This window comes from Cervus elaphus, chromosome 29 (assembly GCF_910594005.1).
Source record: "Cervus elaphus chromosome 29, mCerEla1.1, whole genome shotgun sequence".
NCBI lineage: Eukaryota > Metazoa > Chordata > Mammalia > Artiodactyla > Cervidae > Cervus > Cervus elaphus.
The window spans coordinates 2,802,139-3,090,496 of record NC_057843.1 but is presented as its reverse complement, the minus strand read 5'-3'; the positions used below and the strand labels follow the sequence as shown (position 1 = coordinate 3,090,496).

At 44.2% G+C, this 288,358-nt stretch overlaps 3 protein-coding genes, 1 long non-coding RNA gene and 1 pseudogene across 13 annotated transcripts; 4 read left to right on the top strand and 1 right to left on the bottom strand.

Annotated features, from left to right (window-relative positions):
* Positions 1-16,471: 16,471 nt before the first annotated feature.
* On the bottom strand, positions 16,472-38,509 carry LOC122685870. Its single transcript, XR_006338569.1, has 3 exons — positions 38,346-38,509; positions 27,299-27,308; positions 16,472-16,481 (listed from the first exon to the last, which is right to left on the bottom strand). It is a non-coding gene; the product is annotated as an uncharacterized LOC122685870 (long non-coding RNA).
* A 3,325-nt stretch (positions 38,510-41,834) lies between these two features.
* LOC122685865 (kynurenine/alpha-aminoadipate aminotransferase, mitochondrial-like) lies at positions 41,835-71,367 on the top strand. 2 transcript variants are annotated; one of them, XM_043890908.1, is made up of 14 exons: positions 41,835-42,804; positions 42,895-43,003; positions 43,566-43,734; positions 44,740-44,872; positions 48,820-48,894; positions 54,305-54,514; positions 55,581-55,646; positions 56,633-56,715; positions 57,197-57,293; positions 58,041-58,102; positions 58,367-58,431; positions 60,205-60,311; positions 69,805-69,906; positions 71,019-71,367. In XM_043890908.1, the coding sequence occupies exons 1-14, from the start codon at positions 42,790-42,792 to the stop codon at positions 71,058-71,060; spliced, it is 1,335 nt and encodes a 444-aa protein (XP_043746843.1). In that variant the 5' UTR covers positions 41,835-42,789; the 3' UTR covers positions 71,061-71,367. The 2 variants fall into 2 exon arrangements, with proteins under 2 accessions (XP_043746843.1, XP_043746844.1); XM_043890909.1 differs by having other exon boundaries at positions 41,835-42,661; positions 71,019-71,363.
* A 9,892-nt stretch (positions 71,368-81,259) lies between these two features.
* Positions 81,260-103,851, top strand: LOC122685868 (kynurenine/alpha-aminoadipate aminotransferase, mitochondrial). Its single transcript, XM_043890910.1, has 13 exons — positions 81,260-81,719; positions 82,289-82,457; positions 83,798-83,930; positions 88,134-88,208; positions 90,054-90,263; positions 91,326-91,391; positions 92,409-92,491; positions 92,900-92,996; positions 94,170-94,231; positions 94,499-94,563; positions 98,658-98,764; positions 102,467-102,568; positions 103,500-103,851. The coding sequence occupies exons 1-13, from the start codon at positions 81,653-81,655 to the stop codon at positions 103,539-103,541; spliced, it is 1,278 nt and encodes a 425-aa protein (XP_043746845.1). The 5' UTR covers positions 81,260-81,652; the 3' UTR covers positions 103,542-103,851.
* Positions 103,852-112,942: 9,091 nt separating this feature from the next.
* On the top strand, positions 112,943-144,215 carry LOC122685755 (annotated as a pseudogene).
* A 25,980-nt stretch (positions 144,216-170,195) lies between these two features.
* MFAP3L (microfibril associated protein 3 like) lies at positions 170,196-286,752 on the top strand. Of its 9 annotated transcripts, none has more exons than XR_006338564.1 (6): positions 170,666-170,885; positions 194,197-194,617; positions 208,635-209,658; positions 215,727-215,774; positions 215,865-215,951; positions 286,596-286,752. XR_006338564.1 is itself a non-coding variant. In XM_043890911.1 (3 exons), exons 2-3 carry the CDS (start codon positions 194,326-194,328, stop codon positions 209,546-209,548), a joined length of 1,206 nt encoding a protein of 401 aa, XP_043746846.1. In that variant the 5' UTR covers positions 170,666-170,885; positions 194,197-194,325; the 3' UTR covers positions 209,549-214,745. The 9 variants fall into 9 exon arrangements, 1 of the variants encoding a protein (XP_043746846.1); XR_006338562.1 differs by lacking the exon at positions 286,596-286,752 and adding an exon at positions 278,031-278,980; XR_006338565.1 differs by lacking the exon at positions 286,596-286,752 and adding an exon at positions 257,205-257,357.
* The last annotated feature ends 1,606 nt before the right edge of the window (positions 286,753-288,358 follow it).

Below are 288,358 nucleotides of genomic sequence, written 5' to 3'. Positions count from 1 at the left end.
ACAAATCAGCATAAATATATGGCAATATCTTTATTTCTTTTTTTTAAATTAATTTATTTATTTATTTTACTTTACAACATTGTATTGGTTTTGCCATACATTGATATGAACCAGCCATGGATTTACATGTGTTCCCCATCCTGAAGCCCCCTCCTACCTCCCTCCCCATCCCATCCCTCTGGGTCATTCCAGTGCACCAGCCCCAAGCATCCTGTTTCATGCATCGAACCTGGACTAGCGATTCGTTTCACATATGATAATATACATGCTTCAATGCCATTCTCCCAAATCATCCCACCCTCACCCTCTCCCACAGAGTCCAAAAGACTGTTCTGTACATCTGTGTCTCTGTTGCTGTCTCGAATACAGGGTTATTGTTACCATCTTTCTAAATTCCATATATATGCGTTAGTATACTGTATTGGTGTTTTTCTTTCTGGCTTACTTCACTCTATATAATAGGCTCCAGTTTCATCCACCTCATTAGAACTGATTCAAATGTATTCTTTTTAACAGCTGAATAATATTCCATGGTGTATATGTACCAGAGCTTTCTTATCCATTTATCTGCTGATGGACATCTAGGTTGCTTCCATGTCCTGGCTACTATAAACAGTGCTGCGATGAACATTGGGGTACATGTGTCTCTTTCAGTTCTGGTTTCCTTGGTGTATGCCCAGGAGTGGCACTGCTGGGTTATATGGCAGTTCTAGTTTTTTAAGATATCTCCACACTGTTCTCCACAGTGGCTGTACTAGTTTGCATTCCCACCAACAGTGTAAGAGGGTTCCCTTTTCTCCACACCCTCTCCAGCATTTATTGCTTGTAGACTTTTGGATAGCAGCCATTCTGACTGGTGTGAAATGGTACCTCAGTGTGGTTTTGATTTGCATTTCTCTGATAATGAGTGATGTTGAGCATCTTTACATGTGTTTGTTAGCCATCTGTATGTCTTCTTTGAAGAAATGTCTGTTTAGTTCTTTGGCCCACTTTTTGACTGGGTCTTTTATTTTTCTGGAATTGAGCTGCAGGAATTGCTTGTATATTTTTGAGATTAATTCTTTGTCTGTTGCTTCATTTGCTATTATTTTCTCCCATTCTGAAGACTGTCTTTTCACCTTGCTTATAGTTTCCTTTGATGTGCAAAAGCTTTTAAGTTTAATTAGTTTAAATTAATCCCATTTGTTTATTTTTGCTTTTATTTCCAGTATTCTAGGAGGTAGGTCATAGAGGACCCTGCTGTAGTTTATGTCAGAGAGTGTTTTGCCTATGTTTTCCTCTAGGAGTTTTATAGTCTCTGGTCTTACATTTAGATCTTTAATCCATTTTGAGTTTATTTTTGTGTATGGTGTTAGAAAGTGTTCTAGTTTCATTCTTTTACAAGTGGTTGACCAGTTTTCCCAGCACTACTTGTTAAAGAGGTTGTCTTTCTTCTATTGTATATTCTTGCCTCCTTTGTCAAAGATAAGGTGTCCATACATACGTGGATTTATCTCTGAGCTTTCTATTTTGTTCCATTGATCTATATTTCTTTGTGCCAGTACCATACTGTCTTGATGACTGTGGCTTTGTAGTAGAGCCTGAAGTCAGGCAGGTTGATTCCTCCAGTTCCATTCTTCTTTCTCAAGATTGCTTTGGCTATTTGAGGTTTTTTGTATTTCCATACAAATAGTGAAATCATTTGTTTTAGTTCTCTGAAAAATACCATTGGTAGCTTGATAGGGATTGCATTGAATCTATACATTGCTTTCAGTAGTATACTCATTTTCACTATACTGATTCTTCTGATCCATGAACATGGAATATTTCTCCAACCATTTGTGTCCTCTTTGACTTATTTCACCAGTGTTTTATAGTTTTCTATATATAGCTCTTTTGTTTCTTTAGGTAGATATATTCCTAAGTATTTTATTCTTTTCATTGCAATGGTGAATGGAATTGTTTCCTTCATTTCTCTGTTTTCTCATTGTTAGTGTATAGGAATGCAAGGGATTTCTGTGTGTTAATTTTATATCCTGCAACTTTACTATATTCATTGATTAGCTCTAGTAATTTTCTGGTGGAGTCTTTAGGGTTTTCTATGTAGAGGATCATGTCATCTGCAAACAGTGAGAGTTTTACTTCTTCTTTTCCTATCTGGATTCCTTTTATTTCTTTTTCTGCTCTGATTGCTGTGGCCAAAACTTCCAAAATGATATTGAATAGTAGTGGTAAGAGTGGGCGCTATCTTTATTTTTCTAAGTAACCAACAGCTTGAGCTCCACATGCCATAGCAGCAGGAAGTCCAGTGTTCCTTTACTCCACTAATACTTGCAGAGTGACCACTATGTGCCAGTCCTGTTCTCTGCTTAGGACACATGAGTAAACACAGCATGCAGGATCTCCAGCCCTCAGTCAGCTGACAGTCTCCTGGACCTTTGTTTGGAAGTAACACCCTCCCTAAATTACCCAAAACTTAACAGCCTTCTCAGTCCGAGGGTGAGAATGTCAGCCTGATGTCCACAGCTAAGCAAAGACAATCTGTATTCCCTGGGTAACCCCATTACCCCATTGCTTCTTGCTGGCACATGGTGGCCAACACCCCTGGTCCTGTCCCACTAATGGTGCTGATACAGAGTCTGACTTTCATGCTGGTGAGCTGAGAGGATATGCATTCAATTCCCCCACAGATCTTGGTGGTTCTTAAGGAGGAAACCCAGCCTCCTCCAAATTAGAACAAGCCAGGGCAGGCTATAATTTCCATTGCCTGGACTCCCTTTGTTGCCAATCCTCAGCTTACCCCAAGGGGACAAACCCAGGAGTGCTGTGCTGAGGCCTCAGCCTCCTATAGACCTCAAGCCACCAACCCTCTGCCCTTCTAAGAAAGCCACATCCCTAGACACCAGACAGCTACTTCCTTTCCACTTGGGAACCCAGAATCTGAGCACACCTCTCTGCTTAGAAATCAGAAGGACTCTCTTCAGTCTCCAGAAGGCATCACTTACACCATTCATTCATTCTTTCATGCACTTTCCAAATACTTGCTGATGACCTACTCTGTGTCAGGCTCTGCCCTCAGCAGCAACTGCCCCCAGGAAGGCCCTCTGTGGAGGAAGATGCCTTCACACCTGCCAAGAGTGACAACATGACCTATGATAGCTCTCTCCCTAAAATAAATGGGGGGGAACCACCATAAATGGGACACTCAGTTGGGCATCCTATTACATATTATATATAGATATATCAGATATATATCTGTGTGTATGTATCATATGTATGTATACACATGTATTATAAACTTCTAAAATCCAGATGATGGGCTGCAGGCCCGTCCCTGCGGAGCCGCTGGTCCGGCGGGCGGGGATGTGACCGCAGTCCCAAAAAAAAAATAAATAAATAAAAATAAAATCCAGATGATAATGAACACAGTGATGATGGAAATGATCAATTCCTTTACAAGAAATATTTCCACTAAAATTATTTTAGAAAGAAAATACACCTGAATTCTGAAATACGCCAGCTTTGCACTGTTTCTTTTTTTCCAAAATCCTGTGTAAATAATTTTCTATTGGCATGATCTAATCAGGGATCCATTTATTAAGAAAACTTCCTGCCTAGGACAAATCAATGACTCAGAAGGTCAGAAGAGCCCACCCCACTGTCAACCCTGAACACCTGTGACCCCTGAACACCTGTGGCCCAAGTGGCCATCAGCCTATGAAGATGCCTCCAAGTTGAGGGCACTTCCCCTTGAGTCCCTCTCAACTGGGTCTCAGCAGCTCTGGCAGTAATGAGCATTCTGCATCAAGCTATCTGTGTCTCCCTCTAGCTTCAAGTTCTTGGTACTATGATATTATATTTTTGAGTCATGTAATTCCTCTTCTCTTTGTGACAGACCTGAAATATGTGAAACTTTGAATCCCCATTTTTTCTTTCACAATCATTTTCAATTATTCTCTTGCAACTATTCTCAAATACATCATTTCTAGTCCCTTCATGAAATAAAGTCAGTCTCTTCTGAACATACTTCATTCATCCATGTACCTCTTAAAGAATGATGAGAACACCCTTTTTATCTGGAATTTACACTTCTAAGAGTTTTCTTTAGGAAATGATGAGGTATATGAAAAAACATTTATCTATAATAATGTCATCACAGAATTACTTACAGTTTTCAAAAATAATAGCATGTATAGCACACCTAGCATATATAGCATATTTATATGATAAAATTTAAAAGTACATTGAAGAAGTAACTGAATGGCATTCAGATGTTTACTATGTTGTAAAGAGGGAGAAAAAGGATCTTACCAAAGTGCATAATGAGACCATTCATGTGTATGTATCTTTGTATGTTCAGGAACATCATGTGACAAGACTTTAACAGTGGTTCTCTCCAATGGATAGGATCACAGATGGCTTTTTACTTGATGGATTTTTCTATACTTTCCAGGTTTTTTACAGTTAAAATACACTACTTTGTAATAAAAGCAAATAATAAATGCTATTTTAAAAAGAATGCTGCATTGCTAAAAGCTGAAACAAAAACACTGAAAGGAGTGAACCGATCGACTCACAGGCTGTGGATCCTGACTTCCTAACTCTGATGCATTTCGGCTAATACTGCGTGACACAGCCGTGGTTTGCAGCCACATTACACAGTGCATTCGTTTTGAGAAGATTCTTCCTAATAGCCTCTAAAACATTTCACAAACGTTACTGCTAAGTCTCCCTCATTTTGTAATTGAACATTAGTTTGGTTTTTGTTTTCTTCTGCTGTAATTCATAAAATTTCTATTCTTAAAGTAAGTAGCTTTCATTCTCATGCCCCACTAGCCCAATAGCCTCCATCAAGCCTAGGACCACTCAGTTCAGCAGCAGCTCAGCCATGATGTGTCCTGAAAAGTGGTGAAGACACGGGTCTGGATCTGAGCAAGGTGACCACCATGGAGTCCAGCAACCAGGATGCTGGAGTAGAGACTGTGGAGGTTTAAGAGATGAAGCTGGGTGTGTCACATGGAGTGACTTCGAGGAAACAAGGATGCCCCAGCGAAAACTCTCATCAAAATCAATACTTGCAAAACTGCATCATCATCCAAAGCAGTGTTTCTGTCCCCAAAATAGAAAAAAACAAAGAAACATTTGCAAATATTTTCTCTCATTCAGTAGAGGTTAATAGCCAAAATTTATAAATAGCCCATATAGATCAATATCAAAAGAACAAAAAACTCAATTTAAAAATGTGCAGAAGATCTGAATCGACATTTTTCCAAAGGAGATATACAAATGCCAACAGGCACATGAAAAGATGCTCAGCATCACATTAGTCATCAGAGAAATGCAGGTCAAACCACAGTGAGATATCACCTCACACCTGTCAGGATGGCCATCATCAAAAGGAACATAAATAGCAAACGCTCAAGAGGATGTGGAAAAAAGGAAACCCTCATGTATTGTTGGTGGGAACATAAATTGACACAGGTAAAACAGCATGGAGGATCTGAAAAAAAAAAAAAAAAAAAAAAAACCTAAAAATAAAACTCCCACATCTGAGTGGAGATGAAATTAAATAAAACTCTAAGATACAGGTGACCTCTAGTTCATAGCAGCACTATTAACAATAGCCAAGATATGGAAGCAACCTAAGTGCCCATCAACAGAGGAATGGATAAAGAAGATGTGGTACATATATGCAATGGAATACTTCTCAGACATAAAAACAATGAAATTCTGCCATTTGTAACAACATGGATGGACCTAGAGATTATTGTGCTTAGTAAAATAAATGAGACAGAGAAAGATAAATACTGTATGATATCACTTATATGTGGAATTGTAAAGAAAAAAAAAACACAACAAACTAGTGAATATAACAAAACAGAAGCAGACTCACAGATATAATGAACAAACTAATATATATACCAGATATAATGAACAAACTAATGGCTACCAGTGGGGAGAGAAAAATGGGGGAAGGGACAAGATAGGGGTAGGGGATTAAGAAGCACAAAAAACTATGTATAAAATAAATAAGCAACTAGAATACATTGTACAGCACAAGAAAATATAGCCATTATTCTGTAATAACTTTCAAAAGAGCATAATCTATAAAAATGTTGAATCACTGTGTTGTATATCTGAAATTAATATGGTAAATCAACTATACTTCAATTAAAAAAAAAAAGAAACAAACATCAAAACATGACCCATACTCCAATTTCTATAAAACTTGTGACCACTATGACTTCAGTAACTAGGGTAGATATACACTTCTCAGATACAGATATTTTTTAAAATATTCCTGAGGATAGTTTACATGCAGAGTCTACAGTCTACAGTGGATTCAAGAAAATATTGCAAAGTAGAGGATGTTTGCTTCCTCTCATGTAAGTGATTCCAAAAGTGTTACCTAATTGCAGACACATTCAGTGCTGAAGTTACTTTGATTCACAAAGACAGGAAGCCAACAGCAAGGACAGGGCAGTTTTGTTTGGTGATGTTTAGAAGTATGTGACCTCGTGAATGACAAGACTGACACTTGCAGCTGTCATGCCACTGCAGGCAAGCTACTCTTGAGCTTTAACCAGGGAAATGTAAGATATTCTTACTCAGGCAGACTTTTCTGGCCATCTATTTTCAGAACAAATAAGGCTGACTTTGAGACTATCATCACCGAAATACAGGTCTTAAAGAGGACAAAATGAAACAGTCCTCCAAGATTCAGGCCATTGCTATTTGAATGATTGGTGACATAGACCACACAAAGGCGAACCAGCGTCTCATCTATTTAGCCATGTCCCTCTGTAAAATATTGTTTTGAAGTATTACATTCATTACACAATTGCATGTGTTTTAAATAATGTAATTATGTGTTCATAAATACATGTTTTGAACTATCACATGGTGTGTCTTTGCTTATTTTGTTCTATTATGCTTCTAAAGTTAAGAGTCAACAATACTAAAGCAACAACAGCAACAAATCACATAGTGCTTGGTAGGTATTCCCATCAAGCTTGTTTAAAAGTCTGGTTCATCTGTTTAGCATGTTGAGACCTCTTTCATCATCTGATTCTGTCATTTTGTTTCTTTATTAATCCTGTTCAGTCTGCATCACTCACAGATGTGACCAGGGTGTCCCCAGGATCTTTATCCAAGTCCCTGATGAATGTACCCAACAGAACAGGATCCAGGATGAAGCTGGAATACTCACCAGCAAAACTCATAATCGGATTAACACCTTCTACATGCAGGTGTTCAGCTAGAAACCCATCAAGCCAGCAGCCCATGATTTTCCCTCTGTGTAACATCACTTATCATCAAAAGACTTTACAGAGGACATTTGACTTTTCCAAGAAACTTAGAAAATGACCTTTCTGTTTCACACATATCCCATGAGATCAGACAGGTCAAAAATGTATGAGAACAGAGTTGAGCCACATCTGAAGAGTGAAGAGACCCACAGCCTTGGTTCCTGTGACCGTCTCCAGCAGACGAACCCTTTACCAAGTGCATTCGCTCCCTGAGCTGACACTGCACCGTGAGCCTACCCTACTTCTTCTCCCCTTTAAATAGGAATCAGGGGGACCAAGGCTTGTTCCTTTCCCTTTGTTCCACAGTGCTGAGCACACTGCTCATACATCACACCATGGGGTCTACTCCTGGCAAAACAGAAGCTCCTGTCTGCCCAACCCATAAGTGGAGAGGACACACAAGCTCACAGAGAGAGGCATATGTGTAGATTAGCCAAAACATGTGTCATGCTCAAGGCATGGGGCATAACACTGCCTCCCAACTTAACAGGTGATCGGGTAATAGGCTAAAAACGCCTCCCAGTGTAGGCAGGGCGACGAAGCTACAAATACGGTCACCATCTCAGCTGTGGTCATCAGTTGCAGAGGGCTTGGGACAAAGCACAAGAATGTGTCCACTTAGTAACGATAATGACCCCTTGCCTGACAGCTGCCCACCCAGACCATCCCAGAACTACAGGGCTCACACACATGAATGGGATGTCCATTCCCAGTGACAGATCACCATCCAACAGACCATGAGGGGAAGGACCCAGCACTGCCTAGCCGAGCCCATCCTTGGCTGCCTTCTGTTCCCCTTTAGCAGTCGAGTCCTGCCCTACCCACACTCTCACTGTCTTACATGCAAGTCCTCATTCTGCTGCCTTTTTTTCCCTCTCAATAGATGTCAATGTGTCCTCTCTCCCCAAAGCACCCACAACAGAATGCAGTTATTATGTGCTCAGTTGCTCAGTCATGCCCGAGTCTTTGCGATACCATGGACTATAGCCTGCCAGGCTCCTGGGCCCATGGAATCTTCCAGGCAAGAACAAAGGAGTGGGTTACCATTTCCTACTCCAGGGCATTGTCCCGACCTAGGGATCAAACCCGTGTCTCTTGCATCTCCTGCAGTTATCCTTTCCAAAGGTAGAAAATGGATTTTCTTTTTTAATTGTCTGGCATACACACTCTAGTGGCTGAAGAGATCTTTTTCTATGTCTTGGGAGATTTCCATTTTCTCCAGAGTCTTCTAAATGCACCAGGGACAAAACCTTGTGTTTTCACACCAGAGCATAAGGTGGGCCTAAGCCACACACAGAACACAAACTCTATAAACATCAGTGAGTGAATTACTGAGTCAACGTGCTTCCTATGAAATACTTTGGATGGAGTGAGTTAAGAGGACTATGTGTGGATATCGAGGTATGTGACACTGCAAGACACTTCTTTGGTTAAAAAAAAAAAAAGAAAGAGCTAAATTGTGGGGCTCTGGGAAGCAATGACATGGAGAGAGCAGGGGCTGAGGCAGCAGGAAGGTTTGAGCAGAGGCAAGGGTCAGCGGAAGGCTGGCACGGACATCAGGGAAGAACATTCCGGTGCAGGCCAGAGACGCAGAAGAGTCACACACATCCAGTGCAGGTCAAGCCCAAAGCTGCCCGCTGAGTCCAGGCTGAAAGCCAGCACGAGAGAGACACCTAGTGTCCAGTGCTTAGGACTCAGACTTGCTGCTCCATCACCGCACAGGAGTCTGGGGACGATTCCATCGCAGTTTTACCCACACCTCTGTGAACCAGGGCGAGTGAACCCAGCCTCCGCAGGAACACTGACCAGGGTGCGGGAGAAGGTAAGACGTCCCGGAGGAAAGCTCTAGAGCTGCAGATCACACTGGCCAGCGTAGGAGGCAGACCTGCCTGCTACTGAGCCCTTGGTATGTAGTACACTCTCCACCAAGACCCTTAGGGCAGCCCTGAAGTTCAGACAGTGTTATATACATAGAAACTATGTGTGAGGAAATCTCCAGTGTGTGAGTCATTCACAGAGACACACAGCTTAGATGGCAGGTTCGAACCCAGGTCTGTCTCCCGAAACTCCAGGGCCTCCCACTGTGGGTCCCACAGCCTGCCACTTTGACTTATTTAAGTACAAGAGGGAAACTGGTGTAAAAGAAACGTTTCACCATGAACACTGCATTATGTCTATTAGAGAGGCATGTTTCTCTCTGTTCATTTCACTTATTTTTTTTATTCTCCAGTATATTCTTTAGTATATATTAAATGTCATTTTAACAGTTGCTAAAGTTTTATGAACAGGTATTTTTATACTCACTTTCAAATAAAATATTTATTATTTCTTCTCAATGAAAGCTCCCTAATTTTCCAAAGAGGCATGAATTCATTTACATCATCTGAAGTCATAAAGCCTATTAGTAACACAGCCAGGACAAAAGTTCCCATTCGCCCTGCACTCCGCTGCCCCCGTCTTCCCATGGACCGTGGCTCTTGGGTGACTCTTCTGTCTACTGTTCTCTGCGAGGAGGTCTGCACTACCCATGTGACTCAGGTGCTACTTCACAGTGTGAAACAGCTAACCATCTATTCCAGAAATGGTTAAGCATTACTCAGAGGCTCCAGGCACTAAGGAAGCAGTCAGTTCTGGAAACAAGAGGAAAGGGATGAGAAAGTGTGGCTGCCCTCAAGGAGCTCCCAGCTGTAGGAGCGAGGCAGACTTACATGCAGTACGACAGACCCCATGGTAAACCTGCAAAGGTGGTAACCTGCATCCAGGAAGGACACAGGATAAGCTTCAACGAGGTAGGAGACTAAGATATGTTAGCATGCATGTGTCTTTGCTTCAGTAGGCCATCTTTCTGGGTCACCTCCCCACAGGTACTGCTCATCAACCTCCTTACACAGCCACCCCCTTCCCCGCCTCCTGCTCACACACCTCCTGCCCAACCTTGTGTCACGAAGTGCCCCATCCTGCTACACAGTCTAAGACATCTCCAGGACCTCTGACCTCCACCTTCAATCCCATGCTATGTAAGGAGAACAGCTTCTGTGAGTAACTGCTGTAATATGGCCTGAGCTGCTAAAAGCCAGACTAGAGAATCCAATACAGCCTAAATGGGGAATCTCATCCATCTCAGAACAAGCTCCAGGCAGAGTCCCCCTGCAGAGTGAGGGTGCTGACCACAGCACCCCATGACCACTGCACATCTCAGGTAAGATCAGGCCTCCCCTAACAAGGCTGCATGTGCTCCACATGAATAAAAGCACACACACACTAGAGGCTCACTCATCACAGTAGAAGGCTGCCATGGTGACTAGCACTGAGCCGCTAGAAAGGAAAGAGGCCCAAATAAATGTCCCACCAGTCATGTTTCCTGGGTCAAGCATGGGAGTCACAGAACGTGTTGATGACACTGTCCCTGCCAGCACACACACACACCCAAAAACAGCCAAACAAGACCCAGACCCTGTCAAGCAAGGGTGTTTTCCTATTGTTCGATGAATTCCACTGTTGTCTAGATGCAAGCTGTTCCCAGGGATGAACACCACGCTCGCACAGGCAGTTTTAATCTCCATGGTTGCTTACATACAATTCACTGAGGACATGCACAAAATACAAACAGGTCATCCTGCCTTTTTAAAATTTATGATAATAAAATTCACAGTTTGCATTTATTTCCTGCTTCTCACAGATGTTTGTAAAGCATCAGCTTTCTAAACACCTTATTTCAGGTTTTAGCAATTTTCCCCCACATTAGCTTAGCAAGCTGTTTTCCAGGGTTGAACTGGAAACATCAGCCAAACGCTGTGAACACACATGACCAAGTTTGATAACTTATAAAATAACAGAACCTTAAATTGTTAACTCAACTTTTGGCCAACCTTCTTCTAATCATCACATAGCAATTTCTTCTGCTAAAAACAAAAAAGGAAGGGGATATGCATCATAAATATATTTTTTACACATAATTCTATTTCTTACCAGCTTTATTCAGAGAAAATTGACAAATAACATCATTCAAAACAAAAGCACAAGTCGCTCAGTCATGTCCGACTCTTTGCGACCCCATGGATTTTACAGTCCATGGAATTCTCCAGGCCAGAATACTGGAGTGGGTAGCCTTTCCCTTCTCCAGGGGATCTTCCCAACCCCGGTACTGAATATTGGTCTCCCGCATTGCAGGCGGATTCTTTACCAGCTGGGCCACAAGGGAAGCCCAGGAATACTGGAGTGGGTAGCCTAACATCATTCAAGTTTAAGGTATATTATGTGATTATTTGATGTACGTATATATTGCAAAATGATTACTGCAATAAGGTCAGTTTTATCCATCATCTCATATAGTTACCTTTTGGTTTTTTTGTGATAACTTTAAAAATCTTCTCTCTTATTAACTTTTTAAGTATGTGATACAGTACTGTTAACTGTAGTCACTATACTGTACATTATATCCCAGATTTTAATCATTTAATAACTAGAAGTTGGTACCTTTTGACCATCTGCACCTATTCCCACCAGTTCCACACATTACAACCACCAATATAATGTTTCTATGTTTTTAGATTACGCACATAAGTCATACAGTATTTGTCTTTCTCAGACTATTTCACCTAGCACAATGCCCTGAATGTTCATCCACGTTGTCACAAACGGCAGGATTTTCTCCTTTCATGGCTATGTATTAATAATATCCCATTGTGTATATATGTCACATTTTCCCATTCATTCATCAATGGATAGTTACATTGTTTCCATATCATAACTATTATCAACAACACTGCAATGAACATAAAGATACAGATATAATATTGTGTCCTGCAGATAAATACTCAAAAGTGGGGTTGCTGGATCACACGGTAGTTCTGTTTTTAATTTTTTGGGGGACATCAACACTGTTTTCTGTTAATAGTTGCATCAATGTACATTCCCACCAATAGTGGAGAAAGGGTTTCTCCACATCTTCACTAACACTTTTTTTCTTGTCTTTTTGACAATGGCCATTCTGACAGATGTGAGGTGATATCTCACTGTGGTTTCCGTTTGCATTTCCCTAATGATTACTGGAAACAATGACAAACTTTATTTTCTTGGGCTCCAAAATCACTGCAGACGATGACTGCAGCCATGAATTTAAAAGACACTTGCTCCTTGGAATAAAAAATATGACAAACCTAGACAGCATATTAAAAAGCAGAGACATTACTTTGCCGACAAAGGTCCATATAGTCAAGGCTATGGTTTTTCCAGTAGTCATGTATGGATGTGAGAGGTGGACTACAAAGAAAGCTAAACACCGAACAATTGATGTTTTAGAACTGTGGGGTTGGAGAAGACTCTTGAGAGTCCCTTGAACTGCAAGGAGATCCAACCAGTCAATCCTAAAGGAAATGAGCCCTGAATATTCTTTGGAAGGACTGATGCTGAAGCTGAAACTCCAATATTTTGGCCACCTGATGCAAAGAACTGCCTCATTTGAAAAGACCCTGATGCTGGCAGAGATTGAAGGCAAGAGGAGAGGGGACTACAGAGGAGGAGATGGTTGGATGGTATCACTGACTCATGGACATGAGTTAGAGCAAGCTCCGGGAGTTGGTGTTGGACAGGGAAGCCTGGCATGCTGCAGTCCATGGGGTCGCAAAGAGTTGGACACGACTGAGTGACTGAACTGACTGATGATTACTGATGCTAAACACATTTTCATGTACCTGTTGGCCATCTGCATGTTTCTTTTGGGAAACTATTCAAGTCCTTAGCTCATTTTTAATTGGTTTGTTCCTTTGTCCCTGAGTTGTATGAGTTCCTCATATATTTTGGATATTGAGTCCTTATCAGCTTTATGATTTACAAATAATTTTCCTATTCTTAGGTTTCCTTTTTATTTTGTTGATGAAAATGCACAGAGCTTTTTTGTTGATGTAGTTTCACTTGTTGAGATTTTTGTTTTGTTGCTTGTGCTTTTTTTTTGCCATATCCAAAAAAAATCATTGCCAAGACCAAATCAAGAAGCATTTTCTCTTGCTTCCTTCTGGGAGTTTTACAGTTTCAGGACTACCTTTTAACTTCTAATCCATTTTTAGGGGGGTTTGGTGGGTGGTATAAGACAGGGGTCCAACTTCATTCTTCTGCATGTGATTATCCAGTTTTCCCATCACCATTTATTGGAGACTATTCTTTCCCCCCATTGAGTATTCTTGACTCCTTCATCAAATATTAGTTGACTGTAAATTCAGGGGTTTACTTGTGGTTCTCTGCTCTGACCCACTGGTTTATGTATTTTTATGCCAATACCATACTGCTTGATTATTATAGCTTTGAAGTATTGCTTGAAAGTGAAGTATAGGTGAAAGTGAAAGAGGAGAGTGAAAAAGCTGGCTTAAAGCTCAACATTCAGAAAACTAAGATCATGGCATCCAGTCCCATCACTTCATGGCAAATAGATGGGGAAATAGTGGAAACAGTGGCTGACTTTATTTTGCGGGGCTCCAAAGTCACTGTAGATAGTGACTGCAGCCATGAAATTAAAAGATGCTTACTCCTTAGAAGGAAAGTTATGACCAACCTAGACAGCATATTAAAAAGCAGAGACATTACTTTGTCAACAAAGGCCATCTAGTCAAGACCATGGTTTTTCCAGTAGTCATGCATGGATGTGAGAGTTGGACTATAAAGAAAGCTGAGTGCCAAACAATTGATGCTTTTGAACTGTGGTGTTGGAGAAGACTCTTGAGAGTCACTTGGACTGCAAGGAGATCCAACTGGTCCATCCTAGAGGAGATCAGTCCTGGGTGTGCATTGGAAGGACTGATGTTGAAGCTGAAACTCCAATACTTTGGCCATGATGGGAAGAGCTGACCCATTGGAAAAGACCCTGATGCTGGGAAAGATTGAGGGCAGGAGGAGAAGGGGACAACAGAGGATGAGATGGCTGGATGGCATCACCGACTCAATGGACATGGGTTTGGGTGGACTCCGGGAGTTGGTGGTGGACAGGGAGGCCTGGCGTGCTGCAGTTCATGGGGTCACAAAGAGTCAGACACGACTGAGCAACTGAGCTGAACTGAACTTAGGGTTTCCTGGGCTTCCCTGGTGGCTCAGATGGTAAAGCATCTGCCTACAATGTGGGAGACCCAGTTTCTATCCCTGGGTCAGGAAGATCCCCTGGAGAAGGAAATGGCAACACACTCCAGTACTCTTGCTTGGAAAATTCCATGGATGGAGGAGCCTGGTGGGCTACAGTCCATCGGGTCGCAAAGAGTCGTACACAGCTGAACAACTTCACTTCATTTTCACTTTTCACTTCACCATATACAGTAAGTCCCCTACAAATGAACTTTCGGGTTGTAAACTTTCAAAGATGTGAACATGCATTCCATCAACATCAGGCATGAGTGAAACTGCAGTTTGCCCCCATCTCCTATTGCTGACCATCTTTGAGCTCCACCATCTCCCACCTTCTCTCCCTCCTCCAGTCACTCTTCTTGCCTATTGACTCAATGCCAGCCCCTGTATGTCAGCTGTTTTACTGTACATGTACTGTTCAAGGTACTGTATTGTAAGATCAAAAATGTTTTTGCTTGTTGTTTACATATTATTTGTGTGGAAAGTATTATAAATCTATTACAGTACAGTACTATATAGCCAATTGTGTTAGCTGAGTGCCTAGGCTAACTTTGTTGGACTTATAACAAATTGGACTTAAGAACGTGCTCTCAGAACAGAACTTGTTTGTAGGTAGGGGACTCACTGCATAAGATCTTGTGTTCTGCAAATAGAGACAATGTTACTTCTTCCTCCTCCTCCTCTTCTTCCTTCTCCTCCTCTTCCTCTGCCTCCTCTTCCCCCTTTTCTTCTTTCTCTTCCTCCTCCTCCCCCCTTCTTCTTCCTCCTCTTGCCCCTCCCCTTCTTCTTAGATTTGGATGCTTACTATTTCTTCTTCTTGCCTGATTGCTCTGGCTAGAAATCCCAGTACCATGTTATGGTTTTCCTGACTTACATAAAATACCTTAAAATTATAAGGTATTTTTTTATTTTAAGCTGATAACAACTTTAACAGGATACAGAAACTTTATACTTCTCCTCCTTCCTCACATTTTATATTATCAATGTTACACTTATATCTTTTTTACATTATGTATCCAATCACAAATTATTATCATTACATTTTTAAAACTTTTGTTTTTAATTTTTAAGCTGGAGTTTTAAGTGAATTATGAACCACAGTTACAATATTAAAGGATATCTGATTTTGATTATATTTTATCATTACCAGTGAGTTTTACACATTTGTATGTTTTTTCAAGTTAATTAATTTTTATTTCCACTTGAAGAACAGCCTTAGCATTTCCTGTCAGGCAGGTCTAGTGGCAAGGAACTCCCTCCACCTCTGTTTGCACAGGTAAGTCTCTCTCCCTCACTTCTGAAGGGCAGGTTTGCCAGGTATAGCATTCTGTGATGCTCGCTACTCTGTGGCCCTTTCTGTCTTTACCAGAGATCAGGGGCTATTTTGTGCTTCTCCTATAAAACTCCAAACTACACCCAAATTAAGTTCTGAGCTCTCTAGTATATATGCTTCTGGCATCTACTGGCCATGGGCAGGGCCGTCCACAATAACTCAAGACTTGTTCCTGAGGCAGATGTCATTGAAAGACAGGAATTTTTCAAGATACTAAGTATGTGGTGCCATGGTTATTCCCAGATGAGACGTGGGCTAGCATTAGAACTCAAATTGCCATTGTCTGAATGGCAATTGTGATTGACTTTTACTGGTTAGTGGGAAAAGACTAACGTGTCCACTATAAACTTCGGTAGGAATGCCTTAATATGTTCCCATTCATCATCCCACCCCAGAAACCTAGTGATGATGGTAGAGTCTTTTGATTTTATCTGGGTTCCTGGCCACACAGTCTCTCTCTTTGGCTACTCATCCAAGTTGAAAATCTACCCTTAATAGAGGTTTCCTCTCTACCAAGATGACAGAGAGAAGAGGGCGAGGTCAGCATGCTTGTCTTGCGCTCACTTCCTGCAAGGTGGCCTTGGCTGACTGCCTTCAGCCCAGGTCACAGCCCCTGCAGGGCAGCCTCGCTCCTCAGGTCCTGTACCTAGGAGTGGTACAGCCCTAGGGTACTGAGCTACCTCAAACAGCGCTGCTAGTTTAGTGTTTCATCTACGTCCTCATAAAATCCCATCTAATTCAGCAAAGATGGGCTCCAACTCAACAGACTGACATGCCCTTCCACTTGTTAGAACATCCTTTTGCTGCCATTGTTACACATGTCAACATCATGTGACTTCACCTAAGAAATAAAAATCAGAAACTGGTGATCTGATGCAAAGGTGACCCAGGCAGCTGCTGCACTTCCTTTATGTGAGTCAGTTCTCCAGTCTCTGTGAATTGAAGTCTATAATGAGCACTAGTCCCTCTGCAACTGTTCACCTCAAGTTGTGATAGTATTCTCTTCTTCTTGTTGGTAGTGAAGGTGACTCTAGACTGGACTTTAGGAAGAAAGGAAGGTCTAGCTTTGGCTACTGCCTTTGCAACATGGAGTCAAATGACAAACAGACATGACAGATACAAGTTAAAATATAAATACAAAGCAATTTGTGGAAAAGTCCATTCTAGCTTTTTATGTGATGCTCACCTATTTCCTTAACATGGGCTAAGCACCTGAACCACTCCCCAGTTATAAACACAAAGATATCAACCAGGGTTCTTGGCTTTCCCAATCAATAGAATTGATCAGAGGCCAGACTAGAGATTCAGGCAAGGCTTTATTGGGGTCCCTGCTGCAGCAGGGGTGAGTGAAAACAAATACAGTTCCCCTTGTTCACTCCCCAAAGCCAGGGGTGGGGAGCTGGCTCTTTACATGGGGTGAAGGTAGCAATGTGTCCTGGGCTCCAGTCAGATGTGTGACTTAAGTGTTTTGCCCACCACCCCTCCCCCAGAGGTGTTGGCTGCAGGGAGCATGTGTAGTCCCCTGCTTTTGTTCCCAACACCCTGCTTTTGCTCCCAGCGCTTCAGAAGTGGCAGTTTGGCTTTCTGGTCTTTTTGTATCTTTTTGTCTATAATTTGCCCAAACTGCTCATGCATGAAGTTATTTTTAGTCCCTTGTAGTTTCTTTGCATTTTGTTGCTTGGGGAGATGTTGGTTTAGGCGCAAGCAATTGCAGCAAAGGAGCCGGAGTCCATCCTGTCTCAGACGTGCCAACTTAGCCATGCAGGGCAGCTGCCAAGTTCTTGGGACATGTGCAGATGTGTGTAGGTGTATGCCAAGCACTGGAAACAGGATGTGCTGGTCAGTGGCATTTATTTGTACATGTGTGGTTTTATTCCCACATGTGTTACTCTTATCCAGAAGTAATTAAAAATCAAAGTAAGTGGACTTGCAGCCCAAACAGGAAAGATTCAACTTATTTAGAGATGAAAGAAGATCAATGGAAGTCACAGAGGCTAACAGCTGTGGTCCACGAGAAACTGCCCAGGACAGCAACAGGGTGAACGAACCCTTTCCTGAGGGATGGTGTGGTCCCGCAACACAACTGTGCCCTTGGGCTCCTCAGCGTGGTCTGCTGTGACCACTGACTGGTGGGGGCATTACTTTACGTTACCTGATATACGCCCTTCATAATGTTTGCTATTTTTATTATAAATAAAGTAAGAGTAACCTTGCATTAAGTTATTTAAACCCAGTCCAGATTCTGGCCTACTGTGAATTCATAACTGAAGCGGACCACATGTGAAGCTCTCAGGCTCTCTCGCGGTTTACTAGCTTTGTGTATTTGCCTGTCACCTGTCCACAAGAGTATCTGCGTGATAAAATTAACTGTATCTAATGCTCCACGCACAGTGCCTGGCACAGTATGAGCACTGGAGAAATAGCAGCAATTACTGTTACTACATTACAAGGCCGAGTTTAAGAGCTGCAGACTCAAACCTCAGGCCAAAAGGAGTGATTTTTCACATTATAAACGCAGTGGGTAACAAGAAGTATCTGGAAGGGATTCTTTTCTCCCTTAAACCTGCCATAAATTCCCTGGCAAAGCAGTAAAGTTCATCTTATTGCGAGAATTGAATATTTGTGCTGATTACATTAGAAAAGTCAGATAATGGGTTTCATAAATCCATTATGGGAAACGGGAAAAGTCAGACCTTAAAGAAATAGTCCTCAGCAGAGCATCTTGTTTTAACCCTTAGGCGGAAAAAAAAGTTACACTTCTCTGGAAAAGCACACAAAATTTGGGTTAAATCTGCTTGTTAGACTTTCCTTAGCCTCAGATGTAATTAATGGTGACAGAGTTTGCCAGCACAGTAAAATCAAAAAAGTAACACAGGACATAGAAGACTGTATTTTCCAAAGACTGCCTCCATTGTATTTCCCACCCTACCCACTCTCCTGTGTGTGACTCTCTCTCCTCCGTCTAGAAGTGCTCGTTTCTCCACACTGCTTGGTCTAAGTGTGTCCTATGACTGCCTTGACTAAAATCAGGAGGAATAACTCTGTGCCTGTTTCAGATGTAACTAATCAAAGCCTAAGCCCCATGGTGAGGCCAAGTGGGGAGGCAGAGGGGAGAGGCCCTTCAGTCCACAGCTCAGGGCTCCCAGCCCCCAGTCAGCATCAGCCGCCAGCACCATGGAGAGCTGCTGAAGCTGCCTCGCCCAGCCAAACCTCCCAATGACTCATCCCCAGCCTCCTTGAGACCACATCCCAGGAGACCCCAAGAAAGAGCTTCTTCTATGAATGACTGTTAAGCAGCTACGTTTCGAGTGTATTTGTTAAATAGCAATAGATAACCAGAACAAGAGGCTTCCCTGGTGGCTCAGAGGGTAGAGAATCTGCCTGCAGGGCGGGAGACCCAGGTTCGATTCCTGAGTGAGGAAGATCCCCTGGAGAAGCGAACGGCAACCGACTCCAGTGTTCTTGCCTGAAGAATTTCATGGACAGAGGAGCCTAGCAGACTACAGTTCATGGAGTCAGAAAGAGTCAGACACCACTGAGCAACTGACATACTGAACCACGAACCAGAACAAGTCCCCATGTCCATTTAAGCACCATTTTTTGTTCCACTACCTGACTCCATCTTCCATTCTTATAGGCATACTTTTGTGACTTTCTTAGACACTTGATTCAAAGTATAGCTACTTGTTTAAAAGTCCTAAGTACCTAAATCTCTTTTACTCACTAATGTTGTCCGTATTAACATCAGCAACAATAGTAACAAAAACAATCTGATTTGATTAAAATTTCCAACATTGTCTGATGAACCAAATGATGACAAGAGCTGGCTAGACAAAAAGACAAGAGCTGACTAGACGAGTAATTGTTACTTCTACACCTAGCAATTCTCAAAAACATTAGAATATTTCTTCTCATGATAAGGTCTAGTCATAAAAACATAAGCAAATATGACACTTTCTTAATGTATAATCCCTTATAAATTATGAAAGAAATCCAAATCAAAACTACAATGAGGTAGCACCTCACACCAGATAGAATGGCCATTATTAAAAAACCTACTAACAACAAATGCTGGTAACAGTGTGAAGAAAAGGGAACCCCCTCGCACTATTGGTGGGAATGTAAATTGATATAATATGATAGTAGCCATAATGGAGAACAGTATGGAGGTTCCTTAAAAAACTAAAAATAGAACTACCATATGGGCCAGCAATCCCACTACTGGGCAAATACTCAGTTGTTGCTGTTCAGTCGCTAATTCGTGTCTGACTCTTTGCAACCCCATGAACTGCAGCACCCCAGGCTTCCCTGTCCTTCACTATCTCCCTGAGGTTTCTCAGACTCATGTCCACTGAGTCAGTGATGCCATCCAATCATCTTACCCTCTGTCACCCTCTTCTCCTCCTGCCCTCAATCTTTCCCAGGGTCTTTTCCAATGAGTTGGTTCTTCACATCAGGCATATACCCAGAAGTGAAAGTGAAAGTTGCTCAGAAATGTCCAACTCTTTGCAACCCCATGGACCATATAGTCCATGGAATTCTCCAAGCCAGAATACTGGAATGGGTAGCTTTTCCCCTCTCCAGGGGATCTTTCCAACCCAGGGATCGAACCCAGGTTTCCCACATTGCAGGCAGATTCTTTACCAGCTGAGCCACCAGGGAAGCCCAAGAATACTGGAGTGGGCGGCCTATCCCTTCTCCAGTGGATCTTCCCAGCCCAGGAATCAAACCAGGGTCTCCTGCACTGCAGGTGGATTCTTTACCAACTAATCTATCAGGGAAGTCCATATACCCAGAGAAAAACCATAATTGGCTGATTCATGTCAATGTATGACAAAAACCACTACAATATTGTAAAGTAATTAGCCTTCAACTAATAAAAAATAAATGGGGAAAAAGAAGATATATGTACCCCCAATGTTCAATGCAGCACTGTTCACAATAGCCAGGATATGGAAGCAACCTAAATGTCCATCAACAGAGGATTAAGATACAGAAGATGTGCTACATATACATAATGGAATATTACTCAACCATAAAAAGGAATGAAATTGGGTCTTCGTAGAGACATGGATGGACCTAGACTGTCACAAAGAGCGAAGTAAGTGAGAAATAGAAAAACAAATATTGTGTATTAACACATACATGTGGAATCTGGGAAAACAATACAGATGATCTTATTTCCAAAACAGAAACAGAGAGACAGACATAGAGAACAAACGTATGGATACTAAGGGGGGAGGGGTGGGCGGGATGAATTGGGAAATTGGGACTGACAAATATACACTATTGATACTATGTATAAAACAGATAACTAATGAGAACCTACGGTATAGCTCAGGGAACTGTACTCAGTGCTCTGTGGTGACCTAACTGGGAAGGAAATTCATCAAACAGAGCACATATGTATATGTACGGCTGACTCACGTTGCTGTGCAGTAGACACTAACACAGCATTGTAAATAAACTATATGCCAATAAAAATTAACTTTATTTTTTAATTTTATTTTTAATTGAAAGATAATTGCTTTACAATATTTACAATATTGCCATACATCAACATGAATCAGCCATACACATACAAATGTCCCCACCCTACTGGGCCTCCCGTCCACCTCCGACCCCATCCCACTCCTCCCTGTTGTCCCAGAGCGCTGGTTTGAACCCCCTGAGTCATATAGCAAATTTGCACTGGTGATCTGTTTTACACACGGTAGTGTATATATTTCTATGCTACTCTCCCCAGAAACATGTAGATGATGACTATCTTTAAAAATAGAACTGCTTCACGAGAAAGAGGAGTTTCTGTTATGAGCTTACATAGTTGTTTGAGGGACTGATATAAGCACAGGTTTTCTTTGTGGGGTTTGGGGTAGCCATGGGAAATCGGGGCTTACATTTTCTTTGGTTTTGTTAGCAGAGAAGGTATTTGAAGGTTTATATGTTAAAGAGATTGTCCAGCGAGAAGAGGGAGAATGAAGAGTGAAAGAAGCCTGGACTCTGCAAACCTGAGAGAGAGTGCGAGGAGGACAGTCTGCTCCCATGCCCCAGACACTCACAGCCCTGGGTTACACCCACTTCCTTGTCTCCAGCGTGTGCTCTGACCACGGAAGCACATTCCCCACTCTGCAAGGGTCTATGGTTCCCTCACTGATCCCTGGCTCAGGCTACCAGTAGAACACCCTACTCTGTATCCCAGAGGGCTAGAAGGCTCTCTCAGAACTTTGGAGAGGTCATCTTCCAGACGCCAGGGTCTCGGCAGGCTCCACAATCAAGTCTTTGCTCAAGAGGTGCATCCCCAGACCACGAAGCTGGCCTCAGCTTCCCCCTCTTCCCTTTGCCAGAGCAGCTTTGATAACCAGGACAACGCTAAATCTTGGGTCAAGGGTAGGTGGAAAATTTCCTGGCCCATACTTGGTGTGAACTGCACTGATGCATGCTTTCTTAATCCAGAGTCTCCTGGTGCAAAGACCTCTACACCAACACCTCCCGTCTCCTTGTTGCACTGCCCCAGCACTGTGCTCACCCTGATGTAGGCATCTGGTCACTGTTACTCAAGGACTGTTCACACTGAGAACAGGAGTGACCACAAAAGCTGGATGTCCTGACACCTCAACTCTGACACCTGCCATTCTAGAAACACCTCTCCATTGCTAACAGGGCTTCCCTGGTGGTTCAGGTGGTAAAAGAAACTGCCTGTAATGCGGGAGACCTGGGTTTGATCCCTGGGTTGGAAAGACCCCTGGAGAAGGGCATGGCAACCCACTCTAGTATTCTTGCCTAGAGAATCCCCATGGACAGAGGAGCCTGGTGGGCTACATGGGGTCTCAAAGATCGGACACAAATGAGCAACCAAGCACAGCATTGCTAACTAGTGTCCGAAGGCAACCTTTGCTGGAGAAGAATTTCAGAAAAGAGCCTTAACTTTCCATAGTCATGCTCTTCTGGGAACTTTCCATCATGGCAGTCAGATTCTACAGCAAAAATATCACTGCCACCAATCCTAATTCACTCCATGAATCACTGTCCACAGAAAACCTTCTGCCCCTAACGTTGAATAACTCTTCTTTCGAAGTGTCCTAAAACTGCTCATTTGTCCCCTGGAAGCCAACCAAGGACAACCAAATGTACCAAAGATTTACAATTACAATTAGGAAGATTTTGATCACACAAGCCTCACCTCAGAAGGCTTGCCAACTAACACTCTCTCAGATTTCCCCTTTTAATCACATAAAACTATTCTCCTTTCTAATACATTTGAACCCCTGTTGAAACAAAAGTGGCAGAAGACGGTGCTTCACCACAAGTTTAGTTTGTTTTTGACATTTCATTTATAAGGGGCACAGTTTTCTCAAGAGTATGTCACAGGCTTGTCGCTTCCCCAGGTTGATACCATAACCACTCAGATGTCTCCTGGAGATCAACTGAGGAGTCTAAGGAAGTTTAGATCTGATGCTCAACTTGCTAATAATACTCTGGTAGTTAATGGAGAAGGAGCTTCAGGAAGGCATCTGAGAGCTGCTGTTCTCTGGACCTCAGTTCCAAATCTCACCCTCAGACTCTGCTACTGGGCCCTTAATCTGCTGCCAAACAAGATGGCATCAGTTCTACCCAGATCCCAGAGGGCTCAGCCTTCATGTCCTTCTTCTTTCATCTTCCAGGGAAAGAATGTTAGAAGGCTGTGGGAATAAATCTCATAGGCCCTTAGATATGTGAGAGGAGCAAAACAGAATTAGGCATTTATAATGCTTGGACATGTCCTCATAATAAGTAGCTACAAAACATTACAGAGAACCACCTCGTGAGGATTCATTTGACAGCATCCTGCTGTTGAGGGCCCCTTCTGGAGCAAGCCAGAGGATATTTCTCACAATGAGAGAGTAAATAAATTCAGTGAATAAACTTGCTCATTTAAATGGGATATAGCTTTCTTCCTGCAAGAGAAAAACAATTCTTCTTAAGACTGCTTCACAGAAAGGGTCTGATAATCTTACCCCTTTCTAAGCTCTCTTATATAATTCAGGGCAAAGGCTAATACGTAGCAGTAATATCTTTAAGAAATTTAAAAAGAAAAGACAAAAGCATTCATCTTTCTCCAATGTAATAGTCCAGCCAGTCTGGACTGGTAGCTCTGCTCCATGGGTCCTTATGGGATTTGTGTTCTTCCATATTTTCACTCCAACACACTCTTAAGAATCGCGCTCATCTGCAGGGTTGAAGCTGGGTCACAGCCACTTCCATTCCCGTCAGAGGAGAGGGGAAAAAAGAATACCAGAGTCAGTCATTTTCTCTTAAGAAAATGCAGTATGGACTTCCCTGGGGGTCCAATGGTGAGAAATCCACCTGCCAATGCAGGGAACACAGGTTTGATCCCGAGTCCAGGAAGATTTCACACGCATGGGGCAGCTAGACCCACGTGTCACAGCTACTGAAGCCTGTGTGCCCCAGAGCCTGTGCTCTGTAACAAGAGAAGCCGCCACAATGTGAAGACTGTGCACCACAGCTAGACAGTAGCCCCCACTCACTGCAACTAGAGAAAGCCCACACCAACAAAGACCCAGCACAACCAAAAGTGAACAAATTAACAGTTTTTAAAAAGAAAGCACAGTAAGGTTTCCACAACTTTATTCAGATTTCATTGGTGAAAATTCAGTCACCAAGTGACACCTAGCTGCAAATAAGCCCAGGTGATAAAATTTCTAGCTGGGAAGCTGCAGTGAAGGAAAGAGCAGAATTGGAATGAAAGTCATGTCTCTTTCCCTGGCCATCTAAATTCTGTCAGTACCCTTGTTCTACAAACATCTCCCCTAGGACACAACCCAGGATCCCACTGTATATCCAGCTTAAAGTCCAGACCCTTCAAGTGATGCACTATCCAGGGATAAACAGACTAAAAGAAAGTGACCTGCTCTCCATATACTCAAAACAGATATATGAACCAGAAACACCACGATAAAACTGCCATTAGGAAGTGAAAGGCTAGAAAGTACACAGAAGTCACAGTTCCGTAGTATAAACATGGAAATTAGCCAGAGGTTACTGAGCGTCCTTTCAATCTGAGTAGTCCAGCAGGCCCTCCTGCAATCACCAGATTCTGTAAGTGTGTGATCTTAGACTGTCTTTGACTAAACTTTTTACAACCCTGTAAGGATAAAAGGTAACTTAAACAATACGAATGCTAGAAGTGAAAGTGTTAGTCGCTCAGTCGTGTCTGACTCTTTGAGACCCCATGGACTATAGCCCAGCAGGTTCCTCTTTCCATGGGATTCTCTAGGCAAGAATATTGGAGTGGGTTGCCATTCTCTTATCCAGGAGATCTTCCTGAAGCAGGGACTGGACTCAGGTTTCTTGCATTGCAGGCAGATACTTTACCGTCTGAGCCACCTGGGGAAGCCCACGAATGTTACAAAGACACAACAAAGAAAGAAAAGTACAGGTGATGAGCATAGAGAAAAAAATCCTCAACAAAATATGAGCAAAATAATCCAACAATATATAAAAAGGATCATACACCATGATGAAGTAGGAGTTACTCCAGGGATGCAAAGATGGTTCAATATCCACAAATAAATCAACTTGATACATCACATTAACAAAAGAAAGGATAAAAATCACATAATCATCTCAATAGATGCAGAAAAACAATTTGACAAAATTCAACATCCATTTATGATAAAGAAAAACTATCATCAAAGTTGTCACTGAGGGAATATATCTATTATTATCAACATAATAAAGGCCATTTATGACAAACCCCAGCTAATATTACACCCAATGGTGAAAAGCTGAGCACTTTTCCTCCCAAGACAAGGATGCCCATTCTTAAATACAATACTATTTAATAAAGTATTGTAAGCCCTAGCCACAGCAGTCAAACAGGAAAAAGAAATATTAAGAATAGGCATCCAAATCAGAAGGGGAAAAGTAAAACTGTCACTATTTTCAAGTGACATGACACTATATATAGAAAATCCTAAAGTCTCCACCAAAAGACTATTAGACCTAATAAATGAATTCAGTGAAGTTGCAGGATATAAGATTAATATACTGAAAGTTATTGCATCTCTGTACACTGATAATGAACTATTAGAAAGAGAAAACAAGAAAACAACTCCATTTACAATCACATCAAAAAGAACAAAACACCTAGGAATAAATTTAACCAAGGAGATGAAAGACCTATACTCTGAAAACTATTATACACTGAGAAAAGAAACTGAAGATGATAAAAATAAATGGAGAGGAATTTGGTGTTAATAAATTGTAGGAATTAATGTTAAAATATCCATACTGCCCAAACTAATCTACATATTTAATGCAATCCCTATCAAAATACCCATGATAGTTTTCACAGAACTAGAACAAATAATCCTAAAATTTATATGGAATCACAAATGCCCCAAATTGCCAAAACAATCTTGAGAAAAAATAACAAAGCTGGAGGTATCATGGTCCCTGACTTCATACTATACGACAAAGCTACAGTAATCAAAACATCATAGTACTGGCATAGAAACAGATACATGGATCAATGCAACAAAATAGAGAGCCCAAAAATAAACTCACACATCTACAGTTGATTAATCTACAATAAAGGAGGCAAGAATATACAATGGAGAAAAGACAGTCTCTTCTTTCAACAAGTGGTGCTGGGAAACCTGGACAGCTACATGTAAAAGAATGAAATTAGAACATTCCATTATACCATATACAAAAATAAATTCTTTATGTTTAAAGACATAAGTGTAGGGCCAAAAGCCATAAAACTTCTAGAACAGAATATAGGTATAGCACTCTTTGATATAAGTCATAGCAATGTCTTTTAGACCTACCTCCTCAGGAAAGGGAAACAAAAGCAAAAATAAATAAATTTTACCAAATTAAACAAAGATTTTGCACAGCAAAAGAAACCATTGGCAAAATGAAAAGACAAGCTACAGGATAGAAGGAAATATTTGCAAATTATATAACCAATAAGGGGATGAGATCCAAAATATAAAAACATCTCACACAAATCAATATTATAAAAACAAACAACTCAATTTTAAAATTGGCAGAAGACCTGAATAGACATTTTTGCAAAGAATACATACAGATGGCCAACAGGCACATGAAAAAAATGGTCAACATCACTAACTTTCAAATAAATACAAATCAAAATCACAATGAAATATCAACTCATTGTCAGAATGGCTATTGTCAATAAGACAACAAATAACAACTGTTGATGAGGACATGGAGTAAAGGAACCTTGATACATTGTTGGTGGGAGTGTAAATTAGTGCAGCCACTATAGAAAACAAAATGGAGGTTCCACAAAAGACTAAAAATAGAACTCCCATATGATCAGGCAATTCCACTCCTTGGTATATATGTGAAGAAAATGAAGACACTAATTCAAAAAGACATAAGTAACCAAGTATTCATAGCAGCATTATTAACACTGCCAAGATACAGAAGCAGCATGGGTATCCATCAACAGATGAATGGATAAAGAAAATGTGATATAACTACACAATGAAATATCACTCAGCCACACAAAAAAAGAAATTTTGTCATTTGCAACAACATGGATGGATCTGGTGGATACCATGCATAGTGAAATAAGAGAGCAAAGCAAACACTGTTTATTTTCACTTATGTGTGGAATCTAAACTATAAAACAAATGAAGCAATACCAAAAAAGGAAGAAACAGGCTCACAGATACAGATAACAAACTAGTGATTATCAGTGGGGAGAGAGGTCATGGGATAAGATACAGAAGGGAATTAAGACATATGAACTATGGTGTATAAAATAAATAAGCTACCAGGATACATTTCACAGCATGGGAAAATGTGACTATTATTCTGCAACAACTTTAAGTATAATCTATAAAAATATTGAATCACTATATCATACACATGAAATTAATGTTAATACTATAAATCAACTATAGTTTTTTAAAGCAAATGTTTTTAAAAAGCAAATGGTTGCTACCAAAATCAGTGGAAATGATTCTTGTTCATAGCAAAGCAAATGAATTTTGTCCACTTATAAAATAAAAATCTCGGCAAAAAAAAATTATCAATTCAGTTCAGTTCAGTTCAGTCACTCAGTCATGTCCAACTCTTTGTGACCCCATAGACTGCAGCACACCAGGCTTCCCTGTCCATCACCAACTCCCAGAGTTTACTCAAACTCATGTCCATTGAGCTGCTGATGCCATCCAACCATCAAATCCTCTGTCAGCCCCTTCTCCTCCTACCTTAAATCTTTCCCACCATTAGGGTCTTTTCAAATGACTCAGTTCTTTGCATTGGGTGGCCAAAGTATTGGAGTTTCATCTTCAGAATCAGTCCTTCCAATGAATATTCAGGACTGATTTCCTTTAGGATGGACTGGTTGGATCTCCTTGCTGTCCAAGGGACTCTCAAGAGTCTTCTCCAAACCACAGTTCAAAAGCATCAATTCTTCCATGCTCAGCTTTCTTTATAGTCCAACGCTCACATCCATACATGACTACTGGAAAAACCATTGCTTTGACTAGATGGACCCTTGCTGGCAAAGTGATGTCTCTGCTTTTTAATATGCTCGCTAGGTTGGTCACAACTTTTTTTCCAAGGAGCAAGCATCTTTAAATTTCATGGCTGCAGTCACCATCTGCAGTGAGTTTGGAGCCCAAAAAAATAAAGTCTGACACTGTTTCCATTGTTTCCTCATCTATTTGCCATGAAGTGATGGGACCGGATGCCATGATCTTAGTTTTCTGAATGTTGAGTTTTTAAGACAACTTTTTCACTCTCCTCTTTCACTTTCATCAAGAGGCTCTTTAGTTCTTCTTCATTTTCTGCCAAAAGGGTGGTGTCATCTGCATATCTGAGGTTATTGATATTTCTCCTGGCAATCTTGATTCCAGCTTGTGCTTCATCCAGTCCAGCATTTCTCATGATGTACTCTGCATATAAGTTAAATAAGCAGGGTGACAATATATAGCCTTGACATACCCCTTTCCCAATTTGGAACCAGTCTGCTGTTCCATGTCCAGTTCTAACTCTTGCTTCTTGACTTGCATATAGATTTCTCAAAAGGCAGGTCAGGTGGTCTGGTATTCCCATCTCTTTCAGAATTTTCCACAGCTTGTTGTGATCCACACAAAGACTTTGGCATAGTCAATAAAGACAGAAGTAGATGTTTTTCTAGAACTCTCTCACTTTTTGATGGTACAACAGATGTTGGCAATTTGATCTCTGGTTCCTCTGCCTTTTCTAAATCCAGCTTGAACATTTGGAAGTTCACGGTTCACATACTGTTGAAGCCTGGCTTGGAGAATTTTGAGGATTACTTTGCTAGTGTGTGAGATGAGTGCATTTGTGCAGTAGTTTGAACATTCTTTGGTATTGCCTTTCTTTGGGATTGGAATGAAAACTGACCTTTTCCAGTCCTGTGGCCACTGCTGAGTTTTCCATATTTGCTGGCGTTTTGAGTGCAACACTTTCACAGCATCATCTTTTAGGATTTTAAATAGCTCAACTGGAAATCCATCACCTCCACTAGCTTTGTTCATAGTGATGCTTCCTAAGGCCCACTTGACTTCACCTTCCAGGATGTCTGGCTCTAGGTGAGTGATCACACCATCATGATTATCTAGGTCATGAAATCTTTTTTGTATAGTTCTTCTGTGTATTCTTGCCACCTCTTCAAATATCTTTTGCTTCTGTTAGGTCCATACCATTTCTGTCCTTTATTGTGCCCATCTTTGCATGAAATGTTCCTTTGATATCTTTAATTTTCTTGAAGAGATTTCCAGTCTTTCCCATTCTATTGTTTTCCTTTATTTCTTTGTATTGATCACTGAGGAAGGCTTTCTTACATCTTGCTATTCTTTGGAACTCTGCATTCAAATGGGAATATCTTTCCTTTTTTCCACTGTCTATTGCTTCTCTTCTTTTCACAGCTATTTGTAAGGCCTCCTCAGACAATCATTTTGCCTTTTTGCATTTGTTTTTTGGGGGGATGGTCTTGACCACTGCCTCCTGTACAATATCACGAACCTCCATCCATAATTCTTCAGGCACTCTATCAGATCTAATCCCTTGAATCTATTTGTCACTTCCACTGTATAATCATAAGGGATTGATTTAGGTGATACCTGAATTATGTAGTTGTTTTCCTTACTTTGTTCAAGTCATGTCTGAATTTGGCAATAAGGAGTTTATGATCTGAGCCACAGTCAGCTTCCAGTCTTGTTTTTGCTGACTGTATAGAGTTTCTCCATCTTTGGCTGCAAAGAATATATTCAGTCTGATTTTGTTGTTGACCATCTGGTGATGTCCTTGTGTAGAGTCTTCTCTTATGTTGTTGGAAGAGGGTATTTGATATGACCAGTGTGTTTTCTTGGCAAAACTCTGTTAGCCTTTGACCTGCTTCATTCTGTACTCCACGGCCAAATTTGCCTATTACTCCAGGTATTTCTTGACTTCCTACTTTTGCATTCCAATCCCCTATAATGAAAAGGACATCTTTTTTGGGTGTTAGTTCTAGAAGGTCTTGTAGGTCTTCATAGAACCATTCAACTTCAGCTTCTTCATCATTACTGGTCGGGGCATAGACTTGGATTACTGTGATATTGAATGTTCTACCTTGGAAACAAACAGAGATCATTCTGTCATTTTTGACATTGCATCCAAGTACTGCATTTAGACTCTTTTGTTGACCATGATGGCTACTCCATTTCTTCTAAGGGATTCTTGCCCACAGTAGTAGATATAATGGTCATGTGAGTTAAATTCACCCATTCCAGTCCATTTTTGTTCACTGATTCCTAAAATGTCAATGTTCACTCTTATCAATTCAACTCATTTTAATGTTTTATGGGTTACCTCACAATGAGTTAAATGAAACCTTTGACACGTGCTCATTTTATATGGGTATGAGTGTTGTGATTTTTACCTTTTTGAAGTTTATATCTTAAAAACAATGGAATCTGGGCTCTTCCTGGCATATGTTCTTTGCTCTGCCCTGCAGGGCCTGGCAGGAGGAACATGCCTGCCTGCTGTGCAGAGTAGTCAGTGGAGATGCCTCCTGCTTCCTGGCCCTACTCAGTACCCACATCTGAGGTGGACGTTGTAGCACCTGCTCTCTTCCGTGCTGTAGGTTTTCCATCTCCCCACCACCACTTCAGACTAGGGGAGCCTCAGGGCATTTTGGAGGGCTTCCCAGGTGGCTCAGCAATAAAGAAACCACCTGCCAATGCAGGAGACGTTCAATCTCTGGGTAGGAAAGATCCCCTGGAGGAGGAAATGGCAACCCATTCCAGTATACTTGCCTAGGAGATCCCATGGACAGAGGAGCCTAGCAGGCTACAGTCCATGGGCTTGTAAACAGTTGGACATGACTTAGTGACTAAACAATAACAACAACAACAATAGGGCTTATTGAGGCCAGTATCTGAGTTTCTTTGGCAATAAAAGTCCTGCAGGAGCTTGGGAAGTTTTGTGTATTGGCTTTGAACCAGCACTATGTACTTGGAGCCTTAACTGAAGTTATATTCCAGAGCAAATGTTTACACCTGTCTTGTGTTTACTGGCTTCATTGCTTGTATCAAGCATTTCTCCCCCATTTTTTGAAGACTACCTTGATGCCCAAAATATTATCTGAAATAATAGGCTTGAGCTGGATAACAGTCTTTTAGCCTGATTTTGCTATAGAGCAGGAACCTTTTGTTTAGCTAATAAAGACACTGGGTAAGTTTTGTCTCCGGAGTTTGAATTTGGAAGCATTAGGATTTCATACCTAAAGCCCATTTGCTCCCAAATCTGCTTCAAAATGAACCAGTTCTTATCAGCTCATCCCATTTTTATGACACCTTGTTAAATGCAACAAGGACAGACTGCTGGGAACCCCTCCCACGAAGCAATAGGCACCAAGAACTCATGATCTGACTTCCAAATTATCGTGGGTGGGAGCCACACTCACCAACTGACTTGAGTGACCTGACTCCAGTTTTCCAGAAATAATGTTCCTCACCATACACTGCCCAACCATTAAGCCAATGCCACATGGCTTTAGCTTTTTGTTACAGCAACACTGCCTTCAGAATTAATTTCTGTATTAGGGTAAAAAGGCTGCCATTTTTTTTTTTTTTTTTTAACTGGAGTGACTTAAGTAAGATAATGGTCTAGCCATTCATGTGGTGTGGTAGCTTTGCTCTCATGGACATTCAAGATCACAAATTCACTTTATATTTTGTTTTTAGCAATATTCTAAGTAGATGTGGGCAAGCTTTTCCCTGGGAAGGGCTAGATAGTATTTCACACTTTGCAGGCCATAGCATCTTTTTTATATCTATTCAACCCTGCTGCAAAGGCAACCACAGTAAGGGAAAAGAAATAATGAGTATGGCTAATGAGTATGGCTAAAATAATAAGTTTCAATAAAATTTTATTTATGGACATGGAAATCTAAATTTCATATAATTTTCATGTGTTGAAATATTCTTCTTCTTCTGAGCTGTTCCAACCATTTAAAAATATGAAAATAATTCCATAAAGGGCCAAGGGCTATAGTTTGCTGACCCCTATATGACCAGGTTGTCCTCTTCTGCATGGTTGAAGCTGGGTCATGGACATGCCAAGGACCAAGCTCATGTGATAGGAAAAGAGGGACTTCAAAGCAAGCAATTTTTTTGTTGTTGTTGATAATAAATAGAAATGTATACCTCACAGAGACTGAAAGTCTCAGATCAGGGTGCCAGCATGGTTGGGTGACATCCTCAGCCAGGGGGCAGATTTCTCATTGTGTCCTCCACGGTGGAAGGACTAGAGAACACTCTGGAGTCTCTTTTATCAGGACACTAATATTCATGAGGCCTCTACCCCCATGACCTAAGCACCTTCCAAAGGCCCCATCTCCTACCATCACCTTGGAGATTAGCATTTCAGCACATGCAATGGGGAGAGATGGGGAGGGGAAGCAGACACAGACATTCAGTCTTTAGCACACAATGAACTTGCCAGAGTAGTTAAAATTTTAGAAGGAGACAATGCCCAAAGTTGATAAGGTGGAGCACCTGGAATTCTCATGCACTGCTAACGGAAAGGTAAAGTAGCAAACAACCACTTAGGAAAATTATTTGATTGTTTCTATCAACACAAAATATGTATATACCCCGCCTGCATGCTAAGTCACTTCAGTCATGTCTGACTCTTTGCGACCCTAGGGACTGTACCTCGCCAGGCTCCTCTGTCCACAGGATTCTCCAGGCCAAGAATACTGGAGTGGGTTGCCATGCGCTCCTCCAGGGGATCTTCCCAACCCAGGGATCTAGCCCACATTTCTTATGTATCCTGCATTGGCAGGCACTTTACCACTAGCACCACCTGGGAAGTCCCAGAAATTTCATCTCTAGGAAAATATCAAAAATATATATGTATTTTCACCAAAGATGTGTACAATAATGTTCATGAATGCAACACTCTTAGTTGCCAAATAGTAGAAACTTTCTACATGTCCATGAACAGTACAAGGGATACACGGTCACATAAAAGATGCTACAATCACACACTGGAATGCAGCAGCAGGACTGAATAAAGTACTACTACTAACAATGTAAGTAAATCTCTCAAATATGATGTTGAGGAAAAGAAAACAAAATGAGGCAAACTGCTTGGTTCCATTTTATATAAAGTTCAAAAATAGGTATAAACAACCTGTGGTATTAGAAGTCAGGACAGAAATCAGTTTTAGAGAAGCGGGAGGAAGTGGTCACTGAGGAAGGAGTGGGGAGTGCTTCTGGGGTCCTGGGAAGAGCCGACTTCTTGACCTAAGTAGTGATGACACAGATCTGTTCCCGGTGACTGCATCCTCGCCTCTCAGCTGAGCCATCAGCCAGAGTAGGCCTTATCTGCACCCGTTTCCTTACAGACTCGTCTTACTTAATGAGCCTCCTAGATTATACTTCCTCCTTCCTCGTGTGGGAAGATTTTCCAGCCCAGCTGGTACACCTGCTTTGCTTCACCAAACACAGTCAGTAACTTGAGGGCACATCTGAGCCACATTTCTAACTGATCCATCCCTTCCAGCCCTGAATGAAAGTCCCTGCCCGAAAACAGGCTCCACACTCCCTGGACAGCACCTCTCTAGTTGAATATGTGCACCCTCCTTCATCCCATCAGATCAGAAAAGCTGTGTGCCTTTAGAGGCAATCAACCCAAATTTGTTTTGAATTAACACATGCAGCTGGGACAGCGGATGCCCTTGGCATGGGACCACTGCCCCAGCTCACTCCACTGAAGCCAAAAGGGACAAGAAGCTGAGCTACTAGATTTCACAGGGTCAAGACAAGAACATGGGTGCAAAGCCAGTGCCCAAGTTCTAAGGCCACAGACAAAAGAGCAAAACTAATATGGAAGAGCATGAGAGCAAGCTGTTATGTCTAGTGCCCGGGTCAAATCTGGCTATGCCAACAGAGAACATCACTTTCCATTGGTTAGAACTGGGTCACGTGGCCACCCCTGGTCACAAAGGAAGCTGGAAAACAAAGATAAAGCTGGGTGTCCATGTGCTCCAGGAGACCAGAAGAATATCTGATAATCAGCTGTCCCCAAGATGACTTCTTAAGGGCATCGTTAGGGTCACCAGCCTGATGCACTTCCTGTAAAGTTGCCTGAGACCCAGCGCCTGAATTCTATGGCTCCCTGGCTCTAGTTTTGCCTTAATAATCTCTCTTCCATTCTCCCAGCTAGAAGACCAGAACTATGTGAGGTGAAATTCTCTCCACCTCTATGTGTCCATCTTCTAACAACCACACCCATCCAGAGAGAAGCTAAAGAAACATTCTTGGCTCTAGTCTAAGAATGTACTATATACACAATGCAATGTTAAAGCTATGAAGGTTGACAGATTTTCATGTCCTATATAAGCCCTCACATATTACAGTTAAAACTGTATAATAGCTACTACGAGCTAGTGACCCATGGGATCATGTGTTTCCACACAGAAATCTCTGTTTTGGCACCCCAAATACAGCTGGACTTTTTTCCTACCCAACAACCACTAGGAGTCCTGCTCCCCCAACCTTAAGTATCAAAGTATTAATTGCTTAATCGTGTCTGACTCTTTGCAACCCCATGGACTTTAGCCCGCCAGGCTCCTCTGTCCATGGAATTCTCCAGGCAAGAGTACTGGAGTGGGTAGCCATTCCCTTCTCAAGGGGATCTCCCTGACTCAGGGATCAAACTCAGGTCTCCTCATTGCAGGTGGATTCTTTACTGTCTGAGCCACCAGGCAGGCCGGCAACTTTTGGACTTACAAATGTCCTGGGAAATGTTTCCACACACAATACGGAAAGGTGTCACACTGGCCTGTCAATAGCTGAGATAATGGTGCAGGCAAAGCAAAAGCCCTCCAGATCTTCAGCAGGAATGTCCCCTGATTGCTGGCTCTGGTAATGGGGACTCAGGTAGTGAGAGGCTGCCAGAACCCACAAAGTCAGCCTCTACCAGACAAGAGCTGCACTGACATCAGTCTAACTTTGAGAAATTGGATAGAATGTAGATAGTTGGGATCTGATTTTCTGGGAAGGTCACAAATGAGGTGAAATCTCCCAAGTGGTAAAAGAACTACTGGTCAAAACTGAATTAGGGTAGGGAGGGAACCCTGAAAGTGTAACTAGTTCATGGAAAGGGCCAAACCTGATGAAATTATATTTAGGAAGCAGATTTTCCCCCATTTTTTGGCCATGCCACCCAGCATGCAGGATCCCAGTTTCCAGACTGGGGATTGAACCCATGCTCCTCACAGTGGAAGTGCAGTTCCAACCACAGGACTGCCAGGGAAATCCTGGAAGCAGGTTAATTTTCTCTTCACTGCCAACAAACAGACTCTGTGGGCTCCCCTTTCCCTGCCCATTGACAATACCTAGGGCAGATCTCAAAGTTTTGGGGTCATTTTTAGCTTTAGGGACAGCCTCATTCTCATCTATAGGAAGCTCAGCCTCGTGTGACTTAAAACCCTAGTCTTGCCCAATCAGTACACTATGGCAGGCCAATCCACAGCCGCTGAACACCAGGATGGACGAATCCCTGTTGGGCTCACCACCTCTGACCATCCTGCTCTGGGCCCCCATCCAGCACTGCAGGCATCCTCTAGTGAAGTATGTGCCCACCCTCCTCATGAGCCTTGGCTTTCTTACTTCACTTGTAAAGGGTTCCGAGAGTTTTCCTGTCATACTATCCACTCCCCCAACCCTTTCACCCCACTCCTCCTGGCAGATTCTAATTTACTTGGTAAGAGGCAGAGCCCAGGAATCTGAATTTTTAATAAGCCCTTAAGGTGCTTCTGACGCAAATGGTCCATGGAACAGGATCTGAGAAACAGTGCTCCCAGGAACAGCTGGCATAACAACCAGGACACACATCCCTGTTTTCCTTGGTTCCTATTCTAACATAAAGCCTTTCAGTTATGTACACACTCTCATCACACAAATAACCTGTGTGACAACTTCCTTGAGCAACTCACTTCTTTTCTGCCTCCCAAGCCCCTGTAATGACTGGGTCATCATAACTACTTTTGTCTTTAAACTCTGCTCCACGATCCCTGGCCTCACCAGGCTCTGGCTTTGCTGAGGCCTGGGTACCACTGCAGATGCCTACTCCTGTAGCTTCCTTAGGCAACAACTGCCCCTCCTCCTACATCCCACTTACCTTGCACTTGAGAAATGAGGTTGGCATCTTCATTTCTCCCAAAACCACGTCCACACCATCACTCGTACACTTTCTCCAGCAGCTCCTGCTCCCTGGAGACTCAGGCAATTTGATCCCACTCTATATCCTGTCTCTGGGCACACTCTGCATCTGCCTTTGCTGACACTATTATAGGCCAGCCTCCTTCACTGCCAAGGCACCCAGCTCAGAATATTTTCCCCATACCAAGTTCCCACCCTCCCATCTACAGAAGCCTCTGTGCTGTGCTGTGCCTAGTCGCTCAGTCATGTCCAACTCTTTGTGACCCCATGGACTGTAGCCCGCCAGGCTCCTCTGTCCATAGGATTTCCCAGGAAAGAATACTGGAGTGGGTTTCCATGCCCTCCTCCAGGGGATCTTCCCAACCCATGGATTGAACCCAGGTCTCCCACATTGCAGTGGATTCTTAACCATCTGAGCCAGCAGTGAAGCCCAAGAATACTGGAGTAGGTAGCCTATCCCTTCTACAGGGGGATTTTCCCCACCCAGGAATTGAACTAGGGTCTCCTATATTGCAGGCAGATTCTTTACCAGCTGAGGTACCAGGGAAGCCCACAGAGGCCCCTACCTTCACATTATCCATCAGCTGTTTCATTGTGTCCCTTCACCTGCACCCTTTTAGGTACAAGCTCAACTCCTCTCTTCCTAATGTTTGCCACAGATCTCTCATGGCCTCCACATGCAAAACCTTGATCCTGGATAGATACAGCTACCCCCTTCTCATCTGTGTTTGCACCCCAAGTGCTAAATATTGATAAAGAAGCATCTAATTCATAGTGTAGACTGGTCCCGACCTGCAGTTACCACCCTCAAATGGGCCTGTGTCACTGTTCAGGGGTGCTACACCACTGCTCTATTTGCCACATTAAACATTCAAATCCTGTCGTTTCACATCAAATGCCCACTCCTCCACATCCCCTCCTTAAGCATTGGACCTCCTAATTCTCTAGGAAAATAAGTAGATAAGCCCTCCTATACCTGCAACAAGATTTTCCTATTTCCACACATGTGTCTGTATACTGGGTGGCAGGTGGTACAGCCAAGGTTAAAAGACCAGAAACTTACAACAGTCTTGAGATGGGATGGTGTGGGAGGGAGAGAGGTTAAAAAGTGCAGGGATATATTTATACTCATAGTTGATTCACACTGTTTTACAGCAGAAACCCATATAACATTGTAAATAAAGCACTTATCCTCCAATTAAAAATAAGTTTAAATAAAATAAAGGGAAACAAAAAATCAATACATTAAAAAATAAAACAATCTTGCTTATATATAGACTGCTATATCAAAACCTCATGGCAACCACAAACCTAATATCTACGATAGATGTGAGCATGCATGCCAAGTCGCTTCAGTCATGTCCAACTGTTTGTGACTCTATGAACTGTAGCCTGCCAGGCTCCTCTGTCCATGAGATTCTCCAGGCAAGAATACTGAAATGGGTTGCCAGGTCCTCCTCCAGGGGATCTTCCAGACCCAGGGATTGAACCCACGTTTGTTATGTCTCCTGCATTGGCAGGCAGGTACTTTACCACTAGTGCCATCTGGAAAGCCCCCTACAATAGATACACACACACAAGAGAAAGGAATCCATAGACAACACTAAAGTTAACTGTCAAATCACAGGAGAAAAGAACAAAAGAGGAAGAGAAGAAAAAAGACCTACAAAAACAAACCCAAACAATTAACAAAATGCAATATATCTATAATTACTCTAAATGTATTAAATGCTCCAGCCAAAAGACATAGACCGGATAAACGGTACAAAAACAAGACCCATAGGAACTTCACTGGTGGTCCAGGGGTTTAAGACTCCATGCTTGCTGTTTGATTCCAGGTCAGGGAACAAAGATCCCACATGCTGTGTGGAAAAAAAAATTCATGACAACCTAAAAACAAGAACCATATATGTGTTATCTACAAGAGACCCATTTCCAATCAAGAGACACATACAGTCTGAAAGTGAGAGGAAGGAAAATGGTATTCCATACAAACAGAAATCAAAAAAAAGTTGGAGTAGCAATATTCATATCAGACAAAATAGACTTTAAAAATAAAGACCGGTACAAGAGAAAATGAAGGACAGTACATTATGATCAATGAATCAATCCAAGAAAAAGATATAACAATTGTAAATATATATGCACCCCACTTAGGAGCACCTCAATATATAAAGCAAATGCTAAAGCTACAAAAGGAGAAATCAACAGTGACACAATAATAGCAGGGAACTTTAACACCTCACTTATATCAATGCACGGATCATCCAGAAAGAAATCAGTAATAACTAACATCATACTGAACACTGAAAATTTAAAATAATTTCCTCTAAGACCAGGGAAAAAACAAAGATGCCCACTCTTGCCACAATTATTCAACACAGTTTTGGAAGTCCTAGCAATGATAATTAGAGAAGAAAAAGAAATAAAACGAATCCAAATTGGAAAAGAAAAAGTAAAACTGCCATTGTTTGCATATGACTGGATTTGAATGTTTATTATCGAGAACAAAGGAGTAGTGCAGCGTCCCTAAGGAGTAACACAGAACCATTTGAGGTTGGTAAGTACAGGTTGGGACCAATCTACACTATGAATCAGATTCTTCTTTATCAACATTTAGCACTTGTATGATACTATATGGGGCTTCCCAGACGGCACTAGTGGTAAAGAACCCACCTGCCAATGCAGGAGACTTAAGAGACACATCTTCAATACATGGGTCAGGAAGATCCCCTGGAGGAGAGCATAGCGACCCACTCCGGTATTCTCGCCTGGAGAATCCCAGGGACAGAGGAGCCTGGTGGGCTGCAGTCCACAGGGTCACAGAGAGTTGGACACAACTGAAGTGATTTAGCATGCGTGCACACACACATGATACTATACACAGAAAATCCTAAAGATGTTACCAGACAACTCCTAGAGCCCATCCATGAATTTGGCAGGGTTGATATATACAAAATTAATATCCAAAAATCTGTTGCATCACTATACACTGATAGCAAAACACTGGAAACAGCAATTAAGGAAACAATCTCATTTACCACTATCAGCAAAAAGAATAAGATATCGATGAATAAACCTGCTAAAGAAGCAAAAGAGCTCTATTCCAAAAACTATAAGACACTGATGAAGGGAACTGAAGACATGACGAACAGAAAGATATACCAGATTCTTGAACTGGAAGCATTAATGTTAAAATGACCACACCACCCAAGATAATCTACAGATTCAAGGCAATCGCTATCAAAATACCAATGGCATAGTCACAGAACTAGAATTAAAAAATTTAAACTTATGTGCAAACACAAAGACTCTGAATAGACAAGAGAATCATAGGAAAGAACTGAGCTGGAGGACTCAGCCTCCCTGACATTATACTGGAAAGCTATAGTCATCAAAAAAAAAAGTACAGAACTGGCAGAAAAAAGACACAGATCCATGAACAGGACAGAAATCCCAGAAGCAGGCGCAGAAACCTGCAGTCACCTGGTCTATGGCAAAGGAGGCAAGAGTATACAACAGAGAAGAGACAGTCTCTTCCGTAAGTGACGTGGCAAAAACTGAACCGCTACATGTTAAAGAATGACAACAGTGTTCTCTAACACTGTACGAAAGAGTAAATGCAAGGCATATGAGAATATGCTCAACAACACGAATTATTAGATAAAGGCAAGTCAAAACTACCATGAGTTATCACCTCACAGTCAGAATAGCCACCATAAAAAAAAGGCTACACAGAAAGATAAAGAACATTACAGCATACTAACACATATATATGGAATTTAGAAAGATGGTAACGATAACCCTATATGCAAAACAGAAAAAGAGACACAGAAATACAGAACAGACTTTTGCACTCTGTGGGAGAATGTGAGGGTGGGATATTTCAAAGGAACAGCATGTATACTATCTATGGTGAAACAGATCACCAGCCCAGGTGGGATGCATGAGACAGGTGCTCGGGCCTGGTGCACTGGGAAGACCCGGAGGAATCGGGTGGAGAGGGAGGTGGGAGGGGGGATCGGGATGGGGAATACGTGTAAATCTATGGCTGATTCATATCAATGTATGACAAAACCCACTGAAAAAAAAAAAAAGGCTACAAATAGTAAATGCTTGAGAGTATGCAGAGAAAAGGGAACCCTTCTACACTGATGTTAGGAATGTAAATCGGTGCAGAGTCACTATGATGAACAGTACGGGGATTTCTTAAGAAACTAAAAATAGACCCACCAGATGATCTACAAAATCCACTCCTGGATATATATCTAGTGAAAACTTAATTTTAAAAGATATGTGTACCCTAACATTCACAGCAGCAAAATTTACAATGACCAAAACACTGAAGCAACATAAATGTACATTGACAGATGAATGGATGAAGATCATATGTGTGTGTGTGTGCATGTATACACACACATTCAATGGAATACTACTCAGCAATAAAGAAGAATGAAAAAATTCCATTTGCAGTAACATGGGTGGACAGAGGATTATCATACTAAGTGAAATAAGTGAGACAGCAAAAGACAAATATCATATAATACCACTTACATGTGGAGTCTTAAAAAATTATACAGATAAATTTATTTACAAAACAGAAGTAGATTCACAGACATAGTAAAGAAACTTATGGTTACTAAAGCAGACAGCATGGGGATAAATTAGGTGTTTGGATTAAAATACACACACTATTATATATAAAGTTTCAACTGTATAGCACAGGGATCTATACTCAATATTTTTTAATAACATATAATGAAAGCCGTGGTACATATACACCATGGAATATTACTCAGCCATTACAAAGAATGCATTCGAATCAGTTCTAACGAGGTGGATGAAACTGGAGCCTATTATACAGAGTGAAGTAAGCCAGAAAGAAAAACACCAATACAGTATACTAACGCATATATATGGAATTTAGAAAGACAGTAACGGTGACCCTATATGCGAGACAGTAAAAGAGACCCAGACGTAAAGAACAGTGTTTTGGACTCTGTGGGAGAAGGTGAGGGTGGGATGATTTGAGAAAATAGCATTGAAGGGTGTATATTATCATATGTGAAACAGATCACCAGTCCAGGTTTGATGCATGAGACAGGGTGCTCAGGGCTGGTGCACTGGGATGACCCTGAGGGATGAGATGGGGTGGGAGGGGGGTTCAGGATGGGGAACACATGTACACCCATGGCTGATTCATGTCAATGTATGGCAAAACCACTACAATATTGTAAAGTAATCAGCCTCCAATTAAAATAAATAAACTTTAAAAAATAAAATAAAATAATATTAAAAAAATAACAATGAAAAACAATCTGAAGAAGAATATATATGTTTAACTGAATCACTTTGTTATATACCTGAAACTACACAACACTGTAAATTAACTATTTTCAATTTTAAAAATAAAAGATATTTTGGAGGCTTATCTGCTAGTACCTAGGAGTGTGACCTTCTTTGAACAGGGTCTCTATGGAGGTAACCAAGTTAACACGAGGCGACGAAGGTGAGCCCTGGTCTAATGAGACTGGTGTCCTTATAAGAAGTTTGACAACAGGGGCGTGCACACAACAGGGAGACGCCATGTGAAGATGAAGGCCAACATCACGGTGATGCAGTCACAAGACAAGGACTGTTGAAAATTACCACACACCACCAGCATCTAGGAGAGAGGCCTGGAACAGATTCTGGGCCACAGGTCTCAGAGAGAACCACCCCTACCGATGCTTTCATCCTGTACTTCCAGCCTCCAGACCTGTCGTTTTTCTCCATCATCACTATAAACATGATACAGCTCTCAGCACAGAGGAAGCACTCAACAAATGTTTAGAGAATGACTGGGTCCAGAACTCTTGGCCCTTTAATTCATTCTGTCCCCGGGACTCCTAAGCCAAGCCTTTAAAAGGCAGCCTGAGCTGCAAACCTTGATCACTCATTCCACACCCTCAGGAGAATTCCTCCTGTGGTTGCTCAGGACAATTTCAAAGTCTGGTCTCTTTGACTTCCTAGCAACCAATCATCTCTTCAGTTTTCAGCTTCTGATGCTCAGGTGAGCTGTCCCTAGATTAGCCCTTATCTACCCTTTCCCACAACACTACACCCTCAGGAGAATTCCTCCTGCGGTTGCTCATGACAATTTCAAAGTCCGGTCTCTTTGACTTCCTAGCAACCAATCTCTTCAGTTTTCAGGTTCTGATCCTCAGGTGAGCTGTCCCTAGATTAGCCCTTACCTACCCTTTCCCACAACACTGGCCATTCTCTGCCTTGATTTTCCAAGCATAGCCTCAGGTCCCCTGCATTCCAGTAGCCGCTCTGATGGGCAGATGGGGACATGAAGCCTGACCCTGTGAGTGGGACTGACCAGCAGCAGCAGAGATCTTTCCTGGGCGAAAATTAGGCGGCAGGACTGACATGGATCCTTGGTTTGTTTTCCTAGTCTTCAACCACCGAAGGAGGGGCTTGGTACTTGGAATCCAGAATGAATTATACACGGTTCATCACAGCCAAGAGTGCGGCCAGAAAACCTTATTCCATCAGAGTCATGTGTGAGTCCAAGCTGCGTCCCTCTCCCCCAGGATGGAAGTGGAGGGGGGATCCCACAAAGCAGCTCCAGGCTGGGTAACCCTGGCTCTGTGCAGACTTGACACGGAAGTCAGGCTGAAATAGGCATGAGGGCAGTATATCAGCAACAGAGAGAAACCAGGCCACGGTGGGCATGTCCTGGTTAGGACCCAGGGGGCTCTTCTGGGCAAGGAGGTGGGGTTCGGCACAGCCTGCAGACATGTGCAGAGTGGGGAGGGCAGGTACACAGGACAGAAAGGGGTGCAGGGAGCCTGGCGAGCCGGCAGGGGCCCTGTGGAGGAAGGTTTTCTGTTACTGTGGCCTGGGCTTGCTGCCTGATCAGTCGGCCTTCTTAGTTGCACCTGTTTATTCCTTAGCTCCTCCACCAGTGAGGTCAGCCCAGAAAAATTCATCTTCTATGTTTCTTTCAGACTAGCATTCTATCACTAGACATTGTTACATTGTAAAGTTGTATTGCCTTTAATGCAACATACTGACCATCTCTGTTTATGAAAGTGTTTCTTCTTCTCTTCCATGTTGTTTAAAATGAGAAATTGGACAAGGCCCCAAAATCTGTCATCTCCTTGGCAACTGGATTACCAAACCCCAACATGTTCCCTTTCAAGACTGCAGTTATCACCATAGAAAACGGGAAAGTTATCCAATTTGATGAAGAGTTGATGAAGAAAGCACTGCAGTATTCTCAGAGTGCTGGGTCCTGATCAGTAGATAATTTAACTTACTTCATTCATGGTCATGAGCAATGTTCTGCAGTCAGCTGACAATGTTACTTGTGTCTTTTTAATTGGATAGTCAATAGGTAGGCAGGTTTCAGGAAGAGCTGTTAAAGAGAAATTAAAAGCAGCAAGGATACTGACAGCCTAACACCCTTACTAATTGCTTTTAAACCATACATAACTAGGAGAGGGAGAAAAGGCTTTTGAAGGAGGTATCATTTGAGCTGAGACTGGGGGCAGGGGGGCGGGGCAAGGAAATGGGGTAAAAAGAGAGAAGATAAGCTAACTGAAGAAGCAGGATAGGAGAAAGGAGGAAAAAGATGATCCAGGAATCAGCCATTTTATTTCCTGGGGGAATTTTTCACTAATTATGTTCCCATTCTAAACAGGCAGCTAATGCAAATATGTTCCCTGAAGTTCAAATGTGTTTAGTTTCAAAAAGGCAAATGGAAGAAACATTCAAAGGGTTTACTTAGCTGGTCTACTTCCAGCAATGAAGGGTAACCTACAGAGTATCAATTATACCTTATTAAAGCCCTTCCTCTGTGATTAAAGAACAATGCATGTTGGGTGAATAAGAATTGCATTGTATACAATGTACACCTAGATTCTTCTTTTCATGATACAAAAAACTTAACCTGGGCTTCTAAAAATCTCCCTAAGGAAAATGAAACAAAAAGAGAAGAAAAATCAATTATACAGGGAGTGCCTAACATAAAAGCAAAAGTACAGGCTTTGGAATAAGAAAGCTGTGGATTCAAATCTTAACTTTTTTACACCAACCAATTAACTTTATGTGGATTTCTTAATCTCTAAGTCTGTTACCTTGTCTTTTAAGTAAAGATATTAATATTGTCAAAAAGCATTTGAAGATTTTTAACTCAAATGTGTAAAGTGCCTAGTATGAAGCCACCATTTAGTTGCTGTCTACTACTATCATGATTTTCACTACTGTCAATTTTTAAATGCATTTTATGCTTTAGACTCCCAGAGCTGTTATCCTGGCTAAAACAGTTACAAGTAAAATTGCATAATCCGCCCACCATCCATTATGCACCCAGCCAAGGGCAGATGGACATATGCGTCACATGTGGCAGCCTAGAAGGCCTCTCTAAGGTAAGTCTGGAGGGGAAGGGCACCCATGGAAAGAATCTAACACGTGCACCCATATTGCCATCTCTCCCTTAACCACAGAGCAGCATGTTTTGTGGGTTAGGAAATCTTCAACAGAATCATAAAGGGAACTTGAAGACATTCACCAACATGATTCCTCTTAAACAGAGAGCCCAGAGCGCTGAGTCCTTAGGACAAGCTTCCCTGCAGCTTAGTGAGCTCCGATCAGTTTCATGTGGCTCAGAGATGCAGGCTAATTTGAGTTAGACTGTGGTTATATTCGTATGACTTTTAAATTCTTCGAGGGTGTGTCGTGACCCTCCTGAGATGAGGCCTCATCCCTTTGCGTGTCTGCTGCTGTCATTGTCTCTACCAGTGGCCTCCTGCGCCCAATCTCCCTCTCGGCCGCGCTTCTCCAGATCTGAGGATGTGTCTGTGGCTGTGGCTGACTTCTCCCCTGGGCTGGCGTCTTCTCTCTCTGTCTCCCTCTCGGCCACGCTTCTCCAGATCTAAGGATGCGTCTGTGGCTGTGGCTGACTTCTCCCCTGGGCTGGCGTCCTCTCTCTCTGTCTCTCTTTCTCTGTCTCTCTCTCTCTCTCTCTCTGCCTCTCTCTTGGTTTCCAGGAAGTCCACAGAGCCACAGAACCACTGGGCGTTACCCTGATAAAGAGACTACATATACAGTTAGTTTCATTTATCATTTATTTTTCTTTTTCTTGAATAATTAGTCAGGGATAAGGAGTTTCTATATTCACTCTTTGCATCGATATTAAGTATGACTCTTGTTTCTATCAAATCAGAGTAGTTTCCTTGCTCTTCTTTCTTATGTAAATGTGAAACCTACAATCTGGTTACTTTTAATAAATTTCAATTAAATTATTATTACATAATAACATATTAAAGTAATAACAATTTATCATTTCCCTCCCTCTTTTTCTACTTAATTAGGAAAAAGACAAGGATTAAGTGCTGTTTGAGTTTTTCTCTTTTTTTGAAGAGAAATATTTGTGATGCTCCAGACCAGTAGGAAAAAAGTTCTTTTCAGTCAAATACCTTTCCTAGAAAGGTACACCATGAGCCTTTTTTTCCCCCAGAAACAAGCTCTGGAAAGTTTCTTCTTTGTCTGTCTCAACATTAGTCCTATCAAAGAGGAAAACAGCATATATGGCCAAAAACGTTAGTAACTCCCTGGCTTATAGCCATACTATTGCCAAAACCTCCTGGGAATCTGGTTTAACATTTCTTGCACTTTGCCCTCCAGGATAAATATAATTTTAGGTGCACAAATCTCAAATAATAAACAGCACTCACTCCTCATTTAGGATTTTGGACTTTGTCATGTCCCCTTACCAGCATAGGAAATGTTGGTCATGAGGTTTTCATCTGATCCATGGCCTATACATGGATTTGCTTGGTCCTAGGAGGGCCTGTAAAATGTAAATCAACTAACTTGTCAGAGGAAACTGTGTTTGTCGTAAAACGCCTAAAGCTCATAAGAAATAGTAAATGGAATATCCTAGGCCAAATCAGGAAAGAAAAGTCAGATCTTCTGTCTCAATGGATACTGGCCGTGATGTTTGTCAAGAGCTCTAGGTTGTTAAAATGATACAGAGGAGAGGCTTGACCTGGGGATGATGAAACATCCCAGGGTAGGAAAGGATGGTTCTGTGCCTTGGGTAAGATTAGTTGGAACGTGTTGGGGTCCTTTAATAGACCGGAACCTGGTGGTCTGGAGTTGACAATAAGAAAGTGAAAGAGAGAGAGAAAGAAAGAAAGACAGACATGGGGACCCAAGCTCTGATGGAGCAAGGGTGCTTTATTAGCAGAAATGCAGGCTTATGTATCTTTAGTAAGATGATTACTCAGCTATTACACAGGAAGAAATTTTATCAATAGCCACAATATGGATAGTCTAATACATACAAGGTCACGGATGCTGAAAAGAGTCACTGAAGGGGATTCATACATGTCTCATCCTATGACCTCAGTCCTGGGAACAGCGTGCTGTGTCACTCGTTCCCAGAATAGGAACTGATAAGGAACAGAGAATCCTTGAGAAGTGGCAACATATTGGATTCCTTACAATCAAACGTCCCCTGACAGGAAAGGACCCCTCTGATTCAGGCAGGAACATCTCTGTCTGGCTCTACTGATGTCCTGAGGCATCACACTGTCCTCAAGATCCGCTCTGATTTGCAGGCCTGGTCTCCCTTGACCTCTGAGTCTCCCACGCCCTTGCTGAAACCACCCTTTCTGGAACAGTCCCCCGTCCTTGCCCTGCCCACCCTGCAGTGTCCATGGTTCACAGGAGCCCCGCAAGACTGGGCCTCAGGCCTCCTCCCCTTCCTGCACACACCGCCCCTGGGCATCACACCAGGGGATCAGGCCCACGCCTCCATCACCAGGCGCCCTCCACATCCACGTGTCCACCGCCCCCACTGGCCTCATCCCAGGCTGCTTCAGTGGCACCTCACACCAAAACACTCACCTGCTTCTCCCTCAGAAACAGACAACATTCGGGGTGTTTTCCAGTGAATGACACCCCTCCCATCACCTCCTTACTGTACAGCCAGAAATCCAGAGGTCCCTCCTTACCCCCTCCTTCTACACTTCCCCTCAGCCCACAGTCACGTCCCTTGCTTCTGGTTTCCTAAATGCCCCTCAGTTCTCTTCAGCTCCACCACCTCATCCAGACCACCCTTGCCTTTGCCTGGGACTGCAGCAAAAACCTCCCAAATGAGCCTAAAATCTTCCCAGACTCCACCTGGATTCTCATTTTCTTTCATACTTTGATTTTGCAGCCAGCATGACCTTCTCTTACACTTGTCTGATCTCATGACTCCTGGGTCCCGCCCTCTACTTAAAACTCTCCCTGGCTCACTTGTCCAAAGGCCTCCATGGGATGCTGTCCCTCCACTTTCTTCTGACCTCCCTCCACTCTCCTCTTCACACTCCACCTCAAGCCACAGGAATCTTTCAGTTTCTCAAATGTGTACCTATTGTCACCTCTTCCCCAACTCTTCACTTCCTCAAGGAAGCCTTCCCTGAATACCCCAGGTCTGCTGAGTGATGCGCACTTAGAACACTGGCATCACACAGTAGTGCGTATCGCTGATGCTACATGTGTATTTATCTGAGCAGTGTCTAGCTCAGCACACTAGCACCTTCAGGAGGGTAAAACCATCCATATAATCTTCGCTTTCTCTCCATACATTACACAGGCCTGGCTTATATCAAAGATTTAAAATTTTTTCAAAGAAGGCATAAAAATACTCTAGGAGCCAAACTGGTTATTTTTTTTCAACCTAGAACCGAGGTTGGGAAACTGTGGCTTGAGAACAAAACCAGCCCTTGTCTGATCCTTAAGTAGCGCGTTGCTGGAGCTCAGCCACGCCATCGGCTTGCACGTCGCCTGTGGCTGTGCTCTCACCACAGAGGCAGAGATGAGTAGGGGCAGCACAGACCCCAGGCCCACAGAACACGTCCCATCTGGCATTTATGGAAAACTTGCCAACTCCCACTCTGGAACCCTGAAAGTGAAAGTGAAAGTCGCTCAGTCGTGTCCAACTCTTTGCAACCCCATGGACTATACAGTCCATGGAATTCTCCAGGCCAAAATACTGGAGTGGGTAGCCTTTCCCTTCTCCAGAAGATCTTCCAAACCCAGGGATCAAACCCAGGGATCTCCCATATTGCAGGCAGATTCTTTACCAGCTGAGTCACAAGGGAAACCCAAGAATACTGGAGTGGGTAGCCTATCCCTTCTCCAGGGGATCTTCCTGACTCAGGAATCAAATAGGGATCTCCTGCATTGCAGTGGATTCTTTATCAACTGAGCTATCAGGGACACCCACTCTAGAACCCTAGTGAGCTCCAAAAAAGAAAATTGGAGGGGGTGTTCTAAGACTTGAAACTATATTTTCCAAGCTAACCTGTGTTTCTTTTGTCAGGTGTTTGAAATGATCGATAATCCTGGAGATAATATCCTTGTAAATGAATCTGTTTATTCAGGAACAATTCATGCTGTGAGTACATATTCTTACAAAAGGCAAGTCTCTTTCTTATAATAAAGAAGGAGAAACCACCGCACCTTTAGAATTATCTGCCCACTAAAAAATAAAATAGCATCTTTCTTTTGTAAAGAATAGAAGTTTTAGTATAAGGAATATATGCTAAACATACCTTCTGATTTATATATATATTTTTTGACAAAATATAAATGTAGATGTGCTAAAATTCAGTCGGGCAAAATCATGTCCCATTTTCTTAGTATTTCACTTGAAAAGCACCTTAATTTACAAAGACATTTTTCATTATCGTCTATATTACCACATGTCTAAGACAAATCATGTCGATGTAATATAACTAAACCTGTCAGTATGAGCAGGACTTTCACATCCAGTGTTTATTATAAGACTCTAGACCCAGAATGAGGAAGTGGTCGCCTGCTCTGCCGGGCCCTGGTCAGAACTCAGCACTGTCTGGGGCACAATATTCCTGGGTCGATGTGAACACAGCCTGGAGCACGGTCAGAGAGAAGCAACCAGAGTAACAAAGAATTAGAAATGAGACCATACATTGAATGCTTTTAGGAACTCTGCTCTTTTCCACAGAAAGAGAAGATCCATGGGAACATGAGGATTGTCCTCAACTACATTAAAGTTAGCCGTGTCACAGAGGAGTTAGATTTGTCTGTGTGTGCCCTTAGGTTGACAGAACTGGAACCAAAGTGTGGAAACGACAGGGAAGCAATTTCAACTCAATATAACAACTTTCTAACCATCAGTCTTACCCACTCTCTGAGGAAAAAAGCAGGCCCATCACTGCAGGAGCTCCAAGAAAGCAGCCAGATACAAAAAGACAAAAATTGTATGATTCCTCTTATACAAAATATCTAAAACAGGCAAATTCATAGAGACTGAAAGTGGATTAGAATTTACCAAGGACTGGGGAGGGGGAAATGGGGATTTCTTCCTTACTGGGCACAGGGTTTCTCTTTGGAGAATGAAAAGATCCTGGAATTGATAGCGATGAGAGCTGCACACACTGTGAACATAATTATTACCACTGAATCACACGCTTTAAGGGGCACATTTTTTAGTAATATATATTTTACCATAACTTTAAAGTGAAAGTGTTAGTTGCTCAGTCATGTCCGACTCTTTGTGACCCTATAGACTGTAGCTCCCCGGGCTCCTCTGTTTATGGGGTTCTCCAAGCAAGAATGCTAGAATTGGTTGCCACTGCCTCCTCCAGGGCATCCTCCTGACCCAGAGACTGAACCTGTGTCTCCTGCACTGCAGACAGATTCTTTACTGGCCAAGCCACCACATGACTGTGCTTAGTCACGCAGTCATGTCTGACTCTTTGCGACCCCATGGACTGTAGCTTACCAGGCTCCTCTGTCAATGGAGGTTCTCCAGGCAAGAATACTGGACTGATCTTCCTAACCCAGGGATCGAACCGGGGTCTCCTGCATTGCAGGCAGATTCTTTACCATCTGAGTCACCAGGGAAGCCCTCGAGGGAAGCCCTTTAAAAACCTAAGTAAAATAATTGCCTTTTCTTTGTGATTGGAGACTAATTATTAACTACTTTCCTAAACTCATAAGGCATTAGATTAGACAATGCCTATACATGTAAACCTTGCATCTATGTAAATAGCTGGATGCACACACATTGTCACATGCCAAAACACAGATCCGCACTGGCTCTGAGGGACGAGGCTGAAGTTCCATGTGTATTTATCTCATCGCCCAACATCAGCTTCTTTTATTCATGCAGATGTGCTTCGAAAGTCTAAGATCTTTTAAACTTGCTGCAAATATGGTCTAGACTTTTCTCAGTGCATAAGTATACGTTTGACCTCTACTAACTATGTCTGCTTATCCCTTGAAAACTATTTTTCTGAGAAGCTAATCTCAATTATTATTATTTTAATTTTATTGAAATATAGTTTATTAAAAATGTCATTTTAGTTTTAAGTGTACAGGAAAGTGATTCAGATATATGTATATATGCATATATATATATATATCTATCACAATACATATTTGTTCTTTTCAGATTCTTTTCCATTATAGGTTATTATAAGACATTGAATATAGTTACCTATGCTATACAGTAGGAAATTGCTGCTGATTTTATATATTGTAGTACGTATATGTTAAACCCAAATTCCTACTGCATCCCTACCCACATTTCCCCTTTAACAATCATAAGCTGTTACAATACGTCTGTAAGTCTATTTGTTGTGTAAAATAGTTCAAAATAGTTCATTTGTATCATTTTTAGATTACGTATATAAGTGATATCATATATTTGTCTTTCTTTGATTTACTTCACCTAGTATGATAATCTCTAGACCCCTCCATGTTACTACAAATGGCATCATTTCATTCTTTTTTATAGCTGAGTAATATAGAAGTAGGCCTTCTTCAATGAACAATGCAAAGAAATAGAGAAAAACAACAGAAGGGGAAAGATTAGAGATATCTTCAAGAAAATTGGAGATATCAAAGGAATATCTAATCCAAAGAAGGGCACAATAAAGGACAGACTAAAGATGTAGTAGAAGCAGAAGATATCAAGAAGAGATGGAAAGAATAAACAGAAGAACTGTGCATAAAAGATCTTAATGACCCAGATAACTATGATAGTATGGTCACTCACCCAGAGCCAGACATTCTGGAATTTGAAGTCAAGTGGGCCTTAGGAAAGCAGTGCTACCAATAAAGCTAGTGGAGGTGATGGAATTCCAGCAGAGTTACTTAAAATTCTAAAAGATGATGCTATTAAAGTTATGCACTCAATATGTCAGCAAATCTGGAAATCCTAGCCATGGCCACAGGACTGGAAAAGCTCAATCTCCATCCCAATTCCCAAGAAGGGCAGTATTAAACAAGGTTCAAGCCAGACAACTGCACTCATCTCCCATGCTAGTAAGGTTATGCTCAAAATCCTGCAAGCTAGGCTTCAGCATTATGTGAACCAAGAACTTCAAGATTTTCAAACTGGGTTTAGAAAAGACAGAGGAACAGAGATCAAACTGCCAATATTGCCTGGATCATAGAGAAAGCAAAGGAATTCCAGAAAAACATCTACCTCTGTTTCATTGACTACGCTAAAGCCTTTGACTGCGTGGATCACAACCAACTGTGGAAAACTCTTAAAGAAATGGGAATACCAGACCATCTTACCTGTCTCCTGAGAAATCTGTATGCTGGCCAAGAAGCAACAGAACCTTGTATGTAGCAACTGAGCGGTTCAGGATTGAGAAAGGAGTCCAACAAGGCTGTTTGTTGTCATCTTGTTGATTTAACTTCTATGCAGAGCCCGTCATGAGAAATGCTGGCCAGGATGAGTTACCAGCTGGAATCAAGATTGCCAGGAGAAGTATCAACAATCCCAGATACGTGGATGACACCACTCCAATGGCAGAAAGCGAAGAGAAACTAAAGAACCTCTTGATGAGGGTGAAGGACAAGAGTGAAAAAGCTGGTTTAAAACTAAATATTAAATAAACTAAGATCATAGCATGCAGCCTTATCACTTCATGGCAAATAGAAGGGGAAAAGGTAAGCAGTGACAGATTTCCTCTTCTTGGGCTCTAAAATCACTACAGATGGTGACCGCAGCCATGAAATTAAAGACGATTGCTTCTTGACAGGAAAGCAATGAAAAACCTAGACAGTATGTTTAAAAGCAAAGACATCACTTTGCTGACAAAAGTCTGTATAGTCAAGTTTATGGTCTTTCCAGTAGTCAGGTATAGTTGAGAGTGCTGAGTGCTGAAGAAGTGATGCTTTCGAACTGTGGTTCGAAAGGCCCTTGGACAGCAAGGAGATCAAACCAGTCAATCTTGAAGTAAATCAACCCTGAATACTCACTGGAAGGACTGATACAGAAGCTGAAGCTCCAATACTTTGGCCACCTGATGTGAAGAGTCAACTCACTGGTAAAGACCCTGATGCTGGGAAAGACTGAAGGCAGAAGCACAAACAGGTGACAGAGGATGAGATGGTTAGATGGTGTCACTGATGCTCTGAACATGATCTTGGGCAACCTCCAGAAGATGCTGAGGGACAGGGAAGCCTGGTGTGCTGCAGTCCATGGGGTCACAAAGAGTCGGACACAACCTGGGGATTAAACACACAATATTCCACTGTATATATGTACCATATTTTCTTTATGCATTCATCTCTCAGTGGACATTAGGTTGCTTCCACATCCTGACTACTGTAATAGTGCTGAACTATTTATATATATTTTTGATATATATGTCAAAATGTAGATATATATCCATAAGTGTGGATATATATTTTTGAATTATACTTTTCTCTGTATATATGTTCAGGAGTGGGATCACTGGATCATATATGTAACTCTATTTTTAGTCTGTTAGAGAACCTCCATACAGTTCTCCATAGGATCTATATGATTTACATAGGAAGGTTCCATTCTCTCTACACCCTCTCCCGCATCTATTGTTTACAGACTTTTTGATCATAGAGTTTCTGGCTGGTGTGAGATATGCCTCACTGTGACTTTCGATAGCTTTTCTCTATAATTAGCAGTGTTGAGCATCTTGTCACATGCATGTTGGCCACCTGTATGTCTTCTTTGGAGAAATATCTACTCAGGACTTCTGTCCATTTTTTGACTGGGTTGTTTCTGTTTTTGTGTTCTTTTGATATTGAATTGTGTGAGTTGTTTGTATAATTTGGAAATTCATCCCTTGTCAGATGCATTATTCTAAATATTTTCTCCCAATCCATAGGCTGTGTTTTCATTTTGAGGATGGTTTCCTTTCCTTCTTATTTACTAAGTCTCATGTTTTTTTCTTTTGTTCATACATAAACATAAAATATGAAAACACAAGTCTTTCACAAAACTCTGTCCATAAGTAAGGCTAGTACTTTCAACTTCAGCCTCTGTAGTCGGTACAGTATTGAAATACTTGCACACCCCTTGAGGAGCCATGGCCCTGATGCTCCTTGGTGACCCAGCACCAGCCTGGCCCCCCGACCCCTCTCCTGAGACCACCCTGAAACCCCCAAAGTGCAGAGCTATGCTGGCATGGCAGGGGGTCGCCAGGACCCCACTCCACCCGGCTCTGTGTCTGCTGCTCCCACGCTACACCGCTTGTCCAATATTTTGAGTATCACCTCTGCTTATAACTATGTCATGTATTAGCATCACAGATGCTTTCTATGATTGATTTACTTGTTCAAAAAACATTCCTTAACAAACACCTATCTTATGAACCAGTTCTAATCATAATCGTGAAGATAATGCAGTGTGGGCATAGAGCTGAGGGCAGGTTTGTGTTTAAGGGTGTAAATGGTAACACTCTCCTTAGTGTAAGAACCCTTGGCCCTGATATTTTGTAATCAGGTCTCAATCTCGGACTTGCTTTTCTCTGTGTATTTGACAGCTGCAACCCCTGGGCTGCAACATGATTAATGTTTCCAGTGATGAGCACGGGATTATTCCAGACTCCCTCAGAGAAATACTTTCCAAATGGAAACCAGAAGATTCAAAGGACCCTGAGAAAAACACCCCCAAATTTCTTTACACTGTCCCAAATGGCAACAACCCTGCTGGGAACTCGTTCACAGCTGAGCGCAAAAGGGAAATCTATGAGGTATTTTCAGAGAAGGTGTTACATACTTGTGTTCTTGTTTCTTTCTGACTCTTTAGAAGAGTGCTCTCAAGTTCCTTCTCTTATTAGCCCCTTGCTCTCAATGAAGATGGTTTTTAATAAAACAAAGTCATCTATGCCAGTGTTGCCACAAATTTAAACTCAAGAATTTACTACAGTCTGGTGGACTATGATATGTTTCTTTCCCCTTAATTGATATTTTCATTGAAAGAGATGCTATTCTTGGTGGGATGTTACACTCACCTCTTACACCCATCTCTTGCTTCTGTTCTCTCCTCATCCCCCGCCTCCAGCCCATACAGTGGCTCCTACCACCCACGTTACCCAAACCCACCATCTCCTCGGCCACACTCCCTCCCTGACCTGTGCGCCCCTCGGAGTTGCCCACCCCGACCCCCACACCAGCCCTTGACATCCTTCCTGCTCTAGCGTGGACCTACAGTGCCTCCTCCAGCTGCTTTACCCCACATCGCAAACAGTATCAAAAGTCTTTCACCTGCCGCATGCAATGATGGAACCTGGGTCTCTGTGTAAGGCTAGGGTTTCTCACATCCTTCCTGCTGCAGCCACATAGCCTTCCCTCTGTCCCTTAAACAGCCATGCCTTCTAGAAACTTCTGTCCCTAAAACACACCAAGGATTTTCTGACTCCAGGGCCGTTGTTCTCTGCTCTCTCAGTCTAAACATCTTCTCCCCCAGCATCTGCACAACTGATCCTTCCGGTCAGCCTGAGCTCCCTTGGAGCTTCCCTGTCTCTCTCTCTCAAACATCAGCCTCTTCAACCATCTGCTGGGCCCTCAGAACCTCCCACCTAATTCTCTTCTGGTCTATCTAGCTCCTCTATCTAGGAGCTCAGGTTCTGTCTTTACCACCAGAATGAAAGTTCTGTGAGGACAGAGCCTTTAGGGCTGTTCCTGTCTTCCTCCTAGGACAGCAGAGACTCAGTAGTTGATGGGATGAATGAATGAGTACAGAGAACTCTGATTCCAAGTGATTTTCATCTTAGATAACTCTTAAGAAATAAATATGCTCCTTTAACCTTTTTGTAGCTCGCAAGAAAATATGACTTCCTCATCATAGAAGATGATCCTTACTATTTTTTGCAGTTCAACAAGGTAAGTGATGGTGTGAACTCCACACACAATCTGATTTTAACCTGGCTCCTGAGTGTTTTCATCTCTGGAGCCTTACTCTTTTTCTAGAAATTCCCTACTTTTATAATAGTGACTGGCTCTCTGTGCCAGGCCCGTGGAGGAACATGTGAGTCAAGGTGAGGGTCGTCTTGACTCCATAGACATGGTACCAGGGATGTGGAGTGGGTGTCTCCTGGGGTGTCAGCCTCAGTCTCTCAGGGGTGGCTGATGGGCTAGAGGACTTGGGAGCTGTCTTCAGAGAGAAGGCGGAGGGCTGTGCTCAGTCAGTGATGTAACTGTGAGCAGAGGAGGGCGGTCCTAGCATCATGCTCCCTGCCTGCCATCCCTGTCACATAGGGAAGGAACTCACCTGCACAATAAAGGACTTCTAGATCCTTCCCCACTGTCCATGTGCATCACTGTCCGCGAGCATTGTTCCCTAGGAGACAACAGTAATGGTACAGACTCCAATGCCCGGTTCCTCAAAATCTAACACTAGAATTGCTCTCAGGGCTGCAGAGAACAGACACATGGATTCAGTCCCCACAACGAATCTACTGAAAAGAAACGCAACTCTTGGCTTTTTGTCTATTTGCCTGACTATCATGTCTGCCTGCCACCCATCCTAAACACAACCATGGCCCCCTTCCCTGTGGGCATTTATTTTGAAATAAATGTGGAAGGTTCACCATTGCACGCTGACTACATGGCTCATCTTCATTTATACTTTTTTGTGTTTCTAGTTGTTCTAAGGGTCAGCATTCTCTCTCTAAACAGCCCTGCATACTGATGACCCTCTTTGTTGTGGTCTTTTCCAATCTAGTTTTCCTAGAATCCTTCCTGGAAAACTGTTCATCCTGGATCTCAAGCCTTGGGACAAGAAGGTCCTATGTGAAATTTCCCCACTCTGCACAAAGTAGGGATACAGACTAACAGATATAAATACTGTATTTATCTTCCATTTCAAGCCCTGGGCACCGACATTTCTCTCCATGGACGTGGATGGGCGTGTCATCCGAGCTGACTCTTTCTCCAAAGTCCTGTCCTCGGGGTAAGGCCCTGGCTCTGCCTTCAGGCTGCAGATAAAGGTGACGGGGCTGCGGGGCTGCCCCTCAGCATGGTTAGTGCAGACAGTTCTCACGTAAGATGCTTGTATACACTCACCTTGACACATCAGTTTCATTGTTACTATTAGTAACAGACTTTTCTCCTAATCCATCCCTAGCGGTCAAATTAAGTTACAGGTGGGGGCGGGGGGGAGGGGGGGGGTGGCGGCAGGTGGGGACTGGTCAGGTTTTTTGGTTGCATGTATGAAAAAACACATTTAGAAATATATGGTCAGATATGCATTCTATTTTAAGTGTACAATTAAATTTAAATGTGTATTTTAAATAAGAAGTAGTGTTACTAGAAGGTGTTAACTGTCTAGATTCCTTTGTCCCCAGGTTACAGCCTCCTTCCCCATGAAATCAGTAACATGATGTTACCTGATGTAGCAGGATTGGTAATATGCCTCTTCTGTCTTTGTGCAGGTTGAGAGTAGGGTTTATAACTGGTCCAAAGCCCTTGATTGAGAGAATTGTTTTACACATACAAGTGTCAACATTGCACACCAGCACTTTTACTCAGGTAAGGACAGTTTAGGAAATAGGAATGTTTAAAATCAGATCATAAAATCGATGCGGGCAAATAAGACAATGTGAAGGTGTCAGGGAGCGAAGCCACTGACTGCTTCTCTATTTCCCTGTGGGCTGAATTAGAAGACCAGACACCACAGATGTTTGCTCCAAAAGGCAAAAGAGATTTAAATATACCTGAGCTGTCTCAAGGTGTAGAGCAAGCTCCTAGAGTCAGAGATCTTATTCATCTTGTGCCCTGGCATCTAGCCCAGGAACCCCATAAAAACTCATCAGGATGGAAGAGGTTTGGTGAAGTAATACACCATTATTTCGAGAGGCCATGCAGGGCGGCAGTTATTGGATGGACCTGGGACTGGACGTTCTGACTTGAGTCCAGGATTTGTGACCAGCAGTGATCATAGGAAATTTAACTTCACCCAATGCCTCAGTCTCTATATAAGTAGAGAGGAATAACGGCCTGTCTAATAAGGGTATTGCAAAGACCAACTTAGCTGAAATATATGGTACAGCAGTTTCTTGGATATACCAAGGACCACATAAATATTTGTTATTTTCAATGTTAGTGTTGTCATTGTTATTAAGCAACACTGTTATCAGTCACTGGCCCCATAAAGCTTGGTGCCGCTTATTGCATCTTCTTAGTGTGGTTTGTACATAATCAAGAGTGATTAGCTGTTACATATGACAAAAAGTACATTTTAGAGGATGAACCTTGTTACTGTCTCATGCCTTTTAGCTCCTGGTATCACAACTTCTACATCAGTGGGGAGAAGAGGGCTTTCTGGCTCACGTCAACAGGTACTGTATTCTAGGTTCTAGTTTATATAGAAGTGGACTTCACTTGATTAATTTTCTGTTTTGAATTATTCCAAAATAATGGAAAAATCACAATGATACAAAGTTTACTGCCTGACAGGTCAAACAAATATGCTCTATTCCCTCATCAAGTTTCAGCATTTTCATCAAGATACAAAATAGGTTCTTATAGGCTGGACTCCAGAGCCTTTTGGTTTCTGCAAGCAGTGTAGCAAACACATCTTTTTCATTGTTTTCTTCCTCTAGGGTTATTGATTTCTACCGGAAGCAGAGGGATGCATTACTGGCAGCAGCAGACAAGTGGTTAAGTGGTGAGTGGAACATACATCCTGTCCTGGGATGAGCAGTAGTCCTCGTATGAGTGAGTGATACCACAGAGTATTGTTAATAACCCTGGGGAAGGAAACAGGGTCCAGGCCTATTCTGGTCAAGAAAATGTTACTCTAGGGCTTCCCTGGTGTGCAATGGTTAAGAATATGCCTTGCAATGCAGGGGACACCTGTTGAATCCCTGGTCTAGGAAGATCCCACATGCACCAGGTAACTAAGCCCAGGCACCACTGGCTGGCGCTCTAAGCGCATGCTCTGCAGCATGAGACGCCCCCACAGTGAGAAGCCTGTGCACTGCAGCTAGAACAGCCCCTGCTCACAACAACCAGAGAAAGCCCACACGCAGCAACAAAGATCCAACGCAGTCAGAAATAAGTGCTTTTTAAAAACGAAAATGGTACCCTATAAATAATGTCAGAAGTAACTGCCACAATTATAGCATTTCTACTATACCTGATGGCTGCACAGAATATGTGGTTTAAAGAAGAAAAGACCAATTAATCTAACAATCAACCAGCAATAACCTACTGAGAGCCAAATAATCTCTGAACTAAAAGGGTTTTCAAAATGTTGCTCCAGAGAGGGGATGAATTGTGAAATCAATAACATAACCCTTTCCTGACTCTATAAAAACAAAATACTACAATTCTTGGCAGGTTTTTCATTACAGATGATTTGCCTTTTAATCATTAACCTCATTTATCTACTATCTAATCTTTTCTATTGCTGATTTCAGGATGGTTTAATTTTTTATTAAGGAAGAAAGTAAAATGAATTTCATGGCTTTAATTAAACACCACTAAAAATGACTTTGGCAAAAATAACAGTAAATACACAGTGAAGTAAAAGTGGATCAGTCCGATTCTGTGAGGCCCCATGGACTGTAGCCCACCAGGCTCCTCTGTCCATGGGATTCTCCAGGCAAGAATACCAGAGTGGGTACACATTCCCTTCTTCAGGGATCTTTCCAACCCAGGGATCAAACCCAGGTCTCCTGCATTGCTGGTGGACTCTTCAGGACAGAGCCACTAGGAAGCCCTAATACAAGGTATCAATTCCTTATTTCCATCATACCTTCTTCCCTATGAAGTCCTGGTAAAAATACAATTAGTATTTTTTTATAAGAGTACTATTTTATCACACTGTAAAGTTGAAAAAAGGTTTTAATCAACAGCAAGTTCTTTTTTTAAAATGGCAATAATTAAAATCAAAATAATTTTCTTCCTTCTTGGTTTCTCTATCCTTATATTTAATGAAACACAAAGCCTACAAATGCACCCAAAATTCCTTAATTTTAAGTATTATTTTTATAACTAATTACATTCTGATAAAAAATTCATTACACTTCTGAACAACTAAATAAATAATAAGATTTACTGAAACACTAGTAAGATTCTAGAAGGAGTTGAGGAATCCTCTCCTACAATTTGAAAGAGACGTGTGTGTCTTAGGGACAGCTCTAAAGAAGACAGATGGGCATGACACAGGAGTTCCTGCATGGCCCTAAAACCCACTAAAATCCTAAATGTAACTGAGTCCCCTTTCTCCCTTTCAAAACTTCCCCTCACTTTTTGAAATAAAACTCAGCACATCCATTTTCAGGACTCATAAAAATATATTTTTAAAAATTCTGTCACTGAAGGAACTTTTTTAGAAACGCTAGTTTACAGTTACTGTCATTTGTCATTTAAGTGATATAACGGACATCATGAAAACTGGACTCAGAAAATATTTCTTCTCTTCTTTTCTTTGTAGGTTTGGCAGAATGGCATGTTCCTACTGCTGGAATGTTTCTGTGGGTGAAAATTAAGGGCATTCATGATGTAAGAAAACTGATTGAAGAAAAAGCCGTTAAGGACAAGGTAAGACAGGAGGAAAAGCTAAACTTTTTCTGTAATTTCTTAATAAAAACTGTGAGATGTTTATCATTGCCAACCAGCACAAAGCATAACACCTGCCTATCAGATGCGTTATCTCATTACTAAGGTCACAATGAACGTGGGTTACAGAGTCAGTCTCCTAACTGGGGAAACACAGTCATTCAGCTCAGCTACTGGTCAGCTTAGCGGCTAAGAGAACAGTTTTGGGGGCCACAGTCCTTGGGTGTGAACTCCAGCTCCAGCCCTTCATGATATGTGGTGTTGAGTGAGGTGTCCTCCTTGAGTCTCATCTGAAAAAAGGAGATAATAGGAATCTCTCCCCCTTAGGATTGCTATGATGAAAGGAGTCAACATGGAGAAAACTCCTAGACTAATGCCTGGCACATAGTAAATGCTTGATAAGTGTTAGCCATTAGTATTTAAAATAGAAGGGTCTTTTCCTTATGAAAGTAAGGCATACTCAGGGTGGCACTGTACTTCATTAAAGCATAATGTCACTCTTTAATTTTTATTTTATATTGAGGTATAGTTGATTTACAGTGCTGTGTTAGTTTCAGGTATACAGAAGATTGATTCAGTTACGCGTATGCATGTATTTATGCTTTTCAGATTCTTTTCCCATATAGGCTATTATAGGATACTGAGTCAATTCCCTGTGCTATACAAGTATGCCCTTATTGATTATTTTACATATGGTAGTGTGCATACGTTAATTCCAAACTCCTGATTTATCCTTTCCGCACACACCCCCAACATTTCCCCTTTGGTAAACTTTTCTAAATCTGAGTCTGTTTCCGTTTTGTAAATAAGTTCATATGTATCATATTTTTTGGATTCCACATACAGTTTAATCACATATTGGTTTTTCTCTGTGTGATTTCACTTAGTGTGATAATCTCCAGGTGTATCCACGCTGCAAATGGCATTATTATATTCATTTTTAGGGCTGAGTAATAGCACCACAACTTCTTTATCCATTCCTCTGTTGGTGGATATTTAGGTTGCTTCCACATCTTGACTACTGTCTATAGTGCTTCAGTGAACAGAGAGGCGCATATAACTTTTTGAATTTTGGTTTTCTCCAGACATTTTCTCTGAAGTGAGACTACTGAATCATACAGTAACTCTATTTTCAGTTTTTTAAGGAATCTCAATACTGTTCTCCATAATGACTATACCAATTTACTTTCCCACCAACAGTGTAAGAGTGTCCCTTTTTCTCCACAGCCTCTCCACTATTTATTGTTAGTAAAATTTTTGATGATGGCCATTCTGAGCCGTGTGAGGTCATTTTATTGTAGTTCTGATTTTTCATTTCTCTAGTAATTAGTGTGGTTAAGCATCTCTACATGTACTTTTTGGCCATTTGTATGTATTCTTTGCAGAAATGTCTATTTAGATCTTTAGTCCATTTTTTTATTGGGTTGTTTGATCTTTCTGATACTGAGTTCATGTGTTGTTTATATATTTTGGAGATTAATCCCCTGTCAGTCACATCGTTTGAAAATATTTTCCTTCATTCCATTGACTGACCTTTTGTTAATGATTTCCTTTGCTGAATAAGCTTTTAAGTTTAATTAGGTCATATATGCTTATTTTGCTTTAATTTCCCTTACTGTAAGAGGTGAATCCAAAAAGATATTATTGAAATTTACATCAGAGAGTGTTCTGCCTATGTTTTCCTCTCAGAGTTTTATAATTTCTGGTCTTACATTTAGGTCTTTAATAAATTTTGAGTTTATGTTTGTGTATAGTGTTACAGAATGTCCTAATTTTGTTTCTTTATATGTATCTGTCTGGTTTTCCCAGTATCATTTATTGAGGAGACTGTCTTCTCTCCATTTTATAGCCTTGCCCCTTTTGTCATAGATTAATGGATCATAGGTGTATGGGTTTATTTCAGGGCTTTCCATACTGTTCCATTCATCTATATTTCTGTTTTGTTTTGTTTTTTCCACCAGTACCACACTGTCTTGATTACTGTAGCTTTGCATTATTGTCTGAAGTCAGGGACCCTAAGTCCCTGACCTCCATTTTTCTTTCTCAGGATTGCTTTGGCTATTTAGGGTCTTTTGTGTTCCCATATATACCTTAAGATTTATTTACTCTATGTCTGCAAAAAAAAAAAAAATGCCATTGGCCATTTGATAGGTATTGCATTGAATTTGTAGATTGTCTTCAGTAGTATAGTCATTTCAACAATACTGATTCTTCTAATCCAAGATCATGGTGGTATATCTTTTCATCTGTTTGTGTCATCTTTTATTTTTTTCATTAGCATCTCATACTTTTGGAATACAGGTCTTTTGAGGCCTTGGTTAGGTATGTGCTATGCTGTGCTTAGTTGCCCAGTCATATCTGACTCTGTGCGACCCCATGGATAGCAGCCCGGCAGGCGCCGCTGTCCATGGGGATTCTCTCAGCAAGAATACTGGAGTGATTTGCCATGCCCTCTTCCAGTACTTAGGTATATTCCTATGTATTTTATTCTTTTTGATGAGATGGTAAATGTGATTATTCCTTAATTTCTCTTTCTGATCTTTCATTGTTAGGGTATACAAGTTAACAGATTTCTATGCGTTTCTACCCTACACGTTTACCAAATTCATTGATGAGCTCTAGTAGTTTTCTAGTAGCATCATTAGGATTTTTATATATAGTATCAAGTCATCTGCAAGCAATTTTAGTTTTACTTTTTCCTTTCCAATTCAGATTCCTTTTATTTCTTTGACTTCAATTTAATTAATAATCTCAGTGTGTTCCTCCTTGGCTTTATCCTGTAGGGGACTCTGCACTTTCTGGACTTGGGTGAATGTTTTCTTTCCCACATTAGGAAAATTTTCTGCTATTTTCTCTTCAAATACTTTCTCAGACCCTTGCTCTCTTCCTTCTCCTTCTGGGACCCCTATAACGCTAATGCTGGTGCAGTTAAAGTTGTCCCAGAGGTGTCAAACTGTCCTCATGTCTTCATTTTTTTTCCTTTAATCTGTTCTGTGACAGTGATTTTCACTATCCTCTCTTCCAGCTCACTTATTCATTCTTCTGCCTCATTTATTCTGCTATTGATCCTTCTAGTGTATTTTTCTTTTCAGTTATTGTATTGTTCAACTCACTTCTTTATGTCTTCTAGATCTTTGTTACACATTTTTTGTATCTTCTTGTTCTGTACCTCTATTCTTTTTCTGAGATCTAGCATCATCTTTAGTATCATTCCTCTGAATTTTAGGGGGACAGATTGCCTACCCCCACCTCACTTAGTTGTCCTGAGATTTCATCTTGCTCCTTCATCTGGAACATACTCCTCCCCCACCTCGTTTTGCCTGACTTTCTGTGTTTGCAGTTTTCATTCAGCAGGTTGCAGGGCTGTGTGCTCCTTTGCTTGTGGCGTTAGCCCTCTGGCAGATGAGGCAGGTGTGAGATACTTATCCAGGCTTCCTGGTGGGAGGGCTTGTTTCCTGCCCACTAGCAGACAGGGCCATGTAAAGGGGTGTGTTTAGAGGTAGTTGTGAGCTCAGGAAGATTTTGGGCAGTCTGTCTGCTGGCGGGTGGGGCTGTGTGTCCATCCTATTGGTTCTCTGACCTGAGGTGTCCCAGCACTGCAGCCACTGTGGGGTGGGGCCAGGTCTTGATGTCAAGGTGACAGCCTCCAAGACAGATCACGCCAGTGAGCACTCCCCAGCACCACTGCCGCCAGTGTCTCTGCCCCCACGTTAAGCCACAGCTGCCCCCACTCACCACCCCCCGTAGACCCACCGAGACATACAGAGAGGTGTGGCCCGGGCTCCTGTGAAGTCACTGCGTTTACCCCTGGGTGCCAGTGCACATGAAGCCTTCTCTGTGCCATTCAAGGGTGGAGTTTCTGTTTCCTTCAAACCTGCAGAACTCCTGCAATCAAGCCCGTCTGGCCTTCACAGACAAATGCTCTAGTGGAGCTCCTCCCACTGATGCTAAGGAGAATTTGGTGGGGGTCTCAGAACTCTCACTCCTGTGGGAGAACCTTTGAGCTGTAATTATTTTCCAGCTTGTGGGTCACCCACCTGGCAGGTTCAGGATTTGATTATCTCACAAATGCACCACCCCCCCGCCCCCGGAATCTTGTTATGGTTTCTTCTTTGACTTTGAATACGGAAATATCTTTTTTCGTGGGTTCCAGCTCATTTTGTTGATGGTTGTTCAGCAGTTAGTTGTGATTTTTGTGTTTTCATGAGAGAAAGTAAACTCAAGTCCTTTTACTCCACCGTGTTCTGTGTTACTTCTGAATTTTTTTAAATAGTTCATAATTTTACCACCCATGTTTTTTGACCATTTATGGTACATTTTCTTGAAGAGCTTGTATATATCTAATTTTTTTTAATGAAATGAAATTTTTTTTTTTACTAAAGTATAGTTCATTGACAATATTACATTAGTTTCAGGTATACAACACAGTGATTCAATACTTCTAAAGATTATACTCAAGAAAGTTAATATAAAACATTAGCTTTATTCCCTACACTGTAAAATATATCATTTTGTGTTATTTATTTTATACATAATAGTTTGTACCTCTTAATCCTCTACTCCTATCCTGCCCCTCCTCCCATCCCTCTCACCACCGGTAACCACTAGTTTGTTTTCTATATCTATGAGCTTATTTCTTTTTGTTATATTTATTCATTTGTTTTAGGTTCTGCATAGAAGTGATAACATATGGCATTTTTCTATCTCTGACTCATTTCACTAAGCATAATACTCTCCAATTCTGTCCATATTGTCACAAATGGCAGGGTTTAATTCCCTTGTATGGCTGAATAGTATTCCATTATAGGCATATACCACAAATTCTTTATCCATCACCTGCAAATGGATATTTAGGTTGCTTCCATATATTGGCAATTGTAAATAATGATCCTATAAATATAGGGGTGTGTGTATCTTTTAAAATTAATATTTACATGCTTTTATATATACCCAGGAATAGAATTTCAGGATCATAGTCTAGTTCTATTTTAGTTTTTTGAGAAATCTCATACAGGTTTCCATAATGGCTACTCCAGTTGAAATTCCTACCAATAGTATATGACAGTTCCCTTTTCTCCACATCCTCAACATTTTTTGTTTGTGGTCTTTTTGATGAGAGCCATTCTGAGAGGTATGATATGATATTTCACTGTGCTTTGATTTGCATTTCCCTGATGACTGATGATGTTCAGCATCTTTTCGTGTGCCTATTGGCAATCTGCATATCTTCTCTGGAAAAAGGCTATTTGGGTCTTCTGCTGTTTTTTAACAGGACTTTTTATTTGTTTGATATAGCTATACATTTATTTTACATGATTAAAATTACATGGAAAGCTTTTCATCCAGCTTTTTTCACTTAGTCTGCAAGGACTTCTGCACATTTTGTACTTAAGCCATAAGTCTATTGAGATTTCATTTAGGGGCATTGATAAAGCTGAAAAACCTAAATAATTTTTTGTGCAGCTTCCCAGTTTATCAAATAAATCATCCTTTCAACATTAATTTCTTTAACATACTCCTCAGTCTTCTGTAAACACTAAGATCTGTTTCTAGTATCATGTTTGCCTTGAGGTACTAAGTACAAAAGAAAAACCATGTTGATGCTAGCAAAGTCCTATGCTAGAACATAAGAGACAAGGCAGGCTAGCAGTCAGAGCAGGAAAATGGCTGTCTGGAAGCAAGAGCAAATCCACTCTCCTGGGAAAGTCACTCACCCTCTCTAACCATCATCCTTGAGTGCAGGACTCATGCTTTATGAATTCTTATAATGCTAATGGCAGCATATAGTAATTGCTTAATAAATACTTAAATGACTTAAAGAATTGCATTTTAGTTTAATAAGTCATTTTGGAGCTCTCACAGGAGAATATGAGTGCATGCCCTTCTACTCTGCCATCTCATTGTATCAAATTGAAGAAAGTAGGGAAAATCACTAGACCATTCAGGTATAAGCTAAATCAAAGCACTTACAATTATGCAGTAGAAGTGACAAATAGATTCAAGGGATTAGATCTGATAGACAGAATGCCTGAAAAACTATGGATGGTGGTTCATTACACTGTACAGGAGGCAGTGATCTAGAGGATCCCGAGAAAAACAAATGCAAAAAGGCAAAATGATTGTCTGAGGAGGCCTTACAAATAGCTGAGAAATGAAGAGAAGCTAAAGGCAAAGGAGAAAAGGAAAGATACACCCATCTGAATGCAGAGTTCCAAAGAATAGTAAGAAGAGATAAGAAAGCCTTCCTCGGTGATCAATGCAAGAAACAGAGGAAAACAACAGAATGGGAAAGACTAGAGATCTCTTCAAGAAAATTAGAGATAACAAAGGGACATTTCATGCAAAGATGGGCACAATAAAGGACAGAAATGGTTTGGACCTAACAAAAGCAGAAGATATTAAGAAGAGGTGGCAAGAATACACAGAAAAACTATACAAAAAAGATCTTCATGACCCAGATAATCACAATGGTGTGATCACTCACCTAGAGCCAGACATCCTGGAAGGTGAAGTCAAGTGGGCCTTAGGAAGTATCACTACAAACAAAGCTAGTGGAGGTGATGGAATTCCAGTTGAGCTATTTCAAACCCTAAAAGATGATGCTGTGAAAGTGCTGCACTCAGTATGTCAACAAATATGGAAAATTCAGTAGCAGCCACAGGACTGGAAAAGGTCAGTTTTCACTCCAATCCCAAAGAAAGGAAATGCCAAAGAATGTTCAAACTACTGCACAATTGCACTTATCTCACCAGCTAGCAAAGTAATGCTCAAAATTCTCCAAGTCAGGCTTCAATAGTATGTGAACCATGAACTTCCAGATGTTCAAGCTGGATTTAGAAAAGGCAGAGGAACCAGAGATCAAATTGGCAACATCCACAGGATCACTGAAAAAGCAAGAGAGTTCCAGAAAAACATATATTTCTGCTTTATTGACTACGCAAAAGCCTTTGACGGCGTGGATCACAACAAACTGTGGAAAATTCTTAAAGAAATGGGAATACCAGACCACCTTACCTGTCTCCTGAGAAATCCGTATGCAGGTGAAGAAGCAACAGTTAGAACTGGACATGGAACAACAGACTAGTTTCAAATTGGGAAAGGAGTACATCAAGGCTATACATTGTCACCCTGCTCATTTAACTTATATGCAGAGTACATCATGCAAAATGCCGAGCTGGATGAAGCACAAGCTGGAATCAAGATTGCATGGAGAAATATCAGTAACCTCAGATATGCAGATGACACCACCCTTATGGCAGAAAGTGAAGAAGACTAAAGAGCCTCTTGATGAAAGTGAAAGAGAAGAGTGAAAAAGTTGGCTTAAAACTCAACATTCAGAAAACTAAGATCATGGCATCTGGTCCCATCACTTCATGGAAAATAGATGGGGAAACAGTGGCAACAGTGACAGACTTTATTTTGGGGGACTCCAAAATCACTGAAGATGGTGATTGCAGCCATGAAATTAAAAGATGCTTGGTCCTTGGAAGAAAAGTTATGACAAACCTAAACAGCATATTAAAAAGCAGAGACATTACTTTGCCAACAAAGGTCCATCTAGTAAAGCTACGGTTTTTCCAGTAGTCATACATGGATGTGAGAATTGGACTATAAAGAAAAACGAACGCCGAAGAATTGATGCTTTTGAACTGTGATGTTGGAGAAGACTCTTGAGAGTCCCTTGAACTGCAAGGAGATCAAACCAGTCAATCCTCAAGGAAATCAGTGTTGAATATTCTTTGGAAGGACTGATGCTGAAGCTGAAGCTCCAATACTTTGGCCACCTGATGTGAAGAACTGACTGAATGGAAAAGACCCTGATGCTGGGAAAGATTGAAGGCAGGAGGAGAAAAAAGGATGACAGAGGATGAGATGGTTGGATAGCATCACTGACTCAATGGACATAAGTTTGAGCAAGCTCTGGGAGCTGGAGATGGACAGGGAAGCCCTGTGTGCTGAAGTCCATGGGGTCGCAAAGAGTCAGACACGACTGAGAAACTGAACTTATAATAAGTCAGTTTTATTACATTTTGCTTGCTTTCTTATCAATGCTATTATCATCCAGAATATTTGATAGGTGGCTATTTCTGTGTATCCCCGAACTAAGATCTAAGGATAAAGACTTCCTATTTTATAGTAGTTTTTTTCAGTCCCCTTCACTTATTCCATATACCCTGTGGCATGTACTTTGACTTTTCTAAATAATCTGCAACTTTATCACTTCTGCCTTAGACCAGATTTGGGTCATCATTCAAGGAGATTATTACCACTTCCTCCTTTTATACAGAAACTTGCTTCTGGCACATCCCAAAACTGTTCCATGATATTGGGAGAAATTATGTTTTCATTGTTAATGAGGACAAAACACTCATCTTCCACCTTGAAATCTTCCTCCCCAAATCATTTCATTCCCAGTTCATCAAACTTCAGTGACCTGACCAGAGCCCAGATTTATAAGAAGTAAATAACAACAGTTACTTGAAGTGTGAATATCATTTTACTAGACAACAATTGCAAATTCTTAACACAAGCCAAGTTCATTTCTATCTCCAGCACAATTTTCAGAGACATGGTCTACAGGCTCTTCTGCTCCCTCCTTGAGTCAGAGACCCGGGCTCCTGCCACCGCCTTGCACAGCATTTCAATGCATGGACCACAATGATCACAGCATGCAGAGGGCATGGTGGGTCACATGGGGAGATGTTCACGGGCCAGGCCAAGAAGTAGCACCAGGACTTCCCCTCCCTGGTTGGGATTCAATCACTTGGCCATGAGCATCTAGAAAGAGGCTGGGAACCGTGTGTTTTCATGCCTAGGAAGCAAAGGACACTTGCTTTGGGGCAGCAAGCTGGCAGCCACAAAGTCACCGAAAGGAGAAGATGTCCCAGAGTTTTGACAGAATTACTTACCATTTTATTCCTCCAGTCTAAGTATTGTTTCCACCTCTTTGAGTGACCCGTTTTCTTCACATCTTCAGGCCTCTACATTCTGTATCTTCTCCCCAAAGGACTCCTTCCTTACATTTTGTTTGGTCAGTACCTACTTATCTTTGAAGTCCCAACTTAAAGGTCACTTCCAAACTTGATGTTGCATAAAGAATATTTCATTGTTAGAATTTATTTTACTGTTCAAGTTACATTAAGTGGTTATTATGTTTGTCACAATTTCTGTTGCCTGTAGAACCTGTCCTTTGTCCATTAAAGCTAAAATTTAGTGTTTTCCTTCTGTCTCTGTGCATTATTCCAGCATACAGAGAAGAGGCAGGACTGTCGTATTTATCCTGAATACTTCTCTGTTTCTGTGCTTTTAGTTTTGTTTATTGTATGACATGCAGAATTTTTATGTAAATTGGTTTTTTTTTTCTTGAAATTTCTTTCATTGCTTTTAAACTCAGAAAGTCCTCCGACACTCTGAGATTAGATTTACCTCTATTTGTACTTTTCCTTTAATCACCTATTCTCCAAAACTCTCTCAGATATTCATGCTTCCAGGACATGATTTCTACATTGATAGTTCAGCTCCTTGCCCCTACTTCAGAGCATCCTTCTCTTCAGCTTCTCCAGAACAGATGGACGTGGTGAGTTATCAATTTATTTTTTGTGTTCATTTTGTGAGTTACGACATTATTTGATGTCTCCTTTGGTTTCTGAAAAATGGGAATAATTGGAAAATCATGAAGTACAACTCAAAGAAATTGCCATACTTCTATGGAAATGTGATGAGACCAACTTGGAGTTGAATTTTATTGATTCTGTTCACAGATTTCATATCTAACGCAATAGTGTTGACAGATCATCAACATGTTATAAACAGAAACTCTTTCCCTCCTTCATGGAATTAACATGAGTCAGAGTACAAATTCATGAAGCCATCGGACTCTTTCTCTGAAGGAAAAATATCAGCAAGGGTCAAATAGACTAATAGTGATGATTAGAGTTAACTAATTGATTAATCAGAAAGTCCAGCTTTAATCAAGATAATATGAAGAAAGAAGCAAGTCCCTAACTACTACCATCTCAGGAACTCACAGCAGAGCCATACACTGAGATCCAGTGACTGCAAGACGAGTGTGTACTTATCCTGGGAGATGGGGGTCTCTGAGTGTGTTCTTGATTTACTTGCTTTCTCATATCATTAAATATGCTTTTCATAAGTTATATATGAGTAGAGTTGGACAACTGAAACTATATATAAGGCATATGCAGATGAGAGAATATTTGAAAAAATAAAATAATTGGTGTTCCGGGAGAAAATGATGATCTTGAGGGTAAAAAAATTTCTTTTTAATGTCTGGGATTCTGACATGTTTCCATATATTAGTGGACATGATAGCATACAACCCAGATAAACCTGAGGTTAACCCTGAGTTTTCATTATCTGATCTCAATATAAGATGGGACTCCTTTTTTAAAATTTTAACGTTATGGCAGAATTCTCCTAAAGCCTCTTGAAAGTGAAAGTTGCTCAGTCGTGTCCAACTCTTTGTGACCCCATGGACTATGTAGTCCATGGAATTCTCCAGACCAGAAGACTGGAGGGGGTAGCCTTTTCCTTCTCCAGGGGATCTTCCCAACCCAGGGGTGGAACCCAGGTCTCCTGCATTGCAGGTGGATTCTTTACCAGTCGAGCCACAAGGGAAGCCCAAAAAGCATGTTAATTTCATTAATTCTTCTCTCTGTCTTATTTTAGGCCTTTCAGAGATTAGCTCAACTTATAGAAGAACCTCTATGAAGAAATCAAACTCTTTGTAGCACTCATGGATTTCAGATAAATTTCTATGTTTTAGCAAGAAGAAATGATCATTTGTGTAAGACTTACAGATTGGGTTTCAACAATATGTCACATTTGTAATAATTTAACTACACAACTTTTCAAGTGCCTTTAAAACCATCAGAATGCCAAAATATATTTATAATCCTTTTGATAAATTTTCAACCCCCCAAAATGTTATCCTCATCATGGGTTTTATTGTAAAGAACTCTATAGTCGCTTCCTGCCTTTTCATACTTATTATAGTAAAATGCCAGGCTGGATGAAGCACAAGCTGGAATCAAGATTGCCAGGAGACATATCAATAACCTCAGATAAGCAGATGACACCACCCTTTTGGCAGAAAGTGAAGAGGAATTAAAGAGCCTCTTGATGAAAGTGAAAGAGGAGAGTGAAAAAACTGGCTTAAAACTCAACATTCAAAAAACTAAGATCATGGCATCCGGTCCCATCATTTCATGGCAGACAGATGGGAAAACAGTGGAAACAGTGACAGTCTTTATTTTCTTGGGCTCCAAAATCACTGCAGATCATGACTGCAGCCATGAAATTAAAAGACGTTTGCTCCTTGGAAGAAAAGTTATGACAAACCTAGACAGCATACAAAAAAGCAAAGACATTACTTTGCCAACAAAGGTCTGTCTAGTCAAAGCCATGGTTTTTCCAGTAGTCATGTATGGATGTGAGAGTTGGACTACAAAGAAAGCTGAGTGCCAAAGAATTGATGCTTCTGAACTGTGGTATTGGAGAAGACTGTTGAGAGTCCCTTGGACTGTGAGGAGATCAAACCAGTCCATCCTCAAGGAAATCAGTCCTGAATATTCATTGGAAGGACTGATGCTGAAGCTGGAACTCCAATACTTTGGCCATCTGATGCGAAGAGCTGACTCATTTGAAAAGACCCTGATGCTGGGAAAGATTGAAGGCAGGAGAAGAAGGGGACTACAGAGGATGAGATGGTTGGATGGCATCACCAACTCAATGGACATAAGTTTGAGCAAGCTCTGGGAGTTAGTGATAGATAGGGAAGCCCTGCATGCTGCAGTCCATGGGGTCGCAAAAAGTTGGACAAAACTCAGCAACTGAACTGAACTGATAGTCGCTTTATAATTTCCCATTAATTTTCTTTGAAACTAACGTTTCACAGTAGAGTATTTGTAAGAATATAATCGAATTCAAAATGGTATATCATGTAAACTCTATTTTTAGTTAAATTTAATAAAATTTAATTTAATGCAAAAGTTGTTAGAATTTGACCATTAGGCATAATTCTCAGTAAGAGAATCACAGAGGATATGCTATGGCACAGGAATCTCTTTAAAATACATTTCTAAAACTAAACATACCTAAAGGTCTGCTTGCTAATTCTAAATGAGGAAGAGAGATCCAGGACATAGAAAAATGTACTAAATTGTATTTTTATGATACTACACAACTTCAAAAATGTATTCATATCAGTTACATGATTTCTGGCTACCACACTCCTTTCAGGTACTTAGAATATACTTTTTAAAGATTTTCTTTCTCACCTTTAAGATCTTTATTTTCCTCATCTGATTATTAAGTATATGCTGATCTAAAATTTTTCAAACAATCCAGGATGAATAAGCAATAAAGTTAAAGCTGCTGGCTGTCTCAGCCTCAGCATTCATCATCCATCCTTTTAGATGTTTTTGTGCATGTACACATAATATGTACAAGAATAGGATGTCATTAGGACAGTATCAGAAATACCCTGTATCTGTTTTCTGTTGCTGTAGAAAACTTTACCTACATTCCATGATCTAGTCCTTGTAAAGTTATCAGGTTCTTTGAGGAATTAGGACACTTACGTCACTGTTATTCCCACCTTCCTTATGTATATAAACATCTCCATCATGGCTATTATTTTCCTAGCATCTGAATGAGCTGGAGCATTGAGCCCTAGTGAGAATCACTATGGTTATTTCAAGCTGACCTAAAATTAAGAGTTGTCAGAAGGTTCAGAGAGCCCCAGGCAGGATAAACCCAGAGAGGAACACACTGAGAGGCATAGTACTCAAATTGACAAAAATTAAAGAAAAAATATTAAAAGTAATAAGGGAAAAGGCAATAAATAGTGTGCAAGGGAATCCCCATAAAGTTATCAGCTGGTTTCTCAGCAGAAATTGTGCAGGTCAGAAGGGAGTGACATGATACATTGAAAGTGATGAAAGGGAAGGACTTACAACTGAGAATACTATACCCAGCAAGGCTCTCATGCAGATTCCACAGAGAAATGAAAAGCTTTACAGACAAGTAAAAGCTAAGAGAATTCAGCACCACCAGACCAACTTTACCATCTGAGCCACCAGGGAATTCTCGGTGGCTCAGACGGTGAAGAATCTGCCTGCAGTACAGGAGACCCAGGGTCAGGAAGATCTCTGGGAGAAAGGAATGGTTACCCACTTCAGTATTCTTGCCTGGAGAATTCCATGAACAGAGGAGACTGGTGGGCTACAGTCCCTCTGGTCACAGAGTCAGACACAACTGAGCAACTAACACCTTTTTTTCACTTTCAGACCAGCTTTGCAACAAATGCTAAAGGAACTGCTCTAGGTGGAAAAGAAAAGGCCACAACTAAAAACAAAGAAATTATGAATGGAAAAGCTCACCAGTAAAGCCAAACATACAGTAAATGCTTCTCACCAGCAGTCGTGAGAAGAGTACAGCATAGACATAGGATACTGGAAATACCTTTGAAATTAAAAGACCGGTAACTTAAAATGATCATGTATATAGATGCTGTGTCAAAACCTCATGATAACCACAAACCAAAAATCTAAAATAGATACACACAAAAAAGATAAAGGAATCTAAACACAACACCAAAGTTAGTCATCAAATCACAAGAGAACAAAAGAAGAAGGGAAGAAAAAAGATCTACAAGAACAAACCCCAATTAATTAATTAAATGGCAACAAGAACATATATACTGAAAATTACCTTAAGCCTAAATGGATTAAATGCTTCAACCAAAAGACACAGGCTGGCTGAATGGATACAAAAACAATACCTTATACCAATACAATATATACATAATACCTTATACCTGAATACAATATTCAGATCTAGGGACACACACAGACTGAAAGTGAGGAGATGGGAAAATGCATCCTATGCAAATGGAAACCAAAAGAAAACTGGAGTAGCAATATTCACATCAGACAAAACAGACTTTAAAATAGAGACTGTTACAAGAGACAAGGAAGGACAGTACAGTATGATCAAGAAATCAATCCAAGAAGAAGAAATAACAATTGTAAATATATACGCAACCAACCTAGGAGTACCTCAATATATAAGGCAAATAGAACAGTTGTCACTCTGCAGGGTTTCCTTCTGATTTAAATTTAAATATTGACTTGTCAATTATGAGTCCCTCCTCTGGTCCCATGTAAAAAAGTCTTTAATGCTTCCCTATAGATCACTGAAACTGAAAGTTGGTTCTTTGAAAAGATAAACAAAATTGATAAACCACTAGGCACACTCATCAAGAAAAAAAAGGAAAGGACTCAAATCAATAAAATTGGAACTGAAAAAGGAGAAGTTGTAACGAACACCACAGAAATACTACGGATCATGAGAGACTACTACAAGCAACTACAATATACACCAATAAAATGAACAGCCTAGAAGAAATGAACAAATTCTTAGGAAGGTACCAAGACTGAACCAGGAGGAAAGAAAAAATATGAATAGACCAAGCCTCACAGGTGAATTCTATTAAACATTTACAGAAGCGTTAACACCCATCCTTCTGAAACTTTTCAAAAAATTGCAGAGGAAGGAAACTTCTGAATTCATTTTACAAGGCAACCATCACTCTGATACCAAATCAGACAAGATATCACAAAAATAGAAAATCACAGGCCATTATCACTGATGAACACAAATGCAAGAAATCCTCAACAAAATACTATCAAATCAACTCAAAAAAAAATTAAAAACAAACAAACAAAAAAAAAAACGTTAAAAAGATCACACACCATGATCAAGGGGATTTATCCCAGGGAAGTTAGGATTTTTCAATATTAAGAAAATAATCAATGTGATATACCACGTTAACAAATTAAAGATGGCTTTTATTTTTAATTTGGATCATCTCAATAGATGCAGAAAAATCTTTTGATAAAATTCAACATCCATTTATGATTTTAAAAAAACTCTTCAGGAAGTGGGCATAAAAGGACCATATGGTGGCTCCCTGGTGGTTCAGATGGTAAAGAATCTGCCTGCAATGCAGAAGACCTGGGTTCAATCCCTGGGTCGGGAAGATCGCCTGGAGAAGGAAATGGCCACCCACTGCAGTATTCTTGCCTGGAGAATCCCATAGACAAAGAAGCCTGGTGGCCTACAGTTCATAGGATCACAAAGAGTCAGACATGACTGAGCAACTATCATTCACTTACTTTGATGTCAACATAATAAGGCCATATATAACAACCCACAGGGCATATTGTACTCAACTGCGAAAAGCTGAAAGCATTTCCTCTAAGTAAAACTGTCACTGTTTGCAGATTACACAATGTAGTACATAGAAAATCTTAAAAATGCTACCAGGAAACTTCTGGGGTTCATTGGTGGACTCCATAAGCTTTCAGGATACAAAATTAATATATAGAAATCTGTAGCATCTCTATACACAAACAAAAGAAAATATCAGAACAGAAATTAAGGAAACAATCCCATTCACTATAGCAAAGTAATAATAATGATAATAAAAAAAATACCTGTAACTAAACTTACCTTAGAAGGCAAAGACCTATACTCTGAAAACTATTAAGATTTGATAAAAGATATATTGAAAATATAGATGACACAAACAGATGGAAAGATACACTGTGTGGTTGGAATGGAAGTATCAGTATTATTCAAATAACCATATTATCCAAGGCAATCTACAGATTCAATGCAATACCCATCGAAGGCATTTTTCATAGAACTAGAACACATAACTTTAAAATTTTTGTGGAAATATCAAAGATCTCCAATAGCCAAAACAATCTTGAGAAAGAGGAATGGAGTTGGAGGAACCATGCTTCTTGTCTTCAGCCTATATTACAAAGCTACAGTCATCAGAACAGTAGAGTACTGGCAGAAACTGAGACATTAGATCAGCGGGACAGGATAGAAAGTGCAGAGATAAACTCAAAACCTGTGGTCACCTAGTCTACGACAAAGGGGACAAGAATATACAATGGCAAAAGACAGTTTCCTCAACAGGTGGCTTTGGGACAACTGGACAGCTTCACGTAAGAGAACAAAGTCAGAACATTCTCTAATACCATAAACAAAAATAAACTGAAGATGGCTTATAGACCTAAATGCAAGAATGGATACTATAAAACTCCAAGCGGAAAACACAGGTAGAACATTCTTGACATAAGTGGCAGCAATATCTTTTTGGATCCATCTTCTAGAGTAAATGGAAATAAAAACAAAACTAAACAAATAGGACCTAATTAAACTTACAAGCTTTTGCACAGCAAAGGAAACCATAAATAAAATAAGAAGGTAACTTAGGGAATTGGAGAAAATATTTTAAAAGATGCTCCTGACAAAAGATTAATTCCCAAAATATTCAAAGAGCTCATATAGCTTAATATCAAACAAAACCAAAAAAATCCAATCAAAAATGAAGAGAAGACTTAAATAGACATTTCTGCAAAGAAGAGATACAGATTACAAACAGGCACATTAAAAGATGCTCAAAATCACTAATTATTAGTGAAATGCTAATCAAAATTACAATCAGGTATCACATCACAAGGGCTTCCCAGGTGACTCAGTGGTAAAGAATCCACCTGCAAAGCAGGAGACATAGGTTCCATTCCTGGGTCAGGAAGATCCCCTGGAGGAGGAATTGGCTACCCACTCCAGCATTCTTACCTGAGAAATTCCATGGGCAGAGGAGCCTGGCAGGCTACAGTCCATGAGGTCACAAAAAAGTCAGATACGACTTAGCAACTAAACAACAACATCACATCACAGTGGTCAGAATGGCCATTATTAAAAAGCCTACAAATCATAAACGCTGGAGACAGTGTGGAGAAAAAGGAACCCTCCTGCATTGCTGGTGGGAATGTAAACTGGCACAACCACTATAAAGAATAGTTTGGAGGTTCCTTAAAAAACTAAAAATACACCTACCATGTTATCCTGCTATCCCACTTCTTGGCAGATATCTAGAGAAAACTCTAATTCAAAAAGATACATGCACCTCACTGTTCATTCTAGCACTATTGTCAATAGACCAAGGCATTGAAGCAACCTAAATGTCTGTTGACAGATGAATTGATAAAAAAAAAGATATGGTACATATTATTCAGCCATACAAAAAGAATGAAATACTGCCATTTGCAGCAACATGGGTAGATTCAGAGATTATGATATTAAGTGAACTCAGACAGAGAAAGACAAACATTATATGATACTACTTATATGAGGAATCTTATTTTAAAAAAGATACAAATGCACTTATATACAAAATAGGAATAGACTCATAGATATAGAACATAAACTTGTGCTTACCAATGTCAATGGGAGGAGAAGGGAGGGAGAAGTTAAATGAGGAGATTGGATCAAAATAAACAAAGTATATTATATATAAAATAGATAAGTTCTAACTGTATAGCACAGGGATCTATACTCAATATCCTTTAATAACATATAATGGGAAAAATCTGCAAAAGAATATAGATGTTTAATTGAATCACTTTGCTGTACACTTGAAACTACACATTACAAATTAACTATACCTCAATTTTTAAAAAGAGACACTTTGGAGTCTTAACCCCTAGTACCTAGGAGTGTGACCTTCTCTGAACACAAAGTCCTTATGGAAGTAACCAAGTTAACACGAGGCGACGAAGGTGAGCCCTGGTCTAATGAGACTGGTGTCCTTATAAGAAGTTTGACAACAGGGGTGTGCACACTACAAGGAGATGCCATGTGAAGACAAAGGCCGACATCACGTCGATGCAGCCACAAGACAAGGAAGATTGAAAATTACCACACACCACCAGCATCTAGGAGAGAGGCCTGGAACAGATTCTGGGCCACAGGTCTCAGAGAGAACCACCCCTACTGACGCCTTCATCCTGTACTTCCAACCTCCAGACCTGTCCTTTGTCTCTATCATCACTTTAAATAACATACAGTGTGAAGATTCCTTAAAAAACTGGAAATAGAACTGCCATATGACCCAGAAATCCCACAATTGGCCATACACACCTAGGAAACCAGAATTGAAAGAGACACATGTACCCCAATGTTCATCTCAGCACTGTTTATAATAGCCAGGACATGGAAGCAACCTAGATGTCCATCAGCAGACAAATGGATAAGAAAGCTGTAGTACACATACACAATGGAGTATTCAGTTCAGTTCAGTTCAGTCACTCAGTTGTGTCCGACTCTTTGCGACCCCACAAATCACAGCACACCAGGCCTCCCTGTCCAGCACCAACACCCGGAGTTTAACCAAACTCATGTCCATTGAGTCGGCAATGCCATCCAGCCATCTCATCCTCTGTCATCCCCTTCTCCTCCTGCCCCCAATCCCTCCCAACATCAGGGTCTTTTCCAAGGAGTCAACTCTTCACATGAGGTGGCCAAAGTATTGGAGTTTCAGCTTCAGCATCAGCCCCTCCAATGAACACCCAGGACTGATTTCCTTTAGGATGGACTGGTTGGATCTCCTTGCAGTCCAAGGGACTCTCAAGAGTCTTCTCCAGCATCACAGTTCAAAAGCATCAATTCTTTGGCACTCAGCTTTCTTCACAGTCCAACTCTCACATCCATACATGACCACTGGAAAAACCATAACCTTGACTAGATGGACCTTTGTTGGCTTTTTAATATGCTATCTAGGTTGGTCATAACTTTCCTTCCAAGGAGTAAGCGTCTTTTAATTTCATGGCTGCAATCACCATCTGCAGTGATTTTGGAGCCCAAAAAAAAGTATGACACTGTTTCCCTCTATTTGCCATGAAGTGATGGGACCAGATGCCATGATCTTAGTTTTCTGAATGTTGAGCTTTAAGCCAGCTTTTTCACTCTCCTCTTTCACTTTCATCAAGAGGCTTTTTAGTTCCTCTTCACTTTCCACCATAAGGGTGGTGTTATCCGCATATCTGAGGTTATTGATATTTCTCCTGGCAATCTTGATTCTAGCTTGTGCTTCTTCCAGCCCAGCGTTTCTCATGCTGTACTCTGCATATAAGTTAAATAAGCAGGGTGACAACCTGTAGCCTTGACGTACTCCTGTTCCTATTTGGAACCAGTCTGTTGTTCCACGTCCAGTTCTAACTGTTGCTTCCTGACCTGCATATAGGTTTCTCAAGAGGCAGGTCATGTGGTCTGGTATTCCCATCTCTGTCAGAATTTTCCACAGTTTATTGTGATCCACACAGTCAAAGGCTTTGGCATAGTCAATAAAGCAGAAATATATGTTTTTCTGGAACTCTCTTGCTTTTTTTGATGATCCAGCGGATGTTGGCAATTTGATCTCTGGTTCCTTTTCTAAAACCAGCTTGAACATCTGGAAGTTCATTACTCAGCCACTAGAAAGAATACATTTAAATCAGTTCTCATAAGGTAGATGAAACTGGAGCCTATTATGCAGAGTGAAGTAAGCCAGAAAGAAAAACACCAATACAGTATAATAATGCATATATATGGAATTTAGAAAGATGGTAACAATAACCCTGTATGCAAGACAGCAAAAGAGACACAAATGTATAGAACAGTCTTTTGGACTCTGTGGGAGGGGGCGAAGGTGGGATGATTTGGGAGAATGGCATTGAAACACATATATCATCGTATGTGAAACAGATCACCAGTCCTGGTTCAATGCATGATACAGGGTGCTCGGGGCTGGTGCACTGGGATGACCCAGAGGGATGGGATGGGGAGAAAGGTGGGAGGGGGGTTCAGGATGGGGAACACATGTACACCCGTGGCAGATTCATGTCAATGTATGGCAAAAACCACTACAATATTGTAAAGTAATTAGCCTCCAATTAAAATAAATTAATTTATATTAAAAAATAAATAAATAAATAGCATACAGCTTCCAGCACAGAGGAAGCACTCAACAAATGTTTAGAGAATGACTGGGTCCAGAACACCTGGCCTTATAATTCATTCTGTACCCAAGAGTCCTAAGCCAAGCCTTTAAAAGGCAGCCTGAGCTGCGAACGTTGATCACTCCTTCCACACCCTCAGCAGAATTCCTCCTGTGGTTGCTCCTGACAGTTTCAAAGCCGGGTCTCTTTGATTTTCCAGCAATCAATCACCTCTTCCATTTTCAGCTTCTGCTCTTCAGGCAAGCTGTCACTAGCGTTGCCCTTTACTACCCTTTCCCACCACACTGTCCGTTCTCTGCCTTGAATTTCCAAGCACAAACCCAGGGCCCCTGCATTCCAGCATCTGCTCTGATGGGTCACTTCTCTTCCCGTCTACCTGGACTCAATCATCACCACCCCACAATGAATCAGCACCCTCAAACTCTCACCTGTCCCACTCCCGCAGCCGAGTGGAAAATTCAGCAAACTGATGAAGGTTCAGAGCCTGCATCTTATGAAGAGAAAGCTCTTCAGTTTTGGCTCCCTTAGTTTTGTTACCATTGACTGGAAATGTGGGTGGGGATTAATTCCATACTTTAAAAAATAAACTTCTGTATGGAATCAGTACTATACGAAGCACACACCTGTACAAGAATATAGCTGCAAAGGCTAATTTTCTCCTAGGCCCTACACGCCAGAAACCAATACCCAGAAGAGGTTCCTACTGACAAAGGGAAGATGTTTAAGTTTGTATTAAGGATCTAACGTAATCACACTAACTAAATGTGAGGGGGAAATCCTGAATCTCTAGTAACATCAACATCTCCATTTTATCGGCCCTACTATCCTGCTCCTGGCCAGGACTGCAGGTCCGGTTCAAGCTGCTAATGCGGCGAGGCCAGCTCCCTACACTGCCTGCCCCAAGACACACAACCGAGCCAGAGGCGCCCGGCCGGGCCTCGGATTGGAGGGGCGGACCATCAGGGCGGGGCCGGAATGGAGGCGTGTTCTCGGTCTGGAGGAGAGGACCGGTTCAGAGGCGCGGCCAGGAGTGGGGTTGACCTGCACCCACAGGGACGCCAGGGCTCACAGGTTGGAGGCGGAGACGAGACCCGAGGTGCGGCACGCAGCCACTACGGGGGAGGAGGCGTGGTCTCGTGGCGAGAAACCGACTGGAGCGGTGGCCATTGGCTCTAGACTACGTCACGCAGGGAGGGAGGGGGCACGCGTCGTGACCCTGGGAGTGGACTTTGTCAGGCCTGCCACCCACTGCCGGATCCTAACCAGGCCCGAGCGCAGCCTGCAGCCGGGACTCTGGCGGCCTCTCCTGGCCCTGCACGCCAGAAACCAATACCCAGAGGAGGTGCCTTTCTCAGGCAAGGGTTAGGCGGCCGGACTGAGGAAGATTCTCGGTTTTCCTAGTCTTCAGCCACCGAAGGAGGGTCTTGGTGCTCCAATCGGAGAATGAATTACGCTCGGTTCATCACCGCCACGAGCGCGGCCAGAAAGCCTTCTACCATCCGAGTCATGAGTGAGTCCGAGCTGCGCCCCTCTCCCATGGGCTGGAAGTGGGGGTGGGGGTCCCCGCAAAGCGGCTCCAGCCTGGGTGAACCTGGCTCTGCGCAGACTGGCACAGAAATCGGGCTGGAACTGGCGCGAGGGCAGTGAATCTGCAACAGAGAGAGGCCAGGCCGCGGTCCTGGTTAGAGACCAGGGGGTTCTCCTGGGCGCAGGGGTCAGGGTTCAGCACAGCCTGCAGGCGCGTGCAGAGTGGGAGGGCGGGGACACAGGAAAGAAGCGGGTGTGGGAGCCTGGCGGGCAGGGAGGGCCTAGTGGAGGAGGGTTTTCTGTTACTGTGGCCTCTGCTTTGTCTGGGTGATCAGTTGGCCTTCTCAGTGGCACGTGTTGATTCCTCAGTTCCTCCACTACTGAGGTCAGTCCAGACAAGTCATCTTCTATGTTTCTTCCAGACTAGCATTCTATCACTAGACATGGTTACACTGTAAAGTGTTATTGACTTTAATGAAACATGCTGAACCATCTCTGTTTATGAAAGTCTTCACTGAAAGTGTTTCTTCTTCTTTTCCATATTTATTGTAGCTGAAATACTGAGCAAGGCACCGAAATCTGTCATCTCCTTGGCAACTGGGGCACCAAACCCCAACACGTTCCCTTTCAAGACTGCCGTTATCACCATAGAAAACGGAAAACCCATCCAGTTTAATGAACAGATGATGAAGAGAGCACTGCAGTATTCTCAGAGTGCTGGGTACTGATCAGTAATTCAGCTGCTAACTTGTGTGGACTCTGTGACCCCATGGACCGTAGCACACATGGCTTCCCTGTCCTTCACTATCTCCCAGAGTTTACTCAAACTCATGTCCACTGTGTCAGTGATGCTATCCAACCACCTTATGCTCTGCCGCCCCCTTCGCCTCCTCCTCTCAATCTGATCAATAGATAATTTAACTTAGTTGGTTCATTTTCATGAGCAGTATTCTACAGCCAGCAGATAAAGCATCTTGTGTCTTTTTAAACCGGATATTCAGCATTTAGGAAGGTTTGGGGAAGAGTTTTCAAAGAGTAATTAAGAGCAGCAATGTTTCTGACTACTTAAGATCCCTAGTGACTGATTCTCAACCTTCTATGACTAGGAGAGGGAGAAGTTTTTTAAAGTAGGTACCATTTGTGCTCAGACTGGGAAAAAAAAAAAAAAAGAGAGAAAACAGATAGGTAAAGAAACCAGGATAGGAGAAAGGAGGAGTGGATGACGCAGGAAGCAGACATTTTAGGTCCTGAGAAAAAGTTTTAATGATTATGTTTCCATGCTAACCAGGCAGCTATGGAAATGTGTTGCCTGCAGTTCAGATGTATTTAATTTCATAAAGGCAAATGGAACAACTATTCTAAAGCTTTCCTTAGCTGGTCTTCTTCCACTGATGAAGAGTAACTTACAGACTGTCTATTAATTATGTTTTATTAGTCCATTGCTTTGTGATGGAAGAATAATGCATGTTAGGTACATAATTGTATATAATGTATACCGAGAACACACCTGCCAATGCAGGAGACATAAGAGATGTGGGTTTGATCCTGGGGTTGGGAAGATCCCCTACAGAAAAAAATGACAACCCACTCCAGTATTCTTACAAGCATAATCCCATGGACAGAGAAGCCTGGCAAGCTACATTTCATGGTGTTGGAAAGAGTAGGAAACGACTAAGCAACTAACACATACAGGCTTTTCTTTCCATGATGCAAAGAACTTAATGAACCTGAACTTCAGGTATCCTACAAAAATCTCCCTAAGAAAAACAAAAAAGCAATACCATAGTGAATGCTCTAACGGAAAAGAAAAACTATAGGCTTTGGAATAAGAAAGCTTTAGATTCAAGTCTCAACTCATTTAACCACCAGCTGATTAATTTATGTGAATTTCTTACTCTGTAAGCTTCTTGCCTTGTATTTTAAGTAAAGATAGTAATATCAGCGAAAGGAATTCAAAGATTTTTAAACTGAATATATAAAGTGCCTGATATGACCATTTAGTTGCTGTCTACTATTATGATTTTCACTACTGTCAATTTTTAAATGCATTTTATGCTTTAGAATCCCAGAGCTGTTATCCTGGCTAAAACAGTTACAAGTAAAATTGCATAATCCGCCCACCATCCATTATGCACCCAGCCAAGGGCAGATGGACATATGCGTCACATGTGGCAGCCAACAAGGTCTCTGTAAGGTAAGAGTGGAGGGGAAGGGCACCCATGGAAAGAATCTAACACGTGCACCCATATTGCCATCTCTCCCTTAACCACAGAGCAGCATGTTTTGTGGGTTAGGAAATCTTCAACAGAATCATAAAGGGAACCTGAAGACATTCACCAACATGATTCCTCTTAAACAGAGAGCCCAGAGCGCTGAGTCCTTAGGACAAGCTTCCCTGCAGCTTAGTGAGCTCTGATCAGTCATGTGGCTCAGAGATGCAGGCTAATTTGAGTTAGACTGTGGTTATGTCCGTATGACTTTTAAATTCTTCGAGGGTGTGTCGTGACCCTCCTGAGATAAGGCCTCATCCCTTTGCGTGTCTGCTGCTGTCATTGTCTCTACCAGCGGCCTCCTGCGCCCCATCTCCCTCTCGGCCACGCTTCTACAGATCTGAGGATGCGTCTGCGGCTGTGGCTGACTTCTCTCCTGGGCTGGCGTCTTCTCTCTCTCTCTCTTGGCCGCACTTCTCCAGATCTAAGGATGCGTCTGTGGCTGTGGCTGACTTCTCCCCTGGGCTGGCGTCTTCTATGTCTCTCTGTCTCCCTCTCGGCCACACTTCTCCAGATCTGAGGATGCGTCTGTGGCTGTGGCTGACTTCTCCCCTGAGCTGGCGTCTTCTCTCTCTGTCTCCCTCTCGGCTGTGCTTCTCCAGATCTAAGGATGCATCTGTGGCTGTGGCTGCCTTCTCCCCTGGGCTGGCGTCTTCTCTCTCTGTCTCCCTCTCGGCCACACTTCTCCAGATCTAAGAATGCGTCTGCGGCTGTGGCTGACTTCTCCCCTGGGCTGGCGTCTTCTCTGTCTCCCTCTCGGCCACACTTCTCCAGATCTAAGGATGCGTCTGTGGCTGTGGCTGACTTCTCCCCTGGGCTGGCGTCTTCTCTCTCTGTCTCCCTCTCTGCTTTGCTTCTCCAGATCTAAGGATGCATCTGTGGCTGTGGCTGCCTTCTCCCCTGGGCTGGCGTCTTCTCTCTCTGTCTCCCTCTCTGCCGCGCTTCTCCAGATCTGAGGATGCATCTGTGGCTGTGGCTGCCTTCTCCCCTGGGCTGGCATCTTCTCTCTGTGTCTCCCTCTCAGCCGTGCTTCTCCAGATCTGAGGATGCGTCTGTGGCTGTGGCTAACTCCTCCCCTGGGCTGGCGGTCTCTCTGTCTCTCTTTCATTCTTTCTGTTTGTCTCTCTCTCCGCCCCTCTCCTGGTAGCCCACTGAGGTCTCCAACACTGCGTGTGCCCCCATTTAAAGAGACCGTGTTCTCAGTCTCATATCTTTTTCTTTTCTTTTTCTTGAATAATTACTCCTGGATAAGGAGGTTCTATATTAGTCTGCACATCTAGCTTAAAGTATGACTCTTGTTTATATCAAACCAGAGTGGTTTTCTTGTTCCTCTTATGTAAATGTGAAACCTATAATCTGGTTACTTTTAATGAATTTTAATTAAATTATTATTATAGAATAATGTATTGAAGTAATAACACTTTAAAACTTCCTCCCTGTTTTATGACTTAATTAGGACAAAGACATGGATAAGCTGCTGTTTGAGGTTTTTTTTTTCCTTGAAGAGAAATATTTGTGATGCCCCAGACCAGTAGGAAAAAAGTTCTTTTCAGTGAAATACCTTTCTTAGAAAGGTACACCATGAGCCTTTATTTTTCCCCCACAAAAGATGCTCTGGAAAGTTTCTTCTTTGTCTGTCTCAACATTAGTCCTATCAAAGAGGAAGACAGCACACATGGCCAAAAACATTAGTAACTCACTGGCTTATAGCCATGCAGTTACAGAGGCCTCCTGGGAATACGGTTTAACATTTCTTCCACTTTGCTCTCCAGAATAAATATTATTTTAGGTGTAAAAATCTCTAATAATAAACAGCACTCACTCCTCATTTAGGATTTTGGACTTTGTCATGTCCCCTTACCAGCATAGGAAATGTTGGTCATGAGGTTTTCATCTGATCCATGGACTATACATGGATTTGATTGGTCCTAGGAGGGCCTGTAAAATGTAAATCAACTAACTTGTCAGAGGAAACTGTGTTTGTCGTAAAACGCCTAAAGCTCATAAGAAATAGTAAATGGAATATCCTAGGCCAAATCAGGAAAGAAAAGTCAGATCTTCTGTCTCAATGGATACTGGCCGTGATGTTTGTCAAGAGCTCTAGGTTGTTAAAATGATACAGAGGAGAGGCTTGACCTGGGGATGATGAAACATCCCAGGGTAGGAAAGGATGGTTCTGTGCCTTGGGTAAGATTAGTTGGAACGTGTTGGGGTCCTTTAATAGACCGGAACCTGGTGGTCTGGAGTTGACAATAAGAAAGTGAAAGAGAGAGAGAAAGAAAGAAAGACAGACATGGGGACCCAAGCTCTGATGGAGCAAGGGTGCTTTATTAGCAGAAATGCAGGCTTATGTATCTTTAGTAAGATGATTACTCAGCTATTACACAGGAAGAAATTTTATCAATAGCCACAATATGGATAGTCTAATACATACAAGGTCACAGATGCTGAAAAGAGTCACTGAAGGGGATTCATACATGTCTCATCCTATGACCTCAGTCCTGGGAACAGCGTGCTGTGTCACTCGTTCCCAGAATAGGAACTGATAAGGAACAGAGAATCCTTGAGAAGTGGCAACATATTGGATTCCTTACAATCAAACGTCCCCTGACAGGAAAGGACCCCTCTGATTCAGGCAGGAACATCTCTGTCTGGCTCTACTGATGTCCTGAGGCATCACACTGTCCTCAAGATCCGCTCTGATTTGCAGGCCTGGTCTCCCTTGACCTCTGAGTCTCCCACGCCCTTGCTGAAACCACCCTTTCTGGAACAGTCCCCCGTCCTTGCCCTGCCCACCCTGCAGTGTCCATGGTTCACAGGAGCCCCGCAAGACTGGGCCTCAGGCCTCCTCCCCTTCCTGCACACACCGCCCCTGGGCATCACACCAGGGGATCAGGCCCACGCCTCCATCACCAGGCGCCCTCCACATCCACGTGTCCACCGCCCCCACTGGCCTCATCCCAGGCTGCTTCAGTGGCACCTCACACCAAAACACTCACCTGCTTCTCCCTCAGAAACAGACAACATTCGGGGTGTTTTCCAGTGAATGACACCCCTCCCATCACCTCCTTACTGTACAGCCAGAAATCCAGAGGTCCCTCCTTACCCCCTCCTTCTACACTTCCCCTCAGCCCACAGTCACGTCCCTTGCTTCTGGTTTCCTAAATGCCCCTCAGTTCTCTTCAGCTCCACCACCTCATCCAGACCACCCTTGCCTTTGCCTGGGACTGCAGCAAAAACCTCCCAAATGAGCCTAAAATCTTCCCAGACTCCACCTGGATTCTCATTTTCTTTCATACTTTGATTTTGCAGCCAGCATGACCTTCTCTTACACTTGTCTGATCTCATGACTCCTGGGTCCCGCCCTCTACTTAAAACTCTCCCTGGCTCACTTGTCCAAAGGCCTCCATGGGATGCTGTCCCTCCACTTTCTTCTGACCTCCCTCCACTCTCCTCTTCACACTCCACCTCAAGCCACAGGAATCTTTCAGTTTCTCAAATGTGTACCTATTGTCACCTCTTCCCCAACTCTTCACTTCCTCAAGGAAGCCTTCCCTGAATACCCCAGGTCTGCTGAGTGATGCGCACTTAGAACACTGGCATCACACAGTAGTGCGTATCGCTGATGCTACATGTGTATTTATCTGAGCAGTGTCTAGCTCAGCACACTAGCACCTTCAGGAGGGTAAAACCATCCATATAATCTTCGCTTTCTCTCCATACATTACACAGGCCTGGCTTATAACAGAGACAAACTTCTTTCAAAGAAAGCATAAATGTGTTTAGGATCCAAATCAGTTCTGTTATTTTTCAGTGTAGATGAGAGGTTGGCAAACTGTGGCTTGAGAGCCACAGAGAATCATCCCCTGTCTGATCCTTAAGTAGCGCGTTGCTGGAGCTCAGCCACGCCATCGGCTTGCATGTCGCCTGTGGCTGTGCTCTCACCACAGAGGCAGAGATGAGTAGGGGCAGCACAGACCCCAGGCCCACAGAACACGTCCCATCTGGCATTTATGGAAAACTTGCCAACTCCCACTCTGGAACCCTGGTCAGCTCAAAAAAAAGTTGTGGGGATTTCTACAACTGGAAATCATACTCTCCAAGCTAACCTGTGCTTCTTTTGTTAGGTGTTTGAAATGATCGTTAATCCTGGAGATAATATCCTTGTAAATGAACCTGTTTATTCAGGAACAATTCATGCTGTGAGTACACATTCTTACAAAAGGCAACTCTTTTTTATAGTAAATAAAGAGAAAGCACTGCACCTTTAGAATTATCTGCCCACTGAAAAATACAATAGCATCCTTCTTTGTGAAGAAGAGAAGTTTTAACAGAAGCAAAATATGCTAACCATAACTTCTGATATATGCATTTCTTTTTACAAACTCTAAGTGTAGAGGTGCTAAAATTCAGTTGTGCAAAATCATGTCCAGTGTTCTTAATATTTCACTTGAAATGCCTCTTAATTTACAAAGACATTTTGTCTTTACTTTTGTAAAGACATTTTGTCTTTTGTCATTACTGTCTATATTACCACATGTCTAAGACAAATCATATGTCAATGTAATGTAACTAAACCTATCAGTATGACCAGGACGTTCACATCTAGTGTTTATTATAAGACTCTAGACCCAGAATGAAGAAGTGGATCACCTGCTCTGCTGGGCCCTGGTCAGAACTCAGCACTGTCTGGGGCACAATACTTTGGGGCTGATGTGAACATAGCCTGGACCACAGTCAGGGAGAAGCAACCGGAGTAACAAAAATTTAGAAATAAGACCATACGTTCAATGCTCTTTTCCACAGAAAGAGGAGATCCATGGGGACATGAGGATTGTCCTCAATTACATTAAAGTTAGCCGTGTCACAGAGGAGTTAGATTTGTCTGTGTGTGTCCTTAGGTTGACAGAACGGGAACCAAAAGGTGGAAACTACAGGGAAGAAATTTCAACTCAATTTCAAAATAAATTTCAACTAGTTAACCATGAGCTTTACCCACTCTCTGAGGAAAAAAGCAAACCAATCCCTGCAGGCACTCAAAGAAAGCAGCCAGACACAAAAGAACAAATATTGTGTGATTCCCCTTATACAAAATATATAGAACAAGCAAACTCATGGAGACCAGAAGCTGATTAGAGGTGACCAAGCACTGGGGAGGGGGGAGTGGGGAGTTGTTGCTTAGTGGGTACAGGTTTCTGTTTGGAGTGATGAAATGATTCTGGAATGGATAGTGTCATGAGATGCACACATCGCGAACACAGTTATTGCCACTGAATCACACTTTAGAATGGCACAGTTTTTACCACAACTTTAAAAACTAAAATAAAATAATTCCCTTTTCTTCATGATTGGAGACTAATTATTAATTACGTTCCTAAACTATACATATAAAACTTGCATCTATGTAAATAGCTGGATGCACACACACTGTCACATGCCCAAACAGAGATCTGTGCCAGGCTCTAAGGAAAGAGGCTGAAGTTCCGTGTGCAAGACTTCTATAAAACTATGTTCATGAACAAGGCCACTACTATCAACTTCAGCCTCTGTAGTCGGTACAGTATTGAAGTACTTGCACACCCCTTGAGGAGCCATGGCCCTGATGCTCCTTGGTGACCCAGCACCAGCCTGGCCCCCCAACCCCTCTCCTGAGACCACCCTGAAACCCCCAAAGTGCAGAGCTATGCTGGCATGGCAGGGGGTCGCCACGACCCCACTCCACCCGGCTCTGTGTCTGTTGCTCCCACGCTACACCGCTTGTCCAATATTTTGAGTATCACCTCTGCTTATAACTTTTTCTTTATGAGCATCACAGGTGCTTTCTATGATTGATTTCCTTTCTCAAAATCATTCCTTAATAAACACCTATTTTATGAACCAGTTCTAATCATAATCGTGAAGATAATGCAGTGTGGGCATAGAGCTGAGGGCAGGTTTGTGTTTAAGGGTGTAAATGGTAACACTCTCCTTAGTGTAAGAACCCTTGGCCCTGATATTTTGTAATCAGGTCTCAATCTCGGACTTGCTTTTCTCTGTGTATTTGACAGCTGCAACCCCTGGGCTGCAACATGATTAATGTTTCCAGTGATGAGCACGGGATTATTCCAGACTCCCTCAGAGAAATACTTTCCAAATGGAAACCAGAAGATTCAAAGGACCCTGAGAAAAACACCCCCAAATTTCTTTACACTGTCCCAAATGGCAACAACCCTGCTGGGAACTCGTTAACAGCTGAGCGCAAAAGGGAAATCTATGAGGTATTTTCAGAGAAGGTGTTACATACTTGTGTTCTTGTTTCTTTCTGACTCTTTAGAAGAGTGCTCTCAAGTTCCTTCTCTTATTAGCCCCTTGCTCTCAATGAAGATGGTTTTTAATAAAACAAAGTCATCTATGCCAGTGTTGCCACAAATTTAAACGCAAGAAATTACTACAGTCTGGTGGACTATGATATGTTTCTTTCCCCTTAATTGATATTTTCATTGAAAGAGATGCTATTCTTGGTGGGGTGTTACACTCACCTCTTACTCCCTTTTTTTCTGTCTGCCCCTCCTCTCCCACCTCCAGTCCATCCCGTGGCCCCCACTACCCAAACCCACCATCTCCTCGGCCACCCTCCCCGCTGACCCTGGGACTCCTTCACGGGGCTGCTCCCCCCACACACAGCCCGTGCCCCAGCGCCGGCCCCACCACCAGTCACCGAATCCTTCCTACTCACGTGTGGAGCACCAGGCCCAACTCCAGCCGCTTCCCACCACACACGGAAAATAAAGATAAAAGTCCTTCACTTCCACACACTGATGGGACCTGGGCCTCTGCTCCCAACCTGGGGGCTCTCACAGCCTTCCCTCTGTCCCTTAAACAGCCATGCCTTCTAGAAACTTCTGTCCCTAAAACACACCAAGGGTTTTCTGACTCCAGGGCCATTGCTCCCTGCTCTCTCAGTCTAAACATCTTCTCCCCCAGCATCTGCACAGCTGATCCTTCCGGTCAGCCTGAGCTCCCCTGGAGCTTGCCTGTCTCTCTCTCTCAAACATCAGCCTCTTCAACCATCTGCTGGGCCCTCAGGACCTCCCACCTAATCCTCCTCTGGTCACGATCTAGGAGCTCAGGTTCTGTCTTTACCACCAGAATGAAAGTTCTGTGAGGACAGAGCCTTTAGGGCTGGTTCCTCCTCCTAGGACAGTGGGGACTCAGTAGTTGCTGGGATGAATGAATGAATGATTGAATGAGTACAAAGAACTATGACTGATTTCAAGTAATTTTCATCTTAGACAGCTCTTAACTTTAACCTTACTCTAACTTTATCTAACATGTTTTAGCTCGCAAGAAAATATGACTTCCTCGTCATAGAAGATGATCCTTACTATTTTATGCAGTTCAACAAGGTAAGTGACAGTGTCAACTCAGCCCACAATTAGAAGACGACGTGTTGTTAATGCACGTGATTGCATTTTGGCCTGGCTGCTGAATATTTTCATCTGTGGTGTTAACTGCTTATTCCAGAAATTCCCTACTTTTAGAATAATGGCTGGCCATCTGTGCCAGACACGTGAAGGAACATGTGAGTCAAGGTGAAGGTCGTCTTGACTCCATAGACATGGTACCAGGGATGTGCAGTGGGTGTCTCCTGGGGTGTCAGCCTCAGTCTCTCAGGGGTGGCTGATGGGCTAGAGGACTTGGGAGCTGTCTTCAGAGAGAAGGCGGAGGGCTGTGCTCAGTCAGTGATGTAACTGTGAGCAGAGGAGGGCGGTCCTAGCATCATGCTCCCTGCCTGCCATCCCTGTCACATAGGGAAGGAACTCACCTGCACAATAAAGGACTTCTAGATCCTTCCCCACTGTCCATGTGCATCACTGTCCGCGAGCATTGTTCCCTAGGAGACAACAGTAATGGTACAGACTCCAATGCCCGGTTCCTCAAAATCTAACACTAGAATTGCTCTCAGGGCTGCAGGGAACAGACACATGGGTTCAGTCCCCACTACGAATCTACTGAAAAGAAACACAACTCTTGGCTTTTTACCTATTTACCTGACTATCAGGCCTGCCTGCCACCCACCTTAAACACAACCACGGCCCCCTTCCCTGTGGGCATTTACTTTGGAATAAATGTGGAAGATTCACCATTGCACGCTGACTACATGGCTCATCTTCATTTATACTTTTTTGTGTTTCTAGTTGTTCTAAGGGTCAGCATTCTCTCTCTAAGGAGCCCTGCATGCTGATAGCTCTCCTCATTGTAGTCTTTTCCAATCTAGTTTTCCTAGAATCCTTCCTGGAAAACTGTTCATCCTGGATCTCAAGCCTTGGGACAAGAAGGTCCTATGTGAAATTTCCCCACTCTGCACAAAGTAGGGATACAGACTAACAGATATAAATACTGTATTTATCTTCCATTTCAAGCCCTGGGCACCGACATTTCTCTCCATGGACGTGGATGGGCGTGTCATCCGAGCTGACTCTTTTTCCAAAGTCCTGTCCTCGGGGTAAGGCCCTGGCTCTGCCTTCAGGCTGCAGATAAAGGTGACAGGGGCTGCCCCTCAGCATCTTTTAGTACAAAAAGTGCTTCTCATTTAAGGAGCTTGTATTCCACTCACCTTAACACATCTGTTTGAATATTACTAACATATTTTCTCCCAATCCATCCCCACTGGTCAAAGATCCTTGACCATTAAGCTATACCTGTAAGGGGACTGGTCAGATTTGGGTGCATGTACAGAAGAATTTAAAAATATCTCATCAGATATTCATTCTATTTTAAGTGTACAATTAAGTTTAAATGTGTACTTTAAATAAGAAGTAGTTTTACTAGAAGGTGTTAAATTTCATGAAATCAGTAACATGGTATTAACTGATAATGCATGATTGGTAATGTGCCTTTTCGTTTTGAGCAGGTTGAGAATAGGGTTTATAACTGGTCCAAAGCCCTTGATTGAGAGAATTGTTTTACACATACAAGTTTCAACAATGCACCCCAGCACTTTTGCTCAGGTAATGACAGTTTATGAAATATGAATTTTTTGAATCAGATCATAAAAGAAATAGATGTTGGCAAATAAGACAGAGTAAAGCGTCACCAACAGAGATATCACTGACTGCATCTGTAGCTCCACATGGACTAGCTAGACAGCACATATTTGCTCTAAAAGGCAAAAGAGTTTTGAATGGATCTGATGCTGTTTCAAGTGTAGACCACGCCCCTTGAGAGTCAGATGTCATTCATCTTGTGTCCTGGCATCTAGCCCAGGAACCTCATAAAAACAGTGTTAAACTCAACCGGATGGAAGGGGTTTGGTGAAGTAACACAGTTCGCTCCACTGTCCTGAAGTCTAAGAGCAAGGGTTCCAAACCTGCCAGTGGCCAGGTGTCTGCCTTCACTGCCCATGTGCTCAGCTCCCTACAGACACCGGCCGGAATGTATTTTAATTAAAAGACAGTAAAATTATTTTTGGAGATTGTATAAATTTCTTCACAAGCTTTGAGAAATTATTGGACCCATTCCTAAGGCAACCTTGAAAACCAAACCTTGAGGACAGAACTGCTACCTATGAAGGCCAAAAGAGTAGTTTATGTAGAATGGACATTTGCTTGATATTATATATTCCACAAAGTGCAGATGCCCTGTGTTTTATCACCTTGGGGACTTTTCCCATATTTTCTGTATCTGTTATCAATCAAATTTCACTATCCATTTACAACATTTAGAACATCTATTCTGGATAAAAAATCTCTGGAAATATTGTATAAATACTGTATAACTTCATGCATCAACTGTATGCATTTTATACTTAGAGAGGCCATCCAGGGCAGCATTTATTGGGGGCATCTGGGACTAGACAGTCTGACTTGAGTCCAGGCTCTGTGAGAAGCAGCCTAATAAGGGTATCACAAAGACCAACTAATCTGAAATATTAATACATTCACATGTTACAGCGGTTTCTGACACAAAGTGAGAACCTTATAAATATCTGTTATTTTTAATATTATTGTGCAACAATATTGTCGTTGTCACTGTTGTTAATCAACGCTGTTATAAGTTACTGACTCTAAAAAGCTTGGTGCATCTTCTTGGTGTGGTCTGCACATAATCAAGAGTGATTTGCTTTCATTTTTGGCAAAAACACATTTAGAGCATGAACCTTGTTTCTGTCCCATGCTTTTTAGCTCCTGGTCTCACAGCTTCTATACCAATGGGGAGAAGAGGGCTTCCTGGCTCACGTAGACAGGTACTGTACTTGAGGTTTCATACTTTACATAGAAATGGACTTCACTCTATTAATTTTCATTTTTTAATTATTCCAAAATAATGGAAAAACCACAAATTAGAAAGTTTACCACTGGACGGGTCAAAGAAATATGGTCTATTCCCTCATCAAATATTCAACACCTTCATCAAGATACAAAATAGATTCTTATAGACTGGACCCTCAGAGCCTTTTGGATTCTGCAATCAGTATAGCAAACACATCTTTTTCATTCTTTTCTTCCTCTAGGGTTATTGATTTCTACAGGAAGCAGAGGGATGCATTAATGGCAGCAGCAGACAAGTGGTTAAGTGGTGAGTGGAATGCACATCCTATCCTGGAATGAGCAGCAGTGCTTATGTGAGTGAGTGATACCACAGAGTATTGTTAATAATCCTGGGGAAGGAAACAGGGTCCAGGAGGATTCTTGGCAAGAAAATGTTACCCTATGAATAATCTTAGTAGTAATAGCACAAAGAAATAAAGGAAAACAATAGAATGGCAAAGACTAGAGATCTCTCCAAGAAAATCAGAGATACCAAGGGAACATTTCATGCAAAGATGGGCACAATAAAGGACAGAAATGGTAAGAACCTAACAGAAACAGAAGAAATTGAGAAGAGGTGGCAGGAATACACAGAAGAACTGTACAAAAAAGGTCTTAATGACCTGGATAACCACTATGGTGTGGTTACTAACCTAGAGCCAGACATCCTGGAGTGTGAAGTCAAGTGGACCTTAGGAAGAATCACTATGAACAAAACTAGTGGAGGTGATGGAATTCCAGGCAAGCTATTTCAAATCCTAAAAGATGATGCTGTGAAAGTGCTGCACTCAATATGCCAGCAAATTGGGAAAACTCAGCAGTGGCCACAGGACTGGAAAAGGTGAGTTTTCTTTCCAATTCCAAAGAAAGGCAATCCCAAAGAATGCTTAAACTACAGCACAATTTTGCTCATTTCACATGATAGCAAGGTAATGCTCAAAATCCTTCAAGCTAGGCTTCAACAGTACGTGAACCAAGAACTTCCAGATGTTCAAGCTGAATTTAGAAAAGGCAGAGGAACCAGACATCAAATTGCCAACATCCACTGGATCATAGAAAAAGCAAGGGAATTGAAGAAAAACATCTACTTCTGCTTCACTGACTGTGCTAAAGTCTTTGATTGTGTGGATCACAACAAACTGTGGGAAATTCTTAAAGAATTGGGAATACCAGACCACCTTACCTGCCTCCTGATAAACCTGTAGGCATGTCAAGAAGCAACAGTTAGAACCAGACATGAACAATGGACCATTTCAAAACTGGAAAAGGAGTATGTCAAGGCTGTATATTGTCACCATGCTTATTTAATTTATATGAAGAATACATCACATGAAATGCCAGGTTGGATGAAGCACAAGCTGGAATCAAGACTGCTAGGAGTAATATCAATAACCTCAGATATGCAGATGATGCCACCTTAATGGAAGAAAGTAAAGAACTAAATCGCCTCTTCATGAAGGTGAAAGAGGAGACTGGAAAAGCTGGCTTAAAACTCAGCATTCAGAAAACTAAGATCATGGCATCTGGTCCCATCACTTCATGACAAATAGACGGGAAAAGAATGAAAACAGTGACAGACTTTATTTTCTTGGGCTGCAAAATCACTGTGGATGGTAACTGCAGCCACAAAATTAAAAGATGCTTGCTCTTTGGAAGAAAAGTTATGACAAACCTAGACAGCATATTAAAAAACAGACTTCACTTTGCTGAGAAAGGTCCATTTAGTCAAAGCTATGGTTTTTTCAGTAGTCATATATGGATGTGAGTGTTGGACCATAAAGAAATCTAAGCACTGAAGAACTGACGCTTTTGAACTGTGGTGTTGGAGAAGACTATTGAGAGTCCCTTGGACTCTCCAACCAGTCCATCCTAAAGGAAATCAGTCCTGAATATTCACTGGGTGGATTGATGCTGAAGCGGAAGCTCCAATACTTTGGTCACCTGATGCGAAGAACTGACTCAATGGAAAAGACCCTGATGGTGGGAAGGATTGAAGGCAGGAGGAGAAGGGGACGACCGAGGATGAGATGGTTGGATGGCATCATCCACTCAATGGACACAAGTCTGAGCAAATTCTGAAAGACAGTGAAGGACAGAAAAGCCTGGCTTGCTGCAGTCAGTGGGGTCACAGAGTCAGACACGACTGAGCGACTGAACAGCAGCACAAACCCTGACACAGCTCTACATGTTTCTATTATGAAGTCTAAACCTGACTTCAGCGGAGGATCTGTGCTTTAAAAAAAATATCAATTAGGCTAACAGTCAACCAGCAATAACCTACTTAAAGCCAACATCTGTACTGAAAGGTTTTCAAAATTTTGCTCCAAACAGAAGAGGAATTGTGACACGAGCAATATATTCCTTTTCTAACCTGACTCCATAAAGACAAAATGGTACTATAGTACAAACTAAATGCAATCTAAGGTGGATTTCTCATTACAGGTGATTTGCCTTGTAATTATTAACTTCATTTATCTAATATTTTCTATCACTAATCTGATTTCAGAATGGTTTAGATTTAATTGTCTATTAATGAAGAAAGTAAAATGAATTGTGTGACTTTAATTGTACCACTGAAAATGCATTTGGCAAGAGTAATAGTAAATACAAAGTATCAATTCCTTGTTTCCATCACATCTGCTTCCCTATGAAGTCTTATCTTTTTGATAAGATAAGATCTTATCTTTTTGATAAGATCTTTTTGTATCACTTCTGTCATGTTGAAAAAAAGGTTTTAATACTCATCCATGTTTTTTTTTACCCCTAAAGACTAATGACTAAAATCCAAGTAACTCTTGTTCCTTCTTGGTTTCTCTATGCTTATATTCAATGAAACAAAGCCTACAAATATACCTGGAATTCTTGAATTTTAAGTACTTCTTAATTGTGCATGCATGCTGAGTTGCTAAGTCATGTTCAACTCTTTGGTACCCCAGGGACTATGCCCATGGGATTTCCCAGGCAAGAATACTGGCATGGGTTGCTATTACCTTCTCCAAGGGATCTTCCCAACCCAAGAAATCAAATCTGCATCTCCTGCATTGGCAGGTGGATTCTTTATCACTGACCTACCTGGGAAGCCCATACCTCTTAATTATTAGTACATTCTGATTTAAAATAATATCAATAATCTCAGATATGCAGATGACACCACCCTTATGGCAGAAAGCAAAGAGGAACTAAAAAGCCTCTTGATGAAAGTGAAAGAGGAGAGTGAAAAAGCTGGCTTAAAGCTCAACATTCAGAAAACTAAGATCATGGCATCCGGTCCCATCACTTCATGGGAAATAGATGGGGAAACAGTGGAAACAGTGGCAGACTTTATTTTTTTGGGCTCCAAAATCACTGCAGATGGTGATTGCAGCCATGAAATTAAAAGACGGTTACTCCTTGGAAGGAAAGTTATGACCAACCTAGATAGCATATTAAAAAGCAGAGACGTTACTTTGCCAACAAAGGTCCGTCTAGTCAAGGCTATTGTTTTTCCAGTGGTCACATATGGATGTGAGATTTGGACTGTGAAGAAAGCTGAGCACCGAAGAATTGATGCTTTTGAACTGTGGTGTTGGAGAAGACTCTTGAGAGTCCCTTGGACTGCAAGGAAATCCAACCAGTCCATCCTAAAGCAGATCAGTCCTGGGTGTTCACTGGAAAGACTGATGCTGAAGCTGAAACTCCAATACTTTGGGAGCCTCATGCGAAGAGTTGACTCATTGGAAAAGACCCTGATGCAGGGAGGGACTGGGGACAGGAGGAGAAGGGGACGACAGAGGATGAGATGGCTGGATGGCATCACCGACTCAATGGACATGAGTTTGAGTAGATTCCGGGAGTTTGTGATGGACACGGAGGCCTGGTGTGCTGCGATTCATGGGGTCACAAAGAGTCAGACATGACTAAGCGACTAAACTGAAACTGAACTGAATTGATTTAAAAAAAAAAAAAACTTCATTAGACTTCTGAACAACTATATAAATGATATGATTTATTGAAACACTAGAAGACTCTAGAAAGAGTTGAGGAATCCTCTCCTAAAGTTGAAAGAGTCTCTTAGGGGCAGCTCTAAGGAAGGGAGGTGGGCATGACGCTGGAGTTCCTGAATGGCCCTGAGACCCACTAAAATCCTAAATATACATGAGTCCCCTCACTCCCTTTCAAACGTTCCCCTTGCTTTTTGAAATAAAAGTGTAACGCTCATTTTCAAGACTCATAAAACTATGTTTAAAAAAAAAAAATGCTATCCCCTGGGGAACGTTTTTGGAAATACTAGTTTACAGTTACTGCAGTACATCATTTAAGCAATATAGTTGACATCATAAACAATGGCCTTAGGAAATATTTCCTCTCTTCTTCTCTTTGTAGGTTTGGCAGAATGGCATGTTCCTACTGCAGGAATGTTTCTGTGGGTTAAAATTAAGGGCATTCATGATGTAAGAAAATTGATTGAAGAAAAAGCCTTTAAGAAAGAGGTAAAATGGGGGGTGGGGGGGAAGCTATACTTTTTCTTTAAGGTGATATCTTCACAAAAACAGCGAGAGATGTTTATTGTTGCCCACCAACTCAAGGATGATTTTGCCTACCAATTACGATACCTTATTATTCGGATCATAATAGATTGGGGGGGCTGTTTTTTTAATATTTACTTATTTACTTGGCTGTACCAGTCTTTGTTCCAGCATAAAAGCTTCACTGTGGCATGTGCAATCTAGTTCCCCAGAGATCAAACCCAGAGCCTCTGCATTGGGAGTGCAAAGTCTGAGCCATGGGACCACAAGGGAAGTCCTAAGATCACGATAGATTTGGGGTTACAGAATTAGTCTCCTGGTCTAAACTAGGGGAAATACAGTCATTCAGCTCAGCTACTGGTTAGCTTACTGGCTAAGAGCACAGCCTCTGGAGCCACAGTCCTTAGGAGTGAGCCCAGCTCCAGCCCTGCCATGATACGTGGTGCTGGGTGAGGTGTTCTTACCAAGTCTCATCTGGAAAATGCAGATAAAAGGAATCTCTCCCTCTTAGGGTTGCTATGATGATGACAGGTGTCAACATGGAAAAACACTTAGACTAATGCTTGGAACATTGTTTACAATGCTAAGTATTGGCCATTATAATATTTAAAGTAGAAAGGTTTTTTTCCTGACTATGAAAGTATCATCATACTTCATTAAAGCATAATGAAAAAATTTTAAATAGCCCATAGAGTTACCACCCAGATTTTATTACCATTTGTTGATATATTTTCTTGAGGAGTTTGTATATACCTAGTATTTTGGCTGTGAAATTCTTTTTTAAAGTATAGTTGATTTACAATGTTACATTAGTCTCGTGTATACCATACTGATTCAAAATTTTTGAAGGTTAGACTTCATTTAAAGTTATAAAATATTGGCTATATTCCCTATGCTATATAATATATCCCTGTATCTTATTTATTTTATACATAGTAGTTTGTACATCTTATTCCTCTATTTCTATATTGCCCCTCCCTGCTCTCTCTTCCCACTGGTAACCACAAGTTTGTTCTCTATAGGTATGGGTCTGTTTCTTTCTGTTGTATTTATTCTTTAGATTCTGCATCTAAGTGACAACATGGTATTTCTCTTCTTCTGAATTATTTCACTAGGCATAATACCCTCCAAGTCCATTCATGTTGTCACAAATGGCAGGACTTCATTTTCCTCTGGCTGAGTTCCAATGTATATGTGTATCACATCTTCTTTATTCATTCATGTTTGATGAACACTTAGGTTGTTCCTTTATATGTATCTATTCAGATTAGTGTTTTCTATTTTTCCAGATATATGATTGGATTAGAATTGCTGGATCATATGGTAGCTCTATTTTTAATTTTTTTGAGGAACCTCAATATTGTTTTCCATAGTGACTGCACCACTTTACTTTCCCACCAACAGTACATGAGGGTTCCCTTCTCTCCACATCCTTGCCAACACTTGTTATTTGTGTTCTTTTTGTTTATAGCCATTCTGAGAGGTGTGAGGTGATATCTCACTGTGGTTTTACTTTGCATTTCTCTGATAATTAGTGATGTTGAACATCCTTTCATGCATTTGTGGACGATCTGCATTTTTAGTCAATTTTGTAATATGGCTATGTAATTGTTTTAAATGATTAAAATTACACAGAAAAGTTTACATCCTGCTTTTTTTACTTAAAATTATCCTGCAAAGGTTGCTACTGGGTTTTTCTCTCCTTTTATACTTAAATCGTAAGTATACTTAGATTTCATTCAGGGGCATTGATTATACTGAGAAATCTAAACTTTTTTGTCTGGCTTTCCAATTTACCAATTATCCTTTCTCTATTAATTGATTCCTTTACTGTGTTTGTCAGTCTTTTCTAAACACCCAGGTCTGTTTCTAGTATACCTTTTTTCTTGAAGCAGTGAGTACAAAAGAACAGACTGTTGATATTGGGCAACTCCCATGCTAGAGCATAAGAGACGAGGCAGTCTAGAGGCCAGAGCTGGGAACTGGCTGACTGGACCTGAGACCAAATCCACTCCCCTGGCAAAGTCACTCACCTTCTCTAAGCGTTGTACTTGCGCACAGGATTCATGCTTTATGAATGTTTTAATGCTAATGACAGCACATAGTAAATGCTTAATAAATACTTACATGACTCAAAGAAGTGCATTTTAGTATAATAAGTCAATTTTATAACATTGTTTGCTTTCTTATCAATGCCATAATCATCCAGAACATTTGATGAATGGCTATTTGTGTGTATCCCTGAGCTAGGAGCTAAGGATACAGACTTCATATTTTATTATAGTTTTTTCAGTCCCCTTCATTTATTCCATATTCCCTGTTGCATGTACCTTTAACTTTTCTACATAATCACCAACTTTGTCACCACTCTATTAGTCTAGACTTTGACCATCTTGGAAGGAAATTACTACCACTTCCTCCTTCTCTACAGAAATTTGCTTCTGGCACATTCCAAAAGAGTCCCACAATATTGAGAGAAATGATGGTTTTCATTCTAGATGCTTCCCAGGTGGTACTAGTGGTAAAGAATCTGCAGGAGACGCGGGTGTGATCCCTGGGTCAGGAAGGTCCCCTGGATGAGGGCATGACAATCCATTCCAGTATTCTTGCCTGGAGAATCCCATGGACAGAGGAGCTTGGTAGGCTACTGTCCATAGTGTCACACAACTGAAGCGAGTTAGCACATTAATCAAGACACAAAACTCATCTTCTGCCTTGAAATCTTCTCCCCAGAATGCCCCAGATCATTTCATTCCCAACTCATCTAACTTCAGCAGAGAGGTCCCAAGTTTACACCATGTAACAAGCAGTTACTTGAAACTTTGAATGTCATGATTGTACTAGACAACCATCTCAAAGATTTTATTTCTGACTCAGGAACAATTTTCAAAGACATGGTTTGCAGGCTCCTCTGCTCCTGCCATGAGTCAGAGACCCAGGTTCGTGGCCACCTTCTTGCTCTTCATTTTTCAACACGCAGATCCATGATGACTGCACACTGCAGAGGGCATGAAGGGTCACACAGGGAGATGTTCAGGGGCCAGGCTGAGAAGGAGCACCAAGAGGTCCCCTCTCCTGGCTGGGATGCAAGCACTCAGCCACAGGCATCTAGAGAGAGGCTGGGAACAGTGTTTTCATGGCCAGGAAGCAGTGGACATGTGCTTTAGGGCAGTGAGCTGCCAGCCACAGAGGTCGCCAAGTAGAGCAGGTGTCCCACCATTTGGACACAATCAGTTGACACTTTTACTCCATCACTCTGTGTATTAAGTGTTACTACCTCTTTGAGTAATCAATTTTCTTTTCACTCGGGGCCTCCACACTGTATCTTCTCCCTGAAGGACTCTTCCCTTACTTTTTGCTTGACCAACACCTACTTATCTCTCAAGTCCCAGCTTAAAGGTCACCTCCAAATTTGATACCTTAAAAAGAGGTTTGGATTTATTTCACTTTTCTAGTTACATTAAATATTTATATACTTTTCCAGTTCTATGCTTTTAGTTTTGTTTACTGTATGACATGCAGAATTTTTATATAAATTGATTTTTCTCTTGTGATTTCTTTAATTGCTTTTAAACTTAAAAAGTCTTCCCCTACTCAGGTTAGATTTTCCTCTATTTTTATTGTCCCTTTAATGGAATATCACCTATTTTCTGTAAACTCTGTCAGATATTCATGCTTCCGGGATGTGGTTTCTACATTGATAGTTCAGCTCCTTGCCCCTACTTCAGAGCATCCTTCTCTTCAGCTTCTCCAGAACAGATGGACTTGGTGAGTACCATATTCTCTTTAGAGAAACACTAGATATCAATTTATTTTTTGTGTTCATTTGTGAGTTACAACATTATTTGTAGTCTTCCTTGTTTTCTGAAGAGCGAGAATAATTGGAAAGTCATAACCTACCATTCAAAGAAATTGCCAAACTTCTTCAGAAAAATGATGAGAGCAAGTTGCAGCTGAATTTTTATTGTCTTCATGAAATTTTGAGACCTACTCAACATTGTTTGCAGATTATCAACATGTTACAAAGAGAAACTCTTTCACTCCTTCATGGAATTAACATGAGCCAAAAGTATAAATTCATTAAGTCATCACTGTATCTCTGAAGGAAAAATTCATCAAAGGTCAAATAAAATAATATTAATGATTAGAGTTAATTAATTGATTAATCACAAAGTCTATCTTCAACCAAGATAACAGGAAGTAAGTTCCTAGGCACTGACTGGTGTGTCGGGAACTCACAGACAAGCCATAAACTGAGATCCAGTAACTGTGAGAAGAGCATATACATATCCTGGGAGATGGGTGTCTCTGGGTGTGTTCTTGATTTACTTGCTTTCTCACATCGTTAAATATGCTTTTCATAAGTTATATATGAATAGAGTTGGACAACTTAAACTATACAGAAGGCATATGCAAGTGAGGGAGTATATGCAAAAACCAATTTGTGTTGTGACAGAAAAAGATGATCTTGAGGGAATAAGAATTTTAAAAAATTCCTGGGACTCTGATATACTTCCATGTTCATATATTAGTGGACATGGTGGCATCTGACTCAGATAAAGCTGAGGTTAAGCCTGACCTTACATTGTCTGATCTCAACCTAAAGATGGACTCTCTTTTTCTGAATTTTTAAAGTTATGACAGACTTTTCCTAAATGGCATCCTAATTTTCTTAATTCTTCTCTCTGTTCTATTTTAGGCCTTTCAGAGATTGGCCCAACTTATAAAAGAATCTTTATGAAGAAATCAAACTCTTCATAGCACTCATGGATTTCAGATGCTATGTATTTATCTGTATTTCACCAAGAAGAAGCAATCATTGGTGCTATCTGATTTACAGATAGGGTTTCACTAAATATGTCATGCCTGTAGTAATTTAACTACACAACTTTCAAAGTGCCCTTGAACCCATCAGATCTCCAAAATATATTTATAATTCATCCATATCTTTTGATAAATATTCAACCCACACAGTTAATTTTATCCTGGATTTTATTGTAAAGAACTCTGTATTCACTTTATAATTTCCCATAAATCTTCTTTGAAACTGACATTTTATAGTAAATTATTTATAAGCCAATAAGTTAAAAATGGCATATAATGTGAACTTTATCTCTTTTTAAGGAAATGTTATAAAAGCTTCCACCTGGTGCAGTAGTAAAGAATCTGCCCACCAATTCGAGAGACTCAGGTTCAATCCCTGGGTTGGGAAGATCCCCTGGAGTAGGAAACCCACTCCAGTATTCTTACTGGGAAATCCCATGGACCGAGGAGCCTTGTGGGTTAGAGTCCCCCACACAAAGAGGTCACAAAGAGTCTGACATGACTGAGCACTCACTTACTCAATGAAAGCTTATTGCAAAAGTTGTTAGAATTTGACCATTATGTATAATTTTCAGTAAGAATATCGCAGACATTATATAATATAAAAATCTCTATAACATGAAATTCCAAAACTAAACATTCCTAAATATGTTCCTATTAATTCTGAGGAGGAGAGATTGAGGACTTTGAAAAATGTACTACATTGTATTTTATGATTCTACACAACTTCAAAAACACATTCTTACCAGTTATGTGATTTCAAGTTACTACATATCTTTGAGGTACTCAGGATATACTTTTTAATGATTTTCTTTCTCATCTTTTATGATCTTTATTTTCCCATCTGATTATTAAAAATATGCTCATATAATTTTTCAGATAATCCAGGAAATGTAAAGAATAAAGTAAAAGCCACTGCCTCTCTCACCACACCATTTATCATCCACCCTTTTAGATGTTTCTGTGCATGTACATGTAATATATAAAAAAATAGGATGTCATTAGGACAGTGTCATAAATACCCTGCATCCATTTTCTGTCGCTATAGAACAATTTACCAGCATTCCAATTTAGTCATTTTAAAATTATCAGGTCCTTTAAGGAATTAGGAAGTATAGATTACTGTCATTCCCAAGATCCTTGTGTACATAAATACCTCCATCACAGTTATTATTTTTCCACCATGTGAATGAATTGGAATGTTTGCTCCTGGTGGTCATTGCTATAGCTATTTCAAGCTGACTTAAAATGAACAACTGTCAGGAAGCACAGAGAGTCACAGGCAGAATAAATCTGGGGGGAACATGAAGATATACATACTAATCAAACTGACAAAAATTAAAGACACAGGAAAAATATTAAAAGATAAAAAAGGAAAAGGAAAAAATAACATACAATGTAATTCCCATAGGGTTATCAGCTGATTTCTCAGCAGAAACACTGGCCAGGAAGGAGTGACATGATAGCTTTAAAGTGAGGAAAGGGAAGAAACTGAATACCCAGTGAGGCTTTCATGCAGATTTGACAGAAAAATCAAAAGCTTTACAGATAAACAAAAGCTAAGAGAACTCAGCACCACCAGACCATCTTTACAACAAATGCCAAAGGAACTTCTCCAGGTGGAAAAGAAAAGGCCACAACTAGAAAGAAGAAAATTATGAATGGACAAGCTCACTGGTAAAGGCACACATGATAAACACAGGAAATCAACCACACCTAAATATATCAAAAGCATCAATCATGAGGAAAGCACAATGCAGGGTATTGGAAATGCATTTGAAATTAAAAGACCAGCAACTTAAAATAATTGTGTTTATATATAGATGCTGTATCAAAACCTCCTGGTCACCACAAACTGAAAATCTACAATAGACACAAACATAAAAAAGAAAAAAGGATCCATACACAACACTAAAGTTAGCTATCAAATTATAAGAGAGGAGAACAAAAGAGGAAGGAAAAAAAAAGACTCATAAAAACAAACAATTAACAAAGTGGTAATAAGGACATACCTTTGGATAATTACTTTAAATGTAAATGAATTAAATGCTTTAAATGAAAGACACTGGCTGGCTCAATGGATAGAAACACAAGACGCTGTCTACACAAGCACCACTTCAGATCTAGGGACACATACAGACTGAAAATGAGTTCAAAAAAGGTATTCCATGTAAATGGAAACCAAAAGAAAGCTAGAGTGGCAATACCCAGACAAAATAGACTTTAAAATAAAGACTGTTACAAGAGGCAGAGGAGGACACTGTATAATGATCAAGGGATCAATCCAAGATGAAGTTATACATATATAAATAAATATGCAACCAACACAGGTGCACCTGAATATATAATTTGCAAATAGAAACTGCCATAGAAAGGGAACAGTTGTCACTCAGCACGGTTTCCTTCAAATTTAAATTTAAATATTGACTTGTCCACTTTAGGATTCCCTCCCCCCAGTGTAAGAAAGTCTTTAGTGCTTCCCTATAGATCAATGAAACTAAAAGCTGGTTCTTTGAAATGAGCAAAATGGATAAACCACTAGTCATACTCATAAAGTAAAAAAAAAAAGGAAGATGATTCAAATCAATAAAATTAGAAATGAAAAGAGAGAGGCTACAACTGACACTATAGAAATAAAAGGGACCATAAAAGACTACTGTGAGTAACTATACACCAATAAAATGGAAAGCCAGAGGAAATGGACAATTCTTAGGAAGGTACCAAGACTGAATGAGGACGAAATAGAAACTATGAACAGACCAATTATCAATACTGAAATTAAATCAGAAAACTTAAAACTCCAAACAACCAAAAGCCCAGGACCAAATGGTTTCACAGGTGAATTCTACCAAGCATTTAAAGAAGAGTTAACAATCATTCTTCTAAAACTATTTCAAAAAAATTGCAGAGAAAGGAACAGTTCCAAACTCATTCTATGAGGCCACTGTCACCCTAATAACAAAACCAGACAAAGATATCACAAAAAAAGGAAATTACAGGCCAATATCACTGATGAACACAGATACAAAAATACTCAACAGAATACTAGCAAATCAACTTCAACAATACAATATAAAGATCACACACCATGATCAAAGAGATTTATCACAGGGGTGCTAGAATTTTTCATTATTTGGAAATCAATCAATGTGATGCATTATATTAACAAACTGAAAAATAAAAACCATATTATCATCTCAATAAATGCAGAAAAGGCTTTTGATAAAATTCAACATCCATTTATGATAAAAACTCCTCAGAAAGTGGGCATAAAGGGACCATATCTCAACATAATAAGGCCATATGTGACAAACCAGTAGCTAATTTCATAGTCAACAGTGAAAAGCTGAAAGCATTTCCATTAAGTTCAGAAACAAGAAGCGAATGCCCCCTCAACATTTTTATTCTACATAGATTTGGAACTCCTAGCCATGCAATCACACAGGAAAAATAAAAGGAATCCAAGTTGGAAAAGAAGAAAGTAAAACTATCACGGTTTGCATATGACATGCCGCTATATGTAGAAAATCCTAAAGACTCTACCAGGAAACTATTAGAGTTCATTAATAAATCCTGTAAATTTTCAAGATACAAAATTAACCTACAGAAATCTGTTGCATTTCTATGCACAAAGAAGGAAATATCAAAAGAAAAATTAAGGAAACACTCTCATTTACTACAGTATAAAAAAGAATAGACTACTTAGGATTAAACCTACCTAAGGAGGCAAAGACTTATACTCCAAAAACTGTTAGATAATGATAAAAGATTTAGAAGACGACACAAGCAGGTATAAAGATACACTGTGTTCTTGGATTGGAAGCATCAGAATTGTTCAAATGATGATACTATTCAAGCCAGTCTACAGATTCCAATGCAATACCATTCAAATTACCAAAGACATTTTTCACAGAACTTGAAAAAATAAATTTTAAAATATGTATGGAGGGCTTCCCTGGCGTTCTGTTAGTGGTTAAGAATCTGCCTACCGATGCAGGGGACACAGGTTCGATGCTTGGCGGGAATATCACACTTGCTGAGGGGGAACCAAGCACTCTGGCCACACTCCTGAAGCCCACGTGCCAGGAGCCCGGGCTCTGCAGCAAGAGGAGCCACCACAAGGAGAAGCCCGCACGCTGCAGTGACGCAGAGCCGCTGCGTGCTGCAGTGAGAGAGAGCCCTCAGGCAGCAGCCGAGACCCAGCACAGCCAAAAGTGAACAAATAAATAATGTTTTTAATGTATGGAAACACAGAAGACCCCCAAATACCCAACGCAATCCTGAGAAAGAAGAATGGGGCCGGAGGAATCATGCTCCCTGACTACTGATATAAGGGAGTCATCAGAACACTACAGAACTGGCACAAAAATAGAAGCACAGATCAATGGAACAGGATAGAATGCCGAAAAATAAACCCACAAAGGTATGGCCAAGTGATCTGTGACAAAAGAGGCAAGAATATGCAATGGAGAAGAAACAGTCTCTTCAACAGGTGGTACTAGGAAAAGTGGACAGCTACATGTTAAAGAATGAAATTAATTAGAACATTCTCTAATATCATAAACAAAAATAAATTGGAAATAGCTTATAGATCTAAATGTAAGAAGAGATACTATGAAACTTCTAAAGGAAATCTTAGGGAGAATATTCTTTGACATAAATGGCAGCAATATTTTTTTGGATCAATCCTAGACTAATGAAAATAAAAAGAAAAACAAGAAATGGGACCTAATTAAACTTAAAAGCTTTTACAGAGCAAAGGAAATCATAAAAATGAGAAAAGACCACTTAGGGAATAGGAGACAATATTTGCGAAAGATGCTACTGACAAAGAATTAATTTCCAAAATATACGAAGAACTATTACAGCTTAACATGAAAAAAACAACCCAATCAAAAAAATGGTCAAGAGACCTAAAGAGACACTTCTGGAAAGAAGACATACATGACCAACAGGCACATGAAAAGATGTTCAACATGACTATTTATTACAGAAATGAAAATCCAAATTTCAATGAAGTACCATGTCACATTGGTCAGAATGGTCATCATTAAAAAGTCTACAAAATAAAATTTTCCAGACAGTGTGGAGAAAAAGGAACCCTCCTACACTATTGGTGGGAATGTAAGCTGGTATAGCCATGTGGAAAATTCTATGTAGCTTATTTTTAAAACTAAAAGTGGAGTTGCCATATGATCCTGCAATTCCACTCCCGGGTATATATATATGGAGAAAATTCTAATTCAAATAGATTCATGCACCCCAGTGTTCATAGCAGCACTATTTACATAGCCAAGACATGGAAACAACCTAAATGGACATCACAGATAAATGGAAAAAGAAAATCTGGTACATATTACTCAGCCATTAAAAAAAAAAGAAGAAGAATGAAATAATGCCATTTGCAGCAACATAGGCAGACCTAGATATTATCATATTAAATGAAGACAGAGAAATAAATATTATATATCACTTATATACAGAATTTTTTAAAAATGATACAAATGAACTTATTTAGAAAACAGGAAAAGAGTCACAGACATAGAACATAAAATTAGCATTTCTAATGGGGATGGAGAGATGACAGAGAAAAGAAGAAGCTTAAGCAGGAGTCTGAGACTAAAATATAAATGACAACCCACTCCAGTATTCTTGCCTAGAAAAAAATCCCATGGACAGAGGACCCTGGAGGGCTACAGTCCATGGGGTCACAAAGAGTCAGACACAACTGAGCAACTGAGCATATATAAGATAGATAAACAATGAGAACCTATGGCATAGCACAGAGAACCACATTCAATATCTTGTGATAACCTGTAACAAAAAATCTGAAAGGGAATACATATACATGTATACATAACCGAATCACTTTGTTGTATACTTGAAACCAACAACACTGTAAATTAACTATACTTCAATGTTTTAAAAAGGATACTTTGGAGTCTTAAGCCCTAGTGCCTAGGAGTATGACTTTATTTGAATACAAAGTCCTTAGGGAGGTAACCAAGTTAACTCGAGGCGATGAAGGCGAGCCCTCTGGTGTCGTTATGAGTTTGACAACAGGGGCATGCACACAACAGGGAGACACCACGTGAAGACGAAGGCCAACACCACAGTGATGCAGCCACAAGACAAGGAACACTCAACCACACCAACACACCTCCGGCATCTAGGAGAGAGGCCTGGGACAGTCTCTAGGCCACAGGTCACACAGAGAGCCGTGCCTGCCAACGCCTTCACCCTGCACTTCCAGCCTCCAGACCTGTGGCTTGTCTCCATCATCAATTTAAACGTGATACAGCTCCCAGCACAGGGGAGCACCCAACAAATGTTTACAGAATGACTGGGTCCAGAACTCCTGGCCCTTTCATTCACGCTGTCCCCAGGAGTCCTAAGCCAAGCCTTTAAAAGGCAGCCTGAGCTGTGAACCTTGATCACTCATTCCACACCCTCAGGAGAATTCCTCCTGTGGTTGCTCCTGACAATTTCAAAGTCTGGTCTCTTTGATTTTCTAACAATCAATCATCTCTTCAGCTTCTGATCCTTAGGTGAACTGTCCCCAGCTTAGCCCTTGACTACCCTTTCTCACCACACTGGCCGTTCTCTGCCTTGAATTTCCAAGCACAAACTCAGGTCCCCTGCATTCCAGTATCTGCTCTGATAGGCTACTTCTCTGCTTCTCTGCCTGACCTCAATGATCTCACAGTGAATCACCACTCCTACAGCCAAGGATAAAACTCAGCAAACTGATGAGGGTTGAGAGCCTGCATCTTACGACAAGCTGGCCTAAAATCTCTTTACTCTGGACTCCTTTAGTTCTGTTATCATTGATTGAAAGTGTGGGTGGGGATTAATTCCATACTTAAAAAAAAAAACAACTGTATATAATAAATATTATAAGAAGCACAGACCTGTGCAAGAATATGGCTGCAAAGGATAAATTCTAATTTTCTTCTTGGCTCAGAACACCAAATACCTTCCACCAAACACCTTCCTACTGCCAAAGGGAAGAAGTTTAGATTTGTATTAAGTATCTGAGGGAATCACACTAATGGGGTGGGGGGACGATCCTGAATCTCTAGTAACATCAGTAACTCCAGTTTTATTTCATAATTAACTATTGCTTATAACTTAGTTAATTTTAAAAGTTAGAGCTTCTTGAGCTAATTTCTAGAAACATTCAGAGGCAACACTTTTCTAAATAGGTAACCTCACAAAGATTCTTAATTGCATATATGAATTAACTAAGGACATAATTTTCCTTAAAAGTTGCCATACAGTTTTTCTAGCCAAAACCATCAGCAGGCTGAGTTCTTAGGTTTGCTTAGAACCTTGTTGTTGCTGCTGCTGCTGAGTCGCTTCAGTCGTGTCCGATTCTGTGCGACCCCACAGACGGCAGCCCACCAGGCTCCTCTGTCCCTGGGATTCTCCAGGCAAGAATACTGGAGTGGGTTGCCATTTCCTTCTTCAAGAACATTGTTACTAGTCATAATAACAGCTAAGAGTCACTGAGTACTTTTGTAAGATCAGGCCACTGTGCTGATAAGCCTCAAAGATTCTCTGATTTAATCCCGCTTACAGCCCTGTGAGCAAACTGATGCACAGCAAGATTAAGTAACTTCATTAAGTGGGATTTAAACCACTTGAGGTCTCTGAATCCAGAATTCCATCATTGCCTTTTGGGTTTCCAGCAGCTTTACTAATATATTCCCTTGTGTTCCTAAGCTAGGGGCTTCCCCAGTGGCTTAGCAAGTAAAGAATCTGCCTGCAAGGCAGTAGATTCAGAAGATGCAGGTTCGATCTCTTGGTTGGGAAGACCTGCCATTTCCTGGAGAAGGAAATGGCAACCCACTCCAGTATTCTTGCCTGGAAAATCCCATGGACAGAGGAGCCTGGCGGGTTACAGTCAATAGGGTCCCTAGAGTCAAACATGACTGAGCACGCAAGCTGGGGGCATAAACATTTTCCTAGGCTATCTCATCCTGCTGTTGCCAGGACCTAGATAAGGGCAAAAGGGACTCCAAGATCAAACTATTATGTCTAAGAAAGCCTTTGGCAGAGGGTCAATACTCACTCATTCAGGAAGAACTCAACAGTGTTTACCAAATGAATGAATCCAGTTGGGAATTTGGTTAAAAAAAAATGACTTTTAATACCCATTTAAGAATTTAAAAAGAAAGGGACTGTTTACAAATCTCTCATTAAGGGCTCCTATGGAAGCCTGTGTATTCCATTTTGATGCTTCAGAAGAGAGAAATCACAGAGAAAACTGTGGAGGGTGTGGGGAGGAGGATTATTCTATCAGAAAAGCGGGACAAGGTGCAGCCCCAAGTCCTGAATCTCTTTGGATCTACACTTCCAACCTAAATCTAAAATGGACAGTCAGAGGGCCCAAGGGAAGAGGAGACAGTAAAATTTGAGGAGATCCTCAGGGTGGTTCCTGCAAAGTTTGCATCAACACTGAATCCTCACTCTACAATACTCTGGTTGCGACTTCCCTGGTGGTCCCAGGCCTTCCCGTGAAGGCTGCTTGGGTAAGATTGGGTTAGATGAGGGAAGTAAGATCCCACCTGCCCTGGGAAACCCAGCCCACCAGGCCACAGCTGCCCAGCCCAGGAGCCGGGGTGCCCGTGCTCTGCTACAAGAGAAGCACCCCCCCACAACATCAAGAAGACTAGGGTAACTAGAGACAAGCACCCACGGCCGACAACCAGAGAAAGACGTGCACTTGGCAGAAACAAAGAATCTAAAATGAGGTTTTAAAACTGTAAAACTCTCAGGTCTTGGAGACAGAGGCTCTGCAAATCACCAGTCCACTTTGGTGACCTGCCAGGAGAGGGTCTACAGTCTGCACTGCTGAAAGCAGAGCTTCGCGTCGGATTGGTCACGGTGCCAAGCCAGCAGGCGGCCTTCCTCCAGGAACTGAGCAGGGCAGACTAAGAGCCTTCCACCAGCCCCTCGCCTGGATCCAGGCAGCTCCCCAGTCAATCCGCCACTTTCTTCTGTGACTCCAGCTGCAGAGTCAGGAATCTGACTGGATTTTGAATCCTGGTTAAGGCTGCAATGCTGGAGGGCCAGGTTCCCGCACTGCCTGCGCCAAGACTGATGACCAGGCCGCAGGCGCGGTCAGGACCTAGACCAGGATGGAGGCGAGGCCAGGGGCGGAGGCCAGCAGATGGGCATGACAAGGGGAGGTACCAAAGGCCGCGGGGCAGGAAGGGGCATGTATGTTGCCACTGCCAGTGGACTTTGCCAGTCCTGCCATCTGCCGCAGCCGGTTCCTAACCACATTCAAACAACACCTGCAGACCAGGGCTTCCCTGGTCTCTCCTGCTCCTCACACCAGACTCAGACTAGGGGACAGAGGAGGCGACCTTTTCAGGGCAAGATTTAGGAGGAACGACTGAGGTGGATCCTTAGCTTTCCTAGTCTTCAACTACCAAAAGAGGGGCTTGGTGCTTGGAATCGATAATGAATTACACACGGCTCGTCATGGCTAGGAGTGCAGCCAGAAACTCTTCTGCCCTTCGAGTCACTGGTGAGTTGGGGTGCAGCTCTCTGCTAGAAGGGAGGGGTCCTTGCAGAGCTGCTCCAGGTCTGAAGCCGGCTCTACGCAGACTTGGGACAGGCACTGCCCGCGCTCTCAGAGAACTCAGCTGGAACTGGCGCGAGGGCAGTGAATCTGCAACAGAGAGAGGCCAGGCCGCGGGCCTGGTTAGAGACCAGGGGGCTCTCCTGGGCGCAGGGGTCAGGGTTCAGCACAGCCTGCAGGCACGTGCAGAGTGGGAGGGCGGGGACACAGGACAGAAGGGGGTGTGGGAGCCTGGCAGGCAGGGAGGGCCTAGTGGAGGAGGGTTTTCTGTTACTGTGGCCTCTGCTTTGGCCGGATGATCAGTTGGCCTTCTCAGTGGCACGTGTTGATTCCTCAATTCCTCCACTACTGAGGTCAGTCCAGACAAAGTCATCTTCTATGTTTCTTTCAGACTAGCATTCTTTCACTAGACATCATTACACTGTAAAGTTTTATTGACTTTAATGAAACATACTGACCATCTCGGTTTACAAAACACATGTTTCTTACTCTCTCCCCTTTGTTGAAGGTGAGAAACTGGGCAAGGCACTGAAATCTGTCCTCTGCTTGGCAACTGGGGCAAACCCCAGCATGCTCCCTTTCAAGACTGCGGTTATCACTGCAGAAAATGGAAACCCATCCAATTTAATGAACAGATGATGAAGAGAGCACTGCAGTATTCTCAGAGTGCTGGGTACTGATCAGTAGTTCAGCCGCTAAGTCATGTCAACTCTTTACGACCCCATGGGGTGCAGCTTGCCTGGCTTCCCTCTCCTTCACTACCTCCCAGAGTTTGCTTAAACTCATGTCCACTGAGTCAGTGATGCTATCCAGCCATCTCATCCTCTGTCGCCACCTTCTCTTCCTGCCCTCAATCTGATCAGTAGATAATTTAACTTAGTTGGTTCATTTTCATGAGCAATATTCTGCAGCCAGCTAATAAATGACTATGTCGTTTTTTAACTGGATATTCAACAGTTAGGAAGGTTTGGGGGAAGAGTTGTTCAAGAAATATTAAGAGCAGGAATGATACTGACTGCTTAACACTCCTCAGTGCCTGCTTTTCAACCTTAAAAGGAGTCACCTGGAGAAGGAGAAGTTTTCAAAAGGAGGTACCATTTGAGCTGAGACTGAAAAGAAAGAAAGACAGAAAGAAGATAAACTAGGAGAAGAATCAGGGGAGAAGAGAAGAGGAAAAAGATGATCCAGAAAACACTTTAGGGCCTAGGGAATTTTTCACTAATTATACTCCTATTCTAACAGGCAGCTATGGAAACACACTGCCCACAATTTAGATGTGTTTAACTTCATAAAGGAAACAGAACAAATATTACAAGGCTTTCTTTAGCTGGTCTTCTTCCAGTGATGAAGAGTAACTTACAGAATGTCTATTAATTATACTTTATCAGAGTCTGTTTCCTCTGTGATTGAAGGATTAATACACACTGGGAACATAACAACAGTATTGTACATAATATATATCTAGGCTTTTCTTTCTGTGATGCAAACAACTTACTGAACCCAAACTTCTAGGTATCCTACAAAAATCTCCCTAAGAAAAACAAAAAATCATATACACAGTGAATTCTCTAACGTAAAAGAAAAAGTAGAGGCTTTGCAATAAGAAAGCAGTAGATTCAAGTCTCAACTCATTAAACCACCAGCTGATGAACTTTATGTGGATTTCTTAATCATTAAGTTTGTTGCCTTATGTTTTAAGTAAGATATTAATATCAGCAAAAAGCATTTAAGGATTTTTAAACTGAATGTATAAAGTCCCTGGTATGAAGCCACCTGAAGAAGGAAATGGCAGCACACTTCAGTATTCTTGCCTGTGAAATCCCATGGACAAAGAAACCTGACAGGCTACAGTCCATGGAGTCGCAAGAGTCAGACACAACTTAGCAAGAAAACCACCACCACCATAAAACTACCACATGGTTTCTGTCTACTACTATTATGATTTTCACTACTGTCAATTTTTAAATGCATTTTATGCTTAGAATCCCAGAGCTGTTATCCTGGCTAAAACAGTTACAAGTAAAATTGCATAATCCGCCCACCATCCATTATGCACCCAGTCAAGGGCAGATGGACATATGCGTCACATGTGGCAGCCAACAAGGTCTCTGTAAGGTAAGAGTTGGGCGGAAGGGCACCCATGGAAAGAATCTAACATGTGCACCCATATTGCCATCTCTCCCTTAACCACAGAGCAGCATGTCTTATGGGATAGCAAGTCTTCACCTAAATCATAAGTGGAACTTGAAGACATTCACCAACATGATTCCTCTTAAACAGAGAGCCCAGAGCTCTGAGTCCTTAGGACAACGTTTCCTGCAGCTTAGTGAGCTCCGATCAGTTTCATGTGGCTCAGAGATGCAGGCTAATTTGAGTTAGGCTGTGGTTATATTCGTATGACTTTTAAATTCTTCGAGGGTGTGTCGTGACCCTCCTGAGATGAGGCCTCATCCCTTTGCATGTCTGCTGCTGTCATCGTCTGTACCAGTGGCCTCCTGCACCCCATCTCCCTCTCGGCCACGCTTCTACAGATCTGAGGATGCGTCTGCGGCTGTGGCTGACTTCTCTCCTGGGCTGGCGTCTTCTCTCTCTGTCTCCCTCTCGGCCACGCTTCTCCAGATCTAAGGATGCATCTGTGGCTGTGGTTGACTTCTCCCCTGGGCTGGCGTCTTCTCTGTCTCCCTCTCAGCCCTGCTTCTCCAGATCTGAGGATGCGTCTGTGGCTGTGGCTGACTTCTCCCCTGGGCTGGCATCTTCTCTCTCTGTCTCCCTCTCGGCCGCGCTTCTCCAAATCTGAGGATGCATCTGTGGCTGTGGCTGACTTCTCCCCTGGGCTGGTGTCTTCTCTGTCTCTCTGTCTCCCTCTCGGCCACGCCTCTCCAGATCTAAGGATGCATCTGTGGCTGTGGCTGACTTCTCTCCTGGGCTGGTGTCTTCTCTGTCTGTCTTTCATTCTTTCTGTTTGTCTCCCTCTCTCTCTGCCTCGCTCCTGGGTTTCAGGAAGTCCAAAGTGGTAACCATCGCTAGGTATTCCCCAAACAAGAGACTGCACATACAGTTCTCAGTTTCATCTATTTCTTTTCTTTTTCATGAATAATTAGTTCTGGATAAAACTCTAATTCAGTCTTTACCTCTAGATTAAAGCCTGACTCTTGTTTATATCAAGCCTGAGTAGCTTTTTGCTCCTTTTTTATGTAAATGTGAAAGACATAATCTGGTGAGTTTCAATGAATTTTAGTTAAATTATTATTATTACAGAATAATATATTAAAGTAATAAGACTTTACATTTTCCCCCTCTTTTTGGACTTAATGAGAAAAAAATAAAAGGATTAGCTGTTGTTTGAGTCTTTTTCTTGAAAACAAACATTTGTGATGCCCCAGAATAGTAGGAGAAAAAGTTCTTTTCAGTGAAATTCTTTTCTTAGGAAGGTATACTGCAAGCCTTTTTTTTCCCCTAGAAAGATGCACAAGAAAGTTTCTTCTTTGTCCGTCTCAATATTTGTCATATCGAAGAGGAAGACGGCATAGGTGGCCAAATACACCAGTAACTCATTGGCTTATCACCATACTGCTACCAAGATCTCCTGGGAATCTGCTTTAATCTTTCTTCCATTTTGTTCTCCAGGAAGATATTATTTTAGATGCCCATGTCTCAGATAATAAACAGCCCTCCCTCCTCATTTAGGATACTGGACTTTCTCAGGTCCCTCATCAACATGAGAAACGTTTGTGATGAGGTTTTTCATCTGACACCTGGATAATACAAAAGCCGCCCTAGTGACTCATTTGGTCCCTGGAGGTCCTGTGTGCTTCCCAGGCAGCTCAGTGGTAAAGAATCTGCCTGCCAGTTAAAGAGATGCAGGTTTGATCCTTGCGTCGGGAAGATCCCCTGGAGCAGGAAATGGCAACCTTGCCTAGAAAATCCCATGGGCAGATGAGCCTGGCAGGCTACAGTCCATGGAGTCACAAAAGTCAGATACGACTTAATTACTACACAACAACAATAATAACAAAGGAGGTCCTGTAAATCCTGAATCAGTTAGAAACTTTTCAGAGAAGGACACTGTTTTTGTCTTAAAATGCCAAAAGCTCTTAAGGAATAGTGAATGGATCATCTGAGGCCATATCAGGAAACTAAAGTCAGATCTTCTGTCTCAATGGATAATGGCCATGCTGTTTATCAAGAGCTCTGGGTTGTTAAAATGATACAGAGGAGACTCTTGACCTGGGGACTGTGAAACATCCCAGGGCAGGGAAGGACAGTTCTATGAGTGCTAAGTTGCTTCAGTTGTGTCCAACTCCTTGCCAACCCATGGACATAGCCTGCCAGGCTCCTCTGTCCACAGGATTCTCCAGGCAAGAATACTGGAGTATTCTTGGGCATGGGTTGCCATGCCCTTCACCAGGGCATCTTCCCCACCCAGGTATCAAACCAGCATCTCCTGTATCTCCTGCATTGGCAGGTGGGTTCTTTACCACTAGGGCCACCTGGGAAGCCCATGTTTCTGGGACTTCTGCAAACTTAGTCATCATGGTGGACTAGCACTTCCATAAGGGTAAAAACGATACCATTATTCTCATCACTTTATCTCCATCCTTTACACAGGTGTGGCTTCTAGCAAATATTTTAAATTTTTACAAATAAGGAATAAGTGAATTTTAGGAGCCAAATCAGTTATGTTTTGTTTTTCAACCTAGAACACAGGTTGGCAAACTATGGCTTGACAGCGAAACCAGCTCTTGTCTGATCCTGTAAGTAGAGCGTTACTGGAATTCAGCCACACCATCAGCTTACACACTGTCTATGGCTGCATTCTCACCATGGAAGCAGAGATGAGTAGTGGCAACACAGACACTGGGGCCACAGAACATGTCCCATCTGGCATTGGGAAAACTTCCCAATGCCTACTCTAGAATACTAGTGAGCTCAAACTTAAAAAAAAAAAAAAAGTCGTGGGGGTTTCTATGACTGGAAATCATACTCTCCAAGCTAACCTGTGCCTCTTTTGTTAGGTGTTTGAAATGATCGTTAATCCTGGAGATAATATCCTCATAAATGAACATAATTATTCAGGAACAATTCATGCCGTGAGTACACATTCTTACAAAAGGCTACTCTCTCTCTTATAATAAATAAGGAGAAAACACCACAACTTTAGAATTATCTGTCCACTGAAAAATAAAATAGCATATTTCTTCTGTAACAGAATCTTTAGCACATGCAAAATATGTCAAATGTATACACCCTCTATGTATATACGTCTTTGACAGTCTAAATGTAGAGGTGCTAAAATTGGATTGTACAAAATCATGTCCAGATTTCTTATTATTTCACTTGAAATGTGACAATTGACAAAGACTTTTTTTATTACCATCTGTATTCCCACAAGTCAGTGTATAAGCATATGTCAGTATAGCTGAAAACTAATATGTTAAGTCTAGTACTCTCACATCCGGTGTTAACTGATGGCTCCTAATATCCAGAGTAAGGAGGCAGATCATCTGCTCTGCAGGGCCCTGGTCAGGACACAGCACTGTCTGGGGCACAATACTTTTGAGTCGATGTAAACACAGACTGGAGCACAGTCAGAGAGAAGCAAAGAGTGAACAACAAATTGGAAACACACAATGAATGGTTTTAGGAACTACTCTATTTCCCGGAAAGAGAAGACTCCATAGGGACAAGACGATTGTCCTCAACTACATTAAAGTTAGCCATGTCACAGAGGAGTTAGCTTTGTCTGTGCACGTCCTTAGGTTGACGTAACTGGAACCAAAGGGTGGAAACTACAGGGAAGCAATGTCCTGTCAGTGTAACTTTCTAACCACAGCCTTACCAGCCCTCTGAGGAGGAGAGCAGGCCCATCACTGCAGGCGCTCAAAGTAACTCATGGCCACCTCACACAGATGCTAGCAAAGTAATTCCAGCTTAGACTAGGTGACTTAATGAGATGATGCTTATGTTTTACTGATCTTATTTTCATGGATTATCTTTTTTCTAATTTAATATTGTCTTTGTAAAAATGAATATGTATAAAGCAATTAGCTTATCTTGATGAAAGGCATATTTCCTCAACACTCCTAAGTAGAGGTAAAATTATTTATAAACACTGCTTTTCTAATGAACAAACTGAAACGGAAATTAAGAAAACAATTCCATTTATAATAGCACCCAAAAGAATAAAATATCTGTAAATAAATCTAACAAAATAGGTGAAAGACTTCCACATTAACAGCTATAAAACATTGATGAAAGAGATTAGAGAAGACTCCCATAAACAGAAAGCCATCACCTTCTCTTGGATTGGAAGACTTAATACCATTCAGATGTTGATATTACCAAAGCTAAACACACATTCCACACAGTCCCTATCAAAATTCCAATGGGTCTTTTTGCAAAACAGAAAAGCCAATCCTCAAATTCATATGGGATTGGAAGATGTCTAAACAGCCAAAATATTCCCGAAAAAGACCAAAGTTAGTGGACCCATGGTTCCCAATTTCAAACCAACTGCAAAGCTATAGTAATCAAAATCAGGTGGTACTGGCATAAGTATAGACAGATAGTCCAATGAAATAGAACTGAGAATCCAGAAATAAACCCTACAGCTGTGGCCAATTGATTTTGACATGGGTACAACTCAATAGGGAAAAAAAAATCTCTTCAATGAATTGTGCAGGAATAACTGGATTTCCATATACAAAAGAAAGAGATCAGAACTTTACCTCACCCTATATAAAAATGTAACTCAAAACGGATAAAACACTTAAATATAAGAGCTAAAACTATAAATTCTTAGGAGAAAGCATAATGGCAAATCTTCTCGACTTTGGATTTGGCACTAAGACATAACAACAAAAATACAAGCAACAACAACATAAATATAGATGAACTGGACTTCATCAAAAATTAAAATATTTTCAGCATCAAAGGACATTATGAAAAAAGTGAAAAGACAGCCAAGAGAGTAGGCAAAAACACCTGCAAATCATATATATGATAGGAGCTCAATATCCAGAGTCTATAAAGACCTCCTACAACCTAATAACAAAAGACAAAGAAATTAATTTAAAAATAGACAAAGTACTTGAATAGACATTTCTCCAAGGAAGATATATAAATGGCCAATAAATACATGAAAAGATGCTCAATGTCACTAGTCAATAGAGGAAGGAAAGTCAAAACCACAATGAGATACTACTTCACACCAACCAGGATGGCTATTATATTTTTTAATGGAACATAGCAAGTAACAGAAACTGCTGGTGAAAATGTACATTGCTGGTTAAAATGCAAAATGGTGTAGCCTGTAAACTGGTGTAAACTGTAAAAAACTGTTTATCAGTGCCTCAAAATTTTACTCCTAGTATATACCGAAAAAAACTGAAAAACTGGGGTTAAACAGAAATGTAAATGTTCATAGTAGCAATATAATAGCCAAAATATGGGTGCTGCCCAAGTGTACATCCGTGGATGAATAAATGTGGTCTATCCATACAATGGAATATTATTCATCCAGAAAAAGGAAGGAGGTTCTGATACCTCCTACAACATGGATAAACCTTGAAAACATTATCCCAAGTGAAAGAAGCCAGACACTAAAGGACAAACACTGTGTGATTCCGCTTATATGAAATATCTGAAATAGGCAAATTCACAGAGACTGAAAATTGATTACAGGTTACAGGAACCAGGGAGAGGTGAGGGAGGTGGAAATGGGGGGTTCTTGCTTAATGGGTACAAGGGGTCTATTTGTAGTGATGATAAGATTTGGAAAAATAATAATGGATATACACATTGTGACTGTAGTTAATACCACTGAATCCCTCACCTTAAAATGGCAAATTTTTATTATTTATGTATTTGGTCATAATTTTAAAAACTAAGTTAAAATAATTGCCTTTTCTTAGTGAGTGGATACTCCTTAGGCATAAGATTACACAATGCCTATAAATATAAAACTTGTGTCTATGTAAATTGCTCACGTGCACACACAGAGAACAATGCCAGGCTGTGAGGGAATATGCTGATGGTCCGTATTGTTTATTTCATGATCCAATATTGACTTCTTGCATTCATGTTTGGTGGCTCAGACTGTAAAGAATCTGTCTGCAATGCAGGAGATCTGGGTTTGGTCCCTGGATCGGGGAGATCCCCTGGAGAAGGGAATGGTAATCCACTCCAGTATTCTTGCAGAGGAGCCTGATGGGCTACAGTCCATGGAGTCACAAAGAGTCAGACACAACTGAGCACAACAACAGCAACAAATTATACAATCTAACCTGACCCCAAGCTTAAGACAAGTTTAACATGAATAAAGACTGAGCAGCTAACACTTTCACTCTCATACATCATCTGATTTTTAAGTCTACGGCCTTTTAAGTTTACCATGGTGCAGTCTGGATAACTCCCATTTAGTGAATAATTTTACATTTGACTGCTAAGAAAGTGTTTGCTTATCCTCTGTAAAAAGTTTTTTCTGAGACCCTCACTCAATTATTGTTATTTTTAAATTTTTATTGAAATATAGTCTATTTTCAATGTTGTCTTAGTTTCAGATATACAGCAAAGCAATTCAGTTATATATATAAATATTTTATAGGGCTTCCCTGGTGGCTTAGAGGGTAAAGCATCTGCCTGCAATGAGGGAGACCAGGTTCAATCTCTGAGTCAGGAAGATCCCCTGGAGAAGGAAATGGCAACCCACTCCAGTACTCTTGCCTAGAAAACCCCATGGACGGAGGAGCCTGGGAGGCTGCAGTCCATGGGGTCGCAAGCTTTCAGATTATTTTCCACTATAGGTCATTACAAGGGGTTCAATATATTTACCTGTGCTATAAGTTCTTGTGGGTTACCTATTTTATATATAGTAGTGTGTATATTTTAATCCCAAACTCCTAATTTATTTCTCCCCTCCTCTTTCCCTTTAGTTTGTTTTCTATGTCTGTGATATCTATTTCCTTTGTAAATATGTTCCTTTGTATAATGTTTTAGATTCCATGCATAAATAATATCAAGATATTTCTCTTTCATCATCTGACTTACTTCATATGATAAACTGTAGGTCCATGCATGTTGCTGAATATGGCATTATTTCATTCTTTTTCATGGCTCAGTAATATTCCATTGTGTGTGTGTATACCACATCTGTGGGTGGTACTAGCGGTAAAGAACCCGGCTGCCAATGCAGGAGATGTAAGAGACACGGGTTCAGTCCCTGGGTTGGGGAGATTCCCTGGAGGAAGGCATGGCAACCCACTCCAGTATTCTTGCCTGGAGAATCCCCATGGAGAGAGGAGGCTGGCAGGCTACAGTCCATAGGGTCACAAAGAGTCAGACATGACTGAAGCGACTTAGCACACACCCATGCACCACACCTATATCCATTCATCTGTCGATAGACTTTTAGGTTGCTTCCATGTCTTGCTATTGTAAATAGTGCTGCAAAGAACATTAGGTGCCTGTATCTTTTCAAATTATGCTTTTCTTCAGATATATGTCCAGGAATGGGATTGCTGGAACATGTGATACTCTTGTTTTCAATTTTTTAAGGAATCTTCACACTGTTCTTCAGAGTGGCAATACCAATTTACTTGCTCCCCAACAGTATAGGAGGGTTCCCTTTCTCCATACCCTTTCCAGCATTTGTTATTTGTAGACTTTTCAGTCATAGCTATTCTGACAGGTGTGGCTGTCACTGCAGTTTTCATTTGCATTTCTCTAATAATTAGTGATGTTGAGCATCCTTTCATGTGACTGTTGGCCATCTGCATGTCTTCTTTGGAGAAATGTATACTTAGATCTGGGCTTCCCTGGTAGCTCAGCTGCTAAAGAATCCACCTGCAATGCAGGGGACCCCAATTCAATTCCTGTGTCGGGAAGATCCCCTGGAGAAGGGATAGGCTACCCGCTCAAGAATTCTTGGGCTTCCCTGTTGGCTCCATCAGTAAAGAATCTGCCTGCAATGTGGGAGACCTGGGTTCGACCCCTGGGTTGGGAAGATCCCCGGAGGAGGGCATGGCAACCCACTTTAATATTTTTGCCTGGAGAGTCCCCATGGACAGAGCAGCCTGGCAGGCTGCAGTTCATGGGGTCGCAAACAGTCAGAGACGACTGAGCAACTAAGCAGATGACAGCACATATTTAGAGGTCCTGCCCAACGCAGGACTGGGTTGTTTGCTTTTTGATATTGAGCTGTATGAGCTATCTGTATATTTTGGAAATTATTCCCATATCGGTTCCATTGTTTGCAAATAGGTTCTCCCAGTCCCTACTGTCTTAGCATTTGTTGATGGCTTCCTCTGCTTGTTATTTATAAGTCCCAATTTTTTCATTAAATGCTCATCCATGAACATAAAAAAAAAAAAAAAGAAACACAAGATTTTGATACAATTCTGTCTTGAAAAAAAAAAAAAAAAACTCTGTCTATAAGCAAGGCCACTACTTTCAACTTCAGTCTCTGCAATCAGTACAATATAGATATACTTTCACACCCCTTGGGGAGCCACAGCCCTGATGCTCCTTGGTGACCCAGCACCAGCCTGGCCCCCCGACCCCTCTCCTGAGACCACCCTGAAACCCCCAAAGTGCAGAGCTATGCTGGCATGGCAGGGGGTCGCCACAACCCCACTCCACCCGGCTCTGTGTCTGTTGCTCCCACGCTACACCGCTTGTCCAATATTTTGAGTATCACCTCTGCTTATAACTATGTCATGTATTAGCATCACAGATGCTTTCTATGATTGATTTACTTGTTCAAAAAACATTCCTTAACAAACACCTATTTTATGAACCAGTTCTAATCATAATCATGAAGATAATGCAGTGTGGGCATAGAGCTGAGGGCAGGTTTGTGTTTAAGGGTGTAAATGGTAACACTCTCCTTAGTGTAAGAACCCTTGGCCCTGATATTTTGTAATCAGGTCTCAATCTCGGACTTGCTTTTCTCTGTGTATTTGACAGCTGCAACCCCTGGGCTGCAACATGATTAATGTTTCCAGTGATGAGCACGGGATTATTCCAGACTCCCTCAGAGAAATACTTTCCAAATGGAAACCAGAAGATTCAAAGGACCCTGAGAAAAACACCCCCAAATTTCTTTACACTGTCCCAAATGGCAACAACCCTGCTGGGAACTCCTTAACAGCTGAGCGCAAAAGGGAAATCTATAAGGTATTTTCAGAGAAGGTTTACCTGGCTGTGTTCTTGTTTCCTTCTGACTCTTTAGAAGAGTGCTCCCAAATTCCTTCTCTGGTTAGCCTCTTCCTCTCAAGAGATATGATTTTTAATAAAAAGAAGTCATCAATGTCAATGGTCCCAATAAATTTAAACACAAGAATTTAAATACAAGAAATTACTACACTCTTGTTGACTATGATATATTCCTTTCCTCTGACATGTCCATTGAAAGAAATGTTACTGGTGTGATGTTAAACTCTATGAGGTTATTTAATAATTGAATTCTATTTGATTTTCATTATTTTATGTTTGAATTTTCAACCTGTCTCTTCCCTTTCCTACTTCCTGTCATTTCAGGTTACAAAGAAATTCCTTAAAAATAGAAGGCAGACTTCTTTTGAAGTCTCTTCTAGATGGCTGACCATGATCCTTAAGATTGTCACTATAAACATTACCCTAAGGATCACTTATTAAGCTACACAGAAATGAGTACCAAGAACTGTGATTACAATCGATTTTCACCTTAGAAAGCTCTTAAAAAATAAATATGCTCCTTTAACCTTTTATTAGCTCACAAGAAAATATGACTTCCTCATTATAGATGATGACCCTTACTATTTCAAGCACTTCAACAAGGTAAGTGACAGTGTCAACTCAGCCCACAATTAGAAGATGAGGCGTTATTGCAACAAAAAGAATAAAATACTTAGGAGTGTATCTACCTAAAGAAACAAAAGACCTATACATAGAAAACTATAAAACACTGATGAAAGAAATCAAAGAGGACACAAACAGATGGAGAAACATACCGTGTTCATGGACTGGAAGAATCAATATTGCCAAGATGGCTATTCTACCCAAAACAATCTATAGATTCAACGCAATCCCTATCAAGCTACCAATGGTATTTTTCACAGAACTAGAACAAATAATTTCACAATTTGTATGGAAATACAAAAAACCTCGAATAGCCAAAGTAATCTTGAGAAAGAAGAATGGAACTGGAGGAATCAACTTGCCTGACTTCAGACTCTACTACAAAGCCACAGTCATCAAGACAGTATGGTACTGGCACAAAGACAGAAATATAGATCAATGGAACAGAATAGAAAGCCCAGAGATAAATCCATGCACCTATGGACACCTTATCTTCGACAAACGAGGCAAAGATATACAATGGAAAAAAGACAACCTCTTTAACAAGTGGTGCTGGGAAAACGGGTCAACCACTTGTAAAAGAATGAAACTAGAACACTTTCTAACACCATACACAAAAATAAACTCAAAATGGATGAAAGATCTAAATGTAAGACCAGAAACTATAAGACTCCTAGAGGAGAACATAGGCAAAACACTCTCCGACATGAATCACAGCAGGATCCTCTATGACCCCCCTCCAAGAATATTGGAAATAAAAGCAAAAATAAACAGATGGGACCTAATGAAACTTAAAAGCTTTTGCACTACAAAGGAAACTATAAGCAAGGTGAAAAGACAGCCCTCAGATTGGGAGAAAATAATAGCAAACGAAGCAACAGACAAAGGATTAATCTCAAAAATATACAAGCAACTCCTGAAGCTCAATTCCAGAAAAATAAATGACCCAATCAAAAAATGGGCCAAAGAACTAAACAGACATTTCTCCAAAGAAGACATACAGATGGCTAACAAACACATGAAAAGATGCTCAACATCACTCATTATTAGAGAAATGCAAATCAAAACCCCAATGAGGTACCATTACACGCCAGTCAGGATGGCTGCTATCCAAAAGTCTACAAGCAATAAATGCTGGAGAGGGTGTGGAGAAAAGGGAACCCTCTTACACTGTTGGTGGGAATGCAAACTAGTACAACCACTATGGAAAACAGTGTGGAGATTTCTTAAAAAATTGGAAATAGAACTGCCATATGACCCAGCAATCCCACTTCTGGGCATACACACTGAGGAAACCAGATCTGAAAGAGACACGTGCACCCCAATGTTCATCGCAGCACTGTTTATAATAGCTAGGACATGAAAGCAACCTAGATGCCCATCAGCGGACAAATGGATAAGGAAGCTGTGGTACATATACACCATGGAATATTACTCAGCCGTTAAAAAGAATTCATTTGAATCAGTTCTAATGAGATGGATGAAACTGGAGCCCATTATACAGAGTGAAGTAAGCCAGAAAGAACATTACAGCATACTAACACATATATATGGAATTTAGAAAGATGGTAACGACAACCCTATATGCAAAACAGAAAAAGAGACACAGATGTACAGAACAGACTTTTGGACTCTGTGGGAGAAGGCGAGGGTGGGATGTTTCGAGAGAACAGCATGTATATTATCTATAGTGAAACAGATCACCAGCCCAGGTGGGATGCATGAGACAAGTGCTCGGGCCTGGTGCACTGGGAAGACCCAGAGGAATCGGGTGGAGAGGGAGGTGGGAGGGGGGATCGGGATGGGGAATACATGTAACTCTACGGCTGATTCATGTCAATGTATGACAAAACCCACTGCAACGTTGTGAAGTAATTAGCCTCCAACTAATAAAAATAAATGAAAAAAAATAAATTAAAAAAAAAAAATAGAAGATGAGGTGTTGTTAATGCACCTGATTGGATTTTAGCCTGGCTGCTGATAGGTTCATCTGTGGTATTACCGCTTATTCCAGAAATTTCCTACCTTTAGAACAGTACCTGGCTCTCTGTGCAAGCACATGGAAAAACTCATGAGTCAAAGTGAGGGTCATCTTGACTCCAAATCCAGATGGTAGCTCCTTAAAACATTGCACCAGGGATGTGGAGTGGGTGTCTCCTGGGGTGTCAGCCTCAGTCTCTCAGGGGTGGCTGATGGGCAGGAGGACTTGGGAGCTGTCTTCAGAGAGAAGGCGGAGGGCTGTGCTCAGTCAGTGATGTAACTGTGAGAGGAGGGCGTTCCTAGCATCATGCTCCCTGCCTGCCATCCCTGTCACGTAGGGAAGGAACTCACCTGCACAACAAAGGACTTCTAGATCCGTCCCCACTGTCCATGTGCACCACTGTCCCCAAGCATTGTTCCCTAGGAGACAACAGTAATGGTACAGACTCCAATGCCTGGTTCCTCAAAATCTAATAACTAGAATTGCTCTCAGGGCTGCAGAGAACAGACACATGGGTTCAGTCCCCACTACAAATCTACTGAAAAGAAACACAACTCTTGGCTTTTTACCTATTTACCTGACTATCAGGCCTGCCTGCCACCCACCCTAAACACAACCATGGCCTCCTTCCCTGTGGGCATTTACTTTGGAATAAATTTGGAAGTTTCAGCATTGCATATTGACTACCTGGCTCATCTTCGTTTGCACATTCTTTGTGTTTCTAGTTGTTCTAAAGGTCAGCATTTTCTCTCTGAACAGCCCTGAATGCTCACAGCCTCTTTCCTTTCCGACTATTCCAAACTAGTTTTTCTTAAATCCTTCTTCTAAATCTGTCCGTCCTAGATCTCAACCCTTTGGACAAGAAGGTTTTGTGTGAGGTTTCCCTAAAATCCTAGGAGTGGCATCATGAACAAGTGGGAGATGTGTGTTTGGCAGGGAAGCTGTGCAGATCGGCAGGTACAAATAGAAGTACATGCATCTGGTTCTTACTCCATTTCATAGGGCTGAGATGAAGACAAGGGAAAGGATGTTTGTGCTTCTGTTCTCCAAATCCTTTCCTCCCTACTCTGCACAAAGTAGGGATACAGACTCTAACAGACATAAATACTGTATTTATCTTCCATTTCAAGCCCTGGGCACCAACATTTCTCTCCATGGATGTGGATGGGAGTATCATCTGAGCTGACTCTTTTTCTAAAGTCCTGTCCTCGGGGTAAGGCCCTGGCTCTGCCTTCAGGCTGCAGATAAAGGTGACAGGGGCTGCCCCTCAGCATCTTTTAGTACAAAAAGTGCTTCTCATTTAAGGTGCTTGTGTTCCACTCACCTTAGCACATAGTTTGATTATTACTATTAACAGGTTTTTATCCCAATCCATCCCCAAGGGTGAAAATCTCTGACCATTAAGCTATAATAGCTGTAGGAGGACTACTGAGGTTTTTGGGTACATGTACAAAAGAACACTTTTAGAAATACCTGATCAGATATGCATTCCATTTTAAGTATACAATTACATTTATATGTGTATTCTAAATAAGAAATCATTTAACTAGAAGGTTTAACTTTCCAGGTCCCTTCATCCCCAGGTCAAAACTTTCCTCACCATGAAATCAGTAACATAGTATTAATTGATGATGCATGATTGGTAGTGTGCCTTTTTTCTCTTTGTGCAGGTTGAGAATTGGGTTTATAACTGGTCCAAAGCCCTTGATCGAGAGAATTGTTCTATACACTGAAGTTTCAACAATGCACACTAGCACTTTCACCCAGGTAAGGACAATTTGTGGCTTTCCCAGACGGTCAGACCGTAAAGAAACTGCCCGCAATGTAGGAGACCTGGGTTTGATCCCTGGGTCGGGAAGATCCCCTGGAGAAGGGAATGGCAACCCATTCTCCCCTGAAGAATTCAATGGACAGAGGAGCCTGGAAGGCTACAGTTCGTAGGGTCACAAAGAGTCAGACACCACTTAACTAACAGTGACAATTTAGGAAATAGGAGTTTCTTGAATCAGATCATAAAGGAAACAGATGTGGACAAATAAGACAGAGGGAAGGTGGCAGGGAGAAAAGTCACTGATTGCAACTCTAGTTCCCTATGGGCTGAATTAAGAGACCAGATACCACAGATGTTTGCTCTAAGAGGCAAAAGAGATTTGAATAGACCTGAGCTGTTCACAGTGGAGACCAAGTCCCTTGAAAGTCAAAGATCTTATTCATCTTGTGTTCTGGCATCCAGCCCAGGAACCCCATAAAAACTATGTTGGACACAACAGGACGGAAGAGGTTTGGTGAAGTAACACACTGTTAGCTTCATTGTCCTAGAGTCTGACAGCAAGGGTTCCAAACATGGCAGTGGCCAGGTGTCTACCTTCATTGCCCACGTGCTAATCTCCCTATGGACACTGATTGGAATGCATGTCAATTAAAAGATGGTAAAATTTTTTGGAGGGAATGTACAAATTTCTTCACAAGCTTTGAAATATCACTGGACCCATCCCTAAGGCAACCTTGGGAATCAGACCTTAATGACAGAACCGCTACATAAGAAGGCAAAAGGGGTCATTTATGTAGAATGGACATTTGTTTCATATTATATTTGATAGGTCAAAATATTTGTTCAGGCTTTTCTGTAAGATGTCATGAAAGACTGGAACAAATTTTTTGGCCAAGCTTATAGATTTCACAAAGTGCAGATGCCCCCATGTTTTATTAAGTTGGAGAATTTTTCCTTATTTTCTGTATATGTTATCAACCAAATTTCACTATTCATTTATAACATTTAGAACTTTCATTCTGGATTTAAAAAAAAATCTCTGGATATACTGTATAACTTCCTGCATTGACTGTATGTATTTTATACTTAGAGAGGCCATCTAGGGCAGCATTTATTGGGTGGATCTGGGACTAGACAGTCTGACTTGAGTCCAGGCTCTGTGGTGAGCTGTGACCTCAGCAAAGTTTACCTCATGCCTCAGTCTCTTCCTCAGTAGTGTGGAAACAATGACCTCCCTAATAAGGGTATTACGAAGACCATGCATGCTTGCTCAGTCACTTTAATCATGTCCGACTCTGTAACCCTACATACTGTAGCCCACCAGACTCCTCTGTCCATGGGATTCTTGAGAAAAGAACACTGGAGTGGGTTGCCATGCCCTCCTCCAGGGGATCTTCCTGACCCAGGGATCGAACCCTCATCTCCTGCATCTTCAGCATTGCAGGCAGATTCTTTACCCACTGAGCTACCTGGGAAGCCCCACAAAGTTCAACTTGACTGAAATGTTAGTATACTTATATGGTACAGCAGTTTTTGGCACATAGCAAGGACCATATAAATATGTGTTAGTTGTATTGTTGTCATTATCATTAACCAATATTGTTATAAGTCACTGGCCCTACAAAACTTGGTGCAGCTTGGTGCATCTTTTTTAGGATGGTTTGCACATAGTCAAGAGTGATTATGTTTGGCAAAAAAAAACATATTTTAGAGGATGAACCTTGTTACTGTCTCTTTCTTTTTATTTCCTGGTATCACAGCTTCTACAGCAATGGGGAGAAGAGGACTTCCTGGCTTATGTAGACAGGTATTGTATTTTAGGTTCCATACTTTATATAGAAATGGATGTCACTCAGTTATTCTGTTTTGAATTATTCCAAAATGATGTAAAAAAAACAAGATACAAAGCTTACTACCTGACAAACCAAACAAATATGCTCTATTCCCTCATCAAGTTTCAACATTTTCATCAAGATACAAAATAGATTCTTATAGGCTGGACCCCAGAGCCTTTTGGTTTCTGCAAGCAGTGTAGCAAACACAGCCTTCTCATTGTTTTCTTCCTCTAGGGTTACTGATTTCTACCAGAAGCAGAGGGATGCATTATTGGCAGCTGCAGACAAGTGGTTAAGTGGTGAGTGGAACATACATCCTGTCCTGGGATGAGCAGTAGTGCTTATATGAGTGAGTGATACCACTCATTGATACCTACTTAAAGCCAAATAACATCTGTATTGAAAGGTTTTCAAAATTTTGCTCCAAATAGAAGAATTGTGAAATCAACAACATACTGCTTTACTGACTCTATAAGGACAAAATAGTGCAATCTAAGGCAGGTTTCTCATTAGAGATGATTTGCCTTTTAATTATTAACTTCATTTATCTAACATGTAATATTTAATATTGCAAATTTGATTTCAGTATGATTTAGATTTAATTTTCTATTAAGGAAGAAAATAAAATGAATTGCATGACTTGAATTACATCACTAAAAATGCCTGTAGTAGGAATAACAGTAAATACAAAGTGTCTATTCCCTATTTCTATCAAATCTTGCTCCCTATGAAGTCTAAGTAAAAATAGAATTAGTACCTTTTTGATGAGTACTATTCTACCACTCAATATAATGAAGTTGAAAAAAGGTTTTAATCAACAGCAGGTTTTTTTCCTTAAAGGGTAATAATTAAAATCAAAGTAATTATTCTTCCTTCTTGGTTTCTCTATCCTTACATTCAATGAAACATAAAGCCTATAAATGCACCCAGAATTCTTTAATTTTAAGTATTCCTTTCATAAATGATTGTGCATGTTCCAGTCGTGTCCGACTCTGTGTGACCCTATAAACTGTAGTCTGCCAGGCTCCTCTGTCCATGGGATTCTCCAAGCAAGAATACTGGAGTGGGTGTCTGCACCCTTCACCAGGGGACCTTCCTGACTCAGGTATTGAACCCACTTCTCTTTTGTCTCCTGCATTGGCAGGTAGGTTCTTTACCGCCAGCGCCACCTTGGAAGCCCCAAAATTAATTACATTCTGATAAAAATTCAATTAATTAGACTTCTGAACAACTATATAGATGATAGGATTTATTGAAACACTAGAAGACTCTAGAAAGAGTTGAAGAATCCTCTACTAAAACTGAAAGAGCCACCTGTGTCTGAGGGACAGTTCTAAGGATTGGAGGTGGGCATGATACAGGAGTTCCTGAACAGCCCTGAGGACCCACTAGAAGCCTAAATATACACAAGTCCCCTCTCTCTCTTTCAAACTGTCCCCTCACTTTTTTAAATAAAATGGATAACACCCATTTTCAGGACTCATAAAATTATGCTTTAAAACTGCTACCCCTGAAGGGACTTTTTTGGAAATGCTAATTATAGTTACTGTAATTTGTCAATAAAGCAATATAGTTGACATCATCAACAATAGCCCCAGGAAATAGTTCTTCTTTCCTTTATAGGTTTGGCAGAATGGCATGTTCCTACTGCTGGAATGTTTCTGTGGGTTAAAATTAAGGGCATTCATGATGTAAGAAAACTGACTGAAGAAAACGCTTTTAAGAAAAAGGTAAGACAGGAACAGAAGCCATACTTTTTCTTTAATATCTTAATAAAACTGGCGAGAAGTGTTTATCATTGCCCACCAACACAAGGCATAATGTTTCTTATCAGATACGTTATCTCATTATTAAGATCACGATAGATTTTGGGTTACAGAGTTAGTCTTCTGGTCTAAAGTAGACGAAATACAGTCATTCAGTTCAGCTACTGATCAGCAGCTTAGTGGCTAAGAGCACAGCCTCTGGAGCCACAGTCCTTGGGAGTGAGCCCAGCTACAGCCCTGCCCTGATATGTGGTGTTGGGTGAGGTGTTCTTGCCAAGTCTCATCTGGAAAATGCAGATAATAGGAATCTCTCCCTCTTAGGGTTACTACGATGATGAAAAGAGTCAATATGGATAAAGCACCTAGATTAATCGTTGGCACATAGTGAATGCTTGATAAGAATTAACCGTTAGTTTTTATCATTTTTTAAAACTTTAATTATAGTATCATTGATTTACACTGTTACATCAGTTTCTGCTATACAGCAAAGTGAATCATTTATATATATATATGTGTGTGTGTGTGTGTGTGTGTGTGTGTGTATATATGAGTAAAATTGTCAGTCGCTCAGTCGTGTCCGACTCTGTGACCCCATGGACTAGAGCCCACCAGGCTCCTCTATCCATGGGATTTTCCAGGCAAGAATACTGCAGTGAAGTCTAGGGGTCCCCAAGGAGAGAGGTCTGGAATACTCAAGGAGGAAGAAAGGACAAACTTTTTACTTTTTTTCCCTCTACATTCCTTAGGATTGTGTAACAATAATGTATCCTGCCTGAGGACAGTCTCTGGATTAAAGCCTCTGGCTAATTCTGTTATCTTAAAACATAAATTATGGGAGTAGGTCTGGTGAGGCCTTTACAACCTCCAGACATTCTTTGGATTCATTGGAGAGTCTATAACTCCATCGCTAACACTAGCAAGCAAGTACTCTTTCTACCCCCTTCTGATGTCTATGTCAGAAGCTTTCTCTATCTCCTTTACACTTTAATAAAACTTTATTACACACACACACACACAAAAAAAAGAATATTGGAGTGGGTTGCTATTCCCTCCTCCAGAGGATCTTCCCAGACCCAGGGATCAAACCTGGATCTCCCACACTGCAGGCAGACTCTTTACTGTTTGAGACACCATTACCTGCATATATTTATACATATGCACTCTTTTTTAGACCCTTTTCCCATACAGGCCATTACACAGTATTGAGTCGAGTTCCCTGTGAATACAGTAGGTCCTTATTAGTTATCTATTTTATACACTGTATATTTGTCAATCCCAACCTCCCAATTTATCCCTACCCACCTTACCCCTTGGTAAGCATAAGCTGTTAGTATTTAAAAGAGAAGGATTTTTTTTTCCTGAATAGAAACTAAAACATACTATTTAAGTCTACAGATGGTGACTGTAGCCATGAAATTAAAAGACCTGACGCCTTGGAAGGAAAGTGATGACCAACCTACATAGCATATTAAAAAGCAAAGACATTACTTTGCCAACAAAGGTCCGTCTTATCAAGGCTATGGTTTTTCCAGTGGTCATGTATGGATGTGAGAGTTGGACTGTGAAGAAAGCTGAGCGCTGAAAAATTGATGCTTTTGGACTATAGTGTTGGAGAAGACTCTTGAGAGTCCCTTGGACTGCAAGGAGATCCAACCAGTCCATCCTAAAGGCGATCAGTCCTGGGTGTTCATTGGAAGGACTGATGCTGAAGCTGAATCTCCACTACTTTGGCCACCTCACACGAAGAGTTGACTCATTGGAAAAGACCCTGATGCTGGGACGGATTGGGGGCAGGAGGAGAAGGGGACGACAGAGGATGAGATGGTTGAATGGCATCACCGACTCGATGGACATGGGTTTGAGTAAACTCCGGGAGTTGGTGATGGACAGGGAGGCCTGGCGTGTGGCGATTCATGGGTTGCAAAGAGTCGGACACAACTGAGCGACTGAACTGAACTGAACTGAAAGTACAAATTCATGAAGCCCTTACTATCTATCTCTGCAGGAAAAAAATAAAAAATATCAGAAAGGGTCAAACAGAATAATATTGATGATTCAGTTCAGTTCAGTTCAGTCACTCAGTCATGTCCGACTTTTTGCACCCCATGAACCGCAGCACACCAGGTCTCCCTGTCCATCACCAACTCCCAGAGTCCACCCAAACCCATGTCCATTGAGTCAGTAATGCCATCCAACCATCTCATCCTCTGTCATCCCCTTCCCCTCCTGCCCTCAATCTTTCCCAGCATCAGGGTCTTTTCCAATGAGTTAGCTCTTCCCATCGTGGCCAAAGTATCGGAGTTTCAGCTTCAACAGCAGTCCTTCCAATGAACACCCAGGACTGATCTCCTTAGGATGGACTGGTTGGATCTCAATGCAGTCCAAGGGACTCTGAAGAGTCTTCTCCAACACCACAGTTCAAAAGCATCAATTCTTCTGCGCTCAGCTGATTAAAGTTGATTCATTGATTAATGACAAAGTCCAGCTTTAATCAAGATAACATGAAGCAAAGAAGCAAGTTCCTAAGGATTAATGTGTCAGGAACTCACAGAAGAGCCACTCAGAAGAGTCACTGAGATCCAGTAACTGTAAGAACAGTGTATACATATCCTTGGAGATGGGTTGTCTCTGGGTATATTCTTGATTTACTTTCTCACATGATTAAATATGCCTTTCGTAACTTATAAATGAGTGAAAGTGTTCAGATGGTAAAGAATCTGCCTGCAATGCAGGAGACATGGGTTTGATCCCTGGGTTGGAAAGGTCCCTTGGAGAAGGGAATGGCAACGCACTCCAGTATTCTTGCCTGGGAAATCCCATGGACAAGAGCAGCCTGGCAGGCTACAGTCCACGGGGTCGCAAAGAGTCGGACACAACTGAGCAACTAACACTTTCACTTTCAAATATGCTTTTCATAATTTATAAATGAGTAGAATTTGGGCTGGAGAAGGCAATGGCACCCCACTCCAGTACTCTTGGCTGGAAAATCCCATGGACAGAGGAGCCTGGTAGGCTGCAGTCCATGGGGTCGCTAAGAATCGGATACAACTGAGCGACTTCCCTTTCACTTTTCACTTTCATGCATTGGAGAAGGAAATGGCAACCCACTCCAGTGTTCTTGCCTGGAGAATCCCAGGAACGGGCGAGCCTGGTGGGCTTCCGTCTAGGGAGTCACACAGAGTCAGACACGACTGAAGCAACTTAGCAGCAGCAGCAGAGTTTGGGCAGTTAAAAACTATATATAAGGTGAGGGAGTATATGAAAAAAATAATTTGTGTTATGAGGGAAAATGATGATTTTGAGTGATTAATAATTTTTTTTAAATTCCTGGGACTCTGATATGCTTCCATCTACATATTTTTGTGGACATAATGGTATTAGACCCAGATGAGGTTAATCCTGACATTTCATTGTCTGATCTGAACCTAAGATGGACTCTTTTTGTTAAAATTTTAAGTTATGACAAACTTTTCCTAAATGGCATCCTAATTTTATTAATTCTTCTCTCTGTTCTATTTTAGGCCTTCCAGGGATTTGCTCAAATTATAAAAGAATCTTTATGAAGAAATCAAACTCTGCATAGCATTCATGATTTTCAGATAAATTATTACTGTGTTTTAACAGGAAGAAGTGATCATTGATGTTAGACTTACAGATTGGGTTTCACCAAACATGTCATACCTGTAGTAATTTAGACAACTTTTAAAGTGCACTTGAACTCATCCAATTGCCAAAATATACTTTTGATCTACCTGTAACATTTGATAAATTTTCAACCCACAAAAAAATTTATTTTTATCCTTGATTTTATTGTAAAGGACTCAGTAGTTGCTTTATAATTTTCCATAAATTTTCTTTGAAACTATAGTTTACTACAGTAAACTATAATTTACAATAAATTATTTGAAAACAAACAGTCATAGCCAAAATGGTATATAATGTGAACTTTTTCTATTTTTAAGAAAATGTAATAAAATCTCATTGCAAAATTTGTCAGAATTTGACCATTATACATAACTTTTAGTAAGACTATCACAGATACTGTATTATGCCATAGAAATTCATTTAAAATAAAAGTCTGAATCAAAACATACCTAAACATCTGTCTATTAATTCCAAGTAAGGAGGCGAGATTAAGGACTGAGAAAAATACACTAAATTGTATTTTTATGAAACTACACAAACTACACATTTCAAAAATGCATTCCTATCAGTTACATAATTTCAATCTACTACACTACTTTGTGGCACTTAGGATATACTTTTTAATGATTTTCTTTCTTACCTTTTATAATCTTTATCTTCCCCAGCTGATTATTAAATAAATGTTGATTTAAATTTTTTCAAACAACCCAGGAAGCACAAGGAATTAAGTAAAAGCCACTGGCTATCTCACCTGCAGCATTTATCATCCATTCTTTTATATTTTTTTTCTATGTATGTACATGTGATATGTACAAGAATGGGATGTCATTAGGACAGTATCACAAATTCCCTGTATCCATTTTCTATTGTTGTGGAACAGTTTACCAGTGCTCTAAGACCCAGTCCTTGTCAAGTTATCAAGTCCTTTGAGGAATTAGGAAATTTACGTCTTTCTCATTCCCACCATCCTTTGTTTGTATAAACATCTCCACCACAGTTATTATTTTCCTGGCATCTAAATGATGCCATCTAATACCTCTGGCAGCTAAAGTTCTTAAACAAAAATCTTACCTTAAAGCTCAAATCAAATCAGCTGGCTCCAAGCTCAGATTCCATTTCTAGAGCAGGTTACGTGATTATTTAGAAGACATACAGGGTTGCAGGTACCAGAGGACAGCTGAGATGGAAAGCTGACAACAAGCCTGTGAAGTGGGACGAGAGAGGAAAATGCAAATGAAAATTAATTCATAAAAGTAAAACTGGCTTCCAGGTACTTTATTCACTTTGAAAGTGAAAGTGTTAGTCACTCAGTCATGTCCAACTCTTTGTGACCCATGGATTGTAGCCCATCAGGCTCCTCTGTCCACAGGATTTTCCAGGCAAGAATACTGGAGTGGACTGTCATTACCTTCTTCAGGGGATCTTCCCAACCCAGGAATCAAACCCAGGTCTCCGCAGTAAAGAGAGATTCTTTACTGTCTGAGTCACCAGAGAAGCCCATTTAATCACTAGTTTCCAACAATAGCCAAACTGCTCAGCCTGGGCTATATATTCAATACATGAGGGCCTAGTTTTTCTTTTTATGTCCCCCATTTCAGTTCAGTTCAGTTCAGTTCACTCAGTCGTGACCAACTCTTTGCAACCCCATGGACTGCAGCATGCCAGGCTTCCTTATCCATCATCAACTCTCGGAACTTGCTCAAATTCATGTCCATTGAGTCAGTGACGCCATCCAACCATCTCATCCTCTTTGTCCCCTTTTCCTCCTGCCTTCAATGTTTCCCAGCATCAGGGTCTTTTCTAATGAGTCACTTCTTCACATCAGGTGACCAAATTATTGGAGCTTCAGCTTCAGCATAGGTCCTTCCAAAGAATATTGAGGACTAATTTCCTTTAGGATTGACTAATTGGATCTCCTTGCAGTCCAAGGGACTCTCAAGAGTTTTCTCCAACACCACAGTTCAAAAGCATCCATTCTTCACTGCTCAGCTTTCTTCATAGTCCAACTCTCACGTCCATACATGACCACTGGAAAAATCATAGCTTTGACTAGACGGAACTTTGTTGGCAAAGTAATGTCTCTACTTTTTAATATGCTGTCTAGGTTTGTCACAACTTTTCTTCCAAGGAGTAAGCGTCTTTTAATTTTGTGGCTGCAGTCATGATCTGCAGTGATTTTGGAGCCCAAGAAAATAAAGTCTCTCAGTGTTTCCATTGTTTCCCCATCTATTTGCCATGAAGTGGTGGGACCAGATGCCATGATCTTCGTTTTTTGAATGTTGAGTTTTAAGCCAGCTTTTTCACTCTCCTCTTTCACTTTCAGTGAAAGTAAAATTTGCTCAGTCACATCCGACTCTTTGTGACCCCGTGGCCAGAATACTAGAGTGGGTAGCCTTTCCCTTCTCCAGGGGATCTTCCCAACCCAGGGATCGAACCCAGGTCTTCCACATTACAGGTGGATTCTTTACCAGCTGAGCCACAAGGGAAGCCCTCACTTTGATTAGAAAGCTCTTAGTTCCTCTTCACTCTCCGCCATAAGGGTGGTGTCATCTGCATATCTGAGGTTATTGATATTTCTCCTGGCAATCTTGATTCCAGCTTCTGCTTCATCCAGTCTGGCATTTCGCATGATGTACTCTGCACAGAGGTCAAATAAGCAGGGTGACAATATACAGCCTTCACGTACTCCTTTCCCAATTTGGAACCAGTTCATTGTTCCATGTCCAGTTTTAACTGTTGCTTCTTGACAAGCATACAGGTTTCGCAGGAGGCATATAAGGCAATCTGGTATTCCCATATCTTTAAGAATTTTCCACAGTTTGTTGTGATCCACACAGTCCAAGGCTTTGGCATAGTCAATAAAGCAGAAGATGCTTTTCTGGAACTCTCCTGTGTTTTCTATGATCCAAAAGACATTGGCAATTTGATCTCTGGTTCCTCTGCCTTTTCTAAATCCAGCTTGATCAACTGAAAGTTTTCAGTTCACGTACTGTTCAAGCCTAGCTTGGGGGATTTTCAGCGTTACTTTGCTAGCGTATGAGATCAGTGCAATTGTGCAGTAGTTTGAACATTCTTTGGCATTGCCTTTCTTAGGGATTGGAATGAAAACTGACCTTTTCCAGTCCTGTGGCCACTACTGAATTTTCCATATTTGTTGGCATACTGACTGCAGAACTTTCACAGCATCATCTTTTAGGATTTGAAATAGCTCAACTGGAATTCCATCACCTCCACTAGCTTTATTCATAGCGATGCTTCCTAAGGCCCACTTGACTTCACATTCCAGGATGTCTCGCTCTAGGTGAGTGATCATACCATCATGGTTATCTGCGTCATGAAGATCTTTTTTGTATAGCTCTTCTGTGTATTCTTGCCACCTCTTCTTAATATCTTCTGCTTCTGTTAGGTCCATACCATTTCTGTCCTTTATTGTGCCCATCTTTGCATGAAATGTCCCCTTGGTATCTCTAATTTTCTTGAAGAGATCTCCAGTCTTTCCCATTCTATTGTTTTCCTCTATTTCTTTGCATTGATTTCTGAGGAAGGCTTTCTTATCTCTCCGTGCTAGTCTTTGAAACTCTGCATTCAGATGTGTATATCTTTTCTTTTCTCCTTTGCCTTTAGCTTCTCTTCTTTTCTCAGCTATTTGTATGGCCTCTTCAGACCACCATTTTGCCTTTTTGCATTTGTTTTTTTGGGGGGAGATGGTCTTGATCACTGCCTCCTGTACAATGTCACAAACCTCTGTCCATAGTTCTTTAGGAACTCTGTCTATTGGATCTAATCCCTTGAATCTATTTGTCACTTCCACTATATAATTGTAAAGGATCTGATTTAGGTCATACCTGAATGGTCTAGTGGTTTCCCGGAGTTAGAGGAATTGATTTACATTAATAGCCCCCTCGTCAAGCTGGGATATATGCAGTCTAACCACAGTCTATGGGAATCTGCTTCTTCAAAGAAAAACAGAAAGGCAGAGAGAGGACACACAGGAGATGGGCAGACTGCCCCTTATCATTCAGGGTTCACTTTCATTTCCAGAGATTTCTTTCCCCTCAGTCAAAGCATCTGTTTTAGGAGCCTCGTTCAATGCCTTCACCCTTGTGAGTCTTTCTGAGCTTGTGGGAAAGTTGTCTGGCAGGATCAAGAAACATTAAATGTTTGTAGTCTTTGAGCAGTGGATTAGATGCTGCGGCTTTGCTCCCTGGGCTCAGTGAACTCCTTCCTGTGTCCTCAAGCCCTGGAAGATAACATGCCACATTTCCAGAGGACCCTGCAGCCACAGTCCCAGGTGTGCGTTCTGCCCCTCAGATGCCTGGGTGCCGGGGTCCAGCCCCAGCAGGATCGAGGGGAACCCTCAGGATGAACGGCATCGGCGAATGAGAAAGAGAGAGAGAGAGACCAGACCAGGATATGTGGCAGAGTCTGGCAGTTGCTTTATTTTTCACCATAGCCTTTATACCCTAAGTTGGTACATTTCTAAGGGGCAGATAAGCATACAGACTTAGTTTAACATTATATCAGCTTGTCCTTCAGGAAACCAGGTGTGCTCTGCATATTTTTTATGAGAGTCTTTTCCCATAGATGTTTTGTACATTATCTTCTGGCCTTGAGGTTTATCAGAAAACAGAAAATTGGCAGTCTCATGGTACAGCAAGTTGTAACATAATAGAAATACAATCTTGTTAACATAAAAGTCAGTCTTTTTGCAGAAGTTCTCAGCTAAATTTATCTAAAAAGTTTAACACACAAAGACTGTGGCTCTGGTGAGGCAGCCCCTGTTTAGCACTCCTGGTTAAAATTAACAATTATCTTATTGTTTTTACACTAGGGCTAAACTCTTATTTTACTATATCTTTAACTATATTAACAATAGTGTCCACTGCACAACCTCAGCACATTAACATCAATCAAACGTTGATCTAATAACCACTTTTAAAACAATATTTTTTGTATTCTCTAATAGGGCTTCCTCACCCCCCAAAGGGCTCTGTGCCAATTAGGGCCTTTTTAATGGTTAATCTCTATGTATAATATCTTTTGGCTTTCAGGTCTGTTGACAATTTATGGTTTGCACCTGGTGCAACTTTAAGCAACTTCAGTAGCTGACCCTGTCTTTTTTGTGGTTAATCTATTTTCTTTCTATTAGGTGTCATCTCCAAAGGAACTAGATAGGATTACATTTTTACAGAACAGAAATGCAAAGGATTGCAAAAACAGCAGATATGGCACAAAACAGGCTCTTAGTCTAAAAGTTAATTACTTGCAAGAAGTCGCCAGCTAATTCTCTATCTAAACTATTTTCTATTAGGCACATATGTGGCTATAATATTTGTGGAGCTTTTCTTACCCCACGAAGGGGCCTATGCATAATAGTTTCTTATGTTAGTATACTGTGCTTAGGATGTTTAGACCAATCATGAGCATTTTTTGCAATGGGAGCACACATTTATCAAATAAGCCAGAATGCCAGCAAAAGAGTTTGAATAGAAGCATTTCTTTCATCCCTGGCCCCTTCAAAGGGTACCAGCATCCAGGAGATTTATTAATTAACTTTTAAGTTGGTCTTTATTCAGTGAAAGAGGAGTAGGAGAGCTCTCGGCAGGCAACACAAGAATCTGCAGCAGGGCAAACAAGAACAACAGCAGAAAAAGGGGGGAGGATACAGGATGGGGTAGAGGCCGAGGCCAACCTGGAGGGTCCCTTATCCTAGACGGCCTTGCCTGTCAGGTTCTTTCCTCATGACCTCGTCATGGATGGGGTCCCGGACAGCCTTGCCTGCCCGGTATTTTCTTCATGACCTCGTCACGGGCGGGAACCCCCATAACGGCTCCCGGCACCTGGGTTCAGAACTGAGTTGGAGGAAGCAGGCAGGATGCAGGGCCCCCGACTTCCAGCACAGCTAAGGAAGCAGGACCTTGGAGTAAGCTGCTGCTGGGTTGGGTGGATCTGCTTCTGGCAGAAATGGGGAAATGCAGGGCTAGAAATTGTTCCCAGCCCTGTGGAAATTATTCCATCCACATTTTCAGTTATTCCAACCATTTGGAAACCACAGAATATATGATAATAAACATCTTTTGCCTACATCAGCCAGAGTGTTTCCATTATCAGCAACTGAATGCTCAACAGGCCAGGTACAGCTTATTTCAGCAAAAGGATAGAGCAAAATCTCAAAGAGAAAGTCACATGGACAAAGTCTAGAGGAAACCAGGAACAAGCATCCTAGATCCCTGCCCAGCAGTTCCATAAGACTTGTTTAATTCCTTCACCAGTTATGGGTGACAATGTGGTTGTAAGACTGCCCCATCTGCCACAGAGGGGGAGCAGGTGTACAGCATAAATACACTGTCAACATGAACCACTTGGAGAAACCATGAGAAGAGGCCTCAGCCCCCAGACATGCTGGACATTCTTCCAATCCATATGTCCTGAGAGCTCGGTTCCCAGGAGCCAGCCAAGAGCAGGCAAGGAAGCAGCCCATTCCTAGGAATGTGCACAGTCCTGGGGGCCCAGAGCTGCTGCCTTCACCCTCTCCTGCCCACCAGCAACCCCACTTCTGGACAGGTAAAGACTTACCCAAAATATGCAAGACATTCAAAACTACAAAGACAGTAACTATAATTTAAAACAGCATAAAGCTAATAAATAAATACATAAAACAAAAAATGCTGAGGGTGAGTATAGCAGTTTGATGACTAAAGGTCTCACAATAGGAAAATGTTCTGTCAACTACAGTTCACTCACTTAGCTAAGTTTTAGACACCATTACGGTAAAATGATCACATGGGATGAAGTCAGGGTACATGAGTACAATACCAAAATGTCAGAGTTTGGAGCAGAGAAAGATCTATTACAGAGTCTTGTAACGTGACGGGTGGCTCATGCCTTAAAACCGCAATCTCCTCAAAAACTTTCAGCAAAGCTCTTTTCTAGGAAAGGTGAGGGAGGCATGCAGTAAGTTGTTGAAAACATCTTTTGGAGTCAGATTCTTCCTTGTTCAAGTCAGGTCATGGACAGGTCATGATCTCCACCAAGACAAATGTTATCTTCTGTTCTGATAAGAAAGGGCACAGGGCTTCCCTGGTCGCTCAATGGTAAAGAATTTGCCTGCCAATACAGGGGACACTGGCTCGATCCCTGATCCAGGAAGATTCCGCATACCATGCGGCAACTAAGCCCCTGCAACACAACTACTGCGCCTGTGCTCTAGAGTCAGTGCTCTGCAACAAGAGAAGCCACCACACTGAGAAGTCCAGGCGCACCGCACCTACAGTAGCCCCTCCTGCCCCTACAGAACAGCTCGCACAGCAACAAAGACCCAGCCCAGCCAAAAATAAATAAATAAACCTTTAAAAGGAAAGAAAGAAAGGGCACTGTCCCAAGGCTCGACTCTCGCCCTCCAAGTCCAGGTCCTGGCTAAGACATGGTCACCCGGCCCAGCACCCATCCTGGTTCCTCCCACCAGGCCTGGCTGAGGAGGTAGAGTTCTCTCAGGGCCAGACCCCCAGACCCAGCTGTCCTTGTGGAGGGGACCGGGTGCCCAGGACCCACCTGGCCCTCAGGCTTTTCATTAAAACTGGACAGAATCATTTGCACAGGATCCATAGGAATCCACGCTGCAGCAAGTACTGTCAGATTTGTTTCCAGCTCAGACAACGGCCCTTCTTTGAGGACAGCCTCAACCACCGAGGTGTACCCCAAGTAAAGATGTGGATGTCCTTGCAACTCAACCCTGACCTCCGGCTCCTCCTAGAACAGACGATGGTCTAAGCTGGGCCAAATTCCAAACCTGACTGGGAGAGACTGAAGCTATTACCTGACTGGCAGTCTCCCATCCTCCAGGTGCTGAGGCCTCTGCGGACGTGACCCATGGAGACGCGGCTGCCATCAGGCCACTGAAACGGGCATGGGGGAAAGCTTCCCTGTGCCTCAAAGCCTGGGCCCAAGGGGTGGGCAGCTGTGGGGAAAGCTCTGGACTCGGCGGGCGGGACGCAGCCCTCAGCTTGTCCCCCGGGCGCCAGCCTGAGGCCCGGGCGCCTGGAGCGCTCTGGGGAGAAGGACGCCATCTACCCGTCCCTCGGCTTTCCGTCAGGGCACGCCGCTTTCTGCCCCGCCTACCGCGGGCGGGGCGGGGCGAGGTGCAGCCTCGAACCTCTGCGCTAACAGCCGCCGCCAATCTTCACCTCAGGATTGCTAATGGCCGCCGCCAACCGTCACTTCCGGGTTCCGCGCTGCTGTGAGGGATCTGTCACCAACGGCCTCCTCGCAGCAACGGTGGTGCAGGATCCGCTACCTAAGGGTCCTGCGGTAACGGCTGTGCAGGATTTGTCGCTGAGGGTCTCGTGGTAACTGCCACGCGGGATCTGTCACTCAGGGTCTTGGGGTAACAGCCACAAGGAATCCGTTACCTGAGGGTCTCCCCACCCCGATTAGAAAACTTGAATTACAACTGTGTAAAAGCTAAGACATTTACCAAAAAAAAGGAGGGGAGGCGGGGGTGCGGAGGGTAACAGTGGGGTCACTTTTTTCTTCATTCACAAAATCTTCTCTAACATGGTTCTTTACTTTAATAGCTGAAAAAATGAATTTACTTTTTCACCGTAAGCAAGCCAATCACACTTCTCTCACTCAAACAGACGTTCCGAAAGGCAGTGGTACAAAGTACCTATGGAGCCAGCACACGGGGGCAACCACTACCGCAGGGAAAACCAAATATATGGTGGCACCTGTGGTCTGTGTGGATTTCCTGCTGTTGGTCCCCAGAGCTTCCATGGCAGCCCTGGGACCACCACCCTGGTCCACGACCAGCTTAAGAGCCAGAGCTGTTTGGTCCTGGTGGGAATTAACAGGACTGATTCAAATTAACCTAAAGTCAACAGTTGTCACTCTGCATGGTTTTCTTCTCATTTAAATTCAAATATTGACTTGTCCACTTCAGGAATTCCACACTCCCACCACACTTCTTTTACCTTTCATGCTTTCCTACAATACTTCTACAGCATGGTGTATCTTCAAATTCCTTTCCAAATGGAGTGTAGCTCGCCAGGCTCTCCTGTCCATAGGATTCTCTTCAGACAAGAATACTGGAGTGGGTTGCCATGTCTTTAGCCAGGGGATTTCCCAACCCAGGGATCGAACCCAGATCTCCTGCATTGCCCGCAGGTTCTTTACCATCTGAGCCATCAGGGAAGTCCAGTTAAATCTTCAGTGAGTAGCAATTACTGACTTTAACAAAAGTAGGTTTCATTAAAAATTTTGGAGAATCTAATCTCCATGAAAATCAAATATTGACTAAATATCTCATTTTAACTGGTAATGTGTGTTTATCAAGATTCCTGAAGTCATGGACCTTAACTCCTTTTTCTGAAATCCCACACTAACTAGTAGAATATTATGTTTAAATATATGCACTGAGGCTTCCCTGGTGGCTCAGATGGTAAAACATACCCATTGATTGGTGTGCCTTTAGAGTTACCTTACTTCGACGCTTCCCAATTTAACATTCCACTTACTCATTTTATTCATTCAGGCAGTAAATATTTATTGGGTGCCTACTGATAGGGTCTACACAGGGGCCCATGGTTGAAATGGCTCATTATATTGACCTCAAAAACAAAGAATAAAGCCACAGTGACCCTTGAGACTGACCAAATTGCCCGAAGAACATCCTGTTTTCCCACTGGCACTTACCTTTTCAAGGCTATGAGACCACCGGATTCCAGACCTCTGGCTACATGACTGCAGGACTGAGCTACAGGCTAAAAATTAACCATCCCTTCAGAGAATTTTTCACTGGTGGGGTATGAAAAAGACCCCGTCAGAAAGGGAGGACACGGGTTCTTCTCAAGGCGCAGTCATCCTCTCGTTTTCCCTCAAATAAATTCCCTTTTCTTGCCTGACTGCCCGGCTTACTCTTTCTCAGCACTCACCTCACACCTACTACCCTAGGCACTCAACCTAAAGCAGTGAACCAAACAAGAGAGATCCTTACATTTGGGGCAAGAAAAAGTTGGCAGAGGAAGATGGAGAGTAAAGAAATGTATTAGTGTTTTATGCAGTGCTAAGCACAACAAAGAAAACAATTCAAGATAAAGAGTGATAAACAGCTGGGGTGCTCCTGTAATGGGGGCTGCAGAAGGCAGGTGAGACTGGCAGAGAGCGGCCTGCAGACACCATGCACGGTGGCCGTGGAGCCCAGGGGACTGAGAATTAACTGTGAAGAGCCCAGAGAGGCTGCAGGGTCGGCAGAGGTGGGAAAAGCCCCGCAGATGGCTGGCTTCAGCAACAGAAATGTATTTGCCCAGTCTGGAGACCGGAAGTCTGAGATCCAGGGCCGGCAGGGCCATTTCTTCTGAGGTCTCCCTCTTTGGCTTATGGCTGGACAGCTGCCTCTCCCTTTGTGCTCAAGTGGTCATCCCTCTGTGCATGACTGTGTCCTCACCTCTCCCTATAACGACCATGGTCACAGGTGTCCTAAGGGGCCAGGACCCACCCTAATGACCTTAGTTTAAATTAATTACCTCCTTAGAGGCTTTCCGACCAAATACAGTCACATCCTAAGGTCCTGGGGGGTTAGAACATCAATATATGAATGCCCTACCCCAACTCAGCCCATAAGAAAAGTGATGAGACAGAGAGCAGGTGTTCAACCAGGTAAGGCCTTACAGGCCACGCAAGATCTTGAATTAGCCCAAGAATGTGGGAGCCACTGCAGGGTTCTAAGCAGGAGAATGGCAGAATTGACTTGGTTTTCGAAGGCCATTCTGATCCAGAAAATGGGTCACCATGGAGCAAGGAGAAGCACTGGGGGAGCCCCAAGGAGCCTGCAGATGGGATATTCCGTCTCAACTAGGGGATGAGGACAAACTCTGACAACGCAGCATCTAAAGCGAAATCTGAATAAAGGGCAGATACTTGAGGAAAAGAAGCAAAATGACTTTTCAGTACAAATGAAATTTTAAAAGGCTACTTAAGGAGATCAAACTAGTCAATCCTAAAGGAAATCAACCCTGACTATTCATTGGAAGGACTGATGCTGAAGCTGAAGGTCCAATACTTTGGCCACCTGATGCAAAGAGCTGTCTCATTGGAAAAGACCCTGATGCTGGGAAAGACTGAAGGCAGGAGAAGCAGACAACAGAGGATGAGATGGTTGGATGGCATCACTGACTCAATGGACATGAGATTGAGCAAACTCCAGGAGACAATGAAGGACAGAGAAGCCTGGTGTGTGGTCACAAAGAGCAGGACACAACTGAGTGACTGAACAACAATGAATTGAGGGTAAAACAAGTATTGCACGGTTCCCACTGTCATCTGCTTTGAATATGTAACTCATTTTCTCACTTACTAGCTTGGTTTGGCTCATTTGCTTTTCTTTTGTATTCCTGCTTTCACGGTTGTTGTTTCTTTTTTTTTAAATTTCCTTATTTCATACTTCTCATAAATGTTTCATGTCCTTTTTAAAACTTGAAATTTATAACTGACAATGAAAATTTAAGTACTAACTTGAAATACAGTCATAATTCCAGTAACACTGAGTATTTACAAGCTGGATTGCCCAGACACCACAGTCATATGTTTATTAGAGTCATCGAAAAAGCACTTAAGATGAGAACCTCACAGGGCTCTTCATGGTTTTACATTCAAGGAAGAAACCAGGAGAAAATAAAAACAGGTCTGGCTATAATTCAGGAACACTGGAGCCTGACTGAGAGTCCAGGTCATATGCTGCCCCCAGGACAGCCTCCACCTGCAAAGACCTGCCTTGGGGCCCCTCCCCAGGTGCCTTGAACCCCCTTTGAACAGTCCCAGGAAGGAGGCAACGAAGCCACAGGGACAACGAGGATTCCTTAGACACCCTTCCAGCAATTCTTCTTAAAATTTTCAGAAAGCAGAAAAAGAACAAAGGCAGGAAGGGCAGACCTGCATATGTCTTGTCGGAGCTCTGAGTTCATGGATGGAGACCGTTGAAGGCCCCTCATCACAGCACCTTATCAGTGAGAGAAGGAAGTGGCCCAGGTGGCCAACCACAACAACTTCCTTCCAGGGCTCCCGTCCCACCACCCATCCCCACTCAGGTCCTGGGGCCCCATGCTCATGGAGGAGAGGCCCAGATCGCCATCACCCTGCACTGGCCAGCCAGGGCCTCCATCAGGCAGCACACTTTTCCTCTGTAGCTCTTCCCACAGTCAGTAATTCTCCGTGCTTTTGTTCAGTGTTCTCCTCCCAGGCCCTGAGGACAGGAGCCGAGCCACGCTCTTCTCATGGCTGCATCCTCAGCGCCTGGCCGGGGGGCAGGTCTTCAGTAAGTGCCTGCTGCCATTGCATTCTGCACTTTATTTGGATCGTACACTTTAACCACTGGACCGCCAGGGAAATCCCTTGGATCATACACTTTAAATGGGGAAGTTTGTGTTGTGTGAATTACATCTCAACAAAGCTATTTTTAAAACGTTACCATTAAAACAAATTAATTAATTAAACAGTAAACTAATGGTGGCTCAGATGGTAAAGAATCTGCCTGCAATGCAGGAGTCCTGGGTACAGTCCCTGGGTATGGAAGATCCCCTGGAGGAGGGAATGGCTACCCACACCAGTTTTCTTGCCTAGAGAACCCCATGGACAGAGGAGTCTGGCGGGCTACAGTCCATGGGGTCACAAAAAGTCAGACATGACTGAGTGACTAACACAAAGTGAATTACCATACAGTGGCATTCAATGTAGTTAGAAAAAAATGAGGTGCATGTCTATTGACATGGGAAAATATCCAAGAAATACTATGCAAAAGAGTTTTGACAAAGCAGTTTGTTTATACAATATAACCCTATATTTTGTTGTTGTTTTTGGTTGTTTTGTTTTGTTTTGTTTGTTTAACAAAGGGATATATCCACATATTTAACTAGTATTTCTGAATGCCTATATTTGTGGGCACAGTTCTAAGTGTTTGTGACCTATCAGTAAATGAAGATCCTTGTTATCATGGAGCTTACTTTCTCACATGGGAGGCTGACCATAAGTAATAAGCGAAATACACAAGTGTATCATATAACATCTTAGATGGGACAAAGGGCCATGTGGGTACTGCCTGGCAGAGAGAGCTGAGATGCAGGCAAGGAGCATGGTGCAGGGTGAATTTAGGACACTAGACTGGGCCCAAACGGGTATCTAGTGGAGCAGTAGGACCTCAGGTTTGAGCCTTTTCATTCAGGGGACAGCCAAAGGACCAGGGTGACTGCAACAGAGAAAACAAGAGGGACCCACTGGGAGAGGAGGGTGGAGTGGCCAGACCATCTTGTTGCCCCGGTGAGGACTCTGGCTTTTACCCTGCAAGTGGGGGAACCATGGTGGGATTTTGACCACAAGAGAGAGGAGGCCTCCAGCCTGAGTGGGCAGCTCTGGCTGTTGAATTGAGGGGAACAGGAGAGGTAGGGAGGCCTGTTGAAGGGCTACTGCACTCACTCAGACTTGGGAGGACAGTGACCCAGATCCAGGAGAGGGCAGCCAAGTGGTTAGGAAAGGCTGGTGTCCAAATTTTTCAAAACAGAGCCAAAAGGGTCTCCTGTTAATGGAACGGGGGTTTCCCAGGTGGCTCTGAGGCGTGCAGCCCCACTGGGTCCTCCATGACAGGGACATGGTGACTCCACCTGTGTGTGTGTGTGTGTGTGTGTGTGTGTGTGTGTGTGTGTGTGTGTGTGTGTGTGTGTGTGTGTGTGTGTGTGTGTGTGTGTGTGTGTGTGTGTGTGTGTGGAGTGGTCAGGAAAAAGAGGCAGAGGACTGCAATGCTGCAGGATGGTTGGGAGAACTTACAGTTAGGTTCTTGGTACATAACTGCTCAAGAGAAAGAAGCATGAATTGTACTTGAACGCTGTATCAAAGGCTCAGAAATATAGCCCTAGATTTATCATCAGTGGTCATCAAGAAGGAAAAAATAAACATGAAAGGCTTATGGGAATGAAAATTGTTGGGATGTTCAAGCTTCAGTAATTCATTGCAGCTTTGGAGATCTCAAAAGTCCACATGTAGGATTGCTTCAAGTTGTATTATATTCTTTTGCTGTAATGAAAAATGCCCAGATTATTTGAAATGTAGACTGAAGTAACAAGTCTTGACCAGCAGGTGGCAGGCTTGCCTCATGATTTCTTCAAAAGCTCGCAAAAGATTACGGTGAATTTTTGATTCTGTGTCAAAAATCCAAATGTATCTCATATTTAGCAGGAATTATGAATGCAACATTATTTAATCATACTATGGCCTGGAGTTTCATGAATAATGTTTTTAAATTTGTTCATTCAATTAACTGCAAGAATATAAGATAATACATGTAGGTATTAAGAGAATTAATCAAGAAAATTATGCACATTTCACGTGAAGCATTAACATCTAAGCCATTCTAAGTCATAGTAGGGGAAGTGATATATTTAAACATTGATTTTCCCATTAAGATATCTAATCTATTTTGTCTTCCTGTGTAAGGCCTATCAGTAATTGTATGCTGCATACTCCTGTGTCTCATTTAATTTTTTAAAAGATGTGCATTTTCATTCATTGTAGATAAATAACAAAATTTACTTTTAATATTTCAGAAAGATTAATGTGGCTGCAATTTTTACAATATTTAAAAGTATATTTCACATTGTATTCAAAATTCAAATGGCAAACCCCATAGGATATAATCTACAGTAAATACATTTACTCTCAAAATATTGGCTGGGGAGGAGCCTGGTAGGCTGCAGTCCATGGGGTCGCTGAAAGTCAGACACGACTGAGCGACTTCACTTTCACTTTTCACTTTTGTACCCTGGAGAAGGAAATGGCAACCCACTCCAGTGTTCTTGCCTGGAGAATCCCAGGGACGGGGGAGCCTGGTGGGCTGCCGTCTATGGGATCGCACAGAGTTGGACACGACTAAAGCAACTTAGCAGCAGTCCAGTGAGACAACACATTTTCCTCCATTGACCTTATTTACATTAAGATGACCTCTGGCTTCCCTAGCTACGGTGACAGGTCCCCAAGCACAGCCCTGCCCCAGCAGGAAGTCATCACCAAGCAGGAAAAAGAACACTTATGCCTTTGAGGAGCACACAGCCTTGTTACAGAGATAAGACCAACAGAGTCTGTGCCCCTGGGGACTCCCTAAGTTCCTAAATATGTGATTGCACATACAGTCCCAACGAAAGACCCGCCATTGTCAAACTGCAAATGAGCAGCACGTTTCATGTATGGGTGAGGAACGGCAAGCCACTCACTCACTACCATCCACGCCACACCCCAGCCGCACACATCCACTCTTCAAAATCCAGGTGACTAACACTTGTTAGTCTGAAATAGCCCCTGAAATACACAGGGGACTTCCCTGGCTGTCCAGTGGTTGGGACCCGTGCTTCCAATGCAGGGGGCTTGGGTTTGACCCCTGGTCCGGGAACTAAGATCCCACATGCTGCTCAATGCAGCTAAAAAAAAAAAAAAAACTTTCAGAAAAATTTCACAAAAAAAAAAAGAAAAAGAAAAATTTCACATGCCTGAGTATCAGAGTTCCTTTTAATAACAGAACCAGAATCTTTTCCATGGACAAATGCAGAGCCTAAAAATGCACAACACGATTAAAACACAAGTTGGTGTGTACATTGAAAATTTCAGTGAATAAAAATCAGGAGACAGAATGGACCTAGTTACTACCGGCTGGTGGTGCAGGGTTGGCTGGGGAGAATAGCTGGGGAGTGTTTCCTGGGGGCAATGGAGGTGGGCTGGAACCAGGAGGATGGGCAGTCAGAGAAAGAGAATGCCCACTGGGGCTGGAGAAGAGACATGGGCAAACAGCAAGGAGCTTTCATTATTTTGGAGCATTTGAAGGACGGTTTACCTGATTAAGGAGTTCCCTGGTGGCTCAGAAGGTAAAGAACCCACCTGCCAATGCAGAAGATATAAGAGATGTGGATTCTATCCCTGGGTCGGGAAGATCCCTCAGTGGAGGACATGGCAACCCACTCCAGAATTCTTGCCTGGGAAATCTCATGGACAGACGAGCCTGGCGGCCTATAGTCCGTGGGGTCACAAAGAGCCAGGCATGACTGAATGACTAAACAATGACAAATTCCCTGATTTAATTTTTAACATAATAAGGTCTTTACTGCCCACTGAGCTCATGTGCAAAATATTAAGATTGCATCCAATAATCTCCCAGGACCCCACTGGTTCTAAGCCTCCATAAGCAGACTGTCTTCATGCCCATTATAGTTATGTGTGGAATTGTGTCCCCCTAAATTCATACACTGAAGTCCTAATGGACCCCTCCCCGGAGGGACAATGATCCTGCTGACTGATGCCTTGATCTTGGGTTTCTAGCCTCCAGAACTAACAGACAAGTTTCCCTTTAAGCCACTCAGTTTGTGAAACTTTGTTACCACAACCCTAGCAAACTATTAACACTCATCACCTAAATATCACTACCTTTATCTCAATATATTTGGTTATGTATAAGTACACACAGTGAGACCCAGCAGAAGTAAGCAGATGGAGTCAGCCATTAGAACTGCAGATGGTGGGCGGGGGAGGGGGGGTGACTGTTTCTGCAGAGGATAGATCAATTCAAAGACTCTGGGTGAAGCCTCTTCCGCTGTCTTAAAACCTAGCCTGGCTGCGGGTGGAGACCAGTCAAACAGTCGAGGGGTTGGATGAGCTCACAGATGGGAATAACCTGGAAATTTTTCTTTTTTAATTTTAACAAATTTTAAGGTTTTTTAAATTTAATAGTTTTAACAAATAATTTTGCAAGAAAATTTTAAAAGAAAAACTCAGAATCAAAGAGTTTCAGTGTGAACAAATAAATCATACACCTCTTCTGTAAGAGAGCTTTTGGGTTATCTCAAAGGCTTCCCTGGTAGTTCAGAAGGTAAAGAACCCAGCTGCCAATGCAGCAGACCTGGGTCCGATCCCTGGGTCGGGAAGATCTCCTGGAGAAGGGAGAGGCTACCCACTCCAGTATTCTTGCCTGAAGAATCCCATGGACAGAGCAGACTGGCAGGCTACAGTCAATGGGATGACAAAGAGTTGGGCACGACTGAGTGACTAACAAAGTGTCTCAAAATGAGCAAAATCCAGAACCAGTTCTTCAAAAGCTGGATCTAAGGCCCCGGCACTGGAGTCACAGCCCATAAACGCCAAGTACAAACAACCCCACAGCAGTATCTGCGCTAAGGGGGACACGAACGCTGGCCCCCCCATAGCTGGCCTCCCAGCGGTCCTGCTGTGAGCTGATGGAAAGACCATGTTCTAGACAGACGTCCCCTGGAAACACGCCATCCTACAGCCTAAGCTGCTGTCACAATTCCCCGGGCTGGGGGCTTAAACAGCAGACATTACTGTCACAGTCTGGAGGCTGGGAGGCCGCGACCAGGGTCAGCGTCTGGCAGGGCTGGGGGCCGTGTTCCCGGCCTGCACAGCCGCCTCTGCTGTGTCCCCGTGTGAGGAGGGCCCTCTCTGCCTCTGCACACCGGAGCACCAGTCCAGCAGGAGAGCTCGCCCCCAGCACCCAGGTACTTGCCACCCTTCCTAAGACCAGCCCATTGGGACTGAGGCTCCCCCGTGAGAAACTCTGGGGAGGACAGGACTTCATCCATGGCACAGAGAAGCATGGACCCAGCCTGCCCGCCTGCGCGGACCAGCCCATGGACATCAACCTAGGCGGACAGTGGGCTTGGGTCTGCCCCCAACCCCGGGTGCTGGGATGCAGGGCACACCTTGGACGCAATGTCACAGCACATCAGGGAAGGACCAGCTGTCCTGGTAAATGCAGGCAGCTCAGATGGCAGGACTGCATGTGTTGGAGAGAGACACCCCATCTGCAGGCTGGCCAGGGGGCACTGGCTGGACAGGCAGGACATGGAGCATCTGATGTCTAGGGAACTTAGTACATGGACCCAAGCTGCTTGGCCTCCAAGGTACACCAGACTGCCGTGAAGTGTTCGTTATTGGAAATATTAAGCACTGCTGTTGCTGTTTAGTCACTGAGTCAGGTCCTACTCTTTTGCAACCCCACAGACCGTAGCCTGCCAAGCTCTTCTGTCTATGGGATCCTCCAGGCAAGAATACTGGAGTGGGTTGTCATTTCCTTCTCCAGGGGATCTTTCCAACCCAGGGATTGAACATGCGTCTCTTGCTTAGCAGGCAGATTCTTTAGCCATCTGGGAAGGCCACAATTAGATGCAATTATTATTAAATCAAATGTAATGACTAATAAAAATGAAATTTAATTGATCAAAACTAAATGTACTTATTCAAGATTAAATGTACTTTAATGAGAAGACACGCAAGTCACAGAGCTCCTGAGATGCACACCTCCATGCGCAGTCCTTACTCGGCACGGGGGTGCCTTCAGCGCGGGGGCCCCAGGGAAGCTTCCTGCACGTGGTACCCTCACAGCACTGTCAGCAGGCATCTCGCTGTAAGACAGGCCACCATGGCCCCTGGCCCTTGAGCACAACCTTAGGTGGCATCCCTGGCACTTAAACCACCAGGGTGTTTCAGGACGAATCTCACACTGAATGTGTGATCCCCCAGGTTCCTTAGCAGATTACAAATAGGACTCTGACGGCAGTGAGATTAGCAAGGTCCTCCTTAAAGGAAAGGTCAAGAGACAAAGGGCAGATGCAGAAACACACTCACAGAGATAGAACAGAAACACTGTACCTTTGGTCCAAAGACAATATTGATGGTGAACTTCAGACCACCCATCAGATCTTACAGGTCATCTCTGCCTCAAGCAACCTCCTGTGATCCTCTTAAAACCAGAACAAAGTGAGACTAAACTCCAAACATAAATAATACCCTGGTTTTACTGTCACATGTCCTCTGATCGGAGAGCAGTAGCCAGTCAAGCAGGCCTCCGTTGAAAAGTTCAAGCTAGATCAAAATCTCTGCACATGGCCAGGCTGCTGAAAGGCTGCCCCTCAAATAACACACCTCAATCAAAGATCTGCTGTGATCTCCAGTCTCCTTCACATCACAGAAACCCTCCTTAGAGGACAAAAGGCAGTGTGGTCTCTGACTCCTGCATCTGACCCTTTTCTGCATAAGATGCAGAAAATGTGACTTCTTAAGTCTAATCCTCATAGTGAAATGCACTGAAGAACAAAGGTTTCTTTTTGCTTTTTTTGGCCACTCCACATGGCATGTGGGATCCTAGTTCCCTGATCGAGGATTGATCCTGTGCCTTCTGCATTTGAAGACTGGACTCCCAACCACTGAACCACCAGTGAAGTTCCTGAAGGTTTAATACTAAGGCAGAACAGATTAGACCCTGTGGGGGAGCAGGGACCTGGGAGTGTCTCCCCAGCCGCCAGCCACCTAGGAATTTGAGAGATTTCTTCAATACAGTGCTGTGGATCTTACTGTCCAGACATGAGAGGGTAACAGTCAGGAAGGCAGGGGTCTCCAAACAGAGGAAATAGGCTGCAAGTGTCAGACATCTTTTATGTCTCTCTTAAGCTGCAGAAGGAAACAATCTATAAGTGCTGAATTTTTCCTTTCTCTACACAAATTTTAAAAGAGGTTTCTTTTAAAGTTCTGTGTTGCCATGACAACACCTGGCTCCACCTGAACTTAATTCTTCTCAAACCTTGAGCTGATCAACCTGTTTCTCTTATGGAAATGTTTGTCTTAAGCTATGTTAATGAACTATATATTTACCAAAGACTCTCTTCAAGTCCATTCCTACCCAAGACTCTGAACCAACTTGACGAATCAGTACTTTATACTCATGCAAATATTCAGTCTCTCAGTAGAGTCCAACTCTTTGTGACCCCATGAACCGCAGCATGCCAGGGTACCTGGTCCATCACCAACTCCCAGAGTTTACTCAAACTCATGTCCACTGAGTCAGTGATGCCATCCAACCATTTCATCCTCTGTCGTCCCCTTTTCCTCCTGCCCTCACTCTTTCCCAGCATCAGGGTCTTTTCAAATGAGTCAGTTCTTCACATCAGGTGGCCAAAGTACTGGAGTTTAAGCTTCAACATCAGTCCTTCCAATGAATATTCAGGATTGATTTCCTTTAGGATGGACTGGTTGGATCTCCTTGCTGTCCACAGGACTCTCAAGAGTCTTTTCCAACATCAGAGTTCAAAAGCATCAATTCTTTGGTGCTCAGCTTTCTTTCCAGCTCTCGTATCCATACATGGCTACTGGGAAAACCAAAACCTTGACTAGATGGAACTTTGTTGGCAAAGCAATGTCTCTGCTTTTCAATATGCTGTCTAGGTTGGTCATAACTTTTATTCCAAGGAGTAAGCGTCTTTCAATTTCATGGCTGCAGTCACCATCTGCAGTGATTTTGGAGCCCAAAAAAATAAAGTCTGACACTGTTTCCACTGTTTCCCCATCTACTTGCCATGAAGTGATGGGACTGGATGCCATGATCTTAGTTTTCTGAAAGTTGAGCTTTAAGCCAACTTTTTCACTCTCCTCTTTCACTTTCATCAAGAGGCTCTTTAGTTCCTCTTTGCTTTCTGCCATAAGGGTGATGTCATCTGCATATCTGAGGTTATTGATATTTCTCCCAGCAATCTTGATTCCAGCTTGTGCTTCATCATTCAGCATTTCTCATGATGTACTCTGCATATAAGTTAAATAAGCAGGGTGACAATATACAGCCTTGACGTACGCCTTTCCTGATTTGGAACCAGTCTGTTTGTTCCATGTCCAGTTCTAACTGTTGCTTCTTGACCTGCATACAGGTTTCTCAGGAGGCAGGTAGGTGGTCTGGTATTTCCATCTCTTTCTGAATTTTCCACAGTTTGTGGTGATCCACACAGTCAAAGGCTTTGGCATAGTCAATAAAGCATAAATAGATGTTTTTCTGAAACTCTCTTGCTTTTTCAATGATCCAACAGATGTTGGCAATTGGATCTTTGGTTCCTCTGCCTTTTCTGAATCCAGCCTAAACATCTGGAAGTTCATGATTCATGTATTGTTGAAGCCTGGCTTGGACAATTTTGAGCATTACTTTGCCAGCGTGTGAAAGAAAGAAAGTGAAGTCGCTCAGTCATGTCCTACTCTTTGTGACCCCATGGACTGTAGCCTACCAGGCTCCTCCATCCATGGGATTCTCCAGGTAAGAATACTGGAGTGGGTTGCCATTTCCTTGCTAGTGTGTGAGATGAGAGCAATTGTGTGGTAGTTTGAGCATTCTTTGGCATTGCCTTTCATTGGGATTGGAATGAAAACTGACCTTTTCCAGTCCTGTGGCCACTACTGAGTTTTCCATATTTGCTGGCATACTGAGTGCAGAACTTTCACAGCATCATCTTGTAGGATTTGAAATAGCTCAGCTGGAATTCCATCACCTCCACTAGCTTTGTTCATAGTGATGCTTCCTAAGGCCCACTTCACTTTGCACTACAGGATGTCTGGCTCTAGGTGAGTGATCATACCTAGATTGTGGTTATCTGGGTCATGAAGATCTTTTTTGTATACTTCTTCTGTGTATTCTTGCCACCTCTTCTTAATATCTTCTGCTTCTGTTAGGTCCATATCATTTCTGTCCTTTATTGTGCCCATCTTTGCATGAAATGTTCCTGTGGTATCTCTAATTTTCTTGATGAGATCTCCAGTCTTTCCCATTCTATTGTTTTCCTCTATTTCTTTGCACTGATCACCAAGGAAGGCTTTCTTATCTCTTCTTGCTATTCTTTGGAACTCTCCTTTCAGATGAACATATCTTTCTTTTTCTCCTTTGCTTTTCACAGCTATTTGTAAGGCCTCCTCAGACAGCCAATTTGCTTTTTGCATTTATTTCTCGTGGGGATGGTCTTGATCCCTGTCTCCTGTACAATGTCATGAACCTCAGTCCATAGTTCATCAGGCACTCTGTGTATCAGATCTAGTCTTTTAAATCTATTTCTCACTTCCACTGTATAATCATAAGGGATTTGATTTAGGTCATAGCTGAATGGACTAGTGGTTTTCCCTACTTTCTTCTATTTAAGTCTGGATTTGACAATAAGGGGTTCATGATCTGAGCCACAGTCAGCTCCCGGTCTTGTTTTTGCTGACTGTATAGAGCTTCTCCACCTTTGGCTGCAAAGAATATAATCAATCTGATTTCAGTGTTGACCATCTAGTCATGTCCATGTGTAGTCTTCTCTTATGTTGTTGGAAGAGGGTGTTTGCTATGACCAGTGCGTTCTCTTGGCAAAACTCTATTAGCTTTTGCCCTGCTTCATTCCGTACTCCAAGGCCAAATTTGCCTGTTACTCCAGGTGTTTCTTGACTCCCTACTTTTGCATTCCAGTCCCCTATAATGAAAAGGACATCTTTTGGGGGGTGTTAGTTCTAAAAGGTTTTGTATTTTCATAGAACCTTTCAACTTCAGCTTCTTCAGCTTTACTGGTCAGGGCATAGATTTGGATTACTGTGATATTGAATGGTTTGCCTTGGAAATGAACAGAGATCACTCTGTTGTTTTTGAGATTGCATCCAAGTACTGCATTTTGGACTCTTTTGTTGACTATGATGGCTACACCATTTCTTCTAAGGGATTCTTGCCCACAGTAGTAGATATAGGTCATCTGAGTTAAATTCACCCATTCCAGTCCATTTTAGTTCACTGATTCCTAAAATGTCAACATTCACTCTTGCCATCTCCTGTTTGACCACTTCCAATTTGCCTTGCTTCATGGACCTAACATTCCAGGTTCCTATGCAATATTGCTCTTTACAGCATCGGACCTTGCTTCCATCACCAGTCCCATCCAAAACTGGGTGTTGTTTTTGATTTGGCTCCATCCCTTCATTCTTTCTGGAGTTATTTCCAGTAGTATATTGGGCACCTACCAACCTAGGAGTTCATCTTTCAATGTCCTATCTTTTTGCCTTTTCATACTGTTCATGGGGTTCTCAAGGCAAGAATACTGAAGCAGTTTGCCATTCCCTTCTCCAATGGACCACGTTTTGTCATGAGCTCTCCGTCATGGGTGGCCCTACATGGCATGGCTCATAGTTTCATTGAGTTAGACAAGGCTGTGGTCCATGTGATTAGATTGGTTAGTTTTCTGTCATTGTGGTTTTCAGCCTGTCTTCCCTCTGATGGAGAAGGATAAGAGGCTTATGGAATCTTCCTCATTGGAGAGACTAAGTGAGGGGAAAACTGGGTCTTGTTCTGATAGGCGGGGTCATGCTCACTGAATCTTTAATCCAATTTTCTGTTGATGGCTGGAGCTGTGTTCCCTCCCTGCTATTTACCTGGGGCCAAACTATGGTGGAGGTGATGAAGATACTGGCAGCCTCCTTCAAAAGGTCCCATGCAGGCACTGCTACACTCAGTGCCCCCAGCCCTGCAGCAGGCCACCACGCCCCACGCCTCTGCCAGAGACTCCTGGACACTCATGGGCAAGTCTGGGTCAATCTCCTGTGTGGTCACTGCTCCTCTCTCCTGGGTCCTGGGGCACACAAGGTTCTGTTTGTGCCTCCAAGAGTCTATTTCCCAGTCCTGTGTAAGCTCTGGCAACTCTATGGTGGGGTTAATGTTCCCTTAAGCTCTGTTAAGAAGACTGTATTTGCTTGGAAACCTGCCTTTCTTCAAGATTCATGTCAATCATTTTATGGCCCAGGACACTCACTTTGTGCCAGTGTTATATCAAGCTGCATGTTGTGGGTGAGGGGCGTGGTGCCAGTCTCTGAGTTTTGAGACATTTCCTTTCTCCAATTAACGGTCTGCTAGTAACTATATGGGATCCCTTGGTGGCTCAGATGGTAAAGTGTCTGTCCACAATGCGGGAGACCTGGGTTCAATCCCTGGGTCGGGAAGATCCCCCGGAGAAGGAAATGGCAACCCACTCCAGTACTCTTGCCTAGAAAATTCCATGGATGGAGGAGCCTGGTGGTCCATGGGGTTGTAAAGAGGTGGACATAACTAATCGACTTCACTTCACTTTAGTAGCTATATCACATCCGGCTAAAGGCTAGCAGGAGGGTACTCTTTCTGCCCCCCTTCTGATATCTATGTCAGAAGCTTTCTCTATCTCTTTTATACTTTAATAAAACTTTATTACACAAAAGCTCTGAGCAATCAAGCCTTGTCACTGGCCCCAGATTGAATTCCCCTCCTCTGGAGGTCAAGAAACCTAGCATCTTTCATGGTTCAGCAACAAACTTTCAGACATTTGTACAAAGATGTTCCTTCCATGCTTCCATTGGAGAGAGACTATATAGTTAAATGGGTATGTTAAATTTTATGGTCAAGAGAAGGAGTTTTCTAGAGTAATTTTTACCTACCTACCAGTCTTAGAGATTAATCATAAATGAAAAGTCACCTCCCCAAATACCAATCTTTGTTTCTATTGTTGTTTAGTCTCTAAGGCATTTCCAACTCTTTTCTCACTCCAAGCACTGTAACCCACCAGGTTCCTCTGTCCATGGGATTTCCCAGGCAAGAATATTAGAGTGGGTTGCCATTTCTTACCCCAGGGTATCTTCCCCACTCAGGGATCGAACCCTTGTCTCCTGCATCTCCGGCACTGGCAGGCAAGTTCTTCACCACTGAGCCACCAAGGAAGCCCAAATCCCAACCAGCTTTTAACCAAATCATTATTCAGGGTTTTTTGGTAAACAACTAATCATAAGGTTGCCTTTCCTTCATGTACCTTTCCTCATAAGGATTAGCTTATTTAAATTTAAAACTACTGTACATAAAATAGATAACTAATAAGAATTATACAGCATAGGGAACTCTACTCAATACTCTAATGACCTATATGGGAATAGAATCTTAAAAAAGAGTGTGTGTGTGTGTGTGTGTGTGTGTGTGTGTGTGTGTAGGGTTTCCCCCATGGCTCAGCAGGAAAGAAATATGCCTGCAACGCCAGAGACATGGGAGACGCAGGTTCGATCCTTGGGTCGGGAAGATCCCCTGGAGAAGTGTGTGGCAACCAACTCCAGTATTCTTGCCTGGAGAATCCTATGAACAGAGGAGCCTGGAGGGCTACAGTCCATGGGGTCGCAGAGTCAGACACGACTGAGTACACATGAGCACATGCGTGTATTTACATATATACACACACATGATTCACTTTGCTAATATACATATATTAGCAGCAGACACTAATACACCATTGTAAGTCAACTATAGTCCAAAATTTAAAAAACCTGCCATTCAGGTTTGACCCAGCAGACACTGGTGAGCCAGTACCGATCACGCACAGAGTAACACCCTGGATGCAGAGGCTGTGTAAACCAGAGACAGGCCTCCATCCCCAAGGAGTTTCAACTAGTTTGGGAGGATGGGCAATGTGTGTTCAATGCAGTATGCATGATAAAACAATTTTAATGTTGTGCCAGATAAAAACAAAATTACTTAATTTGCTGTGTAGTAAAATTCCTTAGCCTGATTAAAAACGTAAAATTTGTTGCCATTCATTGTGATATTTATTCCTGCTGTAATCCTGTCATTGCAAGTGCATTCATTATGCTCAATGTTTTTATTAATCTTCCACCATAAATAACTCATGGGATAAGAGTCACTCTCCACTTTGTTTTATGACTTAAAAAAAAAAAGATACCCTAGTTCTTTCATAAATGAACTGTCACTATAAACTATGCAATGTCCCTAAATTGTTAGACAAATTTGGCATATTTACTTGGTAATAAATTAAAACGCATGCATTAGACTAGATTTTCTCACTTATGTGCAATATTACTTTCACTGTCCCGAAGTATCACATCTAATGCTAAAAGTCACGAGTTCTGTGACTCATTTCTTGTGCTGACATTCAGAGCAAATTGTTGTGATGCTCACAGAGCATTGCCCTCTTTGTGACCTCATGGACTGTAGCCTGCCAGGCTCCTCTGTCCACGGGATTCTCCAAGCAAGAAAACTGGAGTGGTTTGCCATTTCCTCCTCCAGGGGATCTTCCCAACTGAGGGATCGAACCTGCACCTCTCATGTCTCCTGCACTGCAGGTGGTTTATTACCACTGAGCCACCAGGGGGGCCCAGGTGTTTAGGAGGAGGCAGCTTGACTCCTGGCGCAGCAAACGAAAAATATTCTCCCTCTAAAAGTATAAGCATGTGTTTATAAATATTAAGCACACAGGTTCCATAGAACATCATACTCCACTGGCAAGAGTATGAGGTGCAGACACACATCCCCTCTTAAACTCCTGTTTCTTGTCTCTCCACCTCTAAACCCTCAAGGAGCCTGTGGTTCTTGCCATGATTCTAAGTCCAGCTGCAGCTCAGACAGGCTGTTGGCTCTGAGAGGCTAGAGGAAACCCCAGGGGGACTCAGAGGAGGCCGGAATCCTCCACAGGGCTGGGTCGGGGTTCCAAAATCCAGTCCCAGAAAGCAGCAGGGGAGCAGCTGTGCTGGGGGAGGGGCGGGCAGAGGTGACGGGAGGGTATCAGGAAGCTCATCCAGCGCCAATGCTGGCCTCAAGCGGGTGCCACCGTAGGGGGTGGAACAGTGGGGGTGCTGGAGGCAAAGGACCACCACTTTCCTCCATCACCCCCAACCCTGAGGAAGCAGGAACCAAGCAGCTGTGAGCCCCAGAAGGTGCCCATCACCCTGCACTTTCGGCCTTCAGCCTCCTGGACTCCCAGCCCTGCCGGCAGAGGCCCACGTAGACACAGGCTCCTCCAAGAGGAGGTGAGGGCCCGGCAGACCCAGCAATGGGAGGGCTTTCGGTGAAGCTGGGGCCGCAGTCCCGCAGTCCTAACCGATTCCTGACAATCCAACACAGCAGATCTCACTCACATCCCCGCAGAGGTGTATTTCCAGGGGGTCTGAAAGTTGGCAGGGCTTGAATTGTGTAATACAATGCTCCTGACTGGCCTGTCAGGTCACATTCTGAATCCTCCAAGTTAGATAACAACTACTATTCAAGGGAAACCTGAGCCAGAATTGCGAGCCGTCCTGGACAAGAGGCCAGGGAGACCACCATCAGGGGCTGCAGCCTGGCCTCCCCCATCCCTGGGGTCTCAGCACCGATGCGGCTCCTCCTTTTCTGGTAAGTCTTCTCCGGAGTCATCCCATGACAGGATGAAAGGAAAGAAATGACACCCTTGAGGACAATGAGTGGGGTGAGAGTCAATAGAAGCGAAAGTGAGAGAGACAGAAAACCAGACCGGACCTTCAGAACCAAAGCCCCGAAGGCTGGAAGGCAGACGCTGACCCTGCCCCCGGAAACATCTCCAGGTTGCGCCGGGCTAGTCTGGGGCTCAGCGGGACTGTCGCCCTCAGGGCCTCCCTGGCCCTCCCACTTCTCTGGCGCCGAGCACTGCGGGCCCAGCAGCAGGTGATTTACACATCGGTAAGAGGCTAGCAGATGACGGGCCATCACCTCCTCTGTCCCTCATGGGGAATAAGCGACAGTGGACTTTTAACGTAATTAAATGTTATATTCATGTACCAGCCGGAGGTTCCTGAAGACTGGCTGCTTAGCTCAGTCCATTTGCAGTCATTAGCACTACAGGCCAAGCACACACGCATGGAATTATAAATCACTGAAGTCAGCCACGTGCACCCAGCCTTGCAGAGCACCCTCCTAACTCCACTCTGATGGCTCCCGACCTCACCAGCCAGTGTCACTGGGCGTGTCAGCAATTTCTGACTGTCTCTCTCCCTGATCCTACAGCCCGTCATTTCCATTCGACATAAGCAAACTGGCGCATTCAGTTCATATGTACAATCACAACATTCCCCAAGGAAGGGCTGATTCCAAGACATTTTAGGATTCCTATTAAAGCAAAAGGAAGGCTCATTGAAATTAATAGCAGAAACACCGATCTATCACAACAGAGAGCCCTTGAACCATGATGCTGAAAAAACCAGCCACTTAGTAGCCTTCTTCTGCAAAAATTTATATGAATTCAGTCCCACACTCATTCAGGATTTATTTGCAGCTCTGCCTTTTTGCCAGCTGCCCCAAATAAGGGAGAAACACACTGGTAAGGGATCTAAAACACTTCACCAGAGAGAAAGGCCAAGTCAATGTGACAAAGACGGAGCCCAGGGCCTGGACGGCATTTCCCACTAACCAACTGAATGGCAGAGTTTGTATTTACACACGCCTGCCTCCAAGATACTCCAACACGCAGCTCTAACACCAACTCCAACACGTTATTCAGCAAAATTTGTTGGCCTAGCTTACATGCCAGAACCTATATGTGATGAGATTGAAACGCCTGCTGAAGAGAAGCTGCAGAGCGTGTGTCTGCCTGAAACTCGGGTGTGGTCCAGCCAGGAGGAGACTCCTCTGCACTGGGTCAGATGGTTCAGCTGGATCAACCCCTACGTGGCTGGAAGCAGTGAAGAACGATTCACGAGCACACTTGCCCACCATGGAGAACACACCCCACAACCGTTCCTGTAGCAGTGGTAGACACCACACTTGTCAGGGAGACGGGGCAGGGATCAGAGGGAAGCCTGGCACACTTGGGTGTGTCTCCTGTGATGGGGGAGGAGTTTTAATCTATCAGGAAACTTCATTTCCTTGACATGGCTCAAGCCACAGTGGTACCAGCATCAGAAGTAAGTTCAGCCCCATCCCATCACTGTGGTGATAATCCCTGTGTAGCTGTCTGATGATGCCCCCATGCTGCCCACTGCAGAACCTGACCCCCCCAGCCCCCACTACATCCCCTTGCTGCCCCGGGGCAAGGCCTGAACTGCCAGCTCCCTAAGCTGGCAGAGGGTAAGGCCCAAGAGGAAGCCAGGACCCATGTAAAGCAGGGCCTCTGAGCCTCCCAGTCCTTCAGTTCTCCTATAAGACCAGCTCTTTTCACCTTTTGCAGGGCCAGCATCCCATTCTCCCCTCTCTCGCCTCTGAAATTTCCCTTTGCACCTCCTCACCAGACTCCGACTCCCCTGTCGTCCACCTTGGCCTCTGCCCACCAGGTTCAGCTGCACCTTGGGGCTCCCCTCAGGCTCTGTCCCAGCTGGAGTCACAGTGTCCCCTTTTTATCATATGCACCCAGAAGATAAACAAAGGACAGAAGTTCCTTTCCTTCCTCCTTGTGTGCATGCTAAGTCACTTCAGTCGCGTCCGACTCTCTGAGATCCCATGGACTGGAGCCCACCAGGCTCCTCTGTCTGTGGGATTCTCCAGGCAAGAATACTGGAGTGGGTTGCCATTCTCTCCTCCAGGGGATCTTCCCAAGCCAGGGATCTAACTGGGGTCTCTTATGTCTCCTGCAAGGGCAGGGGAGTTCTTCACCGCTAGTACCACCTGGGAAGCCCCTACCTTCTTAGTTCTAGCACATAATTGCTGAAAAATGAGTGGAGTGTGGGATCACCAGCACAGAAACCACACCTCGACTCTCTCGCTTCCCCTGGAGTTCTCTGGTGCGGGGTCCACGGTCCCCCCACCCAGGTCTGCAGGCTGCAGATGCCCCTCTGGGCAAAGTCCAGGGCAGAGTGGCACTCAATGCGGGCACAGAATCTCCTGACTGGAGCTCCTGGGGCGCGTCTCTGCTTCTCTCTTGCCGATCAGCGACATGGTTGTCAGTTTCATTACACGGGTCACTCAACTTTGACCCACGGTGGGGAAGGGGATGTCTGCCCTTCCTCCTTCCAGAGGAGGCTGTAAACTCAAAGACCAGAACAAAGGCTACACACAAGAGATCACTTTCTCAGAACCCACGGGAAACACAACCCTGAAGTCCGGTTTTAGAAAGCCCCCACCCCCTCCCCCAACCCCTCCCAGGCAGGCTCTCTGCAGACAGGTGCCCTCCCCCGACCTGCCGGCACCCCCACCTCTCCTCTGGGGAAGGCCCTGCACATGGAGCTCACTCCTGGATTCATCCCTCTCCTGCCCATAAACCACGTCCCTAATCCAAGTCACAATCCGGAATGCCCGGGAGGCAGCAGGCTCAGCTGGAAGGTGACCAGGGCTTTGCCATGGCCTCAGAGGACAGTCGGAGAGGGTGTGACCCCCGGCTGGGTCACCAGTCCCGCTGAGCTGCGGGCAGCCCTTTGCCCTGCCGGTGTCCGGCTGACTGGTCCGACCACACACATGCACACACCCCTCAGAGGACCAGCATCAGTGCTCCGTCTACATCCAGAACAAGGAAGGGAATGCTTCCCAACACTGACTCAGGCTTCCCCCACCCGCCCCACGCCTGTTTAGGCTCCCAGGAACAAGGACACAGCCTAATGAGAGTCACGCTGCACCTCCCAGACTTCCGGGAAGGGGTCAGGTCAGAGCATCCACAGCCCCCTAACCCTCTTCAAGGGCTCTCTGAGGACATGAGTGCCAGGGACGCAGATGTGGCCTGACAACCACCAGGTAAAGACACAGAGGAGCAAGCAGCTGGTGAGGACCCCGGGACTCCCCAACACAGGCACTGGCTGATCAACAGGCACACACACAGGTAACACTCCTGAGACAGCTGACCTGACGCACTTCCCGCCCACACGCAGCTCTCCATCTGGGAAAACCACGACAGGGGCAACTTGAAGTTCTGGACTAGTCAGTGTTTTTCTTTTATCCATATGACATACAACTGTGTTTCTCAAATGAATCCAGGTATCACCTGGACGGCTTGTTAAACTTGCCAGCTCAGGTCTACTCTCCCCAGGAGGTCTGGGCGTGTTAACCAGCCCCAGCTAATCTGAAGCAGGTGGCAAGTCCCGCCACAGTCAGCTCCAAGCACTGGTCCTGCCAGGCAAACAAGGCGATCCAGAAGAGATGCAAAAAGTATGTTCCTTCTAAACAGTTAATCTGCCCTCCCTGGTGCCACACTCTCAACAGAAAAAAAAAACAAACACAATCTATTCTAAGAGTAACCTGTAATTAGAAGGTTATGACTACGCTGTAGAAGGAAATGAGGAGAGAGGACAAAGGAGTTTGTGGATTAATTAGCAATACCACGCGGAACTCCATGCAGCCACAGACTGATAAACAAAGACCAGAGACCGGCTCAGCAAACACACCTCTGAAGCCAAAGAAAATCCCCTGGGCCAAAGGTCAGATCTGAGGTCTCCCTTACATCACTCAGAGGAGCACAGCCATTCAGCAAATTGCATATGATGTAACTTTGTTCTAATATTTTTCCTTACAATTCTCAGAAAGGATATTTTTTTGCAGCATTATTTTTTTTTACTGTCATTTTTTCAAATTATGAAAGTATGACAACACATTTCTGGGAGGCTAAGAAAATACAGAACAAAGTTACATATAGTTCCACTATATATTACAATTATTTTTAAGTAGATAAATTAAGATTTTTAGTTGGAGTTTCAATATAAAAATCTCAAAAATTAACAGACTGAAAATATAGAAAAAAATAGAAGGATACAGTGGACCTGAAAAGTACCATGAACCAATTCAATATAGTTAAGATTTATACAATTTTCACACAGCAGTAGAATACAAATTCTATTCAAGTTCTCATAGACTGTAAACTAGGATATACTGTAACATATCCAGGGACGTAAAACCAGGTGCAAAAATTTCATGGGCTAAAGATATTGAAATCATACAGAGTCTGTTCTATCACTGTGGAGTTATGTTAGAAATCAAAGTCAAAAGATACTTGAAAATAACTCACATGTTTTCAAGTGCAATGTGACAGGCATCTTTGACTTAATCATCAAAAGCCTCAATAAAAATAGAAGACTGAAAAAACACAGAGAGTGATTACAGAGAAGCATTTAAATGAGAAACATCAAAGATATTTAAAAAACCCATGTATTTGGAAATTAAATGTCCATTTTTAAATGATGAGTGTATTTAAAAAGCCATGGGCAAAAAAAATAAATAAATAAAATAAAATAAAAAGCCATGGGCTTCCCAGGTGTCACAGTGATAAAGAGTCCGCCTGCCAGTGCAGAAGATGCAGGAGATGCGGTTTCGATCCCTGGGTTGGGACGATCCCCTGGAGGAGGAAATAGCAACCCACTCCAGTATTCTTCCCTAGGAAATCCCATGGACAGAGGAGCCTGGTGGGCCACAGTCCATGGTGCCACAAACAGTCAGACACTACTGAGCACATACAAGACCAAGAAGCTGTAACAAGGAAAATTAGAAAATTTACCAGAATTTGTTGCATGCAGCTGAAGCTGCTCAATGCAACTAAACACAATGTGAAATCTTGAAAAGAATTTTTTAAATTAATGAAATTGAAATATTATATGAGTGCATAAATCTATCATTCACTTATTAAGCATAGTCTTAATGAGGACAGAGAGTGTCCACAGGAGCTTGTGCAGGCATGCTGCCTCGGTTCAGTGGAGATGAAGGAAAATAAATCAAGGTCAGGTGTGTCAGATGGAGACAAAGCATATGGAACAGGCGAGGTGCCCACAAGGAAGCCCTGGGAAAGTCAGAGAACATCCAACCTGCGCTGGGTGTTGAAGATGTAAGTCTGCAAAGGTGTGAGCAAGGCGGAAGGAGGCACAGGAAAGCTACAGGAACACAGAGCTGTGCCTTTGCATGGCAAGTCACTGGGATGGGGGACATGCTAATTCAGAGAGGGAGCTGGGGGCCCGTTCATGCTTAAACTCGGACTTGATCCTGAAGGCACTGGGAATCCATGTAAGAATTTTTAGCAGACATATTGAAATACAATTTGCTTCGAAAGAAGACTGTGTGGAGACAGGATGGATTGAAGAGATCACTAAGGGAGCATCCTTCTGGAACGTCATTACTCTGTGGTTGATGGTGAAGATCACGCGACTGAAGAGGGTGGGGCAAGTGGTGGGCTTGCCCCAGCGACGTCTACCGGTAGGTGGGTGGGGCAGCAACTAGCTGGACAACAGGGGAAGTGGATGAGGGACTCTGGGACAACATCCATGAGGGTGTACAGCTGAGAAGAAGGGTACCGGTCACCGAGCTAGGACAGGTGGGTGAGGGGCAACCACAGCTCACCAGTTCTGCTGGGGACAGGCCGGGCTCAAGTTCTCACCCATCCTCTCCCAGGCTAGACTCTTCGCGCTGAGGGCCGCCAAGGGGCCTGGGCAAGCTCAAGAGCAGGGCTCAGAAGGCAGGGACAGTGACGGGGGAGAGAGGCGGGGACCCCAGCACAAGGTAGGACTCTAAGGAAGTACCAGAGTAAGCTTCCCAGCAAGTTCTTTGCCTGCGTGACCTTCCGCGACAGGTGGTGTCCCCAGCACGCTGGCGCTTCCCTGGGACCGGACGAGAGGAAAGTGATGCCGCCCCAGGTAGAGGACCCCACCATAGCGCAAAACCTGGTGGGCGGTGCTCCCCGCTCCCCGCATCCCACCCCAGACGGGAAACAGGCCTCACCCCACTGACCTGAAGGCATCTCTCTGGGGTCTTTAGTTGACGCCTCTCCAGCCTGCAGGCTCTCCTCACTGGAAGCTCTCCATTTCCGTCCTCTCCTCGGTGACCATGACCCAAGGAGTTCCCACGCCCACCTCAGGTTCATCCAAGGTGGCCGAACGCAGTCCTGCAGGGCCCCGGAGAGTGTGGGGTCTCAGAGAAGACCTGCCTGAAGACAAAGAGGACTATCATATTGCAGAATGACCTGAGAGTGAGGACAAGGCCTTATGTTTGAAAAACCAGGTGACAATGTCGTGTCCTCGTGCGGTTGTCAAAGATGCTTCCTACCCTGGAGGCAGGAATGAAGGGTTCAGGCTTCCTGAAAGAAAAAACCAGCTGAAAGTTCCTGAGGTCATGAAACTAATGTTGAAACAGGGTTTCTAGGTTCGCTCGCTCTTGAGCCAGACCCCCTCCACTCCCGGCACGGCTGCTTCCGACGCACCTGCGCCCGGACCGCGCACCTGCGCCGCCCCTGCGCGGCCGGACCCGGAGGCCCGGCTGCGTCCAGACGCGGCGGCGAGCGGGCGAGCATGCTCAGTCGGGTGCTGACCCGCTCCTGCGGCCGGGCCGGCGGCTGGGGTCGGGACGCTCGCCCGCGAAGCTCACAGGGGACGGGGAGAGAGCAGCGTGTGGAGAGCCGAACAGGGCCAGTCGGCCCTCGCGGGGCTGCAGCCCGGCGAACGTCCGCTCCCGCGGCGCCGCGAGCATTCCGCCGCGCCGGGTCTTCGCCGCAGCCCGGGGGGGGCGGGACCCGGGAACCGGTGTGGGCGTGGCTGGGCGTGGCCGCCGCGTGGGGGCGGCCCTAGAAAGAGCCGGGGCCCGGCCCCCGCAGCGCGCGGTCCCGCTGGTCTGCAAAGAGGCTCACTTGCCGAGCGAGGCCGGGCAGCTCAACTTCTGCAGGCGCCTTGGAAAACCTGTCTTTCTCACTGAAAAAGCCCCGCAGTGGTCACTAGAGAAAACTTAGAAACTACAAGTAGTCTAGAAGGAGGTCTAGAATCCCGAGAGCCGGCTCAGAAGCCGCCCGTTGACGTCCCGTTCCTGCGGCTCCTCGCGGCCGCACGGGGTCCCTGCAAGGGTAGGTGCGGGAGCGGTGCAGCGTCGCGGGTCCAGCGCGGGTCCCCAGCCTTGAGGGCGGGAGCCCGGGACTCCTCCGGGACTGCCGAGGCCGCACGGAGCAGGCGCTGGCCGGAGACAGCGGGCTCGGGGTACCGCCGCAGGGCCGCTTGGACCGAGGGGCTGGGTCCCGCCTCGCGGCCCTGGCCCCTCCCCCGCGGGCCAGCCCACCACCCCCAGCCCCGCCGCTCGCCCCGCCCCGCCGCGCTGCAGCGAAGACCCGGCCGCGCCGCGGCGAGCGCACTGGGCATGCTCCGCCCGGCCGTTCGGCTCCGCTCTGGTCTGCTCCGGGAGGCTGGGCTCCGGGAGGCTCCGCAGCCCGCACCTCAGCGGGCGCGGGGGCAGGGACAGCCGCCGAGAGGCTGCGGGCGTCGGCGCGGCTCGGCTCTCGGGCTGGCCATGGCGAGGAGCGCGCGGCGGCCGCCGGAGTGGCGAGGCGGCGTCAGGTTAGCCGGGTTAGCTGGGCGCCGGCGGGCGGGGCGCGGGCGGTGGGGAGCCCTGCACCGCATGGTGGCCGAGTCGCCCCGGTTGCGGCCGCGCAACTTTGGGGCTCTGGGGCTGGAGGAGCCTGCGGCCGGGGCTGCGCTCTGGGAGGCGCCCGGGTCCCCGCAGTGGGCTCCAGGGTCGCAAGATGCTGCGGGATCCCAGAGCAGCGGTTTGGGGACACCGCGTCCCAGGCTCGTGTCGTAGCCCTCCCACGGCGAGGAGCACGGTGTGCACCGCGCGCAGCCGAGGAGCCGGCAGGTCTCGGAGGAAAGGGGACCTCAAGCCATGGCGGGGCCTTCCCCGATTCCGGGCCGCCCGGGTCACCGGACCTTGGTGACCGGGATGGGGGTGTGCACTGTCCTGGGCCCCGCAGGCCACGAGTGCTGGCGGCGCGTCCTGGTGCCGCAGGAGAGCGGGGAGCTGTGCGCGCAGCAAGCCGCCGCCTCCGCTGGAGCTCCCGGAGTTTGTCGCATTTGACTCCATAGCAAGTTGACATCGAATTGCTTCATGGCATGGAATGGGAAAACGTGCTTCATCGGCTTAAAAAACAGAGTAATTGCAAACCCGGTTTATTTTAAGCCCGACCATTAACCCGCCTTCCCGTCCAAAAAAAAAAAAAGAAAGCTTGAGCTTGCAAGACTTATAAAGAAAACTAGCAAAAAGGAAAAAAAAAAAAATGTTTGTAGGTGCATTATCTGCTCACAGTGTAGAAAAGACTCTTATGGTTGAATTGTCATTGTTTTTCAGCATACTTGTTACAGAGAAGTTGGGTTACTGTAGCCATCTTTATTGTGCAGTATTTTAGATGTATAAGAACTTGGAAAAACTGTGTGGCAGAAGCGCAGTGTTTTTTTTTTTTAAGTTTTCTCACTTTTGTTTCTAAATGAAACATATTTTTTCTCAGTTGCTACTATGCTGAACATAGTAAAATTGTTCAGGATGAAATGGAAGATGGAAAATGAATGTTTTCAGAAAGGAGTAAGTTAGAACAATGTAGTTCTACTGGGCTTGTAACTTTCCTGACAAATGCAGTTTGTAGATCCCACCACAGTTTTTGCTGGTTCTTGAAACATTTGGCACCATTACCACCCTTATGATTACCGGATTTCTGAAGCAAGGAAAACAGTCCTTGTTCCAGTGAGAAATAGTTCTGCCTCTAACTGAAGTTCTAATTCTTAAGCTGATGTCCAGAAGCACCCCTTAGTGGATACAGTTGTTTTATTTATTAAGCGTATTACAAAACATCTGCTCTGTGCTCTTTATAGATTCCAATAGACTTTTGAGGCACATTTGCTTTTCCTTGGGTTGTGGATAGCTTTTAATGTTTGTTCGTGTGTGAGGTGGTACCAGCTCACATTCCAGATGCTCCAAACCATTTCCCCATGTGGGCTGTGTGTCCTGCCTGAGGTGACTGAGATTTAATAACAAGAGCATTTGACTCCATAGCAAGTTGACATCGAATTGCTTCATGGCATGGAATGGGAAAACAGGTTGCAAGTGTCCAGACGACAAGAACAGCACCATGCTGACTCTTTCTGCAAATTAGACCTGCAATTCTTCATTTTACTCAAAAAGTTTGGTTGGTGGTATTCATTGCTCCTAAACATTTTTCTTAATGTATTTATAGAAACTTTTGGAAGTTTGAGGAAGAGCCAAGTCAAATATTGAGAAAATGTGCTTCCCCTTTCTGTAGCAGTGCATCCAGTTCAAAACGTCCTCTGTATACTACATACATGTAAATAAAGCTTATCTGTTATGGTGGGACTTGTGTTCTCAGGCTGCATCCTAATACCAAATAGTTATTGTGGTGAGGTTGCTTTTAACATACAACACAGTAGTCAGATTTGGTCAAGGATCATTTCTTGGAATTCAGAAGTAGTGCATGTGCCCATTCACTCACTCGTGTCCGACTCTGTGACCCTGGGGACTGAAGTTCACCAGGCTCCTCCTCTGTCCATGGGATTTTTCAGGCAAGAATACTGGAGTGGGTTGCCGTTTCCTTCTCCTGGGGCAGAAATAGTGCAGATAATAATTCCCCAATGCAACATCTAACCAAGCATTTGGTGTGTGGCTCGCCCTTTTCTAGCCAAGCCCAGGAGGACACTTGACAGCACTTTGTGATCTATGGCAAATCACAGGAAAGTTAGAAAAGGGCTTCCCTGGCAGCTCACTGGTAAAGAATCTGCTTGCCAGTGCAGGAGACATGAGTTCGATCCCTGATCTGGGAGAATCACACGTGCCGTGCAGCAGCTGAGCCTGTCCTCCACAACTGCTGAAGCCCATGTGCCCTAGAGCCCGTGCTTCGCAACACGAGAAACCTCTGCAATGAGAAGCCTGTTCGCTGCAACTAGAGAAAAGCTTGTGCAGCAATGAAGACCCACCACAGCCAATAAATAAATAAATAAAATTATAAAGTTAGAAACAGCCTTAGATGCAAATGGTTGATTTTTAAGTTTGCTGAAAAACCTCCCTGGAATGGTTAACGGATTAAAGGGCTTGGTTGATCATGTGATAAGGACCAGTGAAGAGCTGTCAGAACTAGTTTCTAAGTTATGCTCAGCACAGAAGCCCTGTGTGTTTATTGGTCTTGCCTCTGCCTGAGGTCTTTACTCATTAAAACATCACATTTATTTTTCCTCCCCACCATCTTTATAGCAAGCCCCTAAGGCTGCAGAAATGAGTAAGACATGGTGATTCACAATCTAGTCAGACAGACAGGCTTGAGCACAAATAACAAGGTAAGTGCTGCCCAAGAGGCATCTGTACCAGGAACTGAAAATGTGCAGGAAGGAGGCCCTTGGGTTGGGAGGGGAAGGGGCCTCATGATAATAGAGACAATGATAAGAATGCCTGAGGAATTGGATAGGCGTCTTCTGGCTGGAAGTGGGCTCTCCAGACAGACGGACCACCATGATGGTAGTTAGGCTGATGCCCTCCCTCCCTGCCCAAGATGTAACCTTCCAGACTTTGCAGGTGGATTAGATGGAGGATCTGGAGATGGAGAGATTGTTCTGGGTTATCCAGTGTGCCCCATGTCATCACAAGCGTGCTTACTAGTGGAAGAGAGAAACAGAGTGTGTATGCGTGTGTGCTCAGTCACATCCGACTCTTTGCGACCCCATGGGCTGTAGCCCTCCAGGCTCCTCTGTTCATGGGATTTCCCAGGCAAGAATACTGGAGTGGGTTGTCATTCCCTTCTCCAGGGGATCTTCCCAACCCAGGGATTGAACCTGAGTCTCCTACATCTCCTGTATTTCAGGCAGATTCTTTACCGCTGAGCCACCAGGGAAGCCCAGTCAGTGTCAGATGCATGTGAGGAAGACTCGCTGGCCATTGCTGCCCTTGAAGATGGAAGGGCCAGGAAACGGGGAGGGAGGCAGGGGCGGGACAGCCTGTGGCAGCTGGTGAAGGTGAGGACGCCGATGAACCTCCCCCACCCTCCTGCCAATTCCTTGCTTAGCCCATCCTGACCCATGGGGAACTTTTCACCTGCAGAATCAAAAGATAATAGAGGTGTGTTCTAAGTCACTAAATTTGTGACTTGGTGCCTTAGGAGGGAGCCTGAGAAAGGTCATCTGACCATACACAAGGAAAGGTCTGGTGTGATGGGATCAGGGGCTGGGGCAGAGGAGTTTGGATTTCATCCTATTTTTGATAAATAATGGGGCATCACCTAAGGACTTTTATTAAACAGGAGCACGTGATAGACAAACTGCTGCTGTTTTATCTGCCTAAACCCCAGGATTCACAGGGCAGTTCGACAAAGGGTGTGTAACCTGAGGTGGTCCATGGCAGTGGGGAATCTGGAACCAGCGTGTCGTATATCTCAGTTCTCCTCTTTAATCTGAAATGACCTTAGTATGCATGTATGAAGTTAACAGTTTAGGTCGGGACTTCGCTGGTAGTCCAGTAACTGAGACTCCTTGCTGTCAGTGTGGGAGGGCCTTGGCTTCAATCTCTTGTCCAGGGAACTAGATCCCACGTGTCACAGCTGAGAGTTCACATGCTCCAGCTAAAGATCCCGAGTGCAGCAAGGAAGATGGAAGATGCCATGGGCTGCAGCTAAGACCCAATGCAGCCAAACAAGTTAATTTTAAAAAAGAGCTTAAGAAAACTTGCATTCACAGTTCATTAGTACAGGAAGAATAGAGACAGTAAAGCAGTGGCATGGTCACCTTTTGACTATTTTGTTTCTGGTCATTGTCCTCTTTCTTCTTTTTTTATTAAAGTATAGTTGTACACTGTTATATAAATTACAGGTGTCCGATACAGTGATTCACACTTTTTTAAAGGTTGTACTCCATCTGTAGTGATTATAAAATATTGATTGTGTTCCCATATTTTACAGTATATCCTTGTACCTTATTTTATTTGTTATTTAATTTTTACAGTGTTGTGTTTCTGCTTACAACAATGCAAATCAGCCATAATGATACATATTAATACATCCACTCCCTCTTGAGCCTCCCTCCCCTCCCCAGGCCACCCCTCTAGTTCGTCACAGAGCGCCAGACTGAGCTTCCTGTCACTGTCCTTTTAACAGACAGCTGCTCTGCTGAACACACATGGAGCACAGCAGACGGGAACACAGGGCAAGTCTGTGGGCAAGTCAGGTTGAACGTGCTACTTTGAGGCGATGCCAGGTCACCTGGGCCAACTCTGACCAGTGGGTGGGAGCTGTCTGCCAGGTCATGGGCTCGTAGGGACTCAACTGAAAAGCTGCCGCGCCCATCAGCAGTGTTTGCTGTAGGCACCGTATCTGCTGGGGGGCCAGTGACAGCTATCATACCAGGCACCCTAACTTACGGATTTAAATGTAAGAAATCCAAAAATCCTTTCCAGCCTCTTTTACGTACAGTCTCTTTCACTTACAAGGGCTTAATATCAGTCCTGTAAAAACCTGTAGTTGGGGTAAATTGACATCTCTGTGTATCTGGAAAACCAAATCTGAACAAATCTTCTACCTTAGTGTGACAAGAGTAGCTCCAAGTTGAAATTGAACTACATGTAGAAAAATTAGTAAGGGAGAACAGATCTTTCCAACAGCATGGCAAAGGAAGCCCTGCGCTGACAAAATCCAATCCTAGGAGCAACACTGAGACGTGATCAAAACTTGCCTTAGTGAAAACGCGGCTGTGAATCTGTAGTTTAGCTTCCATCTGCATAACTTTGTAAGGTTTATACCTCGACTTCCTTAACTGAGTATAAAGATGCAGTAACTATTATTTTACACTGTTCAGGACAAGCTCAGTGTAAGCTGCTCTGTCTTGAAGCTCCTCTCCCTTAGGCTCTGGGGTACAGGCTTGTTGTTCTCTAAGGGTTTATCTTTCCTTTCCTGGTTTCTAACCTTACTCCTCTCATCATGAGGTCCATTGTGTTCCTTCTGGGTGATCTATTTTTCTCCATGACCGTACCAGTCACCCACACACCGATGTCCCCAAATCTCTGCCTTCAGATAAGCTTCTCTCATCCATTCACTGATTCATTTCAGCACATATTGATGACTTGAGAGCTTATAATCTAGGGGAAGGACAGCTGTGCACAAAGATGATTACAGTGAAAGTGTGAGGTTCTGGGTGAAGCTCAGTGAGTAGAGCAGTGTCTGGGGCTGTCTGGGGAGTCCTGGTTGGCTTTGGACCAAGACTTGAGGGCTGAGTAGGGGTTTCCAGGTGTGTGGGACTGGAAGGCAGCAGGTCTAGAGTACAGGGGTGCTGAGAAAGCTCTGGCAGGCGGGAGTCTGAATGGAGGATCCCGTGTGTCCTGCCGTGGACTTGTTTTATACTAGTGGCAGGATGAGACCTGGAGGACGTCTGAATCAGATCTCTCAGAGTCAGCCCACTTCAGCAGCCCCTCGGAGTGTGGATTGCAGGCAGACAAGCAGGACGGGATCCTCAGGGCAGTGCTAGTCAGGAGTGAGCGCTGAAACCAGGCTCAGCCCTGCATGTGACGGCCGCAGGGGCAAGGAGGGGAGAGGCGCATCTGTCAGGGGTGTGAGGGGCTGTGGGCCAGAGACTGGTTTAGCCAGAGGGAGCTGAAGCTGATGGTGGCAGAGCAGGAAAGCCCAGGTTACTTAGTGTGAGTCGCTCAGTCATGTCCCACTCTTCACAACTCCATGGACTGGGGCCCGCCAGGCTCCTCTGTCCCTGGGAATCTCCAGGCAAGAATACTGAAGTGGGTTGCCATTCCCTTCTCCAGGGGATCTTCACACCCAGGGATGGAACCCTGGTCACTTGCAGTGCAGGCAGATTCTTTACCATCCGGGCCACCAGGCAAGCCCCAGGGCTGTAGTCAGCACGGCACTGCTACAGGGCACAGACTTCCTAAGCCAGGCAAGGGAGAAAGAAAGACGGGATTAATTCTCTGGTGATTATCCAGCTTGGTTGGTCAGTTTTCATTCCAATCCCAAAGAAAGGAAATGACAAAGAATGCTCGAACTCCTGCACAATTGCATTCATCTCACACGCTAGCAAAGTAATGCTCAAAATTATCCAAGCCAGGCTTCAACAGTACGTGAACAGTTAACTTCCAGATGTTCAAACTGGATTTAGAAAAGGCAGAGGAACCATAGGTCAAATTGCCAACATCCATTGGATCATCGAAAAAGCAAGAGAGTTCCAGAAAAACATCTACTTCACGCAGGAGTTGTGATGCCTCTTCTGCCTTCTGCCCACATGGCTGCTCTACCCAGGGCTGTGCCTGATTTAAGTGTTTCTCCCCTTTGATTAGCACTTTCCCCCGACTTCCCTGAATGTGCGGAGAGCTCTGTGACATTTGTGGCAGTGGGGCCCATCCCAGCTTGGCCCGCTGACTCCTTTGTCCACTCTAAAGGGGTAGTTAGGTGTACAGCCCCTCTGCTTTCTTAAAGGTAAAGAGCCCACTTTCTCTGGCCCTCAGCAGGAGAAGGCATTGGAGTGAAGACTGCCATAGGGTTTGCCTCCAAGCTTCACCCAGGTCTTCACTCGGTCTGCACACCCCAGGATGGCCGTGGAATGGCTTAAACTTCAGCAGCTGTGGAGCTTGCTCGCTTGTCAGATGCTGTTGTTAGTTTCATCCTGTAGATTTCTGTTCCTGGACTGGGTGGAAGGAAGGTTTTTGTCCTCCAGGGTTTGGACAGCCCTAGATGACTTGGTCTCTGAGTAAGTCTAGCTCCATTAGACGTCCCAAAGATAACCTGGCTTTTGAAATCCATTTTAAAATGCTTTTGAGAAACTTGAAATTAATTTCCAGAAAGTGCTTGAATATTACTAATCGTTTGCTATACTGGGGGCTGGGCTTTTCCCCCTGCACATCTGACCCCAGGACCTCTGGTAGGCTTGACCCTTCTGCCTTTGTAGCGGGTCCATTTCTTCCTTCCTCTGGGTTCTGGCTGTCTCCTCTTCCTCCACTGAGGTAATGGATCTCTGTCCTGAAATCCTCTTGATCGTTGCTCCTAAGAAGCCCTGGCCTGAAGGAGTGCCCTGATAAGCTGGCGTCTCACGATGAGCGCGAACAGCAGATGCATTGCCTGTTGTTGGTGCTGTTCAGTCGCTAAGTGGTGTCCGATTCTTTGTGACCCCATGGACTGCAGCTTGCCAGGATCCGTGTCCTTCACTGTCTTAGGGAATGTGCTCAAACTCATGCCAGCTGAGTTGGTGATGCCATCCAACCATCTCATTCTCTGTGTCTGCTTCTCCTCCTACCCTCAGTCTTTCCCAGTATCAGAGTCTTTTCCAGTGACTTGACTCTTGCTGCATGAGTCCTGCTAAAATGTACTGTAAGGAAGATTTTTGTTTTTAATGGTGGGCCACGCCCTACTGGCTAAACCAAGCCATTGCTCCTCCTGGAAAACTGTCCTGTCTCCTTTTCTTGCCCTTCAAGTCCTGGCCAACCCCAGTGAACATTCTGGGACCTTTCTAGCTGGCCTTCCTCTGAATTCCTGCAGTATTTACTCAGGTTAGTGCTTAATTATGTATGAGTGTAAAGATCTGGTCTTAAGAAATTTCTTAAGCCCCAGAGCAATATGAACTAAACTGATAATAGTGGGCTTCTTAAATACTTTGAGTTCCAGTTAATTGAGATGACTGAGTCCTGATTGTTTTTATCACTGAGAGGAATCTGACTGCCCAGCTGAGAAATCATCGAGAACACCTGGAGAGTGTGCGTAGCCCAGCCGGGCCTTCTCCCGTTCGAGCCTGGAGAAAAGCAAAGCTTCCTTCAGAGAGTGCGCTGTTGCTATTCAGTTGCTCAATCGTGTCTTACTCTGCAACACCAGGCCTCCCTGTCCTTCACCAACTCCCAGAGCTTGCTCACACTCATGTCCATTGAGTTGGTGATGCCATCCAACCATCTCATCCTCTCTCGTCCCCTTCTCCTCCTGCCCTCAATCTTTTCCAGCATCGGGGTCTTTTCCAATGAGTCGACCGTTCACATCAGGTGGCCAAAGTATTGGAGCTTCAGCTTCAGCATCAGTCCTTCCAAAGAATATTCAGGACTAATTTCCTTTAGGATTGACCGGTTTGATCTCCTTGCAGTCCAAGGGACTCTCAAGAGTCTTCTCCAACACCATAGTTCAAAAGCCTCAGCTCCTCAGTGCTCAGCTTGCTTTGTGGTCCAACTCTCACATCCATACATGACTACTGGATAAACCATAGCTTTGACTAGATGAACCTTTGTTGGCAAAGTAATGTCTCTGCTTTTTAATATGCTGTATAGATTGGTCATAGCTTTTCTTCCAAGGAACAAACATATTTTAATTTCATGGCTGCAATTGCTGTCTGCAGTGATTTTGGAGCCCAAGAAAGTAAAGTCTGTCACTGCTTCCATTTTTTCCCCCATCTATTTGCCATGAAGTGATGGGACTAGATGCCATGATCTTAGTTTTTTGAATGTTGAATTTTAAGCCAGCTTTTTCACTCCCCTCTTTCACCTTCATGAAGAGGTTCTTTAGTTCCTCTTTACTTTTTGCCATAAGGGTGGTGTCATCTGCATATCTGAGGCTATTGATATTTCTTGGGCAGTCTTGATTCCAGCTTGTGCCTCATCAAGCCCGACATTTCACATGATGTACTCTGCACATAAGTTAAATAAGCAGGGTGACAACATACGGCCTTCACGTACTCCTTTCCCAATTTGGAACCAGTCCATTGTTCTATGTCTGATTCTAACTGTTGCTTCTTGACCTGCCTACAGGTTTCTCAGTAGACAGGTAAGGTGGTCTGGTATTCCCATCTCTGTAAGAATTTTCCAGTTTGCTGTGATGGAAAACATTAAAGCCATGTTTTCAACTTTCTTCTGATGTTTTTGTGAAGATAATTTTCCGCAGTGTCACATTGAAACACACTTAAACTTTATTTTTTTTTTATTTTTTTTTAATTATTTTTTTTTTCCAGTGGGTTTTGTCATACATTGATATGAATCAGCCATGGATTTACATGTATTCCCAATCCCGATCCCCCCTCCCACCTCCCTCTCCACCCGATTCCTCTGGGTCTTCCCAGTGCACCAGGCCAGAGCACTTGTCTCATGCATCCCACCTGGGCTGGTGATCTGTTTCACCATAGATAGTATACATGCTATTCTTTTGAAATATCCCACCCTCACATTCTCCCACAGAGTTCAAAAGTCTGTTCTGTATTTCTGTGTCTCTTTTTCTGTTTTGCATATAGGGTTATCGTTATCACCTTTCTAAATTCCATATATATGTGTTAGTATGCTGTAATGTTCTTTATCTTTCTGGCTTACTTCACTCTGTATAATGGGCTCCAGCTTCATCCATCTCATTAGGACTGGTTCAAATGAATTCTTTTTAACGGCTGAGTAATATTCCATGGTGTATATGTACCACAGCTTCCTTATCCATTCATCTGCTGATGGGCATCTAGGTTGCTTCCATGTCCTGGCTATTATAAACAGTGCTGCGATGAACATTGGGGTGCACGTGTCTCTTTCAGATCTGGTTTCCTCAGTGTGTATGCCCAGAGGTGGGATTGCTGGGTCATATGGCAGTTCTATTTCCAGTTTTTTAAGGAATCTCCACACTGTTTTCCATAGCGGCTGTACTAGTTTGCATTCCCACCAACAGTGTAAGAGGGTTCCCTTTTCTCTACACCCTCTCCAGCATTTATTGCTTGTAGACTTTTGGATAGCAGCCATCCTGACTGGCGTGTAATGGTACCTCATTGTGGTTATGATTTGCATTTCTCTGATAATGAGTGATGTTGAGCATCTTTTCATGTGTTTGTTAGCCATCTGTATGTCTTCTTTGGAGAAATGTCTGTTTAGTTCTTTGGCCCATTTTTTGATTGGGTCATTTATTTTTCTGGAATTGAGCTGCAGGAGTTGCTTGTATATTTTTGAGATTAATCCTTTGTCTGTTTCTTCATTTGCTATTATTTTCTCCCAATCTGAGGGCTGTCTTTTCACCTTACTTGTAGTTTCCTTTGTAGTGCAAAAGCTTTTAAGTTTCATTAGGTCCCATTTGTTTAGTTTTGCTTTTATTTCCAATATTCTGGGAGGTGGGTCATAGAGGATCTTGCTGTGATTTATGTCGGAGAGTGTTTTGCCTATGTTCTCCTCTAGGAGTTTTATAGTTTCTGGTCTTACATTTAGATCTTTAATCCATTTTGAGTTTATTTTTGTGTATGGTGTTACAAAGTGTTCTAGTTTCATTCTTTTACAAGTGGTTGACCAGTTTTCCCAGCACCACTTGTTAAAGAGGTTGTCTTTTTTCCATTGTATCTCCTTGCCTCCTTTGTCAAAGATAAGGTGTCCATAGGTTCGTGGATTTATCTCTGGGCTTTCTATTCTGTTCCATTGATCTATATTTCTGTCTTTGTGCCAGTACCATACTGTCTTGATGACTGTGGCTTTGTAGTAGAGTCTGAAGTCAGGCAGGTTGATTCCTCCAGTTCCATTCTTCTTTCTCAAGATTACTTTGGCTATTCGAGGTTTTTTGTATTTCCATACAAATTGTGAAATTCTTTGGTCTAGTTCTGTGAAAAATACCGTTGGTAGCTTGATAGGGATTGCATTGAATCTATAGACTGCTTTGGGTAGAATAGCCATTTTGACAATATTGATTCTTCCAATCCATGAACACAGTATGTTTCTCCATCTGTTTGTGTCCTCTTTGATTTCTTTCATCAGTGTTTTATAGTTTTCTATGTATAGGTCTTTTGAAACACACTTAAACTTTAGAGAAGATTGACCTTAAGATATTTGCATTGAACTCAGCTAGAAGGTTATTCTGGTTCAACCACATTTTGGGAATTATTGCTCTATATACAAAATTTCAAAACAATAACTTAAAAAATAATATCAAAATATTTTAAAATTACCGTTTGAAAATGGCAGTTACGGCAGTTTGGTCGTTAGTGGCATTTAGCCAGTTTGCCCTGGCCGTGACATCTGGCCCCCAGTCACTGTGGCCAGGCTCACACGGTCCTGCGGGGCCTCCCCCGTGCGGGCGGGCAGCTTGGCCTTTGCCTCTTTCACTGTCAGTGTAGACAGATCTACACGGTCCTTCCCCGTGTCACAGGGCCGCGGCAAGGCTCCGAGAGGTAATATCCGCAGCTCTGTATTGTAAATTGTAAATGCCGGACGAGCATAAGGGGTGTTGTTTTCATGCTGTTAACAAGAATTGAGTCTAGTAGAGCTGGAGGTACAGAATCTCTTCTGTCCTTGTTAAGGTCTGGCTCTTAGAGAGAGCCTGCTAAGAACACTCATGCGACTCTGCTTGTGACAGTGGGGCTGGTAAAGGAGAACAAAGCTTCTTAACTGCTCTCTGCAGTTACGAGCATATTTTCTCAAATAGATGAGATTTTATTCTGATGAAGGAAGAATCCCCAGGTGATCCAGTCCCTGTTCGGTGACTCTCAATGGCACTAATCAGACACCAGGGAGACCAGGACTGAGGGGTAGTTTCAACTCTGTGAAACATAAATGCCATTTCTGCAATCATAGGTACGTGCCAGAATCCCATCAGCCTCACTCACCTCTCACGCCTGAGTCCTTGGCCCTGCCCACGTCCTGGCCTCTTTGCCCAGGGACTCGTGGGCAGTGCCCTGCCTCTCCTGCAAGGATATGTCGAAGGCTGAGCTCTAGGGAGACCGTGGTTTATGTTTTAAACTTAGATTTGTGGTAAAGAATGGACACAGTTACCTAGAATTCTTAAGAAATGGGTGGAATTTGGAGGAAAGCAGGGTCTGCGAGGATGCCCAGTAAGGTGTGTGTGTGAGCGTGTGTGTGTATACTTACTCGTGTATGACCCTTTGTGACCCTACCCCATGGACTGTAGCCCACCAGGCTCCTCTGTCCATGGGATTTCCCAGGCAAGAATACTGAAGTGGGTTGCCATTTTCTATTCCAGGGATCTTCCCGACCCAGGGATCGAACCCGAGTCTCCTGCATTGCAGGCAGATTCTTTACCACTGAGCCATTTGGGAAGCCCGTAAGGCAGTCTATCTAAAGGAAGAGCTCAGAAGCAGCTGGCGATCTGGTGTTCTGTCCCGCTTCATTTCCTGCAGGAGGACCTTGGTCTGCAGACTGACACCTCCCAGCTCCTTCCCTCCACAGCACAGCCACACCCCTGCTTGTTGTGGTCACAGAATGGTGGATTTGGAGAAGAAATGACCAGCCATGCACCCCAGTCAGTGGCGGAACCCCCCTCCCCCACCCAGTCCACATGGGGCGTCACCCTTGGCCAGTGGGAGGTCGTCCATGTACAGGCAGATTGGGTTGAGAAAGGGGCCTTAAGTGTTTACCGTGTGTGCCAGAATCTGAGAAAATCTAAACACACAGTCGTTTCAGGCCTGAACATCATGTTTAGAAAGCAGGTTAAGAATATTGGTCTCTGGTTTATGCAGTCTCGGGAGAGGAGGCTACCCCTCCACCCAGGCAGAGCACCGGCCTCATGGGCAGGCACTCGGGATCAGCCCATCCTTCACGCATCACTCCAGAATGTGGGCGCCTCTGGCTGCTGTTCCAGGCGGGAAGGCAGTCCTGGCCTGTGGAGACGTCTAGGCTCCCATATGCGCCCCAGCTCCTGCCTGGTCTGACTTTGCACGGAGGAGCTTATTTACCAAATACATCCTGAGTGTCTTGGAAATGGACTCACAGTGAAATTAAATGAGGAAGAATGGAAGGTCAGCTGAAGCTATGCTGTAGATTAGCCAGTAAGAGAAAATTAATTGCTCTAGAATAAAAATTTGAATCTCCCTATAGCAGCATGCATGCGTGCTCAGTCGTGTCTGACTCTGTGCAACCCCATGGACTGTTGCCCGCCAGACTCCTCTGTCAGTGGGATTCTCCAGGCAAGACTACTGGAGTGGGTTGCCATTTCCTACTCCAGGGATCTTCCCACCCAGGTATCAAACTGATGTTTGACCGAATCTCCCTATATACACACTCCAAAGAATAGGGAGAATGTTTTGAAAGGACATAATTTAGTTTCAGGTTTTTTTTTTTTTTTATAAGTGGAAGGAGAATCTAGAAAAATACCTAGTGATAGAGACAGGAAGAGAAAGTGAAAAACAGCTCAAGGTGCTTCTGTACCAGCTGTAAGTCTGATACATGATCTGATCATCACAGTGTCAGACGTCAGAGAAAAATGCCAACGCAGCGTCCTCAGCTCCTGTCTGCCTCCTGCCGTGCTTCAGGAATGGGTCTGGCAGCACAAAGGTACCCCCTCATCAGGGGTTGCATCCGCTTTGTATTCAGTCCCCAGGTTTGGTTTATTCCCTAGACTGTCAGATTTCTGAGGAAGTATCTCTCTGATCAAGTAAGGATTTTCTTTAATTGGGCCCCAAACTGTTTTAGACTGTTCATTTGAAATGAGAATTCAAAGATGTAAAATACAGGCCAAAACATCAATAAACTCTTCTGAAAGATACTCTTGTGATTAGAACAGCCCTCGGTGTCTGTCTCAGCTGCCAGAACAATGAAAAACTGCCTTTATGGAGCCCAGAGGTTTTAGTACAATACCAGATCTGAGATGGGCATGACGTTTTATTCTGGTTTGAAGCCACTAAACTGTGTGTCCTCAGGCAGTCTGTTGCCTTCTTTGGCCTCTCTGTCTTACCTTGTGTTAAAAAACCAAAACAAACAGAAAACCCCACAAAAAAAAAAAAAAAAAAAAACTTTGAGAAGAGATGCCTGGGGTTTTCCAGACATAACATTCTTGTTTTGTGAACAGATAGAAGCAATAGACCTGTTTTTATCTTGCTTGACAGTAGTCATTAGGTGAAGATCCCATGAAGAAGGGAATGGCAACCCACTCTAGTATTCTTGCCTGGAGAATCCCATGGACAGAGAATTCTGGTGGGCTACAGTCCATGGGGTCGCAAAGAGTCGGACACAACTGAGCCCCTAACTAGCAGAAAACCTTTAATACCGTTCTTTTTCTCTTTCTCCTTTTCTAAACCTTATATTTATGAGAGCTTTATTTTATATGATTCCTACTTTTTTCCTCTTTTTAAAATATTTATTTATTTTTAATTTATTTGTTTTTTAATTGAAGGATAATTGGTTTACAGAATTTTGTTGTTTTCTGTCAAGCGTCACCGAGCATCAGCCATAGGTATACATGTGTCCCCTCCGTCTGGTCCCTCCCTCCTACGTCCCACCCTTTCCCACCCCCCAGGTGCAGTTTGAGTTCCCGACATACAGCAGATTTCCGCTGGCTCTGTTTTACTTATGGTAGTGTGTGCTTCCATGCCGCTCTCCACAGAAAAGGGGAAGAAGGTGGCAGAGGAGTAAGATGATTCTTCTAATCAGAAAAGGCACACAGCATGTGGGAAAAAATGAAGATCCAAGAAGGGTTTCTTATTATGCTGGATCCATTAAAACTAAGTATTACAGAAATGACATCTTGGGGTCTCTCATTCGTTGTTAGGTTTGAAAAGCAGTGATTTAAAACATCCATTTTTGAAAAGTTAGGCGCTTTTGCGTATCAGAAAAATAACCAGGTGTACAATGCTGTAGAGGCCTGAACGTCAGTGTGGTTCATAGAGTAGAATGAGCCCTTTTGTTCTAGCTCCTTCTGAATTGTTCAGTGACCTTGCCAACCTCGTCTGGGGGTCACTCCCCCATTACCTGTGTGCAGCTCATCCTTGACGTACAAATCTGTATAATATTAGGGCTTCCCTGGTGGCTCAGTGGTAAAAAAAAATCTCGCCTGCCAAGCAAGAGACACAGGCTCGATCCCTGGGTGTGGAAGATCCCCTAGAGGAGGAAATGACAACGCGCTCCAGTACTCTTGCCTGGAGCATCCATTGGACAGAGGAGCCTGACAGGCTACAGTCCATGGGGTCGCAAGAGTCGGACACGACTTAGTGACTCAACCACCCACCGCCGTCATATACATTTCCCCTCGTGTGCCAGGTCCTCTCCAGTCACCATTGTCTCTTTGGGCCCTGGCCCCCTTGGCAAACTCCTTTGTCATTAGACCCCAGGGTCACTTCCTGGACCCTGCCCCACTGCAGGCTCCGTCTGGTACCACGTGGGTCTTTGAGCCCTGTCTGGCGCGGCGGTTGTCCCACTGTCCTGTGACGGTCGGTTCACTCTCCGTGTCCTCCTCCTCGACTCCGGAGGACTGGGGTAAGGACCTGTCCTCCCCGTGAGCTCCACACCCCAGCCGTGTGCCTGACAGGGAAGCGCCTCAGTTATTGCGCAGTGCTGTGGACGGATGCCGCGTGCTTCCAAAGATGCTCTTCCTCCTTTCATGTAACCTTCACATCTCCGTCTGGGTTGGGAGCTGGCTTTGTGTGATGCGAGGCGTCAGGATCCCTGCACAGGCAGCTTCCAGAGCACGTGTCAGGAAGAAAGAAGGACTGAGTGACCCTCTTTCTTTAACATGACTTTGGACATCGAGACAGAACTCAGCTGCTTGAGGACTTAAATGCTGCAGCTGGGCTGCAGTCACCATGGCCGGAGCATGCTTGCTCCACAAAACTCTTCATCTTGGCTTTAGATGCCCTTAGCTTGTGCTCGGGCATCTCACTTGTAGCTCAGTTGGTCAAGAATCTGCCGGACCTGCCTGCAATGCAGAAGACCCAGGTTCGATTGCTACGTTGGGAAGACCCCCTGGAGAAGGAAATGACAGCGAACTCCAGTACTCTTGCCTGGGAAATCCCATGCACAGAGACCCTGGCGGGCTACAGTCCGTGGGGTCACACACAGTCGGACACGACTGGGCGGCTGAGCACACACACAGCGCGGCCCGTGTTCAGACGTCACCTCCACCACCTAAAGACTCAAGTGATCGGAGGAAGGGTGGGCTGGCAGGATTTTGTCATTTTTCTTTAAAATTGCAAAAGAAAATCATTTTTAAACTGTGTTTGTAAAAGAAGGTTTGTTCTTGTTTGTTTGGTCACTCCATTGTGTCCTGTTGTGACCCCATAGCCAGCCAGGCTCCTCTGTCCATGGGACTTCCCAGGCAAGGATGCTGGAAGTGGGTTGCCATTTCCTTCTCCAGGGGATCTTCCCAATCCAGGGATCGAACCTGCATCTCCTGCACTGGCAGGTGGGTTCTTTACCACTGAGCCATCAGGGAAGCCCAGGTTAAAAAGCTTAGTGTGGGTGTTTTTCACTGATTATAAGACATAGGAAAGGAAGTTCCAGAAAGATAGCCAAACTAGGGAGGTGGCAGCTGGCTATCAGTTCTTTTGTGTGTTTTTATTTTGTGGGGTTTTAAAATTTTGGGCTACTCTTTTTTTTAAGTCTTTATTGAATTTGTTACAGTATTGCTTCTGTTTTATGGGGTTTTTTTGCGGGGTGGGGGTTGGCTGTAAGGCATGTGGGATTCTTAGCTCCCCAGCCAGGGGCTGAACCTGCCCCGCCTGCCCCGGAAGGCAGTCTTTACCACTGAACTGCCAGGGAAGTCCCAAGGCTGTCAGTTTTGAATGTTAGCGTCTATGACTTACTGAGTGTGTCAGGCCTCTCCATTCCACAGGAAGCTGAGATTTCCCACCACCCGAGGAGTAGGGACTGATCAAGACTGCGTCTTATCTAAAGGGTGGCCTCTGTGCTGCTTACATCACTTATGCACAAGTGAAAACCAGTGATAACTCTTTGTAGATGTTGTGACAAAACCCCGTTGTATGAAGTATAAAGTTATTCATCACAGTTGATGGGGAAATGCCAGCATGGACCCTGCCAAGAAAAAAACAATCATGCACATTCATGTAGTTCAGAACACCCTGACACAGGAGGCCCTTTCCCTTCCAACTCCAGAACTGCATGGTCAATAGTCATGTTTTACTATAGGTGAAGAGATAGCAAGTAAGACTCCACAAAGCATCTTATTAAAATGCTTTTAGAGAAAATGCAGTTGTTTGGAAGAAGGGGAACGGCCAAGCTGAAGAAAGAACCTTTGATGCTTGCTGACTGTTTTCTCTTTTGTTTCATTTATTTTTAAAGTCAAGTATTCTGTGAAAGTTTTCCGAGCACGCCCATGAACCTCAACAATTCGTCCATTGTGGCCGTGGGTAGGCCTGGTTTGGGGATCTGTGGCCTTCCTTGTTGTATTCTGAAGGACTGTGTTTTAAGCTGGTGGATTTCAGCCCTCGTGGTTTACCCTTCAGAGGCTGAAATGTCTTTCCGAATGTGACGGTGATATTAACTGAACTTCTCGAAGTGCCACGTGCGAAGTCTGACAAGCTGAACAAAGTCCGTTTGTGGAATGTTTTCCCAGTGTGCAAAGGGGCGTGATGTCTTTCTGTTCTCTTGGCGACTCCTGCCTCTTGAGCAGCTGCCTGGGGCTTCCACCCCAGTGTGGCTGCAGAGCAGATGTGGAAGGAAGGAGGCAGGACCTTGGGTGTGGGGAGGAAGGAGAGTCTGCTGAGCTGCCCTGAGTCCCTGGGAGGGCCAAGGTCTTGTGTGGGAGGGGTGTCAGGGAGTCTGGAACAAGCTGTACCTGCCCTGGGACAACTAGGACTCGGGTCTGCACCATGGGACTCCCGGGGATGCGGGAGAGCTGGAGTGGGGCTGGGACTGGGGAGGCCAGCAGCAAACACCCATCCCAGTGTCGCCAGCCTGCCCCCACGCTCCTGGCACCGGCAGAGCACGCTGAGCCAGCTGCTGTCTCTCACCGTAAGTAGACACGGCCTGTAACTCTGCATTCTACGGCGTGTTGACCCCGCAAGTCCCTGGCAGTGTGCCCGGCACATAATAGATACTTTTGTAAAAATCTGAACTTGAAAGGGCAGGGCATGAAATAGGGTGAATTCTTAATTAAAAACTGTTAATTCATTCATGTGCATTAAATGCTTTCTTTTTAAAAATAAATGTTCACAGAGGGTTTTAGAGTAAAAACGCCTGGATTACAAACAGCCCATAAAGGACACATTCTGTTCTCTAAGTGCCTTGGTGACTTTTCAGATGGGGAAGGAGGGGAGTGATGAGTCTGCTCCCTACTTGGCCTGCATGGGGGGCGGGCGGGGGTGATGCCTCGGCTCCCTACCTGGTAAGGTCTCTGAGGGAACCAGGTGCCAGCCCGGAAGAGTCGCTGTGTTTCTAGCCCAGAACACTGACTGACGTGATTGGAAGATGATTGGACAGTAGTCTCCTCTTCTCTTTGTCCTGGCTGGGACAATGTGTTGGAAAGTAGAAACCACGTGGCCAGCCTTTGTTTGAAAGTACCTCTGATTTATGCATCTTAAAGCCTAGTGTGATCTCCCGTTTACCGTATTCTCCCTAATTGCGGGGGAGAAAAAATGTCATAATGTGTTTACTGCACATACGCATGAGAACCGCGCTCCTACTATGTCTTCTTTCTGTTTCTCTCTGAGGTCCTTGGTCAGCGTCTATAGGCCTCCCCCCAGACCAGGGAGTCAGAGTGACCCCAAGCTCTGTCCACGGCGCTCATGCGTCTCAGACCTGTGGCTGATCATCTGCTAAGTCGTGTCCAGCTCTTTGCGACCCCAGGGACTGCAGCATGCCAGGCTCCCCTGTCCTGCACTGCCTGCCGGAGCTTGCTCAAACTGATGTCCATTGAATCGGTGATGCCATCCAACCATCTCATCCTCTGCTGCCCCCCTCTCCTCCTGCCCTCAGTCTTTCCCAGCATCAGGGTCTTTTCCAGTGAATCAGTGCTTCATGTCAAGTGACCAAAGTATTGGAGCTTCAGCTTCACTCCTTCCAATGAATATTTAGGGTTAAATTCTTTTAGGATTGGCTGGTTTAATTTTCTTGCAGTTCAAGAGACTCTGAAGAGTCTTCTCCTGCACTGCAATTTGAAAGCATCAATTCTTTAGTGCTCAGCATTCTTTATGGCCCGCTCTCACACCTGTACACAACTATTGGAAAAACCATAGCTTTGACTATGTTTAAAGTCTGCATTTACTGCATTCTCCCTAATTCCAAAAAAAAGAAAAAGCCACAGTGTATTTACGGCACATGTTCATGAGAACCTGTCTCCTACTGTGACTCCTTTCTCCTCCTCCCTGAGGTCCTTGGTCAGCATCTGCCCTCATCTCCCTCTAGGGAGTCGGAGGAAACCCAGGTGCTGTCCACTGTGCTCACGCTTCTCAGATCTGAGCCCCTTCAAAGGAACCGTGGCTGGAAATCATTTGTCGTGATTTCCAGTGGTGGGACGGCAGTCACAATGTATTCAACAGAACTGAAAACAAGGTGTGATGTAACTTAGAGTAAACTCAAGAAGCATTAATTTCAGTGAAGGATTCTTTGTACATTGTATTAGTAATTTTTATTTATCAAGCCAAGCAGTGCATGTTTGACATACATGTGATCATAAGTTCTTGTAACAGCCGTTACTGGTAAGTCCTGGGCCAGAAACACCCAGGCAGTCAGGGCGGTTAGATCCGGGATCCTCGCCTAGTTGCTGTCAAACCTGAGCCCATGTCTTAACTGTTCTGTAAGGAGCAGGTCAGCTTGATAACTTCCTGCTGAAAGAAAACCACAAGATGAGCCACGTAAAGAAAACCATAGTCCCAGGGGGTAATGTGTCATGATCCTGGGCCCCCTAGTTCCTGCTGGGGGGTCACATGTGGGCTGTCCAGGATAGGAAGGCACCCAGCCCTGTGGGGAGTGTGTGTGTCTTTCCTGCTGAAGAAATCTGTGACCCGAAGTTGCTTTATCATCCCTGGTACCTCTTCAGTGTTTTTATCCACACAGTTGGAATGATATTTTCTGCTTTTGAAGACAGATGCATTCATTCAGCAATTCACTGGGCATCTAAAGTGTCAGGGAACGTGAACTCCGAAGAGACAAAGATGAGGTTGACAGTATGGTCCGGATGGTATATTAGCCTCGGGAAAGACATCGGCACTAGTGGAACAGAAGGAGGAGTTTAGATATAGATCATTGTGTTTGACAAGGGGGCAGGGCCAGCCACTGAAAAAGGAGGGTGTTTTCTATAGCTGGTGCAAACAGGCTGGATGCCCCTGTGGGGAAGAAATGAACCTTGGTCCTTCCTCACACCATATACAAAGTAACCAAAGTGGGTGCATGGAAAAGCTGAAACTGGAAGGGGCATGGGAGTGCTTCTGGTCATGATGGAAGCATTCCACATCTTGTGTATTGTGGTTACATGGGTGTATAAGTCTGCCCAAACCTGTTAAAATGCATACCCAACATGGGCACTTTTTTAAATTTGTAAATTACAGCACAGTAAAGTTGATTTCTGGCTTCCCCAGTGGCTCAGCAGTAAAGAATCCGCCTGCCAGTGCAGTATACGCAAGAGATGTGAGTTTGATCCCTGGGTTGGAAAGAGCGCCTGGAGCAGAAATAGCAACCCTCTCCAGTGTTCTTGCCTAGAGAATCCGATGGACAGAGGAGCCTGGTGTGCTACGGTCCAGGGCTTGCAGAGTCAGACATGACTGAGCACAAGCAAAGTTGATTTTAAAAGAGAAATCACATCGTCTCTCCCCTGCTTAACATTTTTCGATGAATGATAAAATCCAGGTTCCTTCCTGTGTCCTCTAGAGCCCTAGGAGGTCTGGACCCGTCCGTGTCTGTGACACGTGTGGCAGCTCCCCGTTTGCTTTAGTTGGCTCTTCCTAGAAGGCCCTTTTCTGGGGTCTGGGTGATTCCCAAAGAGCTCCGAGGCCACCTCCTCAGGGAAGTTCTTCTGGAGTGCCTCATTTGGCACTCAGGTGCATCATGATGTGTTTTTCAAAGCGTGTGTGGTTATCCAAAGTTCTTATACACATGGTATTTATTCTGCTTTTCCCCATGAGGATATAATCTCCACAGGAAAGATCTATATTGTCTGTTCATCTGTCTCTGGGACCTAGAATAATGTCTGCCCAGAGCAGATGTTTCCTGGTGGCTCAGAAGGTAAAGAATCTGCCTGCAGTGCAGGAGACGGGAGTTCAACCCCGTGGAGAAGGAAATGGCAACCCACTGCAGTATTCTTGCCTGGGAAATTGGGGGCCTGCAGTCCACAAGAGTCGCAAAGAGTCGGAGACGACTGAGCAGCTGACACTTTCGCTTTCATAGTAGATGTTTAGTAATTCTTTTTGAATAAAAGGGATAAGGAATCCAGATTGTGTAGCACCGCAGTGCAGAGACGCAGATACTTGCTACATAAAGTAGGGGCGCGGTATGGCTCGTGTTTAGAGTGGCTGGAGGGGTCGGCCTGGAATCCGGGCCAAGACTGAAGACAGGTGGTCAGCCCAGAAGGCTCCCTCCGCACTCCTAGGAGGGGGACACGGAGACCCCCAGGGAGGGCCCTCCGAGGACACAGACGTGGGGGCCTGCCCATGCAGTATTCAGCAGGTGGAGCTCACAGTGTGGTGTTAGGGACGTTCAGAGGGGAAGAGGGTGGTGCAGTTGAGGACTGTCCCCGCGCCTTCCCGCACAGACGGTGCCGTGGCCTGGTTGGCAGACTGACCCCTTGGTCTGAGGGCACTGATGTGACTCCCCGCGGGGCATCCTGGCGGGGAAGTGTGTGGGCTGTGGGTGGTACCGTCCGCAGGGAGGGGGTCAGGACCAGGAACGTGGCCCGGGGGGTGCTCAGGTGGGAGGTGGCAGGAGCGGCTGCAGGGGAAGGAGAGGGGCTGGGGAAGAACAGGGAGCAGCGTCAGTGGGGGCGTGGAGCACAGAGGCCCCAGAGAAGGAGAGGATGGGGAGAGCAGCCGTCACAGTGACAGCTCCACAGGGCTGGTAAGGAAGAGACTGGCGATGTGAGCAGGATCCGCAGGGGACTCAGCCCCGCACCCCGTGGGGGGCAGGCCATACCACCGCGGGCCACAATGTTGGTTCTGAAGCTGGAGAGACCATGGAGGGAAGAGGACAGCGGACCCGCAAGCGCAGCTGCCCCAGGGCCTGCCGCCTCCGCGGGCCTGGCTGGGCCGGCGGCATGCCTTGGTATCTGCGAGCACGTCGTGGGTGTCGTTTGTCCCCAGTTCTGTGCGGGCCTCTGGGGTGGCAGCCAGGACGTCCCGGGGCGGGTTGCATCCCGCTGGACACTGGCGGGAGGACACGGTCTCGGGGGGGTGTCTGTGTGCCTGGGTGCTGGCCGGGGCAGCCTAAGGGGAGTCGGGAGACCAGGAAACCCAGTGAGGCCACTGGGGAGGTGGGGTGCAGGGCAGGACGGCTACTGAGAACCTCAGAGTGACCTGGAACTTCAGAATTTAGAATGTGGAGAGAAGAAAGGCCCTGGGGTGTGGCCATGTCTTAGTGGGTGAGATGGAGCGGGGGGCAGCAGGTGGGGGTTAGATCTCGGGTGAGCAAGCGCAGCCACCCACCATGTCACACCCGACATCCCCGGAGGCAGGTGAAGATGGAGGCCGAGGAGTTCAGTGAGTGAGGCGGGCGGGAGGGGAGGGTCGCGGGGGCAGAGGGCGCTGGAGCCGTTGCCTGAAAGGGGAAGGGTGTCCCAGTCTGGGGAGGGCCATGCCAGCTGATGCTGGGGGAGCCCTTCCGCCGTGGCAGACCCCGGGGTGCACTGCAGGAGGCAGAGGGCATGTCCACCGGCAGAGAGAGATTCTGAGCACCCAGTGCATCCCTGGGGTCCCCAAGGGGACAGGTGGGGGGTGAGAGGAGGCCTCGTGGTGCTGACTGAGGAAAGCCAGGGTCGGCCTTTGAGCCCTGCAAGGTCGTGTGATATAAAGTTACGCTGTTCCTGCCAGGAGTCTTATGTTTCAGTAGCAGAAATAACAAACTCATATATCATGATTTTCCATGAACATTTGGAACAACTACATAATTGGTGTGCTATTTAAAAATTAGCCAGATGTGTGTTTTAGCTGGGTTTCTAACATATTGTAAATAATCATTTTAAAGTATGAATGCTAGTATTTATGCATTTCTTTTTTTTTTTTTTCTAAACAGGTTTTTAATCAGGAGCCAACTCCATGGAGCCAGGCCAGGTTTGGCCCCTGGCCTGCTGTGAACGGAGTGTCACTCACTAGAGGACCCCCGGCCGGCTGGCTCTGCCGCCTCACGGGGTGAGCGAAGAAGATGGGTGGAGTGAAGAGCCACCTGCCCGAGTGCTTCCTGCCTCCCGTGCCCTTGCTGATCCTCGCGTCCACGCTGGCGACCGCCAGGAGTGTAGCCAACAGCACTTTAAACGCCACCGACGTGGCGGTGGGCTCAGCGCCCGTGGTCGTCGCCAGAACCGACCATATCATCGTCAAGGAAGGGAACAGTGCCTTGATCAACTGCAGTGTCTACGGCCTCCCCGAACCCCAGTTCAAGTGGTACAATTCGGCGGGCAAGCTGCTGAGCGAGAACGAGGAGGATCGAGGGGGAGGTAGGCCATCCCGCTCCTCCAGGGTCAGAGAAACAAGGAGGGGTTGGGCCGGTGCCCCGGACGCCTCTGGTTCTTACTCACATCGTTTCAGGATCTTCTTGAGTCTGGTTTTTCTCAGGCAAGAGAGAGAAATAGATATCCTTAAGGATTCACAGCAGCAATGAATTCATTTTTTTCACTCTTGACTCAGAAAACAAAAGGCAAGCATCAGTGTCTTTTAAAAAGCCTCTTGAAATGTTACAGTATAATGCATGCTAATTGCTGTAGGGGTGGATGTAAAGTGGGTTTTCCTTATGTGTCTCATTCATAACGGAGTTTTCCTTTGTTTCGTGAAATGTAGTGGTTGTCTATCCTTTAAAAGCCTTGCTTTTTTAAAAACTGTTATTTATTTCTTTGGGCTGTGCTGGTTCTTCGATGCTGTGCAGCCTTCCTCTGGTTGCAGTGCACGGGCTTCTCACTGTGCTCACTTCTCTTCTTCTGGAGCACAGGCTCTAGGGCCCACGGGCATCAGTAGTTGAGGCACGTGGACTCCAGAGCTCAGGCTCAGTAGTTGAGATGCACAGGCTTAGCTGCTCTCATGCATGTGGGATCTTCCTGGACCGGCGATCGAACCCATATCCTCTGCGTCGGCAGGTGGATTCCTAACCACTGGATCACCAGGGAAGTCCCTCGAGGTCACGCTTTTTGAAAGCAGTCTCTGTGCAGCTTCTCACCTGCAGCCAGAGATCACCTGTGTTTCCTGGCGACCTGGCTGAAGTTTCTAGACTGTTGGCCAGGAGGGAGTGGGGGAGGCTGCAAGAGGGAGAAGTGATGATGGGACCACAGAACTTGCCCACTAGAAGGAACCCTGGAAGCCCCTCTCTTATGTGACTTTTCCCTGGTCCTGTGGTCGTTAGCTGGGACCAGAACCTTCCATGCTGATACTACTCTGATCACAGAGCTGGTCCATGCTGACGGTGGGCAGACGGAACAACCCAGCCCCTTCCTCTCACTGCAGGTCAGGAGGAAGTGACGTCACACCTGTGAGGGGCGGTAGCCATGGCAACGTGCACATATTCAGGTCCCTGGACCCCAAGGGTCTTTCTGCAGGGCTAGGGATTCCAAGGACACGGCCACTGAAGTGACCAGGGCCTCCAGACTGAGTCTGCCGCCCCCTTGGGCCTGGAGCAGAGGTGGTCCCGGGTATAGAGGGCCATGGTGGGGACTCTGAGCCCTGTGTCCTGGCGAGAGGAGCGTACGGGCACAGTGTGGGCCTGGGCTTCAGCAGTGACGTTTCAATGTCTGTCTTGGAGTCATACTGACCACTCCAAGGAGATCTCGATGGTTGGTGTCCAGTTGGTCTCGGCAGGTGGACATGTGCTTCACGTCTCTGTCCGTGCTTTGGGTGGTTGAATGCCCTGGAGTCGCCTGGGGTCACTTTTCTTCCATCCGTGGGCACCGGGGGTGGAGGGAGCAGACACCCGGGTCCTGGAGACAGAGCCTAGGTTCAGGGCTCGTCTGCCAGAACCCTCCAGTCCTGTTTGTAGCTGTGTCCATGCTGACAAATCCCTTGGCTGTTCTAAAGCCTCATGAGGAAAGACACACTAGATTTTTTAAAAGAACTTGCGATATTGGTACTTAACATGCCAGCTCAGCTCTAGTGATTACCGCACATAATCAGAGTCATTTCAGGACACAGGTAACACGGGGTAATATTCAGAACCGCCAAGCAAGACAGAGGAAATGGAACGTTTATCCTCAGCATAAAATATGAGCATGAGTGTGCCTCTTGAGGAGCTGAAGTCTTCAAGTCTTCATTTATGGCAGGAAGATGTCCACCTTCTAACCAGGATATAGATTTCAGTTTCTGGGCTGATCAGCTGGGAGTTTACATGGAGTGGTATTTCATTAATAACTCAACAAAGAGGTGGTTGCTACAGCGTGGAAACAGCGCTGACGTCCTAGAATGTCAGTTACACGCGCACGCTGCAGTGGGAACAGCGCTGACATCCTAGAATGTCAGTTACACGCGCACAGTGCAGTGGGAAAAGCGCTGACACCCTAGAATGTCAGTTACACACACACGCTGCAGTGGGAACAGCGCTGACACCCTAGAATGTCAGTTACACACACACGCTGCAGTGGGAACAGCGCTGACGCCCTAGAATGTCAGTTACACACACACGCTGCAGTGGGAACAGCGCTGACGCCCTAGAATGTCAGTTACACACACACGCTGAAGTGGGAACAGCGCTGACGCCCTAGAATGTCAGTTACACACACACGCTGAAGTGGGAATGTCGCTGACATCCTAGAATGTCAGTTACACACACATGTTGCAGTGGGAATGGCTCTGACACCCTAGAATGTCAGTTACACACACACGCTGCAGTGGGAACAGCGCTGACACCCTAGAATGTCAGTTACACACACACGCTGCAGTGGGAACAGCGCTGACGTCCTAGAATGTCAGTTACACACACACGCTGAAGTGGGAATGTCGCTGACATCCTAGAATGTCAGTTACACGCGCACGCTGCAGTGGGAACACTCCTGACACCCTAGAATGTCAGTTACACACACACGCTGCAGTGGGAACAGCGCTGACACCCTAGAATGTCAGTTACACACACACGCTGCAGTGGGAACAGCGCTGACGTCCTAGAATGTCAGTTACACGAGTACGCTGCAGTGCTGCCTGGTGCTTGCTCAGTCGCTCAGTCGTGTCCAACTGTTGGTGACCCCAAGGACCCTGTAGCCCACCAGGCTCCTCTGTCCATGGGATTCTCCAGGTAAGAATACTGGAGTGGGTTGCCATTCCCTTCTCCAGGGGATCTTCCCAACCCAGGGGCTGAACCCTCATCTCTTGCATCTCTTGCAGGTAGGTTCTTTACCACTGAGCCACAGACCACTGCTGAAATCAAACAAGATGAGCATAAGTCCCATTAACAACCACCCCTGTTGACTAAGCCCCTGTACTGTGTTGCCCATTTTGTTTCTGGTCCTTACAGTGGGCATGAGGGTTTTGTGGCCTTGATCCTCACAGGTCCGAATTGAGAAGCAGGGGGATGGAGAAGACAGTACTCAGCAGGGTGTGGCTGGGTTGGGCTTCATTCTCCCTCTGTGCCTACCAGCACCTGCTCCTCCTCCAGGTCTCAGCAGAAAAGGGGTGGTGAAAGCCCCTGGCCAGATAGAACAGATGAGAGGCTGGATGGTCGGTGCACCAGCCCCATCACCGTCACCAAGAGGCAGTGCTAGGACCCCACCGTAATGCACGTATGAAGCATGCATACATACACCCAGGCGTGTTCAGAACCATTTGGTGAGTTGCCCACCGAGTGTGCTTTGCGATTCCAGGAGTACTTAATAGTATTTCATTTCTTGATGGTGCTGAGAAAGTGACACAACTGTTCCTGGTGCCTCTCCACGGGTCCTAGAAGGAACAGGTTGTTGCCTATCGCTGGTGGGAGCAGCAGCTGACTTGCTTTGTGTCCCTCGTGTTGTCTCTTCAATCCCACAGATCAGGAGAGGCCACTGTATGATCTGTTTCTGGAGGACTCTTGTCTTTTTTGGAGCTCACCAAAGGACACACTGGGGCTTCCCAGGTGGAACTAGTACTAAAGAACCCACCTGCCAACACAGGAGATGTAAGAGACCCGGGTTCAATTAGGACAAATCACTGAAGGAGGAAATGGCAACCCACTCCAGGATTCTTGCTTGGAGAATCCCATGGACTGAGGAGCCTGGTGAGCTACAGTCCATGGGGTCACAAAGAGTCAGAGACAACTGAAGCGACTTAGCACGCATGCAAAGGACCTGTTGGAGGTGGTCCCCCATTTTACAGAAATAACCCAGAGCTCCAATAACATGAGTAACCATAAATGGCCACAAAATGTCCTGTTTTCAGTTTTTCTTTTGCTACAGGTGAGTAGCCATATATAAGTGCCAGAAAGTGTTATAAAAATGCCCCTGTTATTTCAGGTATGAACTATCCAGTATATTTTTGCTGTAGTTTCTTACTCTGACTTTAAATCTTCAAAATGCACATTGGCACCTTTATCAGATGATAAATAACAAGCATCTCAAGAAAGTCTGCTCTGGAAAAGGTATAGGCCTTGGCAATCATGCCTGGCTCAGTTATGTTGGAAATTCTTACTTCAAGTGAGGTTTTAGGTTTCCCCATGGATTTGTTCTCCATTCTCTTGTAGTGTTCCGTCACCAAAAATAATTACAAATTATCTCTGAAAATATGCCCAGAGTTATCTGAGCTGAGTTATATGAAGTTCGTGATTCTTTCATGGCTGCTCCACCTTTGCAGAGTTCATTGTTATGAATTTTGGTTTAGTTTACATTGCTGTGGTGTTTTTATCCTCTGTTCCTGCAGATGTTTTTAGTAGCCTGTGAGATGCTTTTACCTCCTCCTGCCAAGGGACCACAGAAAACTGTGCTGGTCACGTCTTCAGACCTGAGTGAATCTCCCCCCACCCCAATATATCCAGGAGGGAGTCAGTGCCCACAGCATGAAGTGGACATCATTGTTTGCCTGTCTGATGAAGCATGGAATAGTGTGTGAACCTATAAAAGTGCTACGCTAAATTCCTCTTTTAGTAAATTAAATGTTTGAGATTTAAAAACTTGATTCCTTAAAATTTGTGTAATTGTAAATATACCACTGAAAATTCAGCAGAACAGAACAATGATGGCTCTTTGAGCAAGTTCCTTAACTTTTCAGAGCCAGTTTTCCCATCTGTAAAGCAGAGATAATCCTCTTTTACCTCCAGGCAGGGTTATGAGCCTTCCAAGATGCATTAGATGTTCAGTATGGTACCTGGAGAGGCTTCCCAGGTGGCTCAGTGGTAAAGAATCTGCCTGCGATGCTGGAGATACAGATTAGATCCCTGGGTTGGGAAGATCTCCTGGAGAAGGAAATGGCAACCCACCAGTATTCTTGCATGGAAAATCCCATGGACCGGGGAGCCTGGCGGGCTACAGTCCATGGGGTCGCAAAGAGTCCGACATGACTTAACGACTGAACAACAGCAGTACCTAGAGCACACCAATGCATCCGTAAACGGCAGCTGCGTCTCTGTTACTGGCCACTCCACCCTTGTTCTGTGATGTCACAGTCAAGATCCCAGGTGCTTCTGTCTCTGCTTCATAGGACGGTGTGTTTTGTAAAGAAAGGAAATAATTTTCTGAGCAATTTCTTATTCACTCTCTCAAGTTCTCAACCTTAAAAAAAAAGAAAAAAGAAAAAGCATGTCTCTCCCTGAAGTGTTATTTAAAATCTTGAGATGACACTGTGATGGCAAGGGAGGCACCTTCTCTTCCATCAGCCACCTCCCCCTTCCAGGCGTGTTCCCTCCGTGTGCAGAGGCCTGCTGACCCCCGCGTGCTCCAGCCGTGGAGAAGGCAGTGCGTGTGGATGCTGTGGGGGAGGTTATGCACACGGCGTACTTTCCTTTTGTGGGAGTCAGTGGCTCTCTCACCCAGAGGACACCAGCCAAGCCTGGAGGCATTTTTGGTAGTCGTGGTCGGGGCAGGAGAGGAAGGAGCGGGAGATGGTGCTGCTGGTATCCAGTGGGTGGACACCAGGAATATTCTCAGCACCCCACAACACACAGGACAGAGAAGTGTCGTTGTTGCTCAGTCACTCAGTCGTGTCCGACTCTTTGAGACCCCAGGAACTGTAGCCCGCTAGGCTCCTCTGTCCATGGCATTTCCCAGGCAAGAATACTGGAGTGGGTTGCCATTTCCTTCTCCAGGGGATCTTCCTGATCCAGGGATCGAACCCATGTCTCCTGCATTGACTCTTTACCCCTGAGTCACCAGCGAAGCCCTCCAAAGAATTATCTGATGCAAAATGCCAGCCCAAGTGGAAAAACCCTTAGTTCAGTTCAATTCATTTCAGTTTCTCAGTCATGTCCAACTCTTTGCAACCCCATGTACACCAGGCTTCTCTGTCCATCATCAGCTGGAGAAACCCTGGTCCCACCTAAAGAAGCATTTTAGCCAGCTAAAGAATCATTCCACAGTCAGTTTAGTCACCTGTGAGAACCAGTAATGTAGTTTTCCGTAAAAGTGGTACTTTGGTTCATTTTCCAGAAGGAATCATGTGAGAGGCCAGCCTGCTAACGGGCCACCACCGTTTGTAGTGTTTCTTCAGTGCTTTTCAGCACTCCCTTTGGGATCAATCCTTTAAAGCAGAGCACAACCGCAGGCTGCGTACGCCTTGAGCCTTCCCCCGTCCCCCACCTTCCTGAGCAGAGAGCTGAACTAAGCCGGGATGATCCCAGGCTCCTCGGCCCCACGTGATGTAGGAAGCAGCTTGTTAGCAGCCCCAGGACTGCCTGAAGAGCCGCTCAGGAGGATGGGACCCTGGGGCACGGGCGCCTGGGGGCTGCGGTGTCTGTGGCCTGGGTCTCTGCGGTGGCTGGGGTCTGGGGAGGCGGGAAGGGTGGCTCGCACCTCTTGCAGAAGCCCCGTGACAGCCACGTGGGGCTCTGCTTGTGTTCAGTTCCATTTTGTAAAGACTGGATGCCTTCCCTGAGTCTCCTCTCTTTCACATACTGGAGAGCAGGCTCCACACTTAGAGACAGAAAAGTGTGGACTCGGTGCAGCGTCATTCGACTGAGTGTGTGCACTGCCTTTCTGTCTGTGTAAGCGTTATCAGGACCCTCACCTCCTGGAAAGTCTTCAGTTGGTTTCATGAAAATAACCTCCTTGTTTGAACGGATCCTCCTTGAGAAGCTGAAGAGCCTCCATGTCTAAATGAGGTTGTGAGCAGAGACTTAATCTTCTCGTACCACCTATCAGGGTTTCCCAGGTGGTAAAGAATCTACCTGCAATGCAGGAGACACGGGTGATATAGGTTCAGTCCCCAGGTCAGGAAGATTCCTTGGAGCAGGAAATGGCAACCCACTCCAGTATTCTTGGCTGGAGAATCCCATGGACAGAGGGGCCTGGCGGGTCTCAGTCCATGGAGTCACTAAAGAGTCGGACACGACTTAAGGACTAAACAACATCTACTCCTATCCATGAGTAGATGAACCATACATTTGGTTTACCCTTTACAGAAAGACCTCTCCAAGGAAAAAGAGAAATCCTTTCCTTCTAAGAAATAATTTAAGGGAAATTCTAAGAGCTTTGTATTTGGTCATGATGTTATTTTTTAAATTTATTTTTAATTGAAAGATAATTGCTTAACAATATTGCTTTGATTTCTGCCATGCATCATGAATTAACCATAGGTGTACGTCTGTCCCCTCCCTCTTGAACTTCCCTCCCTCCCCTGCTCTTTCCCACCCCTGTAGGTTGTTACAGAGCCCTACTTTGAGTGCCCAGAGTCATAACAGCAAATTTCCATTGGCTCTCTATTTTACATATGCTAGTGTTAATGCATTGGAGAAGGAAATGGCAACCCACTCCAGTGTTCTTGCCTGGAGAACCCCACGGACAGGGAAGCCTGGTGGGCTGCCGTCTGTGGGGTCGCACAGAGTCGGACACGACTGAAGCGACTTAGCAGCGGCAACAGCAGCAGTGTGTGTGCTTTTCATGTCAGTATACATCAAGGCTGTATACTGTCACCCTGCCGATTTAACTTATATGCAGAGTACATCATGAGAAATGCTGGGCTGGATGAAGCACAACTTGGAATCAAGATTGCCGGGGGAAATATCAATAACCTCAGATATGCAGATGACACCACCCTTATGGCAGAAAGTGAAGAGGAACTAAAAAGCCTCTTGGTGAAAGTGAAAGAGGAGAGTGAAAAAGTTGGCTTAAAGCTCAACATTCAGAAAACTAAGATCATGGCATCTGGCCACATCACTTTATGGCAAATAGATGGGGAAACAGTGGAAACAGTGAGAGACTTGGCTCCAAAATCACTGCAGATGGTGACTGCAACCATGAAATTAAAAGACGCTTGCTCCTTGGAAGAAAAGTTATGACCAACCTAGACAGCGTATTAAAAAGTAGAGACATTACTTTGCCTAAGAAGGTCCATCTAGTCAAAGCTATGGTTTTTCCAGTAGTCATATATAGATGTGACAGTTGGACTATAAAGAAAGCTGAGTGCTGAAGAATTGATGCTTTTGAACTGTGGTGTTGGAAAAGACTCTTGAGAGTCCCTTGGACTGCAAGGAGATCCAACCAGTCCATCCTAAAGGAGATCAGTCCTGGGTGTTCATTGGAAGGACTGATGCTGAAGCTGAAACTCCAATACTTTGGCCACCTGATGCGAAGAACTGACTCACTGGAAAAGACCCTGATGCTGGGAGGGATTGGGGGCAGGAGGAGAAGGGGACAACAGAGGATGAGATGGTTGGATGGCATCACCAACTCAATGGACATGGGTTTGAGTAAACTCTGGGAGTTGGTGAAGGACAGGGAGGCCTGGCATGCTGCAGTCCATGGGGTCGCAAAGAGTTGGACGCAACTGAGCGACTGAACTGAACTGAATGCTTTCATGGGCATGATGTTAATTTTTGATGCTGAGTGGTCCTCAGGATGGCTGGGCAGATGGGGCTTTTGGCAGATGTGCGTTTGGAGGAGAACTGTGCTCACAGCATCTCCATGTCTGTACCGTCACCTTTCTCAAGCTGCTTCACCTCCGGGAGAGGCTGGTGCTCTGGTTCTGTCCAGCGGTCATTTGATTGGAAGGTGTTGACCTGGGTGTTATTCCTGATCTGTCATGTCGAATCACGGTAACCTGCGTACCATGGCATTTCTCGGGGTCATAGGTTTAGCTGTCACCGCACGATGCTGTCGACCTGTTTCTCTAGTTGCTGGGCTGGTCCCCTGACCCAGTTCTGTGGACGTGAGCTTGTGCCACCCTGAGTGACTCGCCTTCCGTGTGCCCAGGCCCCGAGGTGACAAGCGATACAAGTCAGCTGCTTTCCCGGCCTGGGGACCCAGATGTTGGCTTCTCCCAGAGGATGTTAGCTGGGAGGAAGGTCTGTCCTTCCTCTGTCCCCAAGGAGACAGATGCTGAAAAGGTGTTTCCACGCCCTTGACTTTCTTACATTGAATAATATTTTCCCGATCAGATTGAGGCCTGCCTGATTTGAAGCGTTTCAGGAATCCTGGAAGTAGGTAACAGTTACGCCCATCTTGAACTTTGGTAGATTCCAGAAACCAGCCTTGCGGCCGTATCCCCACGGCAGCCCCATCCGTGGGCACTGTGCCTTTCTCATCCTCCCATGACCCCCGCCCAACCCTCCTCTGGCACTCTGCAAGGTGGAAAAGCTACCTGTTTTAAAAGTAGCTTGAATTTCTTTAAATTTTACTATGATTTAACCACAAGTGATTTTGTGTACTTAGGCACTACTTGGGTTCCATTTTTCTGTGACTTATTCGTCCAAATCCTTCCCCATTTTTTTTTTCCTTTTGGGTTATTTGTCTTGATTTTTAGGCATTCTTTGGGCTTCCCAGGTGGTTCAGTGGTTACGAACTCACCTGCAGTGCCGGAGGCATAGGAGATGTGTTTGATCCCTGGATTGGGAAGACCTCCAGGAGGAGGAAATGGCTACCCACTCCAGTGTTCTTGCCTGGAGAATCCCATGGACAGAGGAGCCTGATGGTCTGCAGTCCATGGGGTCACAAAGAGTCAGACACAGCTGAACTAAACACACACACGTAGGAGTATCTAGTTACTAAGCATTTGTCAGATATTCTAGAATTTTCACCCACTCTATCATTTGCTCATAACTTTAGTATAAGATATATCATAGTGTGGAACTTTTAACTGGGGAGAAGTCTAATCTATCAGGGTTCTCTGTTGGCAGTTGCTGGGATTCTGGAAATGCTGAAAAAGGCTTACCTGTCCCAAGGCCATAGAAATGTTTTCATTGTCTTCTATTGATGTTATACTTTTAGTTTTACATTTGGATCTTCAGAGTACTTGGGATTTATTTTTATGTGTCACTAAACTAGGAATTTATTTTCTTTCAAAAAAGCCATCAGTTGTCCCACTGTTCTTTGCCCCCTGATTTGACATGACATCTTCCTTAATTTAAAATCCCCCCGCTCGCCGGCATATGCATCTGGACCTTGAGGTTTTCTCTGCTGATTGAACCAGGGCTCAGAGCAGGGGAAGAGGTGGGGTGGCCAGGCCTCTCGCCGCAGTTCTCTGCCCCTGCAGCACACGGGCTCCCCTCTTTTTTCACATGTCCCATCATCCCCTCTGGCCTTGGAGTGCTTTCTCTTCCTCCTGTTCCTCTCCCCACAGCCCCAGGCCCCCTCTGGACCACACCGTCCCGTCCAGCAGCATCCTTGGTGCCCTGCTCACTCAGGGCACATGCCATGCACCCCAGTTTGGCAGGGAGTCGGCGTCCCTCTCCACATGACTGGTCTCTGCAGCCAGGGGTCATGTCTGACTTATCTTTGCATCTGCATTGTCTGTCAGGGAGCCTGGTGACAGACAATTTGTAAACTAAGGTTTGTTGACGGAATGCACGAACAAGATAAAGAAGACCCCTGTCCTTCTAAAGACATCAACTTTATCACACAGCGAGGCTTCAACCTTCAAGAATAAACAACATTCATTATTGGATAAAGTCTACAATAGGTGTTAGTCTAAGGACCCATTGTTCTGGGCTAAGAAGCAGAATATGCACGAAACTAACAATTTATGCCCTGACTATCCCACTGGTTCCCCCTAAACAAACCACAAGTGTCACCTCATTGTGTTTATCCCAGACTAGGCCTGTTTTGACCTGTGACTAGGAACTTCTGACGTGTTTGAGTCTGTATCTGCATTGAATCGCTTGGGCCCAGGCCAGATAAATACACGTCTGTAGACAGTTTCTAGTCAAAGCTGTGGTTTTTCCAGTAGTCATGTATGGAAGTGAGAGTGGACTATAAAGAAAGCTGAGCACTGAAGAATTGATGCTTTTGAACTGTGGTGTTGGAGAAGACTCTTGAGAGTCCCTTGGACTGTAAGGAGATCCAACCAGTCCATCCTAAAAGAGATCAGTCCTGAATATTCATTAGAAGGACTAATGCTGAAGCTGAAACTCCAATAGTTTGGCCACCTGATGCGAAGAACTGACTCATTTGAAAAGACCTTGATGCTGGGAAAGATTGCAGGTGGGAGGAGAAGGGGGCAACAGAGGATGAGGTGGTTAGATGGCATCACCAACTCAATGGACATGAGTTTGAGTAAGCTCCGGGAGTTAGTGATGAACAGGGAAGCCTAGCGTGCTTCAGTCCATGGGGTTGCAAAGAGTCGGACATGACTGAGCGACTGAACTGAACTGAGACAGTTTAACACATCCCTGAAGATAACTATAAAATCTAACTTCAGAAACCTTCTGAATAGTCAGTAAAGCGTTGGTGTTGTGTAACTATATGCATTTCTGCATTTCACTTTTCTATGACGGAATACAGCCGTCACTAAAAGCATAACTGAGATATTTGGAGAAAGCCATTTATGTTCCCGTCAGGTGCCTGCCTCCTGACTTCAGCACTCTTTTCTGCTCTTCCTCTTTTACACCCAGGTTCCTCCTTCTCTGACCTTGAACGTGTAGATAATTCCTCCACAGAGGGAGTGGGGATGAAAGGGTAGGAGGTGAACAGATTGATCCCAAGTGTTCCCCATGCAAATAACCTCACCTTCTCCTGCCCTGTTGCCGCTATACTTCCCACCCAAGTGAGGAAGTTCTGTGTGAGAAGCTCCCAGAGGTTCTGCAGTTCTGTTGAGCTCAACACCTTCCCGGTCTGTCATAAACTTTCAGTCGACCAGACGCGTTCTTTTTTCATGTGCCTGCTGTAGCCTGGTTTGATCCCAGGTGGTGCAGTTGGTAAATAATCCACCTGCCAATGCAGGGGGACACAGGAGCTGTGGGTTTGATCCCTGGGTCAGGAAGATCAAATTGGTCATTTCCCTTGCTCAGATGATTTTATATTTGGACAAGTCTGCTGTATCACATCTGAAGCCTGATATTCAAGGAGTGAATAGACAGGGTAGGAGGCTGGCCCTTGCCCATGTGGAGAAGGGGAAGTTTCACAGAGTGGGTACAGGTTGGTCTGTCCACACACACTCCCAGGAGACTGAAATTCACTAGATTTCCCACGTCTTCTACTCTCAGAGAGAGGACACTGGCTAAGTTGTTAGAAGCTGGGTGCTCAGGCATGCCAGGAACTGCTCTCCACAGATGTTCCTCCAGAAAATGTCACAGTGCCTTCTATGGGAGGCTTCCCGCCAGGCTCCCCTGGCCGGCGAGGGGGGCGGTCTGCAGGCCCCCGCGGCTCCAGCCAGCTTCCCTGAGGACGGTCCCTGAGACAGAGGACCAGGAGTGATGCAGGCTGTCTCCTGTCTCACACTCCCTGGGGACCCTCGTCACTTTAATGCTTACATATTGGTTTTGTTTTTTTTTTTAACAGTTGCTAGTTGCTTTGGGGACTTTTCATTAGGCTTAAGTTTATGCCAGAGGGGAATGAAACAAACAAAAATGCAATGTGATAACAGACAGTTGGAAGGAAACTATAGTTAAGTTGCCCGATCTCTCAGGAGACCCTGTCTGGCTCACTTGGGGATACGACTGCTTTTACGGAAATATCCGCCCGCTCAGAACTCCCCCAGGGCCGGGCCGGGACCCTTCTGTCTCTGAGGGCCCGTCTGGGGAGATGGAGGGGCTTCAGAAGGCTCAGACCCAAAACTGAAAGGCAGACCTGGGGTCATGTTTCCCGGGGATCTGGGGTCATCTCTTTTGACTGGCAGGTACACAGGCAGATTAAGGATGAATCCCTAGCAAAGATTAATTCAGATTAAGAACCTGATTCCCAGGGCAGTGCTGGATCCTTTCCAGGCCAGACAGGGAAGAGTTCGTCTCTGTTACAATGCTTTTCATCATGTGTTCTCCATAGTGTGGGACCTGCTTTCAACCTGATTTGTTTTTCAGTTGCTCAGTCATGCCTGACTCTGTGACCCCATGGACTATAACCCATCGGGCTCCTCTGTCCATGGGATGCTCCAGGCAAGAATACTGGAGTGGGTTGCCATTTCCTTCTCCATTCAACCTGATGGGTCTGTTATTTATTTGCAGAGGAAAACCAAATTGATATTTATTCACACCCAGCCTCTGAATCTCCACAGTGTAAGTGATGTAGTTCATTGTAGAGTCTCTGAATGAACGATGTAAGTCGTGTTTCCGTCAACTGAGGATAACTTCAACCTCAAACATGAGAAACCCAGGCAAACGGTTATAATTTAACTGATTTACTTCCCTGGTGGCTCAGATGGTAAAGAGTCTGCCTGCAATACAGGAGACCTGGGTTGGGAAGATCCCCTGAAGGAAGGCATGGCAACTCAAGTAACCTTGCCTGGAGAATTTCATGGACAGAGGAGCCTGGGAGGCCACCGTCCGTGGGGTCACAAAGAGTCAGACAGGACTGAGTGACTAACACTTTCTCTTTCACTCCAGTTCTTAGGTTGATCCCAAAGTGCTTTCTATTCTTTATGCTTTATAAACAGAAACTTCCCAGTGAACATATATTCTGCAGTGCTGTGCTCACAGGCAGGTGAGAAAATCAGACGCCACATTAAGGAATTCCCTAGTAACAGCACAGTGCTTTCCAGACTCTGTGTTTCTAATTTTTCTCTAGAGTGTGGAATTGCACAGTATGATTTGGTGTTCAGAGTCCAACTTGTTGGGCTTGAACTCGAATCTAGCTCAACTGATTCCTAACGGGTGCCCTTGAGAGGGGGCTTAGAGGGCCCCTCCCTCAGTTTCCCCATCCTGTAAAATGGGCTGGTGCTCATGACTCTTCCCTGAGTTCTGGGGATCAAGTGGGCCGTTCCTCTGCCCGTCTGTCGAGGTCACTGTTCTCTGTCCCCATCAGCAGCAGCAGCGGACCTGGTGGTTGGAGGTGTGCTCAGAGCTCCCCGTGCCAACGTCAGTAGTGCTGGAGGTGGTGGTGGGAGGTGTTCCCTGTTCACCGCCCGTCGGGAGTGGTGCGAGGCACACAGGGCCACCTGGAGCGGTCACTGTGGGTCGCAGAGGGCCCAGCTGACCCTGTCCTCTTTCTCCCGCAGGAAAGTGGCAGATGCATGACGGCCTCCTGAACATCACCAAGGTGTCCTTCTCGGACCGGGGGAGATACACGTGCGTGGCCTCCAACGTGCACGGCTCGGTGAACAACAGCGTCACGCTGCGCGTGGTCTTCACATCGGGCGACATGGGCGTGTACTACATGGTGGTGTGCCTGGCGGCCTTCGCCGTGGTGCTGGTGCTCAACATCACCCGCCTCTGCATGATGAGCAGCCACCTGAAGAAGACCGAGAAGGCCATCAACGAGTTCTTCCGCACGGAGGGCGCAGAGAAGCTGCAGAAGGCCTTCGAGATCGCTAAGCGCATCCCGATCATCACGTCAGCCAAGACGCTGGAGCTGGCCAAGGTCACGCAGTTCAAGACCATGGAGTTCGCCCGCTACATCGAGGAGCTGGCACGCAGCGTGCCGCTGCCCCCGCTCATCATGAACTGCAGGACCATCGTGGAGGAGCTCATGGAGGTGGTCGGCCTGGATGAGCATGGCCACCAGAACTTCGTGCGCCACACGCCCGAGGGCCAGGAGGCCGCAGCCGCCGACGGGGAGGAGGTCTACACCATCCCCGACGCCGACTCGGATGCCTCCTCGCTGCACGAGCAGCCCCAGCAGATCGCCATCGAGGTGTCTGTGCACCCCCCGGCCCGCCGGGAGCCCTCGGACGACCGGGCCACGGGGCCCCTGGGGGCCGGAGACGAGGAGGAGGACACCGAGCCGTCGGCCGAGCGCTCGCCGGAGTCCGCGGCGCCCTCCACCGAGGTCACGTCGGCGGCGCTGACCTCCGAGGAACCAACGCCCGTCGAGGTGCCGGACCACGCCCTGCCGCCTGGTCTGCTGGAGGCCGCGGAGCCAGCCAGACCGCAGGACGGGAGCACCCACGTCATCTATGAAAGCCATGTCTAACAGTGTACCCCCCACCCCGAAGCTATGCACACCCCGAGACTCAGGGCCACCCCTCGGGACAGATGCAGGCCGCCCTCGCCGCTAAGCCTTACCGGAGACGCCCGTCGTAGGTAGGAGCCCGGCCCCCGCACGCACGCTGTGCGCCCCGCCGGCCCCCAGCCAAGGGGGATGCGAGCACCATCGGGGAGCGGGGGTGGTGACCTTGGGCAGGTGTCAGGTTCCTCTGACACGAACCTCAGAGGCTCTTCTCCGCCAGATAACCTTAACCGCTGCTGCCCTTTCGGCAGACATCATTGACTGTCAGAGACTCTGAGTTCACAGTCCTGTCCCGGGCACAGGGCGCCGCTCTTCCTTTGAAAAATGGGTCTGCTAAGGCAGTAGCTGCAGTCCATCCCTCCGCGGCTCTGTTGCACTTTCTTCTCAGTTTTGCCCCATCATTGTCGCTTTATAACCCAGGCGTTGTGACGTGAATGCTGACCGTTCCTTCAGGTCCGTTCCCTTGGCCACTCTGTCCTTATTTCCTACCCGCCCACCGCCCCCCCCCAACCCCAGACTTTTACCTCGCAGGCTTTGGTGTCAGGGCTGATTCCCACGAGTCATCTTAACATTCCAAAGCAGCTAGCTCCCAGCGTCCTGACGTTTGTCGTTTCCCAGGCCTGTCTCCATCCGTTGCTTTTTTTGTTCGTTTGTTTCCAATGAAGCTGCTGATGTGAAACAGAGGAAAAAAAAAAAACAAAACACAACCTTGCCCAGGAATAGCACTTTAATAGCCAAATAAAAATAGGTTTACCCGTCCCATCCTGAGAGCCTTTGGGTGAGCTCACCTGGGGTTGGAGGGAGACCATGAACTTGAATCTGCCCACACTGCCCGTGGAAAGCCTTGTCCTTACGTCTAAGCAGTGTCCCCCTCCAAGCTGGCTGCTGCTTCACCTGGAAGGCGTGTCACCTCCAGAGACAGAGGCGCCTAAGAAATCCGCTTAGGTGGGCCGCGTGGAGCTCCCACCATGGCTGCCATGGGCCATGGACGTCAGGGGACCCCAATGCTTGGTTTAGGGCAGCAAGAGTGAGGGTCCTGGGGGTCGCCCCTGCAGGCCCACTCCTGTTAACTGCATGGCTGATTTGTCCATCCTTGAAGGGGGTGGTGACAGGTTAGGATAATGGCATCATCATGCCAGCATTCTTGAATTCATTTTTAGCCCCCACGAGAAGGTGGCTGTATGTGAGGCTAGAGTGATGCTATAGAGAGAAGCCGAAGCTAGTCACCTCAGGCCCGCACCTCGCTGGCCTGTGCTGGTAACCACTGTGGGCTTTGGGCAAGTGGGGGCACCCGCGCACTCCCCAGCTCCATCTAGGTGCTTCCCTTGCCCACAGAACCAAACCCGTATCGTCACCCTGTCCTTCTCCACAATAACTTTCAGGTTTTCACTGTCCTCTCTGGTTCCTCTAACATTTTTTATGCTGAAAATCAGTACTGTTGCAGATTTAAGGAACCAGCTTACAAAACTCAAAGCTTTTTAAGACAGTTGTGGATCTTCTGCCCCCAAAGCATTAGAGCAATGTCCACAGTTTAGATGTAACAATGAAAAGGAGAGGTATAATTTCCTTGCCATTTACGAGCAGGGGTGCCATAACCTTGAGGTTGTCAATCGTCATGAGCGTCACGGCCACATCATAGGTCCACTAAGGTCCCTTGGGCCGCGCAGTTGTTGAACAGACCCAAGGCGTAGTCTTCACGTCCTCACTGTCTGGATGAGTGAGACTTCACTGCATCCCTGGGTTGAATCTTTCTTGTCTGCCAAACCCGGAGGTGGTACTTGGGTCCCCAGATCCCACCTGGTTCTAACATTTAGAGTTTTGTGGAAAGTTTGTCATCTCCCATGATGGCCCCCCTTACATGAGACAAGGAGTCTTTGGAGCAGAAATGGGCCCGTGATGTTATTAGATGCTTTTGCTGCCAACTTTTTCAGAAAATTCATCTGGGTCTGGAGTTGAGAACAGAGGGCTTGGCTTCAGTGGTTTCTCTGTGTAGAGATAACTAATGTGAAAGGTGGTCTGACAGGACACACAGTTGGGTCAGATTCCTCTTGGCCTCAGATAACCCGTTGCCATCAGTTTGGTGGTCACATAAAACATGAGAAGTGAACAATCCAGAGAAACCTTGACCCCCGCATGGGCTCCCTGGACAAAGGTTTTCTGTAGTTGGCCTGCGGAGAAGTTTCATCACCACGTCTTAAAATGTAAACATTTTTCCACTTGTTGTGGAGGTCAGCGGATCCTTACCATGGATCTGTGCACCCAAAGCCGCAGCAGGGGCCCTGGCTCATTTTGGGGTCCCCAAATTGACTTTTTCCCATTCCGTCGCATTCTCCCTCCACCGAAACCCACATACAGGTTTCCACGTGGAAATGACAGGAGAAGGCATCTCCCACCTGGATGTTGGATACAGATAGTTAAACACAGGCAGACTTTTTATGAAAGCAGGAGCAGAACTGAGTGACCAAAGAATGTTTTCAGGTTGGTTTTAGCTTCTTTAGACTGGGGAGATTATGTAGATTTTTTAAATGTTCCCCTTTAAGGCATCAGAAAGCTCTTGATAGAATAATATTAATAGCCAACCAGAGATGAGGCTGGCTTACTACAAAGATATCTCTGTCTCTTCCTATTTATGCTATAGCTTCTTTACGAAATAGAAATGCTCTCCCACTAGAATAGGGGACAGAGATAGTCTCATGACTTTCGCCTGGTTTTTCAAAGATAAATTGTTCAGCGTCTAGAAATTTATAGAAGTATGGCTACATATGGCTCTTTGGGGCAGTTTTACAACTTAACACTGAATCCCAAGCCATGTCCTTTGGGTCTTAGGTCATTCTTCTCAAAAGCAAGCAGTTTCTGTTTTCCAAGTCATCTGGTCATATCTATAACAATTTTTTTTCTTGAAGTTCCGAAAATGATTCAGATATGTGTGCATATTTAATTCACTGCAATGACCTGTAAACTTGGATGGTATTTATTCTAAATAGGGGGAAAAACAATTTTATATTGCAAATCTATGTAATTTATAATGGTTTTGTTTTATATATATTTTCATATCTTTAGGGCACATCTACTATTCTCATCTTTTTGTATATCATACTTGACAAAAAGAGATACTAATACTTGACTAAATCTCTAGGAACCAAATGTGACATCTGTAACGTATGGAAATTGCTCTAGAAACACCTGAATGTCCTCGCTTGTCCTGAATATTATTGTACTGTCTTTACACCCAGAATGATTGCTGTTGGGCATCTGTGTTTTTTTCCCCAAAGCCAAGGCCAAAAGTCCTGAACTCCCACACAGTGGAGTCTGGAATCCTTCGCTTCTTTGTTGTGTGTTTCATTTTTAACTGTAGACATCTGTGTTGTTCAGACTTCCTTTGAAGAGCACGTATGGTAAGAAAGCAAATTGGTGGAGACTGGGCTTGAACGATGACTGCATAGCTTGTTCACTGGACTGATAACATTTCAAATATAATACATGGATTGTGAAAAAAAAAAAATACATGGATTGTTACTTATTGGTAACCTCGGATCTGCTCAGCTCTTTAGCCCATGAAGAAAATGTAAGGCAGAAAGAAAGTTTGCATGTTTTGAACAGATAGCCTCTAAATGTAGTGCCACCAACACAAACCAGCTCAACCCTAGAGACCCCAATCCCTGCTGGCTGAGGAGCTGTTTCAGAAAGGCAAGCCAGCCCCCCTTATGTGCAGGTTGAATTTCAGTCTTATACCAGGGCTTCCCTGGTGGCTCAGACAGTTAAGAATCTGCCTGCAACACGGGAGACCTGGCTTCAATCCCTGGGTTGGGAAAATCCCCTGGAGAAGGGAATGGCAACCCACTCCAGTATTCTTGCCTGGAGAATCCCATGGACAGAGGCGCCTGGCGGGCTTCAGTCCATGGGGTCACAAAGAGTCAGACACGACTGTGTGACTGCCACTTTCACTTTTTTACCAGTGCTGAAACTCCTCATGGCCCCAGTGGTTCTGTGAACAGGGGTTTCCTCTCAGTGTTTCATTGGGTGAGAAAACAGAGCATTAAGCTTATCTTTCAGATACTCTGTTTTATACTCAGCACAGTTCAATGACTGCCCAGTATCCATCTTCACACACCCTTTTTGCATTCCCTTTACATCATAATCCCTGTTTCTGTTCTTGCTTTTTAGACTAATTCATTGGTACCCTTTAAATATCCACCAAATCTCATTGTATAGTCACCCACATATTTTGATCTCTGTTGCTTCCAAGGTAGGGTGTCTCTGGTGGCTCAGCAGTAAAGAATCCACCTGCAATGCAGGAAATTCGAGTTTGACCCCTGGGTCGGGAAGATCCCCTGGAGAAGGGAATGGCAACCCACTCCAGTATTCTTGCCTGGAGAATCCCATGGACGGAGGAGGATCCTGGCGGGCTACAGTGGCAAAGAGTTGGATACAACTTAGTAACTAAACCACCATCATCTTCAAGGTATTAGTCATTTTTACATTCACCTATTCATTGTAAAATCCTCTAGTAGATAACAAAGTTCATCTTCCTAATGACATAGGGTTTCTACAGTGATTAACAAGATTTGGATTAAACAAATCCATGGTGGGGTGAGAAATCAAATAAAACAGAATTGCTTATTTTGCTTTCTGAAAGACTGGTTGTCTGTTATACAAGAAAATATCATATGACAGTGATAACGACCTTTAATTAAGACTTTTTTAGAGATGTCATTTGTAAGGGGTCTAATGCTCAGAATGCCACCACCGAACTTAAGCTCATAGAGAATGTAAAAACAAAGCAAATAGGTCTAAGAATATTCCTGCATAAATTATTTTTACTTAATGAAGAATGTAAACCTTCAGTGTATCTCTCAGACACCCTAGCGCTGCTCACAGAAGGTGCTGCCACTTACGTTTGATGTGCTATCCCTCTGGTTCTGAATGTTCGTTGTTAAAACTGGGAAATAAGATGGAAAAATGTATCTGGGTGGAAATGTCACTGTTGATTTGTGAGCTATAAATGTTCACCTTTTAAAAATAATTTAAATGTATACACAAATGATTAATATTTAAGTTGATATAGCAGCAAAAAAAAAAAATGTGAGCCATCCTGTACTTTGGTTGTTGCTTTAATAAAGGATTTGCACAGGTGTGCCGAGCGTGCCATGTCCCTGGTCAAGGCTGTGTGCATGTGGCCTGATTTACTCTTTACCTGTAAGAAGTATGTGGCCAGTGCTCATCCCTGCCTTTTGCATCTGCAGCATATCTTAGGGGAAAGGGGGGAAAGGAAGTAATTTGTATGTGAATCTACAAACTTTATCCAAAGTCAAAAATCTTAACTCTGTCCTAACAAACTTGATGGACATTTATTTATATCAAGAAGGAATTTTAACATGTAACATCAAGCTTATTGCAGAAAATCCACAAAGACCAGGAAACTCACCCAAGAGAAGGCATTAGTTGTAGACCTCATGCAGAAACCTGAGGCAGCACCCAGTTCAGGCCAAATTGCTCTGAATGTGCCCACTGAAAGTTCTCAGAGCTTATTCCTGTCAGATAAGATGAGATTATTGTTCAGCCACTAAGTGGTGTCCAACTCTGTGACCCCCATGGACTGCAGCACACCAGGCTTCCTTGTCCTTCACTATCTCCTGGATTTTGCTCAAATTGATGTCCATTGGCTTGGTGATGCCATCCAGCCATCTCATCCAATGTCACCTGCTTCTTTTCCTGCCCTCAGTCTTTCCCAGCATCAGGGTCTTTTCTAATGAGTCAACTCTTCACATTAGGTGACCAAAGTATTCGAGCTTCAGCATCAGTCCTTCTAGTGAATATTCAGGGTTGAGATAAGGCTGTGTATATGAGACAAAACTGGACAACACCAGATGGGAAAGAAACTAAATTTTGCTGCAGTCTGAAGAGGCAAACAAAATTATTGAGTGGGTTACCCAAGAAACTATGCACATAACTAAGATCTGTAAGTTCTTCAAACAAAAAAGGCTTTAAGAGAACTGCAGAGGCATTAATGGAAACTTTAACAAATGTGCCATCAGGGAAGAGAAAATAGGAAAGTTTTGTCCTAAGTGTGTAATGCTGACTGGTAGATATTTTCAGACTCAGGACAAACAGCTGCTAATTTTTGTGCTTTTATTTTTAACAGGTTTTGGAATAGTTCATTCTTCCAGGGGCCTTAATCAAAAGAGCCTAGGTAAGGCTTCATCTGAGGGATTTTCAAGTGTGTAGTCACAGAGTTGGAAATTAAGTGTCAGGTTTTCTGATTTCCCTATCTTTTTGGCAGAGTTGCTAACACACATGGTTCTGCTCTGCTTGAACATCTCTGGTGAAGTGGAGCCTGTGACCGCATGGAGGAGATACTCCGGTGTTGGTAGGTTTTAAGTGCCAAGTCAAAAATCTTAAAAGTGGTTCTACACTGGTCCTTGTCCAGCCATTTGGAATAGAAAGCATGAGTTTGTCCTGCTGCAATAAAGTCATCCTTTTGCCATCAACCTAAAAAGACAGTTATAAATGTATTTGTGTTGAAGAGAAGATTACCAAAAAATGTGGGTGCTCCTGACACCGCTAGGGCTTCCCAGCTGGCTCAGATGGTAAAGAATCTGCTGGCAATGCAGGAGACACAGGTTCGACCCCTGGGTCTGAAAGATCCCCTGGAGAAGGGAATGGCTACCCACTCCAGTATGCTTGCCTGGGAAATCCCATGGACAGAGGAGCCTGGTGGGCTACAGTCCATGGGGTTGCAAGGAGTCAGACATGACTGAGCCACTTCACTTCACTGGCACCACTATCTTAATTACAGATCACGTGACTCACACTCTTTTGAGTTTAGATGGTTTCTGCCAACGGGGTTTTGGAGGCAGAAGTCAGATGATTCTGGTGCTCCTTCGACCCCTGAGATACCCTGAGGCTACAGTTCATTAAATAAAAAGACAGTTCAATGGTTAGAAAAATGAAAGAATCATCAGATTAAGTGGCTCAGTAGATGAGTATGTTTTGGAAAGACGATTAGAACTGATGTACTGAAAGAAATATGGGTTTCCCAGGTGGCTCAGTGGTAGAGAATCTGCCTGCAATGCAGGAGACACAGGTTCAATCCCTGGGTGGGGGAAGATCCCCTGGAGGAGGGAATGGCAACCCACTCCCGTAGAGGAGCTGGTGGGCTACAGTCCGCGCAGTCACAAAAGAGTTGGACATGACTTAGCAACTAAACAACAAACAAAAATTGAATGAAGTATATGTATGTGTTTATGGTTTATTGAGGTATTTTTAAATAACAGGTGAAGTAAAGCCTGTACCAACTGCATTTAACTATTAAGTAACATGAAGATGCCAAGAGTAAGAATTTTCCTAAGATATTAACTCATATTAAATAAGCTAAAAGATAAGCACAAAGGTTGATAGCATATGAACTTTTCAACAAGCAAATTTCTCACAACATTTTTCTTATAGGGTTTTCTTATAATGAACTCAATTTTAAAGCTCATTATGGAATAGAGATCCCCATGAATCATACAAAAAATCCCCTGTACAATGACCCCTAGCTAGATGAAGGGATTTTTGTTTTTGTTCAGTTTATATGCTGTGCAGCATCTATTTCTTGAAAGTTCTCATGACTCCTTTGAATCTCAGGTGCATTGGAGACCCTGAGGGGATCCGTGTCTCTGACCATTAAGTCTGATAGATTATTATACCTGCTGTGCAACACTTACTCCTCCCAGCCATTTGATGAGGTGAATAAAGTTGTTCCAAAGCTTTCAAGGGCTTCCCTGGTGGCTCAGATGGTGAAGAATCTGTCTGCCAATACAGGAGACATGGGTTTGATTCCTGGGTCAGGAAGATACCCTGGAGAAGGAAATGGCAACCCACTCCAGTACGCTTGCCTGGAGAATCCCATGGACAGAGCAGCCTGGTGGGCTACAGTCCATGGGGCCACAAAGAGACACAACTAAGTAACTGAGCACAAAGCTTTAAAAGTACTCTTTAATTCTAAACATCAAGGGTTTTACATGAAGTGGGGGAAAAGTGACAAGTTCATTTGAACAAAGAGGTAGAAGTCTTCAATTCCAGCTGGACACGTGGCCCTCACTGTTGGATGATGTTTTCTGTCTTTCCTGCTAGCATTCCTTACTCTCTGGGCCAGAGAACAAGGCTATTATGCATGAAGGAAAAGGCTTGATTATGGATAGAGACTGTGAGAAAATTTATCCACCATGTATTAGACCCTTGAGCATAAAAGAGGTACATTTTAATGTTGGCTCTATTTGAAATTATTTTAAACCTGAAGCATTACAAAAATTAGAACCTGGCACCAGATGACACCACCCTTATGGCAGAAAGTGAAGAAGAACTAAAGAGCCTGTTGATGAAAGTGAAAGAGGAGAGTGAAAAAGTTGGCTTAAAACGCAACATTCAGAAAACTAAAATCATGGCATCCAGTCCTATCCCTTCATGGCAAATAGATGGTGAAACGATGGAAACAGTGACAGACTTTATTTTGGGGGACTCCCAAATCACTACAGATAATGACTGCAGCCATGAAATTAAAAGATGCTTGCTCCTTGGAAGAAAAGTTTTGACCAACCTAGACAGCATATTAAAAAGCAGAGACATTGCTTTGCCAACAAAATATGGTTTAAAGCTATGGTTTTTCCAGTAGTCATGTAAGGATGTAAGAGTTGTACTATAAAGAAAGCTGAGCATAGAAGAATGATGCTTTTGAACTGTGGTGTTGGAGAAGACTCTTGAGAGTCCCTTGGACTGCAAGGAGATCCAACCCATCAATCCTAAAAGAAATCAGTCCTTAATATTCGTTGGAAGGACTGATGCTGAAGCTGAAACTCCAATACTTTGGCCACCTGATGCAAAGAACTGACTCAGTGGAAAAGACCCTGATGCTGGGAAAGATTGAAGGTGGGAGGAGAAGGGGACGACAGAGGATGAGATGATTGGATGGCATCACCAACTCAATGGACATGAGTTTGAGTAAACTCTGGGAGTTGGTGATGGACAGGGAAGCCTGACGTGTTGCAGTCCATGGGGTCACAGAGTCGGACACAACTGAACTAAACTGATACACATCTGTGGGCTTCCCTGGTGGCTCAGTAGTAAAGAATCTGCCTGCCAATGCAGGAAACTCAGGTTCAATCCCTGGGTCGGGAAGATCCCCTGGAGAAGGGAATGGCAACCCACTCCAGTATTCTTGCATGGAGAATCCCATAGACAGAGGAGCCTGGCAGGCTACAGTCCATGGGGTTGCAAAAGAGTCAGACACAACTCAGCAACTAAACAATAATAACAACCATATTTGTAGATTAGATTACTTCTATTACTAGAAGTAATTTTGAAAGTGTTACAACCTCAGAAATTAAATTTGTAGGAGAAAAGAAAGATGACAGCTGATGTGAGGAATCTGGGATCATTACATTTTTTTTTATGTGCAGAATATAACTTTCCTAGCTTTTTGTCATTACAATAATTATTGAGATACATTAGTGATATTTATGAAACTGCTGGGCAGGTCCTGAAAAAAAAAAAAACAAATTTAACATGTCTTTAAAAAATACTTATAGGTGGATAATTCTTACATCATGCTATTTTATGTTACTTTCTCCCATCCCATAATGGATTAGAGGTGATTGAGTTAAATATGTTTTACTTTCTGTGCATCCTTTGAAGTTTGGAACTGCTGTGTCTGACACAGGCTCGCTAACTCAATAACCAGATTACTATATTAATCAAAGATTTTACTCCCAATCATTTTGAATCAGTAAGAGACTTTAAGAAAGACTCTAGATGCAGGACAGCTGGCGTAATCATCTTATTATCTAGAAATGCTCTTGTCTGTAGCTGAAAATGAAAGGTTGTGTGCTACAACACGAACAGAAGACAATGATGCCATGCTCACAGACTGGATGTTTGGATCCCCTTGGAAACTGGGGAAATCCCAAACCCCAGGGTAATGTATTTGGCGATGAGGCCTCTGGAGGGTAGTGAGGTTGTGAGGGTGGAGCCCTCAGGAATGGGGTTCGTGTCCTTGGAAAAGAGGCCCAGAGGGCTCCAAGGACACAGTGAGAAGACAGCCGTCTCTGAACCAGAAAGCCGGCCTCAGCAAACAGTGCTTCTTCAGAGGCTTGGTTACAAACTCTGCAGCCTCCAGAACCGTGAGCAACACATGTTTTCTGTTTAAGATGCCAGAGTGTGATAATCAGACTTTCTATGCTGAGAATTCTGGGTGCCCGTGGGGTTGTAAGAAATAGCACAGAGAGATGTCATGCACACTTGACCGGTTCCCCCAGGGGTCACCTCTTAGCAGAAGCATCATGCACCATCACAGTCAGGGCACCAACACTGGATCAGCGTCTCCAGGGTCAACCCGGTTGCCCCGTTTTTACACACTGTGTGTACATGTGGTTCTGTGACATTTCACCACATGTGTACGTCTGCACATCCACCACCACCACCTCCAAGACGCAGAATATTCCAGGAGGTCAAGGATTCCTCAGTTACCCTTCTATAACCACACCTTCCTCCTTCCCACCCCAGAACACATGTGTTTTTTATAGCAGTAAACTAATTAGATAACTGAAGTTTCTCTGGAACCAACTGTAATCAGTGTGTTTTTCCAATAGTAGTTGGTCAGTCACTCAGTCATGTCCGACTCTCTGTGACCCCATGGACACCAAGCTTCGCTGTCTTTCCCTATCTCCCTGAGTTTGCTCAAACTCATATCTATTGAGTCAGTGATGCCATCCAACCATCTCATCCTCTGTCACCTCCCGCCCTCAATCTTTTCCCAGCATCCAGGTTTTTTCCAATGAGTCAACTCTTCCCATAAGGGGGCCAAGATATTGAAGCTTCAGCTTTAGCATCATATTTTAGAAATAAGTGTGCAGATTTCTGTTTCTTGGCGTCTGAGTTCCTGTTGCTTTAGAAGTACTGGTACAATGCGGGCAGACAAGTGTGGTTTCTGAAACCAAGGAAAGACCAGCAGACACTTGAGTCCCTAGAAAGCCCTTGAGGAGGAGGGACTCGAGGCAGGTGCCTTGTTGGAGGGGTCCTTGGACTCCCAAATCACAGCCTGCACCCAAGTGCAGCCAGAAGAGGCAGAGCACCGAGCAGAGGCGTGGGGGCTCCATGCCTTGAAAAGCCTCAGAGACAATGTCCTCCCTCCACAGTGTCGAGATACACTCGGAAGTTCCAAAGCTAAGGCACAGAGTGGTAACAGTCGGTGGTAAAGCCTCAGACACCCTCCGATACTGCTGGTCTCATTCACCTCGCCTGCGTCTCCCCGGGGTAAGACAGGAGCCGGAGAGGAGTGTCAGTCCCCAGCCTGTCACTTCTGATGTCATGTTAGGAAAGCATGAATGCCGGTTACCGTCTCAGGGGCTGAGGCCAAGACAGCTGGCCACAGTAAAAGGTCCTCTGCCCAACCCAGGAAAGTGTAGGAGACAGCTTCCAGCATCTGATGAGCCTTGAAGAGTCCTCATTCAAAGCCACTGAAATAGCATCAAGAAAGATTCCTTCCTCCCAGATAACGTTGTTGTACTGTACAAGTACCTGGACTTGTAATCACACTTGGCCTCCGTCAGGCGTTATGGATAGGTGGTCTGGATTGGTTTACTCCAGTGATTCTGCCTTCCAAGCAGCTGAAATCTGAGTGCCCAGGACTCAGGAGCATGGAGGAGAGTGTGGGGGAGGGATGAAGCTCCCAAGGGGACTTCTGGGAGGCCAGCCATGGCCAGAGGCCCTGAGCAGCCTGATCTGGATGCCGACCTCTTGGAAGCATCAAAGGAGCTGCCTAAGGGAAGCAGAGGGAAACTGAGAAACCGCTCTCTGTACTGTTAGCCAGGGGCTGCTGTGCCAGCCTGGATAAAAGTGAATTTTTAAAATATGCCAGCTGGTAAATGCATTAGCTTGTGTGAATCCATTATTAAAATTACAGAAAATTATATTCCTTGGGCTTCCCTGGTGGTTCAGATGGTAAAGAAACTGCCTGTAATGCAGGAAGCCTGTGTTCGATCCCCGGGTTGGGGAGATCCCCTGGAGAAGAGAATGGCTACCCACTTAATTTCTAGCCAAGAAATTTTCCCTCCAGTTTAGGTCCTGCTTGTCTCCTCGGTGACACGAACCTCATTGCCCAAAGCGTTTTATGCTAAGCTAATCAGTGGGCTATTACAGAACTCAGGTTATTAAACCATTTCTAAGAAATGATGTCCTGTGGTACTGGGGAAGGCAGATGTCCCTTTAAGCAGCAACACTGAAGCCTCTTTCAAATATTTGTTTATTTTGACTGTGATACATTAATTAGAATACTTTGTCTCCATCAAGATCCAAAGTGTCTTTTTCATAACTGCCTCCGCAGTAACCTTGTTCTTGTGTTTTCCACTCCAAACTCAGGGCAAAAGGCCAAGTCTGCCCACCTCAGTCTAACCGATGTTCAGATGTGTTCAGGACTACCTAAGTTTAGCTGTGTTTCCTATGCACAGGCTGTTATGTCACAGCCTTACGAAATTATTTATGCTCATTCATCAACAGTGAGATGGAACATTTCCTGTCAATTTCCATGTCAGACTGTTTAGATAGATAAAGCTGGAAAGAAAGTGAAAGTGTTAGTCGCTGAGTCCTGTCTGACCCTTGGCGACACCATAGACTGTAGCCCGCCAGTCTCCTCTGTCCTCAGAATTTCCCAGGCAGGAATACTGGAATGGGCTACAATTCCCTTCTCCAGGAGATCTTCCCCACCCAGGGGTCAAACTCCAGTCTCCTGTGTTGTGGGCAGATTCTTTACCGTCGGAGCCACCAGATAAACCTGGGTAAGCCCTTAAGTCTTTTCTTTGGTTTCCCCTTTATAACAGGACACACACCCCTTCTTCCCTGTCCTACAGGCAGTGTAGCCCAAAAGACGGTCCCATGTTCTGAAGAACGAAATAGTTGAGTAATTTTCTCTGAGACCATAAGAGATTCTCCAGCTACCAGACAGAGCTCTGTGCAGATAACAACCACGTCTGAACCCCCACAGTGCTCCCAGCAGAAGCAGAAAGATGCCAAGCCTCTAGTCAACATTAATTAAATGAAAACAAATACATCTTGCAGCTAATTACGATCTATTGGTATTGGATTAAATGTCTTCATTCACAGGGACCAGTGAAGGGTAAAATGTACATTTTGAAGAATCTCTTTGAAGCCAAAACCATGCTCGTAGAGACTTCCCCCATTCTCAGGATGGGGTAGATTTCTTTCTTCTCTTTCTTTCAACTTTAACCTAATATATATATATATTTGAAGGGACATTTAAAGGTCTTTTGTCCACTCTGGGGCTGTCTTGGTGAGACCGCTTTCCACAATTAGAAACCTGTGGTGAATTCAAGAAAAAGGAGCAGTCACACTGGAATCACCTCTGTGTTTTCCTGCCGTGTTCTCTGCGGGCACTTTTCAGATCCGGGAGGGTCAAGTAAAATAAAAGCGCAGCCTTTCTGCAGCTCAGGGATTGGTGGGGACAGCCCACTCGCCCTGGGGAGAGGTTAGAGCTTAACCCCCCAGGCTGCCCTGACTGCCTCCTGGGTTTCTTTTAATCTCAAACAAAATTCTCATGGAGAATCCCATTCCTGAAGCCCATCCTGCATTCTCCTTCAGCCTTTGGCAGGACAGACCGGCCCCGGAGGAAAAGGAACCACACACAACTGAGGGCTGTAAATGCTCCTGAACAGCCAGGGGTGCGTCCCTCCCCCTTGACAGGCTGTCAGGGCACAAACAGGGCAGCCTGGCCTCACTGGAGGAGCAGGAAAACAGGCCTTATTAGGTGAGGACATTGTTTCAGGGCTGAGGCGGCCCTGGACAGGGCACAGCAGGCACATCACCCCAGGGCCATAATCCCTGCTGATCTCTCTCAGAAACAGCAACTATGGGGCCTCCCTGCTGGCTCAGTGGTTGAGAATCCGCCTGCCCATGCAGGAGACACGGGTTCAATCCCTGGTCCGGGAAGATCCCACATGCCTCAGGGCAACTAAGCCAGTGCGCTGCAAGTACTGAGCCTGTGCTCTGGAGTCTGGGAGCCGAGTCACAGTTACTGAGCCCACAGGCCCTGGGCCCCCTGCTCTGCAAGAAGGGAAGCCACTGCATTGAGAAGCCAGAGCACCGCAATGAAGAGTAGCCCCCAGTAGCCACAACGAGAGAAAAGCCCCGTGAACAGTGAAGACCCAGCACAGTTCAGTTCAGTTCAGTCACTCAGTCGTGTCTGACTCTTTGCAACCCCATGAACCGTAGCACACCGGGCCTCCCTGTCCATCACCAACTCCTGGAGTTTACTCAAACTCATATCCATTGAGTCAGTGATACCATCCAACCATCTCATCCTCTGTCATCCCTTCTTCTCCTGCCTTCAATCTTTCCCAGCATCAGGGTCTTTTCAAATGAGTCAGTTCTTTGCATCAGGTGGCCAAAGTATTGGAGTTTCAGCTTCAGCATCAGTCCTTCCACTGAACACCCAGGACTGATCTCCTTTAGGATGGACTTGTTGGATCTCCTTGCAGTCCAAGGGACTCTCAAGAGTCTTCTCCAACACCACAGTTCAAAAGCATCAATTCTAACTGAACCAGGAAGAAATAGAAGATCTTAACAGAACTGAACCAGGAAGAAATAGAAGATCTTAACAGACCCATCACAAGCAAGGAAATCGAAACTGTCATCAAAAATCTTCCAGCAAACAAAAGCCCAGGACCAGATGGCTTCACAGCTGAATTCTACCAAAAATTTAGAGAAGAGCTAACACCTACCTTACTCAAACTCTTCCAGAAAATTGCAGAAGAAGGTAAACTTCCAAACTCATTATATGAGGCCACCATCACCCTAATTCCAAAACCTGACAAAGATGCCACAAAAAAAGAAAACTACAGGCCAATATCACTGATGAACATAGATGCAAAAATCCTTAACAAAATTCTAGCAAACAGAATCCAACAACATATTAAAAAAATCATACACCACAACCAAGTGGGCTTTATCCCAGGAATGCAAGGATTCTTCAATATCCGCAAATCAATCAATGTAATACACCACATTAACAAATTGAAAGATAAAAACCATATGATTATCTCAATAGATGCAGAGAAAGCCTTTGACAAAATTCAACACTCATTTATGATTAAAACTCTCCAAAAAGCAGGAATAGAAGGAACATACCTCAACATAATAAAAGCTATATATGACAAACCCACAGCAAGCATCACCCTCAATGGTGAAAAATTGAAAGCATTTCCCCTGAAATCAGGAACAAGACAAGGGTGCCCACTCTCACCACTACTGTTCAACATAGTGTTGGAAGTTTTGGCCACAGCAATCAGAGCAGAAAAAGAAGTAAAAGGAATCCAGATAGGAAAAGAAGAAGTAAAACTCTCACTGTTTGCAGATGACATGATCCTCTACATAGAAAACCCTAAAGACTCTACCAGAAAATTACTAGAACTAATCAATGAATATAGTAAAGTTGCAGGATATAAAATTAACACACAGAAATCCCTTGCATTCCTATATACTAACAATGAAAAAACAGAAAGAGAAATTAAGGAAACAATACCATTCACCATTGCAACAAAAAGAATAAAATACTTAGGAGTATATCTACCTAAAGAAACAAAAGACCTATACATAGAAAACTATAAAACACTGATGAAAGAAATCAAAGAGGACACAAACAGATGGAGAAACATACCGTGTTCATGGATTGGAAGAATCAATATTGTCAAAATGGCTATTCTACCCAAAGCAATCTATAGATTCAATGCAATCCCTATCAAGCTACCAACGGTATTTTTCACAGAACTAGACCAAATAATTTCACAATTTGTATGGAAATACAAAAAACCTCGAATAGCCAAAGTAATCTTGAAAAAGAAGAATGGAACTGGAGGAATCAACCTGCCTGACTTCAGACTCTACTACAAAGCCGCAGTCATCAAGACAGTGTGGTACTGGCACAAAGACAGAAATATAGACCAATGGAACAGAATAGAAAGCCCAGAGATAAATCCACGAACCTATGGACACCTTATCTTTGACAAAGGAGGCAAGGATATACAATGGAAAAAAGACAACCTCTTTAACAAGTGGTGCTGGGAAAACTGGTCAACCACTTGCAAAAGAATGAAACTAGAACACTTTCTAACACCATACACAAAAATAAACTCAAAATGGATTAAAGATCTAAATGTAAGACCAGAAACTATAAAACTCCTAGAGGAGAACATAGGCAAAACACTCTCCGACATAAATCACAGCAAGATCCTCTATGACCCACCTCCCAGAATATTGGAAATAAAAGCAAAACTAAACAAATGGGATCTAATGAAACTTAAAAGCTTTTGCACTACAAAGGAAACTATAAGCAAGGTGAAAAGACAGCCCTCAGATTGGGAGAAAATAATAGCAAATGAAGCAACAGACAAAGGATTAATCTCAAAAATACACAAGCAACTCCTGCAGCTCAATTCCAGAAAAATAAATGACCCAATCAAAAAATGGGCCAGAGAACTAAACAGACATTTCTCCAAAGAAGACATACAGATGGCTAACAAACACATGAAAAGGTGCTCAACATCACTCATTATTAGAGAAATGCAAATCAAAACCACAATGAGGTACCATTACACACCAGTCAGGATGGCTGCTATCCAAAAGTCTACAAGCAATAAATGCTGGAGAGGCTGTGGAGAAAAGGGAACCCTCTTACACTGTTGGTGGGAATGCAAACTAGTACAACCACTATGGAAAACAGTGTGGAGATTCCTTAAAAAACTGGAAATAGAACTGCCATATGACCCAGCAATCCCACTTCTGGGCATACACACTGAGGAAACCAGATCTGAAAGAGACACGTGCACCCCAATGTTCATCTCAGCACTGTTTATAATAGCCAGGACATGGAAGCAACCTAGATGCCCATCAGCAGATGAATGGATAAGGAAGCTGTGGTACATATACATCATGGAATATTACTCAGCCATTAAAAAGAATTCATTTGAACCAGTCTTAATGAGATGGATGAAACTGGAGCCCCTTATACAGAGTGAAGTAAGCCAGAAAGATAAAGAACATTACAGCATACTAACACATATATATGGAATTTAGAAAGATGGTAACGATAACCCTATATGCAAAACAGAAAAAGAGACACAGAAATACAGAACAGACTTTTGAACTCTGTGGGAGAAGGTGAGGGTGGGATGTTTCAAAAGAACAGCTTGTATACTATCTATGGTGAAACAGATCACCAGCCCAGGTGGGATGCATGAGACAAGTGCTCGGGCCTGGTGCACTGGGAAGACCCAGAGGAATCGGGTGGAGAGGGAGGTGGGAGGGGGGATCGGGATGGGGAATAAGTGTAAATCTATGGCTGATTCATATCAATGTATGACAAAACCCACTGAAATGTTGTGAAGTAATTAGCCTCCAACTAATAAAAAAATTAAAAAAAAAAAAAAAAAAGCATCAATTCTTCTGCGCTCAGCTTTCTTCACAGTCCAAATCTCACATCCATACATGACTGCTGGAAAAACCATAGCCTTGACTAGATGGACCTTTGTTGGCAAAGTAGTGTCTCTGCTTTTTAATATGCTGTCTAGGTTGGTCATAACTTTCCTTCCAAGGAGTAAGTGTCTTTTAATTTCATGGCTGCAATCACCATTTGCACTGATTTTGGAGCCCAAAAAAATAAAGTCTGACACTGTTTCCACTGTTTCCCCATCTATTTCCCATGAAGTGATGGGACCAGATGCCATGATCTTAGTTTTCTGAATGTTGAGCTTTAAGCCAACTTTTTCACTCTCCTCTTTCATTTTCAAGAGGTTCTTTAGTTCTTCACTTTCTCCCATAAGGGTGCTGTCATCTGCATATCTGAGGTTATTGATAATTCTCCCGGCAATCTTGATTCCATCTTGTGCTTCTTCCAGCCCAGTATTTCTCATGATGTACTCTGCATAGAAGTTAAATAAGCAGAGTGACAATATACAGCCTTGATGTACTCCTTTCCCTATTTTGAACCAGTCTGTTGTTCCATGTCCAGTTCTAACTGTTGCTTCCTGACCTGCATACAGGTTTCTCAAGAGGCAGGTCAGGTGGTCTGGTATTCCCATGTCTTTCAGAATGTTCCACAATTTATTGTGATCCACACAGTCAAAGGCTTTGGCATAGTCAATAAAGCAGAAATAGATGTTTTTCTGGAACTCTCTTGCTTTTTCAATGATCCAGCGGATGTTGGCAATTTGATCTCTGGTTCCTCTGCCTTTTCTAAAACCAGCTTGAACATCTGGAAGTTCATGGTTCATATATTGCTGAAGCCTGGCTTGGAGAATTTTGAGCATTCTATTTTATACTGTGTATTAAATTTAAGCTGTCTGACTCTTGCAACCCTATGGAATGTAGCCCATCAGACTCCTCTGTCCATGGGGATTCCCCAGGCAAGAATTCTGGAGTGAGTTGCCAGGCCCTCTTCCAGGGGATCTTCCTGACCCAGGGATCAAACCCACATCTCCTGAATTTCAGGTGGATTCTTTTACTGCTGCACCACCAGAGAGGCCCCAGATTGAAGCTGAACATCAGGGAAAAAATTAAGAGTAATAAGAAGTGGAGGGTAGTCCTAGATGTGTCTCAGAGTCTCCGCAGCATGAGTCTGGGGTGCATTTTTTCTGCAGGTCAGCTGAGCAGAGGTTCCTGCGGTCCAGTTGAACCTCCTGGTGTTAACTGGTAACTAGATAACATGCATCTCATCCTCTCATGGTGCCTGCAGATGAATAGCAGAGTATTGCCTTCACCAATAGAGAAGTCCACCCAGCAAAGAAATAGGCATTTGTTTAAAAGGATCCTTCATTTTGATATGGGTACATATGACCTCTTGACTCACTGAAAAGTGGTATGTTTCACTAAACCAAAATAGTCATTTTTTGGTAAAGTTCTGGTGATAATCGTCAAATGAAAGGCCAAAAGTACTTATGAATTTGGAGAATCATCCTGAAGTATGGATGTTATTCAAGCTCACTTTCAGATTAAGAATGTCTCTGAAATGAAAAACAAAGGTATCTCTCCTTGTTTACAGTTAACATGATTCTGAATACATCTCCCCTTAAAGAATTTTTCCCAGGACTTTCCTGGTAGCCCAGTGGCTAAGACTCTACACTCCTAATGCAGGGGGCCTGGATTTGATCCCTTGTCAGGGAACTAGATCTCACTTGCTGCAACTGAGATCTGGTACAGGCAAATAAATAAATGAATAAATAAATATTAAAAAATAATTCTGTCTCATTTAGTTGATTAGTGACCAGCTGAACCTAATAATGTTCCTTTTTTTTCAAAATTTTATTTCATTTAAATCAGATAATACAAGGTTTTGGACCCACAAAGCAGAATTCAACAGAAAGCCAACCCCTCCTTGTAATTTAGCTTTCTTTATCGGGTGTTAGTAATGGTCAAAGAAATACTAGCCTCCAAGAACATAAAAATGAGCAAGACCTGGTTTCTGTCCTCAGCACTTCACCTTTTTAGAAAGCGAATAAGATGCAGAGTAAATATCTACAATAGACGGTGTCTCAAAAAGTTATAAATGCCCTAATTGGTAGAGATATGAAATCCTAGTAAAAGCCAGGGGAAGAGTGTCATACTTTTGACTGGGAGAGATCAGGAGGACTTTCTGAAGAAATATACAGTTTCGGGTACTCTGTGAAGAGCATTTGGGATCTGAGCAGATGGAGATGGACTCATGTGAGCTGAGAGGTGGAGGCCATAAAGGGGTCCCGGGGCCTCCTGCTGGCTGGAGACGAGAAGGGGAGGAACAGCGGGGAGGAGGGGAGGGGGGCTGGGGTCTCCTGAAGGCCAGTGAGCAGGGTGGGCAGGACGGACTTCTGCTTTGGAAAGATGCTCGGGAGGGAGTAAAGCTCCCCGTGGGGACTTCAGAAGGCTGCAGATGAGGGTCCGAACCAGGGGAGTGGCAGGAATGGCAGGGCGATCGGAAGGGACATGAGGTGTTTCTGAAGGTGCCATCAGGGGCTTGGCCACAGTTGTTTCTGGAGTAAGAGCGTGGGAGGGGGGCCGAAATAAATTGGGGGGTTTAAAAGTAAAGCCTGATGACTAAAGGAATCACATTGGCATTAAAGAAATGCAGAGGAGAATGTGAGGGATACAGAACACGGGCAACAATTAGCACCAGGACTGCTGTGGTTTTTACAAGTTGTTTTCAGCAACTTGAGACTGACAGTTGTGTCTGTAAACATGGGGACAGAACTGCTTCCTCTGGGTGCCTCAGAGTTAGGGAGCCTTGCTCACAGGGCAGGACTTGAGAGTGTACAATGGAGCTTTGGGAACTTAAAATAGAGCACAAACAACACTGAAAAATAGAATCAATCATTTATCTTCCTTTGAAAAGAGAGGCTCATCTACTTGATATACTGACATTAATTACTATAAAATCCTTTGTGGTGACGGTTGTCATACAGTCGCCAAGTCATGTCCAACCCTTTGCGACCCCGCAGACTGCAGCACGCCAGGCTTCCCTGCCCTTCACCATCTCCTGGAGCTTGCTCAAACTCATGTCCATTGAGTCAGTGATGCGTCCAACCATCTCATCCTCTGTCGTCCCCTTCTCCTCCTGCCTTCAATCTTTCCCAGAATCAGGGTCTTTTCAGATGAATCAGTTCTTCACATCAGGTGGCCAAAGTATTGGATTTTCAGCTTCAGCCTCACTCCTTCCAATGAATATTCAGGGTTGATTTTCTTTAGGATTGACTGGTTTGAACTCCTTGCAGTCCAGAGGACTCTTGAGAGTCTTCTCTAGCACCACAGTTTGAAAGCCTCAACTCTTCAGCGGTCAGCCTTCTTTACGGTCCAACTAAGTAGAAAATTTTACTGTTGTTCAAAAGTCCCCAAACCAGGGGATTTTTAGCACATGTTGAACAAACAGCTGGAATCCAACAGCTTAGTTAGGGTGCTTTGGGGCCTCCAGAAGGTAGAAAACCCAGCTCAAAGTGACAAGCAACATTAGGATTTTTAACTCTCACATGACAAGCGCTTTGTCAGTGGCGAGTTTCTCAGGGTGATTAAGCCGTCAGGGTCAATAAGTACTGAGGTTTCCTCCAGGCTTCAGCAGTCCTGTTTCTCCTGGTCCTTCACTGGGTTCCCTGGTGATCTCCAGGTGGAAAAGCAAGTGTGGACATTGCTGTTCACACTGGTCATTTGGAAACAGAAACCATGAAAGGGCAATTTCTTATTATTCTTGTTTGTTTTTCTTGTTTTAAGGAAGGGAACTCTTTCTCCTCAGTGTACCCAGCAGATTGATCTCACATCTCTTTGTCCTGGACTTAATGACAGGCCTGTCCCTGAATCAGTCCCTGGCCTGTATCATCTGTGAGGACAGGGCCAGTCTCCTGTGAGTTCTAACCACACCAACTGTGAAGTGGGGCAAAGAAGGCTGAGCAAAATCCGGGTGATACTAGAGAGGAGGCAGTGGAGGCAGATGGAGGCTGGGAGACCACGTGGCCTTTGCTCTGACCCCAGTGGTAGGTATGTAGGGGATGACAGAGGATGAGATGGTTGGATGGCATCACCAACTCAATGGACATGAGTTTAAGCAAACTCTGGGAGATAGTGAAGGATAGCGGAGCCTGGCGTGCTGCAGTCCACAGGGTCACAAAGAGTTGGACACAACTTAGTGACTGAACAACAACAGTGGTAGGAGGGAAAGAGGGAGAGAATGAGCAACTAGAGGGTGGATTTTTTAAAAAACATTTTATGTCAATGCATTTAGAAAATGGGAGCAATCTGCCCGTATTTTCTGTCACTCGGGGAACTCTTGTAGCCATAGAAACGAGGACTGATTGGAATCTAGCTCAGTCATGGTTTGGGTGGAACTGGTACACCTGCAGCAATCTGGAGCTCTTAGGTGGGTGTGGGACCCGGGCTTCTGGGCTGGATGAGCAGTTCGGCAAGGAGCATGCTCACCCAGCCCAGGGAGAGGGCTTCCGGCTCCAAACGCCCTGTGGGAACAGAGAGGAGACAGCCATCGGGAACCACGGACAGGTGCTGTCAGGAAAGGAGAATTGTTGGTTCTGTCCTGATTACCTAATGGTCATGGTGCTGTCAGACAGAAGCTCTTCAGCCTCTGATGTTCCATCTCCACTCGCTTGACAAAAGCATCACAACACGTCAGACTTTCTCAGGTTTGTGTAAGCACATGTGTCTCAGGTTCCTGACGGTGTTTGCCTGTGAATCCAGCTTCCCTTTCTGTTCGTCCTGCCTCCGGGACGTTTCTTACAAGGTCGGGGATGACTGATACGTGTGTGAGGTGTGGGTAAGGTGAAGAGGGCGTGCGCGGCTGAGCTCTCTGCACCTCCATGCCAGTCTGACAGAGGTGTGCACTGGCCATCACTGGTCAGTAGGATCTGACAGATGTGTGCACTGGCCATCACTGGTCAGTAGGATCTGACAGAGGTGTGCACTGGCCATCACTGGTCAGTAGGATCTGACAGATGTGTGCACTGGCCATCACTGGTCAGTAGGAAAGCCTGGAAAAACGCATGCCCAGCTGTCCAAACCCTGCTGCCTAGACACCTGTCTTTCCCGTCAGGGTCACAGCCCACCCTGTCTACACTTGCTGGGTCACAGACACACTACCACTGCCAGGTCATCCAGGGCGCCCTCGCTGGCTGGGTGTCCCACCACTCTCATAAATCAATGTGAAGAATGTCTGTCACTGTATCTATCCATTGGCATCTATCTATACCGACAATGAAATATGATAGAGCAGCAAAGAACAACAATGGTGGTGATGACCACTGTTGTTCATCTAACAAACGCTGCTACCTGCCTACCTGTGTGTCTACCAGCTGCTGTTCTGGCTGTTGGAAACCAGCAGTGAACAGGAAAGGTCCCCATTCTTAGTATTTTTGTTTTCTTGTGTTTTTTTTTCAGATATTGCATCCAGGAGTGGGATTGCTGGGTCACACAGTAGCTCCATTTTTAGTTTCTTGAGGAGCCTCCCTGCTGTTCTCCACAGTGGCTGCAGCAGTTGACATTCCCACCATCAGTGTGGGAGGGTTCCCTGCTCTCCACACCCTCTCCTGCCTTTATCACTATAGACTTTTTGATGATGGCCATTCTGCCAGTACAATGGTAGCTCATTGTAGTTTTGATTTGCAATTCCCTGATGACCAGCGATGTTGAGCATCTTTTCATGTGCCTGTTGACCATCTCTGTGTCTTCGCTGGAGAAATGTCTATTCGGGTCCTCTGCCCATTTTTTAATCAGGTTGCTTTTTTTTTTTGATGTTGAGTTGGAGGAGCTGTTTATGAATGTTGGATACTAACGTCTTATCAGTCAAATCATTTACTCTAAGACAGTGATCCAGATTCATTCTTTTGCGTGTAGCTATCCAGTTTCCCCAGCATTTTATATTCTTGGGTCTTTTATCATTAATTAGTTGACCAGATAGACATGGAAATGACTTGTTTTAAATCTAAAACTTCACTATTACTGTTATCATCCCTAAAATCGGTCCATGGACTTTGTAAGCATAGAACCTTGTGTCTATAAAAATTATATTCATTTCTTTTCCTTTCTCTGACCTGGCATTTTGCTGCAAAAGGGAAAGATGTTCCCAGCAGTCCCGGTCAGATCTGAAACCTCCACGAATCTTCAGAGTGTCAGCGCACTGAGTGAGCAAGCTGCCTCCCTAGAGCCGCCACAGTGAAAGTGAAAGTGCTAGTCGCTTAGTCGTGTCTGAGTCTTTGCAACCCCATGGTCTGTCCATGGAATTCCCCAGGCAAGAATACTGGGGTGGGTTGCCTTTCCCTTCTCCAGGGAATCTTCCCAACCCAGGGATCGAACCAGGGTCTCCTTCACTGCAGGCAGATTTTTTACCATCTGTGCGACCAGGGAAGCCCCAGAGTCATCAAAAGACAATTCTTTTTCAAACTAGTAGGTCTAGGGGACTGAAACTGGCCATTAGTTGAAACAACAGAAAACAAAGAAGAAGAAAGGAAATCAAGAATACATGCTGTACATTTTGACTAGTCATGAAATTTAAAAGTTGAAGTTCTCACATACGAAAGAGAACATTTTATGGGTGGGCTCAGGATTTTGAATCCTACCTTTGTGTGTGTGTGTTAGTTGCTCAGTGGTGTCCAACTCTTTGTGACCCCATGGACTGTGGCCCCCCAGGCTCCTCTGTCCATGGAATTCTTCAGGCAAGAATACTGCAGTGGGTTGCCATTCCCTTCTCCAGGGGATCTTCCCTACACAGGGCTCCAACCCGGGTCTCCTGCAAGCAGATTATTTACCATCTGAGCCATCAAGGAAACCCATCATATACAGAAGAGAACATTTTATAGGTGGCCTCAGGTTTTTGAATCCTAACTTTATACAGATGTATTATTTATGAATAGCTGATAAGAGAGCCCAAGTTTTGCCTGGAAATAGAATCTTGCCTCTACCTTGTACTTCCCAGCAGTCTTAAGGATCAGTGAGCAAATACATCACAAGCTCCACAGAGTATTCAAGGTGCATAATATCACCAGCCATGATTTTGGCCATTAATACAAAATTCTAGAAAACATGCATTTTTTGGTTTGTTTCTTTTTGTGTTTGCCAATGAAAAAGGGCGGCTTCCCTTGTAGCTCAGTTGGTAAAGAATCTGCCTGCAATGCAGGAGACCTGGGTTCGATTCCTGGGTTGGGACGATCCCCTGGAGAAGGAAATGGCAACCCATTCCAGTATTCTTACCTGGAGAATCCCATGGACAGAGGAACCTGGAGGGCTATAGTCCATGAAAAATAAACACCAAATATCAGGGGAAAATGGACTGATTCACCCATTGAAATCTCTCAGAAGTTGAAATCCCTTTCCAGTGGTTTCCCACGTAACTATTTTCAACCAAAGTATTTCTGTAGGTTGGACTTGTGCCAAATCATACAATCAGACTGCTTCAACCACCCAGATGCTTATGGGCAAAAATAATAACTCCATATGAAGTTATTATTAGCTTTTTCCTGCCTGAATCATGGCTAAGATCTATTTGTCTTTAGAAGATAATCAAATTACAATCCGTTTGAGTATTTTCTTCCTAGCTTGTGCCCCTATTAGCAACTCTTGGTCAGAGAGCCTCTCATAGATGAATGGAGGGCCTTCCTTATGCTGAGTCAGTTCACCCATAAAACTTGAAACTCTAAGGAAGTCTGACCTACTGTGTATGTTATGGTAGCAAGCTTTTTTTTTCCCCCAATTATTTTTATTAGTTGGAGTCTAATTACGTTACAATATTATAGTGGTTTTTGCCATACATTGACATGAATCAGCCATGGATTTACATGTGTTCCCCATCCTGATCCCCCCTCCCACCTCCCTCCCCATCCCATCCCTCTGGGTCACCCCAGTGCACCAGCCCCAAGCACTTGTCTCGTGCATCCAACCTGGACTGGCGATCTGTTTCACACTTGGTAATATACATGTTTCAATGCTGTTCTCTCAGATCATCCCACCCTCGCCTTCTCCCATAGAGTCCAAGAGTCTGGCTTTTTACTTACAAAACACTAGTATTGGATGTAGTAGTCGTGTACATATATGAGAGCTGGACCATAAAGGAGGCTGAGCACTGAAGAATTGATGCTTTCTATTTATAGTGCTGGAGAAGACTCTTGAGAGTCCCTTGGGCAGCAAGGAGATCAAGCCAGTCCATCCTAAAGGAAATCAACCCTGAATATTTACTGAAAGGACTGATGCTGAAGGGGAAGCTGAAGTTTCAATACTTTGGCCACCTGATGCAAAGAGCCAACTCATTAGAAAACACCCTGATGCTGAGAAAGATTGAGGGCAGGAGGAGAAGGGGGAGGCAGAGGATGAGTTGGTTAGATAGCATCAGTGACTCAATGGACATGAATTTGAGTAAACTCCGGGAGATGGTAAAGAACAGGGAAGCCTGGCATGCTGCAGTCCATGGGGTCACAAAGAGTCAGACACGACCAAGCAACTGAACAACAACAAATTAGATGCGTCTACTATTCTTTTAGGTTTAGGGCTGCAAGACAAGCTAGTCACCCTGAAGGAGGAAGGATTCTGAAACAATGAGAATTACTTGTAACACAAGGTATTACAATCAGGATGGTCAATCAAGTCATTGGTGTAAGTTGGCAACACCCTTTATCTAACAGGGAGCTTGAAGTACAGGGACTACAGTATAAGTATGATATGTGTGTGTGTGTACTTAACTGGAATGATCATTTGAGAAGTTTTATTTCACTTGGTTTTCAATAGCCTTCAAGTCTTAAGGGAACAATTCTAAGCCATCTAAAGTCCTCTCTATTAGAGGACATAATATAAATACATTCATTTGAAATATAGTTGTTTCATAATTCAGATTGTATGAATCAAGTATCACTTTTTTTCTCTTTTAGTTTTTGACTGCACTGTGAGGCATATGGGATCTTAGTTCCTTGACCAGGGATCGAACAAACACCCCCCTGCAATGGTACAGATTCCTAACCACTGGACCCCCAGGCAAGTCCTAGGTTTTGCTTTTAAAGGTAGAATTTGGTGGTTTTCTAGACTAGCAGTTCAAGTTTAACATGAGATACAGGCCTAATTAACTCTTTTGTAAAGTAGCTCTTTGAGGAATTAGGGTCAAATTATACATGACCTGGGCAGCGGTGGGATGGGGTCCGTGATGTTGATTTTGTCAGTTTCCCTTCTTCCCCATCTGCTCTCCCACTGTCTTCCCCTGCTTTCACCGAGCGCTGTCTCAGCCCACACTTCTTTCAGGCTTTATTCTCATCCAGCTATTCAACAAATCTCCAGGGAAGTTTGAATCTGGTAACTGTTTAAACAACATCAGAGAAATGTCACCAGTGGTGGGATTTCATGGGGTCAATGATAGGCAATTGGGCCCAGGAGGGGTGCTCAGAAGAAATCTGAAATGGGGGCTGTGAATCTCTTCTTCTTCTTGGATTCTAAGAGTCAGAGCGGAAGGCTGTTAAGGATAGCCCAGCACACCTGTCTGCCCACCTCAGACTTTTCCAGACCAACCCCCAGCCAGTGCCCTTAAAATAGAAAGGCCAGAACCATTAGCTCACTCTGACCTACCACTCTTGTGTCAATAAAATATTAGCAACTATAAATAACTTGGGTATTACTGGGGAAAATGACAAAGCAAAAGGCTCATTGTACAGTGGAAGAGAAAAGTAACATTTGAAATCATATCAGATTGACGCACTGACAGTATTTAATGAAATGTTTCTAAGCAACGAGGTAGGAGAATCAAAGAGCTTCAATAGAGCTAACATTCATAGACTCAGAAGGAATCCAAAAATAGCCTCACTTTCTTGTAAGCAATTCAGGTTGGAAGGTAAAACAAACTCCTTCCGCAAACTCAGCCAACTGGACAATTATCTCTTCCCAAATATCCCATGTGTGGTTTGTTTCATCATGGAATAACCACATACATAACCAAGTAATGGGCTTCCCTCATGGTTCAGTTGGTAAAGAACCTGCCTACAATGCAGGAGACCCCAGTTCAACTCCTGGCTTGGGAAGTCCCCTGGAGAAGGGATAGGCTACCCACTCCAGCATTGTTGGGCTTCCCTTGTGGCTCAGCTGATAAAGAATCCGTCTGCAGTGCAGGAGACCTGGATTCAACCCCTGGGTTGGGAAGATTCCCTGGAGAAGGTAAAGGCTGCCCACTCCAGTATTCTGGCCTGGAGAATACCATGGACTGTATAGTCCATGGTTCGCAAAGGGTCTCACGTGACTAAGTGACTTTCAGTTTCAGCCAAGCAATAATATGTATGAAAACCTTGGAGAGGAAGTACTGGGGAATGATTTAAATCCCCTGGGTATGAGATACACCCTCTTCAACCCTTGTCATCAAGATAACTAACAAATAAGAAGATCTCCTGGAGTAGGAAGTGGCAACCCACTCCAGTATTCTTGCCTAGAGAATCCCATTGACAGAGGAGCCTGGTGGGCTACAGTCCATGGGGTTGCAAAGAGTCAGACACAACTGAGCGACTGAACACACACACACAAAAAGAACACTCAGTACTCCCTCTTATGTGCGTTTTAGGTCCATAAGTGAAAGTTTTGCTATTCTATCACCAATGACACCCTGGCTTTGTCAGCAGGAAAGATTTTCTAAAGAGAAATTTAAGTGTCTCTATAGACCCAAAAAAGTACTCAGTGGATTCCAGTTAGAAGAGAATATGAGATCTTTTCATGTCACCTTAATGCACAAAACCAAGAATGCCTTAATACTTGTAGATTAATTTCCCCACCACTGTGCGTTTGAAATGACAGCTTAGAAATCCACAAGTATTTTCATAGCTTCCCCAAGAGACAGCTACAGTGTGTGTGAATGTCCTTTTAAAATAACAGTCTGTGCAGAAGGCTTGTGGCATACAAATGGGTGTTCTTGGCCCACTTTTACTCTGCACCAGAAAACATGTATAATGGGCTCAAGAAAGAGAAAAAGGAGGCCCTTTTCTGGCTGTTGGTCGGTTGACAAGCCAGTGCTGGTTGCTTTGACTTCTCTGTTTTCTGCTGCTGCTGGAGTTCAGTCCAGAAAGTCAGGCAGGGCACCAAGCAGATTGCTTCACCAGAGAGAAAGATACTTGGTGAAATCCATCCGTCCATCCATTCACGCAGGAAGCACAATTTTCAGAACGGCTTACTTATTTAACCAGTTTTTAGAAAGCTCATCAGAAATGCCTACCTGGGGGGTTTTGTTTTGTTTCTTCCTTTTGTCACGGGTTTATTTCACCTAGTATGTGTCTTCAAGCTTGATCCTTGTTTTAGCATGTATCAGAATTTTCTTCCTTTTTAAGGCTGAATAATTATGTAGATTTTTTAATTGAAGTATAATTTATTTACATTGTTTCAAATGTACCACAAGTTATTCAGTTATGTGTATACACAGAAACACACACATACACATACACACGTGGGTGTATGCAGTCGTGTCTGACTCTTTGTGACCCCATGGACTGTAGACCTCCAGGCTCCTCTGTCCATAGAATTTTCCAGGCAAGAATACTGGACTGGGTTGCCATGCCCTCCTCCAGAGGATCTTCCCAACCCAGGGGCTGAACCTGAGTCTCTCACATCTCCTGCTTTGGCAGGTGGATTCCTTACCACTGCACCGCCTGGGAAGCTGGGCCCTAAAAGATGACATGGCCTCCATGCTGTTGGCTGGAATACATCCCCTTGGAGCCATGAGGAAGCCTGGCTCCATATAGAAGCCATGTGACACAGCTGGTGGGCACACCTGGTCGCCCTGTTTCCAGGTGGGTCCCCTGACATGGTAGCACACACACAGCCGCCGCCTCCATGCTCTGCGCCCCCTCCAAATCTGTGAGAATACAAATACGACAATCCCTTCGTGTCCTTATGTCCTGGGCTAGTTTATTATCATCCAGCAAAAGGGACTGGGGCACCCTTCTGCAAGCCCCAGTGACTGCGTATGTCCCCATTACAGCACTCAGCTGCCCCCCAGAATCCTGTTTGTCATGCTCACCAGACTGCAGGCTCCCCGAGGTTTGAACTCTGTTCCTATCTCAGTGTGCCCGGGACACACCGTGCTCAGCACGGTGCCTGGAACATGGGTGAGTCTCAAATGCGTGCTGAATAAACCACTACTTAGAGGGCTACTGTTTGTCGTCGTTGTTCTGTCGCTCAGTTGTGCCTGATTCTTTTGCAGCCTCTTGGACTGTAGCCCGCCAGGCTCCTTTTTCCATGGGATTTCCCAGGCAAGAATCTTGGAGTGGGTTGCCATTTCCTCCTCCAGGGGATCTTCCTGACCCAGGGATCAAACTCCCATCTCCTGTATTGACGGCGGATTCTCTGCCACCGCGCCCCCTGGGAAACCCTTCCCTGAGCTCAGCGCCCTCCCTGCAGGCGTCACATTGAACGTGACTGAGGGCTGGGCCAGGCGTGTGCCTGTCAGCTTCTCAGCAGCCTCCTTCACTGTAGGCTGAGCCCTCAGCCCCTCAAGCAGGGCCCACACACTGTTCTTTCTGTGCGGTTAAGTAAGCCAGCAAAGTACCGAGCTTGTGTTGTCACTGCCAGCCTCAGCAGACTATTTATAGACACATGTTCCATGCGCTGTGTGACATACACATGTATAGTCACACTCTGTTTTTGTCGGGTTAGCAGCTGAGTTGGCTCAGAGCTCCCGGTGATGCTTCTGGGGCCGTTGTTCACTTGCTCCTCCATGCACTTCCCCGGGGGGCTCCCCGCCAGCCTGCTCCGTGCCAAGCAGGAGACTCATGCTGGCTTCCATTATTTTGTTGGGTTTGAGGTAAATCTTTGACACAGCATCTGCACGCAAACCAATTTTGCCACTTCTCCAGGGTCTATTTCTATGACTAGAGTGGCGAGAAGCAACATGCATCAACAAGCCGGTAAGGGGCTGGGATTAGAGTGTGCTTGAAATTGACAGCAGAGACTCGGAGACGGGGGTTGACGGAGGGAGGCCAGCCTGTGAGCCATGAAGAGGGCATGACAGGGTTTTCTGGCGTGGATGGCACCTGCGCGACCACAGATGGAAAGTAGTGGCCTCAGAGAGACGACACCGTGGCCTGTAAAGTGTCCATATTCAAGGAACCTGGTAAATTATATAAAGGAATACAAAAGAAGGATCAGACATTTCCCGAGCACCGGTGAACCGTGTGCCTGAGAGGCGTCTAGGTACTGTCCTCGCTGGTCCACGTACTTCGCGCCATCCTGGTGGCAAGTCCTGTGATGTCTCTGAAGCTGTTCTCCCCTCTACGGCCACACCCCTCCCTCAGCCAGGCTATTCCATCCACTCCCACCCCTCACCTTCCACAACCTCCCCCTTCACCACAATCAGGGCTGTCTGGTTAACTCACTCGACCTCCAAAGTGCTCACTATCGGTTTGCTGTATTTCTCTACCAGCTTCAGAAAAGCTTTCCAATGCCCCATCTATGATTCCTGTTTCCCTCTCTTATATCTTCCAGTATTATCTCTCTTTGGCCCACTTCCTTCAGCCCATTACTGTTGTTGAGTTGCTAAGTTGTGTCCAGCTCTTCTGTGACTTCATGGACTGTAGCCCTCTAGGCTCCTCTGTCTGTGGGATTCTCCTGGCAAGAATACTGGAATGGGCTGCCATTTCCTTCTCCAGGGGATCTTCCCAACCCAGAGATCAAACCTACATCTCTTGCATTGACAGGTGGCTTCTTTACCACTGAGCCACCAGGGAAGCCCTTCCTTCAGTCCATAAATGTTCCTAAATCTCAGACCATCTCCATTAACTGTTTTCTCCTCCAGAGATGGCCTTAAGATTTAACCAGACATAGAGATGAATTCAGCATTGCTGTATGAAGTCCAGGGTCGTGCTGAGACACATAACATAGGTGGTACGTGTGTGCTAAGTCACTTCAGTCATGTCTGATCCTGTGTGAACCTATGGACTTCAGCCCACCAGGCTCCTCTGTCCATGGGATTTTCCAGGCAAGAACACTGGGGTGGGTTGCCATGCCCTCCTCCAGGGGATCTTCCTGACCCAGGGATTAAACCTGTGTCTCTTATGCCTGCTGCATTGGCAGGCGGGTTCTTTACCACTAGTGCCACCTGGGAAGCCCTCTATATAGGTGGTAATCAATGTCATTCATTAAATTGCAGTACTGCCAGGGCTGTGTAGGAACTTGGACTAATTTTTGAGACTGAAATAGGACTCTGAAAATAGCCCTGCTTTAATCAGGGCTGGAGAGCCCTGCGTACATCAGGACTGGAGAGAGGGTGGAAGACAAGCAGATAAAGGGAGACAGGAGGACAGGAGACTGAGCATCAGCTGAGACCCATGACAACCTCCATCTGCTCCCAGAGGGGTCGTGTTGAGTCTCATCCACTGCAAGGGAACAGAATTCTATGTGGGAAGGTATGGGATTTCTAGGGCTTCCCAAGTAGCTCAGTGTTAAAGCATCTGATGACTCCCAGTGCTTGGAACTGTTTTAACTCCAAGATCCATCCATCCATTTAACAAATATTAATTGAGCAACGACAATGAACCAGGCCCTGTGAAAGACACTGAAGGTATGAAAACAAGTAGGACAGGGGGGTGGTGGAGATGAACCAGAAGGTGAATCCTGTAGAATGTGCTGGGAACGTGTCTCATAACAGACTGAACCCAGGACATCGCAGGGTTCCTAGAGGTGGTTTCAACCTGTGCCCTGATTCATAAAGGGTGAGCTGGCATGAGCCAGGTGAAGAGGGAGGTGTAGACAAAGAAGAGGCTGGAAGGTTACACTGGGACCAGGTAAGGAAGATCTGGAGTCATCCTGCTGAGGGATTTGTGGTTTAACACATGTCATGTGCGTCCTCATGCTCAGCACAAAGAAGTCCCTGATATATCTTATCCTTTATTGTTTATTCTATGGGCCACAGGAAGTCAGAGGACTTTCACTGGTGTCAGTCAGTCAAGATGGGGGGTATTGACATATTAAGATTTGCATTTTGCAAGCTCCCTTTGGCGATAGGGAAGAGAACAGATGGTAGGGGATCACCATTAGGAGTGAGGCAGTGGAGGAGCCTGAAGGGGTGATCTGACAAAACGTGATGGTAGCTGGGGTGGGAGGTGGCCATAGGGAAAGGAGCAAAGTGGTGAAGTGTTGCAGATGGGAGGGAGTGGGTGAAGAAAGCGGCGTGTCAACAATGACCCTGGGTTCCCTCATCAAGCAAAGAAGCTGTGTTGGTGCCTTCCCCCAACACAGGAGATAGCAGAGCAAGGAGAGTGGGAAAAAGGATGCACTCTGTGTGCGCAAGTCCAGCTTCGGTGCCTGTGGGACATGCCGGCAGCTGGGCATGGGCTGGAACTAATGAGAAAATCTGGACTAGACATCTAACTTTGGGAAGCTGGCAGCCCTTAGAGAGGAATTAAATCCACAGCAATGGATGAAATGGTCCTGAGAGAAAGGAAGCAGAGTGGACCCTGGGAGCAACCCTGAGGAGGAAGTGATCAAGGATCCCGGCACAAAAATTGTATATATATATATATATTTTAAGAGACACTCTAATGTTGTTTGTTAATTAGCAACAGATAACTAAAACACTGGCAATGCTAATCTTTTTCTCTGGTGAAGCTGTTCCTTTAAGGATCAACAATGACCTCAGCTGAAACTTCAGGGGCCTTCTCTAAGCCTTTTCCTTTCTGGACAGCTCCAAGGCACGTGATGATTCTGAAACTCCTTCTGTTGGTGCCCCTGTCTCCTTTCAGGTCCACGGCCTCCTCTGGGGCTCAGTATTTCTCCCTCATCCGTTAATGTCGGGGCCCCACAAATGATGTGCCCCGACATTCTCTATAAACTCTGGTCTCAGTGTTTTTATCCAATCTCACTGCTTTAAATATCACCTCCACCCAGATAATGTCCAATTCCTGGCAGAGGCACAGTGAGTAGAAGCTCACAGTCTGGAAATGGGCCAGACAGGGCTTTAATCCTGCATCTGCCTGTTCCTAACCAACCGTGTGACATGATGTGAGCCATTAAAGTGGTTCAGCCCCGCTAAACCGCCACTTTCTCCTCTTAAATCTATATAACAATAGCATATAGCTCACATGGACATTGGTTTAGCTGCCCCAGAATGAAGACTTAATAAATCACAGTTTTCCCATGTCTTAGTTTTTCGTACCACTGCTTACGTAAGGAAAAAATGGTAATATTGAATGTTTGTATGCATGTGGGGTAAATAGAGGTGGCTGTGATCAGAAAGAATTGGCCAGAGGGCTCTGGCCTCTCCAGCCCCTGCCCAGCCCCCATCCTTAGGGGTAAGGGCCTGGATAGTGACCATCCCAGATCAGACATGGCACCCCCACACCCCATCACACACACATCCCACAAGCCCCGGGGAGGGTCAGGGGGAGAAGGGGGTCAGCTGAGAGACCAACATTTCCCGAAGAGAAGTTGTTGTCTGGAAAAGGCCATTTAAACCTGCAGACGCAGAGCGGACCTGACTGCCCGTCACCACCCAGAGGGTGAGGGTGGAAAAAGAGGAGGAAAAGAACTGTGTCTCTCAAGATCTCTATGCAATCACCCCACTCAGCAGGAACACCTACAAGACTTAAGTGCCTGTCACAGCCAGGACGCCAGCACGGACACATCCACTGGTCCTACTCAGGTCACGTGTTCTCGTGTGTACGTGTGTGTGCGCGCGCGCGTGTGTGCGTATGCACACGCGCGTGTGTGCGTATGCGCGCACATTTAGTTCTGTGCAGTTTTATCACGCGTAGGTTTGTATAACCACCACCACAGGGAAACAAGGATCCAGAACGTTCTTCCCACCACAGGGATCCCCGGTGTTGTGGGATACAAACACACCCACTGACCTCCCACCCCACCCCTCACCCTGACAGCTGAGCATCCATTATTCATTTCTACAGTTCATTTCAAGAATGCCCTAGATGGAATCATCCAGCCTGCAACCTTTTGGAATACGCTTTTATCATTCAGCACGATACCCCTGAGATCCACCCTGATTCTTGCCTGGGTCACGGGTTTTAAGAGATCTGGGTTGTCTCCAGTCTGGGGTATTATGGATTCTATTGCTGTTGTATTGACATACAAGCTTTGGTGTTAACTGTTACTGTACTTTTAAGATTAATTTCCCAGAAAACTCCAGTTAAATATCTTCTCCTTTCTTTACAGGCTATTTAAGTTTTCCTGTCTCTGAAATGTTTTTTTACCATTGCTCTTTCTAGTTATTTATCTTTCTCATTTTGATTCTTGGGGATTTTTTATAGATTCTGAATGCTAATCTTTTGTCAATAACATATGTTATAAATATCTCCCAAACTCTGGTGTCCTTAGATAAACATAAATTTTTAATCTTAATGTGGTCAGACTTACAAGTCACTCTTTGTGCTTTTTTGTGTTCTGTTTAAGAAATTATTCCCTACCCCAAGATCACAAAGATAACCAGCATGGTCTCCTAAAATTTTAGGGTTTTGCCTTCCACATTTAAGTCCTTCATCCACCTGGAATTTGGTTTGTGTTACATATTTACATAGGGCTGCAATATCAATTTTTGAACACGAATCTCCAGTTGTCCTATGACCATTTATTTGAAAGTCTGTTCTGTCCCCAGTGACCCCAAAACTCATCTCTTTTGCATATTAAGTGTCTATATATTCTCAGCTGTGTTTCTGGGTTCTCCCCATTCAGCGCAGAAAATGAGAATGTTCCCCTTGCGGGGAGCGGGGGAGATGGGACAGGCTTACTCCTGTCTCCCTCTGTGCCCTTTGGGAGTCTTAGCCTGTGCAGGTGGTCAGCATCTTTTAAGAAGCCATGCCCTTCAAAGACCTGGCCTGTGTCTGGTCTCTGACGCCTCAAAGAGCTCTCTAAGTTCAGAGAATGCCAGCTTTAGGGTCCACTTCCCCTCTTAGGAACCTGGCCACTCATTAGTCGACCTTCTTGCAAGTTCAAGTTTTTATCGATTTTTTTTCTTTCTTATCGGCTCTTTTCACGAGGGCATCACTCAGTATCTTCTGAGGCCAGGAAGGGAAATAGGAAATTCACATCAAGACAAACTGGCAGCTTAATTGACTTCAGGAGAACTGGTGTTTGGGCGAATGGCCTTCCAGCCCTTCTTCACTTCCTCATGGTGCTCACTTTGGGTATTTGAAAGCCTCCAAGCTCATCCCCCAGCTCCAGTCTCTCACCAGACCAACACACCTCCCCACGGCTGCCAGAGCCGCCTCCTCGGAGCAGATGCCTGGCCAGGACAAAACCCTCTCTGCCACCCTGTCCTCCCTCTTGGTTGTTCAGCAGCCAAAGAGCTCGAATAGCTCTCACAACCTCTGAAGAAGGGTCAAGGACCCCACCTGTCCTGGAGCTCAGGCAGCCCGGCTCCACTTTCCTGGGCTAAGCCCCACCCTGTGCACGTGTCACTAGCATGGGGGAGTTTTCCTGTGATTGGAGGAACGTGCACCAGCGTGGGAAGAGTCTCCCTGTGATTGGAGGGACGAGCCTCGGCGTGGAGAGAGGTTCCCGGGTGATCAGGTGGGCCCTTGCTGCACGCATGCGCACTGAGGAGCAGGGCAAGTCCTCACGCTCTAGGCCGGTGGCCGCGGGGCGAGAAGGGCCGGCTTGGAGCTGGTGAGGACCAGGAGCCGAGGGGAGCGGGCAGCTCCAGAAGCCGGCAGTGACCCTCAGCTGACCGCAGCAGCCTGGAGGCAGGGTCCAGAAGCCCGTCTCCCCAGAGCTCCCGGCAGCGCCCCACTGGCCGCGCCTGGATTTTGGCCTTGGGCAACCCGGATTGAACACCAGCCTGGTACACCAGCTCTCCTGTTTCGTTGTGGGACTCTGGGAGCAGGGGTGAGGTGCCTCCCCAGGCCCAAGAGCCAGCCCTCTAAGGGGTCTCTGAGTCCCACCCACTGCCCCTCAGGACCGACTATATATTAGGACTGGGAAGTGTGACTGACCAAACTGGGTTCCCCCAAACGCCAAAGGTTGAAGCCCTGACCTCCAGGGCCTCAGAATGGGCCTGTATTTGAAGCTAGGGCCTTTGAAGTGGTGATTAAATAAAATGAGGCTGTTAGGTGGGTCCTGATCCAACCTGTATCCTTATAAGAAAGGGAAATTTGGAGACGGAGAGAGAGACACTAGGGGTGGGAGCATTGAGGAAGAGCCACGCCCCCACAGTGAGAGGACAGCCATGGGCTTAGGAGAAACCAAACCTGCTGACACCTGAATCTTGGCATTCTGGCCTCCAGACCTGTGAGAAATAGTTTGTTGTTCAAGCTGGCAGCCCTAGTCAATAAATACAGGCAGAATAGAATTGTGGAGGAGAACCTGATAACAGTTGATTGTTCAGTAATCCACACGGTGTACCAGGCTGTGCTTAGAGCTAACTTTGCATTTAAGAATTTACTTTTTTGAATGTACCAGTATATTATGAAAATAGGTGTTCAAGGGTCACCATAACATAGTTTAGGGCAATGCTCCGGGAAAAAATAAGAATCAAAATAACCAGGGAGTGTTGGAATCTATATCTCTTGATAGAACTAACAGCTGTTGAATTCTGGTCTGAGGTGCAAGGGAGAGGACCAGCTTGAAGCCAGAACATTCCACATTTCTCTAAGAAATCTCTTGTCAGAACCAGGTCACTGACCAGTTAGTGATTGCCAGTGGCTGGCAGTGTCTGAGAGGAGGCAGTGACCACTCCTCTGTGAATTGCTCTGTTCTTCTTGTCATGAAAGTTGCCAAGTAGCCACTCTCGAAGTCTGTAGTCAGTGAGTCAACAGCTCGCACCTGGCATTGGCCTCCCAGCTGTTGACAGTCATGCTCACAGTTCCATCCCAATTGCAGACACTGCTGCCAGATACAGGTTGATCAGGCCTTGTCCATACCATATGTGTTTTTACATGGCTGTGATTAAACTGGCAGAAATGTCTGAAGGCAGGAGGCAGAAGGAGAAGCAGGGGCTCCAAATGGGCCCCTCACAGCTGCTTTGTGGATGTTTCAAAATAAGTTAGCTTGTTGCCGAACTCAAGTTCAGCTGTTTGTGGCTCAAGAATTCAGTATTGAGAGACAAGTGTTGGGTGAGAGGAGATAGCTTCCTTGAGGAAGCCAGAAATCCTGGGGAGAAGGTGGACTCGTGTCCCAAAGGACCAGCTTCCCCTTGCTGATTGGGGGCATGAACTCTTATAGGGGAGGGTCAGGGTGCACAGGAGGGGTGGAGGGCTATCTGTAGAAGAGCAGTCAGCTCTTGACTGTCATCTTGAAATTGGTCATCGGTGGTCTGACTAGTGTCATCTTGATTGTCTTGTTGTTCAGTCGCTAAGTCGTGTGTGACTCTTTGCAACCCCATGGAGTGCAGCACACCAGGCTTCCCTAACTGTTTTAAGTGCAGTTAATCTTCAGTTCCAAGGCTGATTTGTTCCCATTTGTTTGAGGACAGTTCTTGCAGTTGTGGCAGCTTATGTCCCTGCTGCAGCCTGGTCATCATGTAGTTAACTTCTCCTGCTCTTGGGGGTTTCAGCGTCTATAAGAAGCTCACAGGACATGGCTCAGAATATTATCTATAGCCCTTGAGGAGGAACTCAAGGTCTTTGACTTTGCTTAATGGCTAAACTGTTATTATTTGATGTTGTTTGACTATTTCCCTTCTCTTCTGCATTATCTCAACTCTCTGATTAAATTTGTTCTTTGGCTAAAGTTTTTCTACAAACAAGAGGCAGGAGGAGGACTTGGGAGAGGGGAGGATGGTCCTGCTCGGTTTCAGCCTCACTGTCCTTTTATTTTTTTCCAATTATGTGTGTCCTGATCACATGGGCCTTGTATGTTTATACTGTTTTTTTTTTAATTGAAGTATAGTTGCTGGACTCCATGGCTGATTCATGTCAATGTATGGCAGAAACCACTACAATATTGTAAAGTAATTAGCTTCCAACAAATAAAAATAAATGAAAAAAATAAAGAAACAACAACAACAAAAAGAAACAAAAAAAGAAATCCATTAGCAGTAGCAACAACTTAATGACAGACAAGTACATGGCAAGATTTTAACTACTGTGTGTTTAATAGTCCAGTACTAGCGAATAGTCCAATAGGCCAGTAGGAAACTAAGATAAGTTTTGCTAAAATTCTGCTTTTTCAAATTATGATAAATGAAATAAAATAGTGTCCAAAAATGAAAAAAAAATGAAGTATAGTTGCTAGACAATATTATGTAAGTTACAGGTATGCAGTATAGTGATTCACCTTTTTAAAGTGTTATATTTCATTTATAGTTACTATTTTAAAAATTTGCTGTATTCCCTGAGTCGTACATTATATCCTTTTGTTCATTTATTTTACACCTAAGAGTTTACTTCTTATTCCCCACCCATTTCCCCTCCCCACTGATGACCACTAGCTTGTTCTATGTATCTCACCTCACCATCCCTTCTAAGACACTGTGGTACAAACAACCTCACAGATAACTGTGAATAACATCTTCTTTCTCTGTATCTTCCCACATGACTAGCATCAAAGAGAATACCTGAAATATGGAATTTAAAAATTATACTTCCATCATTATTTTGAATGTACCCGTGTACTGTTGACCTCCTTGGAGAGATTACAGGCTTCTGGCACAAGAACTGTGACCTTTCATTCCCTGTGGAAGCCCATCCACACACAAAGTACCTGGTACCTGGGAGGCAGGTAATAACTGTTTGTTTAACAAATGAACCGAAGTTCTCAAGAAAAATACCACCAGTGCCTTAGAGAGGAAAGAAATGCCTGAACAAATCACCTTCCATCCCCATCTGTCTGTCTCTGAATTCCTTTAGACAATAAATATTTGAGCATTCTAAAACACACAGTTTGAGCAGAATCTAATCAGTCTCTTATAGGCTTTCTCAGGGCAAAATCTGGGCCCAGCCAATGCGTCCCCACCCCAGACCTTTTCTCTCGTTTATACCCCTTCCTCTGTCTGCACGCCCTGCTACTCCTGTCTGTCTGTTCAGATTCTCTGACTTCTTTGGTGAAGCTTAGCCCAACTATTGGGTTTCATACCAGTCTTCCCCTCTTTAAACCCATCACATTATTGGTATCTAATCCTCCTCTTGTGGATTCGTGTTGCACCCACTCCAGACCATGCGGGGAACTTTTGGAGCTCAGTGGTCGTGTCTCTAAAGTCACTTCCAACCTGCGCCCTTGCTGACCGCTCTGCCTCATGCTCACTCTCTGTCGCCCACCTTCTCACATTTTCCCAGGACACTGAGACGCCCCACTGGTTGGTCTCCTTGCCGAACACCTTGTGCCCACATTTACTTTGGGGAGGATGTCTTCAGAGTCATTTATTCAGCCGTTGCTTGTTGAGAACATGCTGAACAAGCTTTGCAGACACTGCTTGGGTCCCTGGAGATGTGGCCATGAAGTGACAAGGGGACCCATCACAGAGTGGGTGACGGGTACACCAACAATGAGAGTGTCTTGGGTGAAGGAACACTGACGGTGGGGCAGACACAGCGGGGGCTGCAGTGGGAAGGCGGTTTATTTTGTGTAAGGTGTCAGGAAAGACCCTTCTAAGGAGGTGACAGTTTCGCCCAAATCAAGACAAGGAACCTGTTAAGCAAAATGCAGATGAGTCAGGGTAGCAGGGGTGGTCAAGAGTAGGTGCCATAAGTGGGGGAAGTGGACAGCTGCCAGGTGGTGGGGACCATGGGGACTGGCTTGGCCTGGAGGCAGAGGTTTTATTCTAGATGCAGTGGGGGCCACCAGGGGACTGTGCTTGGTGGGAGATGGACGGATGGGCATTTGGGCCTAGACGCTGGATGCTGGCAGGAAGCAGGGGAGGCCTGGATTAAGGTCATAGCCATGAAAACAGCAGGAAGTAAATGGCTTCAGATGACATTTTGGCAATAAAACCAACAGGCCTTGCTGCTGGGTCAGACATTGTGGGTGGAGGATGGGAAGACTTTATAGAGAGACCCATGGATTGTTGGCCCAGCAACAAGTCCTGGTAACTGAGATGGGACAGACACAGGCTTAGAAGGGGTCCTAGGTGTGGACCCTGGGCAGGTTAAAGAACTGTTAGATGTTCAGTCAAGCCCACAAAGAAGGGTCACTGAAGGCCACGGGGCTTGTCTTGGGACCTGCATTCACTCCTTTCCTTTTGCATGGCCCTCTGAGCTAGCTGATCGTTGCTTCCACAACACATGGATGGTTCCTGTGCTGTATCACTATCCAGAGGTGGAGCGTGTGGGATTCCAACTTTAAGATTATGGAGAAGTGAAAACTCCACACTGGCCTTGGGCTTAAGCCACACGCTCCCTCACTGGAAGATGGACATCACAGAACAAGGACCAAAAGAAGACGATCCGAGGGTCCAGGTTTTCTCCCTTCTGTCATGGCCATTTACTGTATTTGTTGTTGTTCAGTCATAAGTCATGTCTGACTCTTTGCGACCCATGGACTGCAGTATGTCAGGCTTCCCTGTCCATCACAATCTCCTGCAGTTTGTTAAAATTCATGTCCATTGAGTCAGTGATGCCATCCAACCTTCTCATCCTCTGTCATCCCCTTCTCTTCCTGCCCTCAATCTTTCCCAGCATCAGGGTCTTTTCTAATGAGTCAGCTCTTTGCATCATGTGGCCAAATTATTGGAGCTTCAACATCAATCCTTCCAATGAATATTCAAGGTTGATTTCCTTTAGGATTGACTGATTTGATCTCTTTGCAGTCCAAGGGACTCTCAAGAGTCTTCTCCAGCATTGCAATCCTAAAGCATCAATTCTTCAGTGCTCAGCCTTCTTAATAGTCCAACTCTCACATCCATACACGACTACTGGTAAAACCATAGCTTTGACTATACAGACCTTTGTTGGCAAAGTATTGTCTCTGCTTTTTAATATGCTGTTTTTATTCTTTCTGTTTCATATCCCCATCTGGATGTAACCTACTATTCAGAGAATCTGGGATATTCCCATTGGTTGCATAATTCTTTTCTGACACTTGTGTTAATATTGTCTCATTCTTCTAGTTGATGACCCTGGGAGCTGCAGGTAGTAGACTATTTCTGTGATTAGAATGTCTAAAGTTACCTGAATCCTTTGTACTAACTGTTAGGAAACATTTCCATCAGGTGAAACTGTTCATGTTGGAGAGAGTGGATGGTATCATGCTTCAACCAAACTCTAAAAGTTTTTTGCAAAAGCAAATCACTATTCTTGCTTATTATTCCTCTGTGTGTGAATAGCTCCCATGAGAACCTCATAAGAGCAGACATCCTCTGTCTAATTGCTATCAGATAATACCCAGTTCCTGATGTCATCCTGGAAAAGCACTGATGCTTCTCTCATATAAAAATCACACTATTTTCATTAACATACATCACAACTAAATGCCAGTGGGAAAGAAGGTATTAGAGCATGCCTGTTCTGAAACTGTTTGCAGAATAAACTTAAAGGAGCTTTATGGAGGGAGGTGGGAGGGGGATTCAGGATGGGGGACACATGGACACCCATGGCTGATTCATGTCAATGTATGGTAAAAACCACTACAATACTGTAAAGTAATTAGCCTCCAATTAAAATAAATAATTTATATTTTAAAAAAAGCAACTAGCAGTTAAGGAGATCACACAAGTCAATCCTAAAGAAAATCAACCCTGAATATTCTTTGGAAGGACTGTTGTAAAGCTCTAATACTTTGGCCACCTGATGTGAAGAACTGACTCATTGGGAAGGACCCTGATGCTGGGAAAGATTGATGGCAGGAGGAGAAGGGGACGACAGAGGATGAGATGGTTAGATGGCATCACCGACTCAATGGACATGAGTTTGAGCAAACTCTGGGAGATAGTGAAGGATAGGGAAGCCTGGCTCGCCGCAGTCCATGGGGTCACAAAGAGTCAGACACAACTTAGGAACTGAACGACGACAAGCAGTTAATCTATGTTGTGGAAAATAGACACAAGTGTAATTGTCATTGTAAGATCTCCTAACAACCCTTTGTAAAAACATCAACCACTGAGTCTCTGAGGCTGTGGATGGAAACTAGAAAAATCAGAGGATGCCTATGTGGTAGTTGCCTGGTCATCGAAGGACGTTAGGTGTTGACTGACTCTCTCATGGGGTCGCAAAGTGTCAGACACAGCTGAACACCTGAGCACAACATTCTCACAGGTCCTGTACGTGTGTACCCCTAACTATACACCTAGACCTCCGTTTTGAATACCCACTCCAAGCAAAAGAGCCTGTTTAAAGCACCTTGAAATTCCCTTCCCTTGTCTTACAGTAGACTCTAAGAGCTAAGCCCATACTTGAGTCAAAGCTACCAGATGATTTAATGAGATGTTGTCCAGAAAAAGAATTAAACAGGGATCCCCACCTCCCTCTCATGGGAAACAGAGTGAAATGGCAGTCTTCCCCAAAGGAGGCCTGGAGCCTCCCTCAGCAGGAGGAGTCCTGACCTTGTCCTCCCGTCAGGCAGTGCAGCAGCTCTGCACTGCAGCTCAGGAAACTGGAGACTTTTCTGTTTAGAGTCTGGAGGGGGATGGAGTTGGTGCGAACCCCTCCAGGATGAGCAGCTGTCTCTCTCTCCACTGGGCCTGTCTTATCTGGGTCCCCTCTTGAGCCCCCTCAGAGCACGAGGCGGCCCTTGTCCTAGGTGCTCCAGCCTGGTACCCTGAGTCGTGTGGCCTTCACACGGCTGGTGTCAGCAGCTTAGCATCAGACCTGTCTGCTCTTGAACCAACTCCACCCTCATGCTGACTTTTCTCCTTTTTCTGCTCTCAGTCACTGATTCAAGTGTTCTGTTATTTATCACATGTTATTTCTCACTGGACAGGGCGTTTTCCCCCGTTTAAATTGTGGAGGAATTCACTCAATAGAGTCCAGGGTTAAGGTCACTGGAATGCTTCTCTCTGCACCTAAATTAATTTTTTAAAGAGAGAATTTCTGAGATCTCATGTGATTTTCAAGCTAAAGCCTGATTCAGTGAAAGGAAGAACGTGAAGAGCTTTCTCGTGTCTTTGTTTTAATATTCAGACTCAACCGGGCGGAATGGGAGGGTGGCTGTGACACAGAAAGCCAGCCAGGCAGCCACTGTTCCTTGGGCGGGCCGCCCTCTGGGTGCCATGCCCATCTCTCTTCTTCCCCACGCTCTATCGATTAAAAACAGCATCTCGCACACCAGCCTCCTTCTGGGGTGTTGCACTGAGTTGTGCTCATGGAGTTTGTGCAGAAGGGTAGTGATGCTCTGGCCATCAACCCCGGCTCACGGCCGTTCACCGTGACCGAGGGCTTGCTGGTCACAATGTGCCGCTGCAGGCAGAGGCTTTCTGTTTCCATCAAGAGAGAGAATTTATGAAAGTTCGCCCCTGACTTTGATGAAGCAGAGGTCTCACTGCCATCATAACAGAAACACAGGCCACATTTTTTAAAGCTACCCTAAGGGGAACCAAAATAAACACACAGCAGCCGCTGTAACAAATCTCTGAGGGTTTAGGCTGTAAATGTTAATAGTGTCCTTGACCTGTAGAGGCACTTTATGGTTATAAAGAGGTTTCTCATTTATTCCTCACAACACCTAGGTGACAAAGGAAGAAAAACTATTAATTTTTTTCCGTTTTGCAAATGGCACGACCAGAGTTCAGAGGCCCAAGGTCATGGGGCTGGTGAGTGGCCTGAGCCTGAAGCTGGCTCTAGCACCTTCTCACTATATTGTCGATAATGTGCTATTCCTCACATTAGGCCAAGGTCTCTGTGTTGCTTTTTCCAGTAATTGTGATGGGCAGACATGCCATAAACCTTCTGTAGCCCTGTCATCTTATGTCTAGGCATGCACATTGCTTAAGAGGCAGTTCTCAGCTGGGGGTTCAAGCTATGAATATAAACTAGACTGTTTTATTTAGTCGGCCTTTGTGGAGGTCAAAATTGTGATCACACTAGCGCCAGATTTTTTTTCCAGTTGCTTAAAGAGCTTTATAGGTATATGGCTCAGACAGTAAGGAATCTGCCTGCAATGCAGGAAACCTGGGTTTGATCCCTGGGTCAGGAAGATCTGGAGAAGGAAATGGCAACCCACCCCAGTAACTCTTGCCTGGATGATCCCATGGTCAGAGGAGCCTGGCAGGTTACAGTCCATGGGAACGCAAAGAGTTGGACACCACTGAGTGACTAACACTTTCACTTTTCATCCACATCCCTGCAATGATGCAGATTTTGAACAGAAACAAGAATACTAAGAGCTGAGCCTGGAGTGGAGACACGTGGCACTTCACAGAGGGCAGTAAGTGTTCAATGTGTGTGATGTTCTGTTGCGCCTGGGCCTGAGACACTGCACTCCCTTCTCATCACCCTCAGTAGCCAGAGCAGTGCTTTACAGCTGTTCCGCCCTCCTGGATAACCCACGGGGGAGGACACACTGATCAATAGGAGGCTCGCTCACGGATGGGGTTGGATGAGCAGTGATCAGCCAGATCACAGAGCAGGTCTCTCCCAAGAACGGTGCCTTTACAGATCCTCTCACCAGATAGGATGGTGCATACCGTCTGCACTCAGTTTCACCTGCAGTACTGGTCTTCAACCTTCTCTGTCTTCCGTGTGGAATCTACGTGGGTTTTCTTTTCCCACACGGGGGCTGTCCATTAGGGGAAAATTTATGGATCCACATGGTATCCTTCATCCCTAGGTGTTCTTGGGTCCACACTCAACATTTCCAGAGCCCATGAAGGAGGTTCTAGGTCACAAGATGTCTGGAGAAGGAGAGGGGAAGATTACATAGCCCCTGAATCCAGGACGAAGGGTTTGTGTCCAGGCTGACTGTTCCCGTCTGTTTTGACAATGACTTATTTTTTATAGTCATGAGGATGGTAGGACTGGGGTGGGCATAGGCATGTTTTATTTTAGAAAACTTGGTTATACTTTGACCCTGGCATAGACTTCACACTGCAGGTCCCTTGATGCCAGTGGGCCTCAGGAGGCCAGCACCCATTCCCACAGCCCACGAGACACAGGCGAGGCTGTCTGCCTTCACTGCTCGCCCTGGGGCGCACAGGGCAAGGTAGGCGAGACTCCGGGGTGGGCAGGCACTTCCGCCTTCCTAATGGCTCTGTAGAGGGGGAATGAGAGAGCTGTTCAGGATGGAATGCTGGTGGGAGATGCTGAAAGGTTCAGTTGTGTTCTGGGGCAGCCCAGAACCAAGGTCACAGCTCGCGGTTCTGAGTCTGGAAGCGGGGCCGTGAGCCAGCGAACCACAGCGTGCGTCCTCCTGTGCCGACGTGCGGAGCGGTCACTGCGTCGCCACGCAGTGCTGTGCGTGGATCCGTGCGCGGATACGTGCGCGGATTCAGCACCACACCTCCTAGTGCCAGCGTGTGCTCACTTCACTCAGACGGCAGTGTGTGTGAGGAGGCTGAGGAACCTGCTGAGTTATACCTGTGCCGACCCCCACCCTGCCTCTCCCGGATTCTGGGTCTGCACGGGCCCGGGGCGGGTTTGGTGTGAGACAGTCCTGCTCTGTGGGGCCCCGGTAGCTTGCCCTAAGTACTGAGGCCGCTCCCCAGGTCCCAGCTTTTCTTGGGGATGCTGATGCCAGGCAGCCGGTGTCACAGAAAGACGCTGAACTGAGAGTCAGGACCTTCTTCACAGGACCCGGGAGCCTGAGCTCATCTTGGGGCCTCAGATACAAAGTGGGGGTGAGGCTTTCTCTTGCAGCCACAGGTGTCCCCCAAATGTTGGACATTGATGTGGGGTCAGCCAAGATCACAGCATCAGCTGGACGAAGGGGACAGAGACCCACCCTGGGTTGTGGTGGGTGTGTTCCTTAGCAGCCTCCTGGCTCTGGCGTCAGTGAGGTGTCCTTTGAAGCCATCTCTAGGATTATTCTTCATGCTCATTTCACTTTGTGATGTATGACATTACGTCACTTAAAAGCTTTGTTCAAATTTATGGTTTATTTAATGTTATGTGCATATATTTTGGGCTTCCCAGGTGGTTCAGTGGTAAAGAATCTGCCTTCAGTGCAGGAGATGCGGCATTGATCCCTGGATCAGAAAGATCCCCTGGAGGAGGACATGGCAATCCATTCCAGTATTCTTGCCTGGAAAATCCCATGGACAGAGGAGCCTGGCAGGCTACATTGCATGGGGTCTAGTATACTAATTAATTTTAATCAATAAAGTTAAACTACCTATATATTTACTTACATAGTTTAACTTGATTGATTAAAATTAACTAATGTGCTAATAAATTTAATAAAGTTACATTTTATTAAACTCAGTAATTTAATAAAATTACATTTTATTAAACTCAGTTCAACTTTATTGATTAAAATTAATTAGTGTAGTAATAAATTTAATAAAGTTAAACTCGGTTGAGCTGCAGGAAACATTTAAACCAGTAACTTATCTCTGCTCATACAGATTTAATTTGTAAGGAAGGAAAAACCTAACAAGGCAAGACCACCTGCTAGTGACTTGACTCGGGTTTGTTCAGACGTAAAGGAGATGACTGACTCCAGGGAATCAGAGGTCGAGCTGGGTCTGAGGCGTAACAGGCCCTGCAGTTCAGTTTCCGTCCCCTCCTCCCTTCTGCTGAACCTGTGCTTTCCCTTCCAGTGAGTGGTGCTGGCTTCAAATTGGATTTTGCTACTTCGTGTTTTTTTTTTCTAGCACATCTGATGATCAGGTTCAGATTTTACCTAAGTGTCCCAGCTGCTGAACCATGAAGCTGGTACAGTTCTAAAGCAATATTTTTTTTTTTCAAATAAATAATTTCGCAGAGCAGTATTTAGCTGTTCCTGTCTGGAGCCCAGGGGGCAGGAGATAGAGTCCGAGGCAGAGGTGGGGGCTTTGCCAGCCGAGACGCGGGTACCTGGGCCATGCTGTCCGCGACGTGCCGTGTGCTCAGGCAGGGAGGTCACAATCACATTTGGGGAACAGCTCCAGGCTCCAGCAGGAGCACCTGGCTTCCTCTTCCTGTCTCAGAGCCTCGCTGTTGGCACCCTCATTCCCTTTTGTGCTCCCAAGAGAGGCTAGAGCCTGGATTTGGCGTGGTGATCACCAGGCCAGAGTTGGACTGGTAGAGCCATAGGTATTGATTCCAGACAGTGACTTCATCCCCTTTCTTCTTCCCATCCTGTTGCCCTGCACTCTCTGCAGCCTGTGTCTCCACTTCCATCTGCATCAGCTCCGTGAGGACCACTCCACCGTCTCCATCTGCATGTCTCAGTCGTGTGCGTCTCCAGCCCCACACCCCCGCCCTGTTCCCACAGCAGCAGGACTGCAGGCTCCTTGGGCCTCAAGAATCCGAGTGAATCGCTCAGACGGTTTTGAAGCACCAGCATGCAGGCAGATTTGTCTGCGTGCAGCACCACCCTTTCCCACCAAAGAAAAGACAGAATAAATTCAAGAACATTCAGAGGGAAAATCAAAGGATTTTTGCTTTTGGTTTTTTCCTCTAGGGTTGTGAGTAGTGTCTTTAAGCCATAACCTTCTTAGGTGTCTGACATTTTAAGTCTAAACGTCTTGCCGTCCATTTGAAATACGAAGCACAGTTGGGACAGCACAGTTAGGACACATGATGATAAATGGTGACGACAACAGCTTCCCCGTGTGCTCTTGGTGCGTGTAGTGTGCCTTGCACAGGGTCCTCTCTGAGCCTCCAGCATACCTGCTGTCTCTCCTCCTGCCTGCCGAGCAAACAAATGCACTCCATCCTGTGATAACCTGATATGTGGAGGCAGAAGCACCCGTCATCTTCAGGAAGGGGCTGACGAGCTGAGAAATGTGTGTGTACAAACATAACCTGGACTTTGGGAGGAGAGGGAGACTGCCCAGTCGGGCTCCCCGACACCCGGTGAGGTGTGCAGGCGGACATACAGCTAAAAATGGTCTTCACACTGTGTCACTGCCCTGGTTCCCAGATGTGTCCTCATTCATCCTGGCAGGAAGCAAAGCAGGACTGAGAGAGGGCAGTGAGGGTCCTTCCAAAGAACCAAAGGACACGCCTCCATCCTGACCTGCACTCCAGGCTCAGGCAGGGCAGGCGTCGAGGACCGAACCAGAGCCACGGTGGACGCCTGGCTGGGTCCATGGGGTGCACGCATGGCACTAGGGGTCCCCCAGACAGCGCCTTAGTGACCAATACTGTCTGCGACTGCATTCATACCAAGTGTGAGCTTTAGGACCCAGAAGCAAACTTTTAGTTAAAACTGAGGTAAACCGTCAGCCTAGGAGCCTGAGCATGATGTGATGGTCCAGAGATGGGAGGAGGGTGATGGGAGGCATGTCTTTGCCCCGTTCTGTTCTACTTGGGAAACAGACAGCCCAACAGACTGGTCTGGCAAACAGACCTGTCACAGCGGCCGTATTCTGCACCGCTATGCCATTTGCATTAAATACACCTGAGTGGGCAGAAGTGCCTCTCTGTGTTGGCTCTTACATGTCATCAGCGACTATCGTGACCACTCTGATCGCTACCATGAGCCCAACAGTCAATCCAGAGACCATGATTATGTGTGTGTGTGTGTGGTATAGATGTGCAGGGAGTCAGACACAGCAGAGCAGGAAGTGCGGGTGAGAGCTTCACAAAAGCTGTAATAAACACTGACAATTAATTTCCATAAAGGGACAACTTCTTATGGAATATCCGTAACTGAGTGGGTTCTGCAAAGAAGAAAAACTGATAGAAAAGGAGACAAACCTTACACAGTACCTTGCTGCTTCAGATTCCACCATTAGAAATAATCTATATTGTGTGGACTGAAGACTCATCTCCAGTTAGATTATGAATATCTTTGGATGAGGATGTGCATGGAATCCCGGAGTCCGTTACTCTGGGGCCGCTCTGTGTATGCATTTCTGTCATAAAGCAGAGGTGATATGTTGAAATATGGTTTTCTTCTTTTTCCCTCCTCATTTTCTTACATATGACATTTCCCTCTTCAACCATCCCCATCTGCCTTTGGGAGAGGTAGAATGGTTACTGTAGAAATACAGAGAGAAAGCTTTTGACCTGCAGAAGAGGATTTTGAAACCCACAGAAACACACTAGTCTTGAAAACCTAAGTGTGGGAGAGAGAGAAGGAATGTCGGCCCAGGGTGCTTCGTTTACTGCTCACAAGTGAAACTTGATGACTGATCCTCGGTTCGCTCTAGGCCCTTGGCAGGGAGTGCTTGGGATGTTCTGGAGAAAGTTCCAGACAGAAGGAGGAGTTTGCACTGACATGCTGTTGTACGGTTGTGTGTGTGTGAGGAGGAGAGGGTGTGACAGTGATTGAGACAGCGTGCCTGGCGCTGAACACCCTCCAGCGGCTGCGGCAACTCTTAGGTGCCGGTTACAGATGCTGCTAACACCCACGACGTTACCCGCCGTGGTCGCCCCTCTCCGCGTCTGCTGCCCTCCCCCAGGCTGCACATGCATGGAGCCCGGGATGCTGTTCTGTTTGTCATGGTGTCCTCAGCCCCCATCACAGAGCTCAGCACTTGCTGAGAGAATAGTTTCTAATGAAGAACAGGGGTAAGAAGGGGCGGGTGCCCAGAACTGGTCCTTGGTCTACACCACACCATCACTGCAGCCATCCGTCTGCAGTCATTGGTGCAAGAAAAACCCCACAAACCTAAAGTAATCAACTGAGCCTTAGATAAGATAAGGATGTGACTTTTTTTTATTCTGAAAGTGATTAAGTAGTCATGGGGCTACCACAAAATGTGGAGGCCTCTATCTCCAGTGACCTCTTTGAGATGCAGAAAACACCTGCAGTGGATGATTTTCACTTCAGTCACTCAGTCATGTCCAACTCTTTGCGACCCCATGGACTGCAGCACACCAGGCTTTCCTGTCCTTCACCAACTCCCAGAGCTTGCTCAGACTGATGTCCGTTGAGTCGGTGATACCATCCAACCATCTCATCCTCTGTCGTCCCCTCCTCCTCCTGCCTTCAGTCTTTCCCAGCGTCAGGGTCTTTTCAAATGAGTCAGTTCTTCTCATCAGGTGGCCACAGTATTGGAGCTTCAGCTTCAACATCAGTGCTTCCAATGAATATTCAGGATTGATTTCCTTTAGGATTGACTAGTTGGATCTCCTTGCAATCCATGGGACTCTCAACAGTCTTCTCCAACACCAGAATTCAAAAGCATCAGTTCTTCAGCGCTCAGCTTTCTTTATAGTCCAGTTCTCACATCCATACATGACTACTGGAAAAACCATGGCTTTGACTATACAGACCTTTATTGGCAAAGTAATGTCTCTGCTTTTTAATATGCTGTCTAGGTTGGTCATAGCTTTTCTTCCAAGGAGCAAGCGTCTTTTAATTTCATGGCTGCAGTCACCATCTGCAGTGACTTTGGAGCCCAAGAAAAATAAAGTCTGTCACAGTTTCCATTGTTTGCCCATCTATTTGACATGAAGTGATGGGACTGGTTGCCATGATCTTGGTTAATGGTTTAGAGCTGCCTTTGTTTGAACAGGGCTGGGCCAGGTCATCTCTGCAGGTGGCTTCAGCTCTGCTACCCTGTGCTCTGTTAACCAGTTAATATTTCCCTGTGATTGCTCTTAGCACCTGCCTGGTAACATTATTGTTTCTTCCATACAATGCAGTGATGTGACGTTCATCTAATAACAGTAACCACTCACCCTGCCCTTCCTCCTTACAAGTGTCACTTGCTCTGCAACAAGGACACCTTCCTTCTTTCCTTTTCTCCAGCTAAACAAAGACCATACTCAGGGCTTCCACGAGTACCTGTCACATCCTCAATACTTAACTAAAAAGCCACCTGGACTTTCAAATCTTTCATTTACCCAGGCTTATGTTTCTCTTTCCTTCTTTCATCCCATCTAAATTGTGTTCTTTTAAAATTTTTATTTTTAAAATTATTTTTTAAATTATTTTTAAATTATTTCATTTTTAAAAATGTTTTATTTTATATTGGAGTATAGCTGATTTAGAGGGCTTTCCAGGTGGTGCTAAAGAGCATGCCTGCCAATGCAGGATATGCAGAAACAAGGGTTTGATCCCTGGGTCAGGAAGATCCCCTGGAGGAGGGCATGGTAATCCACTCCAGTGTTCTTGCCTGGAGAATTCCATGGACAGAGGAGCCTGGCAGGCTATGGTCCATAGGATTGCAAAGAGACAGACACAACTGAAGCAGCTTAGCATGTACATAGCACACATAGTTGATTTATAATGTCACGTTAGTTTCAAATGTACAGCAAATTGATTTAGTTACACATATATCCATTCTTTTTCAGATTCTTTTTCCATATAGGTTATTGTAGAATATTGAGTAGAGTTCTCTGCTATACAGTAGGACCTTGTTGTTTTATCTATTTTATAAATAGTAGTGTATGTATGTTAATCCCAAATTCCTAATTTATCCCCGTCTCCTACAGACCGGCTATCCCCTTTGGTGACTGTAAGTTTGTTTTCTATGACTGTCAGTTGTTCCTGTTTTATAAATAAGTTCACTTGTATCATTTCTTAGATTCCACATAGCAATATCATGTGTTTGTCTTTGTCTGGTTTATTTCACTTAGTATAATGATCTCTAGGTCCATCCATGTTGCTGCAAATGACATTAGTTCATTTTTTTTTAATGACTGAGTAACATTCCATTTTTTCTGTGATCTAGCAGATGTTGGCAATTTGATCTCTGGTTTCTCTGCCTTTTCAAAATCCAGCTTTAGACATCTGGAAGTTCTTGGTTCATGTACTGTTGAAGCCTTGCTTGGAGAATTCTCAGCATTAATTTGCTAGTGTGTAATAAATGCAGTTGTGTTTGAACATTCTTTGGCATTGCCTCTCTTTGGGATTGGAATGAAAACTGACCTTTTCTAGTCCTGTGGCTACTTGCTGAGTTTTCCAGATTTGCTGGCATACTGAGTGCAGCAGTTTAACAGCATCATCTTTTAGGGTTTGAAATAGCTCAACTGCAATTCCATCATCTCTGCTGGCTTTCTTCCCAGTGATTCTTCCTAAGGCCCACTTGATTTTGCATCCCAGGATGTCTGGCTCTAGGTGAAGGATCACACCATCGTAGTTATCTGGGTCATTAACATCTTTTTTTGTATAGCTCTTCTGTGTATTCTTGCCACCTCTGCTTAATATCTTGTGCTTCTGTTAGGTCCCTACCATTTCTGTCCTTTATTGTGCCCATCTTTGCATGAAATATTCCCTTGGTATCTCTAATTTTCTTGAAGAGATCTCTAGTCTTTTCCATTCTGTTGTTTTCCTCTATTTCTTTGCATTGATCACTTAGGAAGCCTTTCTTATCTCCTTTTCCTTTTCTCCTTTTCCTTTAGCTTCTCTTTTCTCAGCTATTTGTAAGGCCTCTTCAGACAACCATTTTGCCTTTTTGCATTTCTTTTTATTGGGGATGGTCTTGATCACTGCCTCCTGTACAGTGTCACAAACCTCCATCCATAGTTCTTCAGGGACTCTATCAGATCTAATCCCTTGAATCTATTTCTCACTTCCACTGTATAATCATAAGGGATTTGACTTAGGTCATACCTGAATGGTCTAGTGGTTTTCCCCACTTTCTTCAATTTCAGTCTGAATTTGGCAATAAGGACTTCATGATCTAGCCACAGTCAGCTCCTAGTCTTGCTTTTGCTGACTATATAGAGCTTCTCCATCTTCAGCTGAAAAGAATATAGAAAGCAAGAAAGTTCCAGAAAAACATCTGCTCCTGCTTTATTGACTATGCCAAAGCCTTTGACTGTGTGGGTCACAACAAACTGTGGAAAATTCTTCAAGAGATGGGAATAACAGACCACCTTACCTGCCTCCTGAGAAACCTGTATGCAAGTCAAGAAGCAACAGTTAGAAACAGACACGGAACAATGGACTGGTTCCAAATTGGGAAAGGAGTGCATCAAGGCTGTTTATTGTCACCCTGCTTATTTAACTTATATGCAGAGTTCAGTTCAGTTGTTTAGTTGTATCTGACTCTGTGCGACCCCATGCACTGCAACACACCAGGCTTCCCTGTCCATCACCAACTCCTGGAGTTTAGTCAAACTCATGTCCATTGAGTCGGTGATGCCATCCAGCCATCTCATCCTCTGTTGTCCCCTTCTCTCACCTTCAGTCTTTCCCAGGATCAGGGTCTTTTCAAGTGAGTCAGTTCTTTGCATCAGGTGGCCAAAGTATTGGAGTTTCAGCTTCAGCATCAGTCCTTCCAGTGAATATTCAGGACTGATACAGAGTACATCATGCGAAATGTCAGGCTGCATGCAGCTCAAGCTGGAATCAAGATTGCCGGGAGAAATATCAATAACCTCAGATACGCAGATGACACCACCCTTATGGCAGAAAGTGAAGAGGAACTGAAGAGACTGTTGATGAAAGTGAAAGAGGAGAGTGAAAAAGCTAGCTTAAAACTCAGCATTCAAAAAACTAAGATCATGGCATCTGATCCCATTACTTCATGGCAAATAGATGGGGAAACAATGGAGACTGTGATAGACTTTATTTTCTTGAGCTTCAAAATCACTGCAGATGGTGACTGCAGCCATGGAATTAAAAGACACCTGCTCCTGGGAAGAAAAGGTATGATCAACCTAGACAGCATATTAAAAAGCAGAGACATCACTTTGCCAGCAAAGGTCTGTATAGTTGAAGCTTTGGTTTTTCCAGTAGTCATGTATGGATGTGAGAGTTGGACTATAAAGAAAGCTGAGTGCCAAAGAATTGATGCTTTTGAACTGTGGTGTTGAAGAAGACTGTCGAGAGTCCCTTGGACTGCAAGGAGATCCAACCAGTCCATCCTAAAGGAGATCAGTCCTGGGTGTTCATTGGAATGACTGATGTTGAAGCTGAAACTCCAGTACTTTGGCCACCTGATGCAAAGAGTTGACTGATTAGAAAATAGCCTGATGCTAGGAAATACTGAAGGCAGCAGGAGAAGGGGACGACAGAGGATGAGATGGTTGGATGGCATCACCGACTCGATGGACGTGAGTGTGAACAAGCTCCAGGAGTTGGTGATGGACAGGGAGGTGTGCTGCAGTCCATGGGGTCGCACAGATACGTACACGACTGAGGGGCTGAACTGAACTGAACTGAACGTCCACTGCATGTGTACACCACATCTTCTCCATCCAGTCATCTGTTGGTGGTCACTCAGATTACTTCCATGTCTTGGCTGCATCGAACGTTGCGGTGCGTGTACATTTTCAAAGTATGGTTTCCTCCAGGTGTGTGCCCAGAGCGCAGTCCCCGAAGCAGACTGAGTCACTGTTTTTAGTTTTCTAAGGGAGCTCCATTCCGCTCTTTTTGCTGTGGTGATCTAAATCAGCTGGCAACCAGAAGGACTGGAATTAGAATTTTGAGTGGCATCACATTGTGAATGTCTGAGGATACCCCTGGGCTGTAAACCTGGGTCCCTCTTTCCTCAGGCTGGCGTCACCAACCCCCAAGGACAGACCCAAAAAGAGAACCTGTCGCTTTCAGAGGATAGGGGTTGGGGGCTGAGTATCTCTGTCCTTCTCTGCCTTCCCATCTCATATGACACACAGGCAAGATTAGAGCTGATTGTTTAAAGGAAATTTACTGAGAGAAGAAATGTTACAACTTTCTAAAGCAGCTGACTTGTTCCCAAGAATTAAAATCTGTGTGGATCTTTGAAGCTTGAGCCAAACGTTCAAGACTCCTTGCCAGCAAGTCACACACTGTTCCCAGGGGCCTCTGCTGGGCTTGTCCTCCTTACTCTTTAAAAACCAAGAGCGTGGGGTTCAGGGACAGCGTGTGTGGGTGCCTCCGGACCTGGCCCGCTGACTGGTCATTGTCCCCGGGATGGCAGCCCCGGGGCCTGCAGCGCTGCCCGCCCCCGCACTCACACACAGGGCAGACCTGATAACCCGCGGGGAGAATTCTCACCTCCTTCAGACAGGAAGCAGGCTCACGCTAACCACCCGGGACAGAGCCGGGCTGAGACTGGGGTCTGGGACCAGAGGCCATACCACCCTCAGGGCTCTGCTGCGTGCTGCGGGGTTCAGAAGGCCTGGCCTCTCAGGATTCCGAAACACAGTGAGAGGGAATGCCGATGCGTGTAAATTACATAGCAGTCCGATAATGGTTCACGTCAAAAGCAAAAATGTGTCACTAGGCAGAGCATGATGAGCTGCTAAATGAACCATCAGGCCATAATTGGAGAGGGTTGCCATGCCCTCCTCCAGGGAATTTTCCTGACCCAGGGATAGAACCCGCATCTTCTGCTTTGGCAGGCAGATTCCCAGCCACCTAGGAAGCCTACTCCGTGTATTGGGACTTTCTAAATAAGCCACTAACTGGAGGCAGGACAAAGGCAGAAAATAAGAGAAAACTGGGGCCTGCTTTCTTCTGCACGATGGCCTTGCAAGAGAAGAATTGGAAGACCTACTTTAGGGAAGGAAAAAGATAAAGGATTCCTGGCAAAAATGTCAAGACTCTATGAGAAGGATTTGATGTCATTCAGTTTCCTTTTTTTGGTTTTTTATTGAAGTCTAGTTGATATACAGTGTTGTATTAATCTTTTCTGTACAGCAAAGTGTCTCAGTTGTATACATATATACATATATATTTTTATATTCTTTTCCACTTTGGTTTGTCCCAGGACCAAATATTGAATTGAATACAGTTCCCTGTGCTCTATGGCAGGACCTGGTTGTCCATCCATTCTGTGTTTCATGGTTTGCATCTACTAACCCCAAACTCTCAATCTGCCCCTCCCTGACCCTGATAGAGAATTGGGTTTAAAAGTTTTTATTCCAGACTTAGCTTAAGGCCTGGGGTGCTCGGTGTTTAAAATGTGTGAAAGCTATTATTTAATGTAGCATGCGCTTTGGGTTTTATTTTTTAATTTCATGTAAAAATAGCTTGAACTATGGTTTTTAAAAAGTACTTGAAGGATTTTAAGACTGACAAGAAAAAATTGCACCAGCAAAATCTAAATAGTAGCTTTCAGTTTAATTCTAAAGTTGCTGGCCGTGATAATTAAAGCACTCTGTTGTTCCACTTTCCAGCGGGTAGATAAAGGAGATCTGACTGATAACTGCAGTTTTCTCTGTAAATCGCACTGCTGGTAGTAGCCATGTGAATTTTGGACTAAGATCAAGCAAACTTGGGTTTAAAAGAACCCTAGAAACAGAATACCAGTTTAGGCCTGGGCACTGATTCTTTCCTAAGCCAGGATGGGGCTGCTTGTTCTGAATAGTTCCCCAAGTGGGCGATGAAGCAAAGCATGTTACAGTTAGTAGTAGCAAAACTATGAGAGTGGAAAAGTACATCCCTACCCAGTTACATGACCAAAGAAGGACTAATGTTTTATAGAACTCAGTATGCAAGCATTTTACATGCATTGAATTCTCAAAACCACCTCTGGGATAAATGTTACTATTGTTGTGTAGTCACTCAGTGGGGTCTGACTCTTGGGAGCCCTTGGACAATAGCCCACCAGGCTCCTCTTCCATGGGATTTCTTAGGCAAGAATATTGGAGTGGGTTGCCATTTCCTCCTGTAGGGGACCTTTTTGACCCAGTGATCAAACCACATCTCTTATATCTCCTACATTGGGAGGCAGATTCTTTACAAATGAGCCACCCAGGAAGCCCCAAATATTACTATTAACCCCAGTTTCCTGGTAGTTCAGACAGTATAGTAATGCAGGCAACTGGGTTCTGTCCCTTGGTTGGGAAGATCCCTAGAGAAGGGAATGGCAGCCCACTCCAATATTCTTGCCTGGAGAATTCCATGGATAGACCATGGGGTCGCAAAGAGTCAGAAAAGACTGAGCAACTAACACATAGGTGAGAAATCAGTTCATAGAAGTTAAATGATTTATCTAGTAAACTGCAGACTCATGCAAACTCTTGTATCCTAATTCTAACATTAAGACCTGGTAACTCAGCATTGAAGGTGACTGATTCCCCATGTCAGGAAGATGCACGCCCCTTCATTTTTGTTGACGGCTGGGGGAAATAATTAACCCTTCTAAGCCAATGTGGCTGTATCATTTCAGACATAAAGGATTCCAAGTGGAATTAGAGAGCAGTGCACAGAAAGAGTCAAAAGGAGCGAAATTAGGGACAAGCCAATAGTGGATAAAAGCACTGGTTTTGGAATCAGAAGGCAGCTGACCTTGACCTCCACCTCTCACTGGCATGTGACCTTCAGGAAGTCGTTTAACCTCTCTGGGTCTCAGTGTCCTCATTTGTGAAATGGGGGCTCCCCTGGTGGCTCAGATGGTAAAGAACCTGCCTGCCGTGTGCGAGACCTCAGTTTGATCCCTGGGTCAGAAGATCCGCTGGAGAAGGGAATGGCTGTAGCCACTCCAGAATTCTTGCCTGGAGAATTCCATGGACAGAGGAGCCTGGTGGGCTACAGTCCATGGGGTCGCACAGAGTCGGACGTGACTGAACAACATCACACACAGGACCTAGGACATAGTGCAGTTGTGATCATCACAGGACATCCTGTACAGTGAGAGCACAGTTAATGCCTGGAGAATGTAATATGTGCTCAATAAATGGAAAGTCTGCTGCCATCCTTTATTCCAAAAATATTGTACTGAGCGTAGATCGGTCAGCTGATGGGATTAAGGAAGGAGAGAATGTGGTTCCCACCCTATAAGTGATATGTTTTAGCACCATTGCCCCTGTAGTTTTTATCAGAATGTCATTATTTAAAAATTTCTGAGCACTATCCCCAATACACATGATCTATTATAATGAATATAGATTTATAAATTATGTGTGCATGCTACCGTATTAAAAGTCATGCACTTAATAAAGCATCCATGATAAATATCTGTGAAGAGTGAATAATTAAGATCCCCCTGGACTATCTCACATACCCCTTGGAGTGTAGACAGTCTACCTTGGAGACATTGTTCAGCTCTAGAGTCAAACTTTACTAAAAATGGCTGGACAGTAAATATTTGTAGTTTTGAAAACTCTGTTGCATGGTTTTTTTTGTTTTGTTTTTGCTTTTAAAAAATGTAAACAGCCCTTTAAAAATGTAAAGCAACTTTTAGCTCCAGAGCCATATAAGAACAGAGTTGGACTCTAGTTTACCTATCCTGTTTCAGACATAGATATTTGGGAATGGATGATTCCAGACAATGAACCAGTCAATAAAGAAATACTGTAGCAAGTGCCCTGAATGAAGGGACCTGTGGAATGCCATGGGAGAGAGAAGAGGCCAGCTGTAGCTGAGATGGTCAGAGAACATGCCACTTCAGTTAGGGCCCAGAGGGTAGAAGGACAGAAGGAAATCTTCCTGATGAAGGGAGGAACTTGTAGGTCCAAGGTGCTGGGGTGCAAAGGGCTCGTGTTCAGGACCGAGAGACAGTCAGTCGGAAAGGGCGGGTGTGCAGCGTGAGTCCAGGTCAGGGAGGAGGCGGCCTGGAGGTCTCCAAGGATGGTCTCCACAGGGCGAAGCACTTGAGGCAGAGGGGGAGTTAGAGATAAAGTGAGTGGTGTAGTCTCTGGAATGTAGACAAAGTGAAATAATAACCAGATCAAGGGTTGGCTCCTGGGGCAAGACTTTCCTTGAGCTGTGTAAGGCAATCATTAAACTCCAGCTCTTTATTGCTATTCAACTCTGAAATAAGCCACCACTGAGGTTATGCTGTTCTGACTCTTATTACCCAGAATAACCGGGTTTGGAGCAAAATCCTAGAGTTCCACATACTTTGGTTGTTGTTCTTTAGCTTTTTCAAAGTAAAATTGTGTTAAGATGCCTTGGAAGACTACCTAAGAAGTAGACAGCAGTCCTGCTTCCCCCAGAGATGGAAAGTGGGTGAGACATACTCCAGCTGTCTTACTGGACCCCGGCATTGTGAACCGTGGGATTCTAGTACCTACTCAAAAGGCAAATAAGTAAAAATAAATTCAGATTTTAAAATTTTAAGCTGCATTAATGTTGTGCAGTCCCAGAAAAGTGAAGTAGTCCTCTAGAAATTCATTTGACTGAGAGTAACGGCCAACTTTACCATAGTATATTCAAAACAGGACTGAGGTGACAACTCTGCAAAGTGTTTGTATACGTGTAACAGCAGTACGATGCCTGGAAATGTACACATTCATATAAAAAAATTAGTCTGAAAGAGAAGGGAAGTAGGTACAGGTTGTGTCAAAGCCAGCTTGTACTTTGGAAAATAATTTGGCAGTTCTTCAAAAAGTTAAGAGTTTCCCTGTGACTCAGCAGTTGTACTCCTGGGCATCAACTCGAGAGCAATGAAACGTGCGTCCACCTAGAATGTCAATAGTAACGTTGCTCATGGCATAGAGTTGGAGCAGCCGGTTGCCCCTCAGTCGGATGTCCACACACAGGTGGGTCACCTGTGCACTACTCCTCCAGTGGAATATTAGGCAGTAGGATGAAGTGCCAAGAAACGCTACAAGGGTAAGCCTGGAAAATATGCTGTGAAGTGAAAAAAGCTAGCAATAGCAGACCATGTGTCATACGGTGCCATTTGTATGAAATGTCCAAAAGAGGTGAATTCATAGAAGCAGATAGTGGATGAGTGATGGCCGATGGGGAGAAAGTAGGATGGGGAGTGGACGCAATGGGTATTGAACTTCTTTTAAGGGAGATAAAAGTGCTCTAAAATTCAATTTTGGTGATGATTAAATAACCCTGTAAATATGCTAAAAGACAGAATTTTACACTTTAGGTAGCTAAATTGTATGCTATGTGAATTTCTATCTAAATAAAGCTGTTTTTCCAGAAAGTCAACTTATAAAAAGTTACTCAGATACATATTATATAACTAAAGGGGCAGCTAACTGCCAATTAGAACTGACAGTGTCAACACAGGAACAGTTGGACTTATAAAAACAGGCCAACAGGACACCTTTTGTTACAGCGGTTGACTCTGGTATCTTGCCGGTTATGCAGAAAGCCTGAGCCCTGTGGAGTGAGCAGTCCCGGGCCACGGCAAGTCACCCACAGCCCTGCTCTCTCTGACCGCCCTTGATGGCGCCAGGCTGAAGGGTGAAAACACCACACAACTGTAAACAGTTCTGGAATCAGTGAGAACGGCCTTCAGAAAGCATTTGACACAGACTCAACCTGTGAGCAGGGACTGCCGTCCCCTCCTGCCCACGAGAGGAAGATAGCGTCAGGAGACTGCGGAAACCCGCGGACTGTCAGTCTTGGGGAGCGCAAGATTGGCTGGCCTGTGTGCGTTCGGCTGATTTCTGCCAATTGCCCGCCATTGCTCACAGATCTTTTGCTGCCAGAGGCGAACAGTAGATTCCTTTGGTTGTTAGAGTTCTGCTGTTTTACTCTGTCTAGTCCTGTTTTCCCGGTTTTACGTACTCCAAAATTGACGTTAGAGAGACCCATGTGCTAACTGATAGAAGCATATACTGACCACAGTGACCTTTATTCTTGCCATAAAAAATAACTCGAAAGGAGTGATCACATACGGTCAGATTTAAATTCCCTCTCAAAGTGAATGAAGTCAAAAAGAGAAAAATACTGAATAATATTGCTTATATGTGGATCTAGAAAAATGTTTTAAATGAATTTATATGCAAAGCAGAAATAGTCAACAGATTTCGAGAACAAACTTACGGTTAGCAAAGGGAGAAAGGCAGAGTGGGACAGATGGAGATTGGGACTAACATATATACACTGTTGTGGATGAAACAGGTAACTGACGGGAACCTGCCGCATAGCACAGGGAACTCTGGTCAGCGCTCTGTGATGACCTAGTGGGAAGAAAATCTTTAAAAAGGGGGGGACATATGTATACATACAGATGAGATGATTCACTTTGCCGTACAGAGGAAACCAACACAACATTGTAAGGCAACCATGCTCCAGTGAAGATTAATAAAAAATAAAATATTTTAAAATAAAAACAAATTGCATCTGAGAAAATTCAGTGGCTGTCAGGGAGGCGTCTCTTCTCTCTGCTCCTCTAACTGGTGTGCCCCCTCTTCTTTAGACTGATTCCACTGTCACACTGTCTGTGCACGACATCTCCACTCACACACACATCTGTTTCTGAGCTCCTTATCCTGCTTTTTCCATCTCTTTGCTTCTTCCTCTGGTAAATTCACACTTCTAAAGTTATTGTAGCTTTACTATTTGATAGGAGAACTTCTCCCCCACCACCCTGATTCTTTCTTATTTAGCAGACACTTGTGAGGTTTTCAAAAAAAAAAAAAAGTTTTGCTAGGATTTTAATTGCATTCATTTTTTGGAGTATTTTGAACTTTCAGGGCAGAAATCTATGAAGTCTTTTATCTACTTTTATGTCCTTTAGCCACACTTGCCATTTTTCTTCAGAAAGACCCCACACAAGTTCTTGTTACGTTTATCACCTATTAAATTAGTCAGGGTCCAATCAGAGAAGCAGAGCCAGTAGGAGGTGCGTGTTAAAAAATCTGTTGTAAAAATTGGTTAATGGGATTTGGGAAGCCAGTCCAAATCTATAAGGCCATTAGGGAGGGCAGGCAGAAGACCTCGGGCATGAGATGGCCATCCACCGCCGGAACACAGGTGGGACTTGTCCTCCTCCTCCTGGGAAGCCTCTGTGCCACTTTCAAGGCCTTACACAGATTAAATGAGGCCCGCCCAGACTACCTAAAAAAATCTCCCTTACTTAAAAGTCAACTGAATACAGATTTTAGTCATGTTTACAAAATACCTTCCAAGTAACACCTAAATTATAAATAGTATTTGCTTCAATATTGGGGACATTAATTTAGCCAAGCTGACACATAAAAGAACACCGTAACACTTATATTAGTGATTTCCTGTTCCAGGGTTCTCATCCTATTTTCTGTTAATTGATTTTCAACAGCAAACCAAGTGATTTTAAAAATACTTTTCTTGTATCTTGTACCTCTGTGTTTTTATTACATTTAACAGAACAACATTTTCATTTTCTACAATCTTTTGCTTATTTCAATTGTCAGAACTTCCAGAAAAATCCTAAAGGATGATAAGACTTCTGCTTCTATGGACCTTGAGGGCAGGAAGCAAAGTGAAAAAGTCAGAGAGACAAACACTGTATGAACTCACTTATACATGGAATCTAAAAAACAAATGACAACACACCCAAACTCACAGAAAAGGGGATGGATTTGTGGTTCCCAGAGGTGGGGGCTGTTCAGGGGCTTCCCAGGTGGCGCTAATGGTAAAGAACCCGCTTGCCAATGCAGGAGACATAAGAGTTGTATATTCAATCCCTGTGTCAGGAAGATCCCCTGGAGGAGAGGGTGGCAATCCACTCCAGTATTCTTGCCTGCAGAATCCCCATGGATAGAGAAGCATGGTGGGCTGCAGTCTGTGGAGTCACAGAGAGTAAGACACGACTGTAGCAACTAAGCACGCATGCATGAGCTATAAGGACTTTCATTCAAAAAAAGTTCTGACCACAGAATAAGACACACACACACACACACACACATACACACGACCTCTGCTTCTAGGAGTTTTAGCTATGTCATCAGACTGATCCTCTTTCTGGAGATTCCCACCCTCAGCCCACAACTCTGTGCAAAATGTAAAAACATTTTCCTAAAACCTTCAAATTGCTCTGAAGACAGCGTGGTATTAGAGAAGAATCAGAGCCTGAGCCAGCCGTTTGGTCTGCGTTTGCTCTGGGAGCAACTGGGGGTCAGGGAGAGACAGACAGAGCTGTGTTCTCAGGCCCCTAGGGCAGACGAAGTGATCCACACCCTGCCCAAGGTGGGTGCCTTACAAACCAGCCTCCCCTGGGCCTAGCTCTCCCAGACACTGGCCTGTTAAAGAGAAGCCAGGAGCATCCTGTCCTGGCATGGCCTGGGACCCAGACACTGGCAGTCTCTGGGGCCAGCAAGATTCGAAGCCCTGACCGACGAGGGTTGAGGTGACTCAGCCTGCTGGTGCCCTGAGTGCTCAGTAAAAGCAACTCCTCAGACATTCTCTTTGAGGGAACATCACATCATTTCTACAAATACTTCTTTTTTTTTTTTTGACCATACTGCATGGCATGTGGGAATCTTAGTTTCCTGACCAGGGATGGAACCCATGCCTTCCACACTGGAAGGCAGAGTCTTAACCATATGATTGCCGGGCAAGTCCCCAAATAGTTTTTCAAATAGCATAGTCAGCATACAATCAAGAAAAGATCCTCAAGCGATCAGACTCCATGAACAAGAACCAACAGAAATAACCAACAACAGAAACAAACTAACAGACTCCAGACATTGGAATTATCAGGCAGAGGGTGACAGAAAACCTCCTTGTTTTGTTTCAGCTTTGGACAAAAATTCCTTTGATGTCTCACTATTTTTTATGACATCTGCTCCATTTACAAAGATAAGGCACTCTTCACTCTCAATTTACTAAGATTTTTTTTAAGTTAGTAATGAATATAAAATCATATCAAATCTCTTTTCAGTGTATATTGTGACTTTCATCATGAACTTTGTGATTTCCTAACATTAAACCATTACTGCATCTCTGAAATGAATCCTAATTGGTGTTAGTGTGTTCTTAAAAGTGTACTTCTCACTTTGTTAGTATTCTTATACTTGTACGTAAGATTGGTGTGTGCTTTTACTGTTTCTCGAGCCATCTGTCAGATTTTGGTATTGCGATCAGAAAGAGAATCGGAAAATTGCAAAAAAAAAAAAAAAAACCCACAAAATCTAAGAATTTGTGTTTTCGTTGTTGTTCAGTTGTCAGCTGTGTCCAACTCTTGGTGACTCCGTGGACTGAAGCACGCCAGGCCTCCCTGTCCATCACCAACTCTCAGAGTTTGCTCAATCTCAGGTCCATTCAGTCAGTGATGCCATCCAACCATCTCATCTTTTGTTTTCCGCTTCTCCTCCTGCCTTCTATCTTTCCCAGCATCAGGGTCTTTGTGTTTTAGAAGGTCAGAATTATTAAGGACTCTCTGTTCCATGGGTCTATTTTAAATTTTACTCTTTTTGGTTTGTCACTGTAAGTGATTTGAGCACTTTTGCGATAGCATTTATTTATTTTTGTGAGCTGACTTCATCCTTAATCTAACAACTTTTGTTAGTTTGGTCATCACAGTCACAGATTTTTAAGAGTTTTTCACATGTTAATGAAATTAACTCCTTCTCACTACAAGTGTTACAAATATTTCCCCCAGTTTTAAATTTTAGTTTGATTTACTATTTTTCTTATACAGAAATGTATAATTTTAAATCAATTTTATCAATATATCAATTTATTTGCTTAGGAAGGCCTTCTTTATTCTCATTATTTTTAAAATTCCCATATTTTTCTTCTTTTATCATTTCATTTTTTGATGTTTGAATTTATGGTCTGTGTGGAATTTATTGTGAAGTAAAGGATGAGAAAGGAATCCAATTATTCCCTCAAGATGGCTATAACAAACTGTAACTATAATTTAATGACTCTTTTAACCACAACTGATTTCAAATAACTGCTTTTTATCCCCGTTTTTATTTTGATCTGTGTCTTGACTTTCTGGTCTGTTCTACTGATCTGTCTTGTCATTGCCAATACCAAATATTTTTACATTCTCTAAATTTATAATACATTTTAATATCTACATTTTCTAGAGCTTTATGATCCTATTATGTTTATTTCTACTTCATTTAATCATGGTTTGACATTATTTTTCTAATTTTGTGATTATCTTTGGGACTTAATATAAAGTTAATATTTATAAAATTACATAACTAATTGGAAAAACCGCTAGTGAAAATGATGAAAACTTACACAGTTTGAGGTAAAAAATAAGAGCTAAATTGATCATAGTGTCTATTTACTTATTTGTGTGTTTGGCTTTCTGACTGCTCATTCAAATTCTGAAAGAGGTGTGTAAAAATCTCTAAATACGATAGTAGATATGTCACATTTAGCAATCCACCAGCTTTTTAATTCAATGTAATGGTCACTTGGTACAAATGTGTTTATGCTACTTCGTGGGTTGCAAACTCTTTTATCAATAACCAACCTCTAATCCAATTAATTTTTTCTTGATGTCCACTTCAATATTGATAAAATCACTTCTGCTTTCTTTCTTTTCACATCAGTTTGATATATTTTAATCTATTCAGTTCAGTTGAGTCACTCAGTTGTGTCCGACTCTTTGCGACCCCATGGACCGCAGCATGCCAGGCTTCCCTGTCCATCACCAGCTCCCGGAGCTTACTCAAACTCATGTCCATCGAGTCAGCGATGCCATCCAATCATCTCATCCTCTGTCATCCCCTTCTTCTCCTGCCTTCAATCTTTCCCAGCATTAGGTCTTTTCCAATGAGTCAGTTCTTAGCATCCAGGGGGCCAAAGTATTGGCGTTTCAGCTTCAACATCAGTCCTTCCAATGAATATTCAGGACTGATTTCCTTTAGGATGGATTGGTTGGATCTCCTTGCAGTCCAAGGGACTCTCAAGAGTCTTCTCTAATACCACAGTTCAAAAGGATCAGTTCTTCGGCACTCAGCTTTCTTTATGGTCTAACTCTCACATCCATACACAACTACTGGAAAAACCAAAGCTTTGACTAGACGGACTTTTGTTGGCCAAGTAATATCTCTGCTTTTTAATATGTTGTCTAAGTTGGTCATAGCTTTTCTTCCAAGGAGCAAGAGTCTTTTAATTTCATGGCTGCAGTCACCATCTGCACTGACTTTGGAGCCCCCCAAAATAAAGTCTGTCACTGTTTCCATTGTTTCCTCATCTATCTGCCATGAAGTGATGGGCCCAGATGCCATGATCTTAGTTTTCTGAATGTTGAGTTTTAAGCCAATTTTTCACTCTCCTCCTTTACTTTCATCAAGAGGCTCTTTAGTTCCTCTTCACTCTCTGCCATAAGGGTGGTGTCATCTGTGTATCTGAAGTTATTGCTATTTCTTCCAGCAATCTTGATTCCAGCTTGTGCTTCATTCAGCCTGGCATTTCGTATGCTGTACTCTGCATATAAGTTAAATAAGCAGGGTGACAATATACAGCCTTGACGTACTCCTTTCCCAATTTGGAACCAGTCTGTTGTTCCATGTCCAGTTCTTACCTGCATACAGGTTTCTCAAGAGGCAGGTCAGGTGGTCTGGTATTCCCATCTCTTGAAAAATTTTCCACAGTTTGTTGTGATCCACACAGTCAAAGACTTTGGCATGGTCAATAAAGCAGATGTTTTTCTGGAACTCTCTTGCTTTTTTGATGGTCCAGCAGATGTTGGCAATTTGATCACTCGTTCCTCTGCCTTTCCTAAATCCAACTTGAACATCTGGAAATTCTTGGTTCATGTACATAAAGCCTGGCTTGGAGAATTTTGAGCATTATTTTGCTAGTGTGTAAGATGAGTGCAATTGTGCAGTAGTTTGAACATTCTTTGGCACTGCCTTTCTTTGGGATTGGAAGGAAAACTGACTTTTTCCAGTCCTGCAGCCACTGCTAAGTTTTCCAAATCTGCTGGCATATTGAGTGCAGCACTTTAACAGCATCATCTTTTTTAGGATCTGAAATAGCTCAACTGGGATTCCATCACCTCCACTAGCTTTGTTTGTAGTGATGTTCCCTAAGACCCACTTGACTTCACATACCAGGATGTCAAGAGTGAACATCAACATTTCAGGAATCAGTGAACTAAAATGGACTGGAACGGGTGAATTTAACTCAGATGACCATTATATCTACTCCTGTGGGCAAGAATCGCTTAGAAGAAATGAAGTAGCCCTCATAGTCAACAAGAGTCTGAAATGCAGTACTTGGGTGAAATCTCAAAAATGACAGAATGATCTTTGTTCATTTCCAAGGCAAACCATTCAACATCACAGTAATCTAAGTCTATGCCCCAACCAGTAATGCTGAAGAAGCTGAAGTTGGATGGTCCTATGAAGACCTACAAGGCTTTCTAGAACTATCACCCCCAAAAGATGTCCTTTTCATCACAGGGGACTGGAATACAAAAGTAGGAAGTCAAGAGATACCTGGAGTAACAGGAAAATTTGCCCTTAGAGTACGGAATGAAGCAGGGCAAAGGCTAATAGAGTTTTGCCAAGAGAACGCACTGGTCGTAGCAAACACCCTCTTCCAACAACACAAGAGGACTCTACACATGAACATCACCAGATGCTCAATACTGAAATCAGATTGATTATATTCTTTGCAGCCAAAGATGGAGACGCTCTATACAGTCAGCAAAAATAAGACCAGGAGCTGACTGTGGCTCGGATCATGAACTCCTTATTGCCAAATTCAGACTTAAATAGAAGAAAGTAGGGAAAAACAATAGATCATTCAGGTATCACCTAAATTTTAATCTATTCCTGAATGTTAAAATGTCTCTCTGAATTGATTAAGGCATATCCTGTAAATGATATAGCTGGATTTCATTATGCTTAATGTAGGTGTTTAAGTGATCCATATTTTATTTTCAAAGCCTGTTATGCAGGTTAATCTTCCCCGTGCAGGGCTCCAGGGCTGGGATGCCCAACGTGGGGCTCCAAGCCCTCTCTTTACAGAGGAATCCAAGTTGTGATGTCCCCTCCTGCAGGTACGGAGTCAGGGCATGGCTCTCTGCCTCTCCTACTCTTCTCGGTGTGGTTTTTCTTTACACCCCTGGTTGTAGAAGAGCCGTTCTGTTGTCTTCAAGTTGTTCTCATAGAGGGTTGTTCAATGCGCAACCGTGGTTTTGTTGGAGGAGGAGAGATTGTAGGAGGTGAGACTAGAGTCTTTCTAATCTGCTACCTTGTGTCCTGTTAACTACAGTCAATCCTGATCACATTCTTGATCCTGTTGTGTTTTCTTCAGTTTAGGTCATGCTCTGATATCCTCATATTTATTTATACTGTGCTGCCTACTTTCCCCTTTTCACCAGCACATAAACTCCAGGAGGGCAGAGACCTTTCCTGGTGCATTCATTGTGTGTCTTTGACTCAACAATGCCTGGCATGTCAGAGGTGTTGAATGAATGGAGAAAAATATGAAACAGCAGAAGCTGCTTTTGGTCTATCCAGGATTTCCATGTGATCAATTCTCCTTTCTCTATTTAATTTTCCAGGCTCCATCTTTCTGGTCTACCTCGAAGCCTTGGTGAGAAGCAAAGTAACCACACACACACGTGTGAGCACACATGCACACACACACATGCTCTCACATACTTGCAAGAGGACAAATTCACGCACCCAGTGTGAAGTTGATGGAATTCTGCCAAGGAGGAAAGCTGAATTGTTTAGCTGATTTACTACAATTCACAAAACTTTCTGGAGTATTTGGTAACTCCAGACCTCCGTTTCACATCATTTAACTGATATGAAATATGATCCAGTTCTTACTTCTGTTTACTGCCTAGTCACTGTCAAAGAGTACTGAATGTTGCTTTTGTTGTTTCTTCAGATATGACTCAACCGATAGCAAGATTATATTGTAAATGGATCTGTTTTTTGTTAGAGATTTAGTTTAATATGACTCAGTTTGACCAACATAACAAGACTTTGGCAACAGAAGTTACCCACAGAAACCTAGGAGTAATATTTAGGCCATTTTCTTCAGCTGTTTATCTGGAGCATGCAGTTAAGACTAGAAACCTGGACTCCCACATTGATGTGCTTGCTTTACCACAACTTGATTTTGTTTCAAGGACCACAGTCGAAATGACAGGTTGCTATGACTCATGTTTTGTGATGAGAATGAGTTGTTCTATTGGCACACAGCAGGTGTGGTGTCAATGCTGAACACGTGCATGGGTGAATATAAACAAACACTGAAAATAATTCAACAAACTATTAGCTATGCTTTACTTTTTTTGCTATTAAACTCTTTCTGGAATGATTAGGGATCTCTCTGAAGAAATCAAAGGAAGAGAGGAAAACTTTTGCTTTTGGATAAATATAAGCAATGTTTATTGGAGGAGGCAATGGCACCCCACTCCAGTACTCTTGCCTGGAAAATCCCATGGACGGAGGAACCTGGTAGGCTACAGTCCATGGGGTCGCTAAGAGTCAGACAGGACTGAGCGACTTCACTTTCAGTTTTCACTTTCATGCATTGAAGAAGGAAATGGCAACCCACTCCAGTGTTCTTGCCTGAAGAATCCCAGGGATGGGGGAGCCTGATGCGCGGCCGTCTATGGGGTCACACAGAGTCGGACACGACTGAAGTGACTTAGCAGCAGCAGCAGCAGCAAGCAATATTTATAAATATAAAGTTTATAAATAAACAAAGTTTATATAAATAAACTTTATATAAAGTTTATAAATATAAACTTTATGCTGAGTTTCTGTAAAATTCTCATCATTTGTTAAAAGTCTGCTCAACAAAGCCAATTTGTTGCAGAGACTGCTGGTCAGGGAATGTCAGAGCTGCATCACAATCATTAGTGTTGTTCACCCCGTCCCCCCAGTTCTTGTGCTCTGGGCCTGAGGGAGAATCATATTTGCCGGGGTGCTGGAGATGGTGTCGGGACTTCCTAGGTGGCACTAATGGTAGAGAATCTGCCTGTCAGTGCAGGAGATGCAAGTGACACAGATTCAATCCCTGGGTCGGGCAGATCTCCTGGAGATCTGGAGCGGCAACCCACTCCAGTATTCTTGCCTGGGACATCCACGGACACAGGAGCCTATCAGGCCACAGTCCATGGGCTCACAAAGAGTCAAACATGACTGGGCGCACACACACGCACACACACACACACGGTGATGGTGTTGGCCCCTGTGACCCCTTGTGGACAATGAGTGAGAGCAGAAATGACAATGACACATGCCATGGTCCAGCCAGCCCATTTTATCAGTGAGGCGAGACCCCCAGAGCTTCCCCTCCTTCTGACGTGATTACCAGCAGTGTTTCTAATCACAGGTGCTGAAGGCCTGGGGGGAGGGTGGTGTGTGGGGTCTAGTTCAGAGCCAAGAATCGTGCATTGATCAGGAACTGGGAACTGGAAATAAGTGCTTCTTGTCTGAGACGTTGAGTCTGGGGGCTGTCAGTGCAGCAGAATCTAGCCCATTCTGACTTACATGCAGATTTTAAGTAACCTGCTCCAATGGGCACTGTTGCTTCATCTGTTACTTGATCTGGGCCCAACTCTCTGACCTATTTCTTATGGCCCCTGAACAGCTTTTGGACTCTACTTTTGCCTTTCCATTTGAATCTTACTGCCTTCAAATAAAACACAGCTGATGGACTCAAATAAAATACATATAACTTTTTTAGAATTAAGATTTGAGGACTGGTTTATCTCATCTCTCATTCCTCTCATTTATTCATTCATAAAACAAATGTGGAACATTTCTATGAGCCAGTGTTAACTACCAGGATAAAATGGCAAATAAAAATCATGGGAATTATATTCTATTTGGAAAGACAAAAATTAATCAAACAATTGAGACTTCCCTGGTGGTCCATTGGATAAGAATCTGTCTGCCAATGCAGGGGACGTGAGTTTGACCCCTGATTTGGTAACAAAGATCACACATGCCGTGGGGAGCTAAGCCCATGCCGCAACTACTGAGCCCACTCACAACCAGTACTGAAGACTGCGTGCTCCAGAGCCCATGCTCTGCAACAACGAGAAGCCCGTGTACCACACCTAGAGAAAGCTCACTGTCAGCAACAAGAGCCCATGAGCCACAACGAAGACCCAGTGCAGCCAAAAAAAATATGAATCAAATAATTAAACAAGTAAATAAAATGTTACAACAGTGATAAGTGCTATAAAGAGGAGATACACACACTATCACCTACCTGCCTACCTATTATATCTAACTGTCTACCTTCCTTTATCTATCACCTACCTATAGATACTGATAAAGCAAATGTGGTAAAATGTTCATGATTAGAGAATGCTGGTATCTTGGAATGATGGTACACAGATTTTTGTGTTATTTCTGCAGCTTTTCTCTCAGTATGAAATTCTGCCAAAATGAGAAGGCTTTTGCAAAGTACTGACTAGTGCGGTAGCATGTACCTTTACTGGCCAGAGTCATCTGGGTTGTTGATCTTGGTTTGGCACTTGATTCAAACTCCTGGCACATTACATTGTTTGGAACTGCCATCCACCTTTCTAATCACCATCCCTGCAATCCTGTGGCCCACTCAGGGTAGTGAGAAGGAAGAAAATCCATTTAAAATTGTGCTTTGTATTAAAACAAAATACAAATTAAAAACCACTACCTTTTTGGTTTCTTTCCTGTATTTAAAAAAATCATATATAATAAACACTGAAAATCAAGAGAAGATATAAAAAGTCTAATAAAAAATGAAAATTACTCATAACCACAAATCAGTTGGTGATCACGGCAATTAATATTTTGGCTCATTTCCTAAATTATACGTTTTTTGTTTTCATTTGGCAGTATTCATTGTTTGCTGATATGTTAACAAGTAACCCTGAAACTTGACTGTTTAAAACAAGAAGCACTCCCCGTCTCACATGGTGTCTGGGTCAAGACTCTGGGATGATGGGTCTGGACCACGGTTCTCGGGCTGTAGCCAAGCTGCAGCCTACTGACCTCTTTCCCAGAGCCACTGCTGGAGATGTCAGCCCCTCACCAGGGAGACTGCCCACAGAGGCTCAGAACTGCTCACGCTGCGCTGCAGGAAACTCGGCCTCCCGCAAGGAGTTGATGGCAGGAGAGAGGCTGAGAGACGGAGAGACAGAGGAGGGAGGGAGGCCAAGACAGCTGCAGTCTTTTACGACCCCATCTTGGGAGTGACGCACCATCACTTGTATTCTATTGCCCATAAGGCTCGCTCTAGACAGTGTGGGGACAGCCCCACAAGGCGTGAATGACTCACCCCTTTCCTGGGAGGCAGGAAACATTGGGATCATCTTGGATCCTCTTCACCATACGACACTCTTATCACAAGCATTTAATCACCTTGTAAACTATTTCCTACAGCATTATTTCAATGAATTAATAATATTTATTAACTTCATCAAATTATTGCATAGTAATATTTAATTGCATTCTACTGCTATGGGCCTTCGAACTCAAGTACAAACGGACATTAAAAAGTTATGAGGCTGTTATTTTACATTTTTTAAATTGAAGTACAGCCGATTTACAATGATGTGCTAATTTCTGCTGTACAGCAAAATGATTCAATTATAATATAAATACATGCCTTCTTCTTTAGATTCTTTTCCATTATGGTTTATCCCTAGATACTGAATATACTGCCTTACAGTAGAATCTTGTCATCCGTCCTATAAATAGTTTGCTCTTGCTAAGCCCAAACTCATAATACTTCCCTCCTCCACCCCCTCCCCCTTAGCAACCACAAGTCTTTTCTCTAAGTCTGTCTCTGTTTTGTAGATAAGTTTATTTGTATCATATTTTAGATCCCACATGTAAGAGATATCATATGGTATGAGGGCAAAAGAGGATGAGATGGTTGTATGGCATCAACGATTCAATGGACTTGAACTTGGGCAAACTCTGGGAGGTAGTGGGGGACGGGGAGGCCTGGTGTGCTGCAGTCCATGGGGTTGCAAAGAGTCGGACATGACTTAGTGACTGAACAACAACAACAAAATATGGTATGATATCTCTTTCTGACTTACTTCACTTAGTATGACAATCTCTAGGTTCATCCATGTTCCTGAAAATGACATTATTTCATTCTTTTTTATGGCTGAGTAATAGTCCATTGCATGTATGCACCACAGCTTTATCCGTTCATCTGCTGATGGATACTGAGGTTGTTTCCATGTCCTAGCTGCTGCAGATAGTGCTGGAGTGAACACAGGGCTACATGTATCGTTTTGAACTATAGTTTTCTCTGTATATACGTCCAGACGTGGGGTTGCTGGATCATATGGCAACTCTACTTTTAATTCTCTGAGGCACCTCCATAGTGTTCTCACAGTGGCTGCACCAGCTTTCATTCCCAGTGAAGCTGTTATCTTAAAAAATGACACCAGAACTCTCTATCCATCCAAATAAGTGCTATTCTTTAGAGTGCTCACCTTGGGAACCTATTGGACTTGGACTGCAAGGAGATCAAACCAGTCAATCTTAAAGGAAATCAGTCCTGAATATTCATTGGAAGGACTGATACTGAAGCTGAAGCTCCAATACTTTGGCCACCTGATGCAAAGAACTGACTCATTGGAAAAGACCCCGATGCTGGGAAAGATTGAAGGCAGGAGGAGAAGGGGATGACGGAGGATGAGATGGTTGAATGGCATCACTGACTCGATGGACATGAGTCTGAGCAAACTCTTGCAGTTGATGATGGACAGGGAGTCCTGGCGTGCTGCAGACCATGGAGTAGCAAAGAGTTGGACACGACTGAGCGACTGAACTGAACTGAACTGGGAACCTATGGACTTATTCTGATGATGCTGGTGGGGCTGTGGTCACAAACATGCCTGGCACCCTTCTTTTGAAATTACAGTCAGAGTCTTGCAGCATTATTATTTTCAGTAAGCTCGAAGGTGGTATGAGGTAGTTATGTTAGCAAGTAGAACATTCATTGGATTTATTCTTGTTCTGCTGTTCAGTTTGTGATATCAAACCAGATGTACAGTCAAAAATGTGTTTTTGGCACTCAACTGCAACTTAACAAAATGATATTTCTTTGCAGAAATAAGTTGTCATGAGAATGAAGTATATGTGAATGAGCACTGTTGACTCAGAGATTTTAGTGCTTTGGGCTTTGAATGTACCCCCATCCATACCACCTGCCCAGTGAGTGTCCTGAAACGTTTTCTTAAAATACAGTTCTTGGAATAAGTTCTAGCTTTATAGAAACTTACACCTACCAACATCCAGTCTTATATTTACATTAGCTGTGAAGTTTGCCTATGAGCGCTGTTGAGCCAGAATGGAGTCTTGTTTGACTTTGCTTCTCCTCATACTGGGTACACAGGATGTACCTAAGACACACTTGTTGAATTAATGACACCCTGAAATTCTGGGGGTGTTAAAAAAAAAAAAAGGCACTTCAGCTAGTAGTACTTGCCTGGTGGTCTAAATCTTAAAGCCAATCATGTTGACAACTAGTACCTGAGTGTCCTTTTTTAAACCCTATGCAGTGACATCCTAGAATTTGCTCATTTCTCCTGAGTCTTGCAGTAACATTTGAGCTGACGTAGATGGTAGGCTGAAAGACATGGGCATTTCCCAAACAGACTGAACACACCAAACAAAAAGTAATCACCATCAAAACAAACCAATCACCCTAGTCAGGAACAGAATTTTTAAAAGCTTGTATCCTACTCTAAACTTCTTTGAAGTCGTGATATGTATATTTGTGAGTCTCCCACACTGAAACCATCGCAGTTATTGGTTTTCTCTAAGACATCCGAGAAGTATGTGTGGACCGTGCATGTAATTACAGTCTTTTCAAACAACTGCTCGGGGATGGGCTGGGGCACTGGGGAAATAGGCAAACTATTGCCATTTCCCAGAAAGCCACCATTGTTATCAGCAGGTCTACTGTGAAGGAGAAAAACAACCCAATATGAATGCTGGAGTAAGTGTTACGCTCATCACTCATGTTCTCACATAAAATCCTGTGGTTCCTGCCAAGCCCTCTACACAAACAGGGCGTGGCTTTCTGATGTACTTGGGTTCCTCCTAATTAAGTGATAACTTACACTTCCAGCAAGAACCGGGGCAGCTTCCGATGCTGAAACCCTGAGACCAGATGATTAAAGATAAAAACAGAACAAATTCTAATGAATGGAACAGAACCCCTCTGAGGGGCTCTCTAATGAGAGGAGAAGGCGCTGGGTGCCACAGAAGAGAGTGGGCCCGGGTGGAAGCCTGCGGGCTCCGTCCCCAACATGCAAACCAGTGGGTCTCGTCTGCACCAGCCTTGGTCACTGCCTGGCTTCTCTCTCTCTCTCTTAGAATATAACTTCGCATTTTCAGAAGTTGACAGAATAGAACAAGATAAGAATGCCTAAGTGTCTAACAAAACCTTCCAATATTTTTACACTTTCCCCTATTTTCTTGCTTATTCATTCCCTCCCTCTCTACAAGCACATACCCACACTCACACCTCACACTTTTTTCTGAACTGTTTCAAAGTAAGCTGGAGATGTGCCTTTTACCATAAGATACTGTAGCATATTATTTCTTTCAAATAAGAAAAGAATCTTTTTTCTTTCATGATTGGGACAATTATCAACACCTGGAAAATGAATTGTGATGTGTACATAATCTATGGATCTTACTCAGATTCTGTCACTTAGCTGACTGATGTCCTTTAGAGTAAAAGGGACGAAGTCCAGACCCGGGTCCACACAGGAGGGATGGCGGGTGGTTCCCAAGTCCTAGTCTCCTTTATCTGGAGCAGCTCTGCTCTCCCTCACGACCTTAACAACCCTGAAGAGTACTTTGCGGGTGGCCCTCAGGTGGGGTCTGATCAGGTTTGGTGATGGTTCTCAAGGGAACTTCATAAAAGCTGCAGTGTGCCAAGAGGTACCTGGTGCTGGCTGTCCTAATGCTGGATGTTAACCTGGTCAGCGTTTGAAATCCTCCCTTCTGCTCTGCACCATGAGGCAAAATGTCAGCGTGGAGACCCTGGGCCTCACACCTGGAGGGTGGCTGTGTGCTGGTGCCCTCCGTCTGTCCCGTCCTAGGTCTGCTTCAGACCCGGCACCGTCACAGCCTCAGAACAGGTTCATCCAGCGGGAGATACCAACAAAAGGCCTGCATGGGGAGGAGAAGCTGGGAGGACACACCCGGGGCCCCTCACTGCTGTGCCTGTGGCAGGGGCCGCATCCCTCCATGACCACAGCTCCAGTTCCCCACTCCCTGGCCCTCTCAGCCCTGGGCAGGGGGTGGTCGGGGTGGCTTCTTGCTGTGGCCCATCCCCATCACACCTTCCTGGGGCTCCTTGCTGCCCACGCCCCCAACAGTGGTCCTCTGTTACAGAGACTTCATTGCTCACACCTGACTGAATCCTGTCCTGCACTATGCCTCTCACCGGCCCAGCTCTCACGCTGTGTGCGGTTTCTGGGGAGCAGATGCAGAAGAAGAGACCACTTTTAGAGAAGTGTGACCAGTGGTGTGGCTCTCATCATTAAGGACAGGACTTCCCTGGTGGTCGAGTAGTAAGATTCCCACTCCCAATGCACGTGGCCCAGGTTTGATCCCTGATCAAGAAACGAGATTCCACATGCGGTAACTAAAAGACCCCACATGCTGCAACTTAGCCCCAGCACAGCTGAATAAATAAAATACTTTAAAAATCTTGTGATCAACCATGATGGAAAAGAATATTATAAAAAGAATACTTATATGTCTGTAGCTGAATCATCATGTTGTACAGCAGAAATCGACACAACACTGTAAATAAACTACACTTCAATTAAAAAAAAAAAAAACAAGGAGCAGCTCCTCCACTCAGAGAGATCGGCTGGATGGTGCAAACACCGGAGGTCTGCCGTCACATTCCGCAGTAAGGAGACCCCACGTGCCCCGGAGATAAGGAGCATCTAGGCACGGCCGTCAGAAGTATAGGGGACCGGGGGCAGGCCTCCCTTGAGGCGGGGGGTTTCGGGGGGACAGAGAGGAACTGTCTGACCCCTGCTGAGCGCCTCGCTTTTCTGTGAGGGCTTAGGGAATCGGGGGGTTGGCCTGGGAGGTGCCCAGACCCCTGTGTCTTCTTTCAGGGAACCACAGGACGGGTGATGATGGATGTCCCAGCGTCAGAGCATCAGAATGGGGAGCCACAGCCCCACACGCTGCTCAGAGCCAGGCACCTGTGACAACCCTGCTGACAGCTGGCTCTGCCCCAAGGCCATCACAGAGAAGAGACACTTGGTCTTGTGACGCATGCCCTTTGTAACGTGCAACCTCCCTGCTGGCTACAACAGGCAATTTCTCCCAGGTAGGTGCATGATGAGGATTCGTTGTGTTCAGCGTCACATCCCTGGAGTGGGCAGAGAGGGGGAGGTTTCCGCCCTCCACATGCCAGGAGACTGCTGCAGCGGAAGGGCAGAGGTGAAGCCCCTCTCCTGGCTCCGCAGACACAGGAGGGCGGAGCAGAGCCATGGCTGGCCTCAGAGCCCAGGCCTCCTGGTCTCCTGGGTACTGCGAGGGGCGTGAAACCATAACCATGGATGGAAGGGGGCTCTGGACTGTGCCCAGGAGAGGGGGGCGCTGCTTACCTGTGAGAGCGCCAGCCCTCCGCCCAGAGCCTAGACCCAGGGTACTGGAGATCTGAAATCAGTGCCTTTCCTGACGGCCCGAGCCCTGCATTCCCTGCACTCACACGAACATCACAGTCTGCAGAAGGCCCTCCTCACACGGGACAATGAGGTACTCGCCTCCACCCGACTGCCCCGAACACAAGGCCTTCCCTCCTCGCCCCGTGCCTCCACACTGGCCTGGGGCACTGGTCAGCGTGGCCTCGCTCCAGCCCGGAGCTCCGAGCCCATCAGCGCCTCCCCAGTTCCGTTCAGCAGTGCCTGGGGAACCACTGCATTTCAGGATCCAGCCCTGCAAAGCTTCCGTCCCTTCCTCCCATGTCCCAGTTAAACTGTAAGGAATGGACAGCAGCAGAGGAAGATTTATTTCTCAGAAGTCCAGCACCAAGGCGAGGCGGCTCAGAGCTCTGCCGTGTGGGGCTTTGGGAAATGAGGTTCAGATGATCTTTTACAAACTGCAGTTCACCTTCAAAGAGGCTGATTGCGATTTCCTGTCAGCTTTGTTAATTACCTGCCAGGTGGAATTTCTCCTCTCTGCTGAGGATTGATGCCCCCAGAGTGACCCTGGCCAGGCTGGTGCAGCAGCGTTTACCAGCAAACAAAGTGCCTCATGTCAGGGCAGGCAGCCACCAGCTGGGTCTGAGAGTAAAGTATCTGGGGGGCAACTGGACCACGTTAGGGGTTCTTTGTGGTCTGGGGTTTCCAGATCCACCCCCCAGTATCCCTCTCTCCTGAACACGCTCCATCTACCCGGGTGCGGGCCGTGAGGCACGGACCCCAGCAGAGGATGCAGTCTGCCGCGGGGGGAGGAGATGCAGGGGCGGAACGGGGTCACGGGGAACCCAGGCCGCCCTGGGCTCAGCCCCCCGTCCCGACCACGAGTCCCCGGGACAGTCAGGGTCCCCCCGTGGGGGCGCGTTCCTGGGGCTGAGTTTATCTGGCTCACAGAGACGCCACAGGACGAGGAGGAACAGAGAGGAGGAAAGGGGGGCAGACCGAGAACAGGTGTGTTCTCAGGGGAGGTAGGGACAGTGGGTGAGAAGGGGGACCAGCGTCTGGAGAAGAGCCTCCTGGGCACGAGTGCCTCCTACAAGTATAGGCTTGCCAGAGAGAGGTCTGCTGACACGTCCCATGCTCCCTCATCTCATCTCTCACTCGGAGGAGTTTCCCGGGTTTTCCTCCCGGAGGACAGGACTGTGTCCCTTCACCCCGCCTGCTCCTTGAGG

Bases quoted from the DNA above. Each gene is read 5' to 3' on its own strand.
- LOC122685868 (XM_043890910.1), top strand. From the start codon at position 81,653: ATGAATTACGCTCGGTTCATCACCGCCACGAGCGCGGCCAGAAAGCCT. The intron at 82,458-83,797 runs GTACTGATCAGT...TTTATGCTTTAG, and splicing joins CAGTATTCTCAGAGTGCTGG to AATCCCAGAGCTGTTATCCT. The intron at 102,569-103,499 runs GTGAGTACCATA...GTTCTATTTTAG, and splicing joins CTCCAGAACAGATGGACTTG to GCCTTTCAGAGATTGGCCCA.
- LOC122685865 (XM_043890908.1), top strand. The intron at 43,735-44,739 runs GTCCTGATCAGT...TTTATGCTTTAG, and splicing joins CAGTATTCTCAGAGTGCTGG to ACTCCCAGAGCTGTTATCCT. The intron at 48,895-54,304 runs GTGAGTACATAT...TGTATTTGACAG, and splicing joins ATTCAGGAACAATTCATGCT to CTGCAACCCCTGGGCTGCAA.
- MFAP3L (XM_043890911.1), top strand. From the start codon at position 194,326: ATGGGTGGAGTGAAGAGCCACCTGCCCGAGTGCTTCCTGCCTCCCGTG. The intron at 194,618-208,634 runs GTAGGCCATCCC...TTTCTCCCGCAG, and splicing joins CGAGGAGGATCGAGGGGGAG to GAAAGTGGCAGATGCATGAC.